This window comes from Episyrphus balteatus, chromosome 4 (assembly GCF_945859705.1).
Source record: "Episyrphus balteatus chromosome 4, idEpiBalt1.1, whole genome shotgun sequence".
In the NCBI taxonomy this organism is placed as follows: domain Eukaryota; kingdom Metazoa; phylum Arthropoda; class Insecta; order Diptera; family Syrphidae; genus Episyrphus; species Episyrphus balteatus.
In genome coordinates this window covers 73,097,232-73,347,221 of record NC_079137.1, presented here as the reverse complement: position 1 = coordinate 73,347,221, position 249,990 = coordinate 73,097,232, and the positions used below count along the sequence as shown (strand labels likewise).

At 30.1% G+C, this 249,990-nt stretch overlaps 9 protein-coding genes and 1 long non-coding RNA gene across 12 annotated transcripts; 4 read left to right on the top strand and 6 right to left on the bottom strand.

Moving 5' to 3' along the window:
* Positions 1-8,194: 8,194 nt before the first annotated feature.
* On the bottom strand, positions 8,195-9,111 carry LOC129918024 (signal peptidase complex subunit 2). Its single transcript, XM_055998318.1, has 2 exons — positions 8,959-9,111; positions 8,195-8,839 (listed from the first exon to the last, which is right to left on the bottom strand). The coding sequence occupies exons 1-2, from the start codon at positions 9,016-9,018 to the stop codon at positions 8,303-8,305; spliced, it is 597 nt and encodes a 198-aa protein (XP_055854293.1). The 5' UTR covers positions 9,019-9,111; the 3' UTR covers positions 8,195-8,302.
* Positions 9,112-31,833: 22,722 nt separating this feature from the next.
* LOC129918019 (cyclic AMP response element-binding protein A) lies at positions 31,834-130,134 on the top strand. Its single transcript, XM_055998310.1, has 6 exons — positions 31,834-31,973; positions 121,218-121,428; positions 124,823-125,394; positions 125,466-125,921; positions 126,388-126,531; positions 127,205-130,134. Exons 1-6 carry the CDS (start codon positions 31,917-31,919, stop codon positions 127,397-127,399), a joined length of 1,635 nt encoding a protein of 544 aa, XP_055854285.1. The 5' UTR covers positions 31,834-31,916; the 3' UTR covers positions 127,400-130,134.
* A 5,611-nt stretch (positions 130,135-135,745) lies between these two features.
* Positions 135,746-144,605, bottom strand: LOC129918015 (CTP synthase). Its single transcript, XM_055998306.1, has 4 exons — positions 144,074-144,605; positions 138,023-138,193; positions 137,454-137,955; positions 135,746-137,386 (listed from the first exon to the last, which is right to left on the bottom strand). Exons 1-4 carry the CDS (start codon positions 144,288-144,290, stop codon positions 136,366-136,368), a joined length of 1,911 nt encoding a protein of 636 aa, XP_055854281.1. The 5' UTR covers positions 144,291-144,605; the 3' UTR covers positions 135,746-136,365.
* Positions 144,606-148,085: 3,480 nt separating this feature from the next.
* On the top strand, positions 148,086-151,843 carry LOC129919347 (gustatory and pheromone receptor 33a). Its single transcript, XM_056000205.1, has 4 exons — positions 148,086-148,428; positions 148,497-148,877; positions 148,921-149,392; positions 151,747-151,843. The coding sequence occupies exons 1-4, from the start codon at positions 148,115-148,117 to the stop codon at positions 151,831-151,833; spliced, it is 1,254 nt and encodes a 417-aa protein (XP_055856180.1). The 5' UTR covers positions 148,086-148,114; the 3' UTR covers positions 151,834-151,843.
* Positions 151,844-151,923: 80 nt separating this feature from the next.
* On the bottom strand, positions 151,924-152,715 carry LOC129918025 (actin-related protein 8). The gene has a single exon (XM_055998319.1). It carries the CDS (start codon positions 152,637-152,639, stop codon positions 152,064-152,066), a length of 576 nt encoding a protein of 191 aa, XP_055854294.1. The 5' UTR covers positions 152,640-152,715; the 3' UTR covers positions 151,924-152,063.
* Positions 152,716-154,102: 1,387 nt separating this feature from the next.
* Positions 154,103-185,796, top strand: LOC129918021 (putative RNA-binding protein Luc7-like 1). Of its 2 annotated transcripts, XM_055998313.1 has the most exons (4): positions 154,103-154,515; positions 161,488-161,579; positions 184,386-184,484; positions 184,546-185,794. In XM_055998313.1, the coding sequence occupies exons 1-4, from the start codon at positions 154,455-154,457 to the stop codon at positions 185,254-185,256; spliced, it is 963 nt and encodes a 320-aa protein (XP_055854288.1). In that variant the 5' UTR covers positions 154,103-154,454; the 3' UTR covers positions 185,257-185,794. The 2 variants fall into 2 exon arrangements, with proteins under 2 accessions (XP_055854288.1, XP_055854289.1); XM_055998314.1 differs by lacking the exons at positions 154,103-154,515; positions 161,488-161,579 and adding an exon at positions 164,134-164,929 and having other exon boundaries at positions 184,546-185,796.
* On the top strand, positions 162,043-162,476 carry LOC129918026 (uncharacterized). The gene is made up of 2 exons (XR_008772911.1): positions 162,043-162,282; positions 162,348-162,476. It is a non-coding gene; the product is annotated as an uncharacterized LOC129918026 (long non-coding RNA).
* On the bottom strand, positions 173,543-180,818 carry LOC129918016 (uncharacterized). Its single transcript, XM_055998307.1, has 3 exons — positions 180,573-180,818; positions 174,563-175,627; positions 173,543-174,500 (listed from the first exon to the last, which is right to left on the bottom strand). Exons 2-3 carry the CDS (start codon positions 175,581-175,583, stop codon positions 173,638-173,640), a joined length of 1,884 nt encoding a protein of 627 aa, XP_055854282.1. The 5' UTR covers positions 175,584-175,627; positions 180,573-180,818; the 3' UTR covers positions 173,543-173,637.
* Positions 185,797-187,860: 2,064 nt separating the features above from the next.
* On the bottom strand, positions 187,861-188,624 carry LOC129918023 (MORN repeat-containing protein 5-like). Its single transcript, XM_055998317.1, has one exon. The coding sequence runs from the start codon at positions 188,504-188,506 to the stop codon at positions 187,880-187,882; it is 627 nt and encodes a 208-aa protein (XP_055854292.1). The 5' UTR covers positions 188,507-188,624; the 3' UTR covers positions 187,861-187,879.
* Positions 188,625-191,018: 2,394 nt separating this feature from the next.
* LOC129918017 (serine-rich adhesin for platelets) lies at positions 191,019-242,416 on the bottom strand. 2 transcript variants are annotated; one of them, XM_055998308.1, is made up of 4 exons: positions 241,721-242,416; positions 220,790-220,867; positions 192,934-193,899; positions 191,019-192,554 (listed from the first exon to the last, which is right to left on the bottom strand). In XM_055998308.1, exons 3-4 carry the CDS (start codon positions 193,784-193,786, stop codon positions 191,536-191,538), a joined length of 1,872 nt encoding a protein of 623 aa, XP_055854283.1. In that variant the 5' UTR covers positions 193,787-193,899; positions 220,790-220,867; positions 241,721-242,416; the 3' UTR covers positions 191,019-191,535. The 2 variants fall into 2 exon arrangements, with proteins under 2 accessions (XP_055854283.1, XP_055854284.1); XM_055998309.1 differs by lacking the exons at positions 220,790-220,867; positions 241,721-242,416 and adding an exon at positions 199,952-201,022.
* Between the last annotated feature and the right edge of the window lie 7,574 nt (positions 242,417-249,990).

Sequence of the window (249,990 nt, the reverse complement as noted above, 5' to 3'; positions counted from 1 at the left end):
TTTCAAAATGGCCAAACTATTTTTCTGCAACAATTACTATTTTTCTACTTCTTAAACATTTTTCACCCAAGTTCTGCTTGGGTTCTCATAAAGTGTACCTATAGTTTTGTTCACGAAAGAGATATCCCCCCCCCCCCCATCTTGTGAATTTCACCCAAAAAACCAAATTTCAACAACAGGATAATAAAACCATTTGTTGGCAAACTATTGTCGGACAATATTCATCAGTTTACATAAAATTATGTATGTGCGTTCGATTTAAATTTGGTATGTTTTCTCGAGTTTATTTAGTTTAATAAATAGTTCAATAAATAATATATTTTCCTATTGATTAATTATAAATTTTAAAATCCCTTTATAATAATAAACCATTTCATAGATCAAGAAATATAAAAAAAAGAAGATGTTACACATACGCCACAGTGAACATGCAAGAATTCTACAAAAATGATATCGTAATGATTTGTTTAATTAATTTGCATGGAAACCAAGTATTGGAGACTCCACACAATTATTTTTGATGAAAAGTTTACAATTTTCATGGTAGAATTTTAACTATAATCGTCATAAATTGTTTCGCCTTATAATAAAATAAAAACACCCTTTCATCCATGACTTTCTTAGACAATTTAAATTGTTGTTTTAAATACTTTCTTATAATTTTGCTAGATTTCAATCATACATAATATACCTTACATTATTCACTTAATTCGTTACACATATGGAAAGGTCCCGTTTGGGGTTGTTAAGCGTCCCCTTTTGGACAGTCTGCACCATAATGAAATTTCGGCCTCAAAAATAATTTCCGGGGCCTATTTCTTGATTAACATTACTGCAAGTTGCTACATATATGGAGTTTATTTATCAGTGTGCTGAATCGAAAATCTTGTGCCATTGAACCAAATTGAACCCAGGTTCATAAAAAATTTAGTAACGCCACAATATTCATTCAATATTCAATTCAATTGTTGAGTTTTTTATAAATCATTAAGGAACGATTTATTGTTAGAAATTGTTAAACTGTCAAACCATAAAAAAAATTGTTTTCAGAATACTTTTATTTGCATAATTGTAACAAAAAATCATTAGGGTCATTCCGTAATTTTGAAAACGATAATCGAATCGATGATAATCGTTTCACAGTTTTTTTAATCAAAATAAATTTTCTCGCATCATCAATAATTACAAAAATCTTTTTTTATTTTCATTTTTCCCCCTTATTTCAAAAGAAAAAAAAATCTTTGCTTTGAGTTCGTTTTGTAAACAAAACATCCACTTTGACACATCAACAATCTCATGAGTGTTCAACTCATATCATGTTGGTGAGTTGGAAATAGTTACGATTTGTAACTATTTGACACTTCAAAACGAGTTTAGGAACGATGTTCATCTGTTAAATAGTTACAAATCGTAACTATTTTGTAGTTTAGGAACGACAAAAGTTAACGATAGTTAACAATAGTTAACTATTGTTAGAAAAAGAACGCACCTCTGGTACTCGTTCCTAAGAAAAGTAAACACACATCTAGCATTTCTTCAAATTTATAAGTCCTATGTAAGCTCATTAAGAAGTATCCACTTTTCGCATTTTTAATGCTTTTAATAAATAAATAAAAAAAAAACAATCAAATCATTAAAATCAACCAAAAGCTTTTCCCAACCGAAACACCTAAAATATTAAAAAACCTGTCAGATGACTGTTATAAAAAATTAAATCCATTGTTTCGATTCAAGTATTAACGCCGCTGGACTACCGATTTTGAGGTCCTTATTAATACCGAATCCTAACTAATACTGGGTACCAATTTGGCAGTCCTTCATCTTAATACTTGTGGAAGAAATCACTTGGTACTGATTTGACGATTGTAATAATAACCAGGTGCTAGCTGATTTTGAGGAGTTAGCTATATAGCACCAACTAATTGAAAGTATTAGAACCTAGTACTTGGCTGATGAAATGAGTTGATACCTATTTGAGTACTAACTTTAGAACTAGGACCGCTATTCTGCCTCGTAAAGGCCCTAACTAAATGTTTCATACTTCTGAGTTATAGAGGAAAACACAAAATCAAAATGCAATTTGTATATAAAAATGAAAAAAAATTCAAAAATATTTGAGATTAAATCAAAATTGAAAATTTTGTAGTTAAGGCCCTTAAGAGATTATGGGCAGTATTAGCGCTAGTAGGCTATTGATTATGTAGTTTAGGAAGGAACTAAGACGTTCACGGGTTTTTATTGCAGGAATCGTTCAATGGGTTATAAAAGAAGATAAAACCGCGGAGTGCTATTAAATGAGAGGGTGGAAACTGAAGATAGGGGTGCAAAAGCCCCCTTTTTGGTTTTTTCAATATACCTCGTAAACCAAGCAAAATTTTGATATATTGTATATACAACTTTTTGTAGAGAATTAAATTTCCAATTGGAATAATGTTTTTTAAAAATTGAAAAAAAAATTTCCATACCAAAATAGTCGAAACAATCATAAAAAAAATATCAAAAAAATCGATTTTTGGAGTTTTTTTGCTTTTTTAGTTGTACATTTTTTTTGGGTTGAGATAGACATAAACATTCCTCCAAAGAAGAAAGAAGAAGAAAAAGCACATTGAGTACAATTTTCACAAAGACTGTGGACTTCAATACGACAAAGTTAACTGCCTTAGGGTCAATGTGGGTAAATGTAAACAATTTCATGTCTTTTTTTTCTTTTGACTTTAGGTTTTAATATGTTTTAACGGAACAACTTGAATGGTATCTTCAAATGCAAATATGAAATGATGGCAATTCTTCTCTATAAATATGAACAAATATTTCGCAAATTGTTTAAATAACTGTCAAATATGGCATGTTTACAAATACCCCACCATGTTTGTGTTTTTTTACAAATTCGGGGTAAAAGTAAACGGTGGTTTAAAATTTAGAATTTCCTCTTTATCATATGGATAACGACTTGAAAAACGTTCAAGATGGTATTTGACAAAAACTTTTTCAAATTCCAATAAAACTTTTTGTTTTCTTCCTTTGATTCTTTATATAGGCACCCAATATGCATCCTGAGCAGCTCTGAACGTCATATTTTTTTTTTTTTACCTCAAAGACCGATTTTGCAACATCATGCACTGAAAATGATGGTGTTGGTACTTTAAAATGTGACTCCGCGCCACTTTACCAATAGTAATTACAGTAAAACCCGGATAAGTACCTCACCTTAAATGTCCCATTTTGATAGGCACTAAAGCGGGTAAGGTACTTACAAGAACCCGCTTAAGTGCTCATAGGCAGTTATCTCTATATTTATTTAATAATAAAAAAAAAAACATGTTTGATTACTAAAAACATAAACTTCACAAAACAAAATTACTTTGAAAGTTTAAAATAGCTAACTAGTTAATTTCTAACTTTAGTAGAATTTTTGAATTTTAAAGCGGTTAAGGAAACGAAATTTTTCTTACAGTTCAAACTTGTTTCAAATGTGTACTTAAAAGAATTTTTTGCAAGTAAATTCAATTATAAGTATTTGAAAAGCCAGGCAATTAAGCGGGGAAGGCAGTTAAGCGAAAGGTACTTAAAAGATGAATTTTATGTGAAAAAATCCTTAAAATTTTGGTTCTAAAAAAACAAAGGTACTTAAGCGGGTTAGGCACTTAAGCGAGAGGCACTTATCCGGGTTTTACTGTAACTAAAAATACTTTATTTTTATTAAAACCAATAATTTCAGCAAAAATATATGTTTATATTTACCCCCAGAATACGTTGTTTACATTTACCCATTATGAAAAATATTCTGGGGTAAATGTAAACACATGCAAATCGACATAAATGTTCTGTATTTTAAAATTTGTTTGTTTCACATAGAATCTACATCAAAATTAAAAACTAAAAAGTATATGCAAATTATACTGACTTAATTGAATCTGCAAAAATATTTAATTTTTCTGCAAAGCTAACGACTTGTTTGACACTTTGAAAAATTATCTTTCACGGAAAATACGCTCGTCGAATGAATTCTCTCTTGACAGCAATGAGCTTGACGTATAAGTTAAAAGATACATGCGTCCGCGATTTGTACTTATGTATGCATCAAAGAGATTTAACTGAAGCTTGTTATGAGCCATGTTCTCATTTACCCCTGTTTACATTTACCCACATTGACCCTAATTGATTTCTTATCAAATCATGAAAATCATAATGTTCCTATGCCTTCTACTTTTTGAGAAAATTTAAAAATAGACAAAATACTTTCTTTATCGGAATCACTCGTTTATTTCAAAAAGAATTGATTAAAATAACTTCATTTTAAAATTAATATTAAGTTTATAATTCTAGCTTTTGAAAAAAGTATCAATCAAAACTGTAAGTGTTGCCGTTGTTTTTTAATAATTTTTTTAATTTTAAGTATTTTTTTTAGAAAATTGCCCCTCCCTCCAAAACGGAGGGACATTGACCCCCCCCTCCCATAGTAAACAATGATTGTATTTAACCCCTCTACAAAATCTCATTATCAGTTCTTGGTGCTTAAGTCATGCATGAGTATCAAAATAGACGATCCAATTATAACTCTCACCATTTTCAAAATCGATTGACAATGCGCCTCAACCAAAGCAGCTACAAAAACTACTGATTTACTACCAGAATGTAAACGGCCTCAGGACAAAGACCAACAAGGTCTATAATAATGTAAATAATATTCCCCATGATGTTCTAATACTAACAGAAACATGGCTGAATTCATCTTTTGCTGACACTGAATTATTTGATTCCAATTTTCAAATTTTTCGTCGTGATCGTCATAATGACCCCAATATAGTTACTGTTGGAGGAGGTTTGTTAATAGCCGTACGCAATAATTTGTTTTGTAATCTCGTCGATGATTTTTTGGACTCCAACCTCGAAATAATTTGTGTAAAAATATCAACTTCGTCTGGTCATTTATATGTGGTTGCTTGCTATATACAGCCTTCTTCTACCAGTGATGTCTACAACAAACTTTTTGATTGCTTAGAATCTATAAATGAAAAAATTGAACCTGCAGATGAACTTCTTGTAATTGGCGACTTTAATTTGCCAAATCTTGAATGGGCTATATCATCGGAACATGAATCTTATCATGCCATCAATGCATCGAGCAACAACGAAGTTCTTTTAATCGATGGAATGACTTCATTCGGACTAAATCAATTAAACAATGTCAAAAACCGATTTGGTAAAATTTTAGACCTGGTATACTTTTCTGACCTTAATAATTCTGATGGAACTACATTACTCGCCGATACGAAGCTCATTGATGAAGATCGACATCATCCTGCATTATCTATTTCGTTAAACTTAAATATTAATAATGTAAGTTATCATTGTAAGAATATGCATGAATTCAACTTTAAAAAATGTAATTTTTCTGAACTCTTCCGCTTATTGGATGGTATTAATTGGAACATCTTGTTTTTAAATATTAGTTTCGATGAAATGGTCTTTCGTTTTTATAAAATCATGTTTGATTGTTTTTTAGAGACCATTCCATTACGAAAAATAAGAAATTTAAGTAATACTCCACCGTGGTTTGATCAACATATTAAAACTATTAAAAATAAAAGAAACAAAGCGTGGGAGAAGTTAAATCGATCCTGGAGTATTGAAGCTCAAAATGAATATACTAGACTTAAAGATGAATTTATCAACTACTCCAATTTTCTTTATTCGGACTTTATACTTAGAACTGAAGATAATCTTAAATCTAATCCACAAAATTTTTGGAAATATGTAAATCGTAAAAGAAAATGTGATGGTTACCCAACTAATATGAGCTACCAAAATGCAGAAAGTCATTACCCAGAGGACATTGCAAATATGTTTGCCGAATATTTCCAGTCTGCTTTTGAAAAATCTTCTTCTTGTGATACTTACAATACCTCTACTGTTAATGAGTTTTCACATCTTAGTAATATTAACTTTTCTATTTCTGAGGCAACTATCTTAGAATATATTAAAAAATTAGACGATTGTTTAAATCCTGGTCCTGATGGTTTCCCCGCTTTTATGTTAAAAAAATGTGCAATATATATGTCGTATCCGTTGTATTTACTTTTTAACCAGTCTATAATTACCTGTAAATTCCCGACACTTTGGAAAAATGCATTCCTTATTCCAACTCATAAGAAAGGTAAAAAAAATTTAGTTCTAAATTATAGGCCAATAGCTAAACTATCTGCTATACCCAAAATGTTTGAATCTATTATTTGTGATGTTTTGTCTTTTCACTGTTCCTCCGTTTTATGTGACAACCAACATGGCTTTGTTAAAAAGAGATCCACTATTACAAATTTGTTACAGTTTACTAAATACTGTATTGACGCGTTTGAAAAAAAAACAACAAGTTGACTGTATTTTCACTGACTTCAGCAAAGCATTTGACAAACTAAGCCACAATATACTTTTAAAAAAACTGCAAAATATGGGTCTTAACGACAGATTTGTTTTATGGGTATCTTCATATCTAAAAGATAGGTTATACAGTGTTGTTTTTAAGTGTGAACGTTCTAAATGTTTTACTGTTAACTCTGGTGTACCTCAGGGTAGCCATCTTGGCCCGTTATTATTTGTACTATTTATTAATGATCTTCCGTCTGTCCTAGTAAATTCTTTGTCTCTTATATATGCTGATGATGTAAAAATTTTTCGTACAGTCAACTCTGCAAATGACTGTGATCTTTTACAAAGAGACCTTCAACGTTTTTGGGAATGGTGCAATATTAATGGTTTAGTTTTAAATATTGACAAGTGTAAAACAATGTGTAAAAAACAAAAAAAAACAACATAACCTCAAAACTATTGCCCGCTCAGAAAAATAATGTATTACAAAGAAAAAGATAATTAAATTTCCAAGAACTTTGGTCTGATAATCATTTCTCTAGGATTAATAGTTTTGGAGATATAGAGCGATTCGCGTTTTCCAAACTGGCGGATTTCGCAAGGGGGGTGGCGTCCCGAAAACCAGGACTTAAGCTTTTCTAATGTCCCTCTTTCAGATTTGAAAAATTCAGCAGTCCTATATTTCGTTCCACAATATGCTTGTTTTTTTTACTAACTTTCCTGTACTTATTTTTCTTTGTTATTTTTCTCTGAAAAGACCTGTTTTGTTGCTTTTAAATTGTAATATCTTCAGTTCTAACTACAACTTTGGAAACTTTTATACATTTTTGAAAAGTGCAATAACACGGCAAGTTTTCAAAATAATGAACCAGTGCCACACCATACAAATTTTTTTCAGGGTGTTGCTATGAAATAAAAGAAAGAAATTGAGTTTTTATAAAACATGGAACTGTTAATTAATTTGCAGCAAAATGGCGTATGAAATGAAAAATATTTTGATTAATTAATTATTTCGTATTATTAGGCAATGTTTAAGTGAAAGAATTGTAAAAAACAAAAATCAATTATGAGCGGAGGAAGCAAAATACTGTTGCAAAGTCGGGATTTTTCGAAATTTCACAAAAACTGCATTAAATCGAAAACCGTAAGGATTTGGGATGAACAATTTACCAAATTCTTAGAGCCCTTAAGTTGGCCTATCAGCATATTTCGTTTAATCCATTACTTTTATAAGTACAAAAAGGTCACCAATATCAATAGGTAAGATATAAGCACAATTGATAGCATCTAATTCGGTTTAATCGAAGCTTTACAATTGAGATCGCTCGATTAAACTATGTATAGCTGTTTTTTTTTTTTAAATACTTTGCCAAAAGTCTATCGGCAACTTAATTTAGCTTCTATTCTTATCGGCAGCTGGGTCTTGTTTTTGTAATACAAGTAAACTCCAACTGCGGATAGCGATGCCAAAAAAAAAACACAGCTTATATTAGGGACTCTCGCTGCTCGATTGTATGTAATTAAGGTTTGATACCCCAGGATAAAACAGATAAACATTCAAATGAGAAACAATAATGTCAACGTTAGTTCACAAAATATTAGATCCCCATCTAAAATTTGTTATTACCTACTTTTCTTCTTCTTTCTAAATAACATTATTCAATAAGATCCTAACAATTATTATTATTTATACCTAACTTATTCAGAGAATACTATTTAATATGAAATATTTCAATTCATAATTAAAAAGTTTCAAAGGGCTCTCTTAAACTATTTGCTATAAAAATGATATTCAAACAATATATTTAAAGGATGTCTCCAAAGATTGTTTTGTTTTTATTTTTTTTTTGTTTCTTAAGTTTGTTTTATTTTATAAATGGAAAGATACTTATTTTTGAATAATTAAAATTTAAATAATATGAATTCCTTCCACAAGCTACTTCTCCTTCTTCTCAGCGGTCAACGAATGGAATAACCGATTCAATTCATTTGCAACCAAACTGTCGACAATAACTCCATTTGTATCAATGAAATTAGCGCACGATTTAACAGTTGTAGCTTCCCTCTCCGACTTGGAATCTTTTACAGACAAAACAAGCATATATTTGTCATCGTATTTCCTCATATCCGAACTAGCTTCCCAAGTTTTTGTACTTCCATTGGCGTCTTTTTGAACTGCCACAGCAAAAGTTCCTTTTTCGCGATAAGTTGTGTGGAGAGTCAGCACTCCCATCAGCAAGAAATATGACAAAACACTAAACATTAAAACAGGTTTAGATTCGGGGAATGGATGAGCATAATCCCAGCCATGGGCGAGTAAAGCTACTCCAACTGCGAGACCACAAATTAAGAGTCGGGTGTTAATTAGACCAAATTGTTCTTTAAAATTTGGACGATCTAAAAGAGCATTTTTAACGGAATCGTCGAGTGCGTGTTTGACAGCGGAGCCATCCCATTTGTTGATTTTAACAACCTTAAATGAGAAAAAGTTTCAGAATTCTTTTTGGAGGCTGACGTGTCCCAAAATTATTATCCAGTGAACCAAATCGACTGGATGTTTTGGAAATTTTATTTGTGTTTAAAACAACTTACCTCTTCGATAATTTGTTTTTCTTTTTGGGGTTTTTCTTCTTTTTTTGCTTTTGTGGCCATTTTTAATGAAATAAATAAATTTTATGTGACAACTCGACAAATATATTCGGCAGCTTGTTTTTTTGTGAAAATTTTTTGTAGACGGCGTTTTTTTTCGTTTGACAGTTCTCATTTTTCAGCTTGTTCCGGTTGGTCGTCAGATTTGTAAAATGTTTAATTTTTAAATTGTTTCTAGATTCCACAAGTGGTGTTTAGAGTAAGTCACATGTAGGTGGCAGTGTAAAGGTGACGGTTAATTTTTGAAATTTTTTAAAACCTTTTACTAATGTGAAAATTTTAAAACTCATTTAATTTTTTCAGACCGAAAAATTTAAACAAAAAATGCAGAAAGCTTTGATTGGGCACAAAACTTTGTAGCCAGTGCCTACGTTCTGTAACTTAGTCGAGAACTTCTCGCATCGAAAAATTTCAAAACAAAAATTCCATACGTTTCTCTATTTGGAAAAATAACCTGTGTCTGTATCTCGATGTGAGAAGCAACCCTGTAAATTTTTTATTCAATTGGAATTATTGGAAACTGTCAAAAAAGGGAAAATATTTGTACCTTTGGCCATCAAAGGTCATATAGACATAGTTTTACAATAAATATCTCAAGGCTCGGTAGTCCGAAGGTAGAGCAGTCGGTCAGCGAGTAGAGGGTACCGAGTTCAAGTCGCAGTTGGGGCATGTAATTTTTTCTTTAATATTCTTTTTTTTATTTTAAAAATGATACAAAAATAAATTACCGTGAACACTTTTACTTTAAACACATCTCACATTTAATGCAAGATTATCAAATTTTTTTCAAATATCTTACTTTCTCGCATCCTTTTTGCTTGTGAGTAATTTTGGCAGTTCAATCGAGAAATTATCTCGATAATTTTCTTACAGACACAGTTTTATTCACATTTTTCCAGTCTGTCAATCATTTTGATTCAGAAATGTTTCAAGGCGAGAAAAATTTGTTTATAGAAACAAACGAATGTGAGAAAATGATTTTTGTGTCGATTCACATTATTTTTGTTCCGATTTGCGTGTTTCATGCGAGAAATTTCTCGATGCGAGAGTTACAGAACGTAGGCACAGCCCCTAACTACAATGACTTAAAAAATGAAAAAAATAGGTACTAACTCAATTTTGAAATGATGCAGGCCAGAAAGCTAAAATTTGTATTAAAGTTTTTCCAAGAATAAACTGCGATGGAGTGCTAAAAATAAATTTCCTCTTGTACCTTACCAAAAAGAGGCAAATGTTGATAGGGTTTAAGACTGAGTAGAAGATGATTTTCATTTAAATATTAGGCGTGTTGCAAAACATGATACAAAAAATTGAGAATTTAAAGAAAAAAAAACATTTTATTCATGTTAAAGGTATAACTACAATGGCCACTTTTTGCAAAAAGTCAAAACTCATTTTGTGACAGTTTTTCCAACAACAAAATTAAAAATAATGATGCAGAAAGCTTATTTTTTGGATTGAAAACAATTTTTGTAGTTTTTTCCAAAAATAAATAGCGCTACTTTACTTTTTTACTTTTGTAAATTTTCAACTTTTTAGGTCATTGCAGTTAAGGCTTATGTGGTGTATCCCGTTGTTGATACTTCAACGTCGATTCTGTATAGACAAATTTTTTTGTAAACTAGAACAAAAAATCGATGATGTGCCTGATTAGCGTAGTTTAAAATAAATTCCAAATCTGGAACACGTCTAATTTGGTTTTAGAGGTTCAATTTTTGACATTGAACGGATGGGCCCCTTCAAGAAGGAAAACGGAGTTCTGTTTGATTTCTCCATTTGGACACGCCATTTTACCTACACATTTACAACTTTTTGTGTATGAACACAAAGTCGAAGGAGAAATCGTTGTGAAAATACCAATACATATGCAATCGGCTCCACTTTGATTATAATTTCCATACTAATTTGAGCCTCCGACGCCGGCGCCCTGGAGCCGTTTTCGCTGTCGAGTTCGGACTCACTTCGGAGCCGATTGGGACCGAGGTCGGACTCGTTTGCTTGAAGGGGTTAATCATTGATCAAGTATCTCGCTCAGAATTAATAGCCTGTTTTCACTACACCCCAAATGAGATAATTTCTAAAATAAGCCCAGATCGAGTTTAAAATTTCGTTTTTTTTCTATGCGATTTGACATTCGAAATTGCTAAATTATCGCATTTAAGCTCTAGTGAAAGCAGGCTATAAGATTCAACTACATTAGCTGTGTTCCTTTGGGAATATTTATCTACAAAATTCTTATGCTCCTTTTTTTGCCAAAATTTCGCTACTTTATTTTCCGTCGTATAAATGCTCTACGATTTTTTCACAAGTCTTCATAAAAGAATTTATTCTTTCTTATTTCATTATTTGACAGTTTTATAACAAAGGCATTTGTAGTATTTATGTAGTTGTGTGACAAAATTACAAAATTGTCAGTCATGTAAATAAGGCATTACAATTTCGGTACAAAAAATTAAGTGTTTATTATGAGCAAGTAGCGACTACATTCTGTTGTCGATGAGCCACTTCTATAAAAATTTCTCATTTGACGTCTTTTGGGTAAACGATGTACTACGACCTATATTTTTTTCCTTGAATAGTTTATGGACAGTATGCTTTTATTACTTTCAAAACGCACAGTGAATTATTATGTTATTTTCGTCAAACTAGTATTTTCTTCTGAAAAGTGATAGTTTTGCCATTAATTTTTGAAAAAAAAAACCATATGGCAGTGAATGCATATAACTTCAAAGCTTCCCTAACACACAAATAAAATCAATTTATTACCAAAGACTGCAAAAGGTCAACAAGCTAACAAGTTAAAACAAATAAAGCCACTTAATAAATTGACATTTGAATACTCTTATCAATTTGCTCTTGCTTTACCATCATCACCTCAACAACAACTGTCAAATATATGTATATTAAATCAATTCGATATATTTTAAGTTCTGTTTGAATCCAATGGTCAACCCATTCACCACCCTCTCACTTTATATAATGAAATCTGCTATGCAAGTCTACCTTGGGTAATCATTTTTTAATCAAGACTCATCCATATCACACTCTTTCCCCGTCTCACTGTCGCGTCTGTCTGTCCAGACGATCAAAAAAATTACAATAAAATTGTTTTTTATCGATTGACCTGTTATCGTCGTCGTGATGCTGTCGTGAAAACCTGTTGGCACTTACCGTCACCATACCACTCGCCATTCACCATCATTGAAGCGTCATATTTTTGATGTTTTTGGACTCGTCTCTCTAGCTTTTTTTTTTGCTGATAGCTTATTACCGGCTTTGAATGTAACTCACTCTGAGATTTAATTTGAACATTATTTTTTGGGTTGAAGTTGAAGCTGTGCGCGATACATCTTTCGTGAATATTATTTCACTTTGTATGTAATTTAATTCAGTTTTTTTTTCGGAGAAAAGTTTACAATTCGGCGGAGATGAGAAACCATGAGCGATATATGTAAAAATAAAAAAAAAGTTGTTTAAGCCCGGCCGGCAGAGCGACTGGTTTTACTTGTTTAAACAAATTTCGTTGATTGGTATTTCAGTTTGTATTTTCTTCGTCTTCTTCGAGCGAGTGACTTAAGATTTTATTTTCTTTGACAGAAAGAGATATTTTTTTGTTGTGTATAGCTTCAATGTATTTTTTGTATTTTGAACTTTTGGACCTTTAGATCCTATAGAACCTTAAAGAAGCTTTCAGAAAAAAAAAATGATCTAGCAAATTAAGTCGCATATTGTTCAAACTGAAAGCTGATTGGAAATTTTTTTTCTTAACTAGAAAGCAGGTCTTTATCCATTTTGGATGACATTAAGTCACGCATATTATCCGATGATGCTCTCCATCCTCATCATTATTGATTAAAATTCAAATTTATGCTAAATGATTTGATCTTTTTGGATTCGCAATATAATCTTCTGATAAGTAGCCATTATTTATTTACATAGAATTGGTCAACTTTTTTATATTGATTTGGCATTGAGAATTTCATTTGGCACGTTCGGTAACTTCACAACGGATATGCAACTTTTTTTTTTGGATAACTTCTTTTTGTTAAGGAAGAAAGTATTGGAATATTTCAAGCATCTTTTATTGTGAAAAATAATCACGTAGTTTTTATGTTCCATATTAATTCTATGGTAAAAAGTTTCAAATTAGAAAACAAAGTTAGTACACGAACAGAACTAACTTTTTTCTTTCCTCAAAAATGTTGGTAGTTCCACTAAATGTCAAAATAGAAGAATGACCAAAGTGCCTTAAGGACTAAACAGAATGATTAAATGACAGGTGTCAAAACCGTTTTTGATTCTTTAAGGTTTATAGGAGTTATTCAGGTATAAAAATAATGATGACCAGAACCTTCTCTGGATCATTATAGTAGCAAAAATATTTTTTTTAAAACTCATAAATAAAAAGACAATAAACTGAGAGTAAGACTGTTAATAACCTTATTTACCTTTGCAAGGACATTCGTCATTATTGTCAAAAAAAAGGGAATTAAAAAATCCAATAATAAATTAATTAAACTTGCAAATTCATTAATTTCAGTTGTTTTCACATACAAACTAAAAAGCAGAGCTGTGCAAAGGTTATGCAAAAAGGATCTCTCATGTCACATAAAACAAAAAAAAACAAAAACTGGGTAATTGCAAGTCAAATACACCGTAAACATAATTAATTTGAACCCCAAATCAACATAAAAACTGAATGGATTCTCAGAAAAATGAGAAACATCATACTGACTGTAACCAGACGTAAGCATATAAAAGCATATATAACTGGGAGAGCCAATAACGACGAACACCATCTCGCCATGCGAGAGTTCTCTGATATCAATTCAATAAATAACAATTTCAACGCACAAGCATTAAAAAAGAGTTACCTTATTTTTTTGGTACTTTTAAACCAGATACACCACTTAAAGGCTTAAAGGATGAAGAAAAGGAAATACAAAAAATAAACACAACAGACTGTAATTGTCTCCTTTTTTGTTGCGAATACATGTTGTTTGGTTAGAAAACATAACAAAGCCGTAGCCATATGGGATACGTTCTCCAGTAAAATCATTTGTTTACCGGGGAAGTCAGGAATTGCTCCGGTAAAATCAGGTCACTCCTATAAGATCACGCCTGAAAAGTGTCTGAGTACTTACATTCTTCTTATTCTTATCAGAACCGCGCATTCCAGGAAATCAGAATATCCATCTACTCGCGTAAAAGAGCATATATGAAGTTGATAGTACTAGATTATCATTTTTATTTACTCATGAGTAGTCTAACCTTCTTCAAAGGAACGCGCCTTCAAAATTTGTATCTCTACCACTACTTTAGCTGTGTTTCTTTGTAGCTAGCAAAGTACTCATGAGTAGATAAATTGAATGATCTAGTACAACAATCTACCAACGGTTTTAGCCGCGTTCCTTTGGAGATGGTAGAATACCTACTAATGAGTAGAAATCTATTACTACAAACTAGACGTCTTTTTTGCTCGAGTAGAAGCTCATGTGTTAAATGTACTAGATCTACTTATTATCTACTCATGAATATTCTACTACCTTCAAAGTAACACGGCAGTTCCGTGTTAAAATACACTACTAAATACTCATAACTTCTTTCGCATCCCAAGAACTTGGCTAGTATCTTTGCGAAAATAGTGGGAACATCTCCGAATAATCTAGTACAATATCGATCTTTTTACTGCAGATTGTCAAATATTCCCTCCCCAAATACTTTCCTAGCTACGACCTTGTCTTACAGACTTGATCTCGTGCAATAAACACAGAGGATAATAAAACAAAATTAATCCCTTTATCAAAAAATTCGATGACTTGTGCAATTTATTTTAAAATCCCCTCTTTTGTGAGTGACGGACGACCTTTCACTCGATTTTTTTTTTAGTATCGACATTGCAGTTTTTTTTGCTTGTGCAATTTTTTTAAAAATTAAGATCTATGCCTCGCCCTGGACCAGAAAAAGACAACTTTTACCAGCAACGCAAATTACATTAACTTGACCTGTCGGTTTTCTTTGGTCATCATTGATTTTTAATATCTTTCAATTTTATTGACTTTCATCAAAACGTACTAGATGGACTACGAGTACCTATCTTTACTACACCTAAATGACATTTGGATTACTTCCTTCTACAAAGCATCCCGACGACTTTTCTTCTATTTTTAAATTAAACAAACAACAACATCAACAAAAAATCGTTTTGGAATGAAAGTCACGGTAGCACGATCATCTACTACCTGGCAATATTATGCTGAATATTATTATTGTTCCAGGTAGTAGCAATTCCAAAGCTGATGAACGCGCAGATTAGGTTTGTTTGTACGAACGAGCTCATTAAGTGATTCCGCTCAATTATCTAATAACGAGGGATAAATTGGTTGTGCTAGTTACTTGGTGAAGAGTAGGAGTTCAGATCAAAGAGATGAGTTGTTGTTATTGTTGTTGTCGTCTTGTGTCTGGGGAAGTTTGGAATTGATATTGAATTAGGTGCCATATCGTCGTCTTTTTCCTTGTCCCGATTTTGTTGTTGGTGGCTTTCTATTTATGTTTTTTCGGAATTAAGCACGAGTCAAGTTGAAATAACACAAATTTGTAAAAAGACATCACAACGTGATCTATAGAAGTATGCCTTTTGGCTTGTACCTTCCTACCTGTTGCGAGTTTCCTTTTTAGAAAGGTAGGTTAGGTAAATTAGTGTTGGATTGTTTGCAAACAATCTAGCGCCTGACGGCTGGCCGCCGCAAATAATGACAGGTGTCCTTTGAGGTCAGGTGAAATGTTTTATTAGGGATCAAAGGAATTAATGTAAATGTGAAATTATCTAGACTCATATATCACCTTGTTCTTTTTTTTTCTCTTCAAACGTTTTAAGCGTAAACAAGTTGGTTGGATTTGGAACGAAATTCAATAATAAGCTACTTATTCGATACGATATTTACAGTTCGTCTAAATATTTTGCTTCTATACAGCTTTACAGAAGCATCTATGTAAAAAGCTTAATAGAAGCAATTAATTGTATGTCGCTGTTTATATATTTTGTTATACCTATTCTCTGAATCTGATAGTGAAATTATTATCTTAGAGAAAATTAAAACGGGCAAGAAATTTTCCTTGGCTGTGGATCAATATTTTTACTCATTCCACAATTTAAAAGAAGTTAATCTTCAAGTCCAGATCATCGAACTTGCAAGCAAAATGAAATAATTAAATTGCGAATGCATTCTTTTATCTGACACCTGTTCAAATGTACATCCCTAATTAGGTAATTCATTGGTGCAAGATAAATTAAGCATCTCTGATTAATACCAAGTTATTGCTCCGTAATAAAAATGAAAAGGAATTATATTTCAAAGTGGGGCCAATAACATCACCGAAATAAGCCAAAAAAGTCTTTTTAAGGTCTACAACAAACTGTTGATAAAAACATGGCTTTCATAACTAGACAGGCATAAAAAAGTTTCGTTCAGTTTTTGAAGTCGCAACAATTGTCACCCTCAGCTGTCAAACTTAGCTACAAAGTTTTCTTTAAGGCAGTACAAAAATTGGAGGAAGGAATAAGAAGCTTATGTCAAAATCCTACGTTAAGTTTCTTTCCGAAACGTCAAACGCATAAGTTGCACATAACGAACTGAACGAAATGGATGCAAATCTGTCAAACAGAATAGGTTGCGAGCGTTGTTCTTTGTTCCTTTCCCATTCGTTCAGTTGAAACATATTAACGAGCTATCAATTATAGTCAATTCTAATACATTCTATATAATCGCACACTTTCCGACGCTTCAGGACGGTAGCATCTGAGACACCTTCTGTCAATTATAGTCCTGCCTTTAAAAAGATTTTTGCTAGCGTTTATGATGTGTCGCTGCAAAACAAACGGGAAACTTAAGCCAAAAACAATTTTTAATTTCTTCCTATATTCGTGCAATTGTTATAAGAACTCTCATAAGTCACAGAGTGAACTCTCATAAGTCACAGAGTTACTAAAATTGACAGCTAACAGCATGTCAACAACAATGAACAACAACAACATAGAACCACTCCAGATTCTTTTTAAAAAAATTAACCTTCAAACCCGGAAACCTCCGAATCAAAAAAGTCTGGAATATAAAACGAAATGTTTAAATTTAATAAAAATTAGCATCGACTTAATCGTAGTAAAAACACAACCACAAGGAGTAAATAAATTTGAATTTTTTTCTTTAATATTCTGTCTATAATATTTATACCTATGTATTATTTGTTGTTTCTTCTGTTTTCTTTATAAAGCTCAAACACTGCTAGATAACAAAGTTCGAATTTTGTTATAACAGGTGCATTTCAAGTTAAATGTCGTATTTTCATCTATTTATCAGGTAAATTATACAAAATAAAAAAATGATCAGAAGTTATAGGTATTGCATGGAATATTTCTTTTTTTTTTCAGGGAATAATGTGTGTTAATAAACCACAAGGAGATAAAATGTAGAACACAAAACAGTTAAATACACAACTGGGTCGTACCTTGTTGATCTTCTAGTTTAAATTGATTTTATTTTCAAGTGATGGCAGTTTTTCGTTTCCAAACTCCCAAAAGACGAATTAACTAAAATTTTACACCTGAACGCGAAATTGTCGTGGCTTCATAAATCCGTTGATTTGGGTGGGCCTTAAGACACTAATTGAACATCACTTAGGATCTGTCAAAATTTAGCATAGGAGTTGATAGATGAGAGTTCACACTGAATACCTTACTGAACAGACCAAATGAGAAGCTGTCAAATATCAAATTGTTTTTGAAAACGATCCGGCTTATGTGACGTCTTTGTGTTTTTTGATTCACTCCCCGCCATATTTTTTTTTTTTTTTTAAATATAAAATTCTCTAAAAAGTATTTTTTTTTCTGAATGCCAAAACTTGTCCCATAAAACTTAAAAGTTAGTGAAATAAAAAAAATATTTCAGCCCGTTTAAATACTGTTCTATACTACTTGTTTGGATAACATAGAGCTAAAACACGAGGGTTTTATTATGTATGTTTGAACAGTTGGATTCTAATTCTGGAAAAATAAAATTGGTAAATAAACAAATAATTTTCGAAATGTCAGTTAAGGTTTGATCATGGTTTTGTGTAGGAAATAAAATGCGAATTGAGGTGACCTTGAATATGGTTAAGTAGGTGCATTTGGTTGTGATCAATTTTAATTTATTATAAACTTAATCAATACCTAAATTGATTTTGAAAAATTCACGGGTACAAATGCACGTTTTAATCGTCTTCATTTTGTAAACGACAGGTGTCGCCCTCAAGTGCAGAACAATTTCAATCAATCGCCCATCCCTTTTACCCTGCTTCCACAAGTACAATAAGTTCAGACATACAAGTAGTCTATCTTTCAAATTTCTTGTGAATTTGATGTGTCAAGTTGAGACAACTAAGAAATTTTGCTTCTATAAGGCTTTATAGGTGCATAAACAAAATAAAGCTACTATATCTTCTGTAAAGCTTTATAGAAGTTAAATAGTTCACAAAAAATCTTCTTTAATTCGAGCTTACATTACTAAAATTGTTTAACATTTTTAAAATGGTAACCATCAATCATATTTGCTGTCTGACTTGATTTTTAACGAATTCACTCATCAGACAAAATAAAACTTTGACATTACTAAGCAATTCAAAATTGGGTACATAACTCTCAAATCCCCAAAAGTTATGTTAAATGCAATCTAAAGAACTAATTTCGATCACGTTATCTATATAAACACTTGAACGACTTCATCAATGGCAAATAAAAAGGAATGTTCCAGTTGTGTCAGGTAACAAATATACCTACAAAAACAAAAATCAGCTAAATGCATTAGCACATAAATTACTCACTTAAAGTATTGTCCTTCATCTCGTTTAAATTTCCCAGACTAAAATACAAAATCAGGTCTTTTAAACAAAACTGAAACTGGTTCAACTACCTAATTACCCCTATAATTTATTCCATCTATATAGTCTTTAAGCTTAACAATAAATTAAAGTAAAGTAATTTAAAAATCATCCATCACAAAAATAAATAAAATAAAAAAAGTTTCACCGTGTGAGCATTCACTTTAAAATATATGGGGCATACGGTTTTAGCTGGCTGCCGCCACTAAAAGTGTGACATCTTTGATTGATTCACTTTCGGTATTCATTTTTGTTTAAAGATTTTCAGAGAAGAAATAAAATATAAAATGAAATTGCAAAATTTTAAGCAAGGTTTAAAATCTATATATAAAAAACCTACACTGCAATTTATTCAAAGTGTCTACACCCCCTTAAAAATCCAGTTATTTTCACGAGTGTCAGCTTAGACCTTTCTAAAAGCCAATGGGATCGTAAAATCGCAAACCAAAAAAAAAAAAAAGTAAAAAAGAAACCAAACTTGAATGTTTTAAGTGTTTCTTAATTTTGCTAATACTTTTTTCTTGTTGATCTGATATAAGCTCTCGCTGATGATGACTATATGGTTGCAAACTTGAAAGCAGCAACCTCCACTCCATTTCACCTGTTCACATTTTCAAAGAGGGATCATAAAACTGAATTGTGTTGTTGTTTGTTGGATTGGTATTTTTTTTTATCAAACAACAATGCGCAATTCTCAAACAAAACTTCAATCTCTTTCCGGAGGCGAATTTATGCGCGAATATGTATAACTTTTTTTTTTTGAGTTAAAAGCTGACTTGTGGTGAGATCTTATAAGAGTTTTAATCTCAGCGAAAACAGTTTTTTTTTTCTGTTGTCTCCTTCTTCGTTTGAATATATTAAATGAATATCTACCTACTTTTTGGCAATATTGTGGCTATTATAATATCTCTGTGACATGCGTCAGATTACACTCTCAGGTTAAGAAAAAAAAAAGTTTGGGATAAATAACTTTTTGTTTAGAAATATGTGTCAATCCGCGGTTAGCCTCAGGTGGATTTTAAATGATGTGTTTAATGAGTTTTTGTTTTGTATTTGGTGTAAGAAACTGGTTTGTTCTGCTGTCAACAATTTACAAGAATAAAAGTTTTTTTTTTTATTTTAAGTTATTTAATGGATAAAACAAAACCATCAATTAATTAGAAGTAGACTTTTGCGAATGGTGGTGTTTATTGCTTGGTTTTAAACTGTAAGAGGTTCAAATAAAGAAAGTTATGAGAAAATAAAATCAATATGACGAAGAAACATAAATAAAACATATCTACATGTCAGTTTTAAGTAAAAAAAAATAAAGTCTAAAAACAGGTATTGGCAACCATGAAACTTTTTAAGGTTTATCTGGGTTTACACTCGACGATTTTTGGAATAACGATTTGTCTTGTGAAAAGAAAAAGGACATAACTTTCCGGTGAAATGATTACGTGATTTTACAACGACAATACAAAATCGTCATTGAAAAATCGTTTAAACCCTGACCTGAAGAACCTAGTATAATGTATTTCGAGGTAAAATTTAACTCTCAAACGAAATTGGTCAGGTTCAATGTAGGCCACTTCAACTTAAGTTCAGAATATTGGCAATGATATGACAAAATGATTCGGCGGAGTGAGGCCAATATGAACACCTTAAATCGATTTTTTCAAATGCTTTGGGTCTACGGATCCGAATAAAAACCGGAAAACACGTGTTTTTGATGGATTATTCTCGATTGTTAAAAACATTTCAAATTACTTCAGATGAATTCATTTCAATAAAAGAATTTTTATTATAAAACTTTTTTCAAAAATTTGACGTTTCGTTTGAAATAAAATTAATTTTAGACATTTTTTGTGTGAATTGCGTTAAAAAGGATTTTTTCAACCATTTTTTCTGCGAAGATTTAAACAATTTTCCTCATGATTTAAGAAAATTTCTTCAACATTTTTGACAGCTGAAAATTTATATTTTCAACTCAATTCACACACGACCTTAATTAATTTTTTTTTTATAAATTTAAGAACCTAAAAGCTGCAGACTATTTAATAAAAAACGTTTACTATAATAGAAAAATACTTTACAAAGCTTTTGTACTTGCTTTCAATAAATGTCAGATTCATCAAAGTAGTGGCGTGGATGCTTGGGAATATCATGCTGAAAACCTTACTGAAGACTTATGTATGTTTATGCTCAAAAGGGCAGACGTTCATACCTATAACAGCAGACGCAGTGACTCAATCCCCGGGAATCTACTCGATCCGCAACCGAATCAAATTTCAATCTGTGAACTCCTCGGGATGAACTGTATTATCGATCCACGAAAACACACTAAACTCCTTACCGACATATGTCATTGTTGACATTTACATAGCCAAACGTCATTCTATCACTCCCGCACCGGCGGCTTCGGTAATACGAAATCTTGTGAAAGTGACTCTCACTCCCACCGCAGTGCATCTGCGTCTTCAGTAATAGGCATGGTTATCTCGCTTTCTTTAATAAGAGAGAGACAAAATGAGTTGCACTGTTATACTGTTATACAAAAAATTGTACATTTCTTTTTGCTGCACATAAAAAGAATTAAATTCAAGTTTTCTTAACATTACTTTACAATACATTACTTCTTCAATGCTGTGTGAAGGGTTTAAGAATCTACTACAATTCTGCATCAACTCGATTGACAACTTGGTAGTAATTTGGTTACACAACTGTCACTAGCTTTTGCCTTAATCCTGTCAAATAATGTACAAGTTCGTTTGAATGCATTTTAATGTAGCTGCGCTTTCCTGCAGCCTTTGTATTTTGTTGAAATGCAAATCTTTGTTGTAGTAATCTGAAATGGTGCTGATTATGTCAGAACTCATACCAGTTCTAGTATCATGCAAATCCGGCCTTTCTGTCATGACAAGAAAAGAATGTTCCGGAAGTTCGTTTGCATTCAATATCGAATACTCCCAACAAGTTCATAACCTTGTTATGTTGTCTATGATTAATGTCAAATAAATCTAAAATTGCATATTTATTAATGATATCTCTCTTGACTAAGGATATTTTAATCATATCTGTCTCGCAAAACTTCTTACATAACCAAACGCAACCCATGTGACATAAAATTAAGTTTTTAATTTAATATACCTAACACAAAATGTTATAATTTCAAGTGTCCTACCTAACTGGTTAGATTTGACATACAAATAAATATTTTATACCTATGCAAGTTTTTAGCATTGAAATGCAAAAAAAAAAATATTTAATATATAGTAAAACCAGTAATCGATGAGCAATTAAATTCAGTTTAGTACAAAAATACATAGGTATAATATTGCTTTGATTTCTAGACTTGAGTCTGCGTGTTTTTTTTCTTTTTTCTTCTTTTCTTTCAAAAAGTCAAGTGAATAACAAGAATGCGACCATCAAAAAGTAGTTTGTACACGAGGATTAACAGTAAGTGTTTTATTGAACCTGAATTAAATTTGAATTTAGACAAGAAAAAATTTGACATTTTTAAAAGAATATGCCTTAGCGACTATGAGAATGCATGATGTCATGTGAGTTAGTTAAATAGGCAGTTGGAGACAGGTAACAACTGTCAAACTATAGATGTTTACAATAAGCGTGTTTCGATAAGACGTCATAATTCAAATACCTATTTTAAATATAATTAAAACTGCCCCGATTCAAAGGTACGTAGTAAACTACTCCTGAGTAGATGATCTAGTACATTTTCTACTAGATCTACTCAAGCTCTTCTATCCGAAAAGATGGGAATTGCATTGATTTCGTTGCGTTCTATTGAAAATTGCTTGTAAAATATTCCTTTAGAGGTGACAGACTAGCTATGAGTTGTATTAAACTATAATTTAGTACTTTCTTCGATCTACTTTTAATTAATCTACTACATTTGCATCCAAAGAAATACACCTAATAAATTTCAAATTCTTGAGCGACAAAAACTGTTCTACAATAGCTACGTTCCTTTAGAGATAATAGACAACTTATGAGTACAAAACTAGTACAATAAGCAACACATCATATCTACTTGAACAGAAAATCGTGTGTTAATTGTATTACTAGATCAACTAATCATCTGTTTATGAGTATTCCACCATTTCCAACATGCAAGGAAGTTGACATCACTTATTTTTATAACACTTTTATTATAACAGCCTTATAGGAGTCCTCTCATTAAGATCACATTTAAATTCCATACTATCCCTCTAAAAATACCTAAACTAATCTTACAAGTTCTTTCATTCACTAGAACACCATATTTACTATGATATACTAACAAGCATTCCATTGCTTTGCTCAAGGTTTTCAAGAATTAAAAAAAAAAGAAAAAAATCAAACCATTACAAACCGATTCACACCCCTCTCTGGCGCGCCAATCATTGGTTTAGAGAGAAACCATTCGTTAAACCGTTAAATTTCCCAACAACCACAAAATGCTTTTTGCTCATTCTACTGAAAAGCCCGTTTATTACACGAGTGCTGCAAGTATTTTGTTATTTTTTTTTTTTTTTTCTTTTCATTGAACCTGCCTCGACGAGACGCTACTATTACTTTTCTGCATATTTCGGTTCGTCGACATAATTTTGCCGATTTACAGTTTATATAATTTTTTTTTTTTATATTTATCCAATAAGCCACTATTCATACTAACTTGTGTGTATAAATGTATCTCTGTTGGAATATCTATAACATTTATTACTTTTTTCTTCGTTCAATCAGTTTTCTCTCTCTCTCTCTCTCTCTCTTTTTTCAAGAAGTATCTTAAAGTGTCTAGCTATGTCTTTTTTCTAGCGGATTAACAAGCAACCTTGATGGTTGTTGAAGGTGGCCGGTGGTAGTATGGTGTATGCGGTGGTCGCATCGTGGTAATGGATAAGTCTTTGGTCATCTTCATGATCATCATCATCAATTCTTGTCCAACAGCCGGTAAAAATAATAAAATTCAAATGAAAATAAAGTTGTTTGATGGGTCGCATGAATTTGCTGTTTTTGGAAATTTTAAATTTTTGAGGTTATACTTCTTTACTGGCGTTTTGTAAAAATTTCCTTTTTGATATGTGTCAAAATGACATTTACCTATATTTACACAGCGAATGTTTACACGGTACGAAAAAAGAGTTTATTCATAGCGCCTTCTGTAAGTTTTTACGGCACATTCGGGACACATTTGGGACACATTCGGAACACGTTCGGGACACTTTTGAGACATGTTCGGGACACGTTCAGTAAACGTTTGGGATACATTCAGTACACGACGTTCAGTACACATTCGGGACACGTTCAGGACACATTCGGGACACGTCCAGTAAACGTTTGGTATACATTTGGGACACATTCGGGATACTTTTGGGACATATTCGGGACACTTTCAGAACACATTCGGGACACATTTGGGACACATTCAGGACACATTCGGGACATGTTTGGGACACATTCACTACACATTTGGGACACATTCGGAATACGTTCCGGACACTTTCCAGACACGTTCGGGACATATTCGGATCAAGTTTGGGACACGTTAAACATTTTAGTGTTACACAAAATGTATTAAAAATGATATTTTTGAACGGAAATGATAAATTCTATATAGAAAATTATAAAACTAAGTTCATATAGATGTTAAAATAGGGTTAGTTTTTTAATGGCGAGTTTTGATCCATGGAAGTCGGTTTTGTTTTTTTGATAAAAATGATTTTATTGGTAATTCAGCATGATTTGTGGATTACTTTTACGAAACAATAATCTGTCATTAATGCACTGCCTTATATCAAATTCTACATAGAGAAACTCAAGTAAAAGAATTTCCCACCATACATTATTATTGTGCTCTTTTCTCAATAGTTTTTCTAGTTCTCTAATGTGATTCTCTCTTAGAATTTAAAATGCGTTTATTATAAAAAGAGACTTGAGAGTAATGTGGGCTTCTTTTATTTTCTAGTTATTTTAAATTTCTCAAACAGTGTGCTGAAAAAGTTTTTAAACACTTTACCTCCTTCGCATACAAATAAGTTACTCCAAGTACAAAAAAAAAAATCGTTAAAATTTAAATCAAGTATAATGACGGTTCCTATACTGATTTTCACAAAACCATATAAGAAAGTCAATGAACTTCAAATTTTTCGAATTTCAACTCTCTATATAATGAATTACCCAAAAATGGCTGAAAAGATTGTGAGATAGTTTCTTTTGGTCTTTAAATTTGTTAGTTTTTAAAAGAAGACAAGAAAAGGCATAAGAAACTTTGTCAATTTTATATACGAAGAAACAGTAAAAAAAAGAGACTATCAACAAAACTATGAATGGATTATATTGAATTTAAATTGGCAACTAATTGAGTAAAAAAATATTATTATCTAAAAGAAACCATAATGCCGTTATGAATATTTAATTTACATACAATAATAGATTATTTTTTGTTTTGTTTTTGTGAGATTTTTTCTTGTAGACTAGTATGGAGTATCGCTGAAAAAATTAACCATTAGCCCCAGTGATTTATAGACTATTTATTCTAATTTGGAGTTTTTGTCTTCTTTTATGTAGAAATAAGTTAAATAGTAGCTTTTTTTATAAGCTAAGCTAAGGTGATAAAACAAAAGCGAAAAGACAAATTACTTATACACCAATGACAAATAAGACCACTGTTATCTAATAAATGGATCGCAAAATTATGATTGATATGGAAAATAAAATTTTATTCATGTGTACTATTAGGGCGCCATTTTTTTAGTGAACAAATAGCTAAACAAAAAGAAATAGATATGAAAGCGGGGTTATATGAGGACATCTTACTAGCCGAATCGAATTTTCATCAACGAAATTTTTAAAAAAGAAATGCTAAATAACAACAAATTACAATTAGTTGGTACCAGATAAATAAATTAAACAAGAAAATTCGAACTCTTTTAAAAAAAGGTCCATATATAGAAGTAGTTACGAAAACCTGAACGATTTCCTTGTGAACACTGATTTTTACTGTCATTGGGCGCCATTTCAAAAAGCAAAATATTAAAATTATTTTGTTTACTCCATGTGGAAGAAAAAATTGTAAACAGTAATTTTTGTAGCGCCAGTTAAACATTTTTAAGTTACCTACGTTTGGCGCTACTTTGAAACGAAAATTGGATTATTTAGGTCAGAAATGCAAATAAGGACACTTATGCCTATTTATTGATTCGATGATTTCATATTCGTTTAAACAGAAAAGAGATATCTGACATATTTCCCATCATTTTTAACCCTCTGTAGACACACCTCTTTTTTGTTACGTGTTAGGCACACGGGTGCGAATTTGGTTTATACTCTTTCATGTCGCTAGAACTTTTTTCGGTCAAAATATTTTATAGAGAATCAAGTATGAAATTGATGTAGAATATTCCGAGGAATTCGAATATTGTATTCACAATTCCGAAAAAAAAAATATTTTCACCCTTATAAAGAGACTTTATTGTGACCACTTTTTTGAAAAATCGTAATTTTTTTATTTTTGTCCTGCCAAATTCGCACCCGTGTGCCGACAGAGGGTTAATGTGGAGACCTTGATCATCCCAGTCTGGCTGTATGGGACGAATATATGGACATAGAGAATAGTTGACAAAACTCTCTGGGGTTTCTTTGAGAGAAAGGTTCTTCGGGTAATGATTGGTCCAATGTACATCAGGGGAGAATGGAGGCGAAGAGACAATCACGAGCCATCAACCATGATCAGAAGGTTGAAAACTCAGCCGTAAAGATGGCTGGTTTATGTGAAGTGTATGAATAACGACGCATTAGCCAGTTTTAAATTAGCATTAGCCCACGTTGGGCGCCATTTTCTACTTAAAGACAAAATTAATGCAATTTTTAAGTCCTGGAAGAAATATTTGTACTTTATTTCCCTAGAGCCTTATGGTTAGTGCGAAGGGCTGTCACGCCAGAAGTTCTGGGTTCGATCCTAGCATTGACCACCTACAGGTTTTTTTTAAAGGATACTGTTTGTTGGAAGAAATTGATGAAGTCTTAAAGAGAACCTATTATTATGAGAAAGTATACCTAAATTTATCCGTTCGGACTCTAAATAAAGTTATAAATAAATCAGCTTCAAAGAAATGTTTTTTTTTTTTAATTTTAATTATAACTAGCCGATTATAACAGCATCCATAACCTTATCATCTGAATTTAATTAGTTTATTCAAAAAATAATTTCAAGTTGGGCGCCACTTTCTACTTGAAAAAAATTACAAATATGCGTTTGCTTACACCTAGAAGTAAAATTTCTACTTCCAAGAAGAAATATGGTAATTGACACGGTGATGGACTGACACGCCCGAGGTTCTGGGTTCAAATCCAGCCTCCGAGTGATTTTCTTTTACCGGTACTGCTTTTTCCGAGGATTTGATAAGGTCTTACAGAGTACCTTTAGTAACGAACGAGTATATCTAACCTTATTTTTCGGACCCAGGATTAATTTGTGAATATGAATTAATACTTCTATTAACGTTGGGCGTTATTTTTATGAGGGGTTAAATAAGAAAAGCAGCTTAAAGGAAATAATTTTTTTTAATTTAATCAATACATACTGGTTACAACAGCAATCAATAACCTAAATTAAATGCGATCAGTAAAATTTAATTAAATGTTGGGCGCCATTTTCTACTTGAAAAAAATTACAAAGATGGAATTGGTAAAGTCTAACAGAGTACCTATTGTTACGAAGAAGTATATCTCACCTTATTTGTTCAACTCAGGATAAATTTGTAAATAATGTTTTATATTTCTACTAACGTTGGGCGCCATTTTCAAGAGGAAAAAAAAAATTTAAAATATAATACAGTAAAATAAGGAGAAAAAAGGGGTAAATCTCGGAATGAATGTTAGTAGAAATTTTTTTTGCTCAATATCTTCCTTTTGCCATTCTATAACATATCTCAAAAGTCTAGAAAAATCTCATGTCCGCTTGTCGCGATTTCAAGGTCAAATCGCGAAATGGAGATTTTCAAAATTAGCAAAAATAGGCTATGGTATTATATACACATATGATACATGATTTCAATGTATTTTTTAATGCTGATTCCAAAAAATCTAAAGTCAAGAAAATCTGACGCCTCTGGAAAAAGTTATACCTGTTTTTCATCTGTCAACTCATATTATTATAATAGTTGCAAACTTACTGCCGAAAAACCCTTAAAAGTTATGGTAGATGAACCAAATTTTGCATGAAGATTTAAGAATCCATCATTATTAAAAATCAAAACAATCCATTACAAAAAGTATATATACCTACGAAATAATGGTATTTTTTGATGGAGGGGCAAATTTCTGGATATGCACTAAAGAAGATTCTTGTTCATCTTAGGAATAAGTGCTAATAGGCTATATTTTTTGTTTCTATGTTTGTTTGGATATTCTATAACTTATTTCAAAAATCTAAAAAAATCTCATGTCCGCAAGTCCTAATTTTCCTGGCTTGACGATAAGATGCAGATTTTAAAAAAATTGAAAAACTACACTTCAGATATTTGTGTTAGATCAACATAAATGAGGTGCATTGCTTTTCAGGGATTGTCAGATTGATTTGTTTATGGATTTTGTTTGAATCGGCGTTAAAAAATACCTTGAAATCATATGGGTTATGTTGGTATACATATAAGAATCTAAAGTTTTCTTATTATTTTTTTAAATCTTCACCTAACTTTAGTTTAACCTGGAAAATTAGGACTTGCGGAAATGAGATTTTTTTAGATTTTTGAGGGTAGTTAAAGAATATCCAAACAAAGATAAAAATGAAAAAAATAGCCTATTAGCACTTATTCCTAAGATGAACAAGAATCTTCTTTAGTGCATATCCAGAAATTTGCCCCTCCATCAAAAAATACCATTATTTCGTAGGTATATATACTTTTTGTAATGGATTGTTTTGATTTTTAATAATGATGGATTCTTAAATCTTCATGCAAAATTTGGTTCATCTACCATAACTTTTAAGGGTTTTTCGGCAGTAAGTTTGCAACTATTATAATAATATGAGTTGACAGATGAAAAACAGGTATAACTTTTTCCAGAGGCGTCAGATTTTCTTGACTTTAGATTTTTTGGAATCAGCATTAAAAAATACATTGAAATCATGTATCATATGTGTATATAATACCATAGCCTATTTTTGCTAATTTTGAAAATCTCCATTTCGCGATTTGACCTTGAAATCGCGACAAGCGGACATGAGATTTTTCTAGACTTTTGAGATATATTATAGAATGGCAAAAGGAAGATATTGAGCAAAAAAAATTTCTACTAACATTCATTCCGAGGTTAAACCCTTATTTGACTGGATTAATAAGGAAATTAGCTTGAAGAAAATTTGTTTAAATTTTAATCAACACTAACTGTTTATAAGCGTATCCAATCAAAAAATTTTCAAAACCTTTCTTTAAGGTTCTAAAATTCTTCAGTGATGTCCCAAAAAATTTACCTCAGACGTTAAACCCTGCAAAAAAAACATCGCCACTTAGCCTAACTGCCTACATACGAGTACCTTATCCAAATATGTCATAATCACACCTCAAAACCTGTAAGAACTTTGAAGTAAGCATTACGAAAAAACACCTAACAAACAAAAACCACTACTCTCTGGAAGGGAAATTTTCTCTGATGTCAATATGGAATGAATGTGATGTAATGAGTTAATACCTACTACAACAAAAAATTATAACAAACCGGCTCCAATCTTATTTAACGGAACGCACATTTAAAAAAAAAAAATAAACACACGCAAAACCGAACACACCCTTCATGATTCCATTAAAAAAACCACCCCCCATTTAGACCTCATTCCATATTCTAGTCATGTGCGCGCGATTTCATTCTCTCTCTCTTTTGACTAGTTTCCCTAATTTAATTCTTTTTTTTTCTATCTTCTTGTGTGTACCTATTTCTTTTAACTTTTTGTTGTTTAATGTTCTTATTTTTTTCATTTACACTACCATTCACTTGCGTGTAAGAAAAAAAAAAACAAGAAGAAGAGAGTGTGTTTGTCAATGCGTGCAACTTGTTGAGTCGTTCACCTATCTATCTCTATCTCCTCGTCTTCACTTCAATAGCGAGCGACTTCGTTCATCACACAAATACCTACGAGTAGGTACTTTTTCTTCCATACTGTCTCAACCACTTGTTACTTGATTTACCTCCTCTCTTATACCACCTGTAAATCTCCGTTTTCATCTTTTTTTTTATGTTTTATAATGTAAAAACAACAACAACACGGAAAAAACCTAAAGAAACATTTCACACACGTTCTTCTTGTAAAACTCGTAAGGTTCAAAGAGAAAGAGAGTAGAATTTTTTCGTAGATATTATTACCAAGCAAACCGTAACCAACAATATAACAATGTGATATACACAGATACACACACACTGTGAACCGGATTCGCTCCGCTCCTCAATAATCCACACATACAAAAGAAAGAAAATAAAAATTCCCATTCACTTCTCGGTACAATAATATACACTTACCAAAAAACCACCTTTCGAAATACTGCAAAAGACGGGAACGGGAAACAACCAAACATAGAGCAGCAACAGGGCCAAAGACACAAACCAAAGGAAAGAGGAATCCAAAATGTCCCCCCAATTACACAGACACACACTTACTCAATCACAGTAAAAGAGATCCATTTATACACTCTATACACACAGATACACACATCAAACGAATGGAATGCCGTCATTATATCGTGTATAACAGTGTATGAACGTGTAAGTGTATGTTGTAGAGAAGTAGAGTGCAGAAAAATATCGAAAACTTTAGCTGCGTCCATTTCACAGAGAGCATACGTACCGCTAACAACGTTTTTGTCGTCGAAAACAACGTCGAGAGACCAGTCAGGCAGTCTATCCACTATACACAATCTCTATAACCTAACTCACTGACTTTGAGATACTTTTACCTCGTATAATAGTTTGTTGTACTTCTTCGTTGGTTGGTCATCATTTTATTGCCTGTTTACAGCTATTTTGTATTCTTGTCCGGGTCTTAACTCCATATAACAGTGTTTTTCTGTTTATCGCTGCTCCAAAAATTTCTCCGGACAGTTCAAATTTTGTTATAATTTCTGTTAAAAATATCAGTTTTTTTTTCAATCGTTTTCAAACTGATTAAAGTGCATTTATTTTTTAAATTATCATCAATCACTGTGGTGTTATAAAACGTGCCTTTGTAAGGGAAATTCCGGAGGAGCAATCAACCAATAACTCAGCAAATAAACAAAAATATAACCTACAGTTACCTAGAAGCAACAAGTGTTTTGTGCAACAAGTTTTTTTTTATTGAATTTCTAATCAGAACAAACTAGCTATTTTGAACCTTTCTACTAGGTACTTCCGTGTGTCTAACTAAATGCATCAAGCAATTATTTCAACTAAGAAAAAAAAGTATCTAAAAGATTCTTTTTTCCAAGAAAATTAACTATTAATTAAAAGATTAAAATTAAATCGTGTTTAAACCGCATCCTATTCATCATATCACCAACCTGTTGCATTTTTTTATTAAACTTGTGCTTTGACCCTACACATTGACAAAAAGCACAGATAAAATATATCACGACAAAAAAAAAAAAAAACAGTGACTAAATTTTTTTTTATAATTTTATATATATTTTTTTAATTGTGACATAATTATAATTACACTTCTACTTAAAAAGAAAATAAGATTACAATTTTTTTTATTCAAGATTAGAAAAAGTGTTTCTCTTGCGAATGTATTAAAAACATTTTTTTTGTTATTCTTACATTTTTTGTTGATACAAAAATAATTATTTTCTATTCTATCAAAAAAAGTGAAATTTTATAAATAATTAAAAAAAGAATTGTGATAAGTGTTTTGTTTGATTTATATCCTTTTACGTGATTTGAAAAAAAAAAAAATCAATAAAAAAAGCGCGTTAATTTTTTTTTCGGCAACAAGCACCATTTTTAACAACACGGCCTTCACGCTGGATATCATCAGTATGGAGCCGTTTTACGACGGTGACCTCAAGGATATATGGGATTCCGACTTAGATCCGGTAAGTTTTGAATTTATTCAAAATTTCCTTAAGAAAGTTAGAAAATTTTGTTGATTTTTTTTTTTTTCAAGTCAGACGGTTTAGAAAGAAAGAAATTTAACTTCAAGTTTCTAAAGTTATTTCTGCATAAAAAATCCTTTCAAAATATTTTTCTCGTGAAAATGGCGCCCAACGTATAAGCAAAAAATGCTAGTACTTGAATGTCAAAAATCACAAAATATTTCCCACAGGTTTTCGTAACTGAAACTTTTACTCTAGCATAAAAATTAAAATTTATTATTTTTATACATGCAAAATGGCGCCCAACGCGCAATAATATTTTTTTTTTAACGAATTATAAGTTCTGATTACAAAGTACTCCCAATTTTTTTGTTCTACCTGTTCGTGTCCCAATTTACATCGATCTAGCGGAATGGGAAATCAAGTTTGAACTCCTCGAAAAGAAGTTTCGTTTCTATTTAAATAATCCGTTTTAAGATTTCTGCTAAAAAAATTTTTTTCAGTGAAACTGGATCACAGGGTAGGATTTAAAGGTTACTAAATAATATAGTTTCTGGGACTTGAAAGTCAACATTCAATAAATATTATTCCTGGATTCAACTTTTTATTTCAAAATGGCGCCCAACGTGCTATAATTTTTTTATTGAATGCTTTTTATTAAAGATGTTTGAGAGTCACAAGTTACTAACTTTGTAGTAACGTTAATATGAATAAAATTTATAATTCATTATATTTTTTCTTTTAGAAAACATCATATTTAAAAAATGGCGCCCAATTTAAGATAACAAAATATTTTTGAAATGCTTCTCCTCACTGCTTTTTTTTAAACTTTTTATTTCAGATAGTAAATTTGTTTGAAAGAGTTAATAGAAAAAGTAACTTTAGACTGAAAAAAGTATTTCCCAAACTTCTTGAGTGAAGTCTTCATTTCTTAAAATTTACATTACGAATTTAAGTTCAAATGACGCTCAATTTTTCAATTTTTGTTAAAAAAAAAAGTGTTTACCTCAGGCATTTTTTCAGGATTTCCTTCTCTGTTTCCCTTATTTAGATATTTTTGAAATAAAAAATGGCGCCCAACGCAAATAATACAAATATTTGAACCAAACAAAAAGGTATTATTCGACTAAGCTTTTTTTTTACCATGTTTTCATTGAATTCTTTCCAAGATATTAAATTTTGAATGCATGTCAAAAACATACCTACAGCAAACACAACAAATTGTATTTTTTAAGTTTTAAAATGGCGCCCAACGTGCGATATAAAAGAATTGATTTCCTAATTCGTTAGATGTTGGTTTAATTTTTTGTAGGTATGACACTTAGGTGTTTTGGGGTCGATACAAATTTAAGCGCCAGTAATTCAATATTTATGACAAAAAATTAATCAGTATAACGATTATTGACTCAATCTGGTACAAGCTTAAATTGACAAAGATTCCCAAAATATCAACCTTATTTCCAAGAAAATATTTCAATTCAATTTAATTTAAATCAAAATATTTTCTCAAATCGAACCCAATTGTGTATTAGTATTGTTTCTTTGATAACTTTAATATATTTCTCACAAGGGGGCATACCAGAAAGTAAATAGAAGAAAAAAAAAAAAAAACTCCCACAACAATACCACACTAATTAATGGAAAAATACATTTTTTTTTTCTTTCATAAACATCAGGGGTTGATGTTTGCAAAAAAAAATGGAACATATTACGAATTGTTTTGAAAAAATTACAAAAATAATTAGGTACAATGTTAAAGTACAACATAGTTATTTTTTGTATGTCTTTACTATGAAGAGGCCCGCATTTCGTCGTCGTTGTGTCGTCTTATCATTTTTGAAAAAAAGGGGTCCTGATAAGAATAAATAGAAACGGTTTCGTTACTCTGGCACAGATACAATATTAAATAGAAAAAATTAAAATGATACATAGTGAGTATGGAGACGTCGTGTGTATTTGCTTTAAAGCTGTTGATAGTTTTAAATAGTTTTAAAATTGGAAAACGATTTCGCAGATTTTTTTATTCGGTTTTTTTTTTTAAATTCTAATAAAATGGGAAAAACTTCTTAAAAAAGTGGCGCCCAACGTCGAATTAAAAATCTGAAATCTATCACTAAAACATTCAAATCGTTTTTAAAACCATGAAAGTTAAGTAAAAGTTACTAAAAAAAACTGTCATTCCGCGATAAACAAATTATTTTATACTCGAGTGGCGCCCAATGTGGGACTTAAAAACTGAAGAAAAACATTAGGCCATAAAAAAACGTACAAATTACTCTAATTAACTTCTAAGGTTCCTAAAAAAAAGAAATAATTAAGTGATTGTCACTCGATTATGTTATTCATTTTCAGTAAAAGTGGCGCCCAACGTTTTACTTAAAGTCTGAAATTATACTTTAATAAGTCAAATCATCTAAAACAAAATTTTTCTTCGAATACATAACTTGTCTTTATAAAACCTATGATATCACATCATAAAACAAAAAAAAAAAAGTATGTTATCGACAAAAAATTCAATTTCCTTTCTTTTACTGATTCGTATTGTTTTTTTTTTACACATTTTACAGTAATGACTTTTGTCTGACACGAGATGAAAAACGCGAGATGATAAGATTTTTTAACTCGATTTCATTTTTGTTTTTGTCTTTCTTATCAGTTAAAAAAAAAGAAACATAAAGACTGTCTTACTTACACACCGACAGAGTAAAATCTGATATCTTACAATTATTTTAATGATCTATTACTTAATAAACGCCATCATATGAGTTATCATTAAAAAAAAAGAAGTGAAATCTGAGAATGTGTCGTTGTATTTTCTTTAAAAAAAATATACTATTTATAGATATAATTTGCTGTTAGAAAAAAAAAAAAGAATTGAGAGAAAGTTCATAGTATTTGAATTACTATCAACCCCTATACATTTTTTGATGCTGGGGGATGATGTTTTTTTGTATTCTTTTAAATAAAGAACCAGCAGTTTCTGGAAAATCCATTGAATGACACATTAAACATGACCCAATGGCAATGACTTCTGCAAAATAAAAAAAAAATAAAAGGCACAAACTAGTAGATAATGTATGCGGTTACATGTGTGACGATATGAGGGTGTTCGTTTGGTCACTTTGCTTCTGTAAGGGTCCTATAGATATTTACAAGGGGAAATATGTTCATGTCTCTCAACAATATGTTGAGGGTTTCAATTTGTAGTTAAAAAAGAGGATCATAACTTCTTAAAACAAATATTATTAAATACATTTTTTTAGTACTTTTTTTAGTACAATAAATCAAATAAAATGGCTCTCTTCTAGTGATAACAATATTATTTCTAAACAAAAATCAAATAAATAATATAACCTTGCCACCTGATTACGTCTCTTTTACCTCTCATCAAAGAAATAAAACACAAAAATTAAAAACAAAAACATCACAACACTAAATTTAAAATTATAACTCCAGTCAAAAAATAATTTATACTGTTGCTAAGCACTTTCTACTAAATATAATTTTTGTGTATATTATTTTTTCGGTATTTCAAAAAATAACAACATTAAATTTGCATTGATATTCCATTTATATTCATTTAACATTTCAGGTGACTAGGTTTTTTTTAGTCTGAAATCTACAAAGATTTCCCTAAAAATTTGTGTTTTGTTGTTTTTGTACTAAAAAGTGTACTAAATGAAGAATTTTTAATGAAATGCATATTTTTTCATGTATTTTTGGTAATATTCTGTGTTGTTATTGTCTTCTGTGCATTTTGTATGCATTTATGTATTTTTTTTTTTAACAAAAGAAGAAGAGAAAAATAAATAAAAATACAGGGTGACCTTAAGATAAGAAAAATCATGCATGAAATAAAATATAAAAATGTTCTTATCTTTTGATAGAGCTTATTCGTTTTTTTTTAATTTATTGATAGAGGATTTATTATTAAACAGAAATAACAAATGCGTCGATGACGGATGCAACCCAAAAAATGTAGGTACCTACTGGTATTTCAAAAAAAAAAAAAATAAATAAGTTAAAATTTAGTTATCCAGAAAATAAACTATAAAATTTCTAAGAAAATTTTTAAAATCTGATTTATAATTGCAGGTAATCTTTGATAAATTTACCGATATTTTGAAAAATAAATTAAAATCAATTAATTAGATATCCAAAAAATCAACTAGATACTTTAAATTTCTGAGAAATATTTCAGACTGTAATTATCGGGTGATCTTCGATAAAAAATTCATTTAATAAAATATTAAATAAATAATTATAAAAAATCACGAAAACCCTAGACCAAAAATACCCTTTTAAATAACACACTCTTGCCTAATCAATATTAATTAATATATTTTAAATTACGCAAATTAATTTTCAACGTTGAAAAACGAATTCAAAATTTTTAGATGTAGGTAATAGTTTTTTGAAGCACGTTAAGCGTTGTCTGATGATAAGTTTTTTGTTGTTGTTGTTGATTTATTACTATAAAAAGCACATTGGTCAGTAATTTTCTTCTTATCAGCAAGTGGTGACTCGAGAGAGCTTATAGATTGTTTTTTTTTTATTTTTTTTTTTTTGAAGTATTATGTGTGATCGTCTAGAAATTTAATCAATTTCTAGACAACAACGAAAAAGACGCAAAACAAAATAAAACATAATTATCTGTTTTAATTATAATTGAACATGGATAAATTATAAAAAAGGTCTATAGTAACAGAATTTTAATAAACAATAAAAAAGAAGATTATAAAGTTACCTACTTTTTTTTGAATGAATTTAAGTCATTAAATCACATCAACTGATAGAGTGTATTAAATTTGAATTTTGAACCAGATACTTGAATAAACTTATTTCGGATTGTAAAAAGAGTTCCATTTTAGGTTAATTTTGATTAATTTTGTATGCAAATTATGTTGATAGCCAGATTTGTTGGTTTATTTAGTAGAAAATAAAATATAAAAAACATAAATTAAATTAAAATATAAAAACAAGAATACATCTTATTTTTATAATTGATTCTGACTGACTTTAGTAATTATTCAGGCATTTACGTCAGAATCTGAGTTTCACCAAATTCATTTTTTTATTAAATTTAGGGTGATTTTGTTCACTAGAAGTTGAACATAACTTGAGGATTTTTATCTTCAACTTCTGAATTTGGTTTTATTCACTCGAAGTTGACGTTTTTAACTTTCGATTTTCAACTCTAGAGTTTATCAACTTTCGGTTTTCTGAACTTCCGGAAAAAGTAGAAGTTTGCCGACCAAACTTGGGAGTTTGCTTCAAAATGTTTTTTTTTTTTTATTTTTCTGTCAAAATTTTGTTTGTTTATTGTGAAAACAAAAATAATAATCCAAAGCAACACAATTTTGGCATTACCTTTTCTTTTTAGAGGAATCAATGCAAAATGTTGCCCCGCTAATTTAAAGAACAAATTCATAAAACAAAATTCAAGAACAAAACAAAAACTAAAACCATTTTTTTTTTTCTTATGCATTTTATTAAAACCTTTAAATAAAAACATTCTGTGTACGAAAATATTCAATATTTTTTTTTTGATGATATGGGTTTGCAAGAAGTTATTTTTCTAGTTTTCTTGTTAAAAAATTCTGCTTTAGATCACTGTGGACGCGACGCACGGACGTTTGAATATTTTGACTTCTATCCAATTACAGGAACTTCAATTATAAAATTCGCACTTAATATTTTTTTGAAATTGGATTGCTTTGCATTTGAATATCTTGAAAAACGGCGCGGCGTACGTAAAATCGGACAAAACTAGATAAGTTATTACTTATAAAGTACACAAACCAAATAAATTTAAATACCGATTGAATTTCTTTAAAACAAATTTGACATTTTCAACACAAAAACGAACAAATTACAAAAAACTTCGATTAAAATGACATTGAACTGGCAGTATTTGTTTGTGCTGTCACAAATATCCTAGGGATATTTTTTAAACTGAAAGTTGACCAACTTTTGTTTTACAAACTCGAGAGTTGAGAAAACGATAGTGAACAAAATCAATTCTCAACTTTTGTTTTAACTCTCAAGTTATAGTCAACTCTCAAGTTTGTCAACTTGGGAGTTTGCTACAAGTTGAGCAATAGTGAACAAAATGGCCCTTAGCCCCAAAGAAAAGAAATTAAAAAAAAAATACAATTAAAAAAAAAACAGTAATTAAATATACAAGCAATTTTTGTTTCACAAATATTTTGAATTCAAAATGTTGTCTGTCAAAAAAACAACAAAGTGGGATCACTTTTACTTTAAAATGGCTAGTTTAAAGTGCATTTCAGTTTCTAGAAGTGTTTTAAGCCAAAATACTTTTATAAAAAAATAGGACATTTCTTAAAATATTGACTTTGCTTTCTGAAAACATTGAAATGGGATCACTTATTTCAAATGTAATATCATCAGTATTATTGGAAATTTGTTGAGGATTTGTTTTCAGTTTTTTTTTTTTCTTTTTATTTTAAATATTTCTTGAACTAAAGTCAAAACAGAAATTCTTTCAAATTTGTGTTTATTGCTTAAATTTCTACCAATTAACAAATCATTAGTGCTGCCACTTTATTAAAGTGTTTATCTGTCATTATTTTAAAATTAATATATATTTTTTTTTAAATTTTTACTACATTTCTGCTTGAGAAAATATGCTTCCTTTTAACGACAAAGTAATAAATCAAAATAAAATATAACACACATTAATCTATTTCTTGAAATTAAAATGTTGACATGTACTCATTTCTACATGTAGGTACTTTGAAATAAAAAAAAACATTTTGATTAATACATTTACTTTTGAGTATTTTCTATTTCATTCTAAGGTGCAATTTAACATGTCACTTATTTCGTTCCAGTGACCAAATTTGCCATTCTTTTCTTACACCAATCATTCCCATTAGTCCTATAGAAGAATAATTTTGATGAATGTTCAGAATAAGAAGTTCAAAAGAAAAACATAAAAACAAACGAATAAAAAAAAAAGTAAAACAAAACAAAAACAATCAAAACATCTTTATTAGCCAATAAATTATTTTTTTTTTTTGTCAAAACTAACCTCTCCTACATTAAGGGACATTGACACTAAAACCAGCTGTAGGATTCATTTAAAAAAAGGGATCAAAAAAAGAAGTAGGTATTTCAAAAGAATAACAAAGCAAAAAAATTAAAGAGCTAACTACCTAACTAATTATGGTGACCATTTTAGTAAAATAAATTTTTATTTCAAAACCTTTGAACTTAAATGGCTTATTTTTAACCAGGCTTATGCTTATTATGAACCTTTTTTCTGACTTAAAAAAAATTAGCTCAAGAAGTGGTTCTTTGCTAAGCTACCGTTCCTACACTTCTATCATTTTCAAATTTATTCACAAAAGTCGTATTATTGAGATGTTTTTTTTTTGGGCCCCTAGACTGAGTTTGTATTTTTCTTATCACAAAAATGAGTGCCAACCTACATTGTCGAAGGCCATTTTTGAATTTTTGACCAAGGTCTTAAAATATATCTTCAAAAATATATCTTAGGACCTTAACTTTTTAAGTAAATTCCAAAATAATGCTGAGAAAACTACATTGAAAGATTCCCTGCACATCATTGCATGATTTTTTGATTTTTTTAAACAGAAAAAATATGATTCAAAACTTAGGACCCCAGGAAAATTTTGTCTTAATTATTCAAAGTAAATAGTACTGAATTTATTGCCCTTTATCCAGAAAACCTTTGTATTTCTTTTGAGCAGTTTTCATTTCCTGACTTCTTACTTTAGCTTTGAGGGTCCTAACTCAATTTAGCAGTATGATTCGTAAATAATAGTCAGATGGTCACCACATCCACATTTTAGTTTCTTTGAAAAAGGTATCAAAATAAAAAAAAAGAAGCTATTTGATGTGCGATGCGCCAAATCAGATTATTTTTTAATTTTTTTTATTACATATTCGTATAATAACAAACAAAATATAAGAATAGTCGGGTCAAAGAGAAAATAAGAATAAGATTAAAAAAAAAAAAAAAAAAACAACAACAACTGACACCTGTAAGAGGGTATAGTTTCCTTATTTGAGAAGGTATCTTAAGTGTGAGTCATTTTGGTAAGTGGCATACAAAAAAATCTATTGGTTTCGAAAAATCCGGATGTTAAAAGTTTTTGTTCCGTTTGTTTGTTTATTCTCTACGTGACCTGAATTTTGTTATCAAACTATCAAAAAAAAAAAAAAAAAAAAAAAAAAAAACAACTCCTTTGAATTACCGTCAGTAAAAATTACATTTTAATGATTTGAGATAAATTTGACAGATAATATTATTTTTGGAAGTTACTTTTAAGGAACCTCAAAACTTAAAGATATATCGTGATAAAATTGAGAGGAAATGTCTTGAACTGAGGAATTGTAAAAAAAAAAAAAAATTAACTTTTTACTGACCACCAAGGCTATGACTCAATTCCAACCTTCTATTTATCTAAATTATAACATAAGTGAGAATTGCAATACAAATCTAGACATACATAAACTATTGACAAATGTGTACTGACACTTCTACGAAAGTGGCGCCAAGCCCTATTTTTTTTTTTTTTTTTTTTTTTTTTTCAAAATCCAAACCTCCCATTGAGTAAGACATAAGCAAAAAAAAAAGGTACACCACCTTCACTAAGCAGAACCTTGCACTATAATCGCATTAAATTACACAACACCTCCATAAGTCCACAACAACTGATTGAACACTCATTCAACACGCTATATACAAATCTTTGCACTGTGTTGTGTAGTACCTAAAAGTGTATCGAGAGAGATCGAGATACAATATCCATAGCAACAATAAACTCAATTTGCATTAATCAGACATCAATAAGAAGCACACAGAATAAAAAAAAAAAATATTAAAAAAATACAGACTTATATCACAGTCATGAGCAAGCTAAGCTCCTTGTATCCAATTCACCCACTGGCTATGTCTCTAGCTAGCCAGAGCTTGGACAGGGTGTTTTAGGATGGAGAACCCTTGAGAATTATTTCTTTTAGTGATGGTAGAGTGTTGTTGGTTGTTGTCCCCCCGCAAAATAAAGTAGGTAAATGAGTTATGTTTTTTTTCACCATACATGGGTAGTTTCTAAGAAGCAAAAAAAAAAACAAAAACTCAAAAAAAAAAAAATACAAAATCCATTTAGAAAGTATATTCAGTTTTTTTTTTTTTGTTATTGTTTTTGTACTCAGAAAGCACACACATTTTTTTATGATTTTAAGTAGCAGTTAAGCTACAACCGATAATCCACACCAAGTGCAGTCGAGCCAATAAAGAAAATAACCAGCCATAAAGAAGGGGGGCTAAAACCTACTTGCTTGTGGTTTTTTTTTTTTTTAAACATTTTATAATGTTAAAGATTTAAGATTAAGCTAGTTCAAGAGACTTGTCTTTAAAACAATTATTTAAGAAAAAGAAAAAAATTTTATGAAAACAATAAAAAAAAAATAAAAAAATAATAAAAAAAAAAAAAATTGAAAGTCACGAAGGTTTTTTTTTTTTTTACTCTCCACAACATTTCCCGGGAGATATTTCTTGTGAAATTGGATACTTTGTATATAAAAAAAAATTAGTGAAATGATTTGTTAAGTCGAGAGAAAAGTTCATTGAATGTAGGTATGTGAGTGCGGTGCGAGGTGAGAAAAATGTACAAGTATATGATTATTGAATTATTGAATTAAGTGGATAAAATTTCATTATTATAACTTGCATTTGGATATAAGTAGATATATGGTAATTATTGGGTTTCGAATGCATTGCTTTGAGGTATGATTAATTCATTTAACAGGAAGTTGTATTGAATTATATATATCAACTGTCGGCAAGCTCTTTTATATTAGATAAGTGTGAAAGAAGAAATTAATTTTCATAAAGAAATAAGCTTACTTCAGATTTTATTAAATGACAATCTTGTTACTCTATTATTTCTTAGGACCCCCAAAGTTTTGTAAATTATTTTACATGATTTTAGTAACAAGATGATTGTCTACAATTCTGAATAATGTGTAATAAGATTAAATGATTTAAATATTGCAGCAAGCCTTGATTTTTAATTTTACTTTGTTAAGACCACTAGACTGTATTTTGTTCTTTTTGACAAAAATTCCACTTAAACTTTAAAATGGATGTCTAATGTGCCAAAAGTCAAGTTTTTAATTTTTAATGTATGCTTTTACAGTTGTGTTCAAAATAATAGTAGTGGCTGCATCAAAAAAACATTTTTTATAATTACGGTGTTTCTACGGTTAAAAATTTAGTTTCTTTGATGTCAAAGTTTGTAACGGTCAATTACTGATAAATGTATCATAGTTTCAAAATGAAAAAGAAGGTTCCAAATAATTTTTCATTGACTTTTGGTTGTTCTTTCTAATTTGACCTGTTCAAAATAATAGTAGTTAAAGTTATTTTTGAAGAATTTAAAAGCGGTTTATAATAAAGAATATTTATTTTTGGTTTAAAAGTAAGTACTCATATAATATGAACAATTTTTCAACAAAAAACGATTTGTTTCGGTTTTAATCTATTTAAAGTTCGAAGAGCAAAACACTGCAGTTCGGATAACGGAAACTTTTACGAAAGCTGCTTGAAGAAGGGAAAACCTACTTGGAAATTCAAGGTTATATAAGGATGCTCCCCTACAATGGTAGCCAATGCAATAAACTCAACGAAAAACCCGAAACGTGCGGTAGAAAAAGAAAAAAGACCGTCGTAGATGGCAGGCGTATTGTCCAGATGAGCAAAGTTGAGCCTTCTGCATCGTCGTTTCAAATCCAGAAGGCTTTAACCCTGGATTGCAGTGCAGTGAACATTCGGAGGCGACTGTTAGAGACTAATTTGTACGCTTGAAGTTCACATAAAGTACCGCTGTTAACAAAGAAATATGTTAAAATACTAAAATTTTCGACCCTCCATGTTTAACTTTTTCCGTCGTATACTTTGGAACATATTCCGTATTGGGTGGACGTCGGACGTATTCTGGAGATCCAGTACCACCAAAGAGGACAAATTTGCTCGCATCAGTAAACAATATGTTACGCTATTACTTCGCTGGCCAGTTTATGTAATCTTTTACAAACTGGATACGCTTTTTAACATGTTTCACAGAACTTTTCGTGGACTTCAAGCGTACAAATTAGTCTCTAACAGTCGCCTCCGAATGCTTAAAGCCTTCTGGATTCGAAACGACGATGCTGAAGGCTCAGCTTTGCTCATCTGGACAGTACGCCTGTCATCTACGACGGTCTTTTTTCTTTTTCTACCGCGCGTTTGGGGTTTTTCGTTGAGTTTATTGCATTGGCTACCATTGCAGGGGAGCATCCTCATAAAACCTTGAATTTCCAAGTAGGTTTTCCCTTCTTCAAGCAGCTTTCGTAAAAGTTTCCGCTATCCGAACTGCAGTGTTTTGCACTTCGAACTTTAAATAGATTAAAACCGAAACAAATCGTTTTTTGTTGAAAAATTGTTCCTATTATATGAGTACTTACTTTTAAACCAAAAATAAATATTCTATATTATAAACCGCTTTTAAATTCTTCAAAAATAACTTTAACTACTATTATTTTGAACAGGTCAAATTAGAAAGAACAACCAAAAGTCAATGAAAAATTATTTGGAACCTTCTTTTTCATTTTAAAACTATGATACATTTATTAGTAATTGACCGTTACAAACTTTGACATCAAAGAAACTAAATTTTTAACCGTAGAAGCACCGTAATTATAAAAAAATGTTATTTTGATGCAGGCACTACTATTATTTTGAACACAGCTGTATATCTAGAATATTTAGGACCCTAAAAAACTTTTTGCATGAATACCAACATAGTCCTGAGCAAGCTACATTGAAAGATTTATTTGCAGTTTATTGCACGATTTTCTGCCTATCCTAAAGAGAAAAATTTGAATCAAACCTTAGGACCTCAGGAAAATGTCTTGTTGATTATTCCAAGTAAATGGGTCTGTATTGATTGCCACAAGTTCTGATAGCCTTTATATTTCTCATGTGTAGTTTATAATTTCTTGACTTACATTTTTTTTAGGGTCCTAACCTAACGCAATTAACCATGAATTTGTTTACAACTATGAGTTAAGAGAAAGGTTTCTTGCAAAATAGGACCCGACAAATTTTTGTATATCCTTTAATTTTTGGTTTTGGACCTCTTCTAATCTTTTTTTTTTTTTTTTGTTAGAACCCATACAAGTTTTTAAGGTAATATATAGTATGTGATTGATTTATGCCATGTTCAACTATTGTTCTCAATACTGAATATCTATATAAATTAATTAAGGTACCTACTTTTTTAGGACCCACACAAATATTTTCTCTATAGATTAATTATGCTAAGATTCGTATCTACTGTTGAATTTTTGTACATGTTTGAGTATTTTCGAGTACTGATTCTATAGTTCTTGGACCTCTTGTGAAAATCTTGATTATGTTTTGTTTTTCTAAGGACCCAAAGACGTTTTTAACTTAATGTGGTGTATTTGGTTAAGTTGTGTAGTTTTTAGCTGTTGTTTTCAATCATAAATATTTTTATAGATTATTTGGAGTTTTTACTTTTTAGGACCCAAATAAATATTCTGCTTTTCTGAGTACGTTATGCTTTGATTCGTTTCTACTGTTGTTGTTTTTAATATTGTTTATGTATTTTTGTATTACTTAACTCTTTACTTTAGGCTAAGACCCACTAAAATTTGGGACATAAATGAAATATCGGTATTCTGTCTATGGTCGTACCATATTCCTCAACCAAATAAGTAAATATTTCCCAATGGATTAAAAGATTTCTCAACCATTCGATACAAAACAAAGGTAAAGCCGCATGAAAAGTTCCTACAAAAAAAAAATGTTTAAAATCTATCAATTTTTTTTTTCGTAACCATCAAATCCGTCAAAAGTGATGATATTCAATCAAGTCTGTCGCAATTCAACGCAAAAATTGTCAAACAATCATATCCAATGTTAAGATGTGCGGTATAATACTTCATTCATGAAAATTCAATTTGAAATCTGATCGTTAGAGAAAAAAAATGATTCTTCTGTCTTCGTTGTCAGTCGTTGTGTAGATTCAAGCAGCACAACACTCATATATAACATTTTTATTTTAGACTTTTTCAAACTTCAAACATCACTCATTATGATGTGTTCAGGGGATGCCAAAGTATTTTTGACAGGGTTGGGCTTTGTTTATAAGAAAACTAAAGAGACTTTTAAAAAGGGCCCTAATTTCCAGAAAAATGGTTGCATATAAATTTTGAAGCTTAGGGTCTTAAATTATTTCCTTTAAATTAGAAATTTTGAAGCTTAGGGTCTTAAATTATTTTCTTCAAATTAGAAAATGCTAAAATCTTTGTTCTACATTCTAAGCGAGTAAAAACACTTAGGGTCTTAAATTATTTCCTTTAAATTAGAAATTTTGAAGCTTAGGGTCTAAAATTATTTTCTTCAAATTAGAAAATGCTAAAATCTTTGTTCTACATTCTAAGCGAGTAAAAACACTCAAACAATTCCTCGTTCAATTAGGACCCCAGACCTTGTATCTTCCCAAATCCAACCCTGTATTTTTGCGTGATGATTTTTATGATGATCATGATTAAAGCTTGCAAGCATAGCATATTGCCAAACAATGAACGATGTTCATGTTTAGATACTTATTATTATTTTTTGTATCTATTTATTTTGTGCAAAAAAAAAGGTAGGTGGGATAACGCTACTATAACAAACATAGTCCCGGTTTGTGTGTAGAGATATTGAATTGAGTTTGAGTTTGCAATATAGATTGAATATCCATTGGATCCCATCCAATTAACCTAAAAATGTCAAATGCATGCGGTAAATGCATAAATCCGGCAATTTCATTGTGTCTCTCTTACTGATACTAGAGATACACATTTCAAATGTGTAGATACTTTATTTTTTTGTAATTTTATTTTATTATGTTTGTTTTGGTTTTGAACCTATACTGAATGGTGATTATATTTTCTTCCCTATTCAAAAAAAAAAAAAAAAAAAAACACCCAATGTGGGGGGGGTTTTTTTTCACTTATAATTCCAGAAATGGTGAAGGTGAAAAAAAAAGTATCTAGATATGTAGGAAGGTATATGAATTTTGTTTTTCTATTACAAACCTCTCACTCCATATATGACGCTCACGCTACTGTTGTGCGGGTTGTGTAAACATAAAAAAAAAATACAAAAAATCCATCGTCTATATGGTTAAAAAGTTGGTCTGTTACTATAAGGCTTCCGTTGCCGGCTTACTGGAACGGGAATAGGTACATAATTCCAGTTCGTTTTGTTGGTCTATACCTAAAGGCCACCTACATACATTTTTGTTTTGTTTTTTGTCATCAACAGTTTTTTTTTTTTGTTCCAAAGAGATAGTCTCTAGGTTTTGATTTTTTTTGCCGGCTCTTTTATTCAAAAAAATAGAAAAAAAAAAAATAGAATTCCGCCGGTATAGGTTAAACTTTTCCTCTGTATAGACAGTTGAATTGAATAATAAATCAAATCACAAGGTATTGAGTTTTTTGTTTGTGTTTTTTATTGTTCGTCGATATAAATGATGAAAAATTATTGATTAAACGAGTGTTTTGAATATGCACGTGTTTGTGTGTCTGTGTTTGTCAGTGTTTTTATTTAATTGGAGCATATTTTGCAAACAAACAGACAAAAAAACATCTTTCTTTTTTGATGTTTGACAAAAAAGTTAGAATGTTTTAGAAATAAATGGATCAAATACATTTAATGATTAATGATCTGAGTTAGAACTTTGGACTTTGAGTTTTATAAAGCATTTTTTCCAGATGTTTTGAAGAAATTTTCAATACGAGGGGAGTTTTTTTTTATTTGTTTGTATAGATACCTTAAACTTTTGCTGAATTTAAGGATTTACTTTAAATTTTAAACTTGAAAATTCTTTAAGCTTCTTTAAATCTTTCCTCAGAACCAACTTTCTTACGAATTTAAATGTTCGTTAAGAAGTATAAAAATGTTTTAAGATTACTTAAAGTACTTCGGGAAGTTTGTATAAGTTAAGTAAGCAACAACTTCGGAAAGATTTCTTTGATAGTTTAAAGAAGTAAAATACAAGCATTTACAATATTACTTACAAAGCATGAAATTTATAACAATTTCTAATTTGATATACAAAACCTTATACTTTGTTTTAATTTTTCAACAACTTTGGTAACACTGTTATAAGCTAATTCTAAAAGACCTTATTAAGTCATTTTTTATGAGACTCTTTTCTCTTATTCTATTCTTGAAACTGGGCTAGAGTCAAGATCCAGAAAACCGAAATATGTACCTACCGAAAAACCAAAATCCAGCAAACCCAAAATTTAAAAAATCCCGTAAACGCAAAATCCGAAAAACCCAAATTCCCGAAAGGGATCGCGAAAAATTTTACAATATAGAAAATGTTCTCAAATTTTTCATTTTAAATTGTGGGCTTTCTGAATTTAGGGTTTTCGGAATTCTGGATTTTCGGTATTTTATTTTTTCTGGATTCAGAGTTTCAGGATTTTGCCTTCAAGGGCCTTTTCGAAGGGCTAAGTAAGTTGAAAAAAACTTCTGTCAAAACTTCAGGAAGCTGAGATGTAAAGGCATTATCCCTAAAACTATGGTCCAATTCTTTTGGTTGAAAAGGTCTCCCCAGTTACCTAGATCTAATGTTTATCTTTTTTTTTAGTTTAGTTTTAGTTTTATTTCGATTAAATGCTTACACATTAAGACTTAAATTATCTTATAGCAAGTGAAGCTTAAAAATTTGATTGAGTTGAGCTACAGAACATAATATACGTTTATGACAATATAACAGTATACAAATATAATAAATTAAAAATTACAAAAAATAAAAGCAAAATTGAAAAAATATTAAACAATTATAATTTATAACAATAATAATAATAATTTTCAAAAATGTATAAGTTTTTAAGTTTTTTAACATACATCTCCATTTATGTTTTTTTAATATAAGAAAGAAGAAGAAAAAAAAAAATATATTAATTAGAGTAGTGAGCCTTAAGTTCGATCCTGAATCTCTCAGTCCCGCCGCACCTCCGTATTTGCCCTGGTAGAGAATTCCATAGGCGAATAGAGCTAACTAGGAATTGTCGCTCAGATGTTAAGCATGTAAATCGTGGATAAATGAGTTGATGAGATCTGCTAGAGGATCCAAAGCGTAGCTTATCAAACAAATAACTAGGTTGACGAGTTTCAATCACATTCGAAAGTAAAACCAATGCCCTATAGGCAAGGAGGTGATCAAATGGCATATTTAAAAATAACTTCGAATAGTTTGAAACACGATCAAATCGTCTCAGATTAAACACATAACGCACTACTACTATTTCTACTACTTATTATAAAAATTTACTTTCACCTCTATTCAAGTCGAAAATCAATAGATCTTTACTTAAACTTGTGCTTCATTCAACCATTTATAAATCAAAGGAGCAAAAGTTCCATCAAATCTGACCTCTTGCAAACTATAATTTAAAAATAGCAAATTCTTTTTCTCCTAGACTTTCCAAAACTTTCCTTTCTTTATTCTTCATTAATTTAAGAGCCCACCTTTCTCGCTCTTAAAAAATCAGTTTCAATTATATTTTATATTATTATAACCTAAAACCCTTAAAACTTTTTTTTTCTATTATACTTAATTAAAGAATTTCAACTTGATACTTTGCCATCATCAACACCGCCACCTCTCATTTCCGATCTATAAATTCATTAAACCAACCGCAACAAAAAAGCAAAGGCAAAAATTAAATAAAATAAAAATGTATCTTGTTATATTGTTGTTGTTTGTTTTTTTTTTGTTGATGTACATCTTTTTATTTCTTTCACTTCATGATTCCGCAGAAAGCTTAAATGTATGAGAGTAGACAAATTTTCACTTTGAATACAAAAAATAACCGATGGAACAAGAGATGTGTTTCCCACGTTTGTTAGAGTCACGTTTATTTTTTTTTTATCGGCTTTTTTGTTTTATATACCTACTTTTCTATAAGTCTTCTTCAGTTTTTTTTTTTGATTTTTATTATTCAGCATTTCTTCCTTATAAGTATTTTTATTTTATTTAAATTAAGATTGTATGCGTTTAAAATCATTTTCTATTGATTGAGTATGTTTTGACTTTTTTGATATATAAGGCGCTTTTTTTTATAATCACATCAAACAATCCAATCAATTTAGTGTTTTATGTTGTTGAAAAAAAAAAAAAGTGATTGTTGTCATCACTTTGACGCTCGATCATCACCTACTTATTTGAGTAAAAAATGACTTTCTTTTTAAGCCAACTAAACTATGCGCATTGAATGATTAATTTGATTTGAAATGAAGTAATTTTTGATTTTTAGAGAAAAAAATAGTGGTCCGATATTGCTTCCTTGAGGGACTTAATGTTAAAAAAGAGAGAAGACAGATTACTTCACCTCACATTTCTAAACGAGTTTCTAATCAAATTGAGCAGAATATGAAATGTTATTTAAATGATCTCAAAATTTAATTAGTTGGCTTTGTAGTTTTTGACAAACTGAAACTGCAGAATGCTTGACTCTAAGTATTTTATTAGGATGACACTGAGGTTTTTTTTTTTTGTAAAATTTGCTTTTAATTCATAAAACATTTTATTTTGTTCCTAATTTGTTCCAAATTTTAATTTTGCATTATCAAATTTGGTAAAAAAAATTCTGAAAGATTAAAAAAATATATCATTTTCTTTTAAATAAAAAAAAAAAATTTGAAAAAAAAAATTTAAAAAAAAATTTTTTTTTGTTTTTACTATTTTTAATTATTTTAACTTATTTTAACAGAATAATCAGTTTTTTAAAGTTATGATTATACTTCAAAATCTTTTTTCATCCTGTTTTCAGAAGGATTATTTAAAAAAAAAATTTTTTTTGATTTTTGAAAAATTTTGTGAAAACAAACAATGTATTCTCAAAAAAAAAAAAAAAAAAAAAAAGGATTGATTTTTAAACCTGGTACTTACATATATCATATTTTTAACCAAAACACAAAAAAATATTTTATGAATAATAAACACTTTTTGGCAAGTTCTCAACTTAAAAAAGAGTCATAAAACAGGTGTAACTTTTTTATCACGATTTTGTAGTAAAAATGCATTAATTGTTTTTCTTAACCTCTTTTGCCCTTTTGAGTACTACAATATTTGTCATCGATATGTGCATGCAAAATAAGAAAAAAACACATAAACCACTTAAAAATCGTGGTAGGTATTTTTTTTAACATTTGTGTTATTTAATCCATAAAAACAAAACAACAAAATTCAACTCGATTACAATAAAAATGCGAAATGTAATTCAATAAATCATCAAAGAAAGTAAAAACCTTTTTAAAAAAAAAAAAAAAAAACACACACAAAAAAACGGAAAAACACTTTCAGTTTCATTCAACCCTAAACACAAAAGTGTTATGCAGTAGTTTTTTTTTTTTTTTTTGTTTCGAGTAATATTTTATTTTATTTTTTTTTTATTTATCCAAACCAAAAACAAAAAAAAACTTAAATCCAATAAATAATAAAATTACCTCACATGAAATTCGAAGCCTTTCTAAAAGGCAACACTCCACTGTTATACAAGGTGAATACAAACCAAAAAAAAACTGCATATCTCGATAAAGTGTTTTACGAAATCCCTCAACAATATGACTTTTAATTGGTATTTTTGCAGAAATAACTTTTTAATTTTTTTTTTTTTTTTAACAAAGTTAAAAATCTGAAAGCTTAGCAAATTTGATTTGCCTCAAAACCTAAATTTTCAACCACACGACCGAATGAGTTCCTCTTTGTCTAGATCGGTATATCTAATACCTAAGTTCCCATATTCCCGTTATGATATTTTTTCAAACAATAGAGATACATTTGTAGAAAATACCCTGCGGTGTAAAATAAAACAATTATTTTTTTTTTTTTTTTGTTAAAAAGATACAAGATATAATAATATAATAAGTACAAAAACCAATGAGTGATTGACTTATCTACTACTTTCACTTTGTCTGCTGGGCTGCGCCTGTCTGTCTACCAAATTGTAATTGAACCGGATTTTTTATTTTATGGGAGCAAATAATAAGAAAGATACAATTTTGTTATACTACCTTTAAAGACAGTGTTGTTTGAGGTTTTTTTTTTATTTATTTATATTCTTTTTTTATTTTATTTTTATCTAAATTAAATGTATTTATAAAAAAAAAAAAAATTATTTGAAAAATGCCATCGCTTGGGTTTGAGTGCATGATGAAAAGAGGAAAAATAAAAAATCGGAGTAGGTATTTATCTTACCGTTGCATTGCGTTTTGTGTCGTGTCGTTGTTGTCAGTGAGTATATCTTAAACCTTAAAGATACGACTTGATATAAAGTCGAACCAGTTGCAATTTAGACTTAAAGTGTCTAACTACCTGTCGCACCTAGACGCACTTCTAACAGTGGGACTGTTAATGCTATAGAATTGGGAACAAAATGAAAAATGGGTGTGCTTTCAGATTGAAGTCGTCCTTGCTTATGCTTCACATGTTTTTTATACTTTAAAAAGAGGCATAATGTTCTTCCTTAGACCAAAATAAGTAATTCCACCAAATTGTATGAAAATCAGATAAGTTTTGTAAGCGATATGCTGCCACAAACAGCCATGAAAATAATTGAATTTGAAATATTATTAAGATTTTCAAAACTAGGCCGTGCGAAACTATTTGCTTACGATTTAAAAGCAACTTTTTCTTATTTAACTCTTAACCGTGTAAATCGCAGCCAAAACTGATAAATCGCAGCCGATTAAGGTTAATCGTATAGCTGAAATGGTAAATCGCAGCGAAAACTGATAAATCGAAACCGATTAAGGTAAATCGTGTAGCCGAAATGGTAAATCGCAGCCAAAACTGATAAATCGCAGCCGATTAAGGTAAATCGAATAGCCGAAATGGTAAATCGCAGCCAAAACTGATAAATCGCAGCCGATTATGGTAAATCGTATAGCTGAAATGGTAAATCGCAGCCGAAACTGATAAATCGCATCCGATTTCAGTAAATCGTATAGCCGAATAGGTAAATCGCAGCCAGAACTGATAAATCTCAGCCGATTAAGGTAAATCGTATAGCTGAAATGGTAAATCGCAGCCAAAATTGATAAATCGCAACTGATAAATCGTTGACGAGACTCCTAAATCGCAGATGAAAATATTAAATTCGCATCAAAAATTTGCCAATTGTAAATGATGAATCGGTACCTTAACTGATAAATCGCACCCGATATTGGTAAATCGCTGTAAAAAGTGGTAAATGGCAACCGAAATTGGTTTCTAGTGTGAAAAAGAATATTATTAGTGGAGTTTTAGATGTGTCAATTTCATGTGGCATTGCAACGTTAACTTTTAAAAAAGTCTCAATTGTGATACTATCTTGCACCACTGTGTGTGACAGTTTAAATAGATACTAGTTGTTGAATAGTGTGATTACTTAACAGGTGGAGAATTAGTTTGAATCGGGTTATGTTGGGCGTTTTACAATTTGTTTTTTTTTTTTAATTTTATTTGAAATACCATTTCAGCGAAATAGTATCTTAAAAGCCATGGGCGTGTGCAATGCAGTTGCAGTTACAATATAAGTGCAGTTATATATTCTATATGCATTGGAAACATGCTGCGTTTGTATGTGAATTGGAAGTGATTAGAAATGAATTATCTGGTAACTAGTTTGTAATTAGGTGCATAGCTCTTTGGATTCTTGCATGAAATATGAGGCTCGCCTCATTTAACCATCATCATCTCAGTTAGTAGTGTAATCATTGAGATAAAGATCTTCTAAGAAATTTGTAATCATAATAATTGTAATCAGTTAAACGCATAGCGGCCGCGGAATTTTGAGACACAAACATGTGTCTGAATGACTGCGTGATGATGATGGAAGTTATTAGACTAATGAAAGGTTTTTAATGGGAGGAAATTTGTCTTTGGGTGCATTTTTTTTTTTTTTTGAGGATTTGGAAGGAATGTTGGCAAATACCTACTGGTTTTGGATTGTTACTTACTCAATCAAACTAATTCCTGAAAAAAAAGTAAAAAAAATTCCTTTCCCTTCACTGACCAAAAATATTTGTGGTCAATTTAAAAATAGTTTTTTTCCTTGCGTGGGAAACGCTATTCAGACAAAGAAAATATCCATAAATTACTCAAAAATCATGCTTACTGAACTACAAGAAAAACATTTATATTAACAAAAAAATCAAATAAAAATAAAAAAAATTGTATCTTCACCTTTTTTCATAGTCAGTTTTGTAGTTATTCATCATCATGCAATAACCGTATAAAAAAATTTTCCATTGTACCAAGTCCAAAACGGACTATCAAAGTTAATTGAACATTACTCACAACATAACTAAAATAACACTCATATAGGTAAGGTACCTGTACTATAAAAGTGAATACAAAAATAAATGAAAAAAAAAAAAATTTAACGCTCTACTGAATTTTAGTAAATGTTTTTTTTTTTTTTAACAGGAACTTAAATTACGTTTAATAGACTATAGATTTATTTTTTTATACTATTATGTTTGTAGGTTTAACTGTGCTCAATGGGAAGAGGAAGAGAAATTAAAATAATTCATTTTCTGATAAAATTAACTGATGAACGATTGAAATGGATAAAATTTCGATGGAAAGTATTTTAATGTTGCTCCATTTTTTCCAATTTTTTTTAGGAAAAGAACTTAAGTTCCTGATAAAATTGTAATTTATGATGAATTTCAATTTACTGCAACAACAAAAATTTTAGTAGCAGCCTTTATATCAAAAGAAGAAAGAAATTTGGTGGAGTACCATAAGGAAGCGTCTTTGGACCTATTCTATTTAGATTTAAGATAGCTTTTTTTTTGTCAACTACTACTCTTCTACTTCTTAAATTAAACTGAATTATACATGAATTATTATTTTTTAATGCTGACAAACCTATTTAATGAAGGTCTGTTTTGTGATATGTTATGTACTGCACAATTTTATGTTCGAGTAATGTTTCAAACATTTCCAAAAGCCATTTTTATTCTACTTTAGCGAACCACAAAAAGAATGTTGTGATTGTTCCCTTCTATCTTTTAAACAAATTGTCATAATTTGATAACAAAGATAGCGTTAGAAGCGTCTACCTTGCCTCTTGATTATGGGCTATTTGACCACATTTAGGTAATATGGAACTCTGAAGAAGAAACAAAGTCATGAACCAAAAAAACAAACAAAAATTAATACAAAATTCTATTCTATTAATTTTTTTAAGGACAACTGAGTTAAAGTAAAACTTAACGCACACGTAAGGAAATACCCTTTCATTTTTACGGCTTTTCAACATTAATTTGAATGAAAAACGATAAAGTCTATATCAGACAACTATCAAGACTTATTTATGTAAATTTTCTTAATTGCATTGTATTTCCTTCTGTACAAAAAAAAACTAATAACTTTTCACAACATCCACAAAGTTCAAAGTGAAAGATGATTCTAGTAATTAATTCAACTGTCACTGTCAGTCAGTCACAATTTTCTACAAATATATTTATAAGAGACCTCTTCAAAAAAAAAAAAAAAACAATTGTTTCAAACAACATTAACATTTTTTTTATACAAATAAATTCTGATGAAAATTCAACTCCTTTTCCCAAGAATCTATCTTCTATTAAAAAAAAGAAGAAAAAACAATGAATTTCTTCTCTAGAGAGTGGAGTGTCTAAAAGCTATAATTAACTCAAACTCCATAAATTTCAAATGACCTTTCTCTTCTCTTAAATGTACAAAATAGTAAAAAGAAAAAAAATAAAAGATTGAAAATAGCGACAAGTTAACCTGACCACCTTGCAAGCATTTATATGTTCAATCTTACCACCACGTGGTCCCTAGTATCATATTATATATTAACATAATCTATACACTTCAAATCAGTTGATTAGTCCTTTTCTTAGAAAATCATAAAGCTTTTTCTGCATCTCTTTCAACTAAAAAAAAAATTATGAAAAATGGTTACCTGTCATTTAAGTGACAAAAAAATTAATAATCAAAATTATAAGAAATAATTGATTTTGTCAGAAAATAAAAGAAACTGGTCCAAGTTCCCTCTCTTGAGGGATTCCATAAACAAATCAATCTTAAAGTCACTAATCAAAGTTTTATTTCTTTCAAATGGCGACTTTAAATTTAATGGAGTCTGAATAAATTATGCTTTAGTAATAAATCCTTCTGAAAAATCCGGCATATCCCCAAAAATATGTTGCCAAAAAATTTCTATAAACATTTAACATCAATCCAATGATGCAGAGTGTAATTTATATTTATCTATTTCCATCCAAGATAGAGTTAAATAAAAAGACCGACTCACAATTTAAAATTTTAAAACGAGAATCCAACACAAATAGAAAAAAGATGCATTTCAAGTTTCCGATTAAATCGCATAGATAGATACAACAGCTAGTCGAGAGAGAGACACAAAGATAGTTACAATGTTCCTTATATTTGTTTAGATACATTGATTTGTGCGCACGCGCGCACGTTCGTAACAATTTTAAATAAAATATTTCAAAAAGCCGGTTCTGCTGGTTTTTTCTCATTTTTTTTTTTTCTTTTTTAATTTCTATCTTAGATATTTATTTATTCTCTCTTGAAATACTTTCTTGTTTTATTTATTTTTTTTTTATATAAAACTCCCGCAAGTATCTTTCTCTTTTTTTGTTTTGTGTTGTTTTAGATTGAAAATGTCAATCACATTTTTTTGTGTTTCTTTTACTGGCATTTGGATAGCGAAGTTTTGCAGTTTTAATCTATCAATTTTGAATTTGATTGTGTGTTGTGTGATGCATAATAGATTTTACTCTCTTTTAATAGGAGAAAAAACAACTTTATAGATACATCAGTTAACACACAATACTCCATCAAAAGTATCTCTTTGTATCTAATACAAACTATATTCTAGGTTACTTCTTGTGTGTTGTGTGTTATTTCTTGTATCTAGGTGGAGTTAAGACATTGTTGCAGGGAACTTGAACGGCCTCAAGAATAATGCGGAACTAAATAATTGTCTGATTTTAATCTAGTTTCTATGTATAGCTTGCTAACAACATGGTGATATGAGTTTTTGTTGAAAAAATGTTCTAGATACTCGATTAGCTGTGTCTTTAAAGGTGAGGCCGGAATAGAATTAAAAAAAAAAAAACTACGACTAAATTCGCAATTAATAATAAATTGTAATCCCATATAAACCGTACAAGTCTGTTTATATCTAGATCCGGTATTTAGATTTTGAATAAATAATTTTGTGACAAATAGCTTACAGTTTTAGACTTAAAGGCTGACAACAAAAAAGTTATGAAAAATTAACTTAATCAATCAAAATTATACAAATATCTGATGCAAATAGAGGAGTTATATTGCAAAAGAATCGAGATTTGAGATGTCTACGGTAAGCAGAATTAATTTTGTATGGGGTTCCACAAGAGAGAGAACTAGGGCCTGTTTCTTTTATTCTTTGGCTAAATCAATTATTTTTAATAAGCTATGTAAGAAGATTAGAACAAATTTGTTTATGGGGTGCCTCAAGTGAGGGAACTTGGACCTGTTTCTTTTATCTTCTGATGAATTCAATTATTTTACATTAATTATGTAAGAAATAAATAAATCAATGAACTCAAACGTGTTATGAAAAACTTTACTTTATGATACATTTCTTAGAAGAAATCCATCTTACGGAACTAATTCTAGGGTAAATCTTATTTCTACGTAAGAGTTATCAATAAATAAGCTCAAACATCATCATCATTTATCTGTCTGTTTCATTCTCGGGAATTTCCTACTTGTAGTAATTTTATTTTCTTGCCACAGAGAATTCCCCCTTATCACGATTGTTACTTTTGTTCTAGGAAATTTCAACTTGATGTAGTTTTACAATTGTGTTATACATGGCGCACCAATATCAAAATGGAATTCCCCTAAACAAAAAGTCAACAAGTTCAATACAAATAACATCAAAAAAAAACTAACAAAAACAATGCCACAATCGATCAAAACAATTATTATTATTTAAAAATGTACAAGTTGTATCTCTATTACACTTTCATGATCATCTTCATTAGAAATTGCAATGTTTTTGGGGGAATTTTTATTTCAATTTCAAAATGTTAAATAATTGCGCGCAAAAATTTAACTATTTTTAAATCTTTTTTTTGTTTTGTGTGTTTTTTGTTGTGGTGTATTATGATGATGATAAGAGAGTGTTTTAAAGTGTCACAGGATATTTACAAAACAATAATTAAGATAATAATTACAGAGCAGAGCAGCAAAACGTGTGTGCATACTGCATGTGGATGTAGGTGTATGCGGAAATATCAGAAATGAAGATAGGTACACTTTGATATTATTGCTTAATTGCGATGAGTGAACAAAAATAACAATAAATAATTGCAATAATGTTAACAGGGTGATTCGAAAAATTTCAAAGTTATACATTATGTGAACTTCTTTGTATAACAGTATAAAAAAATAGTCAAAACATCTCTTTCGGGACTGTTATACTTTGTTAAGTGGATAAGTAAAACTAGTATTTCCGTCCTCTTAGAACACAGAAGTTTGATTGCAATTGAATAGAAATTTAGAAGCTGGTGTGCACTTTTAAACCTCAAATAAAAATATAACTGTTATACTTTTTTACAATACATGCTGATACTTGAAACTAGTACTAAGAAATTAGAATACCAGAGTTATAATTTAAAAAGACTTAAGTCCATCTCTTTCGAGAGACGAAAGACTATTTTTGTCATATCTTTAAGTGTACTCGTGCTTTTTTGTATAACAGTATAAGAATAGGTACAACTGATTTAATATTTTTTTTCTTTCTGTACGAAACTAAATGTTTAAAGTTCACTCTAATCCCTATAGATTTTTTATCGCTGAGTAATAAAAAACTGTTATACTTGGTCTTCTGAATTGTTATAATCTGTTATATTTAGGCCTTAAATATTAAGATATCTAATATACCATCATTGCAATTTTTCTCTGTCGTATTCTTTCTATAATGTTACCTTATATAACCGTAAAATTTGATTAAAAATACGAAAAACTGTTATACTTTGGATGAAATCCAGTTTCATTTTACTATAAACATATCAGTGTTTGAATACTTCATTGTGTGTTGGAATTACGATGCCTAATTTTTTTATATCTACATCTGTTATAAATGACCTCACATCCAAAAATAAAAGAAACAAAACTACAAAATGTTATAATTTCCATTAAAAAGTAATTTTCTTTTCTATTGTTGTTTTAAATACAAATAACTATACAAAATTAACGTAAGTAACGATGAGTAACGTTTTTTAAAAACATTTATTGGGCTAACGACTTTGTTTTTCAAAAATAATTGACAGAAATAGTATAACAGAAAGTGAAGAAAATAAACAAGTTTTTTTTTACTGAAGCACCCTGTATAATTTTTTTTTTTTTTTTGTAAATTCACCCCTGTGAGTGAATTATAATGCATTGTGGCGGTGTGGATTATAAACTACCCATTTACCCGCGACATGTTATTTTAATGTAAATTGTCCCGGGTGGTTGGTGTATCTGTTTTGATTGTGTGTGCTTTTTAAATGTTTTTGTTTTGTTTTTACTCGGTAGTTCGCGTGATTACATATCATGATTGCCCGCCTAAAAGTTAAATTGATATATTGTGTAATTAGAATAGTATGGTATCTATGATAGAATAGAGAGCTTTTTTTTACAATTTTTAAGTGAAATAATTTTTCAGACTTACACTTTTAATAATATTGATTTGTTATTCTTTTGCATGTGAAAGGGTTTTTTAGGGTAAACTCTTTGGTGGATTTGGTTTCTTTTGATTTAATTTTGATTGAGAAATGTTTAACTTTTCAAGCATAGAAGATATTGAATATAAAGCATTGTTTTAGTTAAATACATTTTGTAATATAGAAACGAATTTTTGTCTGTTTGTTCTCGGTGAGTTTAGACAACCTTTGTCCGATTGAGTTGAAAACTGGAATACATTTAATTAATACCAGCCCTGAGGTTATAAAAGCAATTTAAATAAATTCCACCCACTGCCACACCCACTTTTTAATCTTTACATTTTTTTCTTTTTCAAGATCTTTTATACTTTTTTTGGCTTTGAAAACTCAAATGCCATTTACCCAAAAATAATTTTTTCTGTGAGAAATATAAAAAATATAACACTTAGTTGACAATTAACATTTCAAAAGTGTGCTACCTGACCCAAAACATCGGAATTTTATGTTCATTCATTTATTTTTTTTATACAAATTGACATTTGCTTGAACTTTATTCGCAAACACTAACAACAACCAAAAATTAACTACAAAATATCATTTCACAACCTCATAACATCGTCATCATTTCAACATCATACAGTTTTTATTATTTTTATTTCACGAAGAAAAATATTAATTGTGTTCTGCTGGGGTTTACAATTTAATTAAAAAAAAAAAGGCCAAAGTACGAAATTGCGTTTACCTTTACGGTTTTTTTTTTTGTTTTTCTTCATATGGCTAAATACCCCACAAGTATTTGTAGATATGTGCCATAAAATGAAATGAAAAGTTGCAAAAATGTTGTAGGTAGAAAGAATTTTTTTTTAAATTTTTGTCAGAAATCAGCAATATTTTTGGACTTTTTTTTTTTTGTTACAAAGTTCTACTTTTTTTTTGCCTTTGTACTATTGTCTAGATTTTTATGCATTTTTTAATGTCTCGTAAAAATAGTAAAACAAAAATTATTTGTGCCACCATAGTTTTTTTATTTCTTTGTTAAATTCCATTTGATGACCTTTAAAATTGCAAAGATCATCAAAAAAAATAATTAATGGCGCCTGCCTACAACACATTCCACAAAGTTAAACCTTTCTTTGTGGTCGTTTTCTTGAGAAATCTATGATCAAATGCCCGATCTTGTATATTCTGAAAGTATTATAAAGTGTCTACATGTTTTATTCAACAATTTTCTTCACCCGGGCGCCATTTTACATAACAGACCTACATAAAAATGTGCGAAACCAATTATTTTCCTCAACTCTATCAAACTCTATCTATGGAGTTTAACCCATCATTCAAAATGAATACAAAATATGCAACTAGATCAGTCACTTATCGTTTAAAGTATTATAATGCCAAAGCCTATCTGCAAAGTCACCGACAAAACCTATCACCATAGAGAGAGGTGCTCTTGCCTATTGTTACCGGAAGGAAGCTCATGGTTTTGAATTACTAAGACTTTTGCACTTACACTCTCACAAATAAAAAAAAAAAAAAAAAAAACAGAAATTAAACAAAAAAAAATACCTATGCCGAAGATTTCCGCTGCAGTTAACTTAATTATAAGGTCACTCTCGAGGTTGGTTCTGTGCAGACATAGTCTGGGCTGGGGGGTCTGATATCAGCTAAACGAGCTAAAAACAAAAAAAAAAAGTAAAAAAAAAACGATCGTCTGAGAGAGAGAGAGAAATACCAATGGTGGTTATAATAAAGTGATGGTTCGACCATCATCATAAAAAGTTTTTGAACTTTTTAATATGCACAGCATGACAAAACGTTTGTGGTCCGCTAAAGTGTTGTTGGATATAAAAAAAAAATGGTTGTATAGAGAAGAGAAAGGTTGATGAAGTAAGTTTTTATTCCTTTTACTAAACAGTTTTTTTTTTCTTTCCGAAGAAATGAAGAAAGTTTTTTTTTTTTTGTTAAAAATTCATGAATCATTACTTTTTCAACTCATGAATGGTAAAATAGTCAGAAAATAAAAAAAATAAAGATACAATTGGAATTTCAAAAAAAAAAACCAAATCGAATTCGAACTGCTCGTGTGTGATGTTTCGCAATGCTTTTTTTATTAAAAGCCCTTGGTTACACAGTTTTTCTTTTTTGTTCATTTTTTTTTTGTTGTTGCTAATATAAGTGCAAGTTATAATTAAAATGAAATAGCAATTTAATTTTAATTGTAACCATGATTAGATGCACTTTATTTCAAGGGTAATATGAAAACACGAAAAAAAATTGCATTATACACATGAAAATCGATTTCGATACAATTAAGTATTTTTACATGTTGTGATGTAAGATAGAAGTAAAATTAGAACTTTTATTTATAGTATGCCATTTGTAAAAAAAACATCAAATTTTACGTTGATGAAATAAAACGGGAAATGATTGAAAAGACTTAGAAACGGCGCCTAGCAAGCAGTTTGGTTTCCGTAATTAAGTTGCTTGAAAATTGCAGGCAATTTTATTTTTCCACAGATTTTATTTGATTTCTTTTTTAAATATATTTCTATACCTAACCTAAAGGGCACAACTTTATACCAAATTAGTTGGGTGAAGTAAGTTTTTCGGAAATTGCCAGCAAATCCAGGCAATTTAAAAAAAAAAAAAATTGCAGAAGCTTAAGGCAACTTTTTTGTTCTTTTCTAGCGGTATTTTAGGAAAAATGATTCCTCTTTTTCCGTCACCAGACCAGACCATTTAATTGCAGTAAATAAATTGTTTAGAAATCGCTAGCACCTCGAGGCAACTTTTTCTTTTTATCATTTCTGGGCGAAAAATAGCCCGCAAATTGCAAAAAACGCAAACTGAATTGCTTTAAAAGAAACTTGAAAACTATTTAATTGCCTAAAGCAACTTAATTGTTATTCAAAGCAATTTTGCCGTTTTTGCACAAAATATTCAATTCTGTGTGAAAAATTGCTTAAAATAACTTATTTGTAAGCCAAAGCAAGTTTTACTATTGTTTAAAAAGAAAAAAAATTGAAGCAACTTGCAAGCAAGTTTTTGCTTTTTTCCAAAATTAAAAACACATCTGAAATGATACTTCCCAAGAAATCATAAATATTTTTTTATTCAAGAATACGAAAATGCAAGAAAAAATTGCCTTCATGCTATGCAATTTTTCAAATTAAGCTGTCCAAGTTAAATAGGAGGTCTTTTCAGTAAACAAAATAAGATTTGTATTAAGTACGCATTTATGTAGATATTACTTTTTAAATTTTTATTTATATACTTGATTTGACGGTGAATGTATTCAACTTGCATACAAACTTGCTTGCAAGTTAAAATTTTCCTACGATTTTTTTTTTTTTAGTTTATCTCATCTCCTAACTACAAAACTTGCACGCTAGTGTACAGGCAATTAGCAAAACTTTGAGTGTGTTGCAACTTGCTTGCCAGAACTTGCACGCTCCGGTTTCTACGATCTTATAAAACTCAAACATCACTCTGTTTTTTGAATAAATTAATAACTCATTTGATCATAGTGATCACCAATAGCATTGTTCTATTTTTTAACCTTTGTAAAAAGATTAATGTGCAACCGCTCATTGTCAAACAAGTAAACAAATGAGCTGTCAAATTTTTAACACATGCACACAAATATTCTAACAAAAATGCATACACACATCATTACCGTATTTCATAATTTGTAAACAAAAATAAATTTTTTCATAAGAATTCCCGCACTAAGTACGTTTAACGGTAAAAACAAAAAATGTTCAATACAAGTAGCTAACATTTGCAAATGAGAAAAATTTTCTACACTCTCAACCTAGACATTTAAATGACATAAAATTGCATATACACATAAATGCATTATAATATGCAATGCGGCAACATTATTTAAGCCTACAACACAAGAACGTCTTAAAGAATGTGCTGCATATAGCTTAAGAAAAATATTTTTGTGCAATAAAAAAAAAATCATAAGAAAAAACTCTAAAAAAAAGTATGAAAAACATGTTTGAGTGATTGGCTAGTAAGTCAAGTTGCACATTACCTTTCTTTGCAATAAAAGGTGACAAGAGGTTTGTTTTTAACATCTTTCTTTAAAAATTTCAAAAAAACTAAGCTCAGTTAGATTATTTGAAACCTTAACTTTAAGCCTTTTCCAATAAATAAAAAGTGGAAAATAGTTGTGGTCCAAGGACAGACCCTTGAGGTACTTCACAGCTTACTAAGAATGGAGTTCTTGTAACCAGCTCACACATCTTCACTGGAAATCGAACTTTCTAAAAAACAATATTGCTTGTGTAAAGCTTTACAGATGCTACTATAACTTGTATAAAGATTTATAGAAGCAAAATTGTTAGTTGGGTTGAAAAACTTCACTAGGAAACTAACTTCGGGACTTATTTTCAATGGTTTTAAGTGGTTCAACTGGACTTATTGCATTCATCAAGAATATGGTCACCCTAATATTATGCAGCAAGCAACTATTACACTTGCGTCAAGCGATCAAACAAAACATAAAACAGTTGCATTGCATAGCAACTTGATGACGAGTTACCGAGTACCTCTATTGGCAAACACAACGGTTTTTTTTACTTAGATTCTTTTTTTTTTTATTATTAATTTTCTTTACTATTTGGTAACGACTATGGCAGAGTTGGAGTTCGTAGTTGTCGCGGCGACTGACGCGACATTAGCGGTGGCAATGGTGATGACTGCTTGCGGCGACGAATAACAAAAACAACTTTGGTGACGGTGTGGTGTTGTTGTGGCCTTAAATCAGTAAAGTGGAAGCCAATGTCTTCAGCAGGCACACTGGAATACTAGTTGCATATTTTTCTTCTGTAATTTTTCGATTCCTAGAAATGGAAATGCAAAAGAATATAACAATAAAAATGAATACAAAAAAAAAAAAATTAAAGATTCAAGTGATGAAGCAGTTACAATCGCGACGACGACGAGTGGGTGGGTGGACGGGAAAAGGCAGGTTTTGGCTTGGTCTAAATTTGGAAAAAAGGTGAGAACCATGTCAGTTGGTTGGTTGGTGGGGTTTAGAGTAGAAAGATAGACAACTTTGGTTGGGAATTTTATGAGTCATTAAAAAAACTTTTGCAAATTAGTTTGGGTGTGAAGTTTATTATTATGGTTTGCGTTTTTGATTATAGTTAGGAGAATGCAGGAAAAACTTGCATCATGTTGCAGAGGCAAGCTATAGATACAAATGACAATAAAGAACTCGAATATCGATGGAAATAGAGTTTTATTGGGTAGAGTGCATAACCTTGAACAAACAGGAAACTTTTTTATTTAATGTTTGTTTTAAGACGAGTCTTTTTTTAAACATAAGGAAGTTGAATAGGTTGGATACATTAATTGTGTATTTGTTGAAGGTTTTCTTTTTTTATGACAAGTTATTGGTGGTATATGTGTCCAGTTTAATTTGATTTTTTTAATCCTTTTACGGAAATGAAAAGTAAACAAGAAATTGCAATTAATGTCATATTTTAAGGAGTGTTTTGTGTTAAAAAAAAGTAAGGTTTTCAGTTTTCAGGTTTGAATCAGAGATATCTAGGCTTTTTCTTCTGAAAAAAAAATTGGTTAGAAAAAATTTTGTTTTTTCAAAAAAAAAAAAAATTATTGTTTTTGTTTTATTTTACGTTTTCTTGCAACATTCGATATAATTTTTTTTAAGAATGTATTTTTCAAGGCTTTGTTTTTGTTTCTGAAAAATATGGATTTTCAAAAAAAAATTTTTTTTTTCTTTTTTTTCCCAAAATTTTAGGAGATTATTTGGAGAATTTTGTGATAGAAAAAATTTTTTTTCTATATTTTTCCGCGACGTTATTCATGTTTCTTTATGTTAAAGGACTATCCAGGTTTTGTTTTCGTTTTCGGAAAAAAAAATTTTTTTTTCAAAAAAAAAAAAAAAAATTATTGTTTTTGTTGTATTTTACGTTTTCTTGTGACATTCGGTATACTTTTTTTTTAAGAATGTATTTTTCAAGGCTTTGTTTTGGTTTCTGAAAAATATGGATTTTCAAAAAAAAAAAAATGTTTTCCCAAAATTTTAGATTACTTGGCGAATTTTGTAATTCTTTTATTTTCTAAAACATTTTACAAACTATGAGACTGTTTTTTTGAAAGCTTAAATGTAAAATACTCAGCTTTTATTTAAAAAAAAAAAACTTTTTGAAAAAAAAATATTTTTAATTTTTTTTTTTTTTCATTTACTTGTTAGAAATTGTTTCTAGCAGTCTTAATCTTAAATATCTTTCTAGACCTTGGTTTTATTTCTGAAAAATATTGTTTTCTTCAAAAAAAAAAATTTTTATTCTGTTTCCAAGTTTTTTAGGTAATTATTTGAGGAGTGATTTTATCTAGACATTGGCTTAGTGCCCGAAAACAAAAACAGATTTTTAAAAACAAAATCATATATCATTAACGTTTTTCTAGCTTTATTTTTCTTTCTAAAAAAATTTTTTTTTAATTTTTTTTTTTTTCAATTTTTCGTTCAAGTTTTACTGCAACACTAAAAAAAATTCTTAGAAAATTTTCTGGAAGTTTAAATCTTAAACAGCTAAACTTTGGGTTTGTTTTTTGGTTTAAAAATTTTTTTTCGCAAATCTTTTGAAAAAAAATTAAAAACTACTCAAAAAATGCCTATTATATTTCCTCTTAAATTCAGAAGTGTTCAAAATTGGTGTCATACGTGTCTTGATATTTGTTTAATGTTTCTTATCTTTCTTTAAAAAAAAAGATACTTTTACCTTGAAAACTGTACCTTTAGACTGTACCTTTAGTCAATAGCTTCTTCTGGTTCAATATCATTATCAATCTCAGTCGAGCAAACTCTAATTAGGTTGAGTTTTTTTCTGAGAATTGTGAATTATTATCTATTTTTTCTAACCGCAAAGAAGTTAATGAATGATATCGAATCTTATTTCTATGCCTTTTGTTAGCAAGGCACTCAATTCAATTTCGCACCTGATCGTCTGCAATTAAAAGCAATCTATTTCAATCAAAAACCAAAAAAAAAAAAAATAGTTTTATCTTGAACAGGAAGTAACTTGAAGAGCAAAAAAAAAAAAATCAAATTAAGTTCTATTTTGTGCAAAATAAAACAAAATGCACTTAAAATGAAATTAATTACTCAAGCTTGTTAGTATGGTGGTTTTTTGCCTTTGACAAAATAGTATAGGTATACTTCTAATCATAACTCTTCATCTATAAATTTTAATTAAGCATGTTATCATTAACCACCTTAACTATATTTACTTAATCATTTTCTTTACAAAGAATCCCGCTACTTCTTCTTAGAAAAAAAAACTCTATAAGGTGGTTTTTTATATGTTTTTTTTTTCATTTTGAAATCACATATCTTATCTTATAAGAGTAGTAGATAGTTGTTGATGAAGGAGACATATTCTGTCACATGACAAAAAAAAAAAAAATTCATATAAAAAAAAAACTTTTTGAAAACAAAGTAATTTTTTGAACAAACAAACTTAAAACGGAGGATTTCGTCAATTAAGATACACACAAAACAGAAAAATAGAAACACTTTATAACATTGGCAATTAAAATGTAGGTAAAAGATATACAAATGCAACAAAAGATATAGATAAGAGTTGTGTATGATGGTCTTCAAATTGCTTTTTTAGTCTTATCTTGAATTTTTTTTCTTTTTTTCAAAATGCTAATGGAGTTGCTGTTTTTTTTTTTTTGTAGAAATCGAGTAAATGGAAATATTTTTAAAAACCTTTGTAATACTTTTTTTGCGATAGGAAGAATTGAATTAAATTTATGGGTTAAATGATAAGAGACTGCAATTTTCTATCTTTGGTCAACGAATATACGATAATCTTTGTTTTTGGACATTTCTATAAATAAATTCTGATTTATGTTTTTTTTTTCTTTGGAAAATTTTGAGAGTTTTTGAAACTCCGTTTTTTTTTTCGATAAGAATCTCAAATTTTGATTATCACTTATTTTTACTTTTTGTTTTTGTATTCTCATTTAGTTCAGATGCAGTTTGTACTAAACGAAATGAAAATCTACTACTAAATCTGTACTAAAAAAATGTAATGTTCTTCATTTATATAAGAAGAATATTTAAATAATAGAAAAGAATTTCATTTTACAATTAGTACATTGTTATTGCATATTTATAAAGTACTAAAAATTAAATTTTTCAAATTAATAACACTTTTATACTGAAATATGCATTTGATTTCTGAACAAACAATCATAAAAACGTAACAAAATGAAATTTTGTTTGTTTGTACGAGTATTAAAAATGAACTAGAACTAAAATTTATACAGTAAATAATTGTAGTTAGACATTATGGTAATCGAGAATAAAATACTGTACATTTGTTTAGTACTAAAAAAATAAAATTAGCTTTGTGTGCAACATTTACATTATATGTACTAAATATTTGTACTAAAATCCTGAAATTTCCAAAGGTCCAGATATTTGATTGTTAGTGTACTAAAAACAACAAATATCTCATTCAATGAATTCTTATAGGTAGAAAAAAAACAATTTGTGAAACTCTAATTGGCTCAAATTCTGAAGATAAACCGAACGTTACAAGTCTTTTGATAGAAAACATTTTATCTGGAAAAAATTACTACTAAAATGTGTTCTAAATCATGCAATTTATATTAATACATCAAATACATCAAAAAAGAATATATGTATATAATTGATAGAATTTAAATATAGTTTCATGGTGTACTAAATTTTTGTACTAAAACTATAAATTTAATAAAAGGCATATATTTGGTAATTAAAGTTTGTTAACTTAAATAATGGGGAACAAGTTTTCTTAAAGTTTTAGTTCATTAAATTTAGTACTAAAATAATGTTTTAAAATTTTAAATATTTTAAACTTGTTGTTGATACTATGTTTTTAGTTCATAAGCTAAATATTAAAGTATTGGCATTAATAAAATTAAAAAAATACATTTTGTACTAAAATATGTAGTACACGTACTAAAAATACTGTGTTAAGACAACTCTTCATTTTATTTAGTAAAAAATATGTACTTAAATCATAAACCTTCAACTCAACTGAACATGTTAAATGCACAAATAAAATAGTACTAAAATGTGTTCTAAAATCTCACAAATTCCCTGTTTACTAAATATATGAGGAAAAAGACTCAAACTACTGTACTTGAAGTAATTTTTACTCCATTTCAAAAACTCTTGTAACAAAAAGAAATGAAGCAATTAATTAAATCTGTTTTCCTGAATATATTTCCTGTTTTTAATATCACTCATTGAAATCATTTTTCATAATTTTTTTTTTATAAAACAAAACCAAAAATTATCCACATGAACGCGATACATTGTACAAATAAATAACAAAAAAATAAGTAAAGAAAAAGTTAATTTTCTCATTTTTGGATTTACATTTCTTGTCTGGAAAAATGTGTAAAGATGAAGTTTATTTATAACCTTCTTTTTTAACCTTATTTCTATACATACTGGATTAATATTTGTACAAGAAACACACGTGGGATTATGAAAGCAATCAAAAGCAAACAAATAAAAAAAAAATTATTGTATAAAGCCAGAGTTGGCCCAAAAACCCAGTGAAAGATATATGTTACTTACGCGTTTTTGATTTTTTTGATTATAAGTATGTGTTTTTTTTTTTTTTTTTTTTGTAATGTGATTCGCAGAGTATATAGAATTCTGAGAATTATTACACAAAAGATTAAAGCAGCTATCAAGATTTATAAAGAATTTTATTTTTATTTGCCAGTGGCAATATTGTAATTATTTTTAACTGGATTATTTAAATTTTGTGTGATAATAATTTTTGTGTATAGGTAGAGAAATTGAGTTTGTTGGTTTTTGTGTATTTAAAGGAAATAAGATATTCATGACGCAAATTCAGTCAATTCAGAAGTCAAATTCACACACATGATGGAAATGGAAATTTTACAATGTATTTCAACAAATTTTAAACATTTAACAACTTTACTTCTTGAGAAAATGTATCTAAAAGAAAAGATTAAAATAAAAATTAAAAGTACAGTAGTAAAAAGGCAACCTTGTGGAACTGCACTGAAACAAATAACTTCTATAAAACCGTTCTTTACTTGTTGATTTTTGGATATAATTGAGCCTCTAGTTTATTAAGAATTCCTAAGCTTATTAAAATTCCCTCATTAGACCTACATTCTTCTTCGTTTGGTTGCTCATGCACATGTTGGTACGAAGAATTTATTACACTATCCCGAACACCATTCGCATAACTAACTTATTCTCTTCACATGTAATACTTTTTTTTTGTTCAAATTAAAAGAAAAAGTGAAGATCCTACCTTTTTTTTCATTCATTCGAATGAGAAAACCTATCATGGTTAGTTAGTTGTAGTTTATTTTTTTTTTTTTTTTTGTAATTAAATAAATTTATTTGCTTTCTAATTATTCATTTTTTCTTATAAAACCTTTTACTAAATACTGGAAATTGTTTTGATGCCTTCTTTCTCCAAAAAATTCATTAAAAACAAAAAACTGAATTCTTTATTAAATTACTATTTCATCAACCTGTTTGAATATTTTTTTTTTTTTAATTTTAATCATGAGCTCATCATCATAAATGTCGTCGTTGGGCAATTCCTAAAGCAAAAAACAAATTAGAATAAATAAGCCAGAATACTCAAAATGCCGGCTTCAGGTGTCTTTTTAAACCGCATGTGGTAGTAGGTATCACCTTCTTTCATTCTATCTATTTATCTATCTATTAACTGTATCTATATGGTTGGTATAGAAGCCATTTAGGTTTATACCAAAGAGTAAGTTTTCGATTTGAAAGATCTCCATACTTGCGATTGAATACAGTTAGATATAGTGTATCTTAGTAGTGGTGATCATAAAACTTACCGGCATTTTTTCTTCAATAATAATAATTCTTCTTGGTAGATACATTTTTTTTTTTGTATAAAATCCTACAGATACTTCATTTGAGATTCTCTTTTTTTCTGACTGATGGATGATCAACCATTAGTATGTGTGAGAATAGTTGACAGCATTGAGATTCATGACATTTATAATTCGACTAATGCGATAAAAATAAACGAAAAACAATAAAAAGCAGAAGATGAAGACAAAAAGTACTTGAACTGCATACAGACTTTTAGTACTTTTGTGAATGTTTTTATAGGTTTTTTGTAATGATTTTTTTTTTGCTTTAGAGCATGCGTAACCTGGTTGAGAAGATGTACGCATTGCAACATTTTTGGTTCAGTTTGATTGTAAATGGTTTCGTTTATTTTTATGACAATATTTTTATTTTGTTGTGCTTTATTTAAGTTTATTAAGAGGAATTTACTGATTTAATTTAAAACCTTTCAACTTAGCAACATGTTGCACCAGATTTCTGTTTCCCTTATATTAGGCCCTAGTTTTTTGTCATGTAAATGATTCCATCAGGGGAAAATTGCCAGCAGCTACACTTATTGAGTTGAAATAATAACATAACAAATTTTGTATCTGGCAACATGTTGCACAAGATTTATTTTTCATTTGTTTCAATAAAATTATATTTTATGGAATTGTGGCAGTCAGACAACAAAATGCCGTCAGCTTTAACTCAAAGCACTTGAAAATATTGAATTGCCAAGTTAGAAACCGACTTCCTCGCCAAATGTTGCCAACTATATCTGTTTTGCTCGTTCCAAGGGCACTGGGAATTAGAGAATTATATTCTTCCAGCAAAATATTTCAACCGTTGATAGTGCTTATAAAAATGGAATAATAAATTGCAGAGCAAAAAATAACTTTCCTATCAACATGTTGCTGAATTTTGCTTTCATTGTTGGCAGTACAATTTTGTTTCTTGTGGCGTTATTTTTATATTAATTCAAATAGTCAGCAGTTGACATTTCTTATACTCAGATAATAAATTTTTATTACTTACAGACATACAATTAACAAGTCGACTACCCGGAAACATGTTGAATCAACTTTTCTTTGTGTATTTTCATATGCATTTTTATAATTCATCGCTTATCTGTGCTATTACTAATAATCCAGTCAAATAAGGGTTTAACCTCGGAATGAATGTTAGTAGAAATTTTTTTTGCTCAATATCTTCCTTTTGCCATTCTATAACATATCTCAAAAGTCTAGAAAAATCTCATGTCCGCTTGTCGCGGTTTCAAGGTCAAATCGCGAAATGGAGATTTTCAAAATAAGCAAAAATAGGCTATGGTATTATATACACATATAATACATGATTTCAAGGTATTTTTTAATGCTGATTCCAAAAAATCTAAAATCAAGACAATCTGACGTCTCTGGAAAAAGTTATACCTGTTTTTCATCTGTCAACTCATATTATTATAACAGTTGCAAACTTACTGCCGAAAAACCCTTAAAAGTTATGGTAGATGAACCAAATTTTGCATGAAGATTTTAGAATCCATCATTATTAAAAATCAAAACAATCCATTACAAAAAATATATATACCTACGAAATAATGGTATTTTTTGAAGTAGGGGCAAATTTTAGGATATGCACTAAAGAAGCTTCTTGTTCATCTTAGGGATAAGTGGTAATAGGCTAATTTTGGAGGTTAAACTAAGTTAGGTGCAGACTTAAAAAAATTAGCAAGAAAAGTTTAAATTTGTATATGTATACCAACATAAGCGACATGATTTAAGGGTATTTTTTAACACTTATTCAAAAAAAACTCACAATAAGTCAACCTGAACATCCCTGAAAAGTAATGCACCTTATTCATGTTGATCTGACACAAATATCTGAAGTGTTGTTTTTCAATTTTTTAAAATCTGCACCTTATCTTCAAACCAGGAAAATTAGGACTTGCGGACATGAGATTTTTTTATATTTTTGAGGGTAGTTAAAGAATATCCAAACAAAGATTAAAATGAAAAAATTAGCCTATTACCACTTATCCCAAAGATGAACAAGAAGCTTCTTTAGTGCATATCCTAAAATTTGCCCCTCCTTCAAAAAATACCATTATTTCGTAGGTATATATATTTTTTGTAATGGATTGTTTTGATTTTTAATAATGATGGATTCTAAAATCTTCATGCAAAATTTGGTTCATCTACCATAACTTTTAAGGGGTTTTCGGCAGTAAGTTTGCAACTGTTATAATAATATGAGTTCACAGATGAAAAACAGGTATAACTTTTTCCAGAGACGTCAGATTGTCTTGATTTTAGATTTTTTGGAATCAGCATTAAAAAATACCTTGAAATCATGTATCATATGTGTATATAATACCATAGCCTATTTTTGCTAATTTTGAAAATCTCCATTTCGCGATTTGACCTTGAAATCGCGACAAGCGGACATGAGATTTTTCTAGATTTTTGAGATATGTTATAGAATGGCAAAAGGAAGATATTGAGCAAAAAAAATTTCTACTAACATTAATTCCGAGATTTACCCCTTTTTTCTCCTTATTTGACTGTATTATAAAAGATTTGTAGTAAATAGGCAACATTTTTATGTTTTAGCCTTAACAACCACTTTATATTTCAATTTTCTAATTTGCGAACATTGTGTGCTATTAAGCAGAAAATTATTAGCAAAGCCCAGGATTTGCAATGTTACATTTGTATCCGGAGCCGTTCGCAAATAATCACAAATTGTCGAAACGTAGTAGTATTACTTTCTCAAAAGTCAAAAAAGATTTAAAACATGAATTGCGAAGATTTGCGAACTGTTTCAAAGAAATTATTCAAAGCTTTCCCAGCAAGCTCATAAATATTTTTATTCTCAAGCTATTTAGATGGCTGTCTTGATATCAAAATTTATTTTGTAGCCTAGAAAATACCATATAAGAACATGGTTTGCAAATAGTTGCGAACTGTCTCAAGGAAAACATATTTTGCAAAAACTTATATTCTTTGATTCGCATTTTTGCGAAGATGTTTTTATCTTTTCAAATACTAACTGCAAGTCTCGAATCACTGTAACTATTCTTAAATGGTCGCAATTTTTTTCAAACAATTTGCATAAATGTTTGCGAAAATTGCTAATAAGTTGCAAAATGATATATAAGAAAATGTAGTGTATATGTTTTTGTGAATTATCTGCCACTTCTTCGAAAACGATGAAGTTTGAGACAATTAACAATTTCTTGAGTCACAAGACCAAGAAAATCATTTGCAAATAGTCTGCGAACATTTGCAAACTGTTGCAAAGAGTAGTTCATATAACTTCCAAACAAAAATCACAATTTTGATTCAAAAATCACGTCAAGCTGGTCAATATTTGAGCCATCGTAAATCGTAAAAATGTAAACAAACATGTAAGTTTTAAAATTGAAAGCTTCGCAAATATTGCGAAAGTAATCTTACCTCTGAACCTCCAAATCCATTTTCGTCCCTAAAACACTCCATTTTCATTAAATAACAAAAAACATAAAATTTCCAAATAAAAGTCATTAACAAAAGCTTACATGTGAAATGTTTAAACAAAATAAAATCGATGATCTTCCAAAAAAAAAAATTAATCTTAGACAAAAAAAAACAACACCTCGTCGAATCCATTAAATACTTGAACCTATGTACGTCTTCAACTTGAAAGCCTATCAAAATACCATGAATACTCGCACTCTTAATGCGCCCTTAATTAAATACTGTTTGTGATTCCAACATCTCTTATGAAACAAAAAAAAACACCCTTACGCCTATGAATCTTCTAGAAAAAAAAAAGTTATAAATTTCCCATGAATTCATTTTCTCATTTGATTTACACAACATTTTATTGTTCAACCTCTCTGTTAACATCCTATAAAAATAAAAACCTCAAAAACCCCATTAAATGTTTTTGAAACCTTTTTTGAATAAATATATGTGTGTGACGCAAATCCATGCCAATTTCATGGATACAATAACAAGAAAAAAAAAAAACAAAAAAAAATATTCTGAAAACATCTGGAGACATATTCGCATCTGACGTAATGTTAAGTTCATTATTTGTCTATACATAGTAACTTTTTTTGCACAAACAAAGAAGGTGGAGAAGTCTTTATTTTTCACCATCATCATCACCATCATCATCATATAACCAAAACCAACCCCCCAAAGGAACTTTATGAATGGGATGTTGCTTGGGTTTTGACGCAACAAGTATACCATATTGTGAGTTCTCCGATTATCATCATCAAATCGTAGTCGTAGGTGGTTGGTAATTTGTCACTTCAATGAAAGTGAATCTATCTAACGTCCTTGCTTGTATATTCTTATAATAATTTTCTCCTTGAAAAAAAGAATCTTTTTAACTCGATAAAAAGTACCACTTTAGAATAGAAATTTTTTATTGAGATCAAAGGAAGAAGAAAAAACAAGAAATTTAAGATACACAAAGATGATGCCTCTATGACGTAGTTAGTGACGTCTTTAGTTACATGTTGCTCTCATGTGGGTGGTTAAAGCACGTGTTCGCATATGCGAGGGTGGAAATTGCATTTTTTTTTTATTATTTATTCTCATTCACAAATACACTTGCATTTTGGAGAAGAAAAGAGAAAATATCCCATCTTAAATAGCCTTAGAATATTTGTTTAAGGGATGAAGAGAATCCAAAAATAGAGAAGCGTTCTCTCAGGGGAGAGAATTTATGGTTTTAGTGTATTTGTGTGGGGGCGGTTGGCTTATCAATGTTGAAGCACTGTTGTTTATGTATTAAACAACATTTCTAGTTATTTTCTGTTTCCTCTTTTCTTTGCCGATAAAATATGGGTCAGATTTTTTTTTTCTTTGAATTATTCTTACCATATGGTTGCAATTTTTTTGTGGAAGAAAATTTGATAGGAACTTCAAAAGTTTTAAGATTAGTTTGATATGTGAGAATGTCCCGGATACCATATTAGCTTGTAAATAATAATTAAATTAAGTTTACAAAAGGAAGAGGAAGTTTCTAATGATTGCAACATTTTTAAAAGTCTATCAACATTTTTCAAATGTCAATCTTTGTGTGTTAAAAATTGAAGAAAGTGTTAAAAATTAAAGAAATGTATCCATTTGTTGCTCAAAAAAACAATAAAAATAGAAATTTTTGTGTATATAAAAATTGTATAGTTTGGCAACATTGTTGACAAAACATATTTAAAATAGAATAATATTTTGAGAACGATAATCATCATTTGCCCTGATTTTTTTCTTATATTGACTGAAGTGCTAGCAATTAATTTGCAAACATCATCTAGCAACATTGTTGATAACGATTTTAAGGACGACAGAATTTTCTTTTTCGCAAATTTAACCATACTTCTTATTTATTCATACTATAAAAAATTTTGCTACCTAGCCTAATTCCTTAAAAGTTGAATAAAATTGAACTTCAGCAACATTGCTTACAACAAAACAAAATATTAAAACATTTTTTTAAAACTTTCTTTCTTTTATTTCTTCGAATAAAGAAAAAGTAAAACATTTTTTGAACCAAACTGCTAGTATGTTTCGCAACAATGTTGATATGAAAATTAGAATATAAATCTTGTCCTTCCATGAACTTTTCTATAGTTTCAAAAGCTTTCTTACTGCCACCAAATTTATTAATAGTCTAGCAACATTGCATTGTTGAAAAATATCAATTTATCTAGAAAACGTATTGAAAATTAAAAAATTATCTCTGCTTCGATGATTTTTCGACTGACTAAAAAAGTGTTGATAAACATAATAAATAATTTTACGAAATTCCTATAAGAAAAATTCTGACTTCATATTAGGAAATAAAAATAATTTGAAAAAGATTAGTCAGCAAAAAAATGCCTTGGGACATTACAAATGACCGGCAAAAAAATCTGAATTCGTATTCCATTTTCTTAAGTTAAAACTGCTTACCAAAACACTTCTCTTATTATTTAAAAATTTAAGTCGTGTTCTGTGATTTAATTTTACTTGATAAACTTTCCTCACGAAATTTAATTTGAACCATATAAAGTCTTTCAATGTAAGAAACTCGTTGCTAGAAATACCTACGAGTTTAATTTTCCATTGAAATTAAGTTGCAATCGTTATCTGGCTATAAAAAAAAAAGAATTAATAGTTAACTCCTCTACGCTTATTCGTTTGTGAATTTATATACTCATGAAAATGGTTTCCAAAAGGTCAATGTTCTTTATGCTTTATGGATGACAAGAATTTTTGTTTTTTGGGGCCTACAATGCTGGTAGTGAAAAAAGTCAGTAGATTTGGCATGCATTTGTACTAAAAATGAAAATGGTTAGAAAATCAATTTTTTTTTACAATATTTAATTAGTGTTTTACTAACATAATACGTATTCATTAAATTTTTAATAAAAAAAATCAACAAAATTGTTATTTTTAGTTTTAATTTATAAATTTTATGTAAATTTTTAGAAATCAAATAATAATTTTCTTTTCTTTTATTTTCAGGTACGTAACAAGAAACATAATTACAATGTACTACACTTAATCAGTCAGTATACCGTTCAATATGTAAATATGTATAAATAAACACTCTATTATTTAAAATAAATGCTAGGCACGGGTATGAAAAAAAGTTTTAAAGAACGTAAATCGCTAAACTTTTGTAATTATAATTTGAATTTCTAGTACAAAATTAGTACATTTTACATATTGTAATAATTGTTGAGTTTGTGTTATACAAGTAATTTATAAGACTCTTTTGAGAATACATTTTTGTATTGTTGATTAACTCTTTGATTTTGGTTATTTCAAAACATCTCTTTGATCTCTAAACTTCATTGAAGCTTACTCCTTAAATATATTACTTATTTTGTCATCATACAAAAAACTTATCGATATCATTTCACATTCAAAATAATAACAATTGAAAAAAAAATCAATTTGAATCACAACTAATTTATGTAAGCCGATTTTTGTAGTGTAACTCTATAAGAAGATTACAAAATAAAACTTCAAACAAAAAAAAAAATAAAGAAATGTTATTTGGTACAAATATCATTTCAAAGCACTACCTTCCTATTTTTTTTTTTTTTTTTTTAATTCCAAACTTTAATAATTGTTAACATTCAATTTTTTATCACTATCGATCAGTTGTTCAAAAAAAAAAAAAAAAAAAAAAAAAAACTTGTGAACAACTTCAGAGTGCGCACACATTAAAGGTGACTATTTGCTTGTTCAATTGATTTATTATATCTAAAATGAAGTATCTTTAGAGTTGTGTATTATACTCTCTGTGTTGTCGATGATTGCACAAAACAAGCGAAAGGCAAATTTTAAAAGAAACAAAAAAAAAAATATAGTTGAAGAAGTAAAAATACACTTCTGTTTAGAGGAGGTGAGAGTAAAGCGGAAAAAATAAATAACAAACAAAAAATCCCCAATAAAAGTCATCACAGTCAATCAAATTGAAGTATTGATTGGTACTTCTTTTTTTCTTGTTTGAAGTGATACGAAAAATGTCATCAACTCCTTAACAGGCTGGACATCTTGTGCCAATTTAATTAAATTTATCTTATTGAGTTTAACTAAATCAATTTTTTTGAGAAAATTAAAGTTTAGTACTTTAGTACTAAAAGTAGAAACAAGTTATTTAGGTTAGTTAAATTTGTATCATCTCTTTTGTACTTAATTTATAATAATCCGAAAACTATTCCCTTAATTGAAATTTATTCAATTTCGTGTCTTTTGCACCAAATTAATGTCGAGTCCGAAATCATTCCCTTAATTAAAAAAGTTTTTTGGTATAGATTTGTACTAAATTTTTTAAGTACTAAATATTATAAAGATTTTTTGTTTACGATTTGTACTAAATTTAAACGAATACCTTAGTACTTAAAATTATTAAGATTACTTAATTTTGTATCATCTCTTTTGTACTTAATTTATAATAAGTCAAAAACTATTCCCTTAATTAAAATTAATTCCTGTTGTAGATTTGAACTAAATTCAAACGAATGCCTTAGTACTACAAATAAATGAATTTATTCAATTTCGTGTCTTTTGTACCAAATTAATGTCAAGTCCAAAACCATTCCCTTAGTTTAAAAAGCTTTTTGCTATAGATTTGTACTAAATTTATACTAATTCTTAAGTACTAAAGATTATTAAGATTTTTTCTTTAAGATGTGTACTACATTTAAACGAATACCTTAGTACTAAAAATTATTAAGATTACTGAATTTTGTATCATCTCTTTTGTACTAAATTCAAAAAGCTGTTACTGTAGATTTGTACTTAGTTTTAACTTGTACCTTAGTTCTAAACATTTTTTATTAATTTTATAACGTCTCCTATATAAAATACAATAATTAGGATATGTTCTAAAAGTGTACTAAATCTAAGTTGAGTCCATAACTTTTACCAAAATTTAATTTTATTTTTTGTAATAGTTTTGTACTACATTTTTACAAACATCCCCATTAGTTAAGTGTAACAAATAAATCATTCATTTCGTAATATTTCCTCAAATAAAGTAGATGTAACCTTTATAACACTAATAAATATTGTTAAATTCTCTTATTTTTTGTTAGATATCCAAATTAAATAGAAAAAACTCCAAACACTTAAGCAAATATCTTTAAAGATACTCTATCTTCTAGAGAAAAAAAGAACTGTGTCAAAAATTCCACTCCAATAAAATATAATTATAAAACTGTAGGCAGGGGTAATCATAAACACCTCACAGCTTACACAAAATTTTAAGAAAAAAAAAAAAATAAAATGACAGACATGCTTTTTTAAAGCCACAGTTAAAATTACATCACATTACCGATGGATTATATTATTCTTGAAATGTTATTTGTATTCATATTTCGTGTACTAAAAATGTATATCTCTACCAAACTGACTCGAAGACGACGTACAGTTGCTACACAACCAGATACCACAGAGAACAAACAGATGCATGATAAAAATTAAGGTGACAAACAAATAAAACCAGACAAATCAAATTTAAATATTTTTTTTATTCAATTCTATTCCATAAAGAACTTTAACAAAAAAATATTGCAAAATATTTACTTTAAAAAGGGAATTTTGGGTATTTTTCTTACTTAAAGTTGTGAGGGTGTTAAGAAAGATTCAAGAACTCATAAATTAGCTTGAAAGTTTTTTTTGGGTGGTGATCCTTATCTTTCTCTCTCTCATCATCATTTCGGGATATTTCTTCAAATAAAACATAAAGATAGAAGAAATAAAGATACTTTTTATAAAGCTTTAACTTTCGCAATTAATTATGTTATAACCCCTTAAGGTGTAAACATAAGCAAAAGATTTATATTTATGTGTTTAACAAAATCAAACATAAAATTTTTATTAACAAAAAAAAAATGGAGGTGGAGGAAGAAAAGCAAACATACATTTATGTATTATGCAAGAGTTATGTTGAAAGAATAAAGATTCATATGATTATAGAAACTTTATAGGAGTTTTAAAGCTGAACATCGAAGCAGAGTCTAGAAGGGTAGAGGAGCAGCACGACACGCGTATTAACCGGAATAAAATTGGAGATGATATTTTTGTAATCTTAAGAAGTCAATGACTCTAGAGAGCTTTGGATAAGTTAATTTATACGAATAATTTTTTTTTTTGGTTTTGGTTTGTCTAGGGATTTTCTGGAAAAAAAATATAAGAAAAGACGAAAAAAAGGATTGGAATAAGGTATTTTAGCTGGGGTTTTAAGTGGGTATAATGCCTGAGGGAATGTAATTTATTAATCAAAAGTCTATTCAATAGAAAGAATAGTAAATTCCGAAAATAAAAAATGTGTGTTTGTGTGTGTTTGGTTGATGTCAATATCCCATAGGCGTGATTGGTTCATTAAGAAGTCACTTGGTTGAATGGTTTTAACGTCAATTTCAAGGTTAAATCGAAAAGTAAACAAAAATGTTGAATAAAAAAAAATGTGTATAGAAAGAAGATTTAGAATTAATTTCTGTTAGATCCGTTTTATAATAAATTCATTAATTTTAAAAATGCATTTGGGTCAACTCAATATAAGATATTTAGTTTTTAGAACATTTTTAGTACTAGATTTTTATTTTTAAGAGCTTCTACTTAATATTTTTTTAGGCAGAAGAAGTGAAATCCTTTTCATCGATAGAAAGTAAGCAATTGTTTAACTTATTGATAACATGGCTATTTAGTTAAATTGTACTAAATAAGTACTAAATTACAAAAATATACAAAACCTAGTTATTTCAGTAACTGGTTCGTAAAAAAATAACATTTAACTTAGATCTTGATAATTTTTATTTTGTATACAAAATGTTTACAGTTCTTTGTACTAATTTTGTACTATAACGTATTGAAAACATACTAAACCATTATTATAACTCAAATCATCTTTAATTGTCGGTTGAAAGTGGATTTCGAATTTTGTATTTTTTTTTTTTTTTTTCAGTTTGTACTAAATTTGAATAAACACCTAAAATGTGCTAATATACATACATTCTTTAACTGAGTTATGATTATAGATTAAATGAGTTTTTCTCTATTGTATTTACTTGCTAAAAATTGTATGTACCAAATCTCAGTCATATCCCATTCAATCTTAAAAAAAAAAACAAAGCTGCGTTTGAGTTTTTCCAAAGAAATAAAAAATAAAAATAGGCCGAGGTTTTCTAGAATCCAATTTCACACTTCACTGAACGAAAAATATAAAAAAAAAGTACTAAGAATGTACTAAATATTAATTTTGGCAAACTATTTTTTCGTTAATTCTCTTTTAGAGTTGGTTTTATATGTACTTAATTTGTAAGAACTATCGTTTAAAAAGTAAATTATGAGTGCTAAATATGTACTAAAAACTAGACATAACCAATCAATGTCTTGAAAATTTTTCAACAATTTTTTTTAAATTTATGTACTAAATTAAGATGAAACCAAAGTAATATGAGTACATTATATGTATTAATTAATTTTGTGTGCCTAAATGTTGTTTAACAATCATGATTTATGAAACAACTTTCAAGTCTATCATACGCATTTAATTTATTAATTCAAAAGTCATCTAAATGAACACACTAACCCCAAAAACAAGATAATGAATTTGCCCTTAAAAAAAATCATACAGATGGAAACATAAAAGAAAACCTAAAACAGGATACTCTTAAATCTGGAAAACCCAGTAAAATAAAAATCCACATTTTTTTTTAATTTTATTTTAATCAACCTCCAAAAACAAGTCATGGATCTCTTCACTTCGAAAGCAATCTCCTTTGTAACTATGTAAGTTTAAACTTCAGACCTTATCCATTGCTTGCATTTTATATGTAGAACCTTTCACTTTATAGTGATTTTTCGGCTTGCATCAATAAAAAAAAAAACTCGAAACCAGAATAAAAGGGCACGATTCACTGAAGATCCCGTTTTCTTTTACTTTTTTTTAATGATCCTCCTCCCGTCCGTCAACTTCATGAACCAACCGATAAGTTGTATATGTAACGATGAAGACGACCAACGACGATGACGGTTTTTCTTTTTTAAAGTGGTGCGTGCAGTCACTTTACTTTGATCTCACGTTCTAGTTATATAATTTGACTGGAGTTTCAGGTTTAACGTATGTAAGTTTTCATGAAAGATCAATTGGATAACATGTCAAAGTAAATTTGGCGGCAAGCAAGGTACAAAATTGAGGGAGTACAAGCGTATTAAATGCGTATACCACCGCAACAACGCAAAAAAGCAACCACTCTTTTTTTCTTCTTTTGTTTTGTGCAAAAAGATGAAATGCCGCAAGGGAATGTTTTTGGACCACTTTTCTTCAGGTTTTTTTTTTTGTTTTTTTATGAAATTAACAAATTTCTTGACATAAATCTTTTATGATTTACCCCGCTTATTCTTCCGCTCTAAGATACAAAAGTATCTAATGGTCAATGAACCTTTTCAACAAGCAGGTATCAACAAAAAAAAAAAACAACACATAACAAAAAAAAGATACAAATTGTTGTTTTGGTATTTGCTTAGTAGTTTTTTTTTTTTTTTTGTATTCCTCATTTTTGTTATTTCTTCGTTTCTGTAAATTTATTTATTTATTTGTTGCGAAATTCGATGGCCCACTGTAGATGGAGTGTGTTATTATTTTTTTTTTATTTTTATTATTTTTTGTTGATATGGGGAAATGAATATCAAAGCTTGTGTGAGTGTGTGTGCCGCATAAAGTGGCTCACATGCGGTGAAAGGAAATAAAAATAAGTAAAAAAAAAGACAAGTCTACTGATAGGAAAGCCTTAATCGTATTATATTGGCTAAACTTTAACGAAATTATCGCACAAGCTCTCTCACAAACACAGTATGAATTCGATAATTCGCATTTTGTTAATTTTTTTCTTATTCCACACTAATTGTGTTATTTATATACGTTTTTGTTGTAGATGATGTCTTTGAAGAGTATTTCAAACCAAAAAAAAAAATGTAGATTTTTGTCTATAACCAACACCACCGGCACATAATTAATTTTTATAAATGATTTTTTTTTTTGTATTGTTTAGGTGTTCATTAAGAGTTTGAAAGTAACAAAAAAAATTTATATTATTGAGAAATTTTTAAATAAGATTTAACTGGTTGAGAATTTATAATGAATGGAAATGAAAGATTGATTGATGATTCGGTAATAAGTGCGCGGTAGGTAGGCAGTTATGTGAAATTTTTGCATTTTAAAGATGACCTGGATTTAGATACAATTTTTTTTTTTTTGCAAAAAAAAATAATACTGTCAGTCATATAGGAAAAACCAGTTTAAACGAAAAAAAATTGGTCAATTGGGTTAAAAGTGTGGCATTTTAACAAATTTACATACAATACCAAATTTTGTTGTGGCAGAAGTTTTAAGAAATTAACTTTCACTTCTAGTTCTTTTGGTTTCATGTTGTAACATACGAAGTCATAAATTCAAATTTTTTTCTGAATCGAAATTTCGATATTATGTTTATGTTTCTTTTTTTGTACCAAATTTTACTAACAGAACAAAAAAGAAATTAACTAGAAATTGATAGGAAATCAGCGTTAATGGGTTTTGGAAAAGACTCAATTTTTCCAATCTGTATGTCAAGAGCAGATTAATTATAATAATTGAATTCTCTGAGTCTGAAAACGTCAATTTCGTATATAACCCTTTTAAAGCATTTTCCTGACAGTGAAGAATAACTTTCAAATGTTAAACCAACAAAGTTCTTCTTTTGAAAAAAAAAAAAAAATCATTCAATTGTCTTTTCTATTGATTTTATAGCTCTTAAAATCCATTTACTACTTAGAATTTATCGCATTGCAATTACAGATTTCAATAAAACACTGGATTGTATAACAGTATAACAGAATATATTTTCGGAGTTCGGCAATTTGACATTTTCCCTTTTTCTTAAAAGAATCAATTTTAAAAGCTTAAAATTCCACACATTTGCTTATGTATCAGAAAAAGTGCCTATCTGATTTCACTGCAGAAATACTACATCTAAGTGAAATTGTAAACTGTTATACAAGTATAATAAATTTGTCTCTGCTAAAATTACTAAATGGATTTTGTGAAAAATTCGTCGTATATAGATTGTGAAAACTGAAACTGTCAAACTGTATGGAAAATCTAGGAGATTTCGATAAGATTTGGAGATTTTTGTATAACACATCTTCTAAATTTGACGAACTCCTTTACTAACCTATACGATTCTACCGAAAGTTAATGTCCCATTCATGAAAACATCATTTGTTACTGTTTCAGTCGTTTAGTTCGTAAACAATTCATAAATACAGGAAGGTATTCACAAGCTTATGAGTGATTCGCATATTTCATTTACATTTTTTTTAATATTAATGGCCTTTATAACAGTTAAACTAATTTGCAATCGATTTGTAATTTATTTTCGAATTAGTTTGAGTTGAAATTTAATACAATCATAGATCAGAACTGGAGGATGTATAATTTTATCTTGTGAGCAACGATTTGAAAATAATAAATTTTAATTTTGCCTGCAATCGATTTGAAACTAATTAGCAACCACTTTGAATTCAAACAGTTTTTTTCGATAAGATTTAACTTAACTAGTTTCTCAGCTGAATGACTTAAAATTATAGGCTTATTTTAGAACTAAATCTTCATACTGTTTTAAATGACTTACAATGAATTATAAACAAACTTGCAACCAGTTTGCAATAAATTTTTAAATAATTTGCTTAAATTTAAAGTACACAACTCTTACTTACACTCATAATGCATAATTTTTGTATTTTTGTGGTCATGAAAGTTAAACTAAAGTTATGAGTCAAAACAATTAAATTAGTTTTGAATATTTTAACATTAACAATATTCATATAATACTCATCCATATGAGCTTAAATAACTCAACTGTCTGCTACTACTACTGCAAGTATTTTATATATTTTTATGTAATTGCAATGTAATTTTTTTTTTTTTTAAACACTTAAGATTAAAACTAATGTGAAAAAATGTAATAAAATCAAGTTTTATTGAAACTTTTATTGCTCGTTTATTATAGTAGCCAAGTCAAAAGTTGGCAACACTTCAGAGAGGTATTATAATTTAAAAAATGAAAATTGCATGTGAAGCCTTAACTAAGAAGACACACAAATGACACTGCTTGAAGATTTATGTTTTTCTACGAAATAAATTTTAGAAAACTTGTTTTAATAGAGTTTGTTTTGTGTTTCTGTTTGTTTATGATTTGTTTTTGTTATGTTTTATTGTTTTTCAATATTTAAATGCCACGTGGCATCTTGATGTAATATTTTGTTATAATATTTAATCTTCAAAAACAAAATTAAAATTAAAATCATTAATTTTGTTTTTATGCCTGAAACACAAAAATATTTGCAAAACACGTTCCAGGCACGTTCTTTTGCTGTTTTTTTTTTTTTTATGTATGAAAGCAAAAAACAAAATAATTAAAAAAAACACATCCACTGGCAATTCATGACAAAACCTGACGAAAAATATTGAAAAAGGTGTGAGAAGTGTCAATGACATCCGGGATAGCATTTTGAGAAGTTATACAAGAATGTCCAGAAGAATGAAATTTGAAATTCTACCAAAAATCGTCGTTAAGTCTTATTGAAGTTTAGTCCTGTAGATATTCCTCAAGAGACCCCCTTTTTAGGACCCACTCTTCAAAATATACGCGTTAAGAATATTATTATTATTTTAATCATCTTCCTCTGTAAAAATAAGGAATTAATAAATTTATTTTTGAAAAACCACTTAATTGATGGTTTTATTAGCTGAGTGCTAATTTGAGAGACCACTGAGTGGTAGAAGGTATAGGTAGTGTATGATGGTAAATCGATGATCGTGAGGCCATTGTTCGCTTTGGGTTTTTGTTTACCTTTGTAATGATAATTGATGGTAATAAAAGTGGTATTTATTTTTCTGAATAAGTTTGGAACGGTGATTTTTTTGTACCGGTGGTAATTTTTTTACGAGATGAATGCAAAATAAAAAATAAAATAAAATAAATAAATTCAGTGATAATGACCATGAACTCTGCGTGTGCAGCTGGTGGTAAAGAAAAAGAAAAAGATTAAGTTATCAAGGTAAAGAAGGAAGTTTTTTGTGAGTGATTAATTTTTGAATGTTAAAGACGACAATATTGATTTTTGATGTAAAGCACGTGTACGTATAAGCAGTAGTCATAAAGTTGTAAGGTTTAATAAGTCATCAATTTGTTATTTCCTTTTTTTGCTGACAAATGTTTTAAACACCTACTGAGTTCACACTTTATGATAACCGTGCGTACTCATTTACGGACTATAAATTTTTGTATCGGTACTCAATAGAGTAATTTATGTAATTATTGTAGAATTTTACCTATGTATCTACTAATTAATGACTTGTACTCCGCACTGATTTGTAGGTACTCAAAACAGATTTAAATAACCTTAGTTCAGGGTTACATGTACTGAGTTACAGTACAGGAATTAAACATGTACTGAGTACAGTGCATCTACTACTGTACTGTACTGAATAGAAATTTGTATGCACTGCGCACCGATTTTTATAAATAAATCAATAAGTTCTTTTTTTGTGTGACTAAAATATTTCATACTGTACAGAGTACATAATAAATTGATTGTACACATTAATTGACACCGTACAACGGCGGATCCAGGGGGGGGGCACGGGGGCACGTGCCCCCCCAGAACTTAAAGTTCATACTTAAAGGAAATCAAACTATAAGAGTTTTAAAAATATATGAATAATAACAGAAAGAACTTGAGTGAAACTCTTGTCTATTTCTGGCTGAAAATGCGAATTTTGTTGATTGTTGCATCCCTTTCCCATGAAAAGCTCCACCTCACAAATAAATAAACGGCTATTTGTTGGGTACACACGAATTTTTTTTTTTCGATTTAAAAAAAAGTGAATTTTCAAAGTGATTTTGGTGAAAAATTTTGATATGGACATCGAATGACATTGAATGATATAAAAAATAATTGTATATGCAACTCTATTTCATACAGAGTGGTTAAAAAATTTGCACTTTTTTCGTTGTTTTTTTTTTAACATTAGTGTTTTTAAAATAGCGGAACACGTCACAAAATTGCATAAACTATATATTATAGAACTGCTGGATATGTAGAACAAACTTGCATTTCAGAAATTTGCCCAAGTTTGCACCCCGAAAATAAAGACCCCTTGAAAAAAAACTCCTCAAAAGCGACCCTTACTTATAGATTTTTATAAATATTATTTTATTGAGAAAATTTCTCCAGGGATACCTCTAAAAATATGTAAAAAAAATAGTGTTCCAAATTTCAAAAGAATCGGTGCAGTAGTTTTGAAGTTATGAGGAGCACCGGCGCACAATGGGGCAAAATTCAAAAAAGCTGGCATTTAATCGAATCATAAAGTTGAGCTTTGTTTTGAATAACCCAACGATTTCTCTTTGGAAAATAATAGAGAATCAGAAATGAGAGAGAAAAAATTAATTTAAAATACGTGTAATTCAGGAGATTGTCTCAAAGGAAGAGAAATATCACTTCTGGGTAGAATTTTTACGACTTTCTATCATTTTGGGTTGTTTCAATAAATTTTGTACTGTTTATTATTTATTACTTGTACAAAGTTGATTCTTTTTGAAATGGAATCAGTGAGGTCTAGTACGTTCTAATAAATTTTTTTTTATGAAAAATATGTATTCAAAATATTTTAATTCCTAGTCAAAAATGAAAAATAACCTAAAAATAATGTGTTTTCTGCACTCTTCTGAAAACCTTAGTCTTTTAGTTGTGATCGCCGTAAAACGCCAATAAGTTTTAGATGTCATTTTGTTCTGGGTTTTATCTAGTTTAATAATATGAAAAGTTTTCTTGCTACTTTTTGCTACCCTGCGAGAATTGTTCATTTTTAGTTGGTGACGTCATTTTCCATAAATGCTCATTTTTTAGTCGAAATTGAGAGTGATAAAGACATTTAAATTATTAAATTGGTTCATTTATTATATGTGTACTTATGTATAATAAAATATTTAAGAAAAATTAATGGAATAAATTTATTACAAAATAAAAATAAAATAATAAAAAAAAAAAACATAAAAAATTTCAAAAGTGGCAACCCTAATTTTAATTTTTTTTTATATATATTTGCAATTGCATTACTATTTTATAAATGGCATTCAAAGTTTAATTGAAACTGATTGAGGATTTTCGCGAGAAATTTCGAAAATCTTAAAAAAGTGTATGGGTGGTAACCCTAAAAATGGGCGTGGCCATTCGATATTTTGGCTATGAACTAACATTTGTATCAGTAATACTTGTTCCAAATTTCAAGTGTCTAGCTCTATTGGTTGATTTAATGCCACCTTTTTGCTATTTTGCCCCATTGTGCGGCGTTGAAAACATTAGTTGTGGGGATAACGATTTAAAGTTTTGAACTCTGGACTAAAAGACTAAAACGTTCCTAAGGAAAGTATTAAAATACTCATAACTTGGTCAATTTGGCTCCAAGAGACCTACAATTTCAACACAACATTCTTGAGGTATAAAACAATTTAACCCCTTGTAGCCCCATGTGACATTTCTGTAACAAACCGAAAAAGATTGCATAAAAGCTCTACAAAAATTTTTTTTTTTCTTTTGAAGCTTCTAATATTATAATCTTTAAGTATTGCTTTATCGAAATAGTACTTCAAATTTCTAATAAATAGTTTTTTCTAACCAATAGTTTTTAATTGACAGTTAATGTTGAAAGTTGGTTTTTTTTTTTTTGAAAATAAGCAAATTTGTGTAAAAACTACGAAATTCAGAAAAAAAATAGTTTTTGTTAGTAAACCAAACGGGGTTTTATTTTTGGATTTTAGGAAAGTGCCTAAAAATTAATATTAGATAGTTTTTTACTTGAATTTTTGCATTTTTATATAAAAATAAATTATTTAAACTTTTTTTTTACTCCCAAAATATCGAAATAACTAAGTAAATAATGACTTTATTGAATTTTTAAAAAAATACGTGTTTTATTAAAGATAAAGGCCAATCGATTGACTTATTAATTTTTAAATTTACGACCTTGGGTTACAAAAGGTTAATGCAAATAAAAAAAAACAAAACTGGGTTTCTCGGCAAAAAAGTATGATTCAGTTTTTTTTGTTATTCTTAGGAACTTTAATATTTATTAGAATGAAGTCTTTAGTATTTGACTAAAAACTACTAGGTCATTAACTTATGGTATAATTATGTCCATAATATTGCAAAATTTTATACAAAATCAATTAAAAAACGTAAACATTTTTTTTTTTCAAAATTTCATCTTTAAAACTTAATTTCTCAAAAACTATTTGGTGAAACAACTTAAGTCAAAAAATTAAATAAAGAATAGATTACTAACTTTAATATAGCACAGAATTGTACGTGCATTTTCTGGTTTTTTTTATTTTTTTTCTTCCGGCTAATCCAAGAGTAAGAGGGTTAGCACTTAAGTGGCTTTTACTGTAACAAGAAAATGAAAATTTTTCCTTCCGAATAACTTTTTGGTCATTTGGTACCTATTTGATATGGGAAATGTGCCTAAATATTTTTGGCCAGGTTTTAGACCACTGTGGGTCGTTAAAATTTTCTGCTTGCTAGTCAGTCGTATGGTACTTCACTTTATTTCTAACTGTTATTGCTGTTTTTTTTTGCCAATCCGTCCCTTGTGCCCCCCCCAGAAAAAAATCCTGGATCCGCCCCTGACACCGTACATTAAAGTCTGTTTTCAGTTAACTTAAATATGTATTCAGTACATAAAGATCACTACACTGAAAATAATAAATTTCGTAAAATTACGAAAATCGTTTCATACACTACATTTTCGTTGGCCCAACGAAAATTTCGTTGGCTCAACGAAAATATGTAATTTTTCGTAATATGAAAACCTTCATCAATTAATGAAAACGTTTCATACACTTTTTCTCCCTTTTTAGTGCCAAAAAATCCAATTCAATGAAAAGATTCATCAATTAACGAAAAATTTCATACTCATTTTAAAGAATAAAATTAAGAATTTATTCCTTACTTTATCAAAGTTTTAATTAAGTAACGAAAAAATTCATTAACTTATGAAATTCAACATTAACTAACGAAAATCTTCATAAGCTTATGAAAATTCTTCATATGCTAATGAAATATTACATTGGCTTATGAAAAAATACATCAGTTAACGAAAAAAAAATCGTTGCCTTACAAAAAAAAAAAAACGTAGACTTGTGTGCTTTTCTGTTTTAATGATTAAAAATTTTATCTTGTTGGATATAGTTCACATTAGGTTTTTGTTTAAAAATCTATGTAAGTTGAGCTGAATATAAAAAATATTTGCGTTTTGACAAGGTGTCTCACGATAAGTCCAAGCGAGCTCCACCGGGTCAAAACGCCAATTTTTGGTTTGGACTGTATTAAATTAATAATTTAACAAGTCCAATAAATATATACTATAATCTACTAACAAAATAATTAATAGGTACAACGAAAAGTTTCGTTAGCTAGTGAATATTTTTTCATAATTTAATTAAAATATTCATAAAATATACGAAAAAATTCGTTAGCTTACGAAAGTTTTAATTAAATTTTACGTTAATCGATGAAAAAAATTTGTAAACTAATGTAAAACTTCATTAATTTTCGATCAAAAATTTTTATGAAAAATTTCATTAAAATACGAAAGTTTTCGTTAATTGATGAAGCTCTTCATTAACGTATGAAAGCCATTTCGTTGAGCCAATTAAATTTTTCATCGGCTGAAAATTAATTAAATTTTCGTTGGCTCAACGAATTTTTTCGTTGTATTTACGTAAGGATTTGGTTCAGTGTAATCTGCACATAAAGCTTGCACTATGTATGCATAGAAGTTTGTACTCAGTACATAATACTGTATCCAATGAGTACGTATTTTTTTTTCCCTAAGTGTGAACTGTGAAGCTATACAAAAAAATAACGCATTGTTCCTATATCTATGTATTTATAATATCTTTGATAAGCTATAAGATGAGATAATAATTTTGACATTGAACTGATTTCGCGTACTCAATACAATCTATTTAAAGGCTATCATATAGGTAGCATACTACCCCAAAAAAAATGCGTTCCCGAAAAGACACACTCTTGGTTTACGCTGTTAATCTGCCTCATATATAAATTGAAATACGTATGCTTAACAATGAATCTTTGCAAAATAAAGTTAACGTCTTTCAGGCAATACAAAAAATATTGTAGTAGATTCCGATCTAAATGCCAGCTGTGACATTATATAGATAGCGTTTTGATACTTGTCGGTAGCGTTCACGAAATTATAATTTTTTCTAAGGACAACAAAAAAGTTAATTGCTGATAAGTTTGAAGTTAAAGACGAATACAAAATAGAAGGGACTTTTCCTAGATGAAAGTTGATTCAACATCTTGAAATGAAGATGCAGTTGCAGAGGTCTGTTCCTATTTTGTTTTTTTTTTTTTTGTATATAACAGAAAAAAACATTATTTAGTGTATTTTTAAGATCAGTGGTCCAAAACAACGTTACCCAATAGACGTTTGGTTAAAAAAAAGTAGCCTCAAGGCAAAAAAAAATTTAACAACAATAAAAACTAATCATAGAAAGTCAAAGTATGCAAACCAATGAAGTACCTATTTATTAAGACGGAATTACTTTCAACGTAAAATCATGAATTGACGTTTCCAAATGAGTGAATCCAGCCCAAATGGTTTGGTTAATTTTTTTTTTCGGTGACTTGGTGCTCGTGACTTTAATCTCATTATTTCATTTTTTTTTTTTTTTTTCAAACAACCACTCAAGTGAACAAAATAACGATATCCAAAATTTACCAATTTGAAATTCTTCGAATTGCGTCATTAAAAAAACATAAGTTTTTTATCTCTATAGATTCACCAATTCCTTCCTTTTGAACAGAAACAAAAAAAACATAAGTTTGTTAACCCTTTTTTTTGCAATCGCGTTCAATACAAAACCATTTTTTGCCTAAGACGCACAAGAAAGTACTTAAAATTTTTTTGGTTGTTGTTGTATTTTTGCCAAAAAAAAATAATACAAGCCAGGTGAATAACCTCTTTCATATCGTCTATGAACCAAAAAACCTACCAACAGGTTAGAATAATAAAATTACAAAAAAAAAAAAACAGAAAAAAAAACGTTGAGGGAACCAAATATTTTAGACAAAAGACCTACTAAAAGAATTTTACAATCATTTTTATACACACAGAACCTACATACTCGTATACCTAGGTTGAGACTTGAGATCCTCAAAAGTCAAATAATCGTGCCAGGGGTCTTTAATTAGAAACAAAGAATTGATAACAACTGAATTCAAAAAAAAAAAAAAAAAAAAAAAATGACGACCGGCATTATTGGTGTTGGTCGCGTCGCTTCGTCGTTTGGACGAAAGAACTTCTTCAAGCCTTCTTCGGACGGAGGAGCCGCGGCCCTCACCATGTGTGTCTTGTCTTGTCTCATGGATTTATTTAAAGGGGTTTGTGTAAATTACTCGTAAATAGTCGGGATTTGAAGATAGAAGACATACAGGTAAAGTACCCTACCGCGGTATTGTTGTTCGTGTGTAAATTTATATGAGTATAACCTAGCTAAGATAGCCAAAGAAGACTGTTTGGACTCTACCCTTTTTTTTAAAGGTTGTCCGACTTAATCGTACATTTTGTTTGAAATTTATTGATTTTGGATAATAGGACAAAAATAATCGATTCAAATCGTTCAGGGACTGGTTTTCTGTTTTTTTTTTATTTTTTTTTTTTTTTTTTGTAAAAGAAAGAAAAGGTCAACAGAACTTGAAGAGTCTCAAACAACAAAAATGTAGAACACCCAAAAAAATATAATCAAAGATTTGTTTGTAAATTATGACAAGCTTGATGACATTTTTAAGATAAGTATCGTTTATGGTAATTTTCTATAAATTCATGAAAATGAGAGAAGGTTCAAAACTCTTTAACTTCTTAAAGTCATTAAAAATGGCCCTTTTTTCAAAAGAATACTGAATAGATAACAGATCGAAGTGCTTTAATTGATAAAATAGGTATTCACCTAATTTTTTTTTTTTTTTTTTTTTTTTGCGCCATAATTTTTTATTTAATGGACAGTGTGAATGATTTGTTGATCTTAATTGAAACTGCGCAATGACCAAGGCACGTTTTTGATATAGAATACTGATAACCTGGTTAGGTTACCTTGCAATGCATTTATTTATCTTATCGTAAACAAAGAGAAATATCACACAGAAATCTATGATCAATTAAGGTTTTCTTCAGAAATTTACCCCATTTATGAGTTATGAGGGCATCAATCTTTTCGAAAAGTGATTTACATTTTTGAAGTAAATTAGCCCAGTAACCTTGTCAATTTGTAATACTGGCCATCACTTTCAAGTAAATCTAGAGAATTATTTGTGCAGGAAGTAGAAAGTAATGATTTTTAGTACTTAATGAATACTTTTTAGGTTTAATAACTTTTTTAGTACATTTTTAGAACTTCACCAAAAATTGGATGGCTTATTTTTTGATATAAATTAGAAAAAAAAACTTAGTAATAACTAGGACTTAAATATGAAAGCACACACTTTTGAATAAATAAGGTTGGTCTAAAAATTTAGCATATTCGTAGCACTGCACTGGTCTAAAAATATTTTATTGGATTAAATCCAATAAGAGAAGGATTTGTGTCAAAAAGATAACTTGGCTCTCGTATTGTTATCAATTAATTAAGTATTGTTCGAAAAAAAAATTTAGTACATTTTTAGTACTTCTCTTAAAAATAGTCAATTCGACGAAAGCAACAAAACAAGGAACTAAGTACTATTATGTTTGAAACATTCTTTAATAAAAAGTAATACTCAGTTCAGTAAATTTTTGGAATAGTTCAGAGCTACCTAGAAATAAATAACATTTTTAGTACCTACATCTCCCAAAAACAGAACTTAATTTATTTAGAACTTCAAGGCGAAAATTACAAAAAAAAAAACATAAAGTTCTTCAGCACTCAATATATTACTTCATAATGAGTACTAAATTTGAGTGTAGAGTTTGGAAGAATCCGTCTGGATTTGATTTCAATTAAAAAATTTAGTACTTATTACCTTTTTATTTTTGCAACTTATCTTAAAGTAAGTTACAGAGACAAATTCCGAGAACTCAAAAACTGAATACATAAGAACTTGTAAAAGCATCAGGTAGTTACTACCTATAAATTTGACAAAATTTAGTTCACATTTAGTACTAATTTAGAAATATAGGAACAACTCAAAAATGTATTTTATACTTAGTACACTCTTAGCTCGATATATTGTTTCTAATTTAATAAAATTTAGTACATATTTAGTTCATTTGACTCAGAAATATAGATAAAAATTCCAAAAGTTACTACATACTTAGTACAGACTCAGTTCAATACATTTTCTCTATTTCAATCATAAAGTGGATTGAATTTGACAAAATTTAGTACATATTAAGTACTAACTTAGAAATATATATAAGAACTGAAAAACTTCCATTATATTTAGTACTCTTTCAGCTCTATACAATTTCTTTGCTTTAATATTAAAGTTGGTTGAATTTGGCATAATTTAGTACATATTTAGTACTCACTAAAAACATATGATTCAATGAAAATTTTCCATAAGAAAACCACAGAAATATTAAAAGTATGAATCAAATTGAAACTTATGCAATTGCAGTTCTTCAAGCTCCATAAGAACACGCGATTGTTGTTATTGTTGTTTAACATTTAAAAGTCAAACCCAGCCTCCCCATTCATTATAAGTATGAGAGTATTAAAAAAAAACTTTGCGTGTTTCGCATTTAGATAACCACAAAATATCCTCCATGTCTCTCATCTATCTATCTATCTATCTATCTTTCTGATGATGAGACTCTCTGCTACCGCCTCTCTAATATCATAATACACCATCCAATTTGCAACAACAACAACAACAACAACAAATAAGAAACTCTCCTCTTGCAGCAAAGGCAAACTACTTAATGCTTAGTACAGAGATTTGAAGTTGAAGCCGGAAAATTGCAGTCTCACACACCAACTTGGTGCATTCTTAAAAAATGTATATATACATGTGTATTAGTGTTGCTGCATTTGTACTGCTGCGGTGTCTAGCAACTTTGCTTTGTGGTTATGACGTTTTTCAGTGTTTTTTTTTAGAGAGAGAAGATTATGTGGCATCTGGGGGTATGCAATTACCACACCGCCAATGATGTTGATGATGATGATGATGACTATGACGCTAAACAACTTGGTCTATTGAGAAGTCTCTTGACTTCAGTCAATGTGACGCTAACTATGACGCTACCGCTCGCTCGTTTGCTAGTTTTGCAATGTCGGTAAACTGACTATGAAGCTCGACTGCTCAATTCTGAAGCTAGAATAGCAGCGAGAGAAATCTCATCGCAATTCATTCAGCGAGAAGAACATTTTACGTTGTTGTTGTTTTTTTTTTTTTTACTTTTAGCACAGATTGGCTTGGCTAGGTTTTGTGCTTTGATTCAGACTTAGTAAGTATAAGTATTTTGTATCTTGCTTGCTAGGTAGGTCGTTTCAAATATCTTTTTTTTTTTCTTATTTTTTTTTTTTTTAATATTCTCTGTTGTGTTTTTTGTTGTTGTTGTTGTTGTTGTTATGATGTTTGAGCTGTGTGTCGTTCGTTCATCGTCGCGTGTTTACAATTGCGTTCGTTCACATTTAAACAATGTTGGACGATGAAGAAAGACACGGGGTAAAGGAATTTTTATTCACACATGTAACTCGCGCGTCATATTATAGTTACTCGGTCATTCACATTGACAAGGTTTTTCATTTCTTTTTTTTTTTCTTTGCTAATTTTTTTTCTTTTCTTTTTTTATTTATTTATTTTTTTGTACAAACAAGGAGAAAAAATGTGTGTATACAAACATTGCTCATCCATCTTGACCAGGTATTAAAATATGACGTGCAAAGAAGAAGAAGAAGCCAACAACAATAATGTAACACAGACTTAGCAAATGGATGTACTAAAAAGTGACCATAATTATGAATTATGTCTACCATATTCATCATGTTAAGTTGTTTGTATACGTTCTTTGATGGTTAGCTTACTATAGAAATTCATTGACTCAAGTTTTACGGTTGTTTTTATTTTGGACATATAATTTTATTTTTTTTATGTTTTTAACATTTGGTGTTGTTTTTAACATGGTGTTATGTAAAGGGAATTTTAGTACTTTTGTACTAAAACATAAATAAGCCTTATAAATATTTTTATATAAAATACTTTAAACGCATTTAAACAGTAGCGTTGATTACTTGTAAGCTTTTAGTACAAAAAGTACTAAATAAAGAAATCCACAAAAGCGCGTCTTTGAATCATTAAATTGCATACATTTTCAAACAATTCACATATTATTTCCGTTTTTATTTTATAGGCAAACGTTTTTCATCACATTCCTTCCAATAAAACAACTTGAGTACCTAATTAGATTCTTTTGGTTTGTTTCTTTTTTTTCCTTTTGTTGATTTCAATGCAGTATGCAGAAGAATTTACTTAAACTTGTAAGCAAAATCAGTAGACAGTGATCTATTTAAAATGCATGATGACAGCTACATTATTCTACTTTTTTAAGTATTTAAGTATGTCTTACACACATGTACATTTAGTTAGGTTAAAACTAAATTAGTACGCTTCACACTGAATGAACCCAATTATACTCTTAAGAAGCTTAATCAAATCAACATGAAAATGGTTTTGTACGCTGCAGTGAATATGTTAACACCTTTTTTTTCAATAGATAGTACATTCGTGATGCATTAAGCATCTCATTTTAATGGTTAAACATTTAAGATGGGGAATTTATTGGATTTAGGGAAAACAATGAATTAAAGTACTAAAAATTCTTTAGTGCTAGATACAGTAAAACAAGCAACTGAAGAAAAAAAATAACTTTAATTTGATTTTTATCTCCATTACTAACTCCTTTTTTTTATAACAACTCTCAATTTAGTTTTAATCTATTAGGCCATATTTTTTAGTACACCTATATCTCCTTAATGACTTAAGCCTGAACCAATATTATTTAAATTTTGAACATTGGTTGTCCTTATTATTTCAAGTAATATTTCAATACAAGTTGCTACATAATTTAATTTTTTAACCACAAAAAAAAATCAGAACTAAACCAAAATTTAGTACATTCAACGATCTTAACAGTTTTCAAAAGATTTTATAAAATACTTTTGCAGATCAGAAAGTCAACTTTTGTTTTAGTACAAAAAAAATATGAATTTTTGTCATATGGACGTCATTCTTAAATTAAAATTCTTTGAATAATCATTAAAATTCTATATTTCCACTTTTCATAATCTATTTGAGTTATTAGCGATATCAATTCTTTGATTTTTATTGTTATCTCTCCAAGTGGTCAAATAGTCTACAATCATTAAACATTTCAAGGTTCACCTACACTCATATAAAAATGGTATTCTGAAAATTATTTTTAAGTCATTCAAGATTAATTTTATTGCGGGTTTTTGATTTATTTCTAATCGCTTGTTATGCGTCATTACAAATAATTTCAATATGTTAGTAAAATATTAAATTAAAACATCAGAATTAGCTTAAAGAATCATTTGAAATAGAGTCAATAATAATGAGTATAAACATAATTTAGTACTTTTTAGAACAAAAACTATATTCGTTCTATGTGGTCAAGTTAAGTACCTACTCATAAATTTTAATTCTCTCGTTGTCTAGACTAATTTTAATTTCGGCACGAATACGTTTTTAGTACAAAACTACTAAAGTACTGGCAAAGTTTTTTAAAACTATTTGAATTAAAGTATTCTAAAGAACTTTGACTCATGCTCAAACCGTTTTTAATTTTTACATTTACTCGAATATACCATAAAGTACTAATGTTCTAAAATATTAATTACAAAAGTACTAAAAAGACGAAATATTCTTGTTCATTGATATACAGGGTGTCCCAAAAGTAATGGATCAAACGAAGTATGCTGATAGGGGATCTTAAGGTCTCTCAGAATTTGGTAACTTGTTCATCCCAAATCCTTACGGTTTTCGATTTAATGCAATTCTTGTGAAATTTCGAAAAATCTCTACTTTGCAACAGTAGTTTGCTTCCTCCGCCCATTATTGATTTTTTTTTATACAATTCTTTTACTAAAACATTGCTAAATAATTAGGAACAATTAATTAATCAAAACATTTTTATTTCATACGCCATTTCGCTGCAAATTAGCTAACAGTTTCAAGTTTTATAAAAAGTCAATTTTTAACTTTTTTTGAGAGCAACACCGCAAAAAAAATTTGTAGGGTGTGAGAATGGTTTATTATTTTAAAAAGTTGCCCTGTTATTGTAGTTTTTAAAAAAGTATAAAAATTCCCAAAGTTGCAGTTAAATCGCAAAATATTACAATTTGAATTCAACAAAACAGGGTTTTGCAGAACAAAAAACAACCAAAAATAAACACATTTTCTCGAACTGTTATTTGTTTATTTTTCTTTGAACAAAAGCGTCTATTTTTGTTTGTATTTTTGTTCTGAAAACCCCTGTTTTGTTGAATTCAAATTGTAATATTTTTCGATCTAACTGCAACTTTGGGAACTTTTATACTTTTTTGAAAACTACAATAACAGGGCAACTTTTTAATATAATAAACCATTCTCCACAGTACAAATTTTTTTAATGGTGTTGCTCTAAAAATAAAGTAAGAAACTGATTTTTTATAAAACTTGAAACTGTTAGTTAATTTGCAGCGAAATGGCGTATGGAATGAAAAATATTTTGATTAATTAATTGTTCCTAATTATTTGGCAATGTTTTTGTAAAAGAATTTAAAAAAAAAAATCAATAATGGGCGTAGGAAGCAAAATACTGTTGCAAAGTAGGGATTTTTCGAAATTTCACAAGAATTGCATTAAATCGAAAACCGTAAGGATTTGGGATGAACAAGTTACCAAATTCTGAGAGACCTTAAGATCCCCTATCAGCATACTTCGTTTGATCCATTACTTTTGGGACACCCTGTATAATCTACTGAAACAGAATATATTTAGTCATGACTCAAAAAACTGTTCTTCAAAAGGAAATACCAGAATGAATTCCCAAAACACGTATTATCTTTTTCTTAATCTTAATATAAATATATCTTTAATTAAATTGATAGTTAGTTAATGAAATCACAATTTTATTTGGAAAATATAATCAATTTAAACTTAAATTCTCATCAGATTTTAGAACGATAAAGAATTTTATTTAATACAAAATGTTTGCTCAATGAACTTTTTTGTACGAAAACTGATATTTTTCTTAATCGAAATCAATTTTCTTAGAACTTAGAACAAATAAATTAGTTTGTTTATTTCAACTTCCTAGTTCAATTTTTGATCCTTTTTTTAGTTGGTTTCTGGTTATTGTAATCTTTTAAGCACTAATGTGATGTTTGTAACATATATTTATTCGATTTATTAGTCATGAATTTAATTTTGTTCTCAAAAATGATAGATAATCAAATGTATATTGCAAGGATTAATAAATCAAACCGAAAAACAAAAACAATACTCTATTTCTTACTTTTTAGTACCAATGTACTAAATTCTTTTAATGACATTGAACAAGCTGACAAGTTATTTTAAGCCCATAGGCAAGTCTAAGCTGTTCATTTAATCTTCACTTTATCTTACTTTTTTAGAACACATGTACTAAAGTGTTATAACTTGGGTATTTATGAGTATTTGTTCTATTTACACAGACTTTTCCAATCATGATTGAATTTTAAGTTATAAAAACGAGTAAAACGCAATAAAATGACCAAAATCTACGTTTTATTTTAGTTTTACAATTTAGGTGTACCTGGAATTGAAATTTTGCTTATGATAAATAATAATACAACAAAATTCAAATCAAATCTTAAACTAATCCCTCCTCTAAAGATCCAATACCACTCCTATTATAAAAAGATATAAAAATTTATATCGATTTGCTTGCTCACGTGCCACAGATCTGTTGTAATTGCAAGTTTTTTTTTTCTTTTGTATTTGTTTGCTCTTTCAGAGATTACTTCTGTGTCCAGTTTGTATAACAAGCAAGGAGATAAAAAAAAAATCTTAACTCTCATCGTTCTAGATTGCTATAACTTTTTTATTTTTGTGTTGCGAACTTCAACAAAAAGGAAAAGAATTAAAATTACTCAGAAATACAAGTTTGATCATACACATTTAAAATAAAGAGCGCAAATGGGTTTAATTTTAAATATCAAATCCGGTATCAGATTTGTATGTGTTTAATCATTATAAATCTTTAGTTGAATGGATTGTTAATAAGATTATGTGTATGTTCACAATTTTGGGCGTAATCCGGTAGATATTTTTGTACAGAAATTAAATTGTGGAAACTTCGACGCAAAAGACTTTATTTATGTCACTTGTTAAGTATAAACAAAAATATAAAATTAAAATATTGGTTTCTAAAAAAAAAATCTACAAACTATAACAATTATGAGGAAATACTGTTTTAGTACTGATTTAGCACTAAATTAGAATAGTTTTACAATTACTGGTGAATCTTTCTTATAAGTTTCCCAACAAGTACATGCGACCAAATAGTGTGGTTTACTTCTTATTATTAATAAGTTTTTTTTTTTGATAAGATTAAAACCATAGCAGGAAACCAACATATTATAGTTAAAAGACTTCAGATAGTACTAAATATTAAATAACACTTGGAAAATTTATGAATGAAATTATTTATGTATGTATTTCATCGTCACACCAATACTTCAATAAGTGCGACTTGTTGAATCAAACAATTATTAAGTTTCATGTAATCAACTGGTACTCTGTATTTGTATAGATACAAATCGAAAAAAAAAACAAATCTTAAGTAGTGACAACCAAACGCAATTCAAGCAGAACGTGCAGTTCTTTTTACTATTTGTTCACGTAAATATTATAAGTATTTTTTTCCTTCATCATTCTTAGTGCCAAAGTATAGCGACAGTCAGTCAAGAAAAGACTCAAGACTCATGATTTTTCAAGTATCTCTCAAGATAAAATAGTATTTTCTTTTTTTTTTTTATTCTCAATTTATTAATTTGCGGTGTGTGTTGGAATTTTTGTACTGATGGATGATGTAATTGTTTTGTTACTGGGACATAAAGTTAATTGAATGTGTTCATAAGAAAAAGAAGTAGGTAGGTATATTGCATTGCGGAACCGATTAAATATTTATTTTATGACAGGACAGTATTGAGTAGAAGTTTTTGCTGAGATTTTGTTGAAGCAACATGTTGGTGATTCATGTGTCTTAACTTTAAGGGGGAACCATTAGTTTAATCAGATTATTGTAAATAAAATACGGACATTTTTGGCAATAACTAATTTTTAGTACTAACTAGTAAATAGTGTCCAAGAATCGCAATACATTTTTCACATGTTTTAGAATACAAATTCTAGATGTAAAATGTAAAATGTTATAATATAAGATTTGTTAATTTTGAAAAAGAGGTTTTAGTACAGAGGTACTAAACTCCACACAATTTTTGGTATTTTAATATGTCTTATCTTATCTTTTTAAAGAGCAATTAAAGTCCAATTTATCTGGAAAAAACTTGAAATATTTGTGGCAGAATGAATTTTTTAGTACAAAAGTATTAATTAGGTTCCTCTACTAAAAAGGCAATTTCATTCAATATATTTTAATTATTTGACAACAAGCTAAACTTATTTCTCAGAATTATCTATTTTTTAGAACAAAAGTACTAAATTGTAATATTTTTTTAATTCATTTTTGTGATCTCTCTTACACAGGGACTTACAAGTCTAATTTTGTCAAAGACAAACATAATACTGAGTTATATTGAAACGAGCGGCTTTCTTTATAAATACTCACTTATGTTAAAATTGTTAATATGAATTCAATATAAGTAAAACTGTGCAATAAAGGCTTTTGAACAATTTTTTAGCACAAATGTACTAAATTTTTCAAAGTCTGTTAAATTAAAGTGTGCACCTAAACCTATTTTCTTATTATAAAAGATCTTATTTGTAATTTTTAAATTTGTCTTCGGCAAAACATAAAACATATTTAGAAGAAAAGTACTAAAAATGATATAATTTATAAATTCTAAGTTTTTCAACCAAAGCATAACCATTTAGTATAAAAGAATTAAACTTTAGTTCCTTTTCTATTCTTCCATTTCCAAATCAATCAAATTTTAGTACAAAAGTACTAAATTATAAATTTCTTATAGAAATTATACAAAAAAAAACAAAAAACTTTCTGATGAAATGTTATATCCGTTTCAAACTTTGCACAAATATGATAATCACTTAACTTAACCTCAAGGTTCCATTACATTCCCTGACCTTCTTAAATGCTCTTTCTAAAAAAAAAAAAAACGAAAAAAAAAAACATTTTCTCTTTTCTTTTGTATATTTTTCTCAAAGCAGATTGAAATCCAAAAACCTTCACTTCCTCCTGTCATTAAACTCTTTGCTTCGTAATTGGAGCTGGATGTGATGCTCCCTCTCAAAGAAGCATGACCATTTTACTATATATACACCTCTCAACTAGTTTCAACGATCTAAATCGCAAAAACAACGGTCAGGTGGTGCGATGGTGATGCAGCGCAGTAACTCACCGTTTTGTTGCAGCCAGCCAACAAAATAGACAACAGACAGGTAGGCGCACATCAGAGCAGCACCTAAAAATAGCCAAGCGGCATAAATTCCCCAGTGACCGGCCAGATGATGCTGCCGGCCGCCAAAGCCGGACGTGAGGTAGGCACGTTTAGGTTTATTTCACGCCTGACGGTCTGTTGTCATTATGGAAGAAGAAAAAAAAAACAAGCAAAAAAATTAAACCCAGAGAATTTAACTCAACTCACTAACGAGGGAGTGATGAAAATAGAAACACTCACACACAAATATTTATATATGTATCATCATCATCATCAGCATCAAATAGTTTCCATGACTCGTGTGTATGTGTGTGGAAAAAAAAAATCTTATAGACATGAGAAGAGATGCCCTATGCGTTTGCGGGGTTTTCCCATTCATAAAAATTGGCGTCTGTGTGCTGGCGCCTCATGGAGCAAGAAATTGACACTGATGATGTTCGGCGGCATTAATTACATTTGCCGACGATGGAATGGGTGCACTCTGTTTGTTATTTTGTTTTCTAGGATGTTTTTTGTTTTTTTGTACTAAACGTGAGAAGACAAAAATATTTAAAGAGAAACGACAGATAGAGATGATGATGATGATGATGATTTATTTGCACGACCAACGACTAAAGGTTGCTTCAACATTTTATATATTTGATGAATACAAAAGTTGACATTGCGATTAAGATTTGGCATTTAAAAGTTTTATAAAGTTTTGTGAAAGCAATGGTAATTTCTTTTGACTTTGTTGCAATTCAGGTAGTTTAAACAAGTGTTGTATTTATATGCATGCAGCAGTGAAATTTGATGATTTAACAAGATTGATTCATGAAGTTGATGTTTGGATCACTCACTGTTTAACTTCACTTTCACTTTTAAGACTACTTTTAAAATGCAGAGTTTATTATTTAGTTTATTATTTAGTACAAAAAAAGAAGATTTGTTATAGCATCAATAATAAAATACAAGAAGTACTAAAAAAGTACTAAACTAAGCTGCGTCCTCTTTTTATGAACAATAGAGTTAAAAGTATCGAAGTCAAATAGCAACTTTAGATAGTCAGAAGATATAATATTACTGGAACAGTACTAAAAAAGTACTAAACTTCACAAAATACGCAATGGACTTGAAAGCTCTTCAAAAAACTATATTTAAATGTTTATAAAACTGCTAAGATGTTTATAAATTATCCTTAAGATATATTTATCACTTCAAATTTTCTTAAACTGATTTGAAAATCAATACTAAAGTTGTTACGGCGCTTGTATGAACTTAATTGGTCACTTTGACTTTTAAAGCTGCAAGATTTATAATTAAGAACTGGTAATTGTCTGATTTAAACTCAGTATATTTCAAAACATAAATAATGACAATCACAAGAAAGTACTAAGACAGTACTAAATTGGACAACGTTGGATTGTATCAACATAATCGATCGAAATAGGCATGAAAGACTTTCTAACATTTATAACGTATTCCTGTGTTTGAAATCTGTTAACATCTTAACTTTAGAAGCTGTTTTAGTACATTCAAAATTTTCTAAATTTTAGTACAAAAACAAACTTTTCAAATAATTGTTATCTATCCATCGACAGTAAAAATGTATGTTCGACTAAGAATTGAAAAAGAAGTGAATAAGGTTTGAATGATAAGTTATAGAGAAAAGTACATGTACTAAAAAGGTTCTAAAAGTTTTAGAGAGGTGTACATGATGTAAAAAGGTACTAAAATAAACATAAAATGTAGAACAATAAAAGCAAACTACAATTAATATTTTGAGAATTTATAGTTGAATATAAACAAGTACTTAAAGTGTACTAAATTCAACTACATTGCATATTGAATCTCTGGTATATATTAAAAAAGTCAACGAACCAGGATAGGCAGCAAAAAAAACCAAGTACAACACATACATTTCTAGGATATTATAAAGTAATGTGTCTCCAAGCCAAGTAAAGGTAAAAATCTTGAATAATCTTCGCCATCGAGTTATTTCTAAAAATGGATACAAAATGATATTCAAAACAAGAATGTCAAACTAATAAAGTCAAACATTTAATTGCTTTAAACTTGATTTTGTAAACATGCAGTCATTCATAAACTAATTTCAAAAATCGGTTTGATTGAACAAATTTTATTCAATCCATTCACACTACTTCCAGTTCTCTAAACAATTTGTATGAATAAAACCCAACCCTTGAAATTATAAATTCAACCTTTCACAAGCATTTTTAGTTACTGAGAAATGAAATGAAACTGAACTTAGGGTGGAAACAGACTTCTATAGACTTTCACTAACTAAAACTGTCAACTGCTTTTATGGTTAAATGTCATTAAGAATCAATGTTAAAGTCTTTTTTGTCAGTTCTTAAAAAGTCCTACAGAGGCTCTCTTATCCAGTCGCCGTTAATTCTGCCTATTTTTTGTATTCCTCCTAAAAATGTTGTTCCTTTTTCCGCCTCTCAACAAATTGTTATAAGTCTTAACTAATTTTCCACACTGTCAGAGATTTGTTTTCTCTTCTTTTTTTTCATTTTAAAACATTTTCAAGATAATGCGTGGGAGATGTTTTTTTGTGTAGGTATGTGTTTTAACACCCTCACAATATAAAACCACTGGAAATAAACTAAATGGCTTTTGCAAGAGGAGAAGATCCGTTTGAATGAGTTTTCATTACATGTGACACCATCATCAATGTTGTAGGTACTGTTTTTCTTGTTGTTGTTGGATACATGTGGCTTTGGGAAATGACACCCTGCAACTGGATGCCATATCAAAGCCTTTTTGTTAAAAAGATAAAATCAGGTTAGACATTTTCAAATGGCAACAAAGTAAATATAAACTTTGTTATTTGTAGATATATTATGATTTATACATAAAAGAAAATTAGAACAAGGACAAAGGAGGTTAAAATCTATGAATATTTATAAGATTTTACTGAGATAAATAAAGGTTTATTTTTAGATATGTGAACAATGAATATATTCGTATACTGATGTTTATCCTTTTGTTTTCTATTTTCATTTAAAATTGGTTCAATGATTTTAATTTTGTATTTTTTTTTCTTTTCTTTTTAGGTAAGTTCATCTGAAAAACAACTTTTAGTACTCAGTACTAAACATATTTTAAAAAAAACAGTGGCAACTTGACAAAAAAGGGTTAAGTATATCAACAAAGTATCTAATCTTTCAATTTTAAAAATGATAATGAGTTTAAAGATAGATAACATTGTATCTAAGCTTTTTATTTAATTCAAGATTAAGACGATAAAGTTATGTATGCAATTTTCATTAGAAATATTATCAAATCTCTTTTTTTTTTCTTTGATTATAAAACTATAAAGATAGTGAAATATTTTAAATAATAAATCACTGTTAGTAAACAAAAATGTTATCAACATCAAGAATAATAAAAGAGCATAGAGAAAGTTATAAAGATATGAATTATATTTTTGACTTCTTTAACAACAAATTTAAGATAAAATATTTCAACTTTTGTGTGTGGTAATATCAGTTCTTGTACTAAAAAATTTTATAGTTACAAACGTCATTGAAATGATTTTATAAATCTTACCTATTTATTTCTTGCAAATAGGGTAGGTAAATACACAAATAACAGAGATTTTGGATTCATGTACCTATGTTTTTCTGGCGTTAAATGATAACTTTGACGCAAGTGTTTCGATGTTTTGTTTGTATAGACAATTTATGTACAAATTAGTACATATTAAGTTTTTTATCATTCCCTGTTGGCAACTCAAAAATTGAAGTAAATAGTATTCAAACTCTGGTTTATAGTCTATAAAATTCACTTTAAAAAAAAAGTTTTGCTTAATTAATAATAAATAAGGTCTGCTAGCTTCTAGGATTGTGAAAAAGAAGTTTTATCAATTTCCCACCTTCATTTAATATTTATTTGCCCACTTACCAAAGTCAAAGTCTTTATGAGTTTCGAAGACTTCCTTAAACCTCTTAAAATAACTTGAAAGAGCCTGTTAAAGAAGTTGTTCTTTAAAAAAATTGCTTGTAAGAACAACTTTAAAGAAACCTTATAGAAGCTATAACCTCATAGATTTAACGAAACCGCTGCTTTATTAGTTGTATCTTGCAATTCAAACTTTATTTAAGTTATATATTTATTTATATACATTTGTTAAAGCTTCCATAACGATTCCTTATTTATCAAATTGTAAATTCCAATAAAAAAGTGCTTGAGAAAAAAGCTTTACAGAAACCTTATAGAAGGTATAAACTGTGATATTTGTGTATTTTATTCCTTACGGGGATGATTAAGAAATCAATCAATCAAATTTAGATTTTAAGTTGTTTAAAGCTTCGTATAAGAAGACATAGGCTAGATGTTTATATTCTCTAGCACGTATAACAGTATAACACTTATCGTAATAGTAATTGCAAAGACACATATTCATAAACCAAAATGTTTAGTTATGGTTCAATTTACTGAACTTGTTCTTATTGTTGTTGTATACCTTATTGATTAATTTTGATATAAAATCCTTAAACACTCCGACACTGACCTCACTTAATGTTTTAAGGCTCATATAATTATTTTCTTATCAATCTAGAAATGCAATTAAAAAATCATCCTACAACCTGAACTCTCATTTATTTTTTTTTCCCAGTCGCCAAGACGGACAGTTGATAGCTATCATAGAAGTCTGAAACATTACAATAAAAATAAAACTCAGGACAATTAATTGCACTTTCAGTTGGCAACACACACGTGTCCTTCAATTATATTGTTGCAATAATTTTTTTTTCTCTCTTTTTCACTTTGTCTTTCGGTTTTTATTATGTATGTTTATTCTTATCATTTTAACCGACACAAATAATGCAAATTACCATCATAAATGTAAATGTACATGCAATTTTTATAATGTTCTTTTCCTCTTCGGTCTTATTTTTCGCTACAATTCTAATTAACTGATTTAAGGTCGTTAATTGAGAACCCAAAACAAAACCAAAAACACAAATGCAGTCTAAATTAAGACTAGGAATTTCCAGAATTATAAACTTGAACGTAAAAATGGAATTTTATGCAGAAATAATGGTCATAAATAAGTTTTAGTACTTTTGTACTAAAAACTTTGTTTTTATTTATATGACTTGCTTCATTGAACAAACTGACTATGATTATAAATAATTACTGCAACCAATTCTTGGCATAGAGATAGAAGCAATTTTTAAAAAAATAAATTGAACCCTTCAGGCTATATTATCTGCATAGATACAAAAACCGTTATAAGTTATATGAGAAATAACACCACCTATCAACAAAAAACCTAAACCAAATTGATAACATTATAATTATCTTGGAATTTTAAAAGTAGAGTTACACTACCACCATTCACAATTTGGGAACTGAATACTGGTTCTTGCAGTGGCTTTTAATTGAAATCGAAGTGAATTGAGACAAATTGAAAGGAAAAGTTGTGTATTGAGTGTTAATTGCTTGCAGTGATTTAAGAAAAATATTTTTATGTCAAATTATGTTTTCTTGATTTCGTTTTGATAAGTTCGTTACATTTTTTTATATAAGAAACAATAAGTATTCTTCTGTAAAAATGTCATTATTTATCGCTTGTTAAATAATAATTATCGAAACCATTAACACTAATTAGACAATAATGACTGAGAATTTTTTTTTCGTTTCGTAAAAAAAAAATCGATCGATTGGTATCGGTGGCGTTTCATAATTCCATTCCACGCTTATGTCATTATAATGTGTAGACATTTTTACTTTTGTCAGCACGTGACAAACCATGGCAAGGTCACAAAATCAAATCGTAAATGCTGTTAGACATCCTCCCTAATTAAGTTGTCTTCATAATATTCGTAGAATGTTACCTACTTTTATATAGCAAGTACATTATTTATGGTTGTTTTGTTATTAATTTTTTCCGAAATTTTGAAATACGAGTATGTCTATAGGTTATAGGAGTGTTAAAGAAAGTCGATACTTGTGTATGTCTATGCAATTGTTTCGTTTTTTTTCGTTTTGTCTGTGACATGTACTTAGTTTTCTACGTGAACTAATTTAAAAAGAAAAACTTAGAAGCATTACGAATGTGAGCAATTAGTTTTGAGAAAATGTCAAAGGTGTGTTATTATATTTCTTCAATTTCAGTGATAATTATTCAACAAGTAGTAAAAAGGTACATTTTATCAACTTTTCTTGCACACTTTACATTGATAAAAGGGTGGTAGCTTCTTTAAATGGAATTTAACATTATTATAAGAGCGTTTTTTAATAGAAAAAATGTTAGCTTGCTCATTTTATGGCTTATAAAAAGGCTTTAAAAATATCGAATGGGTAAACAAACAGAATTTAATTAACTCTGGGAAATGAAGAAGCAAACAGGCCTAATGTCAGACTGTCAAAAGCATATTGACATAACTCAAATGTTAAGTGTTCAAAAATTCATACGACATTAAAAACATTGGCAGCACTGACCTGATTTGACTTTTGGGTACGTTCAGAGATTTTTAGTCAATTTGGCTTTTGAGCCAGTTGTCATACGACATTAAAAACATTGGCAGCACTGACCTGATTTGACTTTTGGGTACGTTCAGAGATTTTTAGTCAATTTGGCTTTTGTGCCAGTTGTCAAATTAGCTAGATTGGAATTTACAGCACAGGGTGTCCTAAAAGCATCACCAAGATAAAAATGGTGATAGTTTTTTTTGTGGGATTGAATTTATGTTAGTAAATTAATTGTTGCAATCGGACACACCCTAAAATAAGAATCGATCTCCGATCTTTTGTTTTTATATTTCCCCCAAAAAAAAGTGAAAGCAAAAATCCAAAATAAATCCCACTTCATAGAAAGTGCCCAAGGAATAGAATGGAGAGTACATTCCTTTTACCATAAGAACTTTCTTGCAACACTTAACTTTCCTATAGTTGCTACAGGGTATTAACAAAGAAAAGATCACATATCTAAAAAAAACAAAAGTTTTCTTCCCTGAGGCTATAAACGAAACTACAAAAAAAAAAACATTCCAAACATCTGGCATTTCAAACAGTATATCGTTTGAAATGCTTCACTGATCATTAAAACACTTTCACTGAACGCGGTCATTTTTTTGTGTTTAATTTTTAATTTAATCGAATAAGCAACACTTTGAACAATATAGCGCATGTGAAATAAATTGAATGGTGTGAAAACAATTGATCTCTCTCATGACACTGTCACATAATAAAAATTCAATTGAAAAGAATTGAAGGCAAACCTTTTATTACGAGCTGTCAGAATCTCCCTCATTCATTCAAGAACGGGAACGTATCTAATTAGATTTGTTCGCGTAATTGATTTGTGGTGATCTGATCTGTGATCAGTGATCATGATTTCGATTTGCCCTGATTTATTTTGTAGGGCAAAGCAATAATCTTGCATAAGCGCATAGTTCCTATAATACTTCTTGAGTTTGAGGATAGTTGAAGTTTCATGTAAATTACCTCCCAATATAATTCTTTTGTAACAAAAATAACTTTTGTGCAACCGATCGTGCTGGCACTGGTCGTTAATCATTTTTTTGCTTTTGTTTTTTTTTTTTTTTTTTTTTGAATTAATAAAAGCCTTTCCGTTCTATAAAAGCCACAAAGAGATGCAACAATGTAAGGCCACTGCGCTCTTATAAACCAACAACATGCCAAAAAGAGTTATTTGTTTTAAGACATAGACTCCTCTTGTTTCACTTCACCATATTGGTTAATACTTCAAATTTTTACCTAGCTGCCAGTTTATAGTTTCCTCATGTGCACATATGTGTACTTGACTTTTTGTTGTATTCCCTCTGAATATATTGTTAGTTCCTAGTTGTGTTTTATTTTTTCACAAATTTTTTATTGGTTTTCCCGCTCACTTTTTTAACTTGTTCGCGCTAGCCTAGCAAACAAAAAAAAGTAGTAGTTTATAATATTCACGGCGAAGTTTGGTGTTTTCAGATTAAGTTAGGTTTTCTTTTTTTGTTGTTGTAGCTTTTTTTTTCTGTTCCGCACATGCATGACTGGTCACATACCATAGAAGCCGGTTTGTCTTAGCTTAGATGAAAAACTTTGCACATGGCCAATACAGTCTTTTTGTTTGCATCTTGCATTCAAAAAAATCTACTACAACAACAACAACAACAAAAATTCAAATATATTTTTTATGAAAAATGAATGGTTATTCAGTTTTAAGGTGCAACACACAGTGTTTTAATGTTGGCCATGGGTCATGGACAAAATTGCACGAGGTTAGGTTGCATTTTTGCGAAGACAATTTAAACACATTTTTGTATTGGAATTGTTTGTAGGTAGGTTGTAGTTGGGTGGTATTGGCCGAGTCGAATTAGATGATTAATGGATAAAAATACAAAATTGAATTACCAGATTATAATGCCGGTAATGAAATTTTTTAAATTTTTAAATGAAAATTATTAATATTTTGTACTAGAATTTGAATACATAATTACAAGGTCTTATAATGATGATTTAAGTATAATTTTGTGGTTGAGGTTATTTTGGTTGGCTATGGTTTGACAGGTCATAAAGAACAAAAACGGTCAACCTTTACAATTGGTATTCAATGTCAGAATAATAAGGTCGCGTAGAACTAATACATTCGTTGCATCTTTTTGTATATATAGGTCAGAAGCTAAAACCATAATGCGATTGTTATATTCCGTGAATTTATTCGCAAGTTTGACATATTAAATGTCAATAATTACAGATGTCTTTATCTTGAAGAAGTTTCTCCTTATGGTAAATTAGTTTCATGAATTTGTGTCACAGTTCATACTGCCGATTGATTGATTAAAATTCAATACGGATGTAGATTGAGTACATTTATTCAATTCAAAATACGGCTATTTTCATGGCCAAACATAGTCGAGTTCCTTTGGAGGTGTTAGACTACTCATGGGTGAAAATCTAGTACTACAACTACACATTTCTATGTTCGAAATTATTTTCGAATATAATAGCCGCGTTCCTTTGAAAATGTTACAGTACTTATGAGTAGAAATCTAGTATTACCAACTGCACTTCTTATCTAATCGACCAGAAAATTATGTGTCAATTGTAGTACTAATTCTACTAGTCATCTACTCGTGAGTAGTCTAACACCTCCAAAGTAACGCGGCTATTATATTCAAAAGCTTTTTCGAACACTTCATAATACTTTGATTGTTAAAAGTCTAAAGTAGAATATTTACCAAAATAATTTTGATACCTTTTTATAAATACGTCAAAACCAAAAAAAAAAATACTTTTAAAAGGAATCTTGCAATCATGGCCTTGAAATGCGGTGAAGGAAGAAAAATTGGTGGAAGTCTTAATCAGTCTGAGGAATCATTAATCATTAAACACAATCTTAAAATCATTATTTACTTTGGAATTTCCCCGAAAACATTACAAAATATTATATTTCTCGATAAAAACAAACAACAACATCATCGTCATCTTCGGTCAATGGCTTTTGGTTGTTTTTATTATATTTTGTTAACACCTACCTGTTAAATGCTTCTGCTTCTATAAGTAAGTTGAATAAGGAACACTGATTCATTCCATAATTTGAATTTTGAATAGGCCTTACCCAATCCAACTTTCCTAACCCAATTATACTTCTATAAAACTTCTAAGAACTAGAAGAAAGCAAATTTATTTATAATCATTGTGGCATCAGCTTAAAAAAAAAGTTCTGTTTGTTAACAGAACTTGTCATTTATTTAAAAGAAATAACAAAATGACAGTAAAAATAAATGATACCAATTTACCTACATATAGACGCGACACTACAAAACCAAAATTAACACCACTCATACCAAGACTCTAATAACAACTTTGGCTATAGTATAGTTTAATGGGGGAACCAGAAATGTGCCGGTGATTTATGATGGCTTTAGCCGCTTATTATTCGGTCAAAGTCAAGGTTATTGCTGTCAAAGTGTCAATATAAATACGTTTTATTTGTTTTTGTTGTTTTTTCTTATCTTGCATTTTTCAATGGAAATTAGGTATATTAAAATATATTTTATAGATACTAATTCAAAAGGTTTTTTTTTTCAAAATTTCTGATCATAATCGATTTAAAGATGAACGAACCTCTCTTTTATAATAGATATGTAATCATCATTCTATTCTAAAAGATCATTGATCTTTTAAATAAGCTACAAAAGTTTTGGGTGAAAAAAAGTTACTAAACTTCGAAGAAAAAAAAAAAGAAGGTGATAAACTGTTTACTAAAAAAGAAATACCACGCAGATTGAACGCATGCCTTACGCATAAATTTGTATATTCCTGTTTATTTGTTGTTGTATAGTTATTGGTGTTTGCAAACATATATACTATATAACAGCTATGCATGAATTCCATGGAGTTCAATGAACACAGAAGTAGTTGATTCGTTCATCATTCCGCCGCACTCGTTTGGTTGATGGTTTATGGTGATCGTCGTCGTCCATGTTTGTTCAACTTACTTTGATTGTTTGTCGAACGTGAGGTAGCTTAGTCATGTTTTTTTGTATTTTTTTTTTGTGTTTGGTTAACTTGAAATGTCATTTGAAGTGTTACTTTTTTTATGTTGGTCTATCTTATAAATTCTTATGCCATCAAATTGAACTGTCAAATAAGACCAATTATGTCGTTCGTTAGTTTTTTTGATTAACTGTCATCTTAATCATCTGTCATATATAAGTTTGAAATACCGTTATTTCGCTTAAACTCATTGCAAAATACATATATTTTGAATCCTTTTTTAATTGGCGTTTAACTTTAATCTTGCCAATATTAGATCTGTTTGATTTATCAATTTTTGACAGAATAACCATAGATCAATTATTGACATCAATGAGTTCAAGTCTTATTGAAATCTATTTACACACTTTGTAAAAAAAAACCAAAATACCCAGTCCAATGAACCTTTTAAAATATGATTTGTGCACCCTTGTAGAAAATCGATCTGTGGTTTTCATATAATCTGACGAAGACCTTTCCTTTTTCTTTTTCATAGTACAATTTCTCACAAGCCATCACCCTTTATGCAAAATACAAAAACTCACCCAAGCACGAAAAGAAGTGGTGTCAACAACGGGAACAAAACATCTCTTTTCATTTAACTCAAACAAATTTGTTCTGTTGTTTTTGTTCTTTTTCAAATTACAGGTGTATACCCCGTTTTTATAATTTTGTATGCTTGACTAAATTATTATCGAAGAGATAAACTGGCAAACATCAAGCAAACAAAAATACAAAAACAAAAAGAATACAAATAAAAATATAGTATGACAAGGTATAGCACATGAGTATAGCTATGTTGCGCTTGACTGGGCCAATGATTAATGATGGGATGCCGTTGGGTTCTTTATTGATACCGATACTTGTTGTTTTTTCATTCAGTTTCATTATTTATTTTCCAACAGAGTTAATAAATTTGTAATACAATTAATTGAAATTTGATTGAGTAGAGAGATTCCTTTTTCCCTTGACCTCAATTCAAAGATGAAGATAAATTTATTTTATTTTAATTTTTTAAATATACGTACAATTGGAAATTCAAGTGGTTCTATTACAAATTATGTGAATCATTAGTAAGATGATTATAAAAAGCTGCGTTCGTTTTAATGTGCATGAGTAGAAATCTAGTACTACCAAATACAGATTCGAATTATGTGTACAATCATTATGTTAAGTATCTTTGGTTTTCAAATTAAAGTGCTGCCAAGTGTTCATGCATTGATCTCTTGGGTAATGCCATGTATACAAAATATTTGAATCCAAATGATAATTACAGAATACTGTCAAAAAATGTATACTTTGTAATCCACTATTTACTGTCTTTGGAGATCTGTTTGTTTATGCTATCCTTTTAAATTTGATTAAATTGAACTTAAACTGAGCTTACACTGTTGGTTTCAATTTTTTTTTTTAATATAACAATAAAAATGGCCTTTAAATATTTTTGTTTTCTTGATTTTTGTTAAAATTTAAAAACTGCGTTCACTGTGGCGTATGAGTGTTTTTTTTTTGAAAAATTGTAATATATCAAAATCACAGCTTGAATCTGTTAACGAGTTAAAAATTCTCACAGAATTTAATTGTGATCATGTTTCACATCTTAAAAATTTATCAAGATTGCAACAATCATCAAAAATGTCATACCCATAGGCGAGAAACACAAAAAGAAAATCAAAGAAAAAAACTAAAGAGTACAAACTAAAAAAAACCAACACAAGTCAAATCCAACAACCATCATCCATCGACATGGCATAATCTCTATCCATCTTGTTTTCTTTTTGTGGATTTCCAATTGATCGATGTGCGATGTAGCCGCGATAGACCCTGAGTCATGATGGCCTATTACATCAGGTAAATCATCATCATCAACATCATCACATCAAACTTATAGTTTGTGTTGTTGCTAGAGTTGTTGGAGAGCATGACCAAATGAACAATGATTATATCGGTCTGACTTTATGTCTCAGTGAGGTCTTGAGAGCGCATTATGTATCTTTTGTTCATATATATACATATAAATAGTTGAAAGTTGCATGAAACTATAAACAGAAAAAACAAGAGAAACTAAGCGCAGAAAAAGAAAAAAACAGTTGAAATAATAAAAAAAAAAAACTTGAAAGCACAAAACATGAAAGAATTCCCTGGTTAACGGTTAAATCCGGGACTGTGTTTTGTAACCGTTAAAGAGTAGCGACGACGACGACAACACACAGAGGCATGACTGGCTTTGGCTGGTTGATTGTGGTGAGCTCTTTTGTGACTGGTGGTGAGTTTTCATATAGAAACGAGTGAGATGTGGGTCTCAACAAGAATGTACGTTACACCAGACATTCCTTGGGTGAAGGGAAAAAGTTGTTTTATTTTATTTTTTTTTCCTTCGTCTTTTTTTATCGAAGAAATAAAAGAAATACAATTTTATTTCTACTTAGCGAAAGGAAGAGGGACCACATTTCAGTAAATTGTAGTTGAGGGAGGAGTTATACCTACTATGTGTAACTCTTGCTGCAAAATAAGGTTTTCACCTTTTTTTCCATGTAATTTAAAGATATTTCCATGACAGCACGGCGACGACGAGTCTCCATTCATTACAATTTCATCTCATTTCAATGACACTGACATTGAGATTGTATCAGGGCCGTCTTTAACTATTTTGGGGCCCCTGGGCACACAAGAATTTTTGGCCCTTTTGGAAAGTAAAATAAGTACAATGGTTGGCTAAAAGGCAATGGTTGGTTATAAAGGGGTGCAAGTATATCGTTCCATATAAAGTACCTAGTGTCTTTATTATTGGCAGGGGGTGTCAATAATACGTGCATTGAGACATTAAACGTTGCCACTGCTAATAATTGTACATTTTATATTGCCAATTATTATACCCTGTATCCGTTATAAGTTTCAGTTTGAAGAATTGGAAAAAAAGAGCTCAAACGGATTGATAGATTTGCTAAAAACTCGGTACAAAAAATATTTGTACGTGATTTCCAAGAGCCGTTATTTTATTTTAATGTCTCCTTTTTAACGTATATATCCAATGTAAAGTTTTCGAGATATTTCTCAAAAACGGATAACGATTTTGCTTTGAATAAAATCTATGTAATGCTGCAAATAAAGTCGCACTTTTGATAGAAGAAAAATTTTTTTGGACCGTTATTAACGGTACCTATTGCCATCAAAACGATTTGTTAATGTAAACGACACAATCGATTTCAATGAAAATTTTGACATAAAAAGGTTTATACTAATATTAATGGCGTTTTCGATTGGCAGTCCGGAAGCGTCCGGAATCATTCTGAAAAAATTTTATTCACACAAAACTGTCAGTTTTGTACGAATAAAACGCTTTCAGAATGATTCCGGACGCTTCCGGACTGCCAATCGAAAACTTAATAAAATTAAGAAAACTTTAAAAAAAAATATTTTTGGATTTAAAAAAAAATTATTTTTTTTTTTTTTTGAAAAAGTTATTTAATGAACTTTAAATACGAGCAATTCGCAATTCAAATTAAAAAATGTTTGGGGGTGCCAACCATTGTACCATGGCGTTTTCCATTGAACCAAAACATTGATGTACCGTCGATGAGCCGGCAATAGTTTTTTCTTAAACGTTTTCCAACGGAAAAAGTATTGATGTTTTTTTTTTTGCCGACGAATTGATTCTTTTTTCGTCTTTTAATACGAATCTACACATATTTTTACACTAATTTTAGCACGCACTACAAATTTGACAGTTTTGCAAACTTCAAACGAAATTATTATTTAAAGAAAAAGATAGTGGAAGAGAATTCGTTGTTTTTATTAATAATAAATAATCTTACCTTCAGTGAAAAAAAAAAGATATTTTTCTTGTTTTTTGAAAATATTATTGTCTTATTTTTTGGAAAATTGAATTTGGGTTTGGTCGTTTGGATTTAAATTTTTGTCCGCATACGACGCCACATAATTTGTTTTCATTTTGAAAACATATACATATTTTCCGTATAGGTGTAGAAAAAACTTTATTTGGTTGCCATATAAAAACTAAAATTTTTGTTAGATGGTCTGCCCGCCAAAAATGTTTTGAGAATAAATGTGTGAGAGAAATTTTCGTTCCTTCGGGGCCTCCCTCAGAATGGGGGCCCTGGGCACGGGCCCCGTGTGCCCTTATGGTAAAGACGGCATTGGATTGTATTACAGTGTAAAGACTCTACTGTTTCTGTAGAAGCCTAAAAATCCCTTTTTAATATGAGAAGAGACGAAAAAAAAAAAAGAAAACAATCCAAAAATAATTGAGGTAGAAGAAATAAAGAACTCGATTTTGGTTATTTATTGACATGAAATTAATTTCTTTTTCGCATTCAACAAATAAGTAGTTTGTCTTGGCTAAGGTAAGCAGAAAAAAGAGAAAGGTTTTTTTTTGGTTTTTGACGGCAGCGCTGCTGAAAGTCAGAATTCCACAAACTGTTTTCAATTTCGTGATGCGGCAACAGTGTTTCATGAAAGAATTTAAGGATACCAATCTCTGCGTTGATGTTGCGTGAGGCGAATATAAAGTACAGTAAAAAAAAGTTATTTGTATGACCTATATACATTTAGCGGTAAGCGGCGTTAAATAAAAATATATTAAGCGCGAATTGCTTATTGTTGTGTAAGAAATTAACTTGGATTCAAGTTTCTTCTGTTTTTTATCTATCAAAAGCGAAGTATTTAAAAAAGACATTAAGAAGCTTTTGGTCCTCAACGCGAGATGGCGTTTCAGGTCATATACCTGCCTAGGCACAGGGTTGTCCCTTGCATATCCAAACACCTAAGCTTACAATAGTTATGATACCTATTCACTTAAAAATAAAAAATCAAGCACCTGAACGTTGACTATCCGATTTTAAATGTTTCATACAAAAGGGCTGTCAACTGCGTTGTCGCTATCAGTAGGACATTGGGGCAGCCTTTTATTGTTGCCTATTTATTGAAAAAGGAAACATTATTTGTTTGACATCACCAGAAGATGACATTTAGCGTAAACACCTAGAAGAAGACTAATTATGTTGTTAAACTGTGATACTGTTATACAAAGATTGAACGAACGTATCATACTGCATCTCGCTGAACATAAAAAACAGAGAGAGATATGGACTTTTAAATTGAGGCTAAAATTTATATAAATGAGTCGAAAAGGCAGTGCATAAATGAGACCAGTGTTTTGGCATATTTGACAGCTGATATTTTATTAAGGACTTTTCAATCAATAACTTTAAGTTTTGTCAAAAGAATTAATGTTTGATTTGATAAAGTTTAAAATTTTAATGTAATTCTATGGGGAAACCGACGAAGTTACGAATACCAGACAGAGTTACGAGTGTCAAAGTTAAGCGAAACCGAAGTTACGAAAAACAAGGCAACAATTGCGAGGAACGATATATGTTATTTAATCTTGTAAAATTTTGATTGGATAGGTATAGATATACATATATGGTTTTGTTTTTGTGAGAAGATCGCAATACTTATGTAAGTTTGGGGGACATAATTGAAATTAACTTCTTATTTGTCCAACTAATATTGCACCTACGTATCGATATTCTCTTATTTATGTTTCCATAATTCCATATCGTTCCTCGCAATTGTTGCCAACCCAAAAATCACATGTCATAGCTTAACATAACTTTAGAATTCGTAACTCTAGTTTTTCGTAACTTCGGTTTCGCGTAACTTTGACGGCCGTAACTCTGTCGCGCGTAACTCTGTTATTTGTAACTCCGTTACCATTTCAATTCTATGCCTTACACAAGAACTTACCATTTTTTGATTCAAGTTCTTTCTTTCGCATTTCATCACTTTAACCAAATTCAAGTCCATCTTATGCCTTAAAACATAGTTCAACCATAACATTAAATGACACCACTCCTATCATGTGTCTTACCTTGAAAAAAAAAATACCTTTTGCTTTATAAATTTTCCTCAAAAAAAGAAAAATGAACTCATCCGTGAAGAATTCCGCAACATTACAACTTGCTGTCAAATTCTTCTGAAAAGCATCCATTTTCAAAAGTAGGTCAATGTCAATTGGAATCAGAGAAAATTTATGTATGTGTACAATTTGCAAAATTTATTTTTCTGACATTTAATGCAGTTAGTAAACTTGGAGTATACAAAAATACTTGTTGCCAATATGTATAAAATGTTGTAGAAAAAGATTTATTCTCATCTGTTGATTTATATCGTTTAGGTTTTTTTTTTAAGTAAATACCTACATGGTGAAAGTTTATAAACTTCTTTTGTTTTTAAAGTATTTTGTCTGAATTGTGTTAATTTATTGTTATTTTTTTATTTTGGCAACAAAATAATGGAAAATTAATGAATGTTATGCATGTATGTGATTATTTGATTGATGTTTGACAGCTTAAGAAATTTACAAATAATATTTATAGTCTCTTAATGGCCTAATCATTGGCTGTGAAATTTTGTTTTATAGCTGTCATTTGTATTAGAATAATTGATGGCATTTTATTTAGGGTCACAACTTCAACTTAATTTAACTGGATGTAGGTTTCTTAAGATATTGATAGGCAGAGTTTTCTAAAAATAAACGCAAGTAGGTGCAAGTGAAGAAGAAATCAAACACATCTGACATCTAACTGCAAGTGAAATCTTATTAGTAACTTATTTGGCAGCACCTTTTTTGCCTTCTCCAAAGAGATTTTGACGTTTGCCATTTTTTGACAGCTTCTGTCAATTTTTCAATCGGCATAATTTGCCTTTAAAGCACTTTTTCCTATAATTATTTATAAAACTAAAATAGAAAATCTCTTAGCTCTATAATGCCTGCATTTCAATCATTTCATACACATATAAGTCCATACCAATTATCTATTACAATTGAAAGTAGGACAACTGTCAGTGTGTCAATGCTGGTTGTATTATCACACAAAACGTCAGCTCGTTTCTGCGAAATGTAGTAAAATACCATAAGTAATTAATAATAATTCTACAAAATAATCATTAGAGTCATGCGTCGTCTAAACAAAAGCGCACCACATATTTTATTTAAAGCAAAGAAAAAAAAAACTAAATGACGTTTTGAATGCGTTCAATTTAAAAAATAACTTCTTCCGCTTGTTAAGCATTTATTTCTTGCATCGCAAAATTATTGTAGTTCACATTAAAAAAGTTAATAAGAAATGTTGATTGAAGGCTCCCGTACAACTTCCTATCATGTTTTTTTTTTTTTAATTTTATTTTTTTTTGTCTATATCACACTCTGTGCAATTGCGGCACCTATTTTCATCTATTTCTCCTCATGTTGTTGCTTTTGTTTTTCTGCTATTGAGTGCATGTAATTTCTTATTTGTGAGGTGTGGTTGGCACAAATGATCACAGTCAATTATACCGCCACCATCATGGTGAAATGATTGTAGATTTGATGGTTGAGAGGTAAGTATCACAGAAAAGACATGGTATGGTGTATTTTTTTGTTGTATATGATAAGTTGAAAGATCTTTGTGTCAGATATTTATAAATCAAAAAAGAAAAATGTTAAATTGTTTCTAGAAAATGAGATAACTATATAAATGTCAGATAGAGTGTTATATTTTAAGGTAAACTTAATTGGTTTAAGGAATGTGGGAAGTTTTCGATTTATAAAAGAATTTCTTAAAAGTGAAGGTGGTAATGGTAGTTTAAACTAACCTTGGAAATTAGTTTAGACATGGCAACTTAAGTAAAAGTTGTGAGACACCTGCAATTTGCATGTTAGTTTAAATAATGAAATAAATGCCATTTCAATTACACCCCTTTTAATTGTGCAGTTTTGACTTATCATCTGTCAAAATATAAGGATATTCATGAAATGACGGAAACTCGTGCTAAACGAGGTAAATCTGTCAAAATTTGTGGGGAAATTGACAGTTTCCTCATATTTTTTTGGTATCTTTAAACATAGATACGAACGAGTCGATAGGATTTATTTATGTCAAACGGTTTATGGTAGGTTGTCATATTTTCTGCTGGAATTAGCTGTCAAATTTGGTTTCATTACTGTTATATGTGATTTTGTTCACATTTTTCTGACTTTTATATTTAAAGTTGTAATTTGACTCCATAACTAATAAATTACAATTGTAATACTGTCATACGAGTAAAAACAAAAAATTATACAAAATTATAACAATTATCAGGTAAAAGATCAAATTGCACGTTGTCGCAAGTCGGTACCTTACTTTTTGTAAAATGTGGGGATTCTGATACCAATTAACTTTTTTTTTTTGCTCCATGTTTTGTTTGGATTGAATGGTGAGATTGTTCGAGTGTTTGTTTTGTTCTAAATGAATGCGCATTGCATAGTGTAAACGGAAATGAAAAACCAATTTAGTAGACCACTTCCACTTGGCAATTTCAAGTCTAGCATTTAATAACTCAATTTTTTGTTACTGTTCTAATTTGAAATTAGGTTATTATTACTAATTTCGTGCAAAGAATGTTAATGGAATGACATTTTTTTTTAAATCAAGCAGTCAAAAATGTACTGTCGGTCTGTGGCATTATTTATTTTTGTGATCAAATGGTCAGTTACTTTATAAAAAATGACTACTTAATTGCGCAGTTTATATAGGTATTAAAAACCAAAAAATAAATAACAGTCATTAATTTACATAAATGTAAATTTTTGTGTTATGACCGAGTTTAAATTTAATTAAATTAAGATTAGAATAAAAATCAGGTTTACAACAAAGTGCGTCTTCAGAATTAAAACTTCTAAATTGAATTATATTTTTATTATAATTTTTGTACATCAAACATCTTATTTTATTATTGTTTTTTTTGTCTTTTTTTTTATTTCAGTCGGATACCCTAAAACTTTCAACAGATTCAGATATGACAGACTGGTTTCTGGAGCGTGATGTCAAAATGCCTGCTGTAATATTGAATGATAAATTAATATCAGATGCATTACTTGGTACCCTGCCAATAAAATCAGAACATTCATATAGCCTTAATTCAGATGGCGATTCAATGCCTGATTCACCTAAAAGTCTGCACACAAAAATGGACGGTAAGTTATCTTTTATTCTTTATTCCATCATAGTTAGTGAATTTATCTGACTAATTTTTCTAACAATGTGTTTCCACTCAAAAAAAAATTGAACACAAACACACTTTTGTAGTAGAGTATGACACTTTCTTTGAAATAAAGTAAACAAACAGATTTTTTATAGCCACCATTTTGATCAGCATGTGTTTGTCTTGTAGCTGTCAAATAGATGACGTTTTGTTTCTTGCAGATCGGTCAACACATATTAGCCCTGTTCCATTGGAGGTAGTAGTCTACTAATAGTAGATGTTTTGGTTAATCTAGTACCTACTATCATCTACTCATGCTCTTCTTCCCGAGCAGATACGATTTGTATTGAATTCGTTGAAAGTGCGTTCCATTGAAAATCGCTAGTAAACTACTAGGCCTTACTTTGCCACCTCCCAAGGGAACAGGGCTATTTAAACCCTGATCACACTTTTTCTTTGTTTTTGTCTGATTTGAAAGAAGCTGTCAAATCATTTGTCTTAATGGCCTAGTTGAACAATGTTTAACTCTTGGCAGAAGGCAGCGGTTACTAAATCCGGGATAAACAGTAAAATGTTGCCTGTACCTTAAATAACTTGTCCTATAAAAATGTAAACGCAAACATTGAATTCATTTTTTGACAGTTGGTGCATTCAAGAATGTATTTGTATACCCTGTGAAAGGCAATCTCGGTTCTCGAATATCGTAAATTCTTTACATCTTTGTCCGCAGTGAAATGTCTTGACAAACAAAGATGTGATTAAAATGAAATACCATTTGACAGTTTGACTACTTATCAAAAGTCTAACCTTGACATTACCTATGGACATACAAATATACTAGATCCCGAAATGGCGCGTGTCCACACTTCATTATCAATCATCCAGAGGATAACATTGTAACTAATTTTGTTATCAGCTATTTAAAAATGAATACACGAGTTGCTGAAACAATTTCTATTTTATTTGTACAAAAGAAAAATTGTTATTGGATTTTAAAAGATTATTTAGGTTTGTCGGTAGGTATACATAAATATTTGAAGGCCTTATATTATAAAGGTGAATATTTATAATTGACCGATTTTAAGTATTTTGTGTACAAATACTCGAGGATAAAACTACTTCAATAAATAAATAATTTATTTAAACAAAATAAATTTATCAATTTGTAGTAGATGGTTGTCAAGGATATTTTTTGAATTTTCAAACGATTGATAGATACACAGCTGAAAGTAACATATAACTAAAGTTTAATCAAGTAGGTATAGTATAGTATATTATAGTAGGTATACCTTTCACATTATTATTAAATAAACAAAAATTGAAAAATAAAAACCCAAAGAATATATTGAAACTGTCAATTCTCGTGCACATGTGCGATGCTTAAGCTGATAAAAATTAAATAACCTTACGCAAGACATGAATACGAATAAAAAAACAAATAATTTTTGTTGAATCAACTGTTTTTGTCTTTTTTAATAATAGTCGTGTAGTGTAAATTGCATAGATACCTTTTTTTAAAACTGACAGAACTTTTAAGTCGTAAACAACATGGCTGTCTCTCGGAATTTTAATTTTTGTTAGTTTTTGTTTGTTTTTTGACGATAAAAACTGTATAAGAATGGATATTAATTGGCATCCAAAATTTCTTAATGTATAGGTACATAAACTTTTTCTTAAGAAATTATTTTAAAATTAAAAAGAACATACAATAATAAAGAGACAGATGATGCGCGTGGGGTGTTATCTTTAGGGTTCGTTTACAACAATACCAATTTATTGGCAGTTGTTAATTTCATTTTGTCAACCCCAATTTATGCACATTGTTTGAAGAGTTTATTTAGCTCTTTACATCAGTTTCTTACTCTACATTGCAGGAATTGTTTATGTAGCACATCTTACACGCGCTTTGGTTCTTTGTGTCAAATTAATGACATTTCAGAAACTGGTTTTGTTTGTTTTTAAGGAAATTATGTCAAACATAAAAACAAAGCCACTTTTTTGACAGCTGTCATGTGCTTGTGCATACTTATATTTTTGACAGTTTGTGTTTATTAAAAACAACGATACAATAGGTACCCTCATGGCTTAAGCCCTTGTGAAACAGAATGCGCATAGGCAAAAGTTTGACAGGAGTTTGTTTGCATTTTTAAAACTGACTGTTTTTTGACATTTGTTGTTGCCGTTGGGCGCCATTTTCAGAGTCAGGAGAGGTTAAACTGTACTGTACGTCAAATTTGAACGACTGGATGAGTCCAGTTCGAACAACGTCATAGGAAAACCAGCTAAAACATTTATTGAATATTGAAATTACATTTATCAAAGAGTTGTGCATGTTAAATGCCGTCACAAGAACGACTGTTTTGAAAAACAGGAAATATTGTCAATAGAAAACACTTGTTTTAACAACAATATAATGTCTACATATCTGCACATATAAGCTATTGTATAATATTGATACAAATGTCAATAGAAATATGTCATAAATCAACTTGTGAGCGATTCGACGATTAAACAAAATTTTCAAATGATAAAAAAAATGTCCTTCGTTATGACAGTTTTTTATGTTAATATAATACTATCTTTGTTTTATTCCATTTTTAGATCAGTTAATTGTTTTCAATAGAAAAACCTTAAAGAGAGGAAATGTTGTAGAAAAAAGAACACGAAAAAACTGAACTGTGAGCGACATATTGCTTTAATTGATTTTTTATCTTATATTTACATTTTGACATTGAAGTTTGAAGTGCAAAAATAATAAGTTTGTAATTAGTTTTGTTGATATTATTCTTTTCTTTTACTTCAATTTGATTGAATTGTTGCACTTAAGTTCATATTTACTATAAACGTTAATGTAAATTGTAGTTCACAAATGATTTTATAATTAAAAATGACTGTCAGTAATATAGTTAAAAAAATGAGAATTTTAAGAAAAATATTGATAACAATAAAACCAACAGGTTTTTGTAGTAAGCAATGTGCTGAATTGATTATATGTATGTTTTTTGAGCAAACCAGATCAGCGTTAGTTAGTTTTACTTTGTAAGCACTTTGCTGAATGCACACAGAAGAATCAAATTTCCCAGTATGGGAAAAATATTGCAATTAATAACAAAAATCCGTATGATTTTACTAAATGCTTCAATACTGTAAGCAATGCGCTGAATTGCGACTCCTATAAAGTCTTGACTAATAGATGCAATTTGACCTGTTTTATTTTGTAAGCATCCTGCTGAATAGACGTGGAATCACAGATTCTCTTGGCATTCTTATCTACCTTCTATTTACTTCCTTAACATCACTTTTAAAAATTGATTTAAGAGTTTATATAAATTAAGAACAATTTTTATAGTTTTCCCTGTCTCAAAAAATATCTATTTCTTTTTTAGACATGGACGATGAATGTTATCCATCTATACCAATGAAAACAGCTACAAATAACACACGTCGCATATGTGAACCAACATCATCAGCACACAGCATGTCATCAACATTGACAAGCCACCATTCGACACTGTCCAGCAGTAATCCATTGCTTACAGCTTTGCCACGTGTCAGCACAATAAACATTTCCAATAGCAACTGTAATAGCACAAACACATTCAGCTTTTCAAACAATAGCTGTGGCAGCAGCACCAGCAGCAGCGGAACAAAAACTTCCACCACCACACCACTCACCATAAATCTGCGCTCAACAAAACAGCTACAACAACACCAGCAGCTAATGCAACAGCAACAACAAGCTCTAGCGACCAGCATACGAAATGATAGTATTTCAACTGCATCCTCCTGCTCAGACATTGATATTGATGAAACACCCTGCATTAAGGACGAACCAATGTCGCCAGAATCAAGCTGCCCGCCAAGTCCCAATTCACAAGCCTTTACATCTAATGCCTTGAGTGTAAATATGGCGAACATAGCTGCCTCTACTAATTCAGACCTCGTCTTTGAACATAAGGTCAGTGATCTACACAACACTAGTGTCAAGACATGTCATTTTAATTATTCTTTGTTTTTATATATTTTTAGAGTGGCTCCCTTCAAATCACACCAGCCTCCAAGAGTCTCCTCAAATCGCAGCAATATGTCTTTGGCAATTCGGGTCAAAACATTATCATACCAAAAGTTAACATCAAAGTGGAACCCTCTCAACAAAATGGTCAAGTCTTTGGACTACCACCAACACCGCCATCATCGTTGCCCAGCGACGAATCAGAAGGAAATCAAAGTCCTGAACATCATTTGGTTTCACCAATGTCTCCACCTGCACCACAACAAATAAATCTCTCTTCGCCATCAACATCTGCGCAAGGAGCAACAGCCACAACCTCCTCCTCATCATCTACGCCCACATCGCGAAGGAGCACTTCTAGCTCACACAGTGCATCTAGCTCACCCGTCTCGCATGCCAGCAATTCGTCAAGAACATACAGTGGCTCTTCGACAAGGCAACCTATTCACACGCCATTAATCAGCTCACAGCCGGTAAGTTTAATATTTTTTGTCAAAGAGGTGTATAGTTGGTTCGCAACGCTGATGATTAAAAACTTCTAATTCAGCTAAAATTAGCTTTAAAAACAGCTATTCAGCATAAAAGAAAAGTTCAACGATTTAGTGTTTATCTTCTGAATGTAAAGTTTTTAATCAGAAAAGTTTTATGACCTGATAAAATTTTTTAAAAAATTATTGTTGCTATGTATGTAATTCTAAAAAAATCCACATTCAGCTAAAATTAATACAAAAGTAGTCATTTGTTATCTTCTAAATTCCCAAAGCTAATCAATTACTCATAATCAAATAGCATCCAAAGTAAAAAGTTATTGACATGATTATGATCAGTGATCGTTCAGTGACATTCAGCACATGTTTTTGACATGTATTAGCGCATTCTGTAATTTTTATCAATTTACACGTTTTGCTAACAAACAAAAATATTATTTTATATTTACAGAAAGGATCAACTGGCACCCTAATGTTAACAGAAGAAGAAAAACGCACACTCTTAGCTGAGGGATATCCAATTCCAACAAGATTGCCGCTTACAAAAACCGAAGAAAAATCTTTGAAGAAGATAAGGAGGAAAATCAAAAATAAGGTAAATATTATATTTATTTAAATATAAGCATAAACAGCAATACAAATTGATGGTTACTTTTTGAGGAATAACTAATTTATATGAAATAAAAATATAATCTGAATAAATATAGTGCTGAATACAACATTCAACTAGAAAATCGAGTATTCAGCAAAGGTTTTTTTTTCAATATTGAATTTGAGACAAAAATTGAAAGTATTTTTATATTGTACGAACTAGATATTTCAGTTGCTAAAAAATGGCTTTGTTTTTAAAACAAACAAATCCTGCTGAATAAGATTAAAACATCTTATACTTTGTAAGCTCGTCTGCTGAAAAAAGTTTCAAAGTATTTCAAGACTTCGTATATTTATATTAGTGACCCAAAAATTCTGCTGAATAACATTAAGATCTCTTAAAGTTTGTAAGCTAGAATGCAGTTACAATCTATTATTTTTTCTTTTGACAAAATTTAATAATAACATCAGCTTTATCATGCTGAATGCAAAAAAAAAGAGTAGTTTTCTTTTAAAATTTTTTTTTTTTTTATTTTTGAAAACCGAAATAAATTTAATCGACAAAGTGCTTCTTTCTATACTACAATTTTTTCTTCAAACCAATTTTATTACTACTCAATACTAATGCAAAAAAACAACAGTTTTAATTATTTTTGTTTTTAAATTTTAATTTACAGATATCAGCACAAGAAAGTCGTCGCAAGAAAAAAGAATACATGGATCAGCTAGAGCGTCGAGTTGAAGTTTTAGTCTCTGAAAATACCGACTACAAAAAACGAGTTGATACTCTTGAAGATTCCAATGCCAGCCTTCTTAGTCAATTGCATAAACTTCAAGCTCTAATTAATAAACAAAATTCCAAAAAAGCTTAAATGTGCTTACAAAAAAAAAAACATTACAAACAACAAAATCTATGAATGAACCTGGAAAAAAACAAGTAAAATTATATACATATATAAAAATAATTTATCATTTTCTCAAAATTATATAACAAAAATGAAATAAAAAAAATATATTTATATTTAAAAGCAACACGGTGAAACTTAAAAGTATTTTTTTAAATATAAAATAACGTACATAATATAAAAATAACGAAAGAAAAAACAAAACACCAATTAAATGTTAATTACTTACATTAATTTATTGCAACGACCAAATAGACAAACAACAACAAAACATAAAAAAAAGAGAAAATATTTTAAATTAAAAAAAAATTTAAATAAAAAATGTAAAAGGCACTAAGTATAAAACAAACATTCCATCCAGGAAACAAAAGAAAGGCTAAATGGATATATTTTGTTGAATTTTTTTTTACAAAAAATCTAACACATTCCATTTTATTTTCTTGAATTTAAACAAAAAAAAAATAAAGTAAAAAACAGAATAATAATAAAACAAAGTTAAAAAATGTTTATTGATATTTTTTGATAGTTTTTATATTATCACTTATAAATCATAAATCACTTTGTGTTAAAGTGTTGTACAAATATTATAAATGTTCCGATTTACAACTTAAACTACTAACAATTTACACTAAAAAAAAAATTACATAGAATATTTTTAAAGTTTTAAATTTGCTTTGATTTCATTAAACATACATAACATAAATTTATATAAAATGTACATAAATAATTAACAATATTTTATTTTTTGTTTTTATTTTAAATCATGACAAACGAAATAAAAAATGCATATATTACTATATATGCTACAAAAAAATATATAAACATATAAAAAAAATATATTAATATACTTGTCTTGTTGTATAAATGGCTGTAAATTTCTTTTTTTTAACTAAAAAACATTTAATATTATTCAATTTTTTTTTTAATTAAAATATTTTAATTTTAGAATAATTTTATTTTTTAATATTTAATACAATTTTCTGTACCTATAAAACGCATAGAGGAAATCCGGGAAAAATTGCAATGTTTCTATTTTGAAAGAAAAAAAAAATATATTACCTATACTTTTTTCATTTGTTTTTGGTAAAAAGTTTCGTAAATAAAAAAAATAAATCTTATATTATATTTATGTGTCTCCGTCTTTTCGTGCAATTAGTTTAGTTAAAATATTTTACTGCACTTTTATAGTCAATTTTTTGTAGTTTATAAATGTATTTTATTATTTTTTTGTTTGGTTTATATTAAATGCACGGAAATTTTTTAATATTTGTTATTCTAAAATGTATATTCAAAGAAAGAAAAAAAAGAAAAGATACATTCAGCAGTACCTACTTGATGTGTGCAGCTGAATAGAGGCTTTTAGTCAATTTTAATTTACATTATGTTTTAATAATGTTTTTGCTTATAAAAAAATTTATCACAATTGAGTGCCTAGAAATATTTTTTATTTTGCTGAATTGCTTAATCCTCTCTCATGTAAAATGCTTTGAATTTTTGTTTTAAAAAAGTTTTGTTTATTATTATTTTGCTGTAATTTTGTTTTGAGAAATGTTAAGAATCTTATAATTTGCTGAATATGTAGAATGTCTTAAGATTTTGTAAGCACATTCATAAATTTTATATGGAAAGCCAAAAAATCATCCCTACTGAATTTTTACACACCAGTCAGCACTTATTTATTTCTTTCAAAAACATTTTGCCTCATGAGTGGCACTCATATTTTTCTTAAATAATTCCAATTTCTTTTGATTATTTTGCTGAATGTGTGGAGTGTCTTAGGTTTTGTAAACGCTTTATATGTATATTTAACTTGTGAAGACTTTTTATTTTTTTTTTTTTTATTTTAATATGTTTTTTTAAACACTCAAAAACATTTTTTAAAACATACCACTTTTAAATATTTTGCTGTATATGTTGAGCCTCTTGAAATGTAGTGAACAGATATTATAGTTTATTAGAAAGCTTTGTTCTTTTTTAAAAATCATTTAAATTCAGCAAAAATCATGTCAGTAATACAAATTGTTTAAGAGAATGCTGAATAAATAAAATTTCTTCAAATTTTGTCAGCACATAGAAATGATTGAAAAATACTTCTTTTCATAATCTTTGAGGTAGTTTCTTAAGCAAAATACAATTTAACAATTCATAAAAGCAAAAGTTTTTTTGGTCACAAGAAAAATGGATAGTTTCAGTGTTGAAAAAAAAAAATTATTAATCTATCAGGCATTCGTTATTGTAAAAAAAAAAAAAGTGGCTTTTTAGTCTTGTTACTTATTTTCATTTTATTTTAACTATTTATTTTACTTATGTTTTCTTTTTTAATATTAATTTTAAAATGCTTCAACTTCCGAGCCGTTTTTTTATTTTGTATAATTTTTCTATAAATCCAGAACTTCCAATTTTGGTTTAAATTGTTACTTAAAATACATAAAACAAAAGTTACATCATAAAATGCATATTAAAGAAAATTTTTAAATATTTCCGTCAGAATTTTGAATAGTCATATATTTTAATTTTTTAGTTAATAGTTTTTTATTTTTAAATTTTAATTTTAACTTTATTATCATTTTATGTATAAAATTATTCTGCTTGATTTTTTATTTAAATTGCTACCCAGAAGAACGATATATATGATATACCTAAATAAAAAAATCATTTGTTTACTAATTTTAGTTTTAAGTTTGTTTATAATTTTATTGTAAATTGTGTTGTGCACATTTAAAATTTTTCAATTAAAAAAGAAAAAATATATATATATATATATATAAAAATAAGTGTTTAATCTAAATATAATTTTGTTTGTCATGCAATATTTTTTTTTCTAATGAAAAATATAATTATATATATTTAATCAATTTATTTAATAGTGAAAAAATAAATTTATAAATCTTCCATTGAATTTACTTAATCTAATAGCTTTTTTTTTAATTTCTTTGATGTTTTATTTTTTTCTCAAAACTTTAAGAGAAATAAAATAAGTTTCATTTAAAAAATAATAATGTTTTGTACAAAAATGTTTATAGATTTTAAAAATTTATAAATTTAATTTTTCTTGTTTTTTCATTTAAAATAAATAAATATATATAAATAGAATTATATTTAATATTTTACATAAATGTTTATTATATTATAATAATTATTAATACATAAAACAAAAAATTAAAAGAAAATATTTAGCTCAATTTTGTATTAGAGAAAAAAAAAAACAAAAAATCAGAAAAAATAAAACTATAGACATATAAGAAAAATGTTTTATACTAAGAAAGACCTTATATGCTAAATATTACAAATTTAAATAAAAAACAAAAATATTATATTTAACGAAAAAATATATTTCTACATAAAATGAAAACGAACTTCGATAAATTGAAGTAAAAATATTACAATGAATATGTGTAAAAGGGTTAACTTTGAAACCATATAAATATATATATATTTTTTGAAACTGTAATTAAAATATAAATATATGTAAAAAATAAATGCATATTATATACATAAACAAATATATATATATACAAATAAAAAATAAAACAAATATTGTATAAAAAAAACCACAAGGGAAATTTCTCGGTCTATTTATTTTTCTTCTATGATTGTTAGATTGGATATTTAGGAAAAACAAAGTTCCTATAAAAAACACATTACTGGGACATAAAATTAGTATGGCTAAATGTCCGCTGTTAAGTATCCAATACATTTAAAAGGACCATCTTCCAATGCTATTTTTCACACTTTCGATAATGATAGTGGTTCCTGCTGTTAGAACAAGACAAAACAACAACACCATGTACAAAGAGTAAGAAAATGGAAAAAAAATTGTTTACTTTCACTTTTTCTGCGGCTAAAATCGCAACTTTTTTCGGACATGCAGTGCGTTTCTGCTTTCAAAATTCGGCTTCACAAAATTCTGCATTCAAAATTTTGCCTCCGAATGTTGGAAAAAAAATATGTTTGGATGCAAATCACTCAGCAACCAGACCACCAAGAATCTTATGATTTTCAGTTATAAATAGAGCTTAAAGAGACCTTTCTTTTCATGTCTCATTTGATGAATTTGTATGAATTTTTGAACAAAACTTTTTTTTTGGCAATGGGTACCCCTTGGATTTTTTTTTTTCGAAAATCCAAAACAATAGATTTGTAATTTCCCTATCTGAATGCATGAGCCTGTTGATTATGAATTCATATCTTTACATAATTCTAAACCGATTTCGAGGCTTTTGTCAAAAGATATCGGCTCCAGAAGGTAAAAAAAAAATGAATAAAATGCACGACTGGGTCGCACGAACCTACTCCTTACCCAACTTTTCATGAGTCGATTTTTGCCGTGCTGCAAAACTTTTCGGCGTAAATCGACTCGTGTAAACGTAAGCCTTAGGTCTTAAGTTACGAAAAACTAACTAAACGTAGCCAAATTATTCACACACAAAGCGATAACGGAGAAGAAGCGTACAAGTCTTCTCCGTTACCGTCTCTGTCTGTTAATAATAATTTAGCTATTTTGAATTAGTTTTTCTTGAAACTTCTAGAACTTCAACTTTATAGTTAGCCCTTAAGACCCACTTAGTTTCAAGAAAAAATATTGCTTCTTCAACGAGATAAACTGGATAATTAGCGTGAAAATGTCCTAAAAATGCAAATGGAATGGCCGTTTTGTTTTTTTTTAACAAAATCTTTGGAGCCGTTTTCGAGAAAAGGAGGAGAATCTCTCTTTTTTCTCTTTTGATGGATTTTGTTTTAATTTTGCACAATGATACAAAATATTATTCTTAGTAATATTGCATTCCAAGATATTATTAAAAATATATTCATAAATCACAAAAAAAATCGAAAAAGGAAATTTTTTTAGTATCTATTTCTTTTAATACACTTTTTTTAGATTTCTCAAAAACGACTTAACCAATTTTTTGCAAACAATTTTATAAACAATGTTTAAATAATGTTGCATACTAAAAATGTTCATAATTATTTTAATTTTCTTGTAAAAAAAAGCAGCAAACCCCTTTTTTTAATTTAAAAAATGGAATAATCAATTAAGAGATGGTAAAATTGACTGCTAAAATTTATTTATTTCTCAGACAAATTTATTTATTACAATCATACCTACATTTATATTGGACAAGTGTTAGTTCAATGCGTCAATCGCATAATCGGGTCAGTATAGTATAATTTGCTTTTTCAAATAAAAAAATAATGAAATAGGTACAAACTTTCAATTTTGTATTCAATCTCAAAAAATTTTGTTGCAACGCAGATTGGCGCCGCATTATCAATTTTGAATTCTAAATAACCTAACTACACGTGCAGTCTAAAAGTCATTATACGCTATAAAACAGAGAGAGTGCAATACCCTAGCATTATTCTTATCGCCTTATATATACAAAGGTCATCGCATTAGAATTATTTTTTCTGCACTTCATCGAAACTGAAACATGCTTTCACGACTCTCATGACATGAATAATCTCGTTAGAAACATTGCTGCTATATTCTAAAGTCGTAATGCATTTTTGCTAAAACTAGAAACTAGAAAAAAATAACAATATTCATGTTTAGCTTTGTAGCAATTATTTGCGATAAATTTAAAACGATAAAAATTGATTACAATGTAACGGTTTTACAACTACTTCACGACTCAAGGGCATTGTACGTATTTCCTCTTATTGTGGCACACGCCAAGTAGAATGATGGGGCTGTTGAAGCTATCTATTTACATTATTTGAATTTTTGGAGTACAGAAACCTACAATAGATGGTCATACCTACTAACTAGCAATCTTTGGAATGGTTAGCAATATTAAAGTTCTGGGGATTTTAATAGATTAAAGGAGACATGTGGTGAGACAGGTGTCTCAAGACTATTGAGTTGGTAAGCCCTTGTGTTTCACATATTTAATATTAATATCGAAGATTGAAAAATTACTTAAAATAAAAAATGGATCACTATGGTGTATGAGTAACTTTTTTTTTTATTTTTTAGTTTTTATTTAAAAATAACAACTTCGCTCACAGATATTCAACATGCTGGCTAAGGTAGGGATTTCAAGGTAGAAAATTAACACACTTTAAATTTTAAGCATTTACAAAACCGTTAAAGGGTAATTCCATGCAATCTGACCACTAAAAGACAAACAATAAAATTGAAGGAATAAGAAATTAAATGATGGTATTCAAATATGTATACTTATATTTTTTACTTTAATAATTTTATATTAGTTTAATTAACGTTTTTGAATTGTTATAAAAACACAGTTTTTTATATGAATTTCCTTCAAATACAGTCGATTTCCTCTAAGTCGAACTCTCTCTAAGTCGAATTTCGCTCTAAATCTAATTTTTTTACCATTTTCAATGAAAATTTTTGAAGATAAAATAATAAACTCGAATTTTTCGTATAATTCAAACTAATTTTTGTGTCCCGTGCAAGTTCGACTCAGAGGGAGTTGACTGTATATGCTTACTGGAATCATAATAAAATCTTCTTTCATATTGAATACGATATCCATTGCTTTTCATTGAAAAAGCTACAATATGGCTCCTAAAAGTCACCGAAGCAGATTGAATCGATTTTCTAACGTCACAGCCGTTACATCTAATCCTAAGAGTTTTGTGACGTTGAAAGGCATGGTAGCAAAATGTAAATTAAAAAAAACCTATATTAACAAATAATTAAATTAGATATTGAAGCTATTAAATACTTTATTTTAGTGAATAGTACACAGGAACAAAAATTGAAGTAACTGTGTCACAACCGTTATAATGCAAATACCCTAAGGTAATTTAAAGTTATAGAATTATAAAAAATCAAGTTTGGTTTTATAACACAAATTCTACAACCTACTACATACTAAAATAAATCAGCCAAGTATTATATTGGACTTGTTAAATTTATTGATTAAAATAGTTCCCTATTCATACTTATGTTGTAGAAAACTAAAAGTTTCTTGGATCGAAATATATTTTTTTTTTTTCTTACGCCGACTTTTCACGAGTCGATTTTTGCCGTGCAGCGAAGCTTTTCGACGTAAGTCGAAAGCCGCAGGTGACTAAAGTGACAATTCCCATAGAACAATCCTAGTCGACTTTAACCGTGACATGAGGTTTATTGTGCTGCTAAAATCGATTCATGAAAATTCGGCATTACCTTCGTAGACAGATAACTTGGATTCAAAGCCTCTTTATGCATTTATATTAAAAAAAATTACAAATTTATTTTTTCAGATTTTAGAAAAAAATCCAAATCCAAAAATCCCTTGCAGAAAAAAAATGTATTCTAAAAACTTCCCTCCAAACCCGTCGAGTGAAGCATCAAAAGAAAGGTCTTTTTTAACTCTATTTATAACAGAAAACCAAGAGTTTCTTTAAGTTCTGGTTGCTGAGTTATATTTTTTTTTTTTTTTTTGATTAACAGGTTTAAAATTGCTAAGGATTTCAGTTTTTTTTCAAAGACTTCATAAAATTAGACTGGTTGAAGATCCCTATACCATTTGTCTCCCATATCATATGTGAAAACTTTTAAATAATGGGTTTCTTTATTCAATAATCGTACTCATCGGGGCCTTCCAACTTATATTTCTTCAACTCTTTAGAAAACGCAACTTGATGCTGATCGCCTTTCGCCTATCAAGTTCCGTTGGTTGAGTGAAGAAGAAGAACCATTTTATATGAAGTTCAATAAAAAAAAAATAATGTAAATCATCTTATACAGGGTGAGACTTGAGTCTTCTCGAAAGTTATTGTTATTCGCAATCATTGAATTTCGAAGAGTCAAGCCACAATCTTCAAAACGTAATATCTGAGTTAGATGTATTTTTTTTTTTTTTTTTGAATCCACCTCCGTTGATGATCGCCACTTCATACAAAGCGAGTACGTTTTACAGTGCTTTTGACTAACTAAATAGCATTTCTTCTTCATATTCAGCCCTATTCTGAATTAAAACTCCCTGGGAATTGTGTTCGGGAAAACGGCTCCTTTTTAAATATCGTACTCAGAATATCGTACTTTTTTTTTTCTCTTTTTTGTTAACAATCATACAAAAAAGAAAATTGAGCAAATTTGATTGAAAGCCCTTCTTCCGAACACAATTCCACGAGTTTTCGTTCAGAATTGGGCTGATTAGTATTATCAAATTGTTGGAGTTTAACACGACACTAGTGATAGCTCTTCAACCATCAGCTCTTTATTTGAACATCTATTAATCTTTTCAATTCAAACTTATAGTCAATTTAATTGTTTATTTTATTTTCGTTTATTTTATTTCTTATATTCTTAACTTTACAATTCGGATTACAAAATACAAATCTCTTTTATTTTGAATGTGTTCTTCTTCACATTTTTTTCTAAATTAGACTTTTTTTTAGAATAATATTTTAACAAATTTTCTCATCATTCGAGCCTAAATGATAACAGATTTTACAAAAAAAAAATATACTTTTTTCTTTAATTTGAACACATTTTTTTTGAAAAAAAAACCATAAAATAAATATTTAAAAACTGATGTCTTTGTTGTATTTTTTGCGATATCTTTCTTAAAACTATGTAACTTAATTAATATAAAAAGAAAAAGATTATTAAATTGATAAAAATAAAAAAATGATAATAAATTGTATAAAATTCTTTCTTTTTGTTTGCATCACTTAAAAAAAAAAATGGTTGCATGTTGTAGTAACAACTGGCATTGAGTGTTGCTACAAATATTTTTAAGACAAAATTTACCTTAGAAATATATTTCCAAACAAATAGAAATAAAAAAAGCATTTAAAATTCTTAATTTTTAACTAAAAAACCTAAGGAAAATTGGCACTTTTTTCTTCTTCATACTCAAATAGATATAAATGACATGCAACCATTTTCCCATCTTAACGACATCAAGATTAGCGTATAACTCAATTCTTACAGACGATTTTTATATTGCTTTAGTTTTTTATTTTTGTGTTTAATCGGAAGCTTCTTTTGACGATTGATCTGATGCGGCACTGCCGTAACCATTTGTCAATTTAACTGTCTTCACTGTTAACCTATTCGATTCTTGTGCATCTCCATTCAAATTCATTGTATTCAACATACTAACTTCATCTTCATCTGAACTGGCATCAGACATTTGTCTTGGTGAAAGTCTACACCCACGATCTACGTAGCTCTTCAATTTACCAACTGATGCAAGAATCAAACCCAAAAATGGTGGACTTGGTTTAAGAGGCCTAGATAAATACTCTGGATGATATTGTGTGGCAACATAGTAAGGATGTCCTTTCAATTCCATAACTTCCATTCGCTCTTTTTCTGTATCCATACCAACAAAATTCATACCGACTTTTTCCAACTCTGGTACATATTTTGGATTCACTTCGTAACGATGACGATGACGTTCTTCAATTGTCTGTGGATTGCCATACAATCTTTTGATCATACTATCTCCTGGCTTTAATACCGTAATGCGTTTGCCCAATCGCATTGTTCCACCCATTTGACCAGGATTATGTTCTGGCATATCGATAACAACTGGATTTGCAGTGTCTGGATTTATTTCTGTAGTGTTGGCGTCTTTCAGGCCCAACATATTGCGAGAATATTCAATGACTGCTGCCTGAAGACCAAGACAAATACCGAGGAATGGGATTTTATTTTCTCTACACCATTTACACGCTGTTATTTTGCCTTCCATGCCACGACTTCCGAAACCACCTGGCACTACCACTCCCTGGCTGCCACATAGTGTTTGCCAAGCTTCGTGATAGAGTGCCGGTGTCTGTTCACGAGTTTGTTCTTCTAAATGACAAGCTTCAATGAAACGAAGATTTAAACGATATCCAGCTGCTAACGATGCATGTTGAAGAGATTTTGATACGGAAGCATAAGAGTCCTCCAGGCGTGTATATTTGCCAACTACAGCAATTATAACTTCTTTGTGGAGATTTTCACTACGACGAGCCAAATCCTTCCATTGTTGGAGACATCTAAAAGAAAGAATCAAACAAAATTAAAGCCCTTCTCCTTTTTGTAATTCAAAGACTATAAACTTACTTCTCTCTTTTACTTGGATTAATATTCAACTTAAGCCTTTCTTTCAAGAACTCAACGACACCATTTTGTTCCATTAACAAGGGAACATGATAAATTGAATTCAAATCATGAATACAGATTACTTGTCCAGGTGCAACATGACAGAAATTGCTTATTTTTTCTTTAACTTCAGATCCGATTGGTTTTTCGGAACGGCAAACAATAAAATCTGGACTTAATCCAAGACCACGCAATTCTCTAACCGAACTTTGAGTTGGTTTTGTTTTGGGTTCACCAGTAGCTCTTGGTGATGGGACTAAAGAAACATGAGCACAGCAGAAATTCTCACGTTTAACACGAAATTGAAATTGTCTAAATGCTTCAACGAAAGGCATTCCTTCAATATCACCAATAGTGCCGCCCAATTCGACAATGCATACTTGTGGTTTATTAGAACCACGGACTGGAGTGTGAGCAACACGTTCTACCCATTCTTGGATAGCATCGGTTATGTGGGGAACAACTGAGGAAAAAGAAACAAATATTTTTAAAGGATGTCTTGAAATAAAAGTCGCGTAAAAAAAGCATACCTTGTACTGTTTTACCAAGATATTCACCAGTGCGTTCTTTTTCTATAACAAGTTTATAGATTTTGCCAGTTGTTATGTTGTTGTCGCGATGCAATGTTATGTCGAGAAAACGTTCGTAATTTCCTAAATCCAAGTCTACTTCGCCGCCATCATCGAGAACATATACTTCACCTTAATAAAGAAAATTTTAACGTGTTACTAAAAGCTTAAAACAGAAAATTATAACGTCACGTACAGACAGTCAAACTCAACCAAGAAATTGTGTGAAGGTCAAAAAACGTTCATTTAAGGTCTAGTTGTTATATTTGCAATCGAAATATTTTTTTTGCTATTTTTGTAAGTTGATATTTTGGGACCCTAGTCTCGAAACAAATTTTGGTTTAAAGAAATGAGTTATTAGTGGACGCCCTCTTATTAGTGATAGCCGAAAGAATTCTTTTTAGATTTTCGAAAAAATAGAAGAGGTACCTAAACATTGTGGAAAAAAAATGCATTTCAAAAAATGTCCTCCAAATCTATCGAGTGAGACATCAGAAGAAAGGTCACTTTAAGCTCTATTAACCAATGAAAACCAAAAATTTATTTTTTTTGTCCTATTTTTGGAGGCAAATATTTTTGGACTCAATTTTAAAAACATGTTTTGGTTTAAATATATGAGTTAATAGTGTACAGGCCTATCCATCTAAATACAAAAATTACAAATAATATAATTAATACATATGAATAATTAAGCTTTATAAAATAATGACAATCAAAACTTGTTTTGATGTTTCGTCGCTGATCTACAATACTATTACTATTGTTGAATTTCCCACCATTGTAATATTAAAAATTGATTGGCATCTGAAAATTAATTTTTTTTTACTTGCAGCATTGCAACAGAAAGTGAAACAGCAAATCAAGCCGAAGCGAATATGGCAGCTGCTTTTTTTTATCCACAAATATGATAGGTTTTCGAAGTTGACGTTAAAATATTATCCGATGTTGATGTTGAGAATTTAAAAAATCACTTCTTCAATCTTTATATAGGCAATGATGAAACAAATTTCGCCCAAATACTTATTGAAGACAGAAACCAACATTTCCAACACTTTTGATGTCAAGAAAGGCAACGCGCTTTGTCTTGAAGGAATAAAACAGAACTCTAACGTGAATACTAGAGGCATTTTTGTAAGTGTTAGCATTATAGAAACACACTTGTTAATATTATACTGAAACTATTTATATTGAAATCAATCAAGTAGCTTTTGCTATAATGTAATAGGTAGAACAATATGAAAATGAAAATTAAATTAAATTGTTAGCTTGTTAAATAAAGACTTGTTTTCTTGAAAGTATATAACAATTTGGCGACGAGGATTATTTAAGAACTCAATTCGTAATTATTAAACCAACATTCATCTTAAAACAAAATGGCGACTGATCCGAAGATTTTGGAACTTCTCGAACTACAAAGCAAACTTTTGCAATCAATTATCGAGGAAAAGGATGAACGCCGAGGTCAGGAATTTACAATGGACACATTGGCAAACAATATTCAAGAATTTGTCTATGATCCTGCAAATGGATTGACTTTTGAATCTTGGTACAACCGTTTCGAAGACGTTTTCATTGTCGATGGGGCGTCTCTTGATGATGCAGCAAAGGTTCGTCTTCTCATGAGAAAAATGAACTCCATCGCTCATGAGAAATATGCCAACTTGATTTTACCAAAAAAAAGTCAAGGATATAAATTTTGAGGAGACAATAAAAAAACTCAAAGGTATGTTTGGTCGTAAAGGTACTCTATTCAATGTTCGTTTCAGCTGTCTTCAAACAATCAAACGGAAGACAGACGATTTTGTTACCTACGCATCATTGGTGAACAAAAATTGCGAAGAATTCAAATTGAGTGACCTTTTCATCAGTAAGCATCGAAGCGGAAGCTGCAAAAATGGATTCACCAAGAACAAAAATGTACTTTTCTAAAGGTTTTGAACTCGAATCCTACCTCAAAAATATTCTGCTGGCCTCCGTTTTTGAAATATTACCGTTATAAAAAAAAACTTGTTTGCATTTTCTAACGGTAATATGTATTTCGGAGGCTAATAGAATATTCCTAATTTCGGATTAAGTTAAGTTAGTCTTTGGCTTATAAAGTTAAAATATAGATATATCAAGCAGTAAAAGAAATATCGCAAAAAAAAACAGTTATTACAAACACCGTTACAAACTATGTTGAAATAAATCACCACACATTAAAGCATATCATCCTCAAAAAATGTCAAGACAAGGTTTTTAACATTTTATAACGGTTATTTTAAAAACGGAAAGCATATTTCGGTTTCTAAATACCAAAAAAAAAAAACATCAAGCGAGTAAACTTGAAACATCCATCTCTAACAACATTCCTACCTATAATTCGCGTTGAATTTAAACGAGGGATTACTCTAGCTCTGCTACTTTGGTTTGAGAAGGCAATGGACAAGCAAAGCTTTCTCTCGAGCTTTTTTCCCTATACAAGATTCTTATTATTTCAGTTCTGATATTTGTTATAGAAGAATAAACTTTGACAAAGGTGGATTATAACTCTGGATTGCTTCGAGAGATGAATTCTTGGGTTGATTTTTGGTCTGGTCCCTTTTGCATTGATTTTGATTGGAGTATATTCTACAACTAACTTTATAAATGCAGTAACTGAGAAGGCTAGGCCATGTGGAGCGCATGTATATTGTATAACCATGTCCTGGTACGGCAATTTTCCCACGAGAAGGCACAGACCTCATCTAAGTTGGCGCTCGCAAATGGAAAGGCAAGTTCTAATTTCTTTTGTTAAGTGTAGCAAAATGTATAAAAATAAATATAGTAGAACTTTTTCCTAGCTACAGAATATCGTTTGGTATTTACGTTTTGGACCGATAGTCCAAAAGATAAAAAATAAAAACGATTTTGGACTTATCATACTTTGAAAATAAACGAATGTGAAATTAGTTTAAAAATTAATATACAATTTTTTTTAAAGCCTAAGTCTATCAAACAATAATTGTATTTGGGAATAGAATATAATGTTGCGAGTATTTATTTTACTTGAAAGACGCTTTCAACTTAAGATTTTGAGTCAGTAGTCAGCTTCATTATGTGTAGTCAATTAATCATAAAAAAAGTTGCTGCTTATTTTCAAAAGATAATGAGTCCAGGACTTTTATCATGTTTTGACAGTAAAAGAATTTTTTCGCGTAGCTGTAAAATCGAACATAGACTGAGTAGATGCTTCATATTTTGAAGGCAGGTGAGGCTATCCCCAAAGAACATATTCAGATTCAGATAAGAAAACGAATTTTGAAAAAAAGTGGACTTATCATGTTTTGAAAATAAACGATTCAATTGGCTTGCAGCGTAACCTTAAGGCGCTGGTCACCCTAAGTAAATGTCGAAATAACTATATAGTTAGATAGATATGATCAGATCACTAGGTTTCTCATATCTGGAAAATACTGTGTTCTTTGAAATATTTTTTTTTTTTTTTATATAATGAGCGCGCACAAAAGGGGTTTTGGGTACCCTTAATATGTATGTATACACAGTACGAGCTTTAGGAAAAGAGGAAGGGATGTAAAAGGAGATACCGATGCACATTGGTTCTGAACATTAAAATAGGAGGGAAAAACTGAGGCGGGTAATGCATTCCACATTCTAGTAGTGCGACTAAAGAAAGAATCTCTCTATTTGACGGTACGCCCGAAATTTGGCTCAAGTGTAAACTGATGGGCATTCCTTGAAGTACGAGTATTACGGTTGAATTGTTGAATTGTTTAAGGGGAGGAATGCAGCTAGCTATTGCATTAGAACATTTTTTTAAAAAGTACCTATAAAATAAGGACAGGCATGATATATTCCGGCGGTGCTCAAGAGGTGGGATTGTATCAGTAATGGACCTATCACCTATCATTTTAAAAGCTCTATTTTGAATTCTATCCAAATAACTCAAGTGGGTCTTAGGAGCACCTGCCCAGATATGGGAATTATACTCGAGCTTTGGACGGATATATGCTTTATAAATTATAGCCAGATCAGAAGGGGTGAAATATTTCTTACTCATTTCGTGCTCATTCCACAAAAGGTGGTTTGTAATGGACATACCTAGAATCGAAAGCTGATCAGTTTCCTCGATGCAAGTACCACTCATGGATAGTGGCAAAGGGGGAAGGTTTCGTTTTAATGATAGTAAGCAGCATTGTGTTTTAAAGGCATTAAATTCTACGCGGTTTCTTATTCTCCATTGGACAATGCATTCGAGATAAGAAATTAATGAGCTTATCATATTTTGCCGTTGGAGTTCCACATCCGAAGGACATGGGTGTGAATCTTCAAACGAATATGAAAAGCTGAGGGTACTATCATCTGCGAAACAATTTAATGGATTAGAAGTTTCAGAGAGCAAATCATTAATGAAAATGAGAAAGAGAGTCGGAGACAAAACGGAGCCCTGGTTCACACCAGCATTTATATTATGGGTTTCAGACTTGAATCCATCCAAAACGACTTGAATTGAACGGTTCGAAAGGTAATTTCTAATCCAACGAAGAAGAGATTCATCAATACCGAATGCAAGCATTTTCGATAAGAGAGCTTGATGCCAAACTCTATCAAATGCCTTTGAAATATCAAGCGCAACAATCTTACTTTCTCCAAAACGATGTAAAGATTTGTTCCACTGATCGGTGAGATAAACCATCAAATCACCAGTGGATCTATTGCTACAAAAGCCATACTGCCGGTCATTAAGAAGCTTTCGTTCTTCAAGATATTTCTTAAGCTGAAAATTAATCAGCGTTTCCATGACCTTGGAAAGAAGGGCCGTAAGTGCAATCGGACGATAGTTAGAGGGTGAAGAAGATTCGCCTTTTTTAGGGACAGGCTGGACAAATGCTATTCTCCATCCACTCGGAAAGAGACCTGTAGAGTAGGACAGATGGAAAAGCTTACGCAGTGGTTTTGCCAGCGTAGAAGAACACCTCTTCAGAACTATGGGAGGGATACTATCCGGGCCAGCGGATTTGTGTATGTGAAGGTCTTTAAGAACTCTTGCCACTGCACATAAAACTATTTACTCGCTCAAGTGAAGGGGGAGTCATGACACTTTCAGTTAAAGTTGAATTGGCAGCGAACTGCCTGACGAGAAGGTTAGCTTTCTCAAGAGAACTAACAAAAGGAGTGTCGTTGTAAACGAGCGTTGGAACCGAAGATGTTGTAGAGTTTCGAATATTTTTCACAAATGACCAAAAATTTTTACTACCTGTGGGACACTGTAGTATTTTTTGTCTTAATTTTTGCTCATGCAAAAACTTGATTCGTCGAATATGGGTATAAAAGTGAAATGCTTAAAGTGTCTTATATACGGCACACTTTTCCATTACAATATCTTTCTAGGAATGTTTTTAATTACTTAAGTTCAAGCATTTAATCAAAAATCAAATTGAGAACCTTTATCATTTTTCTAATAAATTTTTATTACGCGCCAAAATGCGCCAATTTTATAAACTACTCAGAGTCAAACGAGAAATTAATAGATATTGCATTCAATTTGCTAAATAAACAACAATTCTACTATACATTTCAATCATTCAAAAAAATATCAAAAGAATAACAATAAACAACGAACTTCCACACTCTCTTTATCCTCTGGCCATAGAGCATAGAACTATTTTTAATATTTTTAAACCAGAAGTGAGAAGTGTAGAAATCGATTTAGTTCGTAGTTGCTTCTTTATTTCATATTATTTCTTTTTTTTTTTCCTTTTTCAAACAAAAAAAAAAAACAATAGTCGTCAGTCACCACAAACAAGAAACAAACCACAACATAAAATAGTGAATAGGTATGGGATTTTTTACCTACACGACCAAAACTGAAAGAAAGAATCAAATTGCGCCTCAAGTTTATCACTCAAAAAAAAAAAAAATCATAAAAGAAAAGAAAACTAGAAACTAATTAAAGAATATTTATTATTAATAAATCAACAGTAAAAAAAAAGATACAAAGATTCTCTTGAAAATAAATGATTTGATTCTTACCATGTTCATATGGAGAAAATGTTCCAGCATCGATATTTATGTACGGGTCAATTTTAATCGATGTCACATCCAAGCCACATGATTTTAGCAATGTTCCAAACGAACTGGCGATGACACCTTTGCCAACTCCACTGATTACTCCACCGGTAACCAAAATATATTTCATGTCCGATGAAGACGATGATGATTTCTGGCTTGGATTACTCGTTGATTGCATTTTTTTTTTGTTTTCTTTTAAATTTTTTGATAGATTTTATTCAAGTTCAATTTTATTTATTTTCAATTAGGAAATTTAAACAAAATTTTTTTGTTGCGTTTTCTATTTTTAAATAAAAGTAATTTGTAGACTTTTTATTTTATTCTCTTTTCTTTGCGGAAAACAACCACGTGGGGAGGGATTTGAAAAAAAAAGAGTGTGTCGTCGTATAATTTGAAAAGTAAAATGCCTTTTTCCTTTTATTCTTTACACTTAACAGAAGGAAAGTATAATTTAATATAAAATAAACAAAATTAACTTGTTTTTAATAATATGTTTTTTATTAAAATATTTTAATAAAAAAAATTTGTTTTTTTAATTGGAAAATTTGCACAAGAGAAAAAACATGTTCACGCCGCGACAGAGTAGACTTGAAACAAAACGAAATGTCAAAATTCAAATTGAAGCAGTTTTTTTTTCAGGAGAGGCGATTTGCTATTGTGAATTGGTCATAATAGCATGGGTTGCCACTTGTGAAAGAAATATTCGTACCAAATTTACTCAAAAGTAATACTAAACCACAGTACAAAAGGTAATATATTCCCAACTGACATTGATCGCCAAATTGTCAAAACATGACAATTTGGCGACCAATGTCAGACTGTAATTTTTAATGGTTTGAAATAACCGACCACTAATTTTATAACAATTATTGATTATTTTCCGCGAATAAACACGAAGAAAATTTGTTATTTTTCAATTTATAAATTTTTCAAATGACATTTTATAAATTAAAACAAAAACAAATTTCCTGTATACTGCGATTGAAATATAAAAATTAAAGGCCGTCCTGACAGATTGGTGCTCATTTTTTGACAAACAAAATTTGACGTTTTCCGGAATATATTACCTTATGATGTGTACTGTGATACTAAAGCCAGAACTATAATTGGCGGATGGAGTCGGATTCTAATGTCAATTGTTGTTGTTTTCCATAAGTTTTCATCCGTCGAGTGCGGTTGCGAGGAAAACAACAACAATTGACAGTAGCTTCCGACTCCATCCGCCAATTATAGTTCTGGCTTAAACTATAGGAAAACACACTAAAGTACTAAATGAGTTTAGCCCTATTCCTTTAGGAGGTGGCAAAGTACTACTAGTAGTTTACTAACGATTTTCAATGGAACGGACTTTCAACGAATTCAATACAAATCCCATCTACTCGGGAAGAAGAGCTAGATTAACTAAAACATCTACTATTAGTAGTCTACCACCTCCAATGGAGCAGGGCTTTTAGAGAATTATAATTTATGGTATGGAGAGATTTTTCTTATCTGTAGTACATTTAACCGCCATATGCATTGACGCTTAATGAGTGACACGGGCCACAAACATATACATAAACACGTGCGTTATCTATGGGTAACAGCCACCAAATGAAAATGAAATGGACCAGAGGAGCTCTTCGAAATTACAAAAACTATTGCCCCCTAATAAAATCATCACTTTTGAAAATCAAGCTCACCATTAAGGCTTGGCCACACTGGAGGGTATGCGGTAGCGGTACGGGTAGAGGTAACGATATTTATATGAAAAAAATTCAACATCTGAACGTTGATATGTCAGTTTGGAATTTTTTTCATACAAGTACCGTTACCTTTATTTTTTTGTATGAAAAAAATTCCACATCTGAACGTTGATGTGTCAGTTTGGAATTTTGTTCATACAAATACCCGTACCGCTACCGCATGTACCCTCCGGTGTGGCCAAGCCCTTAAAGGCTTGGCCACACTGGAGGGTATGCGGTAGCGGTACGGGTAGCGGTGAGGGTACTTGTATGAAAAAAATTCCAAACTGACACATCAACGTTCAGGTGTGGAATTTTTTTAGTACAAATACCGTTACCGCTATACCGCATACCCTCCGGTGTGGCCAAGCCTTAAGGCTTGGCCACACCGGAGGGTACGCGGTAGCGGTAAGGGTAGCGGCAACGATATTTGTATTAAAAAAATTCCACACCCGAACGTTGATGTGTCAGTTTGGAATTTTTTCCATACAAATACCCGTACCGTTACCTGTACCTCTACCGCGTACCCTCCGGTGTGGCCAAGCCTTTAAGGCTTGGCCACACTGGAGGGTATGCGGTAGCAATTGACGGAGAAGGAGCACTAGTTTTGTTTTAGAAACTATATAGCTTTTTACATACAAAAATAGATCCATACCCAGGGGCGTACACACCATTGGGGCAAGCGGAGCGGTACCCCGGGGCCCCCAACACGATAGGGCCCTGGTTGGAGACAATGCATAAAATGCAACTTATTATAAGTAACGAAACAAAAAGATAAGATATTTGACATGAAAATAGCCAGCCACATAATATTTCATTAAGCACTGATTTTTCAATCGTCAGTTAGACTATCAAAAGAATAAATGTCAATATAAAAAAAACTTTTATTCCTAGGAATAAGCTCTATCTGAGGTTTATCTGACTATTGAAAAATTGGCCCTAAAAAAATAAAATATTTCGTCAAGGGCCCCAACAAATAAATTGGTTTTTTGAAAGAAAAATTATATATTATTTTGGGGCTCCAAAAAATGTTACTTAAATAAACTTAGCGACCAACAAATGATACATCAGGGACAAAAAAAAAAAAAAAGTAGGGCGTATACGTACTTTTTTATTTGCTCTTTTCTATAACAAAGGAGCCCTAAAATTTAGTTTTGCGTCGGGGCCCCGGGAACTTAACGTACGCCTCTGTCCATACCTACTAAATTTAAAACTCGTTTTCTGAAAAACCAGTTTTTTTGGGTTATGACATTGTTCAAGTAAATAAGTGATATGTGCACTTAAAAAAAGCACCAGTTCAAGTGTTCACGAGAACACTGCCATTAGAAGAGAATTTTTAAGTCTTTCAAATGTCTGTAATATTTCAATTGAGACCTTTTTTTCTAAAATGTAAATATTAATTGTTAATTAAGAAATGTTTATACAAAAATTGATTTTTCCTTGTGTATACCCAAGATGCTATTTTAGCAGCCTCAAAAATAAGTTTCATCTATTGTGAATAACATCATTTATTCACTTCATGTTCATATGCCTAAACTATCAAAAAACGCAATCTGCATTGTACAAGTACACTGCAATGGCAATAACAATTTTCAAATTGCGCATGTCCATTTTATGTGCTCCGGAGAATGCAGTAGCAATACTTCATCCAGTTGAATGTCATAAATCCAAACCCACGTGACAAAATGTTTACATATTTTTTGTATTTTTTTCGGTATCATAACATGTATTAACCACCTGTTGCATTTGGTTGATTGAAAACAAACCATCCACCATCAATACTAACCGCTTACTCCCCCTCCACACTAGACAAAGTTACCTTTTTTTTTTAATTATCTTAATTGTCAATATAATACAATTAGCTAATGTATCTAAAAGTTACATTTGAATAAGTTATGTTTTTGGCTATTGAGCTCTGTATGAGGTTAGAAGCGTTTGAAAACCAATAAATAAAATCAGTCTTATTCGAAATTTATTGGATTATAGAAGTTGGTTTTATATTTTAAAAGTGACATTTTAAACGTCAGTCAGAGAAAAGTATATACAAATTAAATTAAAATGCATACCGGATTATTGATAATATCACAGGTATGGGGTGTTAAGTGTTTAATTTAATTTAATTGAATATTAAATTAATTGACAAATATTTTCTGCTTTCAATTTAATTTCATTTTAGATCTTTGGTCTAATACCATTCAATTATATGAATCGTAAGCGAAAACTCTACGATTTTATTCTCATGTTTATTGTTCCATGTTTATACATATTCTCATGTTTAATGGCAACTTTTAAAATGTACTCTGTCAGATATGTATCAAGATGTGCCAGTGTATGTTCACTTGGCATTACAATTTTCTTTTACATGGGCATATTCGTCTATATGACTGATTATGTTTTGAGTTTGTTACGTGGAAAGTATTTCTTTCCGGAATTTTATAAACGAATCAATGAAATTGATGACATCTTAAAGAAGTGTCAACCAAATGTCAATGTTAAACGAAAATCGATGCATTTGATGAGGATATTAAAAGTAACGGTACTTGTGGTGTTTATTTTATACGCTCTCAAGTATGATATAGTTAATGAATATAAGTAAGAGAATGGTTAAAAAAAATGCATAATTACATTAAGTAATAATTGATAATTACTTTTTTTGACAGTTTTTTTGGAAGTATGGGATTTTTGGCTGCAATGTCAATGAGTTTTCCATATCTGGCAAGTAGCATTGTTCAATTACAATTTGCTTATCTTGTTGCAATTATATCGGAACGTTTTAAGAAATTAAACTTTTTATTGGAAGCCTTGAATAAGGAATGTTTGAAGAAAAATCTACCAATTAAAATATTTGACATGGAATCGGATGTTCCGAAGAAGACAAATTTACCACTGAAATTTCAAGTTCAAGATAAAACTGAATTAAAGAAGATAAGTGACAGTGAGAATGATGAAAACACTGAGGGCGAAGAAGAAGATGAAGAGTTACAAAATGGCAATGAGTATCCAGATATTGATTGGTTCTGTCAAACTGTCATAAAGATTTCGTTGAGTTTTTTAATTATTTCTTTTTTTTTCGTTAAAATTTAGGAAAACGTCAGAAGATTGTCTCGTAGATCTGTTTCATTTACATGATCGAATTCTAACTCTAAGTCGTATTACCAATCATGAATATGGAGCACAAACAGTACCATATATGGCTGTTTGTTTTGTTCTCGGTCTCTTTGCCATATTCATGGAGACCAAAGTCAATAATGTTGTTAGAGCTTATGGTTATGTGGATGTTGTAATTTATACTGAAATGATTTACATCTTTTGGAGTGTTATAACTGTAGTTGTGGCATATGTTGTTTTGAGACTTTGCTGTAATGCTAATGGATATTCGAGGAAATCAGCTATGGTGGTACATGAGATAATGCAGAAAAAGCCACAATTTATGATGGGAAATGATCTATTCTATAACAAAATGAAATCGTTTACTTTGCAATATTTGCATTGGGAGGGATTTTTTCAATTTAACGGTATTGGAATGTATGCATTGGATTATACTTTTATATTTTCGGTAAGAAATATTTGAAATTCATATTCATTGCACTGAGAAAAAAAAGTGATTCTTTTTGATCACCAATACAAAAATTAATAAAATGCACCTTTATATTAGGTATCATTAGAACATAATTTAAAGTGAAGTTATCAGAAGAAAAAAGAAAACAAAATCTAGAATTTTCCTTAAGACCCATTTTAACTCATTTCGGTTATAACCTGTTTTGACTAGAGCACAAATGCGATCATTGTGCAAATTATCTAATTTCGAATGTCCATAAATCATTTGATTTAATGTTCGAAATGAGTACAAATGGACTGGTACCGAAAACTATATGGAAATTTGGATGTCTGCATGCATTCGAGCTCCAACATTGAAAACAGTCTTTTTTGTGCTATGGCAAACAAAACTTGAAGACTGATTTCTGGTACATGTAGCTATTGATTTTCATTGCATTTTTGTTAGAATAGCATTCTTTCTTTACATTTTGTACGAGAATTCTTTATTCGGGCACTAATTCTTATTATATTGCAGTGATGTCGTGATAGTTTCGCTGAAATAAAAGTAAGAAATTGAGTTTTAATAAAACGTGGAACTGTTAATTAATTTGCAGCAAAATGGCGTATGAAACAAGAAATATTTTGATTAATTAATTATAACTTATTATTATACAATGTTTTAGTGAAGGAATTGTAAAAAACAAAAATCAATTGGGAGCGGAGGAAGCAAAATACTGTTGCAAAGTCCGGATTTTTCGAAATTTCACAAAAACTGCATTTAATCGAAAACCGTAGGATGAACAAGTTACCAAATTCTGAGAGCCCTAAAGGGCAATAAAAAATATATTGAAAAGATTTAAACAGGTATTGAAAGATGGAAAACAGTTATTATATAAACTGTTACTAAATATGCTGAAAAATTTACCTTATATAAAAGAATAACGGTAATATTTCAAAAACGGGAGCTGATTAGTTTTTTCTGACTTTGGATTCGAGTTTAGCACATCAAAAACAACAACACCCTTGTAAATCAGTGTAATCCTTATCTATTAAAATACTAGAAGTACTTTGCCAGCTCCCAAAGAAACAGGGCTGTTATACAAATTATTTCACTTCTAGTCCAAAAAAAATGTTTTTAAAAAAAGTCCTAACAAAAGCAAAAAATTAAAAAACCAACAAAAGGTACCGTTCACAAAAACAAATATGTTCAAAAAAGAAGCAGGGTTTTTTTCAAAATATATATAACACACACATTTAAATAACACAGAAATTACAACATGAACTCAACCAGAACACAACTTTAAGTCTATATGGGACTTAAGAATTTTAAAAAAACATCTAACAAAAATTCAGCTTCAGTGCAAATGTCAATAAATACACCAATTTTTTTCTGAATAAAACTAGTAAAAATCAATCTTCAACTAGATTGAGATTTACAATTTTTAATGAAGTGTAAAAGATATTTTATTTTCATTTTTGAATTAATGTCAGTTTTTAAAGAGTATTTAGCGGGCTATAAGTTCGATAATTTAAATTTAATGGTAACAAATTTATCATTTCAGTTTACCATAGATATGCATGGATTATTTGGAGAGTTTCTAGATATTCCGTACATACATTTTTTACATTCCCGAACATTTTTCTTGATTCAAAAGGTTTTAATGGCACTTTTTTAATTGCATTCATTTGAAACATTGTTTTCCGATTTTTTATTTTGATTTTGCCAGAATAATCGACGATATTTTTTCGTTAACATTTTTGCTGTCGACTATGGAGGTTAAGAAATGCTCGTTTTACTAGACTTAAAAACTCAATTTACACGAGAGCACAATTGTCATATTTAAAAAAAGGAATAAAATTACTTATTTTTAAAATCAAAAATAATTTAAAATTAAAAAACCGTCAACTAAACTTTTATCATCAACAGTTCAGAATGGTAAAGATACGTTCCTTTGAAGGTAGTAGACTACTTTTACTAAAAATATAGTACTACCAAGTACACTCTAGCTGCGTTCCTTTGGAAATATTTATCTACTGCTTAGTACTTAAAACTGCTTTGGACTACTTTTTCAGTATAGCAAAAGTAGTTCAAAGTAGTTTTAAGTACTAAGCAGTAGATAAATATTTCCAAAGGAACGCGGCTACTCCTATCTACTCAAGCACATGATCATGTGTATATTTTAGTACTAGATCTACTTATCATCTTCTCATGATGAGTCAACTTGATCTTTAAATCAAATTTTGCGACCCGCACAAGTATATCATTCAATAATCACCTTTTTATGTTTAAACATTCAATGCACAAAACAGTACTTAATAACGTATTTTGCTATGTATTTAAATACAATACTTTCGTTCCTTATTTCATTTCAGACCGTCAGTGCTGCGACATCATACTTGATAGTTTTGCTTCAGTTTGACATGACCACCATTTTGAGAAGCGATGGATTGATCCCATAGAATTAAAACTTCTCTTTTAAAAAAAATTGTTTACTATCGCTACTAACAATTTTGCTTCTATAATGCTTTACAGAAGCAACAATTGCATCTGTAAAGCTTTATAGAATCAAAATTGTTTGTCGGGATATTTATTATTAAAAACAAAATAACGTGTTTTTATGTGTTGTTGTACACTTTGTGAAATGTCAATAAAATTAAAAAATTTTAAAACAAAATTTACAAAATTCTATCTACTGTCTTATTACATCCATTATATTATGCAAGAACTGAATCACTTCCGGATTTTGAAATAGAGCTCTCTTTTTAACATTCAGTACAACATTTAATAAATCTGGACATTTTTCCTTTTCTCGTGGCGAATGAAGTATATTATCGGGATTTTGTGAATTACCATCACGACTACCTTCATCATCGCCAGCACTGGCAGTTGTTGTCGAAGTTGACGCCACTGAACCAACACTCTCCGAATCTCTTTGACTCACTGTATTTGTTGTTCCAATTCCAGTTGTTAGTTTCAATTTCGTTCGTTTCGCTCGACGTATAATGGTTGGGTTATTCACTTTCTCAGTTCGTTTTGTATATTGTTTACGAACCTTTATTTCATTGTTGTTGTTGTTGTGGGAGATGGTGGTGTTTGTAGTGGTGTTGTTGTTCAACGAAGAAGTATCAGCTCCAGATTCTTGCAAACGTCTTTTTACGTGTAAATTTAATCTTTCTTTGATGTTGTTGTTTATAGATTTCTCTGCTGGACGTTCAGGAGATGTTTTAATCGTTTTAACTGGCGAATTTTCTGCTGTATGGCTCATTTCTTAATATATTTAGTCGAGAAACAGGCTACGCAAAGAACAAAACTGAAAAAATTGATGAACTGTCAAATTGTTCAGAATTTTTAAGTGATGCCAGTATCTCCTGATATATTTTTTTAAGAAAAAGTTTAAAGCTTAGTACGCAGCGGAAGTGAAATGAATTTCAACGAAAATTTTTTTGTTTTTGTTTTTAAATTTTATTTCAGATATTTTTTCTTGAATTTTATTATTTATATTTTTATTATTTTGACTTTGACATAATATTCTATGGTATTTTTTCTTTAAGGTATAACTCTATGGTCACTTTTTGAAAAAGTAGCAAATTAACAAAAGTAAAAACTTTTTTTCTTTCACATGCCATTTGTTTTTGAAAAAAAAAACTACAAAAACTATTTTTGAAGCCAAAAACTAAGCTTTCTGCATCATTAGGTGTGTTTTTTATTACCACCGGTCTTAACTGGTTAAAAAAAAAACGCCTCGGGGCTTAGCGAGAAAAATTGGCAGCACTGCATACTAAATGTTCCGAAATCAGCTGACACAAAAGAAATATAAAGTTGTCATATTTTTCGCTTTTGGGGTTTCTTGTGTGTTTTTGAAGAAAAAAAGTTTAACTAACTATTAAATAAATATTTAAAATAATAATTGTCATTCCAAACATCAATTTTGATGTTCTTAAACAAATTCTAAACAATTTACGAACAAGTTAATTTGGTAGCACAGATTTAAATCTGTTGAAAAAGTTAAGCCCAGAGAATTCTCCGGGCTAAACAACTAAGCCCAAGGGGCTAAAGTGTTGTTGCATTTAACATGTAAATTGCTTAGCCCCGACTGCGTTTTTTTTTGTCCAGTTAAGACCGGTGGTAATAAAAAACACACCTATTGTTTTAAATTTTTCCGCACAAAATGAGTCACTTTTTGAGCAAAAACTGGCTGTTGACTTTGGAAACTTACAAATTTTTCGCTTCAGCTGCATACTATCTTTAATTGATAAACAAATTTAATTACTAAATAGAAACTTAAACAAGTTTGAACTTCTATAAGCAATTAAATTCTGAAGCAAGTTCTACACAAACTCCATAAAAGCTATTACTTGCGGGATTTCAATTTACAGAAGCAGCTGTGTTAGATCTGAAATTTGATTTTATAAAGTATTACAGATGATTCTTTTAAGCTTCATATTATATGGTGTTATTGTCATAATAGATTTCTGCATTAAAAAAAAAAAACAAATTGTATATTCCTTTCACTAAGAAACTGTGCTTTTGCACTTTACATATTTTAGTCCAATGTAATTAAGCCCTTAAAAAAAATTTAAAATTTTTGTTCCGAAAATACAGACATCCTGGCATCACTTTTTATTAATATCCATGTTTCAATTCCAACTTTTGACATTTTGATAAAACTACACTTTCTATCTCTTTCACTCTTGTGGCGACATCTCAAATTTCGTTCCATAATTTTTGATTTTCAAAGGAAGGCATTTTCTTTTTTTATCAAGCGAAAAATCTTATTTTTAAAATATTCTCATTTAAAAGTGAATATTTAATCAAAAAGTTGTATTAAATACATACTTTAATTATTAAAGTTTATTTTAATGTAAAAATAATCTGGAAAATCTTGAAAATACCATCGAAAAAATTATAATTTTGGAAAAGGCTGAAAGAAGAAAAGTCTCATCTTGATAAAAAGTTCTTGGTGCACGAAGAAAAAAGAAATATTTTTTTCTTATTTTTTTGTACAAAAACAACAAAAAATCGAAAGTAAAAATTCAACAGATTAATCGTTAAGAAAAACTAAAAAAAAAACCAAGTAAAAATGACTGCAACAGATCAAATGCGACAAATGTTGGACCAATTGATGGGAACTGCAAGAAATGGTAAGATTTTTTTTTAATTTTTCCATTGTTTTCTTTGTTTTTCATTAGTTCATAAGAAAAAAATTTAAATATATTTTTATCCCTCGTGTTTATCAATTATTACAATTTTTCTTATCAAATAGAAAGAAGGTCAAAAACTAGGTTCTGAAATCTACAATTGCATCGAAAATTCTTTATACATAATTAAAATAAGTCGTAATGAATTTTTGTATCTATAAATTCTGTATCTGTTTCCATAAATGACACCCAACCCGCACCCTCTATAATCAAATCACAAAAAGTATATACGTTTTCCAGTTAAAACCTCGATATTGATGAGGTTATTTTTTGTTTGTTTGTTTTCAAGGCTATGATGGGTGGTAGGTTTGATAAATGATTTATTCATTTCGATATTTTCCTCAAATGTTGCCCTTGGGTTTCTCCTTTTGTAAAAGTTTTATTATCAGTTCATAGGTGGCAAGAAATTATCATGTCATTTAAAATTAATTTTGGCTACCATAAAAAGGTCAAATGTGTTTTTTTATGTAGAATGAAGACACACCTATGGGAAATAATCAAGGTATTTTGGGCCGTGCAGGTGACGGAATTTATCTGTAAATCCCTTTTGTTATCTTTGTTTCTTTGTAAATTTGGATAGAGAAAATAGATCTGTCTACAATGAAAACAAAATTTTTGTTGAAAAGAGTTCGACATTACCTAATTCTCTTGGGTTTATACAACAAGTTGACCATTAATTTCGGTCTTTTTTTACCCGCTTCGTTATAACTACGGTGACCATCCGTTCATTATAATAATGAACTGTTCATTATTTGAAGGATCTGTTCATTATGAATTATTTTGTGTTAAAAAACATATTTCAAAAGCTGTTCATTTTTTGTTCAGTATTTATAATTTTGTTGAAACAAAAACGAATTTTTGGAACAAAATGCGAAGTTGCAAACATGTCCCAGTTTTCTGATTGTGCAAAAATCATATTGTAATCTACATTATGAAATAGAGAAACGATTTTAATCCTTGTGACTCTGAGGCTTTTGACAAATATTGAGCATTCAAAACTGTTTTTTTTTTTTTTTTGTGAAAATTGCGCTATGGGAAAAAGTTAGAAGACAACAATAGATAAATTGGACGGGAAGTTTCAAACAAAAATTTCAATATTTTTTAAAAATGTGGAATTTGACTTGGGTTTTTGGTAAGAAATTTTGTTTGAGTTGAGTTTTGGTTCATTCTTTGGAATTTAAAAATATGGTCAACGTACAGTTGTGTTCATAATAATAGCAGTGCTCCCCAAATAAAACAAAAAGGCTAATATTTTCAACGTTATAATATTTTTCACAAAACTTCAAATAGCAAATTAAAGTATTTTATTAATATTACCAGAAAAAATTAAGATTGATTTTTTACCGTTGCTTTTGTCACGGATACATCCATTTTAAAAATTTGTGGTTGTTCACAAAAATAGCAGTGTATAGCATTTTACTGCATCTATAAGGCAAAAAGTAAGAAAACTATTAAAAGTTGTATGAAAGTGTGTTAATTATTAAAGATTACCATTAATACTTTGTGGAGTAACCATTATTTTAATTACTGGAATGGATCTTCGGGGCATAGAGTCCATTTAAATTTGACACTTCTCGACTGGTATTGAAATCCACGAATCTCGCACTACCTGCCACAAATCTTTCTAATTTTTTGGTTTCACCTCATGGACCTTATCTTTTACATTCCCCCATAAGTTTTCAAAGGGGTTAGGGTCGGGGGATTGTGCGGGCAACTTCCTAGCGCATACCTTTTTCTTCTGAAATCATCATTTTGCCGCTTTCGAAGTACGCTTTGGGCCATTATCTTGTCGTATACCCAAACCAAAGGCATTTCCTCTTTAGCATAGGGTAACATAACCTCCTCGAGAATTTTTACGTACTCCAGAATACCCTTGATGGGCCCTGATGGGATTAATAGGCCCAACACCGTTGTATGAAAAGCATCAGTTTCGCTCTGACATGCTTCACCGTTTTCACGGTGTATCGTGGATCGTTTGATGCATTTTTTGGTCTTCTCACATACTCCCGACGACCCTTGGATCCCAAGAGGAGTATGTGAGAAGACCAAAAAATGCATCAAACGATCCACGATACACCGTGCAAACGGTGAAGCATGTCAGAGCGAAACTGATGCTTTTCATACAACGGTGTTGGGCCTATTAATCCCATCAGGGCCCATCAAGGGTATTCTGGAGTACGTAAAAATTCTCGAGGAGGTTATGTTACCCTATGCTAAAGAGGAAATGCCTTTGGTTTGGGTATACGACAAGATAATGGCCCAAAGCGTACTTCGAAAGCGGCAAAATGATGATTTCAGAAGAAAAAGGTATGCGCTAGGAAGTTGCCCGCACAATCCCCCGACCCTAACCCCTTTGAAAACTTATGGGGGAATGTAAAAGATAAGGTCCATGAGGTGAAACCAAAAAATTAGAAAGATTTGTGGCAGGTAGTGCGAGATTCGTGGATTTCAATACCAGTCGAGAAGTGTCAAATTTAAATGGACTCTATGCCCCGAAGATCCATTCCAGTAATTAAAATAATGGTTACTCCACAAAGTATTAATGGTAATCTTTAATAATTAACACACTTTCATACAACTTTTAATAGTTTTCTTACTTTTTGCCTTATAGATGCAGTAAAATGCTATACACTGCTATTTTTGTGAACAACCACAAATTTTTAAAATGGATGTATCCGTGACAAAAGCAACGGTAAAAAATCAATCTTAATTTTTTCTGGTAATATTAATAAAATACTTTAATTTGCTATTTGAAGTTTTGTGAAAAATATTATAACGTTGAAAATATTAGCCTTTTTGTTTTATTTTGGGAGCACTGCTATTATTATGAACACAACTGTATGTAGTTACAACGTATGTAATTGAATGATACTTAAGCTTCACTTTCTAAATTGTAAATGATTTGACTCTTGAATATCCTCTTCGGGTATTCAAATATAGTTTTATTCAAAGGTCAAAAGTCAATTCTAGGCATCTCTTAACAGAAGATGAAAATAATTGCAACTATCTACTCAAGAGCTTATGAAAAAATTTCAAGTCATTTTAATTGCCAAAATAAGAAAAAAAACACATTTTCTTACCTTTTATAAAAAAGAGCTTGCATATCAAAATTTACAAAGACTAATTTGTTTGAATACAACAAACCTTAAAAAAGACATAGTCGGAGATATTTTCAGTAATACCTTCTTATTTTTCCTTATCCGGCGAGATTATTATTTCGATGTTGAGGGAATCATAACTCTCCCATGTAGGTATCAGTACCTCCTTTATATTTTCTAGTAATCAGGCGTGTGGTTTGTTGTGTTGGTCTCAAAAACTCTTAGGTATATCTTTCGCTACATTTAACCTTAACCTTATTAACCATATTATAGGAGTGGTATCTAACGACTTCTGTAGAACCTGTGTGAATAAAGAAAAAGTGGAAACTGTTCAAAGTTTTATATGTTTCTGCCCTGCTATCTCCAATAAAAGAAAACTGGTAATTTTTTCCATCTGAGAGAGACGTAAAAGTCTCCCTTTTCATAATATCTTCTAAATAGTTCGACTATTGGGTTCCTACTTGCTAGTCTTTTTGGTCGCTACTTCATCCCAGAACCACTTTAACCTAACCTAATTACCATGTTGTTGAAAAAATACAGCTACAAAAAAGAAATGTTATAATTTTTTTTTTTTGAATCCTTAATCAATTTCATTTTAGTTTTCATTTGAAGATACATATACAGCTGTGTTCAAAATAATAGTAGTGCATGCAACAAAATAACATTTTTTATATTTACGGTGCTTCTACGGTTAAAAATTTAATTTCTTTGATGTCAAAGTTTGTAACGGTCAATTACTAATAAATGTATCGTAGTTTTAAAATGAAAAAGAAGGTGCTAAATAATTTTTCATTGATATTTGGTTGTTCTTTCTAATTTGGCCTGTTCAAAATAATAGTAGTTAAAGTTATTTTTGAAGAATTTAAAAGCGGTTTATAACTTAGAATATTTATTTTTGCTTTAAAAGTAAGTACTCATATAATTTGAACAATTTTTCAACAAAAAACGATTTGTTTCGGTTTTAATCTATTTAAAGTTCGAAGAGCAAAACACTGCAGTTCGGATAACGGAAACTTATACGAAAGTTGCTTGAAGTAGGGAAAACCTACTTGGAAATTCAAGGTTATATTAGAATGGTCCCCTACAATGGTAGCCAATGCAATAAACTCAACAAAAGACCCGAAACGCGCGGTAGAAAAAGAAAAAAGACCGTGGTAGATGACAGGTGTATTGTCCAGATGAGCAAAGTTGAGCCTTCTGCATCGCCGTTTCAAATCCAGAAGGCCTTAAGCCTGGATTGCAGTGCAGTGAACATTCGGAGGCGACTGTTAGAGACTAATTTGTACGCTTGAAGTCCACGAAAAGTTCCGCTGTTAACAAAGAAATATGTTAAAATACTAAAATTTTTGACCCTCCATGTTTAACTGTTTTCGTCGTATACTTTGGAACATATTCCGTATTGGGTGGACGTCGGACGTATTGTGGAGATCCAGTACCACCAAAGAGGACAAATTTGCTCTCATCAGTAAACAATATGTTACACCATTACTTCGTTGGCCAGTTTATGTGGTCTTTTACAAACTGGATACGCTTTTTAATATGTTCCGCGGAACTTTTCGTGGACTTCAAGCGTACAAATTAGTCTCTAACAGTCGCCTCCGAATGTTCACTGCACTGCAATCCAGGCTTAAGGCCTTCTGGATTTGAAACGGCGATGCAGAAGGCTCAACTTTGCTCATCTGGACAATACACCTGTCATCTACCACGGTCTTTTTTCTTTTTCTACCGCGCGTTTCGGGTCTTTTGTTGAGTTTATTGCATTGGCTACCATTGTAGGGGACCATTCTAATATAACCTTGAATTTCCAAGTAGGTTTTCCCTACTTCAAGCAGCTTTCGTATAAGTTTCCGTTATCCGAACTGCAGTGTTTTGCTCTTCGAACTTTAAATAGATTAAAACCGAAACAAATCGTTTTTTGTTGAAAAATTGTTCAAATTATATGAGTACTTACTTTTAAAGCAAAAATAAATATTCTAAGTTATAAACCGCTTTTAAATTCTTCAAAAATAACTTTAACTACTATTATTTTGAACAGGCCAAATTAGAAAGAACAACCAAATATCAATGAAAAATTATTTAGCACCTTCTTTTTCATTTTAAAAGTACGATACATTTATTAGTAATTGACCGTTACAAACTTTGACATCAAAGAAATTAAATTTTTAACCGTAGAAGCACCGTAAATATAAAAAATGTTATTTTGTTGCAGGCACTACTATTATTTTGAACACAACTGTATGTACTTAATTATTTAAATTTTTTAATAAAAATTAATTGTTTATGAAGGTCATATTTGCACAGTGGGAAACTGTCATACATTGACAGCTGACCTTTTTTTTTATTTTTGTTAAGCGTTAGACAATCACTCGAAGGCCCTATCTCCAAAATCTTCAAAATGGCACATAGGGAACAATTCTTTCTGTAACTGTTTCCATACATTCTACTTAAAGCGTTTCTACAGCAAATTTATCTGCCCAAAAGGTCACTGCACAAGTCTAAGCAAGAATTTGATTTCTTACTTTTAATATTTAACAAAATTTAAAGAAACTGAATTTTTCGTTGGTTTCCAGAAATAACTTCACCTGATGTTTGCTTGTGCGGTTAATAAAAACCAGAAGCTTAAAAAAACAAGACCAACACATTTGAATGGCTTACGTCTTACGAGGAAAGGTTAAAAAGTTCCCGGAATAGTGGGAAAGGGGAGGAAATCTAGTATGTTTTATGAAATTTTTTTGGTCCATACAAAAATTTTTATTAATGCCGTGTGAAATAATTTTGTTGGCAAGAGTTTAAAATACCCAGAAATTTGCGAGTTTACCTGTTCATCGTAGATTTTTTTTTTGTTTTCTCAAAGTTCTGTTTTCAGTTTTGGGAATCAAATATAATGAGAATGGCCAAACTAGGTTTTAAGGTTATTTAATATACCGATCCCTAATTTCTGTATGGATGCCGTCAAAAACTGGATTTTTAGAACTGAAGTCATGACTTAAAAAAAGCAGTTCTTCTTTTGTCCACAATATGTGTTTGTTACTCACCGGTTATACATATTGACACCTTATTCTTTATAAACGATTAGCCAAATCAGTTCTGTATCTCAAAAACTTGTAGCCATTATTTTTTCAAGTTCAAGATCAAACTAATGCGTCATTGTTTTTCCAATGCAAGAACCATTGACATCCCTCCAAAATAATCTGCGGAGTTTTGTCCTTGTTTAGTGAAGACATTCATCACATTTAAGAAATCAATTCTATCCATAAATTAATATTGTCTATCCGCTTTACTTATCAACTTAATAAAAGCACAATAACGAATGAGTCGTTTTTAACGTTGGTACAATTTTCCCTAAAGCATGTCCAAACAATATGAATGTCCAATCCCTTCGAATTTTTTGCCCCCCCCTCGAAAAACAATCCATTCAAACTATAATTGAAGCAATGCCTCCGTTTACATTTCAGGCACATTTATATGCGTCAATCAGCGTGGTGACCATTTTAGCTCCATAATTTTTAAATATATTAAAAAAACAAATAATGAAAGTTGAATTGGGTATCTCAAATGAAATAAAAATTAAATAATATGATCCAGAACAAAATTTGAGTATCTTAATTTAGGAATATTCATCACTTCTACCTACTTGTTCTTATCAGACCTACGTTTTTATCCTAAAAGTTCAAACCACTTTTCTCAGCTATTACAATAGAAGTTGTTAGAATATGTTTGATTATGAAAAAAAACACAAGGTTTTGTCTTCTTCATGTCCATACCAATAAAATTTATTAAATTGCTAATATTTATCTTCTATTTTTTTCCATTTCAGGTGAAGGTGGCCGTAATTTAAAATTTTCCGATCCAAAAGTATGTAAAAGTTTTCTTCTGGGATGTTGTCCTCATGATATTTTAGCCTCAACGGTAAGTCAAAAATTAAATAAATTTATTTACAAAAAAACACAATTTTCAGGTTATAGTAGGGATACAAATATTAAAAAAACAAAAACTTCGCTAAGCAACCATCACGAAAATTTTAATTAATTTATCTTTTTGTTGATTTTTTTTGTTCGATGTACTTTTCAGAAAAAAAAGAAAGAAAAATAGTTAAGGTCTCTCTCGCATTGTATGTATACTTAAAAATAATTCAAATTTAATTTATAAATTAAAAAGCCAAAAAAGATATCCCATACCATATCTTCGTCAAATCAAAAAAGTTAAAAATAAAATTAGCACAAATAATAAACTATTGCTGCAGGAGAGCACAATCAATCACGGTTACTTGAGATTTACAATTACATAAAAAAGCAAAAGCTGTAGGAAAAAAAATGTGTATGTATCCAAACCGAGCGCAACTGGAAAACAAAGCCTGCGGCAATCCGTGAGTTGTGTTTGTTGATTAGGATTTTATTTTCTTATTTTTTTTTTTAAATTCTTATAACAATTTTTATTCCGAAATATTGAAATTTCATAATTTAGTTGCGAAAAGAATAGATTCCTGAGTTTTTGGGGCACAAAATATTTAACCAAAATCAATCAATCAAACAAACCAACAAAAAAAAAAATGTTTGCACATTTTTCTCACTCTTCCTCCCTCTAATTTGTGGGTAATTGAACCGGGAAAATTGTAAGTAAAACATGATGGAAAATTTAACTTTAAAATTAACTTTTTGTTAAATCAAACCCAAATAGCAGGCAGCACAGAGATTAAACGGGATTTCATACCTAAAAGAGTAAATTAAAAAATAATCAATGTACGTACGTATACCTATAAAAAAAACTACTATTTCTAAAAATTCTAATAAAAGAGATTAACTTGAATTTACAAGAAAGAAAACAGCGTCACTTTTAAATTTTTCTTATATAATTCAAAAGAAGAGATGATATATCTTCGATGGTGATGGATTTGGTGTGTTACGCTTTTATCTGCGCATCCACTTTAGAATTCTAAGTTGGCTTCATTTGGTAAGTCACATAAATGTAAAATGTTGTTCAGTAAAATTGTTTTTTTTTTTTTTTATTAAATATACTTAAATCTATTTTATTACAATATTCATTGATTGTTTAAAGAAAATAAAACAGATGATAATTTGCGTACTTTTGAAAAAAGAAAAATGATCAAATGAAAGTCATTGAAAGTGTTTTTATTTTTGTGATGAATTCGAAACTATTTGGACTGTAAACATAATCTTGTTCTTGTGTAGGCTTTTTGCTTTCAATGTAATATAATAACCAAGCCAATGGCCAAAATTTAACGAAAATTGTTTAGAAAATGAATAACCCCGTACTCTTGATCATCTATACTGTTAAAGATGTAGATTTCTCAACCCCCATGATGTAGATGTCTCAAGTATTTGAAAGCATAATAGATACTATCTATCAATATACCTTTTTATTTCAAAGTTCTGTCAAACTTTTAAGTTTCCTGTGATTACATTAAAAAAGATATCGGAAAGATTTAAACAGATTTAAAAAGGTGGAAAATAGTTCTCATAAAAACCGTTACCAAATATGCTCAAACAATTTTCCTTATACAAAAGAATAAGGTCCAAAGAACTCAAAAAAACGTTTTATATTGCATTTTCTAACGGTAATATCTCAAAAACGGGAGCTTGTTTAGTTGTTTCTGTCTTCGGATTCGAGTTCAGCACCGAAAACCTTCAGAAAAGTATATTTTTGTTTCGGCAACAAAACCCTTGTAAACCAGTGTTATCATTTCATTGAATTTAAAACTTTACAACTGATATAGACAACGTTTAATCTAGTTAAATTCGAAGCTGAACTTTTCTGTTCTTTCTGGTTCTTTAGTTTTCATGAACTTGTGATGTTCTGATCTGTTCTGTTTTATTTCATTAACAAGACCTATTTTGACGATGATAGTGATCTTTACGATGTCAGGGAGTCAACGTGTTGACCGTTTAAGTGTAACTAAAGAACTTACAGCTTTGAATCACTTAACAAATGCTTTTGATATTTTACTTTTTCTATAAACATTTTCTGTACTAGAAACTGCCCTTTATCTTAACATACTTAATTCATTTGCAGGATCATTTTACCTGACTTACTCTGGACTGCAAAAATGCCTTAAAGTCCTTACAAATAACTTATTGAAATTCCTTGCTTATTAAATGTAATTTCTAATATTGTAACTGATTTTTTTTTGTCAACATATGACAAATATTTCAGTGTTATTAAGAAGAACACTAGACTCAAGAAAAAGTTACACTCAGCTATTAAAACTCTGATTTTTTTCTCCCGAGTAAAACCCCCAAAATTCTGTCTTTCCGTATGGGAAGGGGAACGCAGTACCAAGTAACTTTCCACATACAGCATCCCAAGTACTATAGGTACAGGTATATAAATGTTTTGTTTAAAAACGATAACCCGTTAAGCAGAATTTGTCACTAAAAAATGCTTTGAACAGATATGGTTATGTATATAGATACGATATGACTATAAATTCTCGAAGGTTTAACAATGAACAATTAATGAATATTTTCTTTTATCAAAATTATGTTTAAAATAAAATTTAAAAATTAAAGAAAGAAAATTGAATGAAATCAAAACAACATTTTATATTAAAAAAATCCATCAATATTACAATTTTTCTGCAGCGAATGAAAATTACTAATGCAATTTTGTTGGCGTTCATCCTGCGCTTAAGACCCTTTGCTTTTTTGGTACGTATTGTCAAACAAAACAAAAACAAAAATGATATTATATCCTACAACGACGACGTTTCCAATGTACGTATGTATTTTTTATTCAAACTACTTTTCATCTTATACGATGCTATCTTCTAACAAATTTTAAAACAAAAATTTTAAATAATTTTTAAGGACAACTAAACGTGTTTTTTTGGTACGTATTAAAAAAAAAATAAAACAAACAACAACAATTAAAGTAAATAAAACACATTTTCTGAGAAGTACATGCAATTCAATCGTGATTTAAACAAAAAAAAACAATAGAAAATTTAAAATAAAAATGAGAGGTCCATTCGCACGCCATTACAAAAGCTATGTTAGTCTTTAATTTGGTGAGTAATATTTTATATCATTTTATAAATTAAAAAAAAAAAAAAAACAACTACAAAATCTTTGTCTGTGTGAGGTTTATATTATTGAGAGATAATCTTTAGGCAATTTTGCAATATATTGTGTGTTTTTTGAAGAAAAAGAGAAAATAATAGGCCCAGTCTCCTCTTCATGGTTTGCTTGAGAATTCCATTGAAACTTTTCTCCACATCATGGGGTTATGCTCTTTAAGTGGATGTAAGTCTAAAATATGCATATTACCTATTTATTTAATAGTTTATATTTATTTTCTTATTTTATTTGATATTTTTTACCTAAAATTGTTGTGTATCTTTCGCAAATTGGTAATATAAATAGTTTGCAAGCGATTTTGTTTGTCTTCTCTTGATGGTTTTTTATTTATTTAAGAACTTTTTTTTTAGTTTATCTATTGTAACTATGAAAAAATGTAATACTTTATTATTGTATTAATTGAAATATCTGTCACTTTACTTCTTTAAAATTTTTAAGAAATCTGTTATTGGATTCAGTCATTTCCTCGTTAGGTAAAACCTCTAACAGTCCAAGGCGTCTCTTTTGGGGTATATTTTTTTTAAATAATTATTTAAGTTTGGTTAGGTAAAGAGGGACGTGCACAGCACAGCTGTTGTTGCATACAAGGGGGCTTATTGTTCTATTATGACCCCCTTTCAAAAGATAGAAAAGATGCCCATTTGTTTCAAGTTTGGTAAGTAGCAGAGCAGGTGTCTAATGGTTTATATACCTTCTACGTCCTGACAGCTCCCACAGAAGTCGGTTGCACCCATTCTATGGGCCATTTTACTAATGCTGCAATGATCCCATCCAGAATCTTATATTCTTTTTACTCATCGATATGATATACAGAGTTGGCTACTATTATTATTATTTGATGTTGCTTTCCATGCCAGTTTATCTGCTATATCATTTTCTTCTATATGGATATGTCCAGAAACTAAGCAGGAGTTGACTTGGTTAGTATTCAAAATGTTATTAAATATGATCAGCATTTTGCTACTGTCTTTGATATTATAGTCTCTTGCTCAAGCTTTAGTAGCAGCATTTCATTTCTCCGACGAGCTCTGTCTTTTCTTGTGTACAATGCCTGTCGCCTGGTCAATGGCGCAAATCTCAGCAATACAATCCAACACTCCAGAACATCCCAACTCCTTTTCCGTTTTCCATTTTCTATTAATTTTGAAGAGAAAGTTCATAAGACATATTCATGCATTTTAAATGATTGCAAAGCGTTAGTTATACATAGTTGAATCGTTTTTAACTTAATTAAAAAGTGGTATAGATACTTTTGCAAACTCTACCAAGGTTTAAAATCACTTGGAAAAATACACCAAAGTTCCTTATGGGACGCCCGACCCAGGATAGAGCTCTACCTTCGAACACGGCAGTGTTCGACCGTTCCCGATGCTTAGCGTGACTTCATACCAAGCACCATGGCATCAAATATCTTTGAGGCGAAATTAAGATTTTCATTGCCCTCCAACCTGTTTTGTAACGTTATCACTGCCGGTGAACATTTTTGAATTGTTATAAAATCCGTTTAATTCCATTAAATTCACAAAACTTCGTTTAAATTCAGAATATTCGTATGAATTTAATAGTCATCCAAAAATATTTGAATTGCCAATGATAAAGTTAGAAAAAAGGGTAAGTTAACTTCAAATTTGATGATTTGATCCAGTCCAGGAATAGTTATTTGCGGTTTTTGACGGTTCCAAATGCTTAGCGCGGCGCCATGGCATCTACAATGACTGGTGTTTGAGGCGACATTTTAAGTCTTCCTTTATGTCTTGAACTTGAGCTTCAAATAGGATAATATTGACGATCATTTGTTGCCCGTAACTCCATGTGATCGAGTCAATGTATACTACATACATTATGTACGTTTGTTTTAATTTTTTTATTAATCCAATATTTTGTACAGATCATCTGGATGTTATGTCTGTTTTCTCTTCTATTGGTCTTCCTACCAGATAGATAGATTATTTTATTGTTATTCTTTTGGACATGATAACGACGGCTCATTGAATCCATTGTGGCAGGTTATCTTCATGTTCCAAAAAGGCGAAAATCAATAAATTTTGTGATATTTTAAATGCTGTCTCAGGCAATTGTATGTTTTGCCTTTAGACAAGTTGAAACTCAATTAGAACTAAACAAATTAAACAGAATATGCTTATAATATTGGCTTCTAACAACATTTTCAGAAAAAGAAGTAATTAAGTTATTAAGGTTTATTTTCATTGTGAAAAATACAACAAAAAATTCGCAAAAATTACTCTTAGCAATGCAAGATCCAGTCAAAATAACTTGGGTATGAATGATTGTTTTCCATTTAAATTTAAAATTACTTTATTAAATATAAATAACAAGTCGTGCTTATATAGACTTGGCGGATCAATTATGATTAATTTTCTTTATAGAAACAGAAAAACTCATTAAACAATGCAACAGTTGACTGGAAAGTACCCAATCAACCATATGTGTTTTGTTAACATTCAAAGTATTTTTTATTTAATTCTTTCAAAACTTTTAACTATTTCTTTATTTATTTCTTATTGGGCTTCTGAATAAACTACACAACCAGTTTGAGTTGGTTCTTTTTTTGTTTTTAGTTCCACTACAACTAGTTAGTAAAGCTCTCTGAACTCAGTTTTCGGCAAAACAAAATCCACATTAGGGTGGTCCAATTTTTTGGTTTTTACATTTCCGTTGTTCCCCACTCAAAAATTGGTTGCATATGTGTTTTGTATTACACCCGTGAAATTTCAGCTTTTTAGGTGAAGTGTAAGTGGGCGCTCAACAGGCTCAAAGTCTTTGCTCAGATGCTGTTATAGCTGGGTCCTCATACCTAGTAATTAACTCTTGTTTTGATTTATCAAGTGAATTAAGTTATGATGTGGTAAAGTTTTTCATAAAAAACCAATAGTTAAGTGATATTTTCACAGATAATAATTTTTGTTTATTTAAATTCGTCTGTAAGTATTTTTTGCTTAAAGTTAACAAAACAGAATTAATCAATGAAATACGAGCTAGTGACTCAAAACCAAAGAAACATGAAAATAATTTACATGGTTGTCGGGAACATGCTTGCTCATCATGTTTAAGCCAAATTCCAACCTCAAGCCAAGTCCTAATACAATATAATCAGATATTAAGCGTAAGGTAAGGGTAACACAGTCTAATATTCCAAAGCTGATGAGCGCCCTCTTCCTTTTACTTTTGAGGGCTAAAACTTTCAGCATGTGTTGGTATTGATGTCTGTAGCAAAATAATGGGTGGGGAACTAATGAATTATATGGTTTATTTTTTTGCCTTATAACGTGGACCACACTAATCCACATCAATATAAACACTGAAAAGCATTTTACATATGTATATCTACATTATGCGGACAGTTTATCGCAGTGAATTATATAACAATTTTTGTCTCTCACACATGGGTTTTAATAAATGCGATCCATACCAATTGGATGAGAAACTATTTTATATTCCATATCGGTATTTACAAAAGGCACTACCCTGTTTCAAGTACATTCAACTGGCTTTGTTCTGTTTGTGTGTCTACTGACCATCATTTGTCCAATATTAATTGAGAAACTTGATTTAGATTGTACGAGAGTTCTTTTGTTTTTGTTTTTTTTTTATGATTGATTAATGTGATAAGAAGATTCACTGGAAAATAAACAAAACTAAACAAAAACTGTGAACCATCTGACGTGTACCTACTCTGTGTGCACTCTGTAGTTATGGATGATTTTTCTCGAAACCGGAAATCTCAATAGAGAAATGGATATACATATTCCGTCCGACTGAGGATTCATCTCATCTCATAGGTTTAGTGTTGATGAAAGGGGTACTCAAACTCGTACTCGTATCATCACACACAAGTTGAAGAACTTTAAGTGCGCATTAAAAAAAAATTGTCTGATTTGATTTGAGAGGGGTGTAGGTTAGGCAGGTTTAACAGCATTAACTGGTGAGATTATTCTTATTATTATTGAAACCAAACGTCCTTGAGTCATGAGCATTTTACTTTCATGCAATTGCACTCGGCGCTCTGGTCGTTCGTTTGATTTGTTAGGAATCTGTACTCTGGTATAAGTCGCTTTCAAAAAGTTGATTGAATTTGATTAAAAAGCTTATATATGATTTATGATGATGCTGTTTATTTGTATTTAAAGTACACCAAACACATTACGTTAGTTGATTAAAGTTGAAAAGTCTATTTATAGGTTATTGTTATGAGATTTCTTTTTGTTTTAAATTGTGAGACTACATGATTGTATTTACCAATAATTAACCAGGGTTTATCCGTTACTATTTCTGAATATGTATGCAACAAATTAGAAAAAAAAATCTCTAATGAGTTATATATTTATTATAGCTCTCATTTAAGCTCTCTGAATGGGAGAACTATCGTTTTAAGTAGCATGTGAAAAGTGATGCAAAAAAACAATCCATTCTATATAAATCAGAATTCTTTATTATTTGTTCTTTTTGTACTTTTCTATGCAACCCGTTTTTAATACATAGAAGCAGACCTTGTAGATAATTCAGGCCCCAGACCTTAAACACATTTTTCATTCATGAATAGAGCTTGAAAAAACTTCTATTTAGATGTATTATCGATGGATTTTTTTTAAATACGTTTTTTATGGGCAAGGGGTACCCCTTGTATTTTTTAGAAAATATAAAAAAAAAATATTTTTTTAATTTTTGTACCTAAATTGATAGAACTCTTCATTATGAACTCACATCTTTGAACCAAAACTTGTTTCGAGACTTGTGGCCGAAGATATTTGCTTCCAAAAATAATAAGAAAATATGTAATATTTGGATTGCAAATAACTCAGCAACCAGACCTCAAAAGAAACTTGTGTCCGAACCGAAAATATCTGCTTCTCAAAATAAGAGAAAAAAAAAAACAATATTTCGATTGCAAATAACTCAGCAGTTAGACCTTATAGGAACTTTTGGTTTTCATTCCTTAATAGAACTTTAAGAGACCTTTCTTTTGATGTCTCACTCGATGGATTTGGAATAAATTTTTTAAAATTTAATTTTTTTCGGCAAGGGGTACCTCTTGGATTTTTTTCGAAAATCTAAACAAAATAGATTTGTAATTTTTGTACCTAAATTAATAGGCCTGTTGAATATGAACTCATATCCCTAAACAAAATCTTATTTCGAGACTTTGGTCCGAAGATAACTGCTTTCGAATGTAAGAAACAAAAAATATATTTGGTTGACGAATTTATTCGGCATCTGTATCTATCATAAGTATGACTTTTTAGATTCATGGTTCGGTTACCTCCCACGCAAGAAATCTGCTGCTAGTTCTTAGATTAATATCCAATAGATAATTTTTCGTATGGTATTCTTCGTACAAATTATACTATTAGATCAGCTTCGCAATTATAAAATTATGACTCTATTTCTCTGAATTAATAATTAAATATAGGAAGCTATTTTATTGGTAGCTTGTATATTGATAAATAATATATTGATAAATTAACTTTCTCTGAATATTTTTCAGTTGTTTTTTTTTACTCAAGTTGTTAAAATTCGAATTGGCAATTTATAAGTGGCTCTTCAACGTCATAAGTTGTATAAAAAAGTCATTAACAATCTTATAATGTGTGATCATTGGAATCTTCCAAACCAAAAATTAGCACTTTCATCTTATTTCTACAAATTCAAAATATAAATGCTAATTTAATGTAAATAAGGTGGAATTAATAAATGTAAATTATTATTTTGTTATATTTTTTTTTTCTTCAAAAATTTTGGTTGACCTACAGGGTATATTTTCATTCTTAATTAGTGATTAACGAGAAAAAAGCTCTTCGAATGAAAAAAAAAACATTAATTAATTTTTGTGTGAGAGACACACAGATTGCAAATAATTTTCAATCTATTATTTGTCAGACAATAAAATTGGCATTTGAACTGAGATAACTAAAAATAAAATTAATGCAAAAAAAGATTAGCGTGTTTAATGTTTAGTACGTTTTTAATAAATAATCTTTTTCTACAAAATACTCGTATATTTGTTGGAAAAAAAAGTCAAAGATCGATTTGATACTGATGTTTCTGTACGTGGGTAATTTCTGTCATAGCCATAGAAAATATTTTATTTTCTCAATGGAATTTTGCTCCGTGCAAATTAAGTAAATGCATACATACGTATAGCATCTGTTGTATTGTTAATGAGTCAATATTAATTATGGTTTTGCGCAGTTTATTATAAAACAATATTTAAATATGGGTATTTTGAAATGCTTATGAAAATAACAGTTTTACTTGTTCAGAAAAATATTTGAGTAAATCATTTATTAAACATTCTTAAGTTTGAACAAATTAAAGTCGATAAATGTGCAGTTTTCATTCATTCAAGCTAATTTTTCAATAGGAATTTAAAATTAATTTTTAACTAATCAACCAAATTATGAGAATTTTTTTGTAACTTAATTAGGAAATTCTCTCAGAAAGAAATAAAATAAAAGAAAACGAAGAAAACGAAGAAAAGTTTAAAATTCGTTGATTAAAATAATGTGGTTACAAAGATAGGGATTTCATTTGTACTACGAACTTAATGTATAAATCAGACATGAAAAACCTCAGAAGTGACCAAATCATTTTTAATGCAATGATTTGGCGGTTCTGACTTTTTTTTAAAGGTATGTTCTGTTTGTACTGTTATGAATTCCATGTTTTGTTTTAACTACATACTTACTTTGTGATATGAATTTGTTACTGTTCTAATAGCCTGTTTTCACCACAGCCCAAATGAGATAATTTCGCAAATTAGGTCAGTTCAAATTTCAACTTAAATTTTTTTCCTATACGATTTGAAATGAGGTAATTTGCGAAATTATCTCATTTGGGCTCTAGTGAAAACAGGCTATAAGTTTTATCTAATTTTCTTTTAGTTTAGTCAAATATTCTTTTTGATTGGTTCTAGAAATATAGTTTTATTTCATTGAGTGTGTATTTTCATTTATTTCATGAAAATGATATCATGAATTGAGAGGTGTTTACTTTCTTTTGTGAATCATTTCGTACTTCAGAATTAAAAAAGTTTTGTAAATTTTACATATTGCATCTGAAAATCAATTGATTACGTATGAGCGAAGGAATCGTAAATAAGTTGATCTTATTTTGTTGATAACGAAGATGAATAATATTTCAGTAGAATTTAAAATTTCTAAAAACAGAATAAGTTAGTCTTAGAAATCGATGTTTTCATGGATGACAAACTCAGCGTATTTCATTCAGCTCAACACTTTTTTTTCATGAGAATTGAATCTGAGAGAGACACAATCCGAACTTGAGCATTTTGACATCTGGTTAAAAATTAAATTTTAATCCGAATTCCAATCAATTTTTAAATCCATGCCTACAAACGAAGTATCAAATTGCAAGAAATTGCATATCTATATTTGGTTACTTGCTCTGTAGGCGAATTATTTGTTTCGTTTCAAACAAAATTTGAGGTTTTAATCAAAATAAAAACTACGATGATGGAGAAATCAAAAAAAGTGGTTTTCGTCATGACGTCCAATCCAATCGTCCAGCCTTAACGGGTGGACGTATTTTCTCCAAATTTGGTACAGATGATTTTCATGGAACTCTAAAAGTTGGTGATTTTTTTTTGTCTCGCTTAGAACAAAATGTTCGAGCTATTGCAATTTGCTCGAAAACGTTTCTTACGATATTAATTAAACATTCTAAATGTATTAATAAAAACAATTGCAACACAACTTAGTTTTTCTCAAAAAACTCAAATAGCAACAAAATTGCGTTTTCGTAAATCATATCATCATGTGCAATTTATATTGAGGCAGTTCTTACTATCCATATTGATAAGTATGGTCATATTATGCACCACAAATTAAATGCAAAATTATGATCACAGAAGCAATTTCTGCTTCTAAAAAATTCAATGACATATCTTTAAACCAATTTTAATAAAGGTACTTTAAATTTCTGGACGTCACATTTTTTGCAAACACGAAAAAGATGCCACACAACTATTTGACCATATTATTCTCATTAATGTATTCTATTTTGGAAGGAAGAAAAATAGGTTATTTGAGCTTTTGTTTTACCAATATGTGAATGCTGTTCGTCTATAGCTTGATCCAAACGTTTTTTTATACTTACTATCTCAAAAATTGTTAGTCGACTAGTTTTTCAGCGTTTAAAAAACGAGATAAAAAAAAAAGTTTTTTTTTTTTTTTGTTTTTAAATTTTGTTTTACTGTTTCCATCTAATATTTAGAGTTTAAATTTTTAAACATTTATATTCACATTTAAATTTTTTCGAAAATATATCCCACATTCAATACAATTAATATATTTTATTTTTTGTATATTATATTCAATATAAACAACTACAAATAATTAATAACATTAATAAACAAAAATATAATAATTATTGTAAAAAAAAAAACGAAAAAAAAACTTGAAATACAAAACAAGGCACAGTTAGAAGTTGGTTCTTGTTAACAAATAGTGTAGTTTTTTTTATCCATAAGTTACTTTTTTTTGGTCTGTGTTATGTTTTTCGCGGATGCATGAGTGTGAGAAATATATTTAGAGAGAGATATTACATATATTTATTTTTTTTTTGTGTAAAAAGCTAATAAGCCTGTTTTTTCTTCTTCTTTTTCTTTCTCAATAATATCACAAAAAAAAAAACAGTGCGTAGCCAATTTTTATATATCAATAGAATTACAAAGCTTAGCAAAAAAAAAAAGAAAAAAAATATGATTCTTGTAAAAAGCTCAAAATTTTGTCTCCTATAATGTTTTCTCCTTTGAGGTAACAGGACTAGTTTTAGCCGATGATGTTAAGCTATTTTTTCTTATTATTTTTGTTTGTTCTTTTGTATGTGTTAATTTCTTAAACGAAACGCATGCAATAAGCTAATAAAAATGCAAACAATGACGATGAGAACAATGCATTAATATGATTGGCTCCACTGGAAGCCTTTTGAATTGGTGAACTGTCGGGCAGTTCAGCCGTTGATGTTCTCTGAGTTGGAACTGCTGCATTTACAGCAGCTTGTTGTTGTTGTTGCATTGGTTGTTCAGCAGCAGCAGCTGGTTGTGGGGCAGCTCCATCTGCTGGTGCAGCAGGAGCTGGTGTAGATTCGCCGGCTGGGGGAGCTGGTGGAGCAGGATAGCATGCAATTTGTTCGACTTGAGTTTGTTTAGTTGGATCAGCAGGATCAGTGACATTAACCATGATTGGAACGCAAATCAAACCACCTGGTGGTGGTTGCTCAGGTGCAGCGCCAGGAGCTGGTGTTGCACCAGGTGCCGGTGGAGCTGGTGTTTCTCCATTAGCTGGTGCCGCTGCGGCAGCTCCAGCTGGTGCATTCAAATTGTCAAAAGTTCCCGGAGCAAATGGTGCTAACGGAACTGGTGGCTCTCCAGATGGTGCAGCAGGTTGTGCTGCTGGTGCTGCGGGTGCAGCCGGCATAGCTGGAGCTGGACCAGCAGCAGCTGGAGCAGCAGCGGCTGGGGCAGCTGGAGCAGCAGCAGCTCCACCGTTATTTGTAATAATTGTAGTTCCGTCAGCATTGGTTGTTGTCACTGAGCCTGGTGGTCCATTGTTGATGATGATAATGCGGTCTTTATCGCCGTCTGAGGAGCTGACAGCTGGAGCAGGGTGATAGTGGGAAGATCCGCTGTTAGATCCAGAGGGGGTCAAAACATGAGTTAGAAGAGCTCCTCCCACAGCTCCCGCAATCAAACCGGTTCCTAAAAATTAAGAAAATTATTAAAATTACAAAATTTCATTGAGTTTATATGATTTGACTTACCTAAACCAGGTCCTGATGATTTTTGAACTATTGTTGGAGAAGCCTGTGGATAGTAAGTGGCACCAGGTGGCATTTGTCCAGCTGGATAGAAGCTAGCACCTGGTGGAATTCCACCAGCCGATGGATAATAAGTTGCTCCTGCTGGAACACCTCCAGCAGCTGGATAGTATGTTGCTCCTGCTGGAACTTGAGGGTGATATGTTGCTCCGGCTGGTAAACCTTGAGGATGATACGAAGCTCCGGCTGGTAATCCCTGAGGATGGTAGGAAGCTCCAGCTGGAATTCCTTGTGGATGGTAAACTGCTCCTTGTGGAAGACTACCTCCAGATGGGTAATAGGTTGCTCCAGCTGGCATTTGTTGAACTGGGTAGCTAGATTGAACTCCTTGAGTGTGGCTAGGCTGAATTGGAGTATGATATGAACTACTTCCACCAGTGGAATTAGCTCTTGGCCTATAAGCTGTACCCGAATGGTGTACACCTGAAGTTCCAGTTCCATAACCACCAGCAGTTCCAGTTCCATATGATCCAGCATTATTGTTTGTTCCACTACCGAAAGGTCTGTTATTATTATTTTGGGTCTGGGTATTTGTTGCTGCCGAATACGATGGTGGTGCAGCATAATTAGGTTTATATGCTGGTGCTGCCTCATGAATATTTGGCTTAGCTCCACCTATTGGATTTGTTGCCGAATATGCTGGCGGGGGACCTTGTGCTTTGGGTACATTCCAACCAATTGGAGCAGCTGGTTGTGCTGCTGGAGCACTTGCCTTCGGCCTATTTGGTTGTGAATTATAACCCGAATAGCTCAATTTTGATAACTCTGCATGTGAATTTGAAGTTGAGAATGTTGGTTTTGTCACTGATGATGAGGAATGTGATGTACGACGACTGCTGCTGCTACTACTGCCGCTACTACCACGACTGCGACTACTGTAGGTGCGCTTACATTCAGCAAGCTGACCGGTAGCCAATAATATAACTAGCAATGATGCTATATATTGTAATTTTTGTCCCCTCATCTTAAGGGAGAGTATTCTTTAAGTTTCTTCTTCAAAGAGAAATTCTGTAAAAAAAAAAGAGGAAGAAAAAGTATGTCAATGACTTGATTTTTGAAATTTTGCTGTTTTCATCATGAGTTACTTTTTGTCACGTTTTCGAAATATGAAGTGTGGAAAAATATACCAAAGGCCAATTTCATTTTAATTGCATTAAGGTGTTCTGTAAAACACATTTTACTTTATTTTTTTTTTTTTGTTTTTCTTATTGATTAGAATTAGAAAAGTAAACACAAGTGTTTGAAAACAGCACAAACTCGTGTTTATTTCTATAATCAGACAGATAAGTCATCGTTTCTTTCTAAATGAGAATTTTTGTTATTCTCCTACAAATAAATTAGATGCTGGGGAAAAACCTACAATGCCGGAAGTTTTTAATTTTTCTTTCAATAATAAACTATCACAATTGAACTATTATGAACAAATAATAGTTTTTATTTAAATATCAAACTATGTCACTTAAAGACAAAGTATTTTTTACTTTAAATTTGTAAAGCCATTTGTGATAAAAATTTGCATTATAAATTGAATTTTTTAGCAAATTTTTAATTTAAATGTTCAATTTTTGTTATCAAAAGTTTGAAAAAAAAACTCTGGAACTGGCTTAGGTTATCAAATAATTCAGTTTTATGTTAAAATCTAACACATTCTTATTTTAATCAATTAAAATAAAAAAGAATTGTCAACTTTGGTCTAAGGTTAGCCATAAATAAATTTGAATACTATCATCAAGTTAGAATCTTCAATAAATAAAATCAAAGGCCTTCAAAGTAAACTGAATGTACTACACGTTCAGCATTCACAATTATATTTTTCGCTCTTTTTTATACTTTTGTACAAATAAAAATGTTTCCTAGAAACATAAGAGGTGGTTATGTTGTGACGATGTTGACACAACAATGAATCAAAGTATCGTTTTAGCTCTCTTTCTTTTCTAACCGGCTTTGTAATGAGGCATTATTTGTTGTTTAAATGGAACGATAGTAGTTTACGATTTGTGCTTATTTTTCGCAAAGAACATGACTCCTATAAGTTAAACCTATTAGTAAATGAGCCCTCTGTATGCTTACAAAAAAAAGTGCCCCATTTAAATTATCATCTACCCAAGACTAGGTATAATGTTTATCAACTTTCGCATCATAATGCGCCATTTAAAACAAAACTGAAAAAATTACAATTTCAATTTGCACGAATAGTTGCATTTTTCTAAATTGTGTTTTCCTGTCACCATCACAACAGAGTAGATAGAGATTCATAAAACGTAAAATTCTTTAGAAAATTATACTTATTTGGGTCGTTGCAGAGATCCAGCAGATGCGATGATGATGTTGATAATGAATCACATCAATCTAGTAATTTTAGGTATATAAAAAAAAAAAACGTACAAAAATAATATCGTATTCCATTAGCTAATGCATTCTATACTACAAATGTGAGTGCATATAAAATTTTTTTTTCTTCTCTTCATGACACGTAATCCAAAACGAAAAAATAAAATAAAAAATAAAATGTAAGTGCAATTTTCCAAATTGGATTATTTTTAACCTTTTTGGTTTTGCTTTTAGCTTACAAATATACATAGAAATAAAAATGTCAAACGAAGTGACGATGATGACTATTAGATATAAGCAAAAGCATAGCAATAGTAGTATGAATGAAAGGTGAAATCCTATTAAATTAATTAATTTATTCTGTCTTCTTGTATCTAATTTGTTTGTTGCCTTGTGGGTGTCGGTTAATAACAACAACAGTATGAGCATTCAAACAAAGTTGTGAAATTACACTTTGTATTTTGTATACATATATTTTTTCACGCATAATTTAATTATGAGGGTTGAATCAAATTATAACGTCTTTGTTAATATATAGCGTGCTTTTTTATTTAATTTTTGCAGAATAAAAAAAAATTAATACCAAGCTAACTTTACGCACGCGACCCAGTTATTTGTTATAAAGAACAAAAAAAAAAAATAATAATAATTAAATCTCCAAAGCAATTACAAATGAGTCTAGTGAACTTTGGTTATAAATGACTTGTTGTTATTCAAAATTGATAAATTGCCATTTGTTGAATAAGAAGTTAATAATAACCTGAGGAGTGACTTTTCACAAAAAAATAAAAATCACTTTTAGTCATTTCTCAGTAAAACAGGAAAAGCCAAACTATTAATTTTCATTATGATTTCAAGTGAGAACTTGGTTCTTATAGAGTCGTTTTACCAGGGTGTGTTTTTGACTCACCTTAAATTTGCTAATTTAAACTTTGGTATAACTATCAAAATTGATATCCTTTCTTTAAACATACATAATGTTTTATGCGACCATTTGGCAGTTTTCAGGGATACTGCCTCTTGTGAGAAATCTACAGTCTTTAACAATATCACTGTCACGAAAAAAGTGTATCTCTGTTTAGGCTTTCGGATTCAGCGGTAAACTTCTATTCAAATTCAATTGCAGGCACAAGAGAATTAATTGTTGAGAGTTGTTCGCCACTTTCTTGAACTTATATACGACATGGAAAAAATGTGCAAACTAATAAATAATATAACTTGCACTTTCAATCAAAAACTCAAAACATACTGTTAAATAACCCTAGTCAACACTGTTTTTTTTTTGTCCTACTTCACAATTGATTCTTGTCGTTGTCTCTCTATATACTAAAAGATATAGATATTCTATTTTAAATGACTAAACTTCATTAAGCGAACATAAACCTCAAAACCTCGAGCTCCTCTTAGATAAAATATGAAAGTCGATTCTAAAATGCTACCAAACAAAGATTTCAGGAATATTTCAGTCTTTCTAAGAGTAATTGGAATTATTTTGAATATTGTAACGATTATTTCGTGATCCCACTCAAAGTAATTCTTCGAAAGTGAAAAAGTAATGCAATAGATTCCATTTTGAAAAAGTTGAAATAATATTCGGTAGGCTCAAAAAATATTATTAGACCTTATCTTTATTTTTTCAAGTAAACTAATCCCAAGAGTAGAAAAGTTTCATAAGAAACTAAAGAAACCAAATACAGTTTTTCTCAAAATTCAGTGAGTCAATTTCAAAAAGCGCGCCAAAGCACTTTTGATAAAGAATTTTATAGGGTTTTTGTTTTATAAATTTATATTTTGGCCTATACATTTTTTTTGCAACGAATCGAAAACGTTTTCGGAGTTCAAGTTGTCAAATATTAACTTGAATGTTATTCCGAATTTCAAATTGGTAAATTTTGTCCGAAAATGAGCTGGCGAATAAATTAAATTTAAAAATTCTCAAAATTAGTTTTTTTTTTAACAGATCTAAATCAAAAATAAATTGATTTTTTGTTACCAAACGAAAACACCATAAATATCAAACCATGCTTTCCTGTGAGTGATTGATAAATAGAAATGTATAGCTAATAAACTCTGGCTTAAAAGTCCAATGAGTTCGAAAGAGGATGAAAATTGGTCAGGTGTCTCCTTCGAACTTGTTTGGGTTCAAAAAGAATTATTATTGAGTCATATGTATAATTTGTAATACCAATTACATCAAAAATTGAAAATCCAATTTAACAGCAATAGTAGCATAGTTATGTCTTTTAAATTCTCTTTTGAATTTTTAACACATTTTGATTCCCCTCTGAAGCACCAGTGAGATCCAGTTGGAGAAGATGCCACATGGGTTTACGTTTACTAAAAGCTAGTTATTTTGTGTTAATTTTGAATCACTGTTGAAGTGCTTTTAAATTTAATTTGCCTATACAATTTTTCTGCACACGCTTTTCAATAACAATAGATTCATCTAAATGACAACTAAACAAATTTAATATTTAACAGCTAGAAACGAGTTCTCATTTTGATTAAATTCAACAAAAAGAAATCAAACAATTATTAAATGTGTTATGTTGTTTTGAACTCTCCAATTCAAACTCAATAAAAAAAAAATCCCTAAAAAGCCGAACAAAAAGAAACAAGTTTTTTTTTTCTTTCTCACAAATAATTTTAAATGATTATTTCTATCATTGTTGGCAGAGCTCTGGAATTTATTCCATCCAAATGAAGATTCAGTAAAAAAAATAAAAATTCCAATAATTTTATTTTTTATTTGTGTGTCGGTTTCGGTTTAATTTTTTCAAATCGAAATGGCGTCGTCGCATATAATCATCAATATTGAGTTTTGCCACAATGCCAATTTGTAAGATTAAATACAAAGACTTGATTGTTAAGAGGCTAAAGTGTTATCTCTTGGACCGTTATTTATTTTGGTTCTCATCTCTCAATTTACTTAGTGGCCGAAAAATATTGAATGGCGGTTATATAGGACACACATTGGCAAAAAAAAAAAAAAACAACGCCAAAAAACATTTATACACACTTGCCCGACAGTTATGAAATTTTTCGAAAGTCGTGTTATTTTTTTTTATGATCTTGTCTTGTTTTATTTTTTTTTTTCTCATCTTCTCATTTACTTTCAAAATACACATAAATTATGTACACAAACACGCACAAATATGTTTGTATTTTTTTTTTTTTTTTTTGCATCGCGGTTGAGTAGGTTTCTGGTTAATATAGAAACATCGAAGCTCGAAGCGAACCGCTTAATATGTCATTATTATTAGATTTGCAATTTTGTATGTTTTTGAGTTTAAAATAAAATCAAAAATAAGTCGAAAATGAAAAAAAGAAGAAAATAAATAAACAAGCAAACTTATTGGAAAAACTCATAGTCAAGGACGCGAGTGGTCATCGTCGTAGTCATAGTCGTCTCCGTCCAATGAGCTAACCACTGGCCCGTCCAGTTCACATGACCTTTTTATTGATTAACACACAAACATGTAATGCAATATACAATATTTTATTTCTAGACGAATCGATGATTCGAAAAATATAATAAATTGACCATTGAAGTTTTGTCGCGCCGCCGAAAAAAATATATAAAAACATACAAATATTTAAAAAAAAATTCAAATTTAATTACATTTTATTTTTCTCTGTTGATTCTCTTCTGTATATTATTTTTCTCTTTTGTTTTTTTTTCTATGTCAAATATAGAGGAAATGTATATTTTTAAAATTTTCAACTTGTATGATTCCCAACAAAGCACGACGACGTTTTAAAATGAACTGAATCGTGATGCCATTCACCAGTTGATGTTAGGCCAATTTGAATTATGTAGAAGGTACCTTCTCACAGAGTCAGTCTCTGTGTACGAGTTGAGTACTCTCGTCCCAGCAGCGTCGAATCCAATCGAATCTCTCAGTAGCACAGACCATGACTTCACATACTCTAGTAAAACAAGTATTTTTTGTATGTACCCTATACTACAGTAGGTATACAAAGACGGTAGTTGGTGTAGATTTCCTTATTGTTGTACTGCAGGCCAGGCAGGCTGAATACAATAGTAGAGCCTCTTAGTAGCAGTCACTATGTTGTTCCATTTTGGAAAACCATGGCAATATGTATATAATGACAGAGAATAACGTATTATTCACTTGAGTTTTTGCAATTTAATTTTTTTTTTTTTTGCCTGTGAGTCATTCAATGGATTTGGAGAGTAATATACCTACATATAAAACTGGTTTTGTGACGTCAGTGAAATTAAATTTTTATTAAGACTGACATCATTACTATCTCTCTGGCATCTTGTTTTCGTTAGAATCATTATATCGACTTCACCACCACTCGTCGGCAGCAGCTTCTCTATATTTTGTTTCATTTTAAAATTGTTTCTCTATGAGAGATTTATTTGCTCATGTTTATTTTTTTCTTAATCCATCGCACAATCTCACCACGTTTTTTTTTTTGTTTCTATTGATGCAGGTATAGAGACGAGGTACATACTCTTTTTCAAAAACCCAGTGGCAGTGAATTTTATTCTTTTCTTTGAGAACAAGAAAGAGAGAATTTATTTTATATAATTTTTGTATAGTTCGTAATTCCCCTTTTGGGTGTTCATTTTTGTTCAAAAGACTGAAAGACTGTCGGTATTTTTTTCTTCATCAAAAAAACATTGTAAATAATTGATTGTGATGTGGTTGTATATTGTTTCGATCTGGGGTAGGTAGATGTTTATGACGTTATGATGATGACAGATGTTTTTGAAAATAAAGAAAATGAGGAGAAAAGGACTTGTACCTCCTAGGTACTCAATTTTCAATTGAATGAAGTTTGTTAGGGTTGACCTTGACCATAATCCATGACTAGGAATCCTTTAAGAAGGAATTTTCTTACTCCTGAATATAACTTTCACATACCTGCAGTAGATAAAGTGTCATTTATTAGACATAAATGTGGTCAAGAATTTACAGTCAACTCTCTCTTAATCGAAACGAAAGTTCAATGAAATTGTAATTTGCACTATGGGATAATTTTTGAAGCTTACACTTTTGATTAAACCGCCAAGTTTAACTATTTGTTATGACTTATGAGATATCATTGTCACCCGCAAAGTTAATTTCACACAGATGATAAATACATTCAGTCATATTCATTTACAATTTTATAATTTATTTATTTTTTTGATTTGAAAAAAGCTTTTATGACTTCTTCTCATCTCAAATTTAACTTCCAACATGCACAGAGCACATATCAGTTTTCTAGTCAAGTAATGACAAAAACCATACCATACAATCTTATAATTGTTAAGTAAACAAGGCCCGAAGGTAAGGGCATGATGAGTTTACTTTTTATGGTTCACAAAGTTTAGGTAATTAGATATCTACTTACTAATCGGTTGGTATGATCTCAACAGTATGGCATTTGAAATGTTATACCCTATCATATGGAGATGCAAAATGTACATACTTGAGTTTTTATGAAATGAAATATACATATAAAGTAAAGGGAATAAAAAACCATATCTGAGTTTAAAGTGTTGAAGATGTTAACAAATAAAGAATATTTGGGTATAAATAAATAAAAGGTATAAATCTGATTTCAACAGGTAGTTCGTATAGTACAGTAAAATTAGGATTTGACATCACAAAAATGATACCGGCACATACAAAATATAAATTTGCGTAAAAGACGAACTATACACTCCTAGCTATATACATAAATTTCAATGCGCTGAATCCATCAGGCCCTGGTTTTGAGTACAGTGCAAAACACCAAATTTGCAATTTTCCAATCCAATGATTAGTTTCAGTCATGATATCCCATTACAACAATCAAAAGCCTCTATCGCAGTCAGCTGAAACTAACTAACCTTAAATCAGGAAATCGAGAAAAGGCTTATCACTTCGTGCACTCACTAAACCTGACCCGAGTAATTCAGCAATTCAAAAAGAATCCACTTTTTATCGATAAGCAGATTACCTAGCAGGTTCCTTGAGTATATACAAATTAAACGTTTGTATTTGCGTCTCATTACGTGGATCAATCAATCAAATACGTGGACTTGCACCTTTTGAATTAGCGGTCTTTTAAATTATATTTACAGTTGAAAAACATACAATCGATTGCTGCTCTTTGCAGAAGCTTGAACTTAGTAACATCTTTCCTCATTTTCAAACTTTGTGTCGTTTTATTGGTTTCTTGTATTCTCTGGCTTGTCATCAATATCCTTTCGCTTATCATCTTGCGGCCATTCCAAAAGTTTAGTTTAATACTTCCTTCAGTGTCACGTTTCGTATGTTGTTTTCTTTTCCTCATATTTCCATTTTGATATAATTCGATTCGTTAATCATACGTACGAGTTCTATGCTAGAATTCACTAATAGAGCGGAATATTTGTCACATAAAGATTTGTTGAATTGGTCTTTCTTAAAAAAAATTTGTCAACCATCATAAGAGCTAAATACACTAGATATTTAAAATTTAAAAATATCAATCGCATCAAAAAACTATTCACCCCTGAAAAGAATATCGTGCTCGAGCTGATTTTCTTTAAAGTTACCTAAATGTTGTGGAATAAGTATTAAAAACTGAATTGTTGACAAGTATGCCCAATCTAAGTCCAATTCTTCAAATCCTGATTTAACTAACAAAAATCTGAATCTCTAACGTTATTTAAAATTTGTTCTCCACTTTTATTCTTGAACCTGCAAAATGAGTCAAACAAAAATATATTTTACTTTATATATAACATCAAGCCATATGGAAATCGTATGTAATAAAGTATACAAAATTGGAAGCTTCTAACGAACCCTCGATTCCCAAAAAAATATCTATCACTCCCTTTGAAAAAACAACTCCTCCTATTAAAATATTAATATAAATTCATAAAGCCTTATGACATGAGTTTCATTGTTGTTGGTCCCCCAAAACACTTTCTCATTAAACATTTAAAGGAAAAATTCATTAAAATTCAGTGACCTATTTCCATCTATAAATATAGCACAGACATGCCATAATAAATTCTTGTTTGCATATTAAAATGTTTTTGCCCTTTATTATATCCTCTCACAATTTGGACATTACCATAGGATTAATCGATTCTACTGAAAAGTTGTTGGAGATACACAGAGAATACGAACACAAAATATTTTTAGGGATTATTGATTGAATTATTAAAAATAAATTTCTTATAACTTTCTAACCCATATTTTCAAGTTCAGTTATGTTTTTACTTCAATTAAGGTGGATTAACTCAAACATTTTTATCTGTTCGTTATTCTTCCCTTCTTGACTTTAATTTGGGCACAAAATTCGCTTGCAAACTAAATAATTCCAAATTTAAAAATCCTGAAATGTAGATTTATGGAAAAAAAAGAACAAAAAAAAACAAAAGAAGACACTTTCAATGCCAATTTCTAATCGTTTTTAATTTTATTTTCCTTTCCTTCTGTAGCGCATGGACCTTGGCGAATGTCCAAAAGTCCATGACTTGGCTTTTCGTGCTGATTATGAGAGTGCATCAAAAAATCGTGACTATTTTTATGATATTGAGGTAAAATTACAAACAAAATAACAAAAAGAATCAAAAAACTAATCAAATACTTAAATTTCAGGCAATGGAACATCTACAAGCCTTTATTGCTGATTGTGATCGTCGCACAGAAGCAGCAAAAAAACGTCTAGCCGAAACCCAAGAGGAATTGACCGCTGAAGTTGCGGAAAAGGCCAATGCTGTGCACGCCCTTGCCGAGGAAATTGGTAAGAAACTTGCTAAAGCCGAAGCTTTAGGTGAAGCCGGAGAAGTCGAAGAGAGTATCGCCCTAATGAAAGAAATCGATGATCTCCGCTCGAGGAAGGTTAAAGCCGAACACGAATACCGGACCTCGATGCCAGCCTCAACCTATCAGCAACAAAAGTTGCGAGTCTGCGAAGTGTGCTCTGCCTATTTGGGCATCCACGATAACGATATTCGTTTAGCTGATCATTTTGGTGGCAAATTGCATTTGGGATTTATGGCAATCCGTGAAAAACTTTCCGAACTTGAGAAATCGGCCGGACCTCGCAAAGCGGATTTGCGTCGAGCAGGCAAATACCACGAACGTGACGATGACAAACACAAGTCGAGATATTTTGTTGGTGGTCGGGAATTGGACAGACGCTCCCGTGTCCATCGTTCACGCAGTCGTGAACGCAAGCACAAATCTGGCAGACGCTCACCGAAATCTCGCAGCCGTAGTCGTAGTCGTGGACGTAGTAATAATCATCACAGTAGCAGTGGCAGCAGTCGCAGGAGATCACCGTCCAGAGATCGGTATCGTCGTTAAGGAAGAAGAAGAAGGATAGGTTGTTGCCATTCATTTATTGTTTCAAGAAGCGCACTCACTCTCATCATGCACACACGTATGTAGAATGGTGTCATCTGTTTTTTTTTTTTTTTTTTAGTTTTCTTTGTAAACTAGGATAATTAAATTTAAATTATAATCTTTAAAAAGTTTACTTTTTAAAAAACTTTTTCTCATAAAATATAATTATAAATTTTGATTTGATGAAACGAAAGACGACGACTAGACGACGACGTGCATAATTCAGCTCATATTTGGTGGTCAGTATAAGAGTTAAATTTTAAAATTGAATCCTACATTCGCGGTGTCGCTTACAAATTTAAACAAAAAAAAATGGTGTATAAGTTACAAAATATATAAAATAAAAGAACAAAATTTACAATACGAGTATAATAAAGAACACACACAAAAATACAAATCGGCAACGTTATGTTTATGTTTTCATGTAAGTTACTCAAATAAAATTAATTTAATCAAATATACAAACAATAAAAATATGAATAAAGAATTAAAAAAATAATAAATAAATAAAAACAACTTTAGAGAAAAATAAAATTGTTTAAATTTTTATTTCAAAAGATCTTTTTTTGTCCGTGGGTAGGTGTTGAAATCTTCAAAAGATTTTCTTTTCTTTCTTCAAGAGCTTTCTCAATGATAGTTAAGGTGTTTGACAGCTCTTATCTCACTTAAATTTTGGTGCCGAAGAAGAAACTATTTTAGCGGAAAATGGAAATTCCCTTCGGTCGAAACTCATGATAGCTTTTTAAATTCCGGACGTAAAAAATATTCCGGGTGGAAAACATTCCACGTGATTTATTTCTAGGAGCTCTATTTTTTTTAAATATTTTAGTTTTCCATATTTTGAGGATAATTTCGTTTCAATTTTAAAGTTATGCTTATTTTAACTGTTTGTAAACATTTTCAATTTTTTATCAATCATCGCGTAAGCGTAGGGTGGATGAAGTGGCGGGAAAATTCTGCTATCTTCTGTGATCGAAAAATGCCCCCTAAGCTGAAAAGAAGACTCTACACCGCAGTTGTGCGTCCAGCACTCACATACGGTTCACAATGTTGGACAATGTACAAAAAGTATGAGAGTAAGTTAACGGCAGCTGAGATGAAGATGCTTCGTATGACAGCAGGAGTAACAAAGCTTGATAGAATTAGAAGTACGAAGATCCGAGGAAGCCTTCATGTTAAAAACACCATCTCCCAAACAATTGAACACGACCGACTCAGTTGGTATTGCCATGTTCAAAGGAGAGATCCTGAGAACCCCGTCAAAAAAGCATTATCATACAACGTTCCAACACGAAATAAAAAGAAAGGTAGGCCTAAAAACTCCTGGTACAAGCAAATGCAAAAACACCAGCATTCAGTTGGCCTTAGAAATGGAACAATACAAAACCGGGAGGCTTGCCGCCGATTTCTGAGGTCAACCCGGCGAACCCCACAGGCGGATCACTAGTGTGAAGCAGATACGTGGGATAGTTATGATCCCCTCGACATCGAGATCATAACAGCGCCGAGAAAAAAGGAAGAAGAAGAAACATTAAACATTTTCCAGGAAATTTTTTTATCGAACCTAATACATTTGGGTTAACCAAGCTTAAAAATCACACTGGTTCCTTTCTAGGAGCTCTATTTTTTTTTTAAGATATTCTATTTTTTCTTATTTTGAGGCTAGTTTCATACTATATTTTTTAGTTTTTCTTATCAAAAGCATTTTTAAAGTTTTGCTGGAAAAAATGTATTTCGATTCAATAAGTAAAATAAAAATACAAAAATACAAAAATAAAAATAAAAATTACAAAAAAAAAATTGTATGAATTTGTATGCCTTTTCATGTATGAATAATTCAAAAACTAGAGCTGCTAGAAAAAAAAAACAAAAAATGTCGTTTTAGGAATTAACACCCTCCATTAAGTAAGAAATGATAAACAACGGTCTGGAAAATTTTTGTATGTTGGGCAGTGATTGGCCGAAAGACGCTGAAGAAATATTCTTTAGAAAAACCCTAGACACTACAGAAAGAATTGAGATGGGATTTTACCAGGACCATTATTACTTCTGCGACTTTCCGTTTCCATTGATTTGGATTTAGATTCTAACTTTATAGTGGCATTCATTATATAAAGGAGATTTTAAGAATTTCCACAGTAATTAAGTCTTTTTTAACTTAAGCTTTTTAATTTCTTTGCTTAATTCGACAAGTGTAACATTTCTTGTGAAGAAGCTTACACTTGACTTTATATCCATATCATGTACGTACTATCATTTAATTTTTGGTTTGAATACTTTATGTTGAGGAGCACGTTTTTGCTGCCATTTCTTGTGCCTTTTACTTGAGTAGCTCTTATAACAGAAATCACCAGAATTAAAAAAAAAAAAAATATCTCAAAAAGTAACCGTCAAAGAGAAGAGACATCTATCTGTGAGTATGGAACTATTTTTCAAAGAAACTAGAGTTTTGTACACAAACCAATAAAAGAAAAGTTTTATTTCCGTTTATATGATTTGGGTATCGACTAAGATATAATAATTCTTCGTTAAATTTAACAGTTTTTCAATTCAAACTAAAACACAATTCAAAATAAAAACATCTTTATTTGCCATCAGAAGATACCCAGGAATCAGTCGAGATATCAACTTCTTTAACCTCCTTCATCAAATTATGCTTCATCTCAAAATCAACTTGATTCATTCGATAATTTTCTAAAATTCGTTTTCTTTCATGAAGACAAACATGACGTATTCTTTTTCCACTCAATGCATCAACAATGCTATCACTTTTTGGATCAAAGAAACCCTCTCCAGTGTCATAATGTCCGGGTGGAATAATTCTTGAAGGTTTATCGTTGGTTAAAAATGTCTCCCCCACAGCAGGTATTCCCTGATTTATTTCAATCCAAAAACGACGATCCGATTCGGTACAATAACTCCAATTTTCTTGATTGTATTCTAATCCATCGCCAAAGAATATGTCATATTTATCACATTTACCATTGATAAAATATCCACACATTTTAAATTTTGATTTTATATCGATTATCATTCCACTGCCATGGAATTGACCATTTTTTAAATGTCCTCTATATTCTGTGCCATTTGGATAAGAGTATGTTCCTAGGCCAGTCATTTGACCTTCGGAATCTAATTTTCCGGTATATGAAGTTCCTGTACAGAATTTAAGATTCTGATTTTCATTTTTAAATGGGACTGGAGCCATCATAATATACGTGAAAATGTAAATTTTTTGTTTTATAAATTCCAAAGTTTACTTGGCTTGATTCCTAAATTCTACTTAGCATTTATCAAAAGAAGGGGACAGTACAAAAATTTAATCAGTCAGATTCTGAATAAAAACTCCCGGGGAAATTTGTCCGAAAAAGGAATCATAATCAAAAGGCTTTTAGAAATTTTGTTCTTTTTTCGCTTTTTCAAACTTATTAACCAGGAGGGAACAAATTCTTAAAATTTTTCGATTGGGAGCCCTTATCCCGAAAAACATTCCCCGGGAGTTTTCATTCAGAATAGGGCTGAATGAAAATGCAAGGAATGTGCAACACAGTTCTTGAATTTACTGAAAAGAAAACATTGTCGTGCATTTTGGGACAATTTGCATTATTTGAAATTTACCGAGCAAATTCTTTCATTTCTCCTGTTAAATTTATTTAAGTGAGGAAGAGAAGGAACAATATGTAGATTGTGGTGTGGGGTTACCCGTAATAAGATTATACAAATTCAAAATCAAAGATCACCCGCCCCGCCCACCCCCCATAAATTCTGACCATCGGTTTTCGCTATACCCTTCAAGCAAGAAAACGGAGTTCTGTTTGATTTCTCCATTTCGACACGCCATTTTACTCACACATTTACAACTTTTTGTGTATGAAACACAAACTCAAAGGAGAAATCGTGATGAAAATACCAATACATATGCAATCGGCTCCGCGGTGGTTATAATTTGCATACTAATTTGAGTCGCCGTCGCACCCATTTCGTAGTCGAGCTCTGACTCACTTCGGAGCCGATTCGGACCGAGGTCGGACTCGTTTGCTTGAAGGGTAGATACATTTACCAAGATCCAAAATCAAGCTGTGAAAACATGCAATTTCATGTAGAGTCGAGAGATCGAGTTAGATTTTGAAGGATAAAAAGATTTGAATCCACTCGCCCTATTCAGTTCGATCTAGGTTTAAGAGGCGTTGAAGCAAAGCTCGTGATGACATGATGCATGGAAACGTACCATTTGCTACCAAATTGTCATGTCTTTTTTTTATGTGTGTGTGCTTTCGCATCGCCATATTTAAATACGCACAGAAGCGCGACCATGCAAATTCATAACCATAGATCAATTAATAACAAGATACGAAGGCTTCGCCCTCAGTACTGGTGCTGTTTCAATCTTATTCGCGCTTAATACAAACGGAATTCATGAAAATGTCGATTGGATTTTGACTTTTTTAATATTTGAGATCAAGATATACAGAATACAAAATAATATAGGTACTCAGATATTCGTCATCCTATCTGTTTCTGTTTTCGTGACGTCATCTGTGTAATTCATACGAACAATTCTGAACTTGGTAGTTGTTTGTTGGGTTAGTTTTTTGTTTTGCTTACCATATATGAGACATTAGACTATGAATGCCTGAGATCTGTAAGGCGACGTTCACACTCTATTTATAATAGTGTGACGTCATCAAGATGAAGGGTATTGCCTTGTTTTCTGTTTATATAGATTTAAAATTAAAAATTTGTTTTTGAAAATTTCAAAACCAAAGCAAAAATACATTCCCATCTTCAATTGCAATATTCTCGTGCACTTGCAAGTGATTACTCACTTTTCAATGACATTTGGAAAGTCAACAGAATACGTAATTTTTTATTCACAGCTTATGACTTGTCTTTTATGTCAGAATTTATACGACACGATGCTTTTCTCTGCAATTCTACAATGTGATGCTGAATAGCCTGAAATATCACTCTGTTTTTACAGAAGGATACAAAAATCATATCGTATAAATACTGGTCATCGATTGTTCGGTCGAGTAAAATTGTGAATTGCAATCAAATTCATATTTTTTTGGATGAACTTCCTGTTCGGTTTAAAGCGTAATCATACAGATTAAGTTCTCAATAATTTTTATTTTCTGTTAAACAAAAAAATTAAATAAAACAACAAAATTTATGTTTTTAAGTGGATAAGCTTTAATCTATATTTTCTTTTTAACTATTTTTTGCTTCTTCTATAGGTTTTGTTTATTTTTTCCACTTCTAGTTTTCTTTTTCTCATCATTTCACTTTTTTTTTCAATAGTATTTTTATATTTAATAGATATAAATAATTTAATTTAATTTTTGATTATGATATTTTTTATATTAATTTTGTATAATGTATATTTAATTTTATAAATATTCCGTTACTACCATAATAATAATAATATATTCAACTACCAAATAAATACAGTAAACTTATAAATAATAAAACTTTGGCACTGCCAAAAGAAATTTTTTGTTTTATATATAAAATATAAATGTATAGGTATATTTATTCTTAATTTATACAAAATATAATAGCTAAAAAAAAGTCTATTTATAATGCGTGGTTGCCACTTAATAAAACAAAAATTAAAAAAAAAAAATAAAACAACAAATTTTAAAAATAATGTAACGAAAAATGAGAGAACTATACTATGAAGATATTTACATTTGATGTAGGTACATAAAATGTCTGTGCTATTTTGTTTGTTTGTTTTATTCTCATTTTTATCTTACCTGGATTAATTACTAATTATAAATATAATACAGTTATTTTGTCTTGTTAATTTGACCTAAACCGCCATTTTTCTTCACTAGCATACAAACTACGCTAATTCGAAAAAACGGCGGTTTGTTTGATTTGGTTTAATATTTTTGTTTTTTATGTTTATTCAAATAAATAAGTAACAAAACTACTAGTTTTCTTTTTCTTCTTATAATCTTTTAAAGGTTATGTTATAGCATTTTTTTTTTTGTTTATGGAATTTAATAAATACTTTCATCACTGGGGATCTATTTTTTATTCTTAGATTTAAGTCTGCGAACTGCAATGGCACACAAACAGATCGGCGGCCATGTTTCGCAGTGCGTTTGTCAAACGGGGGGCAGTTTTTTTGGATTTTGATATGCTGTTAAGGGTATTTGCTGTATTTTCTTTGTTTCTATTAGGTTGCGTTGGCGTTGCAATCAACCCATTTTGCTTTAGCGGCCATTTTAACTAGGCACAATTATAAAAGGATTCATCGAAAGGCTTAACGCGCACGCGTTGCTTGTAGTGGTATTCTTTGAGGTATGACTTTAGTCGGATAGGAATTTCGAGTTCGGAAATACCGTCATATGTTGTTTGGCTGACAATTGTTGCACGACATAATTGCTGAAGTGAGAATGTTTTATTTCGATGCAGGGGAAAGGTTAGCATTGGTTCAAAGAACATTACAATTGTTGGGTCTTTGTAGTGCTCCAAGAGACCAGTGACAGTTGGGGCTGTATAAACACCAGGATCATGACAATCGAAACTAAATTCATGATTGAACTGTTCGATTCGCGCATGCAATGAACGTCCATATTTTCGAAACGTCACTGAGAATAAGTATTCCTCTTGTGCTGAGTCTCTCAGTAAAAATGTTCCTTCTGGTTTTCCTTCCAACAGTCTTTCAGCCTCGTAGCGATCCATTTTACCCCAATAGTATGTAGATTTGGTGATTTTTTCCAGATCTGGCACTAGCCAATGCATGTAATCAACTTGTGAGTGGACAATTGTGCCATTTGGGACTGTCGCCGCTGAAGATGCTGTCGAACAAGGCGAGACTGACATTGAACTTGTTGATTCGGGCGTTGTTGGTATAGCTAGATCGCCGGTCATCAGTCTAATTGCGTGTTGGTCCAAATTAGCAATAGGTGCTAAGGCTACAACTTGGGAAGCCGTTGGATATTGAACGACAACAATTTGCGGTGATGCCAGTGGAATGATAACATCATTGCCAGGTGACCATAGAGCCAAATGATTGCTTGATGTACGAGGCAACTCAGTTGAGTTGGGTAATACAGCCGCCAGCGGTTGCATATCACCAGATCTCTGGCTAGATGTACTTGTTGGAAGTTGATTTTGTTTTTTGCTGCAACTCGGGCGAAACTTTTTTAGCGCGTCCACACATGTGCCTTTGCAGTAGATCCATTTGGAAGGATAGGCGGAGGGTGATGGTGATTTTTTTCGTCGGCAACAATGGTGTTTGCAATCTGAAAAGAAAAATATATTATTAGTTACAAGTTCAAATTTTAATTGGAAAATATTTAGAAATGTTGAAGTTCAATGTGTCAAACTGTCAAAAACGATATTTAGGTCATTATGTCAAATAGCTTGGTAAGTTTGATCTCTGAATCAGTTTGAATAACCAGTTTCAAAGTCAACACTTAAGTTTAAAAGTTTAATCTCTCGCGTTAATGAAGTATTAATTTGTAAGCGCACTTTTCGAAAGTAAGTTCGAAAAATTTCGAAATCAATTTTAATGCTCTTTCTAAGGCCGTAAAATGCCAATTGAAATTGGATAAGTTCTCAATAACTTTCCACCTAATTCCTGATGTCACGTCAAAGTATATTAAAGAAATTATAACCCACCTTCGCCACACGACGTTGAAGTGGTAGCTTCAGTTGCTGTCGCTGAAAATTCTTCTCCAACTAAATCTGCCATGGCATCACTGAATTCACTGCTACTCGTACTACTCCGATTACTCTTGCTTTCATTATTATTATTACTACTACTACCTTGCCGACTGTCATTTATGTTATTAATAATTTGACAGTTTCCTACTTGTCGCACCATTATGTTTAAATTCTGTACATTTGTTCCATTTCTGAATTCATCACTGTTATCTTCAATGAACGGCACAGCCGTAAAATTACTCACAAAAGTATTATTATTGTTATTGTTGCTATTGTTGTTTCTTAGCATCATTGTGGAGCCGCCATTTAGATTATTCAATTTAACCTCATTTCCTTGATCACAAGCAATATTTCTTTGAAAACTAATTGCATTAACTGTCATATTTGAACGTTCAACATTCAAATTATTATTACTTTCTGTAGTGCTGCCATCTAGTGTTAGTGTTGTTGGTGTTAAGGATGATGTGCTGGATGATGTTAAATCATTTTCACCCGCTTCCATTTTGGCTAGTTGTATTTTTATAATAATTTGTCTTGGACCGTTTGACGAGGAACTTGAATCACTGCGAGTTTCAAAACAAAATGTCTGTGAATCAGTGATGACATTTATTGTAGGACCCGCTGTAGATGATGTTGATGGCTCGAGATTCAATGATGAGGTATTATTAGATGATGACTCTCTTTTAGAGATGGATTTATTCGCATTTGTAGTATTTTTCAATGAAGAACGTTTTAATTTTTTCTCATTATTATCTGCCGTAATGTTTGAACCATCGGCTAGCGTCGTTTTACTAAGACGGTGCCCCATTTATATAATTACTATAAGTCAGTAATGACTTCTTTAACTCGGTAATTTGAAAATTTGGAAGAATTGTTTCTTGTGTCCAATGTTGAGAACCTTGAGTCATTTCTTTTGACAATCTGTAAAGAAGAAAAGAAATGTCAGTTAGATTTTAAGATTAACTAAATTTATGGTTTAAAATCATTCAAATTTGTCAAGATGTCAAAAAAGTCTATATTATCTCTTGAAGATTTTAACAAACAGATCTGTTGAGAAAGCTATCGGTGTTTTGACACTTTGCTAGTCATATGCCAAATTTTAACTCAGGCGGATATTTAAGGTAATTTGCCCAAATATCAATTCCCTTAGACACAAATTCACCAAATGAATGTTCCATGACAATTTTAACTTCAACCTGCTACCTTTTAGTTCCAGTTTTTTTTTTTCGTATTTAAACAATCAAAACGTAATCTACTAACAAGGTCAACAAATGATTATACACAAATATCAACGTCATTTTAGAATGTTTACACAGTATTTTTCATAAACAAATAAGCAAAATGACGGAGAACCCAATGAAAACAAAAGTAAAGTAAGCAATACCTATGTATCTGTCAAACATGACGATCTTATCTGTTTTTAAGATGAAAACGGATTCTCTGTGTTATTTTTAATCGTTTTGTCAATAGAAACAGCATACATTCAACTTGGTTTTACGTCAGAATATTGCAAATATAATATCCTCTACCTTACTTTAGTAGGTTGTCAGCATGCCGTCATTTTTGTGACGAGAGATATTATTATTACATTTCTGTAGTCATGATTAAATAAAAAGTGTATTTTACTTGTACATGATCTTGTATTTTAGATTCCGGGAGTGATACTTTATATTCTCGCTCATAGTACTTTTCCAGACCAAGTAGGTATGTCTTATCAAAATGAAATTCATAAATAAATTCTAAGCATAATCAGCTAGTTGATTGATTAACCAACTGTTATACGTAGTCAAGCATTATGGAAGTTTTGAAATCTGTCAGAGTGTCAGCCATTACTTGACTGAATATGACAGTTGCAATATAAAAAAACTACTTTCTTTTTGTAGAAAAACGTTTAAGTTTCTTAAAAGTAAAAATTTTGACTTAAAAATGTTATTGGTTCCTCTGTATAACAGTTTTATTCAAAATGTATTCCGCATTCTCCGAGGGAACACTTCTAACCAATCCAGTTTTCCTTTCCTTAGTTAAAAGCAACAAAGGCTTTCCTATATCTCTAATTTCATGACAGCCATGAAACATACCAATCAACTTAACAGGTGGTTGCAAAACTTTAAACCCCAACCAGCAATATGCTCTTTCTGTCAAACAAAACACCATGTGGGAACCACATTAAATTAAGGTATACAAATAAACCAACAAAATATTCACGTGCGGTTGAAGGCGGTATGCGGCTTATTTGGATTTATATCTTGTTATGAAAAAAAAAAAAATGAACTCCAACGTCATCGAAAATTCCAAAATTGGCAAAGAAACTAACAAATTATTATGGAGAGAAAATATATTTGAAGTATCTTTTTCCGTTTTGACAGAAAGATGACCAAACCAACGCAAACTAAGTGATAAAATTCAATGACACCACTTCCGTTCAAGATTTTTTTTATATTTTTATCGGAAATACAAAATGTTTTTTTCTTCTTGTTATAGCTTTTTATTTCGAAAGTACGTTCGTTAATGTACACGTCTATTTTTGGCAAAGATTACGATGACATCTCTGACACCTACTTAAGACATATACTAAAGTGTGGTTGGTGTGATGTGCGCAACGGGAAAATGTAGGCTGTCATAGAGACAAATAAGAGAAATGTAGGAGCTCTGAAGTAAATAGATTAACGGAAAAATTATGAAAGTAAGAGGATTTATTAGAGTAGGAGGTGGAAATTAAATTGAATGCTGTCTGTCGAGAATGAAAAATTTAATACTCGAAACGAACAACTGTTGAAAACCACTACTGCAGAGTGAGAAAGAGAGAGTGGAAAGGACGAACATAAAGAAAATAAGTTTAAAAATAAAATATTTTGACAAATGTGACACTTAAAAAAAGTGATTTATATGGCTACATGTTGTTTAAACATGTGGAGAGTTTAGAGTGTATGGCTAATGTTTTAGATGACATAAAAAACAAAACATAAACTAAGAATTTCATGGGGAGCCATGATGGAGCTTAGTTTATTACAGAGTTTATTGTTGAGTAAATTAAAATTTTATCACACATTTCAAAGCATTAAAAAATGTCACAAACACAAGTTTTTAATGTCATTCGCTTCCTGTTATGGAAGAAATTCTTTGTTTTAAAGCCAATTTAATTTTAATTTGCTGTTACGGTTTCAGAATACGTATTCCTTGCATTTTTAGTTTAGTTTAGTTTAGTTTTGAAAGATGAAAGGTACAATCTTGTTCTTCTGCAACAGAAATTTATTAACTCGCTAAGGCCAATAATGACAGTATAGTAGCTGTCAAAATGACATTTGCAAAGTTAAAAAGTAAGTAGAAGCCGATTTGTTATCTTTAAACGAGTTTCTAAGGTCAGTCTACTCATACAAATAAATTGAATAAGTAAGACAACATTACATTTGACAGCTGGAAATATGAAATTCCAATACCCATCAAAATTGTATACTACCTCAAATATTGTACATACATACATAATCCCTCGGCAACAGTGAATTGTTTGATATCGTATTTCATGGAATAAGGTACTTCTTAAAAAAAATTAATCATGAATAAGCATATCATAACTTATCTGTAAATCATTCTTAATAAGTTCTTTGAATTTAATTATCACATTGTTAAAATATTTCTGATAAAAACAAACATTTCAGTAAGGAATTTAATAATAAACAAAATACTACCAAATTTGTAAACAACTGATCAAAGAGAATGAGATAGACAGAAATTCCGTTAGATCACCTCAAGTGCTAGCTAGCTACGTCAAACGTCAATAATATTTGTTTCAATTGTCAACAATTCTAACTTTGCTTTGTCATTATGCTAACAGTTACTTTAAAACTCAAGGATTGCCATTGATTGATAGGTAGAATTCATTCGTTTTTTTTTTATATTTGCTTTAAGTGGAATGTTACGTTATTAGCCCTGTTCCATTGGAGGTGGTAGTTTATTACTAGTAGATGTTTTGATTAATCTAGTACTATCATCTACTCATACTCTACTCCCGAGTAGAAACGATTTGTATTGAATTCGTTGAAAGTGCGTTCCATTGAAAATCGCTAGTAAACTACTATTAGTACTTTGCCACCTCCCAAAGGAACAGGGCTAATGTTAACGTTAAGTAATAATAATTATGCTTTATGCAAGTAGTATGTGTTAGCCATTGATGAGGATTTTGTATTGTATTCTATCCAATATTAAGCTTACAAGGTTTGATTCATGATAAAATCACTAAAAACGAAATTCGAAACTCGTTTCAAAGCGGCATTAGAAAGAAAAACAAGTGTGTGTACTCATGTAAAATCGTAAGAATTTACAATTTTTTATTATTAGCTTATGTGGATTCTTATTTATTATGTATTATTAAATTTATTCATCAATTAAAAACCAGCATTCAAAGCCTGAACGCTGAACGAGTAAAAAAAAATCAACTGACAAGTGAAACCGAATGGATTAACAAACAGAACTTATTTAATACTGAGAAATAACAAAACATATCTAATGTCTACATGTCAAATCGAAATTGACGTTTCAAAATACTCGCTTAAATGTAAACTATACTAGTGGTAACAACGCTCAAAAAGATGTATAGCTTCAAAAATAGACAATAAGCCTGTTCAGGTTCATGAATCTCTTAAATAATTTGTTCTTAACAAATAAATGAGATAATTTTGTTTCTCTAAAAACTGGAATATTGGTAAATGTGGTTTGTCTTCGAATTAAGAACTTAATTAACTTTCTATGTAAAAATTTACACATATCTTAACTTAAGTGTTTGTATAAGAAATGACACTTAATTTTTCAATTCTGACAACTCAGCACCATTCCAATGTCAAATTTTGCCCAAAGGAATCAAAACTTGCATATATTGAAGCAAGAATTTGAATGGATATAATTTTTAAACACATAAAATTCAATAATGCCTAATTGTTTTCATTTCCAAAAATGGATTGGCATAAATCTAATTGTATAATTGATTAATTTCCAACTGAGCTCTTTGAACATTTTCTGTCAAATCGATAAATTTGCCTCAAGCATTATTCTGTCAAAAATTATTATGTAATCAAATTCAAATTTCATTCAATTGAAATTTTACTTTGAAATATTATGCTCTCATGAGTATATAATTTGTGTTAAACACAGTTACATAAATCATTTATCGCCTCACTCTTCTATAGCAAAAAATAAAAAAAAAAAAAAACATAATGAAAATGAAAAGTTACGCTGTAAAAACTGATGCTTAAAAGATGTACCTATCACGACACGACGACCGCAAAAGAGTGTTAAAATATAACTCTTCCGTGCGGAAAATGAAATTGTGAAAAATGAAATTGAATTATAATTGCCGTAAGGGTACATGCATATGCATGTTTTTTAATGAGTTTTGGTGGTTGTTAATGGCGCTGAATATATTCCCTGAAAATATTTATTATACCAAAAAAACAATCAATTCACAGGCAGGTAGGTAATCGAACTTCCTCAATTCTTGGAAAAAATATGCAATAAGTATAAAACACTTTTATCGTTCAAACAATTCTATTTTAATCAAATCATTTCAAAAGAAAGATAACAACTTCTAAGTAAAATTACCAAAGCTGCCTTCGACCTGTTTTTTTTTTTTTTGGAAGAAGAAAAAGAAGTGAATGGATTTCAAGAACAAACGTGCTACGTAAGAATTACGAAGAAATATATTTAACATTTTTAATTTTTTTTCGACTTTCTGTCTGACTACGCATCAAAAAATTGTTTCGCAATTTAAAACCAAAAATTTTATTGTTGGACTTTGACATGCATAATGAATTTTATATTCAACATTTGATAATTTTATTCATGACTTCTTTGCAGTGTTGTTTTTAGTTTGAATGAATTGTTGCAAAAAAGTATCATAAAGAAACGAATGAATTTTCAATTGGGCGCCACTTAGCGATAAATAAAGATAACTATAATTTTCAATGAATTTTAGCAAAAAGTACATATTGGGCGCCACTTAATAAGGTATTAAATATTAACTACGTAATGGGATAAACACAATAGTTTGAATTTTAGCACCGTTTACATTAGGTATTCAACTAAATTAAAATTTCAAGATAATGGCCTTGACGAAGAAGACTTGATTTCAATTTATTTTCTCATAAAGTAGTTCAAGACATAAATAGTCTATATTTTTATCTCATGCACACAGAATCTGTTTTAGAGGAAGGCAATTCCCAGTATTTTAGAAATACAAACAAAAATTCAACAAAATATTTTTGCCATTTAACAAGTTTCAATTCATTTAAGCAAAATATTTGTTTTGCATTAAAAACAAATTATTTTTAGCTCAGACAAAATATTAAACCCGTTATTTGTATTAATCAATGAACTAAAGTTGTGGCATTATCACTGATAAATGTATCAAAGCAGACTTTTATAGAATAGATCCTCACTTCTAAACTTAACATTGATACACCTACAACTACCAAACTGTTATACAACATCTATTGAGTTCTAAAAACATGTAAATACGACTAAGATGACAGATGTCATTTTGATATCCTTTGGCGTAGTCAATTAAGAAATAATCCAATTTTAGTTTTTGTTTTCGCAGACATAAAATCCAATCCAAATGGCAGGTAAAAATAACAAATTCATAGAGAAAACACAACTTTTTTTTTTTTTGATTCACTTCATATTCATTTTTCCAACACGCACTACAACAACTATATTCATTCTAAAATGCAAAAAAAAAAAAGATGCAAGCTACATATAAATTTCAAAATGGGGCCATTTACACGGAGATACAAAGAGCATAATAATAGACTTTTTTTTTTCTTTTTTTTAAATTTGTTATTTTTTAAGAAAAAATATCTAGGTTTTCATTTCTTTCTCAATAATATCATTTTATCATAACATTTTGACATCTATTTCTTGGAAAACAATCCAAAAATGATCCCAAACAGACACAAATACACATATATACACAAACACACACCTTAATTCTCAGAAATTTCCACCGCTCACGATCAGTTCCGTTTAAAAATGAATTTCGTTAAAATATTTTTCCACGAATCGTTTATAATGATGACAACTGCGAAGCCAAGGAGAGAGAGATATACACCTTTCAAACTGACTTTATTGTATGTATTTTGCGCGTTTCTGTAACTCGAATATAGAGGACGTCTTTTCGACTCAACGAAATGCGATAGACTGACTTGACTGGGGCTCTTCCAGTTGTAGTCGACCAAACCGACCAGCAGCAAAAACACAAGCAATCAGGCTAGCAAGCACAAAACGAACGAATCAGAAAAGTAAAACGAAAAAAATATCTGACAGGGGAGAGGGTTTTCGTTTGAATTGAAAATGTGTGCGAGTTTCTGAATATGGCTCTGTCAGATACAGTACATCAGAGATTGTTGACCAAGGTCTGGCCCTGCTGGCGAATAGTGTAGATAGAGAAATAAATGAAAATGACAAAGCGGCGCACGATTCAATGGAATCAGAATCGGATCGTTTGTATATCATCATCATGGAACTCTTTTTACACGTTTTGAGTTTTATATTTGCTTTCTCTCTACTCTATACAATCTCTATATAGGCTCTATAGAGTCATTGTATTATTAATGGTGACACATCTGCGCACCAGTAAAAATGCGCTCTGCCGCGCGCCAATGCTCCATATAATTTTCAAGTGATGTCACAATCGTAATTTTTCACATAAAACTGTAGAAACTTATAATTCCGCAAGTTATAGTTATACTTAAATGTGATTCACACAATTATTATACCTACTCTGTGGCTTTTGTTGTAACCGACAGATGGAGTTACATACACCACATGTCACAGTCATCGCCGGTTTTCGTTGCGCCTCGTCGCCGTTTTTGTTCTAAAAAAAAGGGGGCATGTGCAAAAGGAATACCTATAGATATTACACGTCTAGACAGGTTGACTTTTGGTCAGTTATCGTTTATATGACACTGACACTGACAGCCACATGACATTTGTTCATGATTCACCACTCTCTCATTGGCTTTCGGGGTGAATTTGCGGTTTTTTTATGGTAAATATAAGATAATCTTATATTTAATTAGATACTTACTAATTTTAGAAATTCTGAAATACATTTTGTAGGTGTATGTAATTAAAATTAAAATGATTAAACATCACACAGAAATCGATGAATGATGTCAAACTTAATTTATCTATCCATTGTATGTGTTTTTTTTTCTGTTTATATTTCTGTAGCGAGTTTTTTCCCTATGGTGATTCCCAGAATATTACAGGTAGGTCATAGTCTACAGGTTCTTTAGCTATATGTTCATATCGGAAAAACTACAAAGCCGGAGATGGAATAATCAGTCAGAAGGTAAACGAAAATAGAAATGTGTGAAGTATCTAGATGAGTTGATTTGAATTCGAAACAGGTAGGTTGTTTGTTAGTTAAAGGTAAGCAACATAATTATTGGAATTTTTAATGAATGGATTACCTACTACTGTGTAAGTTGTAAAAAAAAATTAGAATTTATATTGTTTTATTGGCATTTATCGAGGTAGGTAATAGGTATTTGGCAGCTGAGGTGGGAATGTGCAAATAGTTTTCAAGAATTGGCAGTTTTAAAATAGGTACAGCAGAGACACACACAAATTTGTTTTTACCGGGACATGTAAAATTATTTTTGTTGCTGGCATGGCAGCTGAATATTTTGAATTTCATGGGTGGCTTCTGACCTTTTTTTTTGTTTTCTTTTTTGAGTTCAAAGGCGCAATCAAACTTGAAAAAAAAAGAATGTGACAGCTGGACTGAAGGACAGATGCTGTTGTTGAGTTTTTCTTATAGGTTTTTGGTATCGTATAGAAGGTATATTCTTTGTATACCTCTTGTGTATACAGCAAGCTATTGTATTGCAATTTTTCGGAAAGAAGTTTTCTTGAATAAAGTTGAGGTCTGTGTGTCATGTTCATAGGTATTGTGAAGTTAAAAATAAAATATATTGATTCGTACCTACCAAAATAGGTAATTGGCATCTTCAAATTTTTTTTTTTGTTCAATCCCTTTTCTTTGCACATTTTTGACATGTTTTGAATAGTTGATTGGAAATCGATAAAGCGCATTTATAATAATGGAACTCTTAGAGGTCAATGAAGTCTTAAGAGAACAGATGTGAAATCTGAAAATAAAAGAAACCTTGAATGTTGAAGGTAAGAATGAACTGTATCTCAAACAATCATTACTCCAGATTTTCTTCAATATTGCTCTCGAAAGATGTCTTTGATCGACTGAAACACTTTGGGTATTTTACTTTGTTATGCGCTTACGTATGCATATTGCAACGAAAGAATATTAATAATTGTTAATACCTGGAACGCACTCCTGATTTCTGACATCGACTTCTGAAAGTTACTAAGTTTTCATGCAGTGTAAAATCGAGTTTAAACACGCGTTTAAGTTAGTGTATGTCGAGGTGATTTGAGTTTCATATAACTCGATTTGACCAGAAATCGGAGTCAAGTCGAATTTTGTTTAAAAAGTCCTTTGGGCCAGGAATTCTTTTGACACACAACATTTTTTCGAGAGTTCGACCACAAACCAACTCGAACTCATGAAAACGTAATAAATTTTCTTAAAAATAGAACATCGAACAAACCTAATAATGTGGTTTGATGACTGATATCATTAGGCGCGTTCAACAAACAGAAAGAACTTGCTGATAAATGATTCATAATATTTTTCTTATAAATTTCTGCAAAACACATGCAGGGCTGAGGACCTGACATTTTTCATATCTTTTTAAAACTGTCAACCTAAAATAGCAGCATAGAGCAGTTAGAGAAACGAGTGTGCCGGCACCTGGTGTTCAACGTCGGCACTTTTAATTCCATAAAAAAAAAAAACAATAGAAATAACATTGTTTATAAATTCTATAGTACTCATTTCAGGCTGTCAGTTGCTTACGTCAACTCAAAAAATAAACGCAAGCGGATTACATAGGTCTTAAGCTTGGAAAATCATTTATTTTAAATCCCGAGTTCTGTCTGCTTATAAAAAGAACTCTGCTGACCTTACCCTTACCTGGATAGTAATCTTCCCTATTATTTCGTTCATTTCATTTAGTTAATATTATAATTTATAGCCTGTTTTCACTAAAGCCCAAATGAGATAATTTCGCAAATTAGGTCAGTTCGAATTTCAAATTCTAAAAATTTCCTACACGATTTGACATTCGAAATTTGTGAAATTATCTCATTTGGGCTCTAGAAAAACAAGTTTTAGGGCGATTTTGTTCACTAGAAGTTAAACATAACTTGAGGATTTTTATCTTAAACTTCTGAATTTGGTTTTGTTCACGAAAAGTTGACGTTTTCAACTTTCGATTTTTAACTCGAGAGTTAATAAACTTTCGGTTTTCTTAACTTCCGGAAAAAGTAGAAGTTGGGCAAGAAAACTTGAGATTTTTATAGCAAAGTTTCATGTTTTATTATAAGCTCTTGTTTTAAACAATTTATCGTGGTAAACAAAATTATTTATCGACAAAATAGACGTTAAACGAACGGAAATGGCTCTTAGAAGTTGAAAGATTTATTAAATAATCAAATATCAAGGTGAACATCACTCATGGTTGCACTTTTTATTAAATATCAAAACACTAGTTTCCTGCCGAAGACAATTATAATTCATCAAATGAATCATTCACATTTCCCGCCGTTTTGTATTTACACACATATAAAAATATATATAACTTCCGAGTTTCGGTTGTCAAACGGCACATTTAGGGTGATTTTGTTCACTAGAAGTTGAACATAACTTGAGAATTTTTATCTTCAACTTCTGAATTTGGTTTTTTTCACTCGAAGTTGACGTTTTTAACTTTCGATTTTCAACTCGAGAGTTTATCAACTTTCGGTTTTCTCAACTTCCGGAAAAAGTAGAAGTTTGCCGACCAAACTTGGGAGTTTGCTTCAAAATGTTTTTTTTTTTTTTTTTATTTTTCTGTCAAAATTTTGTTTGTTTATTGTGAAAACAAAAATAATAATCCAAAGCAACACAATTTTGGCATTACCTTTTCTTTTTAGAGGAATCAATGCAAAATGTTGCCCCGCTAATTTAAAGAACAAATTCATAAAACAAAATTCAAGAACAAAACAAAAACTAAAACCATTTTTTTTTTTCTTATGCATTTTATTAAAACCTTTAAATAAAAACATTCTGTGTACGAAAATATTCAATATTTTTTTTGATGATATGGGTTTGCAAGAAGTTATTTTTCTAGTTTTCTTGTTAAAAAATTCTGCTTTAGATCACTGTGGACGCGACGCACGGACGTTTGAATATTTTCACTTCTATCCAATTACAGGAACTTCAATTATAAAATTCGCACTTAATATTTTTTTGAAATTGGATTGCTTTGCATTTGAATATCTTGAAAAACGGCGCGGCGTACGTAAAATCGGACAAAAATAGATAAGTTATTACTTATAAAGTACACAAACCAAATAAATTTAAATACCGATTGAATTTCTTTAAAACAAATTCGACATTTTCAACACAAAAACGAACAAATTACAAAAAACTTCGATTAAAATGACATTGAACTGGCAGTATTTGTTTGTGCTGTCACAAATATCCTAGGGATATTTTTTAAACTGAAAGTTGACCAACTTTTGTTCTACAAACTCGAGAGTTGAGAAAACGATAGTGAACAAAATCAATTCTCAACTTTTGTTTTAACTCTCAAGTTATAGTCAACTCTCAAGTTTGTCAACTTGGGAGTTTGCTACAAGTTGAGCAATAGTGAACAAAATGGCCCTTAAACTTTTACAAAAAAGACAATTGTTTGCTTAAAAATTCAAGTAAAATGAAACAAAATAAAGTTAAATACCGATTGTTAACACAAATTTCATATTTTAAACACAAAAAATGCACAAAATATAAAAAAATTTCGATAAAAATGACAATTAACTGGCAGTATTTTGTTTGCTGTCACAAATATCCTAGGGATATTTTTAAAACTGAAAGTTAGCCAACTTTTGTTTTATAAACTCGAGAGTTAAGAAAAAATAGTGAACAAAATCAATTCTCAACTTTTGTTTTAACTCTCGAGTTAAAGTCAACTCTCAAGTTCGTCAACTTGAGAGTTTGCTAGAAGTTGAGCAATAGTGAACAAAATGGCCCTTAATAAATTTCACAATATGATTTAATATCTAATTAAACACTTCAAAGGCATGAAAGTCTGTATTTTAATAATAAACAAGACATTTATGTAAAGAAGACGTTTAAATAAAGCAAACACAGAAAGTCTACAAGAATAGTTATGAAATCAATTATTATAATATTATTTTTTTTTTTTTTTTAAAAAAAAAAACGAATTTTGTTTAAAGAAAAATAATGTCTTCTATTAAAAAATCGTTTTATTTTTAATATTTAAACAAAACTAAATAAAACTACATATTTTGTATAAAAAAAGTCATGTGATCTTCAATTTTATTAATTAAAGTCCATGTTCTGTTGGGTTTTATTATTTTTTTTGTTATTTTATTTTATAAGAGAAAATAATAAAATGCGTATTAAAATTGGCAAACACTCAAAACAACGCACGTCTTAGATATATTTTTTGGTAGATTTATGATGTTTACATTTTATTCATGAAATCGTACATAAGTTGATTATACACATAAACGAGACAACCACTACCCACTGGGAATAGAATAATGGGATTTTCAACGGAAGGAATCATTAAGGCTAAAATGTGAGACAAATGTCTAAGAAGTTTTTAAGTGTTTTCAAAAGAAATTGTTTTGAATCGTTAAAGCACAGAAAAAAAAGAAAACAAGAAGATAAAATAAGGTCGTTTGAAAGATATACAGCTACATAATTGAAGTGGTTCTGTGAAACAGCATATGGAAATAAACAAAATATATTTGATTTAAATCTTTCTTAATTAATTTTGAACGATAGAACATACTTATGAAATTTGTTTGTGTGTTTTTTTTTTCTCCATAAGTACTTTCTTTTCAAGGTAAAATACACGGTCTTTATGGCACGAGGCTAAAGATACTAACTTGAACTTGAATAACTCAAATTCCAAAGGAATTTTACTAGAAAAGATATACTTAAAGATAATTTAAATTTAAACGCATTTATTAATTCTTCTTAAATCGATAGAAATCAAATTCTTTTGTCACATAAACAATTGATAGTAATTGAAAATAAAAACAAAATAAGAAATAAGTTAAACCACGCAAATCAAAAACCCCATTAAACTGTACGAAGGCGCAGTTGAATTCACTTGAAAACCTCAAATCTTTATTTAGGGGTTCTCGTGAATTTTTTTGTATACAAAGGTCAAAAAGTTTGTGTACAGAAAAAAAAAAAGAATTAAAAGTAATCAAAGTTAACTTTATCGTACATACGTATCCATATATACCAATCGATATAAAACAAAAAAACGGTGAATGCCCGCGTTCAGATAAAGAAAAAAAAAAAAACAATAATATAATTTGCATTTTTAATTTCAAGAAGAATTTAAAAGATAAATTTGCATAGACACTAAATTAATTAAGCTCTTGTGGATTTTTAGATTTTAGAGTTACCCATTTGATATGTGACGTTTTTTATTTGTTTATGGTTAATTTTCAAACCCATCCATCATGCAATTAGCATAGGGTATTCACTTTTCCCAACAAATTTTATTTGCTTATTTTCAATCGCTTGCGATAACAGTGCTCAGAGAGAAGCACTCGAAATCGGCAGGTGGTTTTTTGAATATTGCTTCTGGGTATTTTTTTTATACAGACAATATAGCATGGGCAAGGACATTGACTCGATTCAATATTTGATCTTTGGTTAGGTTTCTGAATACGGATTTAATTCAATCTATGACAAGTTCTTGAACATGAACACGCCTTCTTTGAAAGAATAGCAGTGTTTCCGTGACTTTGAAGATCAGCCAGTAAAAATATAACACAGAACCAAGATATATATAGAATATAAGGTAACAAACTAGGATTTTTCTTATCCTATCTCTTTCTGTTTTTGTGACGTCATCTGCATTAATCCAATTTTATTTTTATAAGAAGTTTCCATAGATTAAACATATGAAAGTTTCTGATCTTGGTAGTTGTTTGTCTATGATTGTGTTGTATTTGTTGCTTTCCATAGATATCACATTCAAGTATGCCTGCCTTTGATTTGTAAAGCGGTCTTCTCATTCGATTTATAATACACATGACGTCATCAAAATGGCGGGTGTATATGTATATCTTGAAGACCAGGTGAAAACGGACCCACGATACGTTGCATGAATTTAGCTTCGATAACTGATGCTAAATTAGTATGTTCTCATATCTCTTTGTAATATCTTTGAAGTTATAATTCCTTTCCGTCGTTTTTATTAGAGTGAATATTTACTTTTTGACAAATGTCAAAATGACATTTACCTATTTACCTTACCATAATAAATTTTAAAAAGCATGTTAACATGAGTACGAAAAAAATGATAAAAGTGAATTTCTTTGTTTGACTTCAATCACTGTGAATGTGCACACACTATCTGTTTTTTATTTATTTGTGGGATGTGTCCTTTAATAACATCTGATTGCCCATCCTAAACTTTTTGACATGAGTTTAAAACATTCAAATTTGATTGGGTGCGTTCACGTACCGATCTAAGGGTATCTGGATACCTTTGTGTTGTTGTAATCCCATATTAAATCTCAGCTGATCGTAAACATGTGTTGACAAGCAAAAAAATCCAAAGGTATCCTAAAAATTTTCTGGATTCTCGTGTATCTTATGGGAGATTTGATGAGCAAAAGTATCGAATACTTAGGTATCTTAGATAGGGTATCTTTCTATGAACGCACCCATTGAAATCAATCTGTCTACGTTCTACTACATTTTAATGTTTAAAGCTATGAACACAGTATTTTTGTTCTCATTAAAAGTTGAAAACACACAAACGTGACATTAAATCTAGGTACTTATATTTTGCCATATGGTAAATGTCAAAACGGACTGAATAAAAAATTTGTATTGTTTAGGAAATCCACTATCCAGCGTTCTAGTTAATGTATAAAAAAATTACTTACAACCTAATTGAGTTAATTTACTAAACAAACAAAGAAATAAAAAAATTCTACGAATAACAAAATTAGATATTTCGTTGTTATATTTTTTTTAGCTTATCCCCTAATTGCCCTCGATTTACGCGCAAAAAATGAACTAGGCCGCCATTGATAAACAGGGGACACATGCCGACAACAAAAAATATCATATAGTAGATATCTTTCTGTTGCTTGCATAATATTTTTTTTTAAACTTGTTGACAATGCTTTTGTGTCGACTAAATTCATCAATGATATTCTACGCACTATGATTCAACTAAATTACGTTTTGTTATTTTTCTATTATTAAGTTATTTTCAAAATTAAGTCTTATAAATGTTTCCATACGTTGTTCGTTCAATGTTATCATTAGTGCTTTAACCAGGTATGGTTGTATGATATTTAATTAAATTTTTCAAGTACATATATTTTATAATGGTTAAAAGTGAATTTTTCTGACAGCTGTATAATAATAACATCCATGTCAGTTTTTCAATTTTCATTTTTGAGAAAAAAAATATTCTGAAAAAACTTAATCGGTTATTAAATATTTTTACATAAGCCTTTAAGAATCTTTTGCTGGACTGATTTTTTTTTTTCTATTAAATATACTTTAAATGAGAAATGCAAAAAAGAATACAATAAAAGGCTTCTTGGAGTTTTACGGACATATTTCAATTCTTAAAAATAATTGAATTTCCTTTCAGTTGTTCTTCTTTCAAACAAACATTTTCTGAGAAATTCTTCAGTTAATTTAACGGAAAAGAAGGATGCAATTTAAAATTAAAATTTCTCAGAAAATGTTATTAAAATTATGTCACAGCTGAGTACCTCAAAAAGTACCTACTTGCCTATGTATACAGCTTTTATTATAAAAAATTAAAAAAATGAACAACAAGAACTTTTACACTAATTAAAAATTTTTTCAACTTTACAAAATACGATTAAGTTTTAAATGACAAGAAAATACATATTCCTACTTTTTTTGCAATTTCAAAAGGATACATAATAACATCCATGTTATTATATAAAATTACATTAAATTGTAGTTATGAATAAATTTTATAATCAAGCAATTAAGTTTATATAAAAAAAAGTATAAAAGTAAATAAAAATATAATATCTCAACACTTTCTAGTACAATTCCTTTGAAGCAATCTATGCAAAAAAATATGAAAACAAACACACACACAAAATCTTATATCAATAATTGAATTTTTACTTTCATACCATCGCATATTCTACTACAGTTTTTTTTAGCTAACGAACTAAAAAAGTATATCTGCACGCTTACTTATAAGCTTTTCTTTAAAATTCAAATTAAAACAAAACATGTGAACTACATTTAAGTTTATAAAACTATTGTGAATGAGTCATTTTAAGTGAAGGGTAGATGAGTTCGATTTTATTATTTCCCAGTTGTTACCGGATATAGCATTTGGAGAAATTCGACATTAAATTTGAATGTAAATCAAATTTCAATGGAACCTTAAATGAATGAGAACCTGTAAGGATTTTGTATATCCCCCTATAAATTTCTCAATTAAATTATATTAAAGATAAGAGGCAAGTAGTTAAAGCGCATGTGAGTTTTGTTACGCTAAGTAAAATATGTAGTTTGTTGTCGTAATGTATCACGTGAATTTTCTATAAAGTTTTTTTTATTGTTTCATCAGAAAACAAACTACTTGGTATTAGATAATCTTGATGAGTCTTTTTACTTTCAAGTACTTTATAAGTTTGATATCATGAAGAATAAATGTGAATCAAACCCTACGCTATTTTTGTTGTTGTTAGAAATGATATAAATTGAATTACTATGAAAAAGTGATTTTTGATTGAATTGTTAAAAATACCCCATAGCCTTAAGCAAGAGCTAGTACACGTGCGATGCCGTTAACTATATTTTAATGATCACAGGCATTTATGTCTAACAAATTCAAATTCATTTTTTTTTAATCATATTTTATGAAAAGGAATGAATTTCTCAATGCTCATCTAATTTTCAAAACAAACAGATCTGCTGCAAAGCCCAAAAAAAATTGTTATTTTGAAGGTATGACCTAATGTCGTTTCTATTGACGAGATTCAGAATCAGATTTGTGAATCTGACAGCTGAAAGAGGGGACCCTTCAAGCAAACGAGTCCGACCTCGGTCCGAATCGGCTCCGAAGTGAGTCCGAACTCGACTACGAAACGGATGCGACGGCGGCTCAAATTAGTATCGAAATTATAATCACCGCGTAGCCGATTGCATATGTATTGGTATTTTCACCACGATTTATTCTTCCACTTTGTGTTCATACACAAAAAGTTGTAAATGTGTGAGTAAAATGGCGTGTCCAAATGAAGAAATCAAACAGAACTCCGTTTTCTTGCTTGATGGGGATGAAGAGGGGAAAAAGTGGAAAAACCCTTTAAGCAAACGAGTTCGACCTCGGTCCCAATCGGCTCCGAAGTGAGTCCGAACTCGACTACGAAACGGGTCCGAATCCTGGCAGCTCAAATTAGTATGGAAATTATAATCACCGCGGAGCCGATTTTATATGTATTGGTTTTTTCACCACGATTTCTCCTTCGACTTTGTGTTCATACACAAAAAGTTGCAAGTGTGTGAGTGCAACCCCATTTTTTTCGGTCGGAGTGTCTTTTCTGAACTCAGTTGAACAAATTTGATCTACATTTGCGGCTTGAGATTCAAAAAAATGAATCTGGATTTTTATCAAGATTCAAGCACACGCACTTTCACACACACTCCTCTGTTTGACATTTGTCTGAACATTTGTTGTTGTTTTATTTTAAAAAGTTATAAAGTTTATAACTCACAGATTTTGTAAACTAGATTTCATATTCTATTTGCAGTGGAAAATCTGAGATTTTTACACAAAAATCTCAAAATCAAATAGAAAACGACAACTGTAGGAGGAAGGAAATCAATTATTAAAATTTCTCCTCACTCTTCTAAATGAAGTCCTATTTTCAAGTTTGTGTATTGGAAAACGATTTTATACATGTGTTTAAAAAAACACGAGAAACAACAACATTCTCGCAATGTTTTTGTTTTCAAGCTCTTCGAAGTAGAATTTAACTTCTTCGAAATAGAATTTGACATCTAGCTAAAAAGCCCAAATTTCCTACTTACCAGCTGTCATTCATCTCTGTTTGATTGTGTAATTTACAAAAAAAAAGATACGGAACAGACTTTTTCTTGTTGACATGTTTTAGGGTACGAACACATGGTTTTTACCACTCTGTTTAACTTTTTATTGATATCATTTTTCATTGACTTAATATATATGGACTGCTAGAAGCATATTCAGGTTGGTTCCACTTGTTTCTTCGCGATACTAGCGCCCTAAAAAAAAGCGGAGAATAAGTGCAACATTTTTGACGAAGTGCGAAAGGAACAAATATAGAAAAACAGAGAAAGCACTACCTTTTAACGACAGATGTCATTCACTAAAAGTTTCCTCTTTTCGCCGTCTAAGGTTATACCGCTAGTAGAGCTAGAAAGATGTGGAATCATTTTTTTTCAATTTTTGTATGGAAAAGTCAAACGACTAGCAGTCCATATATAGTAGGTCAATGTCATTTTTATCATTTTGATAGAATAATGACGTTCCATTTCACTAAGTGATAGTCTCAAAACTTAAAAGATTGGGTATATAATATGATACGTGTTTAATCTAAGTTTAACTGCACATTGGTCTTTCCCCATGACATTTATTTATTTTAAACACGTGATAAGGTTCCAGTTCATTCAGAAAAAAAAATCTTGGGTGGCGGACGAAGTTTAAAAGCGCAAATTATATTATCTAAATTCTGCTTACACACGCAAATGTAATGGAATGTCTCATGATGTGATGCGATGAAGCGATGATGAAATTACAAAAAAATAAAGAGCGATGTCGTCATTGATTATGGTTAAAATGTGGGTAGGGCACTTTGGTTATTATAACGTTTCGAAGAAAAGGGGGTGTGTTTGAATGGTGATTGTATCTTGCATGAATCGCTAAGGTTTTGGTTGATCTTAAATTATATTCGTATTGGTCAATCTATTCACACCATATTTAGAATACATGAGAATGTCAAGTTGGCGATATCATAGTGTTTTTTTTTTTAACGTTGACGAAGTGACAATAATTATTTATTGGTAAGTGGAAAGTGGTAAGAAGCAAGTGGCAAGTATCAATAATAAATGGTAAAATACTATAAATTAAAATTTAATATTTCCCCTAAAAGCCACTGTAAAGACAGTGGTCCCAAATTTTTTTTAAACAAAAGTTAAGGGATAGGAGATTTTATTTCGTAAGACGTATAATTCTTATCAAGTAAACACCTCTCCTCTTATATCAATCGATATAAAACGATTTCATTAATGAGTCATTTAATCTTCTAACTTTACAATTGAAATAATTTTTGTAAGTAGCATATTGACTACTTTAAATTGCCTTATCTTATCCAAAAAAAAAAATATTCTTTTTAATCTTAGTCATATGTGCTTTAATACTTCCAAATACGAACAAAATCGAACTTTCTTAGAAATAATCGAATTTCATTACAAAACGTAATAATTGCACAACCAATCGTTTTGACTTGTTTTACCTTCTTCAATGTTTGTCAGCAAAATCACTTTATCTTTCTTATGAGTCAGCTAGCAATTTTTTGGTCTAATCATAATGATTAAACGTTAATTTTCGTAATAACTTAATTTAGACTTTAGACGGCTATAAGTTCTTATGGGTATGATTGGAATTCCGATAGGAAACAAATTCTAAGCATCGGAGTTTTTGAATTCAGTTGTCATAGGAACCAGTCTATAAGGCTCCTTTAAAGAAGATAAAATGCAAGATCACGTCGGGGTACAAAGCCTCATACATAAAAAGTCCTAGCGGACTTGACTGCTCAGCTCATTTACAAATATAACCCCCACAAGAGACATAATAACGAGCTCACTATTTAGTTTTGGTCAAATTGTATGGAACTAAAATGAAAATAACTCACCACAAACAAAATGTTGTTTAAGAGATAGATTAACTTAAACTTAAAAAGACAAAGTTTTCTGTTTTAAGTTTACATCAATTATTGAAATTTTGAAACTGAGTCTAATATCATTTCAAAGTACCCTAAATAAAAATTCATACAATTTACTTCCCATTGAAAGTGCATGCACATGAAAATTGATTGAACTCAAAGGAAGTATAAATTAATAACTTGAAATTCTTTTTAAAATAAATGTCCATGTTCTCGTTAATTTTTTCTCAGAAAAAATATTGAAATCTCAATCCTTGAAATTGTGGTACGTACTCTTATGAACGTATGACATTGACAAACCATCAGTGACATAGACATTTTGGTTTTCGTTACCATTTCAGTAGAAATAATAGCTGCGTTCCTTTGGAAATATTTATCTACTTTTTAGTACTTAAAACTACTTTGATCTATTTTGCTATACTGAAAAAGTAGTTCAAAGCAGCTTTAAGTACTAAAAAGTAGATAAATATTTCCAAAGGAACGCAGCTAATACTATTTTCAGACGAGTACATGGGTGAAAGCATACACTTAGGTATATTAATATTTTTTATTATTCTTATTGATCACTATATTGCAATCGTCCATTTCCCAACTGAAAGTAAACTTCAACTTCTTTATGATTTTAGTACTCTTTTATACTCTTTCAGATTTAGAATTTGAAATGGATTATGAAACTGTCAGTGTCAAAGTCAAAAGCGAAATCAATTATTTTGATGAAACTGACAGATACAACGTTTCACGAATAATGAGAGATGGGGCAGGTTCAGAAACGTTAGGAACTAAATATTAAGGTAATTTCTCGGTCTCTGATTAGTCAGCTGTCAAAAAAAATCCTTCCAATTTTGGTAATTTTATTGGAAAGCTGACTGGAAAGTTACGCAAGAAAATTTTCCCTAAAAATTTAGGAAAGTTTTTTTTCGTCAACATGACAGCAGATTGTTTTTAATTAAAGAATTAATTTAGCAAAATTAAATTTAGTTGTGTGAAAAACAACTAAAAAGTGCATTATCGGTTATAATTAATTTTATTTATTCATTACAGTTAAGTGAAATTTGGTGTCTTACGCATACGAACGGTAAAATTCTTAAATAAATTTCGAATTTTGACAATAACATTATATCCAAACTAATTAAGTCAATTTACTCATAGATTTCCGTTCAGAAAATGACGTTGCCTAAATATCTAGTCCGTAATATTTCCTGAACGTGCCCATGGGCTTTTAAATAAATTTTATTCTGAATTTATTAGCTAAATAGCTGCCAAAAGTTTTAAGAAAAATGATGAACAAAAATATTATACATAGTCCCCGAAGGTACTTGCTTAAAAAGATTTCGTATAAATGTAAGAGATGTAGAGATCTGACAGAGATATATTACTTCTAATCTAAATTGTCTTGATAGAAAAGAATATGACAATCAACAACTGTTTATATGCCAACAATTTCGTTCATATGTCTCTCTGTTCCAGTATCATTTTACATGCCACATTTTGACAATTTATTTATTTCTACATCATCATTATCTCTAACAATATGCAATCAATTATTCCATTACTCAATTGTTGAATAAATGTACCACCCTGTTTGCTTCTAAAACACTGATTTTGAGTTCAAAGTTTTTCAAAAACTAAATTATCTATTCAAAAAGTTTATGCATAAATTATTATTATTCATATTGGAATGTTGCTCCCTCGTTTTGTAAAACAAGAACCGAAATCAAATTTTACAATTGATGAAGTAGAAAAAAATGATGGACCGCGACAACGACATTGCGGTGATATAAAATATAAATTTCATTCGAATGACGAACTTTTAACAATTTCCGCACAAAAACATTTCTGAAAATACCCATGCATAATAAAAATTTTTATATAAGTTTTGCCAAGAAATGTTATTAGCATTTCTTCAAAAGAAATTTCGTAATATTTATGTGTATCTGTTTTGTTTAAGTTTTCTTGTTTTTAAATAATATTTTTGTAAGGAGAATAGAGCGAAAAAAATAAATTCAATTGAAATGACAATGAACATTTTTGAGGGATATCAAATAAGTTAAAAGGCCATGAATGTCACATGTGGGAAGGGTTGCCAACTTTTTTAACAAGGAATAGAGTATATTTGGTTTCAGAGACGAAAAAAAAGAGTACATTTGAAAAAAGAAGAGTACCATTTATTTCAAGTCTTGAAAATGTATTTTTTTTTGCTTCTTACAGTACATAACAATTTTTTGTTGTTTTTAAAATATGTGTATGACTAAACGTTCAAATTCAAAATTCATATACATTAAGAGCTCATTTTTGATCAATTTCAACGAAGCCCTATTCCTCTCCTCTCGCCACTTCATATTCAAGACCGAAAATACTCTCTCAGTGAATGCTGAAGTGCAAAACCATATAGAATATGGCTTACAATTTTTGCAGTTATCAATATAATTCATCGAAATAAAAATATATAAGAAGGTTAACTCAATTTTAAATACCTTGATATTTTACAAGAAAAAATCTAATATTTTCAGGTCTTAAACAAAACAAAGTAAAATAGAGAACAAAATTTGAATTAAACAAATAGGTCGTACTAAAACAACGACAAAAATTATAGTGTTTTGTGATCTCTTAATTACAAGTGTTCAAATTTAGAAATTATAAGGTCGAATATTTTAACCCTCGTTCTTTTTTTCATTCAATTCTATCTTTAAAATGCTTATGTTTATATGGTGGTACACTCAGCCTTAAGTAAAAAAAAGAGTATTTTGACGTACTCTATCAGAGTCATAGATTATAGAGTACACAAACGTGAAATAGAGTACAATACTCTTTTTTAGAGTACGGTTGGCAACCCTACATGTGGGTCTATTTTATTTAGTAAACTGTTATACTGTTATAAAACTCTTCGCAGAAGAAAGAAAAATAAAAAGATTCACACTTTTGCTATTTTCATGTCAAATTTTGAAGCATAATTTGGCACCTTCTATTAAATCAAATAAAATATTTCAAAATTTGAAATTGCAAGGAAGTTTGCTTGCAACTTGCAAATGGTGTGTCACATTCGTTCTTGAACTTGCACGTGTGGTTGCAGGGTTAATGCTGCATATTTTCAAAGAAAGTTCAAAGAACGTTATTTTTCCTCGTAAACAAAATTGCATGTAGGTTGTTGGTATGACAGTAACTATAAAAAGTTTATTTCTCTTTCAGGTGCAGAAGTTTCTCGGTCGTCATGTCTATGGATTTTCCAAAAATTCAAATGAAATAATGTTCAAAAACATCATCCAAACAAACAAAAAAAAAAAAACTGTATTAAGATGAAAAATCTTCTTCATCTCCATCATCTTACTTCTTGGAACATCAAAAATAATACACTTCTTGAGAACATAAAAAAAAAAAAAAAAAAAAAAAAATACTCAGTATCTCTCGTGTGTGCGTAATCATCATGAATAATTGCACTTCTTGGAGGCAGAAGGTTCTTATATTTTTTTTTTCTTAGCTTCTTTTTATTACGTTTGTTCGACAGAAGCAGTAGGACTGAACAAAAAAAATAAAAACAAAAACACAGGGTCGCATTTGTGTTAATATCTCAATTGATTTATTCTTGCTTGGCTAACGAAACTGGAATTGAAACGTTAACTACTTGCAACCCAAAAGGCTTTAAAGCAAGCAACAAACAACAAACTCTCTACTTTGATGAATCTGACGTTTCATTATCATCTTTAGGGACGATGTTAGCTTTGGTAGACTACTCATGAGCATATGATTAGTAAATCTAGTACTACAATAATTAACATTAGCTGCGTTCCTTTGGAGGTGCTAGTCTACTCATGAGTAGGTCTAATACAATTATCATATAATCTTCTGCTTGAGAATATTGAACGTGTAGTTGATAGTACTAGATTTCTACTTAAGAATGGGGAACATCCAGCGAATGTCATTTCTGGGTTGGTGAAGATGTAAACAAACGGTTTTTACTATGAAAATAGCTTTTTTTTGTAATAAGCATTGGAAAAAATGTTTGTTTACCTTTTCACCAGTGGAGGTTGGCCAATGAGAAAGAAGTTCTTCTAGTACTTTTCCACTTGGAAAAGCCCCATAGTCTACCAACTGCAAAGGAACGCAGTCAATGTGTAATTGTATTAGATTTCTACTCATGAGTAGTCTGCCTCCAAAAGAACGCGGCAAATAACATTTGTCTTCTGATCTGAACTGTGTACAAGTTCCCTGAGTGTCCGATGCGGCCCTGAAAAAAACACCCAAGCAAAGAATGTCTTTGCCAGAAAATAACGAAAAACTAAATTGAAATAACTCAATGAAATTCCACGAAACATACATAAACATACTGCGTTGTGTGCTCTGTCATTTGTATAAAATAAAAAAAAAACTTTCTTGTTTTTCGTTTTCTTTATTTCTTAGGATGATGTATGCAGCTACATATAGTTATAATTTTATTCTTGGTTTTCACATACAACAAACAACCATATTGCCCTCTTATTTTGTGTTGTTTCTATTCTTTGGACTAAGCGCCGCGTTGCTCGTTGATATTTCCTTTTATTTTTATTCATACATTTCTTTTTTTTTTAATTTTATTTTGTGTCTATTTTTGTTGAAAAAAATATTTCGAAAATGCACTTTTTGCAGTCAGCATTATAGTCATGGTGGCTCAGAGGGGGTGTGCCAATTGTGTAAAATCTTGAGTGTTTTTCCTTTGAAAAGTCACATTCGAATTCAAATAAGTCACACTCTCTTCTCCTGTTTTGTAGTAGATTAAATCACGCATGCAGATAGTATATTGCTTGTTGATGTACATATTGTGCATATCTCCCTCTTGTGTTGTCAGAATAAACAATAATCACAATGAAAGTAAATGACCCCCTTAAGGTTTGTTTGTTTCATTTTTTTTTCAATAGAGAAGATGATTATAGTTTAGTTGTCAAATATGTAAACAAATTCTATGCGGGCTTTAAGTATTTTTTATCTGTCAATAATAATAATCGTTGACGCTTTAGTGTCTATAAAATCTTTTGAGTATGGAGGTTTGTTGGTAGGTATCTACATTTGTATGTTTCGATTTTATTTTTTGATATTTGATAGAGAATTATGATGGTAGATTAGTGTTATTAAAATTTTGATAACGCTGAGAACTATAAATGTGCTAGAGGAAATGTCAGAACTTGCATGGGAAATCTTTATTCTAAATTTTGACAGATAAGCTTACTATCTGAATTTGGATTTTTTTTTTAAGAAAGAGCTTCTAGACACTGACTTTACAAAAAGGAGTCTGGATCTGTCAAATGAGGAATTTTTATTGAAATCGAATTCGACATCGAAAGAGGCAACAGTGTAAACTCTGGGTGAACATTGTAAAGTGGTAAATGTGTTAAACGAACTGCCAAACCCATAGAAAATTGTGACAAGCTTGTGAGTTGTGAGGTTTGTTTGGTTTAAAGGACCGTTTGCATTCTAATTGGCATTCTGACTGGGAACATAAACTCAAAAAATCAAATACGATTTTTTATTGCAAATGCAGGAAAAGAGTTTTGTGTAAAAAGACAATACACTAACATTAACTATGAATAAAAAATATATAAATGTATTGGTATCCCGGCATCCCGCTACGTTATTGTTGCCACTTTATGGTAAATGTATGTAAATTGCTCTCTTTTATAGCATTCTTTCCTTTTTTGTATTTCGACTTAAAATGATTTCGAAATTAACCATTAATTTTATTTTATTTTATATAGACGGTATTTATATCTCTTTGTAATGGTACAATAAAAATAAAAAAAAAGAAAATTCCAATGAAAGTGCTTTGCATTAAAATAGCTCTCTATTTTTTTTATGTTATTTTTTTTTTTCATTATTTTTGTTATGAATATTGTATAAAATAGGGAAACATCACAAAGTGGCCTTTTAAAAATTCAAAGCGAATTGCATAATGTTTCGACGAAATTGATTGACAAAAGATAATTTAAAACAAAAAAATAATTTGTTTTAAAAGAATCACAAATTCCAGTACAGAAAGCTAATTTAATCCTATATAGACGCCCACTTTACTCAAAGTAAAATTAATTCTCGAAAAACTAAAATTTCCTGCATCATTATTAATTAATAATAAACATTGATTTTTCTATTCAATGAAAATGTATACAAAACAGATAATAATTATATTGTATGTGACATATAGGTAATTATTAAATTCATTCACCGAACTAACAAACACAATTCCACGCTTTGGTGATTTTCTATGTCAATTATAATTAAATGAACTACAATGACAGTTATATTTTTTATCTGAACAAAACCAAATAAAATATTTAATAATCAAGGCTTGGGAGATACATAAAAACATAATTATCCAATAACAATCACTATAAAAAAAATAATACAAAAGACATAATAAAGAGTCATTACGATAATGTGATGACTAACCCTAGTATTATGTTGAATATAAATTAATAAAATGAACAAATGATTAATATCACATTAAATATTAAATAAGATGTGATTTTTATTTTTTCAGCTCAAACAGAAGTCATAAATAAATGAATTCATTTATTTGGATATGAGCTTTGTTTGTCAGACTTTTAATTTAAATTATTATTTAATCCTTTATTCTTTTTACTTTTAAGACTACTTTAATCTAGTTTTAAACCAAAAAAAAATTACAATAAGACAAATTCGCTGCTGTGTTTGAACCTTAACAAGTTATCGTTAAAATTTCACTCAAACAAACCCAGCTTAGCAGAATGTCATTTTTTGATTTTGTGAAAAGAAACATCTGACGTTTGAATTAGTATTAGGCTTGTCCAGATTGCTGAAATTTCAGAATTCACAGAATAATCCTCATTCTTAGAACCAATACAGATTTTTAATTAAGAGATTGCCAACAGAAAGGCGGCGAAACCCATTTTTTTGTCAAATCGATTTTCATTCAATTGTTAGAATGGAGATTCCGAAGCAGCACTAAACCTGTGATTCGTTTTTGCTCTGATAACTATGTTTTATGATAAATGATAAAAAAAATTAATGCAGTGGAAAAAAACCCACCCAACCAGACGCCACACTACTTCTAATCTTGTAGACTATACGGTTATCTATATCTAGTAGAATCAGTCAAGTTTCAAGAATTCTTAGAAACAATTATGTTGACTGAAATTAACGGGAAAGATAAGGTGATTCTTAATTGCGTTTTTTTGTTTGTTTTGTTTGAGATCAAAGTTCATAATTTTTTGAAAAATGATAGAAATTTTTTTCTTTTTACCTATAGTAAAAATATAAACAAAAACAATCACCCACCAATTAGGTAAGCTTGTTATAAGAGCCATCTAGGATCTTAACTCAGTTTAGTCGGAGAATAGGAAAACGAATCAAAAGTAATTTTTCTAGTGAATTTTGTAGGATGTTATTATTGCATGAGAAACAGAAATGATACATTACTTAAAGACACACCCCTACCGAAACGTTTGTATAAAAGCTGTTTAAAGCTTTAAAACGTCAAAATAGCTTGTTCTATTAAAAGTACACAAAAAAGTCAAAAGTCAAGTCTCATGTCATTCAGTCAACTGACAGCCAAACTAAAATTTACTTACTTACTGGACGGAAGAAGAATTATTCTGGTTATGACAATTATTATGGTTATGATATGACAGTTTTAAATGACATTTGAAGAAACTGTCAAAATTATAAAAATTAAATAAAGAGTACAAAACGTGCTTACCATAGAAAAATTATTTTAAATATCCAATGAATTTGTATAAATTGCATCTAGGTCTAGATATAGATAACATAGCTAAATCTGAAAAAGAAAATATAAAAACTTATCAATTGTGGGATAAAATATAAAATGCAATGTAGTTATAATTATAATTTATAATTCAATTTCAATTCATAATCAAGATATACGGGTTATTCATTGACATATCATGTATTTATAATAATTTTTACATTAATTAGTATCAGCAAACTAGTTGCTGTCATTACCAATCTGTCAAAGTCAAATTGACAGATTGGTAATTTTATCGCATTTCAGAATAAAATAAATTTATCAATAATAAGATTTTTCCACAAAAATTTAAGCACCCTTACGATGATTAGAAAAACTTGTCAATAAATTTGATTCCAGGAATAACCAAAAATATACCAATTTTCCACAAAAAAAAAACGACAACTCTATATTTCAGTTAATATAGATTTTTTCTAGAAAAGCCAATAACTGCATTTTATTAATATCACTTTTACTATACACCAAATTTAATTGAAATCGTTAGAGCCGTTTTCGAGAAAACTCTGCAAATCACAAGAAAATTTATTTTTGAAACGAAACCAATGCCCAGAAAAAGTAATATAGCAAACCAATAAACCACTTAGTCTTGCGTAGAATATATGAAAATTAAATTTAAATTCACAAAACACAATTAATTCAGTTCCACACAACGGCCGGCGATGCACAAGAATATGGTCAAATTTGGTCTGATAAAATTCTCCAATAGAATATTTTCTGAGAAATTTTGTAACATTGCGTGGTAGGAACCAAACATCACAATTCACACACAAGAGCAAAAATAAAATATCAATAAATTCTGAGAAGTCGAAATAATTATAAATTAAAACAGCAAAATCAAACAGTCCGAAATACACAATGTGCCTGCACATACTTAATTTGATGGCGATGATGAAATAATTGCAAAAATGCATGTATTGCTTTGAAATAGGTTGTCGGTAGTATATATTGTAGAAAATTGCGTGGTATGCACGTGGAATTAATTGATTCCATGCAATATAGGCGAATCAAAAAAATAATATGATGAACAATCTCTTACGTAATGCAATTTTGAATTCAAAATCGATTGGTGATACTAAATCTTGAAAACCAATTCCCTCAGGAGAAGCAATTTAGTTCCATACAAAATTATATCGCGATTTTTATTTGAAATATTTAGGAATGATATTTTCCATGGTTTAACTTTCAACCAATGAGAATAGTGTTTGTGGTCAAAATTGATAAATAATTTTATAGTGGAATGAAAAATGAATGTCAGTTGGTTTGTGTGTAGCAAACGTTAAAATGAGTTATCTTGAATCTACACTTGCAATTTCCGACATTTATGTTAAATTTCAGCTAATAGCCCTGTTCCATTGGAGGTGGTAGTTTACCCACTGAGTAGAAATCTAGTACAACAACTACACATTCCTATCTCCTCGAGTAGAAGATTCTGTGTTATTTTTAGTACTAGATCTACTCATGAGTAAACTACCACCTCCAATGGAACGGGACCAATAGTTTACTCATGAGTAGATGATTAGTAGATCTAGTACCTACTAAAAGTTACACCTGATCTTCTGTCCGAGTAGACCGAATGTGTGGTTGGTAGTACTAGATTTTTATTCATGAGTAGAATACCAAAGGAACGCGGCTATTACCTCTCAAACTTGCTTAAAAGTTGACATTTTTGAACGGTTTTGTCTGTCCAATTATGTTCATGCTCGAGTAGATATAGGATGTCTTGTTTGTAGTACTAGATTTCTACTCATGAGTTTTTTTAATTTAACTTGTTGATGATTTAAATTTTTACACTTCCCTGTAATTCAAGAAAAAAAAAAAAAAAAAAAACAGGAAAAAAAAATTAAAAGGCTTTCAAACCCCCTAGAGAGGTTCATCTAATACGAATGTAAAAACTAACTGTGCATTCGACTAGAATCTAAAAATAATTACCCTTCAATTAATTTCATGATTTTTTTTCACGAACACTTTTTGTCCTTGTAACAGACAAAAATACACCCTTTATCGATTTTTTTTTAAAGGAAAGACAAATTGAATTCACACACCCACTGAATAAATAATCATGTTAAGAATTAAAATTGAAAAACATTGTATACATGGTGTTAAAAAAAATAAATTGCATCTATACCAGCTGCATAAACACTATATAAGGTACATCCTTTTTTAAAGTGGTGCTAAAAATAAAAAGGAAAGCAGGTTATTAATATGATGTGACCTTAATTATGTTCCTAACTTCAAGTGAAAAAAAAAACTAGAAAAAACATGTAGCCGCTCAACCGCGACTTCGGCATTCGGCTTTTGCAGTTTTTGTAAACGAAAGCCACAGTACTGACACTGTTTTGAATTTTGTCACGTTCTTAAGGAGTGGAAATCCATAAGTCCCGATCTTTATTGTATAACATAGAAATCGTTTATTTTTTCCTCATTGGGTGTATTAAAACTGTTATACCAATGCCTTGAAAGTGGGTTTTAGAAAGATTTTACAGTAATCTAGATTATGAACACTGACAATGACAACATAGGGAAATCTTGTAAACAGTTTATAATGCTGGAAACACACTGAATCAGACAAATGTTATTAGCCCTGTTCAGTTAGGAGGTGGCAAAGTACTACTAGTAGCTTACTAGCGATTTTCAATGGAATATGGAACGCACTTTCAACGAATTCAATACAAATCGTATCTACTCGGGAAGAAGAGCATGAGTAGATGATAGTACTAGATTAACCAAAACATCTACTATTAGTAGACTACCACCTCCAATAGAACAGGGCTATTATATCTTTTACTTCAACACAAAGAATGGTTATCTGTTATACTGTTATATAGAATGTATGAGCACCCGACTCTGTATAAAGCAAAAGATATAAAGAAATAAAACATATAAGCCATGTAACTGTGAGTCTTCGAATTCTAGTAAATAAAAATACTAAACAATTTCCAACAACTAAAACTTACTGGGAATTAATTCACATTTTTCAAAGCTCATTTTCTGAGTTTACCAAATTTTGACAGAAGTCAGCTGTCAATTTTTGTTTGAAATGCATCAAAATGACATTTGCTACAGTTACTTACCCAACAGAACAAAGTAGGTAAATAGCCATTCTAAGGGTACCCATCCTCCAACTTTGTAATATGTAGTCCAATTTTGGTTCTATAAAGCTTTACAGATGCAGTTGTTGCTTCTGTAAAGCATTATAGAAGCAAAATTGTTAGTATGGGTTGGGTCTTAAGAAAAACTTGCTTTAATACTAATTTAAGTTAAAAACTCATATTATACTATTTCATTTTTCATGTGTAAAATATTAGTGTCAGATAAGAATGTTGCCCCCCCATATGAACTTAGTTGACTTTTTTCGCAATTAATTTTTATTAAAATACTTTCGAATACCTACAACAAGCAACTTCTTTGAGTGATAGTCTTTTTTCGCCCCAATTATACTATTATAATAAAATTATTATTTATCCTAGTTTATACCATATTCTTTCCCTTAAGATAGCACTTAATGGCTTTTTTTTGTCTTGTCATAACGCCATACTCTACAACTCTATTTGAGTCGAAAATACAAAGACTTCATAATATAATTAATGACATTGACGACCCCACTTCAACTTTACATTCTATGTTGCCACAACAACCATTCTTATGGCCTTGAGCAAAACATGATAGAAAAAAAAATTATTAAAAAGGTATTAAAATACAGCAATGGAGTTTTTTGAGGAGTACCTTTATAATAATCTTCTATTTCTTAGAAATCTAAACAATTTTTTTTTTTTTTTTAATGAGGGCGAAGCAGAATCAAGCATATCACAAAAAATGATATTTTCCAATGAAAAAAAAAAAACAACATCAAAAGAATACTCAGACAAAATGTTTCTATATTCATTTCTATTATACAACATACCTAGATTGGGAATTTATTTTTCAGAAACAGTGTGGACTGTGGAGTTTGAAAAGAATCTAAAATTCGCAGAAATCCTTTGACGCTCAAGAGTTTCCCAAAAATTCTGGTTTTAAACCTACGAACGTTTTTATTCGCAGAAGGCAATACAATTGAGTTTGGCTGAATTTGCTGGTTTCCCTGTCGGCTGTTCTCATTTATCAAGTCTTTTGTATAAAAGAAAAAAGAAAAAAATATTTTCCAAACAGTAGAAACCTTGTATTTGCATTGTCAAAAAAAAAATATATAAAAGAGTGTGTACACGCGATTGAAGTTATACTTCTCACTCACAGAAATTCACTTAGTAGGTGCACACCATAAAAAACAAAAATGATTTACAACTATGAGCACTAGATGGGGTTAAGATCACTGGTTAATTCCTTTGACATTCTTGTCAAAAAGTAAATTCTTACCAATTTTGTTAACAGCACAGACAAAAATAGTCGGAGAAACGATTTTACTTATAATTCTGATACGAGATTTCTACTGTATCCTAAAACAAAAAAAAAAAACAAATACAAAATCCTTGGTGATGGTAGTTTGTATTGTCCTTTTTACTATCTACCTGAACAAAACGAAAAACAAGGAATTGAGGAGAAATTTTATTTGCAAAACACAAGGGTACTCAGCTTCTATGATTTACGTATAGTGTGACATTCTACTGCGACGACCGATATTTTCCGTTTCAGTTTTTTTTTTTTGTAATGTCAATTGCAATGAACGAATAGAAATTGAAGTTCTTGGAAATCCTTAATTGAATGGCAGTCCAATTGAAACTTATTGTTAAGAGAGAACAGAAGAAAGAGTATAATTGGGTTACAGAAACAAAAATCAAATATGAAATAAATAAGAAAAAAAAAAAATACAAATACAAGTAATCAATATTCGTAACATATACAATTATAATAGTATTCAATATTGGTTGGTACTGAATGTGAACTTTTATTTTTTTTTTGGATATTAGAATTGAAATCATTGGTTTTAGCTTTTCTATTTGAGAACTCTTTTGTTAAATTTTATTAGAAGGCTACAAAGATATCTGAATAGAATAAAGTTAAGCTGTTTCTAAGAAAAATTCAACTTAATATGCTTTTAAGACTTTGTCCTCTAGAAGTTTTCACATTCAATATAGTATGACAATGACAAGCGAACGTTAAAGACGTTTCTAGCGACACGACATCTGTCAAATTATGATAAGTAGTTTAGAAGTTATGAGGAAACAGATGAACCAATGTAGATATTATAATAACTTCTTTTTTTTGCCGTATTATGTTGAAAAAATTAAATTATTTCTACGAATCGTTAAAACGCACTATTTTTGAAGTTATACTACCGGCGTTTGTATCACAGTTAAAATTTACTTTTTGACAAATGTCAATATGACATTTACCTAAACTTACTTAGCCAGCGATTACATCGAATTATTATGGTATGAACCTACTAAATTTGAAAAGGCATGTTCACACAAGTACGAAAATAGTATTGATAAAAGTATATTTCTGTATATTATGAGAAGTCAAATGACATCATGACATATATGTCAAAAAGTAAATTTTTACTCTAATGCAAAGGCCAAAAAAGAAGTATAACTTAAAAAAAAACTACAATGCTGCCAAATTAAGCTTGGTTAAACTAAGGATCAGTTTACACTGTGAAACTGAATCATTTAATATACAAAATTTGAAATTCAAGTCAATGTAATTTAGATCTAAAGCTGTAAAACTAAAACATTTATTCACCATATTAACAAAATAAGTAAAGCTAATTTCAAAAGACCCTCTTTCAAGAAACACACAAATGAACAACCATAAAAAGGTCATCAAACCTTTCCAACAACAAGTAATTAGGTAGATATAGTAAACCAGAGTTTCTCCCTGACCTATCTCACAAATTTGTAAAAAAAAAAAAGATAATTATCTCTTCTGTCAAAGCAAAAATAAATCGTTCGACAAATTGAGTCTGACTCGAAATCTTAGCCAAGGGAAACACTACACATTCGTATACAACAAACAAACAAAAAAAAATACGTTCTCGTACGTTATACCTTAATAAAAATATTAAGCCGCCATAACTAATCCAATCCCTCAGACTTCTCATAAATTCTTTCACAAACAAGAATTATAAAGAATGAAGCAAAACAAAAAACTTAAACCTCTAATTGATATTTCAAACGATTTTCATATCAGACTTGTGCGAGTTTAATACATACTTATGTATACTAAATATACTCTTTGTCTCTATCTTTCTTTAAAGAACACAAACAACAAAAAAAAATAAATTAAAACTACTGATTGCAAGCTTGAGATACCAACCTGTTTTTCGCAGGAAACTTCATAAATCATAATCGAAAAATTCTAAGAATTATTTCACCATCAGCCATTACACCTGAGTGTTTTATTTTTATTTTTTTTTTAGTACAGTTTTGCAAACATAAAAGCCACAACAAGAAACAGGTAGACATGATGGCCTGATGTTGCGATTGATTGTTGTGTGTGGTAAAGTGGCTTGTCTGGACGTGGACATATATACTTACTGTCTATAAGAGCACTTTGAGACTGCACAGAAGGCACGCTTGCGCATTGCATATGAAATTATACAAGTTTTAGTACAATTTTAGTACACTTTTTCTACTACAACTGCATGTCTATAACTAACAGAAAATCATAAAATATAAAAATAAAATTGAAAGAGGAGGGCATAAAGAGCATTATAAAAAGTCACTTCGTAGAAATCAAAATTAAGACTCTGTCCACTGAAGAGTTAAAAAAAAAAAATATCTCGTGTAGCCCCGAAGCGGTTTTAGTATTAAAGGTATGTAAGATGTATAGTACCCGCTTACACTCTTTCTACTCTACCATCATCATCATGCACTTATTTATGAAGTTTTCTTCTGTTTGTTGTTAACTGGCCTACGGCTCGGTTTGTGGTGGTTGAGAAGCTATAGCAACAAAACACAAAGCAACACACAACAAACGTCTTGTTGCGCCGCAATTTTCGATGGAAAAACGATGAAACGAGTTCCACGAATTTTATGAATGGAGAAGGAGATTCAAATAAATACAAAACTTATAGCCTATACCCCATCTTCAGCTCTCACTTCACTTTGGTGCTTGTTAGTTTGACTTTCTATAATGGCACAATCAATATGATTATTTTGGAATAAAATTCAAAGATTGACACTGAGTTAGTTAATTTATAACGTTTTTCAAGTCATAACTTATTTCTGTTAGTTTTATCAAAATAATAGCTGTCACTTTTGATTTTGACAAATTGGTTTTTAACACACAATTTAAAAAAAAGTGAACGAACAGAACTGATCGTTATGTCAGCATGTGTTTGCTTTTAAGCTGTCAAACTTAACGACTCTCAAACACTTATCTCTCTCGGGTAGATTAATATAAAAAGTTTTGGCAAAATTGAAAATGTGTTATAATCAGTCAGCAGTAGGTACAATGGTTTGTATAACTGTATAACAGTATAACTCTTATCTTTTATCATTTTATTTAGTTTGAGATGCTATTTTTTAAAACTGGAATAAAAACTGTTATACTTTGAAGCAATTCAACTAACAGTGTATTATTTTGAAAAATACTGAAAAACTGTTATACATACCAGTAGTAGGTAAGTTGAAAACTATGAATTTCTTTGATTATGGACAAATTTTAAACATTTTTCAAAACTTGGGACACTAGCAAACATTCGGGAAAATAAAGTGTTGATTTAATTGTTGTTTTTTGAGCTAAATTGTTCCACTGTCTTGGTTAGCATTTCTGAGCGGTCTACTACTTAAAATCAAGTATGTATCTCGTTTGTCCATTCGTATACAATTATTATGGTAGTATCTGATATTGTGTCTGACTATCAGTCTGTCCAACATTAGCCAATACAAGATGCGTCCAGAGAGTCCATAAAATTGAACCAGTCTAAAGCCAGAGACTCATGTTATACGTAAAGCAAACACAAGCAGGCTTATAGTGTTTAAAGTCGTCTTTACGGAAAAAACGAAGAAATATTGCAGCTGCTTGTTGCCTTCTGTGATATTGCTTAGTTGTGGTTGGTGCATGATGTGCTCGTTTAACTTAAATGAAAATGCCCATGTCTACAACAAAGAGTTACCTACTATTAATCCGTTCATCTTGAGATTTTTCTTTTTTCCGTTTTAAGTGCGTTTCATAGGTAAGCTTGAGGCGAAAAAATTTAATCGTGGGTTTTTCTACATTATTTAGTTTTTTTTTTTCTTGCGAGTATCTAAGCATATTTTTCTTTTTAGAAATAAAAAAACATAGTTGCAACATTCAGTTGAGAACAAACGAGACACGCAGGTTTTCTTTTTAATTAAAACTCATCAACCAACGACCACAATGATGAAAAGTTGATTATGATTGAGCGTGTGTATGAGCAATTTGTTGGAGCAATTAAATCAGAGATCTTCTAAATGACTTTTTTTTCTTATTCTACTTATTGAGGTTAACCTAAATTGAGGGTCATTTTGTTTCAGTGAACTAAATTATGTTTCTCTTATTCAAAAACATTAAAATATAACATGCATTTACAAATTATTTGAATCTATGTAGGTTTTGAAAGGCTATCCATCTTTGAGTATAAGTTGAGTATAAGTTGACACACAAATCAAATATAGACCAGTTTGAATATAACACTTTTATAAAAGAAAACAAATCGAAATCGGTCAAACTTTCATAACGGAATCGTATAAAACCCTGCCTGTATTCCAATTGGGTAAAAGTTAAAATCAACTTATCTGTCGCCAAAACCGGAGCACGACACAATTGTTTGTATAACAGTATAACAGTAAACATGTCTTTATTTCTTTGTATTTATAACAAGATGTTCATGTTTCTATTGTTAACAAAGGTTTAATTGTGTAAAAAAAAGTAGGTATATAAAAAGAAAAAATTCTAACAGCGCCATTTAATTTTATTTTAAGAAATTATAAAAAACAACCAAACCGATTCGCACATAATTTCATAATGAACATTTTTGTACACTTTCACAAATTTAAATAAATTATACAACTTCTTACATAAAAAAAAAGTATAAAACAAATATAAGACCTGCACACATGAATGATTCTCTTACCCTTAGTTTGCCGTTTTAGAAAAGTCCTTTTTTTTGCCTTTGGTCTTCTTGGATCTTCTAGATACAAAAAATCTAGGATTGGTTGCAAAAAAGAGAAAACGTGTTTGGTATGGCATATTGACTTCTCGGAATATTAAATTTAATAATGATTTTGAAGAATAAGAAAATTTTCGTAGAAATATTCCCTGTTTATTATTTTTTCAACCGGAAATATCGAAGAATAAATGTAAAGGATTCCGGAAGAAAAAAAAAAAAATAAAGAAAAACATTTTTCTCAGAAGAATGTCGAAAAATATATATATAAAAAAACGCAATTTTAAAGATTTTTTTTTACATTCACAACACACACCTACTTGATTTTGGTGTCTTGTGTTGTGAATATAATCATTGAACCAATTTTTTAAATCAAATTATTGAATTTTCACCTCCTATAACATACCTATAACATGATATAAGTTAAAAGCTTGTAGGATAGAAGTCGAAGGTTCAATTACATCAGAATTTGAATTTGTATAAATATTTTATTGAAGGTCAAGTTTTTTGTGCTAAAAGAGCAAAGAAAAGTTAGGGTATCGAAATTACGATGTATTTTACAAAGTTTTAAGGAGATTTGCAAATAAAACTCTCCGTTTTAAGATTAAAGTGATGTTTTTAGATGAAAATGGCTCCCAACAGAAAACAAAACTACTTGTTTAATTAAAAAGAAGTATTTCAATAAAGTTAATGAACTTTGGTTAAGTTAGTCTCAATGTATTTTTATTGAAACTAATGGAGATATTTGATTAATTTTATAGAAAATAGCGTGCAACAATTTATTTTTTATTCAGGAATTTTTCAAATACATTTGAAAAATCTCAAATAAAAACAGGATTTAATGCCAAAGAAATGTCATTAAATTGAAATACTAACCACTGGCTTAAAATTCTCAGTATTCATGTGTTTAAACCTTTTACGAGTACACTCATTAGCTTTATTTTAATAAATTAAATATTTTATCACCTTTATGCATTTTTTTTTGTATGTTAATAAATTAGCTGATTTAATATTAACAGTAAACTTTTATATTTATCAATCCTAATTTCCCGTTAATAAATACTTTATTGTGTAAAAATGAAATTCTTTGAATTTTGCTTTTTTAATCAACACTTTTACATGTGTTGGTTAATTATAGTTGACCTAAACCGGATTCCAGATTCTATAACCGGAGAAGGCTCGTTTCAAATTAAATGACAAATCAAGCTGAATGTATCAATAGATCTAATTAATTTTAATAGATATTTATACCTGGTAAAGAAGGTGATTTACAATACAATTAATGAATGTGTAGAGTAAAGTAAATGCATATAATTAAAACAGTGTGGTAGAAAAGCCATTATTTTAACAGAAATAGGTAAAATTTTTGAAAATTGCGGTCACTTGGGCGATATTATTTTCTTGACTTAATGAAAAAAAGTTAAGTTCGCACTTTAAGTATAATTCATAAACAGAATTAAAGTTTTTCATTCACATAAAATTGTAGCTAAACATAACATTTATAACAGATTATTTTGCTGAGTATAACAGTCGAAACACGACTCCTAGTAAGAAATCGAAAGAATTGGTATGTAGTCAAATGAGATCGGGCCTTTTTCAGACTTATAAGTGAAAAAAAAATTAATGACAAAGACATCTGATTTTAAGCTATGAAAATTTGTTTTTCTTGGAACTCTCTTTTCAAAACTAAGAAAACGGAAAAAGTCAAACGAAATATGTGCGGTGTCGGTATAAATGGTTCAACGAGATTTCACATCTTTTTGACGAATTCCGAGAATATCTTTTCATGTGAAAAAACATAAAAGTCGAAAAAAATTTCTGTTTTGTATAACAGTCTGAGTTCATACAGTGAGCAGTGTTACAAGTACGAAATTGAAAATTTAGTCAAACTGACTTTTTTATTGGATTTTTAAATTTATTTATTTGACGTGAATGAAGTAGGCGACATTTGTCAACATATCTTCACAACACAAAAGTACATTATTTATCGTCAGTGATTAGAAAAATCTGATAGTCAGCTATTACTTATGAAGCCTCAAGAGGCTTGACTCTTTTTTCTAATTTTCTTTCGATAATCATTCTGTGAGGCGCGTACTATTATACGATGCCTCTTGAGTCCAGGACTCAAATTTGACATTTCTCTTTTGATTTAAAATTTGTTGTTGTTGTATTGCACCAAGAAGCAAAAAGAAATGAAAGAGAATGTTGAAAAAAGAAAAAGTGGAAAAAGAAACGTCAAAAAAGAGTCTCAGAATTCCGACCCACGACTCTCTGGTCGGAAATTTTTTGTTTCATCTTTTTTCTCTTTTGCACTCATTACGTTTGAAAAGAGGTGCGCCTCATGAGGCTTCATGTAATAGCTGACAAGACTTTTACTTTCATCTGGCTTTAAAAAGTCAGAGAAATTCATTCCGAGCACTGTCATTTGCCTGTTTCATAAGATTATATTTTTGACATATCACTTTCTAAGAAGTGTAACTGAGAACTTAAAAATTTGCTTGCCCATTAAAGAACTCAAATATAGCCTGGATAAAGTTTTATCGATCGATTAAAGTCAATTATATTCAGTGTTTACACTTTCTACGAATTGTCATAAATTAAAAAAAAAAAACAATTTTTTCTTAGAATTTTTTTAAAACCTAAATTAACGCAATAACAAATAAACTTTAGGTGCATTCCAGATATAATGATTTTTTATCGTAAAAGTGTAACTCAAGTTTTTAATTATTTCATAATAAAATCAGCAGAAAATCCCCCTTATTTAACTACACGTGTGTAGTGTAAACCATATAGGTACGGAGAAAACCAGTGTTTTTAGAAAATTTATTTTCTTGATAAGAGTTACATATCAATGTGAATTGAAATAAAACTTAGGTAAGTACCTATACTTGATGTTTAAAAGATAAAGTGACAAAACAAAGGTAGATTATCTTTTCAGGAAATAAAAAAAAATAAAGGGCGCCATGAAAATCACACACTCAATAACTGTTATTTTATGCTCCCTTGTACTTATTTTATTATTATTTTCAAGTGTTATTTATCTTTACCGTGTACGTCAATAAAGGGTTTTTTTTTCCACTTGTGTATCAGGCATCAGAGTGAAAATTTACTTTTACGTATGTCAAAATGACATATTATATGGGTGTAACTATATTAGCTTACACAGCGATTATAACGATTTATTATGGTTTGAACCTACTAAATTTAAAAAGGCATGTTCACAGGAGTACGAAAAAAGTTTTGATAAAAGTGATTTTCTGTTAGTGAGAAGTGAAACTACATACCTACCACCTAATGTGTGATTTTTGTAAATATTCTGAATTCTAAAAGAAATTGAGTAGAAAAAACCATTTTTATACGATAAGCTTTTAATCACCGTAATGAAACTGCCAAACAAAATCTTCCAAAAAGGGAAATTTTCAAGTCTGTCAGAGTTGAAAGTGACAGCCATTAATTTAATGAAACACACAGAAAAAAAACGCCTGATTGTTAAACAGTTTTCTCATTACCTACATTAATTAAATACTTTTTTAAACATTTTATTTTATTCATAAGAAAATTAAAATTATTAAAATTAAAAGCTTATCCCTTATTAACCTTGCAAGGGTGTTTCTATTAGTTTCTTCAAAGTAATGGTTGTCACTTTTGACTTTGACAGATTCGGGAACTTTCCTATTGCCCGATAAAGAAGTGTTTGGTTACCGACACACATGACATTTGTAGCCAATGTGATTTATTTGATTTCAGCAGTTAAGGTGGAAACTGTTGTTTGATTGTCAATGTCAATCGTTATTTGCTTGAATAAACTGGGATCACTAAAGTTTTACAGAAACCTCACCTTCCATGATTTTATGAAACAATAAAATTCAAAATAAAATAAAGAACAACTCTTATAAGGAATAAATTAAATAAAATTAATAAATATTTGTGAAAAGCACACACAAAGTTTGGTTATGTTCAAGTGTCGATGTGTGTTTTATACTTGCGTGTTTTAAAGTAAATATATGCACAAGCTACATACAAAAATGTTGATATTACTTCCTTAAAATGTTTGTATAATATCGTCCTTGTGTAAGGTGGATACAGATTTCTCTTAAATGTTTTTAAAATATTATTTTTTTTTTCTTATTTGAATATATTTGCACTAAGTTTATTCAAAGAACTTATACTTATTGATACCAAATCTGGAATGAGATTTTAAGTTCTAATAATAAACCTAGTCATTGGGGTCTTTTTAAACTCCTACACATAAAACTCTCTCAAAGAAAATTATATAAATGAAAAAACAAGTTAAAGGAGATGTTTTTTAATTAAATATTTCTCATCTTACCAAAAAACACAAAAACCCGAAACGAAATTCTTTGAAAATGTCAGACTTTGCATAACTCTGTGGACATACACCACACATACACAGTAATTTTTACCTGAATTTTTTTTTTTGGAAAAGTATCATATTTTCCACTCAAACCCCCTAAGGTGTAAGGAACAAGCAAAGAAGTCACAATGTAAATCTTGTTTTTGTTTTTACTTAGTTTGTCAAAAATAAACTTGAAGCAATGCTCGAAGGACAAAACACCATGGTGTTGGTCTTTGGGTGTTTTTGTGTGTATTTTTCTTTAAACTTGGAACATAGCTTACATATTTAACTTTAAACGTAGAATTTAAATAAGATTGAATTTTAAAATTTGTCAACGCAATTTGATTTTTGTACGCATTTATCTTTGTCATTTCTTTACTCACATCTTAGTTGTTTTTAATCTCTTCGAATTAGAATTAAAGTTCTTCGAAGTAGAATCTGACGTCTAGCTAAAAACCCTGATTGAGGATGGTGTAAGGGTAAGTGCAATGAACTGTCACAAAAGGACTGCATTTAGAGAGGAATTGCTTTAACAATCATCAGATTAGAGGATTCATTTACAAAAATGTATTCCAATTGTAGAAGTGTTATAATCTTTTATAAAAATTTCTTTCTTTCTTTCTTTTACGAAAACTGAGATGCCATTGTATCTAGGTAAATTGTTTTGTATAACAGTATAACAATATGACTGTAATTTCTCATTTTTCATTAAAAGAGTGAGATGGCACTTCGCACGGTATAATTAAGGTTTCAGTATTAATCCAGTCAAATAAGGGTTTAACCTCGGAATGAATGTTAGTAGAAATTTTTTTTGCTCAATATCTTCCTTTTGCCATTCTATAACATATCTCAAAAGTCTAGAAGAATCTCATGTCCGCTTGTCGCGATTTCAAGGTCAAATCGCGAAATGGAGATTTTCAAAATTAGCAAAAATAGGCTATGGTATTATATACACATATGATACATGATTTCAAGGTATATTTTAATGCTGATTCCAAAAAATCTAAAATTAAGACAATCCGACGTCTCTGGAAAAAGTTATACCTGTTTTTCATCTGTCAACTCATATTATTATAACAGTTGCAAACTTACTGCCTAAAAACCCTTAAAAGTTATGGTAGATGAACTAAATTTTGCATAAAGATTTTTGAATCCATCATTATTAAAAATCAAAACAATCCATTACAAAAATATATATACCTACGAAATAATGGTATTTTTTGATGGAGGGGCAAATTTTAGAATATGCACTAAAGAAGATTCTTGTTCATCTTAGGAATAAGTGCAAATAGGCTAATTTTTTCATTTTAATCTTTGTTTGGATATTCTTTAATTACCCTCAAAAATCTAAAAAAATCTCATGTCCGCAAGACCTAATTTTCTTGGTTTGAAAATAAGGTGCAGATTTTAAAAAATTGGAAAACTATACACTTCATATATTTGTGTCAGATCAACATGAATAAGGTGCATTACTTTTCAGGGATGGTCAGGTTGACTTGTTTGTGAGTTTTGTTGGAATTAGTGTTAAAAAATACCTTTAAATCATGTCGCTTATGTTGGTATACATATAAAAATTTAAACTTTTCTTATTAATTTTTTAAAATCTGCACCTTCTTTTCAAACCAAGAAAATTAGGTCTTGCGGACATGAGATTTTTTTAGATTTTTGAGGGTAATTAAAGAATATCCAAACAAAGATTAAAATGAAAAAATTAGCCTATTTGCACTTATTCCTAAGATGAACAAGAATCTTCTTTAGTGCATATTCTAAAATTTGCCCCTCCATCAAAAAATACCATTATTTCGTAGGTGTATATATTTTTTGTAAGGGATTGTTTTGATTTTTAATAATGATGGATTCTAAAATCTTCATGCAAAATTTGGTTCGTCTACCATAACTTTTAAGGGTTTTTAGGCAGTAAGTTTGCAACTGTTATAATAATATGAGTTGACAGATGAAAAACAGGTATAACTTTTTCCAGAGACGTCGGATTGTCTTAATTTTAGATTTTTTGGAATCAGCATTAAAATATACCTTGAAATCATGTATCATATGTGTATATAATACCATAGCCTATTTTTGCTAATTTTGAAAATCTCCATTTCGCGATTTGACCTTGAAATCGCGACAAGCGGACATGAGATTTTTCTAGACTTTTGAGATATGTTATAGAATGGCAAAAGGAAGATATTGAGCAAAAAAAATTTCTACTAACATTCATTCCGAGATTTACCCCTTTTTTCTCCTTATTTGACTGTATTATATCGCATAATTTGTAATTTTTAATTCTATTTGACAGATTTACATCCGCTTCGTTTAGTTCATTACAGGTAACTTTTGACGTTTCAGAAAGAAACTCAAAGTAGGATTTTGACATTAGTTTCCGATTGCTTCCTCTAACTAAGGGTCATTATCAATCATCTTTAGCTTTTTCTCGTCATAAGGTGGTAAATTACGACACACTTATACCAAGAGTTTTACTTTATGAATCGAATAACCTATTCTGTTATATCAGTCAAGAATGTCATACAAGATCCATCGCATTTGACAGCTTCTTTGCATCGAAACCTTCATACTTGCAGCAGGTTTTCTTTTTGAACTAAAATTGAATTGCTAATTGCGATGCATTCTCTAGAATTGGAATTGATCACAATTGGAAATAGATAAATTACTTTGATCCCATTTGTACTTCACTGCTTTGAACTACCAGAAAAGAAACAAGAAATAGATTCTCAATCTTTATCTTTAGTATTTCTTTTTATAACTGTCTAGAATAGTTATTGAAAAGCTCCCTATTGACATCAATGTAGGCCAAAGAGCAAAGACCACACAGAAAGAACCACCAACGAACAGCATAAATCTCTTATATATAATGTAATCAGACTCTCATCAAAAGATTGCAAATGACACGAGAGGAAATCTCACTTCAATTCCTTAGGCAACTGAAAACAAAATCCACCCTTCGAATGAACGTGGGAATGAATATAGTTCAGAGAGTAATGTGGTAAATATGAAAGACATTTTCAGATTGTACTTTTAATTAAACTTCCCAATTTGCGTTAAGACTTTTTAAGTAAAGATTTAACTTTCTTAGCATAATCTGGAGTTAAAAACCAACTGTTGGTTAAGGGTCAGATATATAATGAAGGCAACTTCAAATTAGGAGCCAAAACAGAGAAAATTGTCAAAAAAAGGCGCTTAATATTCGGCTAGCGCCAGTATAAAAGGAGGTTTATGGTATGTGTTCCCTCATAACTTCTAAACTACCTGTCATAACTTGACAAATAAGGCATCGTTGGAAGTGTCTTGATGGTCAAATGAACATAGGCTATATGTCGTGAAATAAGGGGTTATTTAGAGGATTTAATCACGAATTATAAAACTGTTATACATTGTTTTGTATTGTTGGTAATGGGAGGTAATATATACGAGCACGGATATTCTCTGAACACTTGTATTGATGCATTGAAATGGAGTATATGGGAGAATAGAGACATAAAAAAACAGACGTAGTACATAAATGTAAAGAAAATAACATAAAAGCCCCAAATTGACATAAAAGCAACCTAATCTCGTATACTATTAAAGCAAAAGTGGAGTTTTTCGAGTACCTACCTACATCAAATAAATGTTTTTTAGTACAATGACCTAGATGGGAGTTGCTGATGCAGAAAAAATATAAAACACAACATCACCAGCGCCAACTAAGGCAAGGCAGAAACTACTCACTCCATTGTAGCGAAAAGTTTTTTTTTGTTCGTTTTATTTTTCGAATGTACTTTTTGTGTTTTTTTTTATAAATAAAACAAGGTGAAAAGAAGCAAGGGAAATAACACAAAAATAACCTAGAGAAAATAAAAAAAAAAGTTTTTTATTCATATTTCTCTCTCTCTACTACGCTTCTGGAGTCTTGAGTATTGTTGCCGAGGTGCATTTTTAGTTGTGAATTGAGAGATTGTTTTTTGTATTACAAAGATAATGGAATTGGTGTATTCTTTTAACTAAAAATAATGATAATTATCTTTTTCTGGTAATATGTATTTCAAGTTCTTTGTAGTTCGCGGAGATATAAAAAAGTCATTCTTCACAATTTAACAGAAATGCATGTTGGGTTTATTGCGAAAGCATCGAAATGAAGGATATTATGGATAAAAAAGGATATGAAATCCTTTTTAACGTCATACCTACCTGTCACACCTTTTAAATTGCATCTTTATTGAAGCGGTAAACCAACCAGATGATCATTAAACGTCAAATTACCTTAATAAAAAGTGTTTCCACCCTAAGGCCCATTTCCCACATCGCCGAGAACCGGATAAACGGCCCGGATACACGGTTGCTAGGATACACAATCTTATGGGCGCCTTCACACGTAGAAACCGAAACCGAAACCGTGTACACGGTTCGGCTGCCGAAATGAAACCAAATGCGCTTACTACAACCAGAGACAGAAGAAATATATATTTCTCTTGTCTTTGCTTCAACTTAGCTGCCGTTCTGGTTTCCTTCTCATGTGCTGTAGTCAAGAAAGGGGTTGTTTTGTTTTTTTTTTATATTTTGATGTCAGTTCGTATTGTGAGGTAAGATAGGGTTGTTTAGTGTTTTTATATTGTGAGGTAAGGAAGGGGTTGTTTTTTTTCTATTTAGGTATATCAACATCAAGTCGAAGTGAAACCTACAAGAAAAATTCTTGTTTCTTCTGCAGCTGCAACCGACCGGCTGCCGGGTGTGTGTGAAAGGATACTCATTTTTTGACAAAACCGTGTATCCGGGCCGGATAGACGGTTCTCGGCGATGTGTGAAATGGGCCTAAGGATGTACATTTTTGAAGTTTAATTTTGTGGCAAGAATTTCCAATACAAATCCCGCCAGTTCATTTACCGTGTTTACGAATTTATGACGTTACATGAAAAACCCTTGAAAAAAAGTAAATATTCACAAGCGTCAAAGTTACTACTTGGATGAATCTGACATTTGTTATAAATTCGCAAATTGTGCTGCCAAAGAAACAAACTAAGACATAACTACATCGGAAACTGTTCGGCATTTAAATGTCAAATTGCCAACCACCCAGATTCTTCCAAGAACAATGTCATTTTTGGTTACATATTGACTTCCAAGCACTGTTATACGTATCGGTATGATGGTATCGATACCATGACATTCGACTTTACCACTCGTTATTGGAAATACCAGAAACCTTACCATATTATGTCAGCATGATATTCTATAACAGGGCTTTCACGCTGGTATACGACTTTATTTAAGCGTTGAAGATAAAATCATATACGATGGTGTCGATACCAGCAATATTTCGGAGAAATATCACATATTTGAGTGAAACAAATCTAAATTATACATTAAGTGAAAAAATAATTGCAAATCATTATCTTCCTGTTTAGCTATAATTATTTCAATCAGTGAAAGGGGACTTAAATAAGTTTAGAGTCATGTTCCGTTAGCTTATCAGAATGACACATCACAAATCAATCATGAAATTCTAGTTTATCTTTAAAGTTTATACTGGTGTTGTTCTGAAATCTGAACCTACTCATTCGGTAAATTAAAGAAAGGAACACAACGGAAAAGTATGCAATAGCGGTACGTACAAGTTTGTACCAGTACCATTTTTACTCGTACCGCTACCGCGTACCTTTCCGGAACTGTCAAAATCGAAAATAAACAACAAAAACGTCCTGGATATTAGTTAACATTTTTAAAGTTATACTTCTTCTCCGGCTATTGTATAAGAGTGAAAATTTACTTTTTGACACATGTCAAATAAAAATAACAGGTCTGTTTTTTATTATGCATTTTAGATGTTAAATGCAGCAACAACTTTGCCCTTCGGGCTTTGTTGTTTAGCACGGAGAATCTTCTGGGCTTGACTTTTTGAACAGATGTAAATCTGTATTGCCAAACTAATTTTATAATAAATTGTTTAGAATTTGTTTACAAACTTTAAAACTGACGTTTGGAATGACAAAATGTATTTAACATAACATAGCATATATTTTTGGATCTATTTGTAATAAATAAGTATAAGAAAAAAAAAAAACAAGAAAAGTCGGAAGCTAAACGCATTGAAACAATTTGATATCTACAAAAAGAGCGTTTTCGTGAAAAGTGTTTGCTTTATACTATGTTTCCACCTATCCTAAATCCGAAATTTAGTTAAGTATATTTAGAATAAATCTCGAGATTTATTCTAAATCTACTTGATATTTAGAATAAATCTCAAGATTTATTCTAAATCTACTTCGCTATATCTCATCTAGGATTTTGGTTCACCTGCCCTAAACTTTATCACTTTATTTGAGAAATAGACTTAACTCTTAGTTCTTGACAATTTATTTAACGTTTCCTTGCTATCAGAGTTTATATTCTTATAATTTTAACTTTTGCCTGTGATAACAACTGATAAGAACACTATATAATCCGAAATTCATTTTTGGAGGAAATGTGACAGGAAATTCTAGATTATTATCAACGATTGTAAGCGTTCAGAGATTATACCGAACGCGTTGGCTCAAAAATGCTTATCAACGCGATATAAAACATAAATTGTAGTAAACATCAAATACAATAATTTGTTTTGAGGTCTCAATTTACAACTTTGTCAAGAAACTGAAATCCAAACTAATCGAATAAAAATATGACTGCATATTAGAAATGCATGCGATTTTAGTACATTTTTTAAGCAAATATAATAAAATGCACGACTGAGTCGAACACATAGTACACTAACTTATCAAAGATAGTACACGCTACACGGAGAAAAAAATGTCACCTTAAAATAAGATGATGCACCAAGTGACCCAACAGTTGTTGGGTTTCGAGGTTTGTATTAAATTGAAAATTTAAAAATTTACTTTTGGACAAATCGTCGCCCTAGACTTGGGTTGCCATGCCGTATATGCTGTTAAAAACCTATGTATATACGGCAACCCAATTCTAGGGCGACAAAATGTCAAAATGACATTTACCTATATTAACTAAACCAGCGATTACATTGAATTATTATGATGTGAACCTACAAATTTTAAAAGGCATGTTAAACGCGCCAAAATTGGTTTAACTTCAACAAGCACCAAAATAAATCTTTAAATTGTAGGCGGCAACTCTGACAGGTTTATTCAGTTTCTGAAATAACTCATGTGCTCTTTTGAGTGCACAGTCGGAACTTCAAATAATAATCTAAAACCCATGCATTTGTTTTTTTTTTTTTTTTTAACCAGCACTAACCCAACTATGAACCTACATAGTAGGTTTGCATGACCCCTGAACGAGTTCATCGAACTCGTGTCAAAACACACATTTAATTGGACCATTTTTATATAGGTACACAGGGCAGATAAAGTCTCATAGTTTTAACAGAATTAAGAGCAAATATAGAATGTACTCAAAATATAAGTTAAATAGGATTTTGGTTTCAACTTACATTCCAAAGGCTTTGTTTTCCATTCAAATGTGAAACGCAATATTAATCTAGTACAAAATTAAGAATTTTTTCGATACGAAGTATAGAAGAAGATATTCAGTAATTTGTTTGGCACTTTTTCAAACAAAAAATTGCGAAGCAAAAAAAAAAAAGAAACATCACAAATAAAACACTCTTCACTCATTCATTTAATTTATTTTTATTGCCGCGCCCGCTAGACCGAAAACTGCATGCAAATCAATTCCAAACAAAAAAAAAAACTACAGGAAAGAGGGAGAAAAAACTAGTAACACTGGTTATTTAATAAAATCACTCTTTTATTTTTTAATTACATTTTTTTGTTTTCTTTATGCTTGGGTGCTGGTTGTTGTTGTTGTTTTTCTGTGATAGAATCAACTTTGTGATATCTGATGAGTGAGGTTGTGTGTGTCGTTATCAGTATCACAACAAAATTGCATGAATTTTAATTCAACAGAAATATGAAAAAAAAAAAACAATCTCATAATTTCGCATACGCATTTAATCGTGATAACACACGTTTTTCTTTATTTCTTATTATCATTTTTGTTATTTTTTAATTGAAAAACTATTTAAACCGAACATAGGTTAAAAAAAAAACTCACTCAATTTATAATAAATATATTCAAAACAAAATGGCTTCGCGAACCGAACGCCAGTGAATATGTCTGATGACTGAGTGTATAATTTTTTTTACTGTAATTCGTGTGTAGAAGAAAAATTTTCGTTCGTTTGTTGATTTCTCAGAATGGGGTTTTCATTTTGGTTTTGGATCTTGCGCATTGAGTGAAATATATACACACGATGATGGAAAATCTAATAAGAAAATTAATGGGAAAAAGGAAAAAATGGTTTTAAGGGCAAAATTGTGGATGAAGCTGGGAGAGGGGAGTGTATTTTATTTGAAAAAGTGGAAACGTAGAATGAAAAACCACATGTCGAATTGAAAATGTGCGTTTTTACGAGAAATATAGAGTTGCCGTGTTGGTGTAGGAAAGTAGGTAGGTACATACTATTCTTTTAATTTGAAACCTTGTTGAAAGTGAATCTTGTGATGCTGGGTTAAACTTCATCGTTATTTTGAGTATTTACTGCAGAATAATTATATATGAAAATACTTTATCAAATTACCTATAACCTCAAAATAATTAAACGAAAAAAATCAGTAACTAAAATCCGGATAGTTCATGATTTTTTCCTCTAGAGGGCGTCATTCATATAAAAAAAAACTTTGCACAGTCTATAATCAGCGGACAAGTAAGACGCTTCATAAGATATCTCATTTATTAAATTATGATAAGTTGTTAAGAAGTTATAAGGGAATATACATACTCAATAATAGACAAATTTTCTTAAATAAAGAAAATCCACATTGGCACCACTGGAAATCATTGCATTTTGGAGGTATTAAACCACTCAGGAGTAGATTACACTGGTCAACAAAATTTAACTTTTTTTTTGCCACAAGAACCAAAATATACTTTTCTAGTAGTTTTTGGGGTGCTGAATCCGAATCTCATCTCAGAAAAATTTGATTGGCCTCTGTTTTTGAAATATTACCGTTATAAAATACTAAGAAACGTAATTTTGGCTGTTTTCGAGGTTCTGTTTTTATGTGGGGTAGTTCATTATAAACAAATATTTGTAACGGTTATTATAAGAACAGATATTCTTCTTTCAAAAACTGTTTAAATTTTCCCGATATCTCTTTTATTGCTCGAGATATCTTAAGTTTCAGTTAATAAGCCGAAGAGAAACTAAACTTAATCTAAATTTTAAGTCACTGGTCACAGAATTTATGCCACAAGAACCAAAATATACTTTTCTGAAGGTTTTTGGGTTACTGAACTCGAATCCGCAATCAGAAAAATTCTATTAGCCTCCGTTCTTGAAATATTACCGTTATAAAAAAAACCTTTTTTTGCATTTTATAACGGTAATATTTCAAGAACGAAGACTAATAGAATTTTTCTGATTGCAAATTCGAGTTCAGTAACCCAAAAACCTTCAGAAAAGTATATTTTGATTCTTGTGGCAAAAAAAGTTTAACTTGGTTGGCCAGTGTTGTTTCTGATTCAAAGACCTCTACTTAAATTTTAAATATCTCGGGCAATAAAAGAGATTTCGGAAAGATTTGAAAAAAAATTGAAAGAATAAAACTAGCTTTTATATGCATTGTTACAAATTTATTCAAAATGAATTACTATACATAAAAACATAACCGCGAAAACAGCCAAAATTACGTTTTTTGACATTTTCTAACCGTAATATTTCAAAAACGAAGGCCAATCAAATTTTTCTGACTTCAGATTCGGATTCAGCACGCCGAAAACTACTAGAAAAGTATATTTTGGTTCGTGTGGCAAAAACCTTGTTGACCAGTGTTATTAGTAGACCTAGTACGCACATAAGCATCTGCTCGAGTAGATAGGATATGTTGTTGGTAGTACTAGATTTCCACTCAATGACTTCCGAAGGAATGTAATCACAATCAAAATCGAGCGCTACGTCATACGTAAGAGAAGAATGCCTAATCATTTTGAAAATCTATTACAAAAATGAGGAAAATTATAACACTTTTTCAATAAAGCGTCGCTTAATTTGATTGCAATGTAGGTAGACTTTTCACCAGGCAATGAAATTTGACACAGCAATTTGCATGGCAATGGCGATTGATGATTTTATAGTCACCTCTGTTTTAAATTTACACGAGTCTATTTAAACCAAAGACACTTTCCGCCGACTCATTTTGGCATTTCTGAGTTGCTTTTTCAATTGAATTTCATGGTGTAAAAATATTGCCTAAAGAGGCAGGGAATTTTAAACCTATTTAAAATCGTTGGACTCACAAAGCTGTCAAAATGAGTTGGTGGAGTGATGCCAATGTGAACACCGATTCGCACAGCAAAAATCGACTCGTGAAAAGTCGTACGTTTTCTGTCGCAATATCAATTTCAAATAATGTTTAAAACATAAATAATACGATAATATAGTTTTACAATAAAAAAGAGTACAATAGAGAATTTTTGACAACTACATAAGTGTTTAATTTATCCACACGAGATTTTTTTTACAAATCTAATCTTCGTATGCTGTTGCTAAGCTAACGTTGTATCTATTAGTTTCACTTTTGATTGTGACAGATTTGGAAAATATCCTTTTCTTTTATTCCACACACAAGAGCATTTATAAATATGGTAGTACTAATTCAACCAAATGAATACCGCTAAAATGAACATAGAAAAAGTGCTGCCAAATATGACATGTCAATGCGAAAGTGAAAAGTACTTTTTATTAAAAGTTCAAAAAATAATTTAAGTGGTTCAATTACAATTGCTTAATAGATATTTTTATGCACTAGAGTAATTTTAAGGCAAAATATACAATAAACGTACTAGATCTACAGTGGCAATACCTTTAGTTCAATACGAAAAGAAAAAAAAAATCACTTTTGTATGAAATACCATGAACAGGATGGCCCACACGAGTATTTTCCTCGTATAATACTAGAGTGGCGGCAATTTCTGACAAATTTTATTTTGTATGAGTGTAAAATACAGGTACGCAACAACACACGCCAGCACCACCATAAGCTAAGCTCCGGCAAAATTATAATAATTTTCAATGGAATTTCTTAATGTAGACATATACATACAAACATAAAACGTAGATATTCACAAGGGCAAATATCGTTAACTTTATTTTGTGCCTGGTGGAGTAGGTTATGATTTTTAAGAATTTTGTTTATACCTGTGTGTGGGATTTAAATTTTAGTACAGATATGTATATTTGTGTTAGAGATCGTGTAAAACGTAATCAAATAGAAATTAACTCGAATTTCAATGAGATAACGAGATAATCAAAAACAGAACAACAAAAATGAAAAAAAAAAAAAAAAACGTGAGATACGTCAGTGGCTTCGACAGCAGATTAACAGAGGCTTACAGTTGAGAAAATAGGTTCCTCTCAAAGAATAAAAGGTTTGAAGTGTAGAGTGAATATGAAATTTATAACCCATCAGCTATCAGTTTTATGTGCGGAAGTTTTGCAAAGGATTGGTAGAACTTGAAACTTGGGTTTTAATAATAGGTACATTTCACATTTTACTAGTGTGCTACCGACTTAAGATACTTAAAGGAGTTCCAACACCAGAAAGCTATACAGTAGCGGTACAGGTACACTATATTACCCTGTTTGGACTTTCACAAGGGCATTTGGATGTTTGTCGATGGTCAAAATTGCAACCTAATCGGAACAAGTCGCTACCCAACAAAACAATTTTGCTTCTAACAATCCTTATGGATGCTTATGTAAAGCTTTATAGAAGCAAAATTGTTAGTATAGTCCTCAAGCGTTCATCGATTTTCGGAACACTTTCCAAACATTTCAACTGCTGCTTAAAGGTAGTGAAGTCCACTATTCTAACCATAAGTAAGCAGCTAAAAGAAGTCTACCTTGAAGATGAGATCAAGGCAGGAAGCTATCCTGTGGTTTAAACCAAAGAAAACAGAGCTAATGACATAGGCCAGTCAGCTTTTCAAACACGTTGAACAAGATCTAAAAAAAAAATCATTAACCAACTCATTTGCAAGATTAGATCAAAGAAAATCATGGCAGATGGTTGGAATTCAGAACTTTCTGTCTAATTTACTTACAAGGCAACCTTCTTCTCTGACCTTACACGTTAAAGCTGAAACACAATCACGCTTTAGGGCGTCGCTTCGTTGCGTTACGTTGAGAAATCCTCAAAGCGCGCTTCTGTCACTTTGACTTTGAACAGCTGATTGCAACATAAAATCTGCTGTCAAATAAAAAAAACACAGTCACTCACAAAATTATTGGGCCAAGTCTTTATCTTGATTTAATTGTGGAAAAATGAAAAAGGATATTATAATATTTATAATGTGTTTAAAAAATTCATAGAAATTTGTTTATTCTTTAATCCCATAGTTATAAAAACAAAACCAATCAAAATATATTGTTTTTAACAATAAAACTCAGTCTAAAACATCATTAAATTTTTTTTGTTTTTAATACGTAAATTGTTTTGATTTAAAATATCTCGATGTCGTTTTTTTGTGCAAAATCTATATAGAGAAATTAAAAAACACACATAGTTTTGCAATAATTTATTTTTTTTTTATTCACATTTGGCGCAATAATAATGTGGGTGACTGTAACTATGTCTGTTAAATGTCAGAAAGCGAGCAAAAGTTCAGTCTGGTTGAACTTTTGCTCGCTTTCTTACGTTTCCTTACGTTTGTCAAAAAAAGCGTACGTAAGAAAAGCGTCATTGTGTGAGGATACACAGATTTCCTATAGTTGAACTTTTCGCAGTTGTCAAAATCGACGGCAAAGCGTGATTGTGTTTCAGCTTTTAAACGAACTCGAAGCATTAATCTTATGAACATCAGCTTTCAGATCCTATCTAGCGTTTTCTGTGAACGTCTCTAAAAGTTTGCTGTCAAAAAGGTGCTTAATATTCTTCACCTGGTGAAAATGAGAATATCGGCAATAAGAACTTGGTGAAAGGACTGGCAAAGCAGGCATAACCACCAGCCATACAAGCTTATTTAGTGCTGTTAAATAGATAAAGAAACGCTTAGAATGGATGGAACACATTAAGGGAACGAAAGTCTGATCTTTTAAGACTGAAACCTGGCTCGTTTAAGATCAACTGGTTGGAAGAGGTTCTTCAACACAGTTTTGACGCACTTAAAGCTGCACTGTAGTGCCATTAAAAGTAAGGAAGTATATGAGTGGAGGAAAAACCATGTCAAATTCGTCAGCACATTACCTACACATAAACTCGTGTAGTGCCTTAGAAATTATATTTACATTAAGCATCTAACAACTTGCCAATTCCAACTTGCCACTTTCAACTTATTACATACCATTTACCACTTCCCTCTTACCATATCAATTATTATCACTTATCATCTGTCACTTGTCACTTTCAACTTACTACTCACCACTTTAAACTTTACCACATAACATATGCCACTTACCACTTACTTCTTTCCAAAATTATTGCCACTTACCATTCATCATTCAAGAACTTCGTTAAAAAAGTACAACTCCAAAAGTAATCATTGGTAGAATCTTCTTTAACTATTTTTAATCAGCTATTTTTAAGGTTTCAAAAGATTGTAGGTACTCAATAGTGAATAGGAACTTTGAAATCATCTCTTTAGTAGAACATAATTATAATTCAAAAGAGTTTTAATTTAGTTTTTTTGGCTTTATGCAATATTTATTTTATGCAAACATTAAAACCATATTCAATCGGATTTTGTCTCAAAAACAGAACCGCAAAAACCCCTTACAAAACTTATTCAAAAGTTTATTATAGGGTTGTGTAATCTGTGAACACAAAAAAGGTAAAAGAAGGGCATAAGGGGTTATAATTCTATATAGGCATTATCAAGGTACACATTGAATGAAAGAATCTAAGACTAAAAACCAAAGCAGCATCTACTACTTTTTTGGCAACATGAGCTCCCATTAACCAAAACTCAGAAAAATAAATAAAATACGAAAAAATGTCGAAAAAACAAAGTGACTAGGTATGTATGGAACCATCACATACCAAAAGGTTAAAAAGCCTAAACCCCCCACATTGGCATATTTCTGACAAAAATATTAACTTGTGCCCTCTTGTGCTCTGCTGTGTCTGTCTCAGAATTTTATTTTTGTTTTCAATCTAAATCGACTCAATCGGGTAAAATACGGAAATCCACAAAAACCATTTGCATCATGTGCACCTATACCTATAATAACATACAAACACACGAACATATTAGAGACCCCCTAGGGTTCAATACAAAAGGGTCCCCTTTCTTCCACATGTCTCCGATATAACAGAAAATAAAAAAAAAAAAAAAACTCTTCTAACAACAAAAGAAAAAATATCCTAAAAAAAGCCTCCCCTCTTTTTTATTCGTATTTGAGTATCAGGTGCACAGAATTTTCAGCAGGTTCCAGTCCAGAAGGCTTCTCGTGTAATAAAGAAAGTTAGGATTTTTCTTGTTCTCTTTACGGGATGTGGATGAGTGGCAGTATGTGGGGCACCTACAATCTATACAAACAGCGACAACACAACTCATGATATCGCATCGTTAGACGAATGAACCTATGGAATATACTTTGTCGTCGGTAGTCGGTTCGTCGTCCTTCTTCTCTCGTGTCCAATGCATGCGCTCTGACAAATAGAAGACCCCCCTTTAATGCCCCTGTAAAAACCCGGTAAGGTGAAGGCGCGGTGCACCACAAGATGGAAACAGAAAAACAGATAGAAACAGCAAAAACCTTTCTTTCATTCAGTTGGGTTTGGTAGATTTTCATACTTATTCCATTTTTCTCTTCTGTTACCATGTTTGGTCGGGTTGTGTTAAGTTGGGCTGAGTTGGGCTGAGTTGGGCTGAGTTGGGCTGAGTTGGGCTGACTTGGGTTGGGTTGGGGTTTTTCGTTTTAGGGTCGAGTAGGGTCGGGTTGGGTTCGGAACCGGGATGATTCTTTACTAGGAATTCATTCATAAAAAAGATGGGCGTTGGAGGGTTGATTTTGGGTGAGTTCTGAGAGTTGTTGCTGACGTGACGGTCGGTGTTGGACGTGTGTACAGCATGAAACGATAGTTGAATTCCTAGTTTTTTTTTTTCTTTGTTGCATGATGGTTGTCAAGGTGATGAAGGAAAAGAGGGAAATAATATTTTGTTGGAGTGGAGCACCAAAGGGATTGAGATTCTTAGTAAAATAATGAATATACTTTGTGAACAACAGCTGCTCCCTTTACATCTTCCTACGGTTATCTAATACTATTCTGGCTAAAGCTGTCGATGTTGATTCTGGTGAATTTTTGGCTCCCTAAAATTCCTGAAACGACCAAATGATATATAGCAACATTTGGTTTGAATTTTATCAGTGTGGGGGTAAACCATGTGACGTTTGTGTGTGTGTGTGTACTTTTGCACTGGCATGCATAACTACTCTGTTAGTGAGTAAGTAGAAAAAGGGATGAAAGTGTTGCCGTTAGAATGGGAAGTGAAAAAAAATAAGGTAGGTACCTTGTACTACCTACAAGGTTTTTAATGTGAAAATTGACACATATATTCCATTTTAATTGGACACTGACATAGACGTGACATTTCCTTTGTGTTAAAATTGTTGCAATACAAAGAAAAAGAAAATGAGGCCGTACCTTTAGAAAATAATGAATTTTTCCCGCTAAAACAAAATTTGACAGGGAATTTTTC

What these genes read in the sequence shown, in the direction of transcription:
- LOC129918024 (XM_055998318.1), bottom strand. Translation starts at nt 9,018, where the DNA reads ATGGCCACAAAAGCAAAAAAAGAAGAAAAACCCCAAAAAGAAAAACAA. An exon ending in AAAAACAAATTATCGAAGAG is followed by an intron (nt 8,840 to 8,958) that starts GTAAGTTGTTTT and finishes TTCTCATTTAAG; the next exon opens with GTTGTTAAAATCAACAAATG.
- LOC129919347 (XM_056000205.1), top strand. Translation starts at nt 148,115, where the DNA reads ATGGCAACTTTTAAAATGTACTCTGTCAGATATGTATCAAGATGTGCC. An exon ending in GATATAGTTAATGAATATAA is followed by an intron (nt 148,429 to 148,496) that starts GTAAGAGAATGG and finishes TTTTTTTGACAG; the next exon opens with TTTTTTTGGAAGTATGGGAT. An exon ending in ATTATACTTTTATATTTTCG is followed by an intron (nt 149,393 to 151,746) that starts GTAAGAAATATT and finishes ATTTCATTTCAG; the next exon opens with ACCGTCAGTGCTGCGACATC.
- LOC129918017 (XM_055998308.1), bottom strand. Translation starts at nt 193,786, where the DNA reads ATGGGGCACCGTCTTAGTAAAACGACGCTAGCCGATGGTTCAAACATT. An exon ending in TTCAACGTCGTGTGGCGAAG is followed by an intron (nt 192,555 to 192,933) that starts GTGGGTTATAAT and finishes TTTTCTTTTCAG; the next exon opens with ATTGCAAACACCATTGTTGC.
- LOC129918016 (XM_055998307.1), bottom strand. Translation starts at nt 175,583, where the DNA reads ATGAGGGGACAAAAATTACAATATATAGCATCATTGCTAGTTATATTA. An exon ending in ATCATCAGGACCTGGTTTAG is followed by an intron (nt 174,501 to 174,562) that starts GTAAGTCAAATC and finishes CTTAATTTTTAG; the next exon opens with GAACCGGTTTGATTGCGGGA.
- LOC129918023 (XM_055998317.1), bottom strand. Translation starts at nt 188,506, where the DNA reads ATGATGGCTCCAGTCCCATTTAAAAATGAAAATCAGAATCTTAAATTC.
- LOC129918019 (XM_055998310.1), top strand. Translation starts at nt 31,917, where the DNA reads ATGGAGCCGTTTTACGACGGTGACCTCAAGGATATATGGGATTCCGAC. An exon ending in ACCTCGTCTTTGAACATAAG is followed by an intron (nt 125,395 to 125,465) that starts GTCAGTGATCTA and finishes ATATATTTTTAG; the next exon opens with AGTGGCTCCCTTCAAATCAC. An exon ending in GGAGGAAAATCAAAAATAAG is followed by an intron (nt 126,532 to 127,204) that starts GTAAATATTATA and finishes TTTAATTTACAG; the next exon opens with ATATCAGCACAAGAAAGTCG.
- LOC129918021 (XM_055998313.1), top strand. Translation starts at nt 154,455, where the DNA reads ATGACTGCAACAGATCAAATGCGACAAATGTTGGACCAATTGATGGGA. An exon ending in ATGATATTTTAGCCTCAACG is followed by an intron (nt 161,580 to 184,385) that starts GTAAGTCAAAAA and finishes TTCCTTCTGTAG; the next exon opens with CGCATGGACCTTGGCGAATG. An exon ending in ACTATTTTTATGATATTGAG is followed by an intron (nt 184,485 to 184,545) that starts GTAAAATTACAA and finishes CTTAAATTTCAG; the next exon opens with GCAATGGAACATCTACAAGC.
- LOC129918015 (XM_055998306.1), bottom strand. Translation starts at nt 144,290, where the DNA reads ATGCAATCAACGAGTAATCCAAGCCAGAAATCATCATCGTCTTCATCG. An exon ending in TCTTGGTAAAACAGTACAAG is followed by an intron (nt 137,956 to 138,022) that starts GTATGCTTTTTT and finishes CTTTTTCCTCAG; the next exon opens with TTGTTCCCCACATAACCGAT. An exon ending in AATCCAAGTAAAAGAGAGAA is followed by an intron (nt 137,387 to 137,453) that starts GTAAGTTTATAG and finishes TCTTTCTTTTAG; the next exon opens with ATGTCTCCAACAATGGAAGG.
- LOC129918025 (XM_055998319.1), bottom strand. Translation starts at nt 152,639, where the DNA reads ATGAGCCATACAGCAGAAAATTCGCCAGTTAAAACGATTAAAACATCT.